Source organism: Planococcus citri, chromosome 1 (assembly GCF_950023065.1).
Source record: "Planococcus citri chromosome 1, ihPlaCitr1.1, whole genome shotgun sequence".
In the NCBI taxonomy this organism is placed as follows: Eukaryota; Metazoa; Arthropoda; class Insecta; order Hemiptera; family Pseudococcidae; genus Planococcus; species Planococcus citri.
The window spans coordinates 74,663,637-74,933,606 of record NC_088677.1 but is presented as its reverse complement, the minus strand read 5'-3'; the positions used below and the strand labels follow the sequence as shown (position 1 = coordinate 74,933,606).

Genomic DNA, 269,970 nt, shown 5'->3' with positions numbered 1-269,970 from the left:
AAGAAATTCATCAGCTAATTATTTTACAATAGAAAAAAAATCATCGAGAGAAAATGAAGTAAACTACCTTGTAGGATACCACTCTACAGTAATGATGAAGTGGATGCGAATAGCTAAGTGAATAGTAAAATCTCGCCAAATGCATCTGACTGGTTATGTGTGAAACTTGACCTAGCCTAAACGATTCTACTTCGGTAGGTAGTGATGAAAATATTCGTAACAAGAAGCATAGCTAATAAAAATATCTACATAACAGAGCGGTGTGTTCAACGAGAAGTCCTTCAAAATAGTATTTAAGCATTCGCGGAAATGAATTTTTCCAAGTGTTAAATTTCATGATTTAGGAGCTCGATGCATTAAAGCAGCTAAAATTTTTCAAACCAAATCGCCTGTGTGGGCTGTTTGATGAAAAAATGTTTTTATCACGAAACGATAAAACTAGTTTGCTTTATAAAGAAAATTATTTGCATTTTTTGGGCTGATTTAGGCACTTAATACGTAATTTCTCGCAATGAGTTGAGGGGTTCCATGGAAAAGGGGCCTTAGTCAATTTTTTTTGTTTTTTAGATTTTTACCATTCTAAATATATTTAAAATTATTTTACTTATCAACTCCACCATATTTAGTATAATATTGAACAGTTCTTCCATAAAAAAAAACGAATTGGAAAATGTTGAGAGAAAATTTTTCAAGCCTATTTGAAATTGTAAAAATCAGTGAAAAAAATCGACAAAGGCCCCTTTTCTAATTTGAAGCCCTTCAATTTTCTCTTCGGCAATTAATATTTCAAAAAGCTCGGTTAAAAAAAGTCATTTAAAGGTAGGGAGGGAGGATGAAAAGCACAGTGGCGTAGCCAAGGGGGGCAAAGGGGACCATAGCCCCCCTTGCGAGCGAAAATTTGAAAGAAAACATGCAAAATAATGGACGTTTTTTTGTCGTTCAGACCAATTTTTTCTAAAAATTTATCACATCACATCACGATAAAGTATCCGGAAAATTACCCCTCATTTTGATTTTTCGTGCCTAAAAACCTAGTTTTGTCCGCTCCTTGAGAAAATCCTGGCTAAGCTACGCCACTGGAAAAGCATATGGAGGTGTATAAGAATTACTGTCAATAGAATGAATACGCAAATGGGAAAAACAAAATCTCATTAAGTACTCTTCAAATGGGAAAAAGTAGGAAAAAATTTAGGAACAATGAAAAATTGGTGGATCCCAAGTCTTTATAATAATTATTCAAAAATTGGAATTTTTGAAATTGGGTCAAATTTTGAGAATATTGATACCAGAAAAATCAAATTTTGGAATTTAAAATGATCTTGTTTGATTTCTTGAATATTACAAAGAGCCTTTGAGAATAAAATACCTACTTGGTGAAATTGGCACTTACCTACTCCAATTTTGACAAAACTGACCAGAAATGTTAGTTTTCACACAAAACCGTTCCAAACAATTTTTAAGTCAACCCCCATCTCAACCCCAACCCGAGAAATGTGCACATACGTACCCAAAATTTAAAATTCTCATTCTCAGAGGGGAGGAGTCCAAAAATTTTGAAACTTTCATGAAAAATAATCATTAGATAAATGCGCGTGTGAAATTTTTTTCAAAAAAATTTTCATACTTGGGGATTTTAAGGGGTGGGGGGCGTTAAAAATCTCAAAAATCGAAAATTAAGCCTATCTTTGCGAGACTGGTCACATTCGATCCCCTTGTTTTCGGGTGTTGGTTTATAATCGAATGAAATTGATACAATAACATCATCATTTTGAATAGCATCAATTAGATTCGCCCCCCCTCGCCCCTCCCCTCCCCCCAAATATAGAAATATATCAACGAAAAAAATATCGGTCAATACAAAAACTCATCTTAATTTTTTTTCATGCTCTTTTTTGACTTTTGATCTTTAATAATTGAATTCAAAAGCAGAAGAGAAGATTTTGTTGCCCTATAGCGAAGCGAGAACGATAGTTTTAGAAAATTTACGATAAACGAGGACAAAAAAATTGTTTTTTTTTCAATTCATTCTAATTTTAATCTTCTTTCTTGATGAACAAAAAAATGTTATTTCTTTAAAAATTTCGAACACATTTCGTAAATTTCATAAATTTTGTAGGATTCTGGTAGTTTTTTCGTACTTTATCAGCCTTTTTCAAATTTCGTGAATTCAAATGGGTTCGCTCCCAAAAGCGACCAGATGTCTAAATTTTGAAAAATGGGGCTGACCCCCCAAAAATAATTTAAAAATTGTTCATTTCTTGAATTGGACGTTTTCCACAGTTTTTGCCCTTACTTCCCTCATAATAATTTACTTTTCGTTTCCAAAATATATTATGTTTGTTTTTTTGTTTTGACAATTAACAATCACATTTTAATAAAGAATGTCAAAGATAGAAAAATCAACTTTTTCTCGATCCTTATCAGTTATCATGTTACATTTTGTCTCTTCAATTATAAATTTTCAAAACCTTTTGCCGGATACTGCTGTTCAAACTTTCAAAAGTATCCAGGAAGGGGGAAATAATTTTCCAGAATTCAATAATAAAAAAATTCCAATTGTCAGCAACTTGGCATGAAAAAACATGTGCAAAAAATTTTTGTTCACGTTATTGGTGAAAAAGTTCAAAAAGGATTTGAAATTTTTGAATTCGTGCTCATATGACTAAAATTTTCAAGAGGTGTGGGGGGGGGGTAATTTTGACACACACTCGTGCCGGTTCTTGAAAGAAAAATTTATGCATGCCACTGTGGCCACATTCAATGAGCCGCCGAAAAGTTAGACGAAAGCTCAGCAGCCGCAGTCTGTTCCTATTCCTAATGCAGGCGGGCACTCCAAAGATGACGTCATCGCGCATTGCGCCGCCAGTAGGTACTGCACAGCGAGATCTGACGTTTGGCTCAAGAAACCCTCGGCGAACTCCTCCACGTGTGAAACAATCGCACAATATAGAGCGCCGACCTCCATCAACCTAGTGACCAGTGAGGACGGTTGGGCCAACATCGTAACGTTTCCTCTCGCACCCCTTCGCCATACAATCAATGAATTTTAGCAACAAAAAAATAGTTGTCTATCACAAGACGCTGTAGAAGGTTTGCATAAATATGTAGTGTGAAATATTCTTTCGGCGCTGAAACGTAAAGTACATAAACGCCACCGAGCTTACAATGTACAAGCACCGCGCCGCCACCCTCCACCACCCCAAAAAAAATTTTGTACTTTTTTTTGGTTGTCCTGTCCTTCGTCTTACGTCGCTGATGCGATTCTACCAACGACTGAACGATGTCGTCGACGACGATAAATTAAAAAATATACTGTGTTGCGGCGAGTTGTAAAATTTTAACAATGTATGCGCAATACTTTTTGGTCAAGGCGAAATCCGCAATAATGGTTCTTTTTTTCTCCCGATTTCGCGTAATACTGTAAAATATTCGAATTTTACGTCTCAAGGTGCGGTACGAGAAAAATATGTAGGTAGGTACCTACCTACTGGACTAGTCCAAGCAAATTGGCTGACCGGGGGGGAGGGGTCATCAGGAAAAGTGACGTAGAAAGCTGAATTTTGGTATACTCGTCTGTGTATTATTATGAGCTAAACACGAATCTGATTGTGAGGTGTCCCTTCGCGTCCCTGGTGAGCGTGCTCCCCTATTGTGGATCTAAGTAGGCCCACTGAATTTGGTTTTTCCCCCTGTACCTCCTCAAATATTGATCCCAGCGGCAAAATTGTCTAAGGAAACTTACTCTATACCGAAAATTTCCTTACAGATGGCTATTTTAGCTATTTAGTGATTACATTTTCTCGAGGGGGGGGGGAGCTATGCTCATCCAAAGAAAAGGGGTTTTAACGAAGACCATAGTCATCGTTTGAAAATATGAGTAAGTTCGATGTCCGTAGCAGGTAATGAGTTGAATTGGGGGCAGCCCCCTCTTCCTCCCCTTCATAAAATCATCATTTCCATTTCACGAGTGAATATAAAATCGATCATATGTGTTACCTGCATGAGATGAAATGAATTTACAATTCGAATGTTATAGAAAACACCACTGGACAATCAGCCTTCTTCTTTGATTGACCCCCCCCCCCCCGCAACCCCCCCTCCCCCCAGCCGTAATGATTTTTTTTGGTCATATCTCATTTAATTTCACTGCTATGAAGTTCATTGATGTTGTACCTACATACAGAGTGGCCCAAAAGTCAGTAGGTATCCCGATTTTCACGTCTTAGTTTTTCTTTAAAAAATCAAAAACTGAGCTGAGCATCCTAGAAAAAAACTAACGACATCATGTCGATTCAAAATTTAATTCTCTACAACTTTGAGTTCATGAATTTTTTTTTGGACGCTTCCTTTCGCCTCCAGATCGATTTTTGTGACTTGATGATTTTTATGAAAAAATTTTTAAAAGTTCATTTCTAAGAGTTTTAGTTTTTCCTCAAAAAATCAAAAACTAAGCATCCTAGAAAAAAACTAACGACATTTCGTCGATTCGAAATTTAATTCTCTACAACTCTATTTTCATGAAATTTTTTTTGGACGCTTCCTTTCGGCTCCAGATCAATTTTAATGAAACTTAGCGTGCAAATTTTTCCAAAATTTTAGTTTTTTGTAAAAAAAATCAAAAACTAAGCATCCTAGAAAAAAACTAACGACATTATGTCGATTGGAAATTTGATTCTCTAGAACTTTGTTCCCATGACATTTGTTTTTGGACGCTTCCTTTCACCTCGAGATTGATTTTAATGAAACTCAGTTTGCTGATTTTTCAAAAGTTCATCTCAAAAAATTTTAGACTCTTAGTTTTTTGACAAAAATCAAAAACTAAACATCCTAGAAAAAACTAATGACATTCTAGCAATTTGAAATTTTGAAATTAACTTTAGAAAAGTTCAATTTTTTACTTTTTTATTTCCATTTGGCAATTTTCCAAAAATTTAAAATCCTAATCTAAAATTTTTTAAAAATTATAACAATGGTAAAAAATGGTAAAAAAGAAATAAACAATCACAAAAGGTGCTCAAATTGAACATCTCTTGCTTCAATGCAGGCTAGAGAACGCCAATGGCAACCATCAATGATCTGAGGGCAGCAATTCGTGCGGAATTTGCTGTTTTAAACAACTTGTCGTTGTTAAGAAAGATGATTCAGACCAATGAAAGGCAGTACCTAGCCTGCATTGAAGCAGGAGGTGCTCAATTTGAGCATCTTTTGTGATCGTTTATTTCTTTTTTACCATTTTTTTTACCAATGTTATAATTTTTTTTAAATTTTAGATTAGGATTTTAAATTTTTGGCGAATTGTCAAATGGAAATAAAAAAGTAAAAAAATTGAATTTTTCGAAAGTTCATTTCAAAATTCCAATTGCTAGAATGTCATTAGTTTTTTCTAGGATGCTTAGTTTTTGATTTTTGTCAAAAAACTAAGAGTCTAAAATTTTTTTAGATTACCTTTGGAAAAATTTGCAAATTGAGTTTCAATAAAATCAATCTCGAGGTGAAAGGAAGCGTCCAAAAACAAATGTCATGGTAACAAAGTTGTAGAGAATCGAATTTCCAATCGACTTAATGTCGTTAGTTTCTTTCTAGGATGCTTAGTTTTTGATTTTTTTACAAAAAAACTAAAATTTTCGAAAAATTTGTCAACTGAGCTTCATAAAAATTGATCTGGAGGCGAAAGGAAGCGTCCAAAAAAATTTCATGAAAACAGAGATGTAGAGAATTAAATTTCGAATCGACATAATGTCGTTAGTTTTTTTCTAGAATGCTTAATTTTTGATTTTTTGAAGAAAAACTAAAACTCTTAGAAATGAACTTTTAAAAATTTTTTCATAAAAATCATCAAGTTACAAAAATCGATCTGGAGGCGAAAGGAAGCGTCCAAAAAAAAAAAATTCATAAAAACAAAGTTGTAGAGAATTAAATTTCGAATCGACATGATGTCGTTAGTTTTTTTCTAGGATGCTTAGTTTTTGATTTTTTTTAAAAAAACTGAAACGTAAAAATCGGGATACTGATTTTTGGGCCACTCTGTATATAAATTCTCGTTGAATGAGCTACGCTACAGTACATCCCCCCAGGCCCCCACCGAGAACAGTAACAACGGACTCCTGAATTGGTGAACGATTTCTAAACACTTGCCTAAAATCATGATTTTTGTCAAAATTTCAAAAAAAAGTCACGGTTTTCGCAAGATTTAAGAAAATTTTTTTTTTTAGGATTTTAAAGAAGTCCTGAATTTTGCCATAAACTCGAAGAAGTTTTCATTTTCTTACCCAAGATTTTTAAAAATTCTTTTTTTTTGCTTAAAATTGAAAAAAAAAGTACTTACTGATTTTATTTAAGTTTTCAAAAAAGTTGAAATTTTTTTGCCAGAAGTTGAAAAGAGCCCCAGTTTTTTGTCGGAGTCAAGAAAGTTCGTATATTGTTTTTCAGGATATCGAAGAAATCACGATTTTTATCAGCAATTTGAAAAGGTTCCGTTTTTTCTAGTCAGATGAATTATAGAGAAAAGTCTTCATTTATTTTTTTACAGAAATTCAACAAAAGTCCAGATTCCGAAATCGACCTGATTTTTTTCAGTTGAAAAAATAGTACTATTCCAGGCTCATTTTTGTTAACGAGAAATTCAGAAACTTTTTTTTTTAGAATTTTAGGCAATGAAAAAGGTCACGATTTTTTAGCCAACATTTGGAAAAAGTCCTGATTTTTTCCAGTTATTCTAAAATGTCTTGATTTTTCAATCGTCCTGATTTTTTGTCAGGTTTTTTGTTAAAAAGCTTCAATTTTTGTCAAGATTTCAGAAAAGTCTTGATTTTTTCATGAAATTTAAAAAATGCTGATTTTTTTGCAGAAATTTGAAAAATTTGCAGTTTTTTTTTGGTAAAAGATTCAAACTAGTTTTGTTTTTTTTTTAATAAAAAAATGCTGATTTTTTTGCAGAAATTCAAAAAAAGTGCAGATTTTATTTTCGTAGAAGTGCAATAAAATCTTGATTTTTTTCAGAAATTCAAGTGTCTTGAGTTTTTTATTAATTTCTTCTTAATATTCGAAAAATGCCAATTTTAGTAAAAAATTTGAAAAATTCCTAGTTTATTTTGGTAAGAGATTCAAAATAGTTTTGTTTTTTTTTTCAACAATAAAAAATACTGATTTTTTTGCAGAAATTCAAAAAACGTGCAGATTTTATTTCGTAGAAGTGCAATAAGATCTTGATTTTTGTCAGAAATTCAAGTGTCTTGATTTTTTATTAATTTCTTCTTAAAATTCAAAAAATTTCGATTTCTGGTAGAAATTTGAAAAATTCCTAGTTTTTTGATAAGAAGTGCAAAAATAGTCTTGTTTTTTTTTTCAAAAGTAAAAAAAAAACTGATTTTTTTTTTTGCAGAAATTCAAAAAAGGTGCGGATTTTTTCGTACAAGTGCAATATAATTTTGATTTTTGTCAGAAATTGAAGTGTCTTGATTTTTTATCAATTCTTTGGTATATGAGACCTGTGAAAAAAATTCAATTCAATGTAAAAGGAAACGTCATTTAAACGGTCATCTCACGTTCAAAAAAAATTAAATCTCAGCCTCAAATATAAATACCATGTTTGTATTGTTTGTAAACAGATCCGTAAAATAACAGGACAATATTTCTTTTCAATATAAAGGTGGTTGAGGTGACATTTTCTCACGCATGATGCGAGTTACATTGGCGATATAGGATCTAATTACTTGGTTTCGAATTACCACAATCGAATGTAAACATTTAATAATTGTCGATTCATCATTTGGGTATTGGATAAACATAGTTCGTTATAAACAATAATATCGAATCGAGGTTAATAATTCATCGATAAATAATACCTCTCGTAGGTAATAATCGTTGCATCAGAATAGAAGAAATGAAAGAAAAATCTGGGTATTCAAAATTCACCGAAACAAATCGACTAAATTTTAATCGAATAGATAATATTTTCATATAAAATGTAATCCAATTAAAGAAAATATGAATCAACGGGTTCTCGTTTGATTACGTTTATGTACGGTAGCCTATATGTACCTACTATATGTACCTCTACCTACATATTACATAGGTATTAGTCAGCGAACATTAAGATTTAATTCTCGTAGAAAACGAATGCAACATGATTACCTACCTATACCTAAATCCAATCGTCAGCAAATTTCGTTAGTATAGGTACGCTTTTAATGAATAGAAATACGATACCAAGATAACTCGAGTACCTATGTAGATTATTAATTGACGTGATCTGCAAAACTGACTCATAATACAAGTATCTCGGGAGTCTGGATTGCTACGAGGCTATGGTATCGTAGAATAAAAATGTCGATGTCTGCAAAAATATTCGCGCGCAAATAAACGTACGTCAATCATTTACGATGTTCGTGTTCATATCCGGTCATTTTATAACGATTTTAAATGCACATAGGATAATGCACAGTATGAGGAATGAAGAGTTGTTATCTTTTCAAATAACGCCGATAAGGTATCAATATTTTGTGTAATATGAAACTCGCAGTAGTATAAGTACGTATACTTTGTCGTTACTGTGCATTTCCAATTATGAGGTCAAGTCAAATTGAACGCGATAAAATAAACACATCGTCGAACGTCGCGGTCTCAACAATTTTGGGAATAATTTTCATATAAAAATATTCACAATTTTTCACAATTCGAGTACCTATTATCGAATTTACAACGGAAGGAGGAGGTAAAAGGCGCGAAAATTCACTCAATAGTGTAGTATTTTTTAGATTGCATTTCACTTACTCATTTTACCTCAAATGCAGACCATTTAAAATAATCTCCAGCCACTTTAGTACCATTCTGGGTTATATTGTTCGATTCACCGACATTTTTATGCGTCTGCTTATTACTTCGCACACAAACGAAAACCAAAAAACAGGTTTCATTTGCCAACTACACAAGTACAAATAAACCACCACCTCTATGAGAGTAAAGTTGGGTTAGGTAGACATGTAATTTAGCTAATTCTGCGAACTTCGACGGGCAATAATCGATAAATCGAATGAAGCTTTTCCGTTAAAAACATATCCGGATGGCGGAGTATACCTGGCTATATTATTTTTGCATCCGAAATATTGTCTCAAGGTTGAAAAACTCTCAATTTTTTTTCTGGTTGTTTTGAAACGTTTAAATAACTGGTGTTTATTGACGAGTTGCGCAATGAAAAAAAAACTCAACTTTTTCGTTTGGGTTATTATTCGGTAAATTTGATGGGTGTTTTCGATGATGGATTCGCTTCAAAAATTTCAAAATGATGTCCAGATGATTTCATACCCGTAGTAAGTTTTAAAGCAATTACTCATATCGTTGTTTTTAGAGTTCAAAATGAAATATAGCGCCTTCATTTTACAAAATAGATAAAATTTGCATACCTACAAGTAGGTAGGTACCTACGTATGGTACTTCAATAATATTTTTTAAAGACTTTCCTGAAATTTTGACAGAAATTGACTAAAAAAAAAAAATGTTGGCAAAAAATCTGAGACATTTGTAAAATTGAAGCATTTTCGAATTACTGAAAAAAAGGATTTTTTCCAAATGTTGGCTAAAAAACCGTCACCTTTTACAAAATTCTGATAAAAATAGGGATTATTTCATAAAAATTCTGAAAAAAATCAGAAGTTTTTGAACCTCTCGCTTAGAAATCAAAATCATCTCAAACTGGCAAATATTGGAACTTTTAAGAATTTTTGGGGGAAAAATCAGATTTTTTTTCAAACTTTGATGAAAATTAACTTAGATTACTTGCGTACCTCATTTTTTTAGACATTTGAAAAAAAGTCATGTCGATATCAGAATCGAGACTTTTTTTTTTTTGAATTTCTGTAACAAAAAAATTATGAGGATTTTTCTCCAATTTTACGTAAAAAAATCAGGACCCTTTTCAAACTGACAAAATCATAATTTCTTTAAAATCCTGAAAAAAAATCAGATTTTTTTTGAATTTCTTTCAAAAACCCGGCCCTTTTTAATTTTTTTTTAGCATTATTCGCTTAAAAAAGGAAGATTTTCTCATTTCTGGCAAAAATTGGGACCTTGTAAATTTTTCTCTCATCTAGAATCAGGACTTTCATTATCGATTTCTGGAAAAACATCAGGACTTTTTAAAACTCTGGTTAGAAAATCAAGACTTTTCGCACTTCTGGAAAAAATTAGAACTTTTTCCAAATGTTGGCTAAGAAATCTATTTTTTCAAACTTCTGAAAAAAATCAGGTCGATTTCAGAATCTGACTTTTGATAAATTTTTGTAAAAATCGAGAAATTTCTCCAATTCTGACCAAAAAACGAGACTTTTTCAACTTTCTGACTAAAATCGTAATTTTTTCGAAATCCTGAAAAAAAGCAGAACTTTTTGAATCTCTTGCATAAAAATCTGGAAATGGTTGAAAATAAATAGCTTAAATTACCCTATTTTTTTACATTTCCGAAAAAAAACAGGTCAATTTCAGAATCGAGACTTTCGTTGAATTTCTGTAAAAAAAAAAAAAGAAGACTTTTCTCTAATTCTACCTAAAAAAAACGGGACTTTTTCAAATTTCTGACAAAAATTGTGACTGTTTTGGACATCTTGAAAAAAAAATCAGAACTTTTTTCAATTTCTGTCAAAAAATCAAGACTTTTTAAAATCTTTCTCTTGAAAAACAAGATTTTCTAAAATTTCTGGCAAAACTTAGTTCTCGACTAGAATTGGGACTTTAATCAATTTCGGGTAAAAGATCAAGACTTCTTGAAATCTCTGGTTAAAAAATCGAAATTTTTTAGCATTTCTGGCAAAAATCAATACTTTTTTCTAACTCTGGCTGAAAAATCGAGAGTTTTTCTTTCTGACAGAAAATCACGATTCCAACCAGCACTTTCTTGATTCTAGTGAAAATCAGGATTTTTCAAAATCTCAGGTTTGAAAATGGTAACTTTTTCGAATTTTGTGGCAAAAATCAGGACTTCTTTGAGATCCTAAAAAAAATCAGGATTTTCTTGAATGAATATACTCGTAAAAGCATCAGGTTTCTGCTCTATGTATACGTGAAAAGAGAAAAACAATTCGAATTAGATACCTTAGAGCGGCCACTCTGGCCATGAAAATGCATGAAAAATGAAATTCGGAAACCGTAAAAGCAAGTTTTAAATACCTAGAACGACGAACAAAGGTTGAAGAACAGAAGGCTAAGATGGAATGGAAAAACGGAAGATTTTTCACAGCGGATCGGTTGTCGGATGGTTAACGCGGTCGAACGTGAGCGGTTTATACGAGTACTTTATAGCTGGGTTAAAGAACTAAGGGTTGTGCCTTGTGGCTGCCGGTATAGTGGTGTAACCTTGGGATGAAAGGATCAGGGAGGATACAACCAACTCGACTCGACGTTACAAGGATGAATCATACGCATCAGGGGTAGAACTTTGGAAAATGGAAACGAAAGTACGCGTGAATTCACTTTCAGCTTCCTCCAGAACTTTGGCCTACAATGTTGCCATATTATTGCGACAAATTTTACTATCTATGAAAAAATTTCACTATTTTTATCGCATTTAATCGCTCTATACTATCACTACACCATGTTAAAAAATAAAACCAATCCCACCATCTTGATTGAAAAATTCTTAACCCTTCGTGCCGATTGACTCATCTGAAACCCAACCCCTACAAGTTTTCACTTCTACTCAAGACTTTTTTCTTTCAAGGAAACCATCATTAGCAAAATAACCAACTCCAGAAAAATAAAAAAAATTAATAAATTTAACGTACATGCCCGACAAATTCGATTTTTCGCGGGTATTTGTGACGGCAACGTTGTAATAAATGGAAAATTGGTGAGCTGCGTAGAACCTTTCGATGCCTACAGGTTCGCTAAATTTTCCAGCAGCGATTGCCTCAACTTCGCATATCCCTCCGACCATTTCCTTTTCCGCAATCTACGCACTTTTACGCGCCAACTCCCACAGTAGTCCTCTTGTCCTCCCACCTCCCATAATGCGTATTACGTCCTGCGAGTGGAAATCGGTAAATCGATAAACGTATATTTGGCCGAACCCGAACAACGAAAATTTGAGGCAGTTGCGAAATGCCTAATACATTACATAGTAGGTAAGGACCTATATCAAACGACATGAAAAAATTGTCAGTAATGGATCTTCAATTAAGTACGACAATAATACGAGTAGCAATAGCATATGAATATCCATTACACTGAAATAAGTATATTTAGGTAGACAGATAATACGAGTACGTAACTTGTTTCTCACACAATTAGCATTTTCGATCACATTTCAACAGCAGTACCATTTTGAATACATAAAATTACACCGAACGGTTATTCATGATGCATCAACTACATACCTACCTACCTACCTACCTACCTACCTACATATCTAAGTATCGATGTGTCATTTTACACAAACGTAATTCACGTTGGTCATCAACTAATGAATTTATCGGAGGAAAATGGTATTGCACTCATATGTACAAGTACCTAACAATAAGTATTCTAAAATAATTATACTTATTTAACAAGAAATAAAGCTATCGTCAAAACAATTCTTAGATTTAGATCAATCACACCCTGCTTAAATAATAATCTTCCGGTAAATAGAAAAACCGCATAATGCACTCAAAAGGCAAGCCAGATAAAGTAGCTCACATCATTCAATCCAAACGCACGATAACGTGGCCATTTGATTGAAAAAATTCGTCAAAAGTTGAAAAAATCGATTTTTTTGCCTCTCTAATGATTTAGGTACGTTTGTATTTTCCACAAGAAATAACTGTCATTGGAATATCGAAATTGAACTTGAATAACTTTTGAATGACAAAAGCTAAAACTCTCGATAAAAAACCATATTAAAGACAATAAAATTCCGAATACCTATTTTACGTAGAAGCTACTTAATTAATTCATCAATGGTTTCACTTGAAATTTTGAGTAATTTTTATTCAAACTCGATGTAACAGTACATAAAAATCCAGGAATGAAAATTTTAATGAAATCTTCATTATAGTGTGCAAAATTCACAAAATTTTACACCAATCGATAAAAAAAACTTAATACATGGATCTCTACAGGAATTTGTTGACCGAAAATAACTACCTTTTCACAACCTTTCAAAAAAAAATCATTACTTTTCATTTTTCAAATATTTTAAAGCCCCTCCCTCCCTCCATCCTTCCTAAGAAAGATTTTTTTCATTTTTCTCAATTTTTTTTCCTTTTGTAAAACGTAGATTTCATTGTAATTCGAAAATCTCCATTTTTTTGGGTTTTTCAGAAAAGAAATAGCGATGAAAATCCGGATTTTGGGCCATTTTTGCTTCCAATGTTTCTAAAAAGTTATTTTTATTTAAATTTTTTTTTTTTTGAAACAACGTTATTTGAATTTTCATTTCACTTTCGTTCTCAGCCTCCTTAGGCAGGTATTTTAAAATAGATCTTAAAAATTGAAGGTTGGCCTACCTTAAAAATAATTAACAGAGCTATAAATAAAGTACGTTTAAGTATATTTCCATTTTATCATTTTTCAATTTTTAACGAATTCTAAAATAGGGGGATCAGAACGAATCTTTGCCCATGCTTTATAAATACAGTCACAATAATTTGAACCCAATATTCGATTTTCCTGAAGAAATGTGTTTAATTAGAAAATTGAAGGTGGAGTCTGAATTTTTTTAACCTGGATTTTTTATTCATGGAATGGTTACCACCCAAAATACCGAAACAAAAAATCCCGGATGCCACTTTCTCAAATTTTTTCATCTTAAATTGCAGATACAGTTTTTTTTCTATTTGAAATTCTAACTTTTTTTCGTGCTTATTATTATTGTTTCAATTTTATTCCTATCAATTTACGATTTTCCCCACAATTTATTCAAACATTGATTTTTCAAATTTTCAATTTTTATCGCAGATTGGATTTTTTTTCAAGACTACTTCGAATTTTAAATTTTAACATTTAGTAAGAGTTTTTCAGTAATTTGCGTTGTTTTTCATTTTTCTAGGATTTTTTATTTTTATTTTTTCCTCGTTTTTCAGACCTATTGCATTTGAAATTTCGTTTTTTTAAATTGCATTTATCGTTTGTTTAGTCATTTTATCGATTTGAGGTGGGCTTTTCCTCACTTTACTCAGATTGATTTTTCCACTGCGGATCAAACTTTCTTGATGACTCAAAATTTTTTCAGTTCACTTTCCAAAATCCTTTTTTATCGGTTTCTGGGCCATTTAAAGTTACAAAATTCAACTTTTGCTAGTGTACTGATTTGGGTAAATTTTCTCATTGAAGATCCGATTTTTTCAAAACTATTTTAAATTTCAAGTTTCAAGTTTCAACTTTTCTGATTTGTTTTATTCATTCGCGATGTCTTTTTTATTTTCCAGAATTTACTTCGACTGATTCGGGAAATGTCCGTTTAAGATCATTCGGATTCGGGAAAATGAACGTAAATCGAATGGTTCTTGGCACAATTTTTCAACTTGAATAAAAAATGTTCCCTTGAAAATAACCCATCTCTAAACTAAAAGGCCCCTTGAGCAAATTAATTTTTAAGGGAGACTTGAAATTTCAATAAATTATTGCCTCTGGCTCCTTCAATATTATAGAAAGGCAATTTTCTAAAAGTTGATACCTTTCGAATGAAGCTCAAAGCCAAAATGAGCTAAAAGTTTTCGTAACGTCGATAATGGTCAACTTTGTATAGCAGAGAGCAACTAAAATCGAAAGTTAAAACGCAAGATTTTGAATGTCAAACGCAACCCCCCTAAATCTGTGATGGCATTGCAAAATATAGGTCACACGAAATGTACCTCTTTAGCCCGCACCCCCCCCCCTCCACATTCGTGATTATTTTACTACCCTTAACCATCAATTTTTCTCACGTCGCGGACGCGACGGAATTCTGAAGAAAATTCTTCGTCAGGATACTAATTCACAACATAGGGTATGTAAATGCAACAGTGATAACACTGTAAGATACATATTATAATTGAATTGGACGTGAATTTTTTCCATCCATTTGAAAAAAATTCACGCCGAACCTGAACCTAACCTAACCTAACCTTTAACAAGTAAACGAATTTCATCCAAATTATCGTAAAAATAAAATGTGAATTAGTGCCCTGACGAACAGTGACGTAGCCAAAGGGGGCGAAGGGGGCAATAGCCCCCTTTCGAGCTAAAATTTGAAGTAAAACATGCAATAGATTTTCACACAAAAACGAATATAATATTCTAAGATTAAAATCACATCATTTTACTCACCATAAGACGAAGAAATTACGTATATTATCCGGATGTTTCTCGAGAATGAAGAATCGTACAGTACGGGGCGACGCGGGAGTAAAAAACTGACCAAAAAAAAAGCGCAACAATAACGCAAATTAAAGATAAAAATGTACTTTTAACGTAGAACACCGTATGACGAATGATTTCTCTTCTGTTCGAAAAAAACGACTGACCTATCACACGCACCAATATTTTAGGCAACTGTAGGACCAGTTTATGATGTTTCGTATCAACACAATATACGAAAACGCGAAACGGTAATCGTATTTTTCATTGATTGACTCGCGACCAAAAATTCAAATTTACAAGTCTATGATACCTGAATTTTGGGCGAAAAATGTCCAGTATTATAATGTACCTTAACAATGGTTCAATTAATAATAAAGGATAAAGGAAAATTTTATTTCAAGGAAGGCCCTCAAATAAAATATTATTTTACTTTCGGCGTATCGGCTACGAGAGACGACGAAATCTGACGAAAAACGCCGAATTTCTCAGTCCCCTACGTCTCAGGTGCCCTAAGTAGACATACGCGCGTGGAGGAGATAGGCAATGGTTTCAGACGGATAGGCGGCGCGTGTGTCAAAGTACACTGCATATACCATTTGTCTGTGATGACGATGTAGACTATGAGAGAACCGAAAATTGTATGCGATTATTACGTAGTCGTCTACGTATTTATTCACGTACTTCGTACTGATAACTCGACTCACAGAATCCCCTCTACAGAGAAGTGGCAAAAGCAAAGTATAGTACATAGGTACTACATAGGTAGTGGAGAGGTACATACCCTCACCCTCTGTTTCATTTTATTTTATTTTTTGAAACATCTTTCCTTCTCTCTCTCACTCGATGTGCATGAAAGGCTATTGCACTCTTGAGTCTTGTTCATTGTACTCTCAGGCTATCCGATCGGATCCGGCGAAAAAACGAGTTCGGATTTTTTGGTAGGTACTTTAGATACATCTTGGCACTTTTCCTACCCACTGACGAAAATTTTTTTCAACTATTCTCCGCCAAGGGTCCCATGTTAAAATCAGTCGGGGAGCCCACTTGAGGATAAATTGCACCCCCCCGTCGATCCTCCGGGACAACTTTTTTCTTAAAGGGGGAGTCCTAAGGAACATTTCTAGCTCTTGTGCTCAAAAAAAAAAGTGGCCCTACTTACAAAATGGCGGCCATTTTGATTGACAGGTCAGCCGAAATCGCAGATTTTGCGTTCCAACATAGGACTTGCTCAACATTTTTCAAACTGTACAAAGGTAGATCGAAAGATCAAGCAAAAGTTTATCACCTGTCAAAATTTCAAGTGCTAAAGTGCGTTTTTCGATTTTTGGTGAATTTTTGAAAATCAAATTTAGGCCAAAAATGTGGGAAAAAATGAAAATTTTACCAAATTGACCAAGAAAGCTGAAATTTTGGATATACCCTATTTTCGACATGCCAAATCGATTGAAAACAGTTTCAACCCGTTTTGAGCCGTTCTGGAGCCTCCAGCAGATTTTTGAAACTCGAAATTTCCACGAAATTCCATCAAATTGGAGTTGTAAAGCTGAAATTTATTCTAAAAACTAATTACAATACGCCACGAAGTACTGCAGGTGAATTTCAAGTCGTTTTGGAGCCTCCAGCGACTTTTTGAAAATTCCTGAAGCCTCCAGCAGATTTTTGAAACTTTAAATTTCCTGAAAATTTAATCAAACGCAGGTAAAAACTAGAAAGTCAAAATTCATTCTGCAAACTAATTTTAATACGCTACGAACTCGTCTGCTCGTGGATTTCAAGTCGTTTTGGAGCTTCCAGCCACTTTTTGAGAGGTCTTATGGTGTTTTTTGGAAAATTGAAATTTCCAAGAAATAGCTGGAAGCTTCAAAACCCTTTAAAACCATTTGAAACCACCATGTAGTCGACTTCATATCCTATTGAAATTAGTTTGCGAAGTAAATTTTAGCTTGCCAACTTCATTTGGTAAAATGTTGCGGGAATTTCAAGTTTTCAAAATCTACTGGACGCTCCAGTAATTTTCAAAAAGGCACTGGAGGCTCCAAAATGATTTGAACCTACCTGAAGTCGTCTTCAGAGGGTGTTAAAATTGGAGCATAGAGTAAATTTCAACTCTCCATCTCAGTTTGATGAAATTTTGTGAAAATTTAAAGTTTCAAAAATCTGCTGGAGGCTTCAGGAATTTTCAAAAAGTCGCTGGAGGCTCCAAAACGACTTGAAATTCACCTGCAGTACTTCGTAGCGTATTGTAATTAGTTTTTAGAATAAATTTCAGCTTTACAACTCCAATTTGATGGAATTTCGTGGAAATTTCGAGTTTCAAAAATCTGCTGGAGGCTCCAGAACTGCTCAAAACGGGTTGAAACTGTTTTCAATCGATTTGGCATGTCGAAAATAGGGTATATCCAAAATTTCAGCTTTCTTGGTCAATTTGGTAAAATTCTGATTTTTTCGGGGAAATATTTTTTGCACGACGAAAAAGGGCGTCATCACGACGAGCATTTTTTCGTTCATAAAAGATGAATGAACAACGAAAAATGATGAAGTTCCACGCCAGAAGACGCCCGACAATAAAGTATTTATGAACGACTACGATTTAATAACGAGATAAGCAGTATTCACGACAAAATAATTTCATACACGACAGAACATTATCAGTTCAATTACAATTATACTTTGTACAAATTTTGACAAATGATCAACTGAGGGTTTCTTTCAAAACAATTTGAGTGAAATTGTAACTCAGTAGAAGAGAACCAAATTGGCCAAAGCGAAGCGAGTGCTAAAGCTTGGGGGGAAAATGAGAATTTTGAGTATAGATCGGCGATTTTGTCGGTAAATGAACAATAATTAAATACATGACTGTAAAAAATTTGAATTTTTGAAAACAGAAACTAAAATATTGTTGGAATTTTTGTATTTTTTCTTTTTTCAACTTTCTTGAATTTCTCACAATTTCCCAAGTTTTTCCTGCTTTCGCGGAACCGAAGGGGGGCAAACTGTCTCCCCTTGGCCCCCTTTCGGTCCGTCCCTGAGGTCAAAAGAGGAAGAGGGGTCGCCCATCAAAGTCCACAAAACATTACTTCTATAAACAGCTTTTTTTTACGTACCTACTTCGTTTTTTTGGTATCATTTTAATATTTTTTAAACGTTTATTTCTGTCGGTGAAATGCCTGTTTTTGATGGAAAAATTTTGTCGTGCATTGCCTTATATAGGAGTTGAAAGTAATAAAATATCGTGAATTTTTTAATTCGTCGTTTGATACATTATTTTGTCGTTGGAGTACCTTTTATGTCGGGGTAAGCTCTTTATTGTCGGGAATTTCCCATTTAGTCGTGGTTATGATTTTTCTGGCGTGAAAGTGCCTATGCTTGTCGTGCTGACGCCCTTTTTTGTCGTGGTATTAAATCACACCCGATTTTTTCCCACATTTTTGGCCTAAATTTGATTTTCAAAAATTCACCAGAAATCGAAAAACGCACTTTAGCACTTGAAATTTTGACAGGTGATAAACTTTTGCTTGATCTTTCGATCTACCTTTGTACAGTTTGAAAAATGTTGAGCAAGTCCTATGTTGGAACGCAAAATCTGCGATTTCGGCTGACCTGTCAATCAAAATGGCCGCCATTTTGTAAGTAGGGCCACTTTTTTTTTTTTGAGCACAAGAGCTAGAAATGTTCCTTAGGACTCCCCCTTTAAGAAAAAAGTTGTCCCGGAGGATCGACGGGGGGGGGGGGTGCAATTTATCCTTAAGTGGGCTCCCCGACTATATTTCCACTCTCTCTGAACATGAATTTGCTCAAAGTTTCGTTCTACTTCTAACTTAGGTATTTCATAATTTGAAATTTTTAATTACCCGAAATTCAAATTTTAAAATTTATTGTAGAGTCGAAAAATGAGTAGACTCGTCATAAAAAACATCATTTTTCATTTCTCTAAAATACGAATTTTTGAAACCTTTGGCTCTCACTTCCTTTAGGGTCCTATGGTTTTTTTAAAAAAAAACTAGAATTGTAAAAAAATATAACATTCAAAATTGTTGAGGGTTTTAAAAAGGAAAAAATTGGCACATGAAATATAAGGTACACGATTTTTGGTGACTTTTCAAAACTTAACCCCATTTAGAAGGGGGGTGTAAGGGGGTTTTGAGGAAGGAATCGTGAGTAGAAAAAAAGTTTATATTCGGATTCGGTGTCCTCGAAAACATAACATTCGATTCGATATTAGGGTGGTCCTCAACTACATGGCAAAAAAATGTGCGATTTTTTCCGCTCCCACCCCCTAAAGTGGTGACCTGGGGTAAGAAAATAATTCCCTATTTCTTATTTTTTCCATTTTCGAAAAATTCAGGCTGCGGTGGGCCCCTCAATTTTCAAAAATTTTAAAAAAACCTAATTCAAAGAAAAATTTTCGAAATTTCAAAATTTCAAGTTCCATCATCTCTAGAAGGTCCTTTTTGAGTAAAATAGACTCTCATGACGATTTCAGCCCCCTCCCATGAAAAACAAGCTGACCCCACCAGATAAGCTAAAATACAAATTTCAGCTATCCTGGTGGGGTCAGCTTGTTTTTCATGGGAGGGGTCTGAAATCGTCATGAGAGTCTATTTTACTCAAAAGGGACCTTTTAGAGACGATGGAACTTGAAATTTTGAAATTTTAAAAATTTTTCTTTGAATTGGTTTTTTTTTCAAATTTTTGAAAATTGAGGGGCCCACGGCCGCAGTCCGAATTTTTCGAAAATGGAAAAAATAAAAAATAGGGAATTATTTTCTCACCAAAGGACACCTCTTTGTGGTGTTGGAAGGAGGAAAGACCAAAAACAACCAATTTTAGGACATCTCACATAATATATGAATTTCAGCTATTCTGGGGGGGGGGTCAGCTTGGTTTTCATGGGAGGGGGCTAAAATTGCCATAAGAGGCTTTTTTACTCGAAAAGGACCTTCTAGAGATGATGGAACTTGACATTTTGAAATTTCGAAAATTTTTCTTTGAATTAGGTTTTTTTCAAATTTTTGAAAATTGAGGGGCCCACCGCAGCCCGAATTTTTCGAAAATGGAAAAAATAAAAAATAGGGAATTATTTTCTCACCCGAGGTCACCTCTTTAGGGGGTGGGAGCGGAAAAAATCCCAACTTCAAAAATAAGGACCACCCTATTCGATATATGTATCACACGACTTTTCACAATTTTTCAAAATGTTGACCTTTTTTGGGGCAGTTAGTAGCTTTGCGAGGTTGGGTCCAAAAATAAGTTCATGATCGTACTCGTCAGCGACCTCGGAAACATACAATTCGTCACAACACTCCACTATTCACGATTTTTCAAAATTTTGGACCCCCTTTTTGGGGCACAGAGGGGCTTTGCACGGTTGGGGGCCAAAAAATAAATTTATACTCGTCCTCAGCGACCTCGAAAATATACAATTCGACATGACACGCCACTTATCACGATTTTTCACAATTTTGGCTCCCTTTTTGGGGCACAGAGGGGCTTTGCAGAATTGAGCCAAAAAAAAAAGTTTATAATCGTAGGTACTCAGCGACCTCGAAAATATACCATTCGATATATCACTCACTTTTTATGATTTTTCAACCCCCCCCCCCCCCCCCCCCCCGAGCGATGGGTATCAAGTGTAGTATCAAATTATCGAGAATTCGAAGGGGGAACATTTTTAGTCCTATACGTTTTTCTCGTAAACATAATATTTGATGAGTTAATCGCGAAAAACGCGAACTAGAACCGGTTTTAGCCCCCTAAAAAAATTGGCTCCAGGGATAGAAGAGTCATCTTTTTTCTAGAAGTTCAGAAGGGCCATCTGAACACATTTCCGAAGAAAAAATTCATGTGCCAATTTTTCACGTTACCTATTTTTCCGCTCTATTAGGCCAAAAACGCCCTTTTCACACCTGATGAAACTTTACATCTCGAAACAAGCTTTTACCTACGCTCAGGGCTCGAACTCGGTCACTTTTCAAATAATTAAGTTACTAAATGGTTACTTTTTCCCACAGTTTTGGTCACTAAAGTTACTTCTAAAAAAATTTCAAAAATTCAATTTTCTGCATATAGGTATCTTTACCTACATTTTGAAGATAAAAAAAAATGCTAATAATATCAAGGGAAGCGAATTTTTTGCGAAAAGATCGGTCTACTTGTATGTAATAATGTACATTTCGTATCGTTTTTCAACTGACTATGATGGAAAATAGTCAAAGTCTACCTTTCTGCCAAAAATAGTTGAAAATCTTACATTTTGTTAAAATTCCCAAATAGTCTCGATTCTTGCCAAAAATGATCACTTTTACACACAAAAAAAAAGGATCCATCTTCCTTTCTAAAAAATTTTTGCCTAAAAAAACTGCAGATGACCAAAAAATTTCTCTCATTTTCAACGAAGATTACGAAAAAGTATCATTTTTTTGACCAATAATTGTAAAAATTTCCTACTTTTCCCCAAAAATAGCCATTTTCGCTTTTAGCCTAAAGTTGCCAAAATTCTCGTTTTTTTTTTTTGCAAAAAATCCTAGAAAGTTTTATCATTTTGCAAAAATTGTCCGAAGGTCTTTCCTATTGTTGAAAATTCTAGCTTTTTTGCAGCTGAAAAGTCTAGATTTTTTATGTAAAATTACCATAAATTGCTAAGTGAAAAATATCACTTTTCAAAAAAAAAATTATTGTCACTTTATTGGCTACTTTTCAAACTACTTGTTGGTTACTTTTTCAAGCTTTAATTTAAACTAAGCAAGAAAATCCCAGTTTGAAACTTCCATAAATTTACAAATGAAAATGACAATTTTTTTAATGAACCTAACTTAATGTGAGTATTACCTATATGAATTAGCAAAATTGTCATTTCACTTTAAAAGCTTGTTATTTTATTCGGTGAAATTTGTATTTTTTTTCTCATACAAATTGACAAATTTTCAGTCAACGCCTCTCTCCTCACTCTTGCCACTGCCAGATCGAGTTATTTTCGCAAAAGTGAACAAAAAATTCTAAAAAAAAATTGTACTTATAACTTGCATTTGAGTATCCGAACCTGACAGAAAAATAGTAGATGGGAGAAAGATGGGGAGGGCATAAAAAATTGAAATGGGTCGAAAAAACAAGGTGGGGCTATGGCACCCTTTGTCCCTCCCCCCAAACCATTGGTTATGCTACTGTTGAGTTTTGCCACAATATACTCATTTGCAACCAAGATCATCACAAAAAATTATAATTTTCAAGGAAAAGCACCTCCTTTTCAGTCTTTTCACCAAAAGTAGGTACTCATTTTCTCTCAAAAAGTGATCAATTACTGCCAAAAAATCAGCATTTTGTCCTCAAAATAGTCAATTTTTGCCTTAATCTGTCAGAAACAGTCAATTTTTGCCAAAAGTGTTCATTTCCTGCAGAAAAAATATTGACAAAATTCACCAAAAATAAACCATTTTTTGCAACAAAAAAAAGTTGAAACTTTACTGCCAAAATAGGTATGTAATTTATTGTTTTCATTCAAAAATTCTAAATTTTCTGTCATACTTAATTGTCATAAATACTCACTTTTTGCCAATAATAATCAAAAGATTAATCAGGAAAGAATTATTATCTACTCAAAAAAGAAATGCCAAAAATAATTATTTTCTACCACAAATACCTATCCATTCAGGAAAATGATCATTTCTTGGGAAAACTGAAAAGTATAGGTAAGTAGGAACTTCTTTTTTACCTAAAAATTCATTTTCTCTCAAAAATTGATCAATTACTGCAAAAAAAAAAAGGGTATCATGTCTTAAAATATGCAATTTGACAATTTTTGTCAAAATTTGTCAAAAAGTAATCAATTTTTGCTAGAAATTGTCCATTTTTATTCCATTTTAAAAATTATGTCAGACTTTTTAACTTGGAAAAAAAGCTTATAATTTATTGTTATTACCAGGGCAAATTTTATTTGAGACTTTCCAAATTTTGCCCAACTCTGAAGATAAAGAACTTATAAAAAAATCGCGATCTCTTATTGATTTCTTAAAAATTATGCAACACTTTTAAAAGAGTGCGCATGTATTTGCCTACCTCTTTCCAGAGAGGCTTGCTTGTTAGATTTCTATAAATTATGCTTCATATGAAAAATGTACATTTCATATTCGAATTAATGTAGAAAAATTCATTAGTTCGCATTATAATGGGCAGATGACGAATTATTCGATAAGGAGCCGCCTTCATAGGTATGAAACTATGTCCGCCATTAAATCAAAGACATTTCCTCAGCAAAATTGAGCTTGTTTCATGAGAAAATATTTTTCATAAATGACAAATTAACTCCGAGTGGGTGTATAAAACGAAATGTAACTTGATACTGTGATAAGTATTTCTCTATTCTCTATGAGTATACTGCAATTGCAAGCTAGCAAAACGCATCTAAAAAGAATATTTGAGAAAGAATGCTGATGTGATGAGTGAACAAATGTGTGTGTAGTAGTAGAGCTATAGACCAAAGTCTTTGGTCTGTTTCAGAATGGAACTGCGAATTGCGTTTTTAATATGAGTAATACAGAGAGTGGAAAGGGTGGGGTCTCTTTCATATGCTTGGTTGAAAGAATTGAATGAAAAAATTGCGGATGTATTTGGGTATTTTTAATTAGAAAAAAGTGCTCAAAAAATGTATGAACGTGATGGGCATTGCCAATTTTTCAAGGTATGTAAGAGGGTGGGTCTTGAAAATATAATATGACTTATCAAATTCTCACTAATTCTAGGTTGATAAATTTAAATACCTCCCTATCTATTCATTATGATTTTGATTTTGATTCCACAAAATACCCCTTCCCCTAATGGTGCACTTTTTTCAAATGGAGGTAGTGGGTATGATGGGGAGGGGAAGAGAGAATTCTTTCTAATATGCCTGGTTGAAAAAATTATTAAATGAAACAATCTTGTTTTTGGGTATTTTTATTAGAAAAATGTGCTCAAAAAATGTACAAAAGTGATAGACTTTATTTTGTTGGATTGGTGACCTTTTTTTTGGCCTCATTGTGCAGAATTTTTTATGATATTAAAAATGACTATTGATTTTAAATCACATATTCTACAAAAATTAAGTTTTCTTTTAAATTTGACTCAATTTTTTGAAAGTACTATTTGATCCAATTCTTCAAGGTGTGAGGGGACTATTCTCACTAATTTGAACCCCCCCCCCTGGTGGTGCACTTTTTTAAATGAAGGTGTGGGTGGGAGGGGGAGGGATAACGTAGCAAAGAGACAATGAGAGGCAGACTCCAAAAAATAAATAGATAGTTTTCTTTCTAATCTGGCTCAATTTTTTACAATTAGGTACCTTTCAATCTAATTCTTTAGGATGTGAGGGGATGAGTCTTGAAAATATAGTATGACTTATTCATTCTCATTAATTTCAGGTTGATGAATTTAAGTATGAACCTATACCTAAATATTTATTTATGAGTTTTTTTTTGATTCAGATTCCCCAAAATCCCCCTCCCCTAGTTTTATACTTTTTTAAATGGAAGGGGGTGATGGGGGAGGCTGTCACTGCAAGGTGACACTGAGAGGTAGAGGGGTAGACTACCAAAAAAATGAATGAATAGGTATATCTCGAAGTGGTGAGGATTGATATGACACAGCACACATTTTCATTAGACCCTTGTGTTGCAGGGCTGAGATCTCATAGAAAGGATTAAAAAAACTTCTCAAGTTACTCTTTTACATCTTAATCCGGTATCAATTTTGAATCACTTATTTAGGCCTATATTCTCTTGAATTAAATGGATTTTCTCATAAATTCAACCACTCTTGAGCTACTTACCTAGCTTTGGGTCTTCAGAAATTGAACACTTTCAAGAAATCACAAATGTGTGAAAATTACAAATTTTAGTTTAATGTAATTTAATTTGAATGAAGAAACGATTGGTCTAATGACTAATCCAAACAAAACTCTGATCTGGGTTGATCAGATCTACTCAAATTTGGTCAGATTCAATTATATCTACTCTATTAGTATTAGATCTCTTATCAAGTCTGAACTGATCTAATCTGATCAAAACAAGTTATGTTTGAAATTCATTCCAAATAAAAAAATTTCTATTGGTAAGAGAAAACAATTGAACTAATTAAAATTGGATTTTCATGAGCCAAAGATTTCAAAATTAAATCAGTTGCATAATTCAGCAAAAAAAAACTAATAAACCTAAAGTTGCTATTTTCGATTTTTTTCCACTTTGAAAGGAGTGGGGATGACCAAAAAAGCTGAAATTTGGATATGTTGATCACATGGGGGGGGGGTGTACTGACCAATAGTATGATTTTGGACCATTTTCATCCATTTGGAACCATATTATTCCCCTCCCAAAAAAATGACTTCTATGTAATTTTCAACTTTGACCCTCCTTACTTCAGGGGTCAACTCTAGCTCCCTAAATAATCCCATTCTCCAAGTTAGATTTCATATGGACACTTTCACCTAGGGGTAGGGGGAATTTGCCCACTTCAAACTTGGGTCCAAATTTCAAAAAAAGAAAAAAAAAATGAACGTGAGGTATATCAATTGTTATGTATTCGGAGGTGCTGAACATGAATATAACCTTCTTTTTTTGATTGGGACTCATTTGAGTTCCCTTGTTCCCCAGATCTTGAATCAAATTTGAAATAAAAATAATTAGGTACCTATAGTCTCAAAAATCTACTATTCACCCAGAAAGTGTCGATCAAAATTTCCATTTTTTATGGCCCAAAAAAGGTTGATAGCTTCGCTTTTCTCTCAATGTACCTCGATTTTTGAATTCTATGAACTTTCGGTTTTTCAAAAAGTATAAAATCATCAATTTTGGATGAGCCGATGATTATATATTTATAAATTTTTTTTCAAAACCTCATTAAAATATTCAATTAAGCAGGTAATAGAAAATTCACGTGGTATTTAAGGCGCAGGAAAATAAATCTGAAAAGATACCAGATGGGTTAAGAATGTTTTTTAAACCATTTTTTGAATTTGTTTCCTTATTAACCTGCTGACTGATGCAATACACCTCAAAAATGTGGATTACCATAACTAGTTGAACAGGTTGAGAATAAGTATGCTAAAGATCGATTTTTCAATGCCCTAATTAAATTCCAAGTCTCCTGGAGATGTTTGAAGAATTGAAAATCGGGCTGGAGGCTCCAAAATAGCCGAAAACCATATTTTTTTACTGAATAAATATATACTTCTTAAAAACAAACGCGACTAAATCGTTGAAAATGGTCTATTTTGGATTTTCAAAAATTCGGCAGAAAGTCAACACCAATCTGGGTCAACTTAATTTTTGATTATACGTGGAAATGTGGATTTCAGACCATTCTTTGGCAAAAATCGTGATTCCGTTTAAATCGGAGATGAACCATTTGAGAGATTTCCTGAAACTGAATTGAGGCTACACTACAATTGGATTGGGATGGTTTATATTGGTTTTTCGAACTCCAACTGTACAAGTACCTATTGAATATAGGTAGGTTTATAATGTGCCCAATATTGTGCCATAATTTTTCAAAACTTTAATAAGGGCACAAAAGATTTTGTTTCCCAATTTGGGCCTGAACTTGAAAATTGAAGTGGCTCTAATTTATTGGAATTTTCAAAGTGATCCAGTACCTTTATAATTTTTATACTCGTACATAGCAAAAATAATAATTATGGGTATTTTTTTAATGTAGCATTACTAGCATTTGAAAAATGGTTGAATAAAATTCCATCGTGTTTTATTCTAAATGTCGAAATTAACGAGTTATTAAAAATACTTACAGTTGTAGAGTGTAATCTGGTCGAAAGTAAGGTAGTAAATTAAGTATTCAATGTCAATTGACGTGAAACATGTTGAAAACTGATGAAAGTTTTCCGCAGTCCCTCAAAATATTGCGAGAAATTGATTTTAATATTCTAAAAAATTTCAGAAAAGGATTTAAATTACGAAGCTGAGAAGAGGCAACTTGAAGCACACAACTGTGAATAGATTTGCCTACAGAAAGATTCGAAGTAACTCATCGGTTGTGTTTGTTATTCGATATGGTGGACTATAATCATTTTTCTTGGAGTTGAAAGTGGCAAAATACATTTTTCAAAATCGTAAAAATCCAATTTTGACTATGGGGGAGGGGGTGATAGTACTTTGAAAAATGAACAAAATTACCAACTATGACACTTTTTATACAACTTGCAAATTGAAATGGCTACAAATGATTTTCAATTTCAAAAAATCGCGATTAAAAAAACAAACTGCGAATGTTTTGTTATAATCATTTTTAGCCAAATTTTTGTAAAAAATGATGGCTATTGCGGTAGGCCCAACTTTGGATAAAAAGGTCGGGGATGAAAAATTTTGATAGTTCTCGACGTTTTGAGCTCAAACTAGACGATTCCCGGTGTGTCAGTTTTTATATATATATTTATTTATATATAGGTATTAGTATCCAGACTTGTCAACTAATCAATGGGTTAATTTTACTATACAAGTGGACTGACCTACTTGTCAACTATAGTTGACAAGTCATGGGTTAATTTTACTATACAAGTCAACTATGAGTTTTCAGAAACTTCCACCAGAGGGCGCATGGCTTAGAAATCAAGGCGCGAGGATGAACACAGGGTCTACAGTCAATTTGTAGTAAGTAGAATGTGATGCGCTGGTGGATATGTATGCAAATACATCGATCCTGAGTGTACACGACAACAAATTTGACTTGAAATTTTTCAGTATTTTATTGGCCCATGGAAAAATTAAAAACATCAAAAATTTTTATGGTGTCCAAGCTTTCTTGTGGTGTCTTAACTTTTTTTAAATTCAAATTATTTCAACTCCATTTTCAAAATTTTTCTTCAAAATTTAGCCTAAAAATCTGAATACTTTTTTCAACACATAGATTTTTTAAATATTAGATTGAATCTGCAAATAAAATTTTGGTAAGTGATTTAGAACAGAAATTATGCCAGTTTTAAAATTTTGTTCACTTTTCAGTTTTCAGCATATATGCCATGCATAGTTGACATGTCTGATCGCGAGCAAATATATATATCTATATGGAACTTGCTTACTATCCGAGACCCGGTACATCGTACTGACGATCCGAGGCCCGCGTCTTTGACACTTAGAAAAATTTTAAAGAGTGCCTAGTAAATTCGTTCGCGCATGCGCCTCGATAGCGGCTAATAAGCCAGGTCTAGAGCCGTCGGTGCGATCTCCAACGGGTGATTTTAATAGGAATGGCGCGAGTGTGAAGTTTCTGTGTGGGGTGAAGTAAGGTAAGCTGTATATACTGTAGGTATGATACCTACTTTGTGAGTCCCAGACAAAAATTTGTCTATAGCATCCCTAAGGTGCGTACATCATAAAAATATAGTTTTTAATCGAAAAACGTTCCGAGACCCGCTAACGGGCCTCGGAACGTCGCGTCGGGTCTCGGATAGTCGATGTCACTTCCAGAAACGGGCCTGTATAAGCTGTAGCAAGCCTGTATTTATATATATAGAAGTTTCACCGAAACTTGAATTTTTTACTTTTTAAATCAAGAGACGTTCTAATGAATGAAATGGGATAAAACTTGGACAATAGGGTTCTTTTGGGAGCTAGAGTTGACCCCTGCAGTGGGGAGGGTCAAAGTTCAAAATTACAGAAAGGTCATTTTTTTGGAGGGGCATAATATGGCCCCAAATGAACGAAAAAGGTCCAAAATCATACCATAGGTCAATACCTCCATTGTGATCAACATATCCAAATTTCAGCTTCCTAGGTCATCCCCACCCCATTTTAAGTGAGAAAAACCACATTTTACCTCTATTTTTGACCCCCTCACCCCTAAAATTGACCTTAGGAGTCCAAATTTTCAGCATACAATGAGAGGGTGCCCCTTGAGTGCTTTTTGCAGGTTTCAACTTTCCAACCCCATTTGACCACTCTCCAGGGTCAAAAAAGTGGATTTTTGCGCGTTTTTTGACGTTTAGCCAAGCCTACAGCCCCTCCAAATTGACCTAGAGGGTCCAAATTTTCACAGTACATTGGGAGGATGTACCCGAAGTGCCTTTTGCAGGTTTCAACCTTCCAACCCCATTTGACCCCTCTCCAGGGTCAGAAAAGTGGATTTTTTCATCCATTTAACGTGTTTTTTTGAAAATTTCAACGTTTAGCCAAGCCTACAGCCCCTCCAAATTGACCTAGAGGGTCCAAATTTTCACAGTACAATGAGAGGATGTACCCGAAGTGCCTTTTGCATGTTTAAACCTTCCAACCCCATTTTTACAGAAAGGTCATGTTTTTGGAGGGGCATAATATGACCCCAAAAAAATGAAAAGAGTCCAAAATTATACCATTGGTCAGTACTCTTATTGTGATCAACATATCCAAATTTCAGTTTTCTAGGTCATCCCCACTCTGATTAAGGTGAGAAAAACCACATTTGACCCCTATTTTTGACCCCCTCACCCCTAAAATTGACCGTAGGAGTCCAAATTTTCAGCATATAATTAGAGGGTGCCCCTTGAGTGCTTTGTGCAGGTTTCAACCTTCCAACCCCATTTGACCCCTCTCCAGGGTCAAAAAAGTGGATTTTTGCGCGTTTTTTGACGTTTAGCCAAGCCTACAGCCCCTTCAAATTGATCTAGAGGGTCCAAATTTTCACAGTACATTGGGAGGATGTACCCGAAGTGCCTTTTGCAGTTTTCAACCTTCCAACCTCATTAGACCCCTCTCCAGGGTCAAAAAAGTGGAGTTTTTCATCAATTATATGGGTTTTTTGACAATTTTGACATTTAGCCAAGCCTACAGCCCCTCCAAATTGACCTGGAGGGTTAAAATTTTCACAGTACATTGGGAGGATGTACCAGAAGTGCCTTTTGCAGGTTTCAACCTTCCTACCCCACTCGACCCTTCTCCAGGGTCAAAAAAGTGGATTTTTCCATGTTTTTTGACGTTTAGCCACACCTACAGCCCCTCTAAATTGACATAGAGGGTTAAAATTTTCACAGTACATTGGGAGGATGTACCGGAAGTGCCTTTTGCAGGTTTCAACCTTCCAACCCCATTTGACCCCTCTTCAGAGTCAAAAAAGTGGATTTTTTCATCAATTTGACGTGTTTTTTGAAAATCTTGACATTTAGCCAAGCCTACAGCCCTTCCAAATTGACCTAGAGGGTCCAAATCCGAGGGGGGTGCAGGGGGGACGGAGTCCCCCCGCGATAATAAGAAGGAAACAGCGGAAGGAGTGAGTTGGGCGGATCCCAAGGGGGGACAACGTCCCCCCACATGCAGGCGAAGCACAGGAGCGAAGCGAGGGTGTGAGTAGTTCAAGAGAAGCGCAGAACATGAAAAAAAGCATGCATAGGAGGTAGGTGGGCGAAGCCCAAGGGGGGTGCAGGGGGGACGAAGTCCCACCAAAATCAGGCGAAGCACAGGAGCGAAGCGAGGGTGCGAGTAGTTCAAGAGCCCTCAATGTTTCTGGCACAAAAATTTGGCTCTTACGTAGCGGCAGACTGCTACGACTTTTTTTTTCTTACTCCAAAATTTGAAAAATTTTTGAAGCTCGAAAATTGTAAATTTGATGACATTTTTAGCAAATCGAAAATTGTTGAGCTTTAAAAACTTTCCAAATTTTTGGGTGAGAAAAAAATGATCATAACAATTTTTTTAAATTTTTTGACGTTGTATTCATTTTTGTTCATCTCGATTTTTCAAAATTAAAAATCATTTGTTGTCCCTTCAATTTGCGAGTTGAGCAAAAACCAAAAAGTCATAATATGTAGGTAATTTTGCTCATTTTTCCAAGTAGGTAAGTTAAGTATGTACTACCGAACTCCAAGGTAAAAATTATCTTTTGGCTCTTTGATTTTGAAGGGTATTTTGCCCCTTCAATTTTCAAAATAGGCAACTTGTTCATCTTGCGTTTTTTTACTCATACTCATAGATAGCGGTTATATCCTCGGACACCTCTATTGACCCCTTAGTATGCAACCTCTTCAAGGTTGGAAAAAATCAAAAAAGATGAGAGTTCATGCACGTAAACTGTTTTAAAAATTGTTCATATTTTGGCAAAATCCTTCAAAATTTTCCTTTTTTTTAATATCGCAAAAATAGATTCTACAAAACTGTGAACTGAACGTGAGTATGAAAAAAAAACACATGTACAAAATACGAAACACAATTTTAATATAAATACGAATAGAAAATCATAATTTAGTAACAAATTTTACAAATTTATATCAAACAGATTGCAACAATATGAACGAGACGAGATGGAATACAAATTATACTTTACGTTTACACAGAGAGTTACACAGATTCAGAGCCCTCTGTCTTTACACAAAACACATTCTCGATAAATGAATACAATCCTCATCACGTACGACGAGTGATATAAAATCACTTTTTCGAGGAATTACGATAACAATTTAGATTTATGTACGAACGCCGCGTACCAAGCGCTAATCAATGAAATAGCAGCTAAAAATTCAGAATTGACCCACGGTCCTAGATAAGCTCCGGAATAATTCAACGTGACCATAGTCAAAGGAGTAATAGCTTTAGGATCTTCGCCGCTTCGGATTGCTTTTCTGATATTACTGTATCCTTCTTCGTCGTAAACGTTGATGATATAATCGCCACTTCTGGCTTTCTTGATTTCTTCGGTCCAACTGACTTGGTACTTATTACGACCGTCTACTTTCATTATAGGAAGGATTTTACCGTTAACTTCGCCGAATAGTGACAAACCGCTGGCTTTATTACTGCAATCCAAGCTGAACTCTGAGATGAAAGCGATTTCGGCTACGACCATTCCGTCTTGAGTGGTGTACGATGAGGCTGAAGATATTTCTGGGTTTTTGCATAACGATGAAGCGTAGAGAGCCGGTAGACTCGAGCAAATAATTAATAGAACGACTAATTTCAACATTTTGAATAAAATAATACTAAACGATTCGGTACGAATTGACGAAAACTAATTAATAAATTAATACGTGGAATAAAAAACACCTTATCATATTATCATCGGCGAGCAAAAAAAAAAAAAAAACAAACATGACGTTGACGATACCTGATCGCGATGAGATGGGCTGTATGATTCTTTTTCTGGTGCATCGGATATAGGTTCATTCACCACTACAGTCTTCGATTTTTAAAAAAATCAAAATTCATTTCAGTTTTTACTTTCAAGTTTCAAGGTTCTAGTTTCAGTTTAGTTTTAAATTTTTACTTTTTAGTTTTGCTCATTAGTACGAATATCTAAGTAGCGAAAACCAATGCCGTATCATAATCATACCAACCAAAGTGAATTTAAATTTATCAAGCCATCATAACTTGGAAATTCGTTGTACAATTTTCATATTTGATATCGAACAAATTCAGATAGCTGACACAAACATAAAATTATATTTTGATAAATAATTATTCAAAAACCAACTAAACATAAAAAAAATATACAATTGGTAGGTAATAGACAAATTTTAAATAATAAATTGTAAGATTTAACGTGAGGCAGTAAAAAATAAATTCTAGAACTTTAAAAAAAAATCGTAACGTTTCTTTACATCATATAATATTATTTACAAGGTGTAATTCAAGAGGAAAAAACAGAAAGATAATACATAGGTATTTATAATCGAGTCTAATAGCATAAAACTTAACGTAATTCTTTTCATAAGATAGAAAAAAAATATCACCATAAAATACTTCCAATGAATTTTAAAAATCATGTAAAATTTTCAGAAGTTGTGTTTAATAGGTACCAAAAAAATTGTTAGTCGTTAGAAAAATAGAATGAGGTAACTCAACGAGCTCGTTTCTAAATCATCAAAAGAGAAGATGTTTAAAATTTGTGTTTTCATCGAACAACAAATTTAAATGATGAGTTATAGATCAATTTAAACATATATATTAAAGTAAACACAATACTTATGTGTGAATTCTCATATCAACATGAATAATATATAGGTAATTCGAAAAAAAAGAAGAAAATTTACAAGATCAACGATTTATGAAACTGAGATCATCACTTACATTATTGAAATTCAATATGCAAGTTGTGCAATGTAAGAAACAATGTCTAAGGTGTAGGTGAAAAAAAATAATAGGATTCAAGTCTCAAACGTAGGACTCGACGAAATAATTAGCGAAATTGTACATCTTCAAGACTTATTTTTACATCGCTCGATCGTGGTAACGAATTATTCATAATCGCAACAATTGGGAACTTAATAAATGAATTAAATATTTACACTAAGACTATGACGGCAACTTGAGTGTTTTCCGTTTGTTAACACCGATGTATTTAACTACTTTTTTACTCTCGTAACCTTTCTTCTTTTTTGAGAACGCTTCTCGAACCAATCTATTCTCGTAGAGAGGGTCAATCCGCCAATATCCGCCTTTACGAGATAATTCATTAGGAAGTGGTAAACGTGGAACGTGGTAAAAATGTGGGTTTAACGATAAGTTGTGTCGGATACTGTTTTTCCATCCTTTTTCGTCGGTTTCTCTGCAATCACGAATAAGAAATGCGTTAAAAAATGGAATTCAAAAAATGAATCAACGTTTTAAAATAAATCATTACCTGTAGAACTTATAATTATCGGTAATATAGGAATAAATTCCATTTAAGGTGAGCTGTTTCTCCTTTGAAGACCCTATGGCTTGTACAATCAGTTGGCTGTAAGAATACGGAGGTCTGCTATCTGATAAATCGCCGGTGTTCAATGACACGTATCTACTAGTTGAAACATCACAATCGACAAATTCACTTTCGTGAGTCGAACCACAATTAGCGGTTTTATCGTTGTCAGATACGATTTCGATATTACTGAACATTTTATAATTTAAAGGAAAGACGGTGGTCTGTTCAGCATTACCCGATGCAATTTTTTGAATACCTATATCTTTGAACGAAGATTCGATTACTTGATTATCACCATTTGCAATCACTTTATAGGTATTTTGAAAATCTAATAATTTGTCGTCATTTTCAGGTTTGACTAACAACGTTATTTCTTGAATATTATCGACTCCATTTTCCGCCTTGACGTACACTATTTCGGAAACCTCCAAGTTATTCTCTTTTATATTGTCGCCGTAGCTGAAATCGGCCGAATTTACGTCCGAAATTTCCGCATCGCCGCAAAATTTCTCGTAGAAGTGAACGGCGCTGTCTTTGGTTTTATTTTTACTCGCATTACCGACGGGTATATCGAATTTATGGCAAGTGTACGAATGGTCGGAACTTAAACTAAAATTATCAAGTCTGTTGCAGGTGTTTGGTTCGGGTGAAGATTTGTGGTTGTATTCTTCTTGTTTGATGGCGTGCACTGGGATATTAACGTCTTCGTTACTCGTAGTTTCGATGTCCTCCTGATACGCGTAAAACAAACCAGAATTGTCGACATCTTCGGCGATAATTTCTACTTCTTGGATATCGAAATCATCCGAATACTCGGACTTGATGTTTTCCACTTCGACGAAATTCGCGATGTTACATTCATTTTCGACATGAACAGCGACGTCGGGTTGACTAGAAAATTCATCATAACTGTGATCGATCACTTCTGATTTTATTTTCGAATCGCTTACTTCGGCTATACTTTCACAACATTCAATCGGCACATCACCATCCAAAGTTTGTGCCATTTCTTCATTTTTATCACAGATAGAGTAAGGGAGATGATTCACCTGTAAAAAAAAAATCAAGACAAAATTTAATTTCAATACAGCTAAGTAGTGCTTCGGTTTAGAGTATAGGTTGTGATTGGCAGTAATTATAAATAAACCAATAGAATCGATTCTACAGCTGAAATGTCATACGTTTTTAAATCATAGAATGAAGGACTTCGCTCATAAGGGTAAATATTTTCTGTCGAGTTGAAAATTTCTAATAGGTAGGTAAAAGTACATGGATTTTATTCCCGTAAGGAAACATAGCAAATTGTGCGAATAATCCGACGGCTGTAAAATGATTGTTATCCGTGATTAAAAAACAATACGTGTAAAAAATTGTTTCACTTACGAGAAGACATTTACATTGTCGCTGGTTCAATATCTCTTAATCATAGAAAATGTAATCGTATTCACCAATTTTGAATTTTAATTACACTGTTTACTTCTTGAAATATACAAGTTTATTTATATTTATTTTTTATATTACATTGATTACGATTACAAGTTTAGTCTACAACTCCACAAAAAAAGACAATCTCAATTTCCATTGTAACTTGTAAAGAGAAAATTTCATAACAAATTTTTTACGATCGTCCCTGCCTGCAAAGCTGCGATTTTCTTTTTGAATGCGGGATGCGGAACAGTCGTTCATTTCGTTCATGCCGTTCACTTACGAGTTACGACTAGTTACGACTTTCATTTTTGATTTTTTTTTTCAACGCAAAATTTTCGTTTATGGATTTTTTTATGGGAAGTTTGAATGACAATAATGACAATGAAGATTGCTCAAAATTTTCAGTGAGTAGGTACACGTGGTGTTTCAAAAAATCAAACTGATTGGAATCAGTCTAATCAGAATTTTAAATTTTTATTCTCATTAATTTGATCAATTTGGTTTTTTTTACTGAGAAAGTGAGAACTGTAGCTTTGATTGTTGGAATTTTGGAAAGTTATTCAGTTCAGGTTCAAAGATCAAAGACTCAAAGTTGTGAAAAAAAAACTAAAACAGTAATGAGGGTGCAAGCAAGGCCAAGGAGTATAAGAGTATGTAATAATGTAATAAAACATTGAAATAATCTGCATTCTACTCGACTTTTTTACTTTGGAAATTTTTGGTGATTTTAAAATTCAAAGTTTGATTTTTACTCTGCAGTACTAATTAATTCTACAATTTTGAGCTTGAATAACTTTTGAACGATAAAAACTGTAGTAACCCTCAGTAAAAATCACAATGATGACTGATGAGATTGAAAAGCTTCAACTTGTTCTTGTTCTTGTCACTTCTATCGAGTACGTTAGTAGGTAGGTACCTAGGAAAATTTTTGAAAACCAGTGTGAAATTAATAGAAAAACTTAATTAATCAATATTAGGGTAATACAATCAAGATTTACAATTTACAAATTCGAAAATTATTTTCCAAACCGAGCTCAGTGTTTCGCATAGATTTTCGAATTTGTAAATCTTGATTAATAAAATGCTACCTATTAATTTCACACTGATTTTCAAATATTTTACTAGGGACCTACTCGAACTCGATAAAAGTGACAAGAACAAGTTGAAGTTAGACAATCTCAGTCATTATAATTTATATATCATGTATTTTTTTGAAACCAATTTGAAATTTCAGAACTGTGAACTTATCCAGTGATGTATTTTGTAGTTACTAGTTACTTACCTACTAAGTACCATGCGTGCATAGTTGATGGAAATGATGATAATTGATAATTGTTACCTAATTGATTTACCCTTTTTTTTCAACTTGACGGTTTTTTGATTAATAAAGAATTTTTTAAGGGAATATTCCCTACTTAAAAAAAAAAAAAAAAAAACAGAAACTAAAATTTATTGTTTTTCTTTTTCTGGAAGAGAGCAAGTTTCCCCAAACTGCCCTAGGTACTGAGCTTTGCCTTTGCCTAGACAACTTTTCTTCTCTACGTATTGTTTCCATTGGTTTCTCGTTTTAATCGCATGGAGTCCTGAATGCTAGGCCAAAATTCTAGTAAAATGAGCAATGCGATATCCTTTGTCAGGGCTACAGCTTCATCTTCTGTCGGACCAATTTACTTCAAATTCGGCAACTTTAAAGGGGAATTATGCATGCCATGCGGAAGGAAAGCAATTTCTTAATCACTGAATCTGAAAAAAGGGGCTAAACATTTTTTTTTCTGCAAATTCAGAATTCAACAAATAATATGCATTCTTATCTATCACGTTTCACATTTCAAACTGTCATACCAAATTTCATCAAAATCCGTTCGGTGGTTCTACCAAAATGAAAAACTCATAATTTCAAAGGAAAAATAAAATAGAATTCCTAATGATTTTTTTTTTCAAACACTCATGTACGTCACTAGGTACATCAGACTCAGACTCACTGAAAAGTGAAAATTTTCATAAATTTAATTGACACATACAAATTTCATACTTAATGGTATTGGTATTTCAAAAATGAAAAAACAGCTGATTACTTCAATAGAAAATTTTATCACCTTCAAGTTTGTTCCTTATAAAATTTTATGTAAATTCACTCATTCTCATTTTGATTTTATAAAAACAAAAAGTTATCAAACTTTGCATTTTTGCAATGACCTTTTCTGACTAATTAAAGTTCGCTGAATACCTCGTATTCAGAAAAATAGTCTCAATTTCTCACTGAAGCGGGGTTCCACGACACAAGTGGACATCAGATTCGTACTTGGCGACCTTGAATTAGTCGAAAACGACCCTTTACTCGATTTTTTTGGAAATCAAAAAAATAAAATCCAAAAAAATGCGCAAAGGGGTTGGTCCGGTTGGTTTATGTATTTTTTTGGGCAAATAAAATTTCGTCGCGAATCGAATTGAAAATTGGTCTATGGGGGTTTTTTGGGACGATGAACTTATTTCCGGTGTCAGATTGTCCCGACGACGCTTCCTTCTACTGACAAATTTGACCTTTTATGGACTCAAAATGAACTACGAGTACCTATTGATACATAAGAAGTTCTCAAATTTTGCATTTTTAATCACGTTTACTGACCAAGTAACAGGGATAGAAAGCTGAAAGATGAAACTTTTAGCTTAAACTTTTAGCTTTCAAAAATCCCAAACTTCCTCAGCTTTCAGCGTCTAGCTTTCAGCTTTTCAAAATTTTTTTTAATGAAGTGAATAGTAAAGAAAATGGAAACTCACAACCACAACGAAAAAAATAAAAAACACGAGGAACTGAAACTTGAGAAAAGTAAAATGTGAAAATCAAAAAAGAACTCAAACAGAAACTGAACCAATTGAATTTGTAAAAACGCTGAAAGAAAGCTGAATAAATAAAGCTTAGTTTTGTGGATACAGTTTTTAGCTTTCAAAAATCTCAAACTTCCTCAGCTTTTAGTTTTTAGCTAGCTTTCCATCTCTGCCAAGTAGAACGTTCATTTTGCAATCCAAAACCGTACATGTCAGAAAACGTCATTAAAAGTACAGAATTTAATAAGTACAGAATTTAATGATTTTAAAAATTTTTCTACTTTATTCTTGAACTCAAAGAAGTGAAATTTTTGAGAAGGAAGCTTTGTCGGGGCAATTGGACACCGGAAATGAATTTCCCGTCCCAACACCCCCCCCCCCGGCCAAAAATTCAGCTCGATTACAATTACGCCGTAATTTTGATGGGTCATTTCATTTTTTGGCCCAAAATGCAGCTTTTTTACTCAAAAAATGACTCATCGAAATTACGCCGCGGCCAGGGGATTTTTTTGGGATGGGGAATTCATTCCCGGTGTCCAATTATGCTGACGATGAAGCTTTCTTCCATTCAAAAATTGCACTTTTTTGAGTTCAAGAATAAAGTAGAGAAAATAAAACCATCGAATTTTGCATTTTCAATAACATTTTCTGACTGAATCCGAAAATGACATTCGTTGTGCGATTGGACTCGTATTCAGCGAAATAATCTCAATTTCTCACTGAAGTGGCGTCTCGCGACACAAATGGATGCCAGATTCGGATTCGGCGACCTCGAATTAGTCGAAAAACGACAATAACGACATTTTAATCGATTTTTTTTGGATATCAAAAAAATCCAAAAAATTCAAAGGGGTTAGGTTAGGTTAGGTTAGGTTAGTTGGGCAAAAAGAAAAAGAAAAACTTTTTGTCGTAAATCAAACTGAAAAATTGGGCTACCTATGGAGGATTTTTGGGACGGCGAATTCATTTCCGACGTCAGATTTTCGCCAGAGCACACCATTCTCTCAGAAACATCGTTTTTTGGGCTCAAAAATAAGTCAAAAATGTTTTTATCAATTTGAAAAATTGAGCAGTGAACGAGTGAACCGATACACCAGAAAAAAGAATCACATAGGCTATTTCAGATTGTGATCTGTACGTATCTGCGTTAAATAAAAAAAAATCGCCACAAAGATGGCACCACAGAAAAAAATACCAATCGTACAACCGAATATTTCACCGTGAACTGGTTTGTATTGTAAAATTTGTAAACACTCGTCGCAGCATTCTTTTCTTGTGTTTCATTCATTCAATTTCGAAAATTGGAAAAATGTCAACCTAATTGTGTTGTATTTTTCAAATTTGTTGTCATCGAATATCCGTTTTGAATATTTCTATCTGCGTCATTGTAGTTATGGGCTAAAGCTAAAGTCATTCAGCTACGAAGATGAATTTCTCTGATCATGGTAAGTCCTACCTAGGTATAAAAATATGTTCAAATGTTAACTTCGTAGAGATTACTAAAAAGCTGGTGTGAGTCCCATGTAACTTTTCTAACTAGTCAGTATGTTCAACGATTTGTAAAATACATTCGTCTCGAAATTCGCTTCTATCGAATGTTGTTGTAAATATAAATAACCAGCATTCAAAACCAAACACTTTCAGCTATAGTCTTGATCGTGATTATTTATTCTATTTATTCCAATGAAATGAAAGGTACTTTCTAGAGAAAATATCACGATTACTTATTTTGTTCCGCACTCATCTCAATATGTTTACCTCTGGTTTAATTTTCAGATTGTAACGAATCCGATAATGAAGATGACAGTTTACCAGTTTGCGCCAGTTGTCTCAATATTATCACCGAGGACGATTATATTCACGCTTTAGATCAATATTGGCACACCGATTGTTTTAGGTAAACTGAATAACGATCGCTATATGTAATTTGTCAACGAAATCTGATGCATTATTTCGTTTCTGTAGATGTTCCGCTTGTGACATCTCGCTGTCGAACTGGTATTTCGAAAAAGATGGTTTATTATTCTGCAAAAATGACTACTGGTCGAAGTATGGCGAGTGTTGTCAAGACTGTGCGCAGGTAAAACACCGAAAACAGCGTAAATTCAATCAACGTACCATTCGTATTTTCATATTTATTTCAATTTCAGGTCATTACTGGTCCTGTTATGGTAGCTGGCGAACATAAATTTCATCCAGAATGTTTTCGTTGTTCGTCATGTTACGCATTTATAGGCGATGGCGATTCTTACGCGTTAATCGAAAGATCCAAATTATATTGGTAATAACACCATTTACTATTATTATATATTCGAGTATTTACTCGCGAAAAAGGCGTAAAATCGAACGAATTCATGACTAAAAAATAAACATACGAATAATTTCTACGAAATACAAACTCGGCAAGATTTTTTTTCTCGAAACATTCCGTTTTTGATTTTCTTTAATATTTAATGTTCTATGCTCAACGACTCAAGTTGGTTTGATATTTTTACAGCGGTTTATGCTACAAACGTCAGATGCAGCCGTTGAGTAGAAGTTTCGTCGATCATCCATTCATAAGAAAACCTCATTCGATTCGTTTGGTAGAAATTCCTTCGACAACCGAAGTAACTCGTGGAGTTAAATTAAGCATAGAAAATTCACGTCAACCGTCAATTTATTACGCTACATCTGGGTTTCCTGAGTAAGTCTGTTAACCTAATACATATTATGGTTTTAAAAAATAATCCGATCAAGGTCTTTCTTCCTATTTACTAAATACATTTTCCATGTGTATTGATTCCTGTTTGAAAGGTGTACTACTTCTGTAGTGTGATATTTTCTTTTACATTCGTCGTGGTACTGAACGAATTGAAGGGGTTAATATTTTAATCGACTCGATCTTTCAGATTATTTCGCAATTTAGTGGATAAGGTGATGCAGTTCGCAGCGTCGTTCATTAAAGCAGTTTTTAAAATGTGTTGCATTATTTCTCGATATAGGTACGAATTTGACGAAAAAAAAATCATTTCAAGTAGCTTGCTATGTGTTGCTTTTGTACAAAGATCAATCGGCTTGCATGCATAGTGTTTTTTTTTTTTGGAAATCTTTGAAAATTGCATGTTCACGTAACCGAAATATTGTTTTGAAACGTTGATTTCAGAGATGGTTTTATTTATGTATTTACTTATCTGTTTACTCCTTCCTGTTTCTGTGTTTCGCTTTTTTCGAATGAATCATATTATGATTTATGCTAGTGCAGGCGACTATGTGTAATTTTTTTAAAGAGAAATTAGAAATTACCGCGTTTTTGTTCCACTCGAGGCACGTTATTTATTATTACGCATCGTAAATATGAGCATTTTCTTCTAACAATGGTTCACACTGTAAACTAATAACAATATGGTAAATTTCGATATATGTAATTGTTGCTGTTTTTGTCGCTAGATATTGTAACTTTCAACAATATTATGTTTTCTTAGTTTCGCACTATTTTATGTATTAACTGCAATATTATTGTTCATTTTGGTTTTCAAACATCCATGAAATGATCGAATGCCACAGAGATGAATTTTTATACCAAATAGTACGAGTAGGTACTTCTTTTTAGTCCAATTTATTTATTTGTTTTCCCTTGACAGGGACGTCCAGATGCATTCTTAAAACATGATCTTTCATAGTTAGGTCACTCAAACTTGTTTTGTTTCATTCTTATTCATTTCCCCCCCTAGCCAATGGTATTTTTGGCTAAATTTTCAATTCTAATCACCTGTTGCATAGTTATCTCATAAGAGAAATAGCGTGAGGCGAATTAATGTTCCATGCATGCTAATTGAATATGATTGTGTGAAAAAAACTTCATATCATGATTTTGTACATACATCTGTAAGTTGCTCGTTGTTAAAAATGATACGTATGTGTGTAGCTATGTACATATTACTTTCTTGCACGCTTATCTGAGAATTTTTCCTGTAGAAAATTATATCGATAAAACGAATTTAATATATCAGTATTCGTATATCAAATATGAACGCATTTCTAACACGAAATTCGGTTACAGGTTAGACTTGAGCAATGATATTATGTCATTGCATATCGGAGACAAAATCTTGGAAGTTAATGGTACTCCGGTTAAAGATCAACCCATCGAAAATATCGAGAATTTGATGCGCAATTCTACCAACGTTTTACAGGTACGTAATTTATCGATCTGAATTATAAAATTTATCGTAGAGGTATCAGTTACTTATTTTTAAGATAATTATTCTACGTTAATTTATTCATTTCAGCTGACGATAGAACATGATCCAGATTCAGCGAGCAGAAATCCTCTAGATTTGTTAGCCGTTCCGGCAGTTCTTTTATCACAAACTCAGGTTGGCGGTATCAAAGATAAAGAACGTCTGTATAAACGTAAAGACGAAGGATACATTAGTGGTTCACCGGGCCGAAATTCTAGGCAGTTGAGACGTAACAAAGGTTCAGCTTGTGCTCAGAAGAGATCTTCTTCGATGTCGCGGATTTCAGAAGGGTTAGTTTTGTGGATTTAGATTTCTCAACGAAGTATTTAAAACAGAAATGAGGTGATTCGAATCATAGAAATGAATCGCGGATCAATTCTGAATCGGATTCAGAATAAGAGTAAATCGTGAAAATTGAATCCGATCGCGATTCAATTTTTTACAATTCAGCAATTTTTCCAATTCTTTTTTCATCATGAAAAAGTGAGATTTTTTACGTTTGTCAAAAAAGCGAAAACTTTGCCGAATTGTGAGATTTTACTTTGTTGAAATCGTGAAAACATTATTTTAACGTTTTTTCTCGGGGTAAAATCTTAGAATTTGACCCAAAAAAGCTCAATTATGAATGTTACAGGAAAAATCAAATGTAAAATTATCGAGCACTTTCTAATGTGTTTCAAATGCAAATCCTTTAACTTATTTCAAAAAATATGCATAAACGCCTTTTTTAGAGGGTGCCTAAAGTGAGGGGTCTAAAAAAAGGGGTTCAAAATTACGAATATACAGGGAACTTGATTAAACTTTTTCAACCAAATAATTGAATATGTATCTCAAAACATTACGTTTTGCGCAAATCGCAGGTTTCTAGATTTCCAGGGGTTCCCAAAATATCGAAATTACAAAAAATTGGAAAATTGGATTTTTATTTTATTGAGCTAAAAATTTGGTAGAATGGAGGTCTTTCAGATACTAATGAACTGTAAAAAGCTTTTTAGCAGGGTTTAATGAGGTAGGTTCAAAATGGTGGTTCCAAAATTTTCCAAAAATAACCCCCCTCCAATTCCTCGCATAAACTTTACGTTTGGCGCAAATCGCTGGTTCTAGATTTCCAGAGGTTCCCAAAATATCGAAATTACAAAAAATTGGAAAATTAGATTTTTTTGATCACCAACGACAAATTTTATTAAGCTAAAAATTTGGTAGGATGAGTGAAATTCTTTTTTTTTCACAACTTTCGCAACTCCTCCTTTGTAAAAAATTTAAAATTTTTGAATTTTTTTTTTTGCAAAGAGCATGTTGATTTTTTTAAGCAATTAACAAAAGATTTACTTTTTTGTAATTTTTGCTAAAAAAAAAAAAAAAAAGTGATTTTTAGTCAATTTTTTGAATAAAGTGAGATTTTGGAATTTTTTGTTTGAAAAAAAATGACAATTTCTAGCTATTTCAAAACAGCGAGAATTTTTCAATTTCTGACAAAAAAATCAATTTTTAGAAAAACTCGTTAGCACTTTGAAAATTTTAGCAATAGGAAAGGCTTTTTGGCAATTTCGGTAAAAAAAAAAAAAAAAAAAGTGAGACTTCATTGCAATTTTTGGCAACTAAGCAAGAATTTTTCGATTTCTGGCAACAAGAAAAAAACAGTTTACTACGGCATAAAGAGATACATTGACAATTTTAGAAAAAGAAAAGGCTTTTTCGCAATTTCGTAAAAAGATCAGACTTGATTAATTTTTGGGAAAATTGAATTTTTTGGATTTCTTTTTTTCAAAAAAAAAAAACAAAAAACCAATTTTTAGCATGTGTTGCTAAAAAGCAAAAGATTTTGTAATCTGTGAAAAAATGAGGATTTTTTACAATTTTTGGCAAAAAGCAAGAATTTGACAATTTTAGCAAGAGCAGGACTTTTTGGGAATTTGAAAATAAGCAACAAATTACAGATTCGAGTCATTTTGGAGCCTGCAGCGACTTTTTGAAAATTCCTAGAGCTTTCCAATAGATTTTAAAAACTTGAAATTTCCGCATTTCATAAAATGGAATTAGAAAGTCGAAATTTACTCTGCAAACCAATTTCAATACGCTTTGAAGTCGACTGCAGGTGGTTTCAAGTTGTTTTGAAGCTTCCAGCTCCTACTTTTTGAGCCATCGTAGTTGATAAGGTAACCTATATTTTTTTTAAAAATCGGTGATTCCAGTCTGAAACATATTTTTTTGCTATCGATTTCATACTTCTTTGAAAATTTGAAAAATTACCCTTCCGCCAGGCCAGTTTAAGTAAAAAGATGAAATTCAGTTTGCACACAATTATTGACATTAATTCCGAGATGAAATGAAGGCAGGCAGTTTCAATCCCTTTTATTTGGAACCTCAAGAGGTTGTTTAGAAACTACTTCTGTTTTTCAAAAAATGTCTCAAAATCTGTATGAAAAATTTTATGATTTTATTTGTCAAATTTTGCTGTTTAGAAACTTGTGTTTTTCAAAAAATGCCAAAAAATTTGTCCGAAATATTTTATGATTTTATTCATGAAATTTTCATGTTCGGTCAGCAATAAGTAGGTAGATCAGAAATAGCAACACTGAATCAGGAATCGCGAGTGATTCATTTTTTTGATCGAATCTCCATCTCTGGTTATGGATTTAGATTTCTCAACAAAGTATTTAAAATTATAACGGTATAATGACCAGAGACCAATTCCTGTCTCATTCGCTGTCTCTAATAGTAATACTGCAGAACGAATATTGATAAAGTGTACGTGTCAAATGGGTCTTGCACCGAAGACTATCAGTAAAAATTATCATTTCGCTACAATTGCATTCCCCGTCTAACATATTTCAAATTCTTATTCGTGTACTATGTCTAACAAGTCCAACGTATGGCTTTGTTTACGTACGTTGATACGAAATTCACTGTGCTGTGCGCCATTCGTTGGCCGGATCTTTACTTCGGAGGAGCAATTAAATCACGATGAATTATCTCTCGAAAAATAATTCACGTATGAACCCTTCCTTTTCTGCTCATTCGTGTGCTAAAATGTTAGTCACACTTAATCCATGAAGGTTGATAGGTTATTTATTTCATTCGAGATTTTTTTTTTTTTTGCATCAGTTAGTTCCCGGTAAATGGTTTCGAATTAGCGTGTTTCTAGTTTAAAATTATAGTTACCTTTATGTCTTGTAAAATTTTCAGCTTTTTTGCCTTCATTGGGAAAATTTTACCGAGGCTTAACAAGTCAGTATGAATGTTTCATTTAATCCCTCGCGCAGCGTGGTTTAGAAAATAAAATACGTATTACAGGAGTCTGGTGGTCTAGATCAAGGTCTTTAGTTTTGTAATCGATAGTTGATTTATGACAAATAAATTCATTACTGAGGATTAATTTAAAATCGCGAATGTTCTTATGTTTTTATGATCTCTCAGGGAAAGGAATTTAGAGTTGAATTTCTTTGTTCAAATTTTGGTTGATTAATGAAATGTTATTTGGATTTTAGATTTTTTAAATTCTATTATATCAGCTAAGATTCGTATAACAGTAACCTTTGCTTAGCAACGAATTATCATTCTCTAAAATCAATGAGTAATGTTGATAAAACAATAATATCGATGGTTGAATTTTCACCGAAATAAGTTGGAAAACATCCGGCTGAGATTTCATAATCATAACGGTTGAAAATATTTTTCATGTTTTCACAAATTGGTGAAATAAATTTGGATCTTGTTTTTATTACAGATCCCCGGTGAATACGGCGAATAATTGTGATTTGTCGAGAACGAAGTCATTCCGAGTTGAACAAAGTAAGAGTCAGAGGATATTTCGAGCTTCCGATTTGGTTAAAGGCGAACTCCTCGGCCAAGGCTTTTTCGGACGTGTCTATAAAGTAACGCATCGAGAGACTGCCGAAGTCATGGTATTGAAGGAATTATACAGGGTGGACGAAGAAGCGCAGAAAAATTTTCTGAAAGAAGTAAGAATACAATACACAAATTTACAAATGTTTAAAAACCGTTTCAAAAAATACGTTTTTTTCCAACGTTAATATTCGCTCGCATTTTTCGAACAGGTTGCTGTGTTACGTAGCTTGCATCATCCGAACGTGTTGAAATTTATCGGAGTACTTTATAAAGAGAAAAAATTGCATTTGGTTACCGAATTCATATCCAGTGGTACGCTAAAAGAGCTGATACACGATTTAAACGAACCATTACCATGGCACCAAAGAGTAAATTTCGCCAAAGATATTGCCTCCGGGATGACGTATTTACATTCCATGAACATCATTCATCGAGATCTTAATTCTCATAATTGTCTAGTCAGAGAGGTAAGATGTCGTCATCGAGCTCATTCAATACGGTCTGAATTATCGATTAGTAATATTGTTTTGTATCGTTTCAGCGATAATTAGTTTATGCGAAATTTCCATTACAGAATGGGGTAGATTAAATTTATTTTTAAACGTTTCGGCATTATAACCTCTTGTTGCTGTTTTGTTTTTTCGCTTACTTACTTACTTGTTTGGGAATCTCATTCCCTTTCTTCTTACTCTCTAACAAAAAGTATACGAATTTGCAAACGTATTTTAATTTTATTATCATTTGGTATTTTTACAGGATAAAACTGTAGTAGTAGCTGATTTCGGATTGTCTCGTATTATATCTCAAGGTGCCGGAGGACAGACGAGTTCACGCGTGTCCGGATTACATTGTGTAAAAAACATACCAAATAATAAATACTGTTCGAAAACCATACCTCGTAATGGAACGAGTTCGCGAAGACACGAACGTAAAAAGCGTTACACCGTTGTAGGAAATCCGTACTGGATGGCGCCGGAAATGATGAAAGGAAACAAATACGACGAAAAAGTCGATATTTTCTCATTCGGCATTGTCTTGTGCGAGGTAATGAAATAATTTAGTTGCCAATCCGACAAACCTATCAGTTTGTGAGAATTTTTAACGATTTTTTGTGATTTTCTCATCTCGATACAGATCATTGGGCGTGTACAAGCGGATCCGGATTATTTACCGAGGTCTTCGGATTTTGGTTTAAATCAGGCTGTCTTCAGGGAGAAGTTTTGCACGAATTGTCCAGAAGCGTTTTGTCAGATTGCTTTTTTGTGCTGCGATTTGAATCCTGATAAAAGGTGACCTGATTTGTAAATCACAAATAGAAATTTAGAGATAAGGTATTTGAAGTGATCCAATCATTTTTCTTGATTACAGGCCTCCATTTGAAATCATGGAAGTTTGGCTTGAAGGCTTAGCCATGCATTTATCAGTTGGTGCTTCACCTCCTCAGGATTTAGAATACGATATTCTACATTACTCTGGTAATTTATACATTATACTTGGTACATACAGTATGACTCAAAAGTAGTGCTCGGTGGTTTTAATATCCAAGTGGAAAGAGCTAGCAAGATGAATGAAGCGGCGTTGAGTAGAGAAAAATAAGGGCTTTCAAAAGCGACCTTGAAAATTTCATGCCCATGCACAGGGTGTCCACAAATCAAAAAAACCAGTTTGGTCAAAAAATTGAAACTAGTTTTTATTAGCACAATTCTACTTCATAAGGCGACAAAAACGTAATATGAATTTTTTGAAACTGGTTCATTAATTTGCAACCAGATATCAAAAAATACCCAAAAATTGTAGAGCGTGAAAAATCACACAATTCTATCTAATCACATTTTGAAACCGGTTCGTTGGTTCGCATTTAGCAACCAGTTTTTGACAATCGCCTAAAAATTGCAGATAGAGAGAAAAACTCGGAACAAAAGTTGTAGAGCGTGAAAAATAGAACTATTTTCGCTGATTGCATTTTGAAACCGGTTCATTAATTTGCAACCAGTTATCAAAAATTATCCAAAGATTGTAGATAGAGAAAAAAGCTCGAAACAAAAGTTGTAAAGCGTGAAAAATTGAACCATTTTCCCTGATCAGATTTTGAAACCGGTTCATTAATTTGCAACCAGTTATCAAAAATTATCCAAAAATTGTTAGTAGAGAAAAAAGCTTGAAACAAAAGTTGTAGGGCGTGAAGAATTACCCAATTCTGTCTAGTCACATCTTGAAACCGGTTCATTGGCTCACATTTAACAACTGGTTTTTGACAATCACCTGAAAATTGAAGATAGAGAAACAAGCTTGAAACAAAAGTTGTAGAGGATAAAAACTTGACCTATTATGAATTTTTGACTAATCAGATTCTGAAACCGGTTCATTAATTCCCAGCCAGTTATTGAAAGTTCCGATTAGCGAAAATAGTTCAATTTTTTCATGCTCTATAACTTTTGTTTCAAGCTTTTTTTCTCTATCAAATTATCTTCAATTTTTAGGTGATTGACAAAAAACAGGTTGATAAATGCGAACCAATGAACTGGCTTCAAAATGTGATTGGACAGAATTGTGTAATTTCTCACGTTCTACAACTTTTGTTGTAAGCGTTTTTCTCTATTTGCTATTTTTAGGTAATTTTTGATAACTGGTTACAAATTAATAAACTGGTTTCAAATTAATAAACTGGTTTCAAAATGTGATGAGACAGAATTTTGTAATTTTCCACGCTCTACAACTTTTCCTGTAAGCTTTTTCCTCTATCAACTATTTTCAGACAATTTTTGATAACTGGTTGCAAATTATTAATGAACCGGTTTCAAAATTCGATTAGTCAAAAATTCAAAATAGGTCAATTTTTCATCCTCTACAACTTTTGTTTCAAGCTTTTTCTCTATCTTCAATTTTTTAGGTGATTGTCAAAAACTGGTTGCCATGTAAATGCGAACCAATGAACTGGTTTCAAAATGTGATAGGACAGAATTCTGTTATTTTTCACGCTCTTCAACTTTTATTTCAAGCTTTTGGTATTTTTTGATAACTGGTTGCAACTTGCAAATTGATGAACCGGTTTCAAGGTTGCTGAATGCGAACCAATGAACCGGTTTCAAAATGTGATAGGACAGAATTCTGTTATTTTTCACGCTCTTCAACTTTTATTTCAAGCTTTTGGTATTTTTTGATAACTGGTTGCAACTTGCAAATTGATGAACCGGTTTCAAGGTTGCTGAATGCGAACCAATGAACCGGTTTCAAAATGTGATAGGACAGAATTGTGTTATTTTTCACGCTCTTCAACTTTTATGTCAAGCTTTTGGTATTTTTTGATAACTGGTTGCAACTTGCAAATTGATGAACCGGTTTCAAGGTTGCTGAATGCGAACCAATGAACCGGTTTCAAAATGTGATAGGACAGAATTGTGTAATTTTTCACACCCTACAACTTTAGTTTCAAGCTTTTTTTCTTTATCCTCAATTTATAGGCAATTGTCAAAAACTAGTTGCTAAATGCGAACCTGTGAACCAGTTTCAAACTGTGATTAGACAGAATTGTGTAAATTTTCACGCCCTACAACTTTTGTTTCAAACTTATCTCTCAATCTCCAATTTCTAGGTAATTTTTGATAACTGGTTGTAAATTACTGAACCGGTTTTAAAATCCAATCAGCAAAAATAGCTCTATTTTTCACGCTCTACAGCTTTTGTTTCAAGCTTTTTTCTCTATCTCAAATTTACAAGTGGTTGTCAACAACTGGTTGCTGTGTAAATTCGCACCAATGAACCGGTTTCAAAATGTGATTGGACAGAATTGTGTTATTTTTCACGCCCCACAACTATTGTTTCAAGCTTTTTTTTTCATCTTCAATTTTTGGGTATTTTTTGATAAGTATTTGTAAAATAATGAACCGGTTTCAGAAAATTCATATCACGTTTCAAGTTTCAAACAATTAAATCGTTTTTTCCTGCTAAAAATTGGAATTTTTAAAATGTTGTAGTCAATTGTTATGTACCTATGAAAAATATTTTTAAAAATTGAATGAAACTGGAACTTCCTGACGAGGGAACTTGACAATCAGCACATAAAGACCCATATTAAGACCAGGGTTTTGCTCTTACACATAATTCTTCAAAAACACCCTAAAATTTGGCATTTTTGTTGATACATATTTTTCTGTTAATTACTTGCAGGACGAGTCGATTCAAACTCGGAACCATCTACTCCAGACATTTGTTCGATGACGTCGCTTCCTTCGCTGAAACCAATATGCGAATCGAATAACTCGACGTTGAATTCATCTACCACGTCCGTCAACGATCGTAGATGCTCTGCACCTATAGAAACTACTGCCCTGTGATTTGAATAATTTTGATATTTTTTTTCTTTTTTTAATACTAAGCGACGGTAGTTTATTACATAAAGTGGACCGTACTTATACGCTTAATTAGTGATAAGAACCTTTTTTCTTTATTTTAATTTATTAGTGTTATTTTTAATCATGATTTTAAATGCAAAACTTATATTGGTGCAATTTTTTTTTTTACTTCGTAGATACATTCCTTTTGATTTATTCATTTTTCTCGGTTTTGGCTTTTATGTTTTTGATTGATGTTTTTAAATGTTTATTCGTAATTGCTTGGGGTTTGAATTTTTTTTTACTAACATTGTAGTGTAAGTGGTTTCGACTATACGTCCGCAAGTCGATTATTCCAGTATTATACGTTAAGTTTTTTTCTCATTTTATTTCGATTTTCATTTCCCCTTGTTTTATTTCTTTTTATAGTAATCTCGTGTGTTCGAGCTGTCGATTATAATACTCGAATTTAAAGTACACTCAATTACTACCTAACCTCAGAACAGAAAATTGTGATTTTTTTAATAACAATTTAATAGCGAATTATTTTTATAGATTTTCAATTAAAGATTTGTTATCAATTATTTTTTTTTAAATCAGATTTGTTGGATAATTTTTTATTCTTTGAGCTGGTGGAGTATCTCCCTTGAAATGTCTAAACATTCCGTTCATATTTCCAATTTCTTGCCATTTTAAAAAAATGTTTCTCATTAGTACCTACCTATTTTAATTTTTTTGTGCTCTTGTTTTTATGTGTGTGTGTTTTTTTTTATAGTGTAATAATTATTAAATTTAAGAAATTTGTTTTACCAAATAGCCTAAGTGATTTCTTTTTTCTATCGAATTTACGTTTATTTTGTATTGACAAAAAATGTAATCGTCGAATACGACTATGAATAGGTGATTGTAAAAAGGTGCTCTTTCTACTTTTTTGAGATGTATAAGTTACATATGGGATCGTATTCCTTAGTGGTACACTCATTATCTGAGCCAAAAAGACACTCATTCCATGTGCATGCTTAATTAATATAGGTACTTCAAATTTTGAGGAGCATAACAATGAGACAGTTTTTATTTTTTTTATTATCTCGAAATCCATTTTAGTGGAATGAGGCCTTTTTACAATCACCCATTCATTGTGTTACGCTTTAATTCACAATCAGATTTTTTTAAAACCATTTCTCGCTCTGTTATCTGTATGTGTAGTTGTTAGTAGCTTTATTAAAGCAATAAAATGATTAGATCATCGAATCAAAATCTTGTTCATTTTACGAAGGGAAAAATGTAAAACGGGTGGATACTGGATATAAATCTTGGCACCCTTTTCACCGGTGCATATCATTCCGAGCTGAATTAACTCTCAGGAAATAACTTATACTCGCCAGCAGTCGACTTCATAGTGTGTTCAAAGAAAATGGTACACATGACCGAATTATAAAGTGCAGCGTGAATTTCGGATTTCCAACTTAATTTGATGAAATTTTAAGTTTCAAAAATCTGCTGTAGACTCCAGAACTGCTCAATAACGGGTTGAAACTGTTCCCGATTGATTTGACAGGTTCAAAACAGCGCATGTATCAAATCTCAGCGTTCTAAGTGAATTTGGTAAAATTTTGATTTTTTTTCTTTTTTTCATGTTTGGCTATTTTCAAAAATACAATAAAGTTGAAAAATCTACTTTAGTACTGGAAATTTTGGCTGGTGATGAATTTTTGAATGTTTTTTCGATCTAGCTTTCTCCAGTTCAAAAAAAATTTTGCGCGAGTAATATTTTAGAAAGCGAAATTCATCTGTTTTCGTTTTTGGTTTTCGATTTTAATTTTTTAAAAATTTCTGTTTTTGGTTTTCAAATTGTTTACGATTTTTTGTGTTTTTATTTAAGTTTTTTTTCATTTTTATTTTTGTTTTATGATTTTTTTGTTTTTATTTCGAGGATGATTTTTGGTTTTCGTTTTTGAGGTATTTTTCATTCTCATTTTCATTTTCATTTAGTCAACTATTCTTTGTCAAGACTACATTATTCGTTTTTTTCGATTTTCATTTTCATTTTTCAGTCTCTGTTTTTCGTTTTTGTTCTGATTTTTAGTCAATTTTACTCTTCGTCAAGACTATATTTTTTTCGTTTTTTTCGATTTTTTGATTTTTGGTTTTCGATTTCATTTTTGAAGGTTTTAGGTTCTAGTTTTCAATTCGTTGTTAATGTTTTTTTTTCGTTTTTTCTACTGAGTTTTTTCATAAATGATTTTACCTAATTTCCAAATTTTCGTGTTTTTTTTTTTTATTTTCAATTTTGGTTTCATAATTTTGTATTTTTATTTCGAGGTTATTTTTTGGTTTTTCATTTTGAGGTGAGTGTGTTTGCTGTTTGTTTGTTTTTTTTTACCATTTTTGGTTTCCGTTTTCAAAACTTCACACTTTGGGTTTTCGATTACATTTCTGGAGTTTTTTGATTTTGGTTTTTGATTCCTTACTTTTGGTTACTTATCGTGTTTTCTGATTCAGTTTGTTCATGATTGAATTTGTACTGAGAATGTTTTGTTTCTGTTTTTTCACGTTCGATTTAGTTTTTAAAATTTGTTTAAATGAGAAATTTCGGTTCACAATGTGAACATCCAATGAACATCACCCTCAGTCTTCATAAACTCAAACTGATCTAGTTGTACTCATATTTGGTGCAGTCAAGTAAACTTATAACGTCGAAAAATAACGTGACCTATCGCCAACGTTCATACCATGCTGAATACACCGGTTCTCGTCCGATCACCGAAGTTAAGCAGCATCGGGCCAGGTTAGTACTTGGATGGGTGACCGCCTGGGAAAACCTGGTAACGTTGGCTCAACTTTTTTTTTTCACTGATATAATTTTTTTTGAATTTTTTACACCATTAATTTAATTTTTTTGTTACAATTTTCTCTTTTTACATAACTGTAATATTACTTTTAGAGCTAAATGAATACATTGAAAAACTAAGGAAATAGTTGACGAAATATCGTCATTATTGTAAATATTGTATGAAGTTAAATATGCTAAAATATGAAAATGCACTTGAATTTCGTTGAGAATCGCTGAAAATGAAGTAAATAACTTTTTCATCATTTGGTGTGTTTAAAGAAAATTGTACACATGATCGAATTATAGAGTGCAGCGTGAATTTCGGATTTCCAACTTCATTTGATGAAATTTCAAGTTTCAAAAATCTACTGTAGACTCCAGAACTGCTCATAACTGGTTGTAACAGTTTCCAATCGATTTAGCAGGTTCAAAATAGCGTACATATATCTCAAATTTCAGCTTTCTTGGTCAATTTGGTAAAATTTTGATTTTTTCCTCATTTTTGGCATGAATTTGATTTTTAAAAATTCACCAAAAATCGAAAAATGCAGTATAGCACTTAAAATTTTGACAGGTGATAAATTTTTGCCCGATTTTTCGATCTACCTTTGTACGGTTCAAAAAATGTTGTGCAAGTCCTATGTTGAAACGCAAAATCTGCGATTTCTGCTGACCTATCAATAACTATTTCAAGACAGGGCTGATGAACGAAATAACGATTGTTTCGTTATCGTTTCATTCTGTTCTGTTCAGGAACGCTAACTTTTCAAGAATGAATAATTCGTTCTGGTATTTTGTTTATGGTCAAGAGACATTTATTGTTCTGTTCTGGTTTTGTTCAAGTACTTTTTGTCCCAATTCGTTCTGTTCTGGTTTTGTTCAGGTTTATTTTGTTCAAGTACCTCGAGTTCATTTTGTTCTGTTCTTCTGTACTGTTCTGTTCTGTTCAAGTTAGGGTTTTTCACTTTTCTCGTCCATTTTGTTGTTCTATTTTGTTCTTTATTTTCAGAAAAGATAATCACAAATATTTGAATAAATTTTTAATATTTTTGATTTCTCTTTTTGCTTTCACAAATCACAAAAACCCTTTATTCAAGTAAAATGAAAAACAAATGAAGCAATCAAAATATAGGTAGGTGGGTAAAAATGAAAATTTAACAAAAAGATAGAGTTATAAAAACGAAGCAATAAAATTGCATGCAAAATGATTCAAAGGTAGGCAAATTGAATTCAAAAATCGAAAAAAAAATTTAAAAAATTGGCAGACCAAGTCACAAAAACACAACAATAATAAGTAATATTGCGTGAATGAAAAATTAACAAACAATACGTACCTACCTAAATAAAAATTGAAAATGGAATTCAATCAAAAATTAACATACTTAGGTATAGGTACTTAGTTGAAATTTGAAAAACACAGTAATGTTCTGTTCTGTTCTGTTCTGTTCATGTAGGTTAATGTAGGTACATCAAATCATATTGTTCTGTTCTGGTTTTGTTCAAGTGTAATTTCTTTCCGATTTGTTCTGTTCTGGTTTTGTTCATTTGTTGAGACCATTGAATCGTTCTGTTTGGGTAACGTTCAGAAAATTTGAAAGTTTTATTGTTTATCGTTCTGTTCACCAGCCCTGTTTCAAGATTCGAAAAAATGTGGTCCTACCTGGAACTTCCAATTCGAAAGTTGATAAGAGCGATGCTGACGATTCGATGATTCGTTCTTCGTATATGTGGTTTTCTCTTCTTTTGACCCTTACCTTCGAGCTCGATATAATTAAATTAGTATTTAAATACTCAATGATACAGGGTGGACAGAAATATCGGGTACCCCTAAGAAAGTTTTTCATTAAAAATATAGGTTGGCAACGTGAAATAGATGCATATGATTGGTGAAATGTTATCTCTCCAGTCTAACAACCAATCATGTGCTACCATTATTATCATTCACTGTGACCAACCGAAGTATTTAGCAGAAAACTTTTTTAGGGGTACCCGATATTTCTGTCCACCCTGTAATTTGATATTTTATTCCAAAAAGTAAAAACTCACATCAATCGCGATGTTGGCTAACACAGGAATATTTTTATGTTTATATGTTTCTGTTGTTAGGTCACTTTCCAATTCGAGAAATTCATTCAAGAGGCGTTGGAGAATTTACTTTTTAATCGTAGGTAATTTTATATTTTCATATTTTGGTCAATATTTTATTCGAATATTCTCACTGAAATTCACGATTTTACGATCAATTCTGAATAATTTAATAATTATTAATTATGATTTTATAAAAAATTAAAATTCATCCACAACGCTTTTAGGTAATTTCTCGGTAAATTACTCGACTAGGTGCTTCGTTCGTGTACATGCGCACTTGAATTTGTCGTGTTGTTATTCCGTCGGAATTTTGGGATAATTTGATAAAATCCTTCGACTGTTGTCTCTACTCTCTGTGCGTGGTTAGAGATATGATTGAATAATTTTGTCTTCTATTCGTCTGTCTATGTGTTAGTACGTAATTAATATCGTAAATTCGTCAATTAATTTGTCGTTTAAACTATCAATTGACCGCAGACGCGTTCTAATTTCCTCGCCAGTCAAGCATTGTTGTTCGAAGATTACTCAGATCGTTGACATTTTTCACTAACTGCTTGGAAAAATGAGTGTTATTTCATCTGGTAAGTTCGTTTCACCTTTTATATTAATTAATCATCGCACTACTCGTTCCATTTTTATACTATGTTCACAGTTATCGGTTTCGGTAAAGTAAAATTCGATCGCTACGTGTATTTGCATTCACTACTACTACGTCGTAGCACTACTATACGATGCATTTCACAACATGTACCTAGGTCGGTTAATTGTTTTAATGGCAGCGAAAATATATTTCCAATTTTGTCGTCGTATTTCGAGCAATTCTCATCTTCAATAACGTGAATTATTCTACGTAGAAAAGAATCTAGATGTAATACGTCTTCGAGTCAACTCGTAGTATTCGATACACTGTACGGTTTCATGCCCGCAGCTTTTTGTTCGGTATCGAAAAAACTATTCGTAATTCCCCATGGACTAATTTTTCAACTTTATTTACCTAATGTATTACGTTTTATTCGAGTTTCCCTTTTGATTTACCTACTAGAAGTAGAAGGTGAACGTTGAGTTGAAATCTACGCGTATTAATTAGCATATTACGAAATACCAACGCTGTAATGATGCGAATTAAATTAAGATAGCGTTTACTTTATTATTAATTGAAAAAGTAAACCATTAGATACGTGTATTTAGCTGATGAATGTGGAAATTTAATATCTGATGGTTGAAAAAATTGTTGGAATCGCGGTTAGTTTAGTTAGACGAGAATTGCGTATTTACAGTCCGGTTAACCGATATCATTATCGTAGCTGCGATCCTATTCCTCGCTCGGTATCGAATGTATTTATTTTATCATGAAAATGAGTTCCGAATTCCCGAAAGGAAACGACGAAACGTGATTATTTTTATCGTAGTCCCCCCAGGACCGAAGACCTCTGCGAAATGACTCATGACTCATCGTGTCAACATATGGATTTATTCGATAGGTACCGTACGCGAAAAAAAAACAACGTACGATACGAATCCGTTACTCGGTGCACAACGAACCGCAAGATAAGCAAGATTGCATTCGTCGATCGTCGAATATTCGATGAACTCCACGTCATCGATCATATACAAGTATTAAAAAACTCATTCTGTACAAAATCAACGCTCTTTGTTGCTGTATGAGTATGACGACGACATAGGTAGGTAATTTATCGTCTGCACATACAGAACAGAACCGAGAGAACGCCCGCTAACAGCAACCAACGACCAACGATCTTATGGTAGATGAATTTCACGAAATGTTCCCAACTTAATGACGGTGTTGCTGGTTCAAGTCTTTCCATCTCTTTTCTTTGTACCAGTTACTCGTTTAATATGAAAGTGTACCTGTGGAGAATAGGTCAGTACACAGCCAATTCTTCGTCTCGGAAGAACGTTTTTTTTTTCTCCTTCGACTCGCGTACTTTATCGAATTTATGATCGATTGGTGAAATTGATTGTTTAGTTCGTGTCAACGGTCGCGAGCTCGAGCGTATGGTTTCCTTATTGTCGATGGATTTGCCAACTCGTATAAAAATGGCGTATTTGTTTGAAATTTTATCGCTGATTATGCAGGTTTCTAGTCGATGATAACGGTCACACGACGTTAGCAGTGTTGATAACCACGTAGCTAAGTATGCTAGTATATTAGCTATTGTTCGCGTGCGGAAAGTAGGTAACTGGAGTTATCGAATCAGAGTCGTCGTCGTTGCCAACAAATTGCACTTGCAGGAAGAAAGTGTTGGAAGTGGAGTTTCCTCGAACGTCGATACGTAAGAACGTAAAGTGATCAACTGTACTCTTCGAAGTCGAAATAGCTACGTTTCAGCTTCAAAAACTGACAGGAAAACTGCCATATTCGTTACAAATACATTCTACGTGATTTTTTCCTCATTTTTGAATTCCTACACTCGAAGTTATCTTCAATTATAGATACGATAACGACTGTAAATACACACCATTGCTATAATAAATAATCAACCGAAGCACCGAAACCGAAGCTTTATCGATAAGTTGGATTTCAAGTATTTCGACGTGTGTAAATGTGACTCAACTCGTACCTACAAATCATGGTTACCCTGAAGAAAACAGATATAGAATTCGTAACGTCAGACTACGAAGAAGACGGATACCTGGAATATATTCGTAAAAGCGATACCCCCAGTTTTGACGGAGAAGACCACGACGTATCCGACTCGTTACTCACAATACCCAGCTCATGGGCTGCCACTAATTTCGTAATAGCCGAAGATGACGACGACGAAGGCTCGTGCTCGGTCGAAACCGAATTTGTGCACAGGAAAAACTTATTCAATAAGAAAAACACCATTAAAGATGTACGAGTTAAATTTCAAGACCTGTCTAAACCTTATCTAGCTCGTATTACCACTAATGAAAATTACTTGAAATTCTTACATCTTGTCAAAGGTTCGTAGTACCATACCGATGTAATTTCTTATTATACGTGTACCCTTTTTAGTACGTGCAATATTAATGTATGTACTCTGGGGTATATTTTTAACCCGGGTCTGTATCGATTATTGTACGTATAGCCTTTCTTTTCATTAAGCACAAAGTGCTGTTCGCGCGGTTTCGCAAAAGTAAAAAGAAAAAACTTTTCTTTCTCATTAGGTATTGACAAGTGTCGGCCAAATTCAACCTTATCGTTACATTATCGAAATTGTTCCATTGCCATATGGCAATTAGCCTACGTATATGTCGAGCGTAAATATTAACAAGCTTTGATAAGCTTTCGAATTGGTTTTGGTTTGTTGTATAGATTACGTATTCTCAAATGAGATTGGATTTTTTTTTAACGCGTAGAACACGTTGAAGGCGATGCTTTACGCATTATCAAGGAACAACAATCGACATGTTCTGGACTTTAATTTTCAAAAATCCTCCCCATTGTCTTCAATTTTGATGAAAAACAAATGCCAGAATTGAGCAAAAAACCCCAGATCTTTTTCACGTTTTGAAGTTATATTCTACGAATAGTTTGGCGCGTGATCAAAGCCCCCAAAATCGGGGTTTTGTCAAAAACTTCTAAAATATCAACTTTCGAGTACTCTCTAAATTTGAAACAGTGAAATTTCACTGTTTCAAATTTAGAGAGTAGAATAAGCTCAGTGATCATTTCATCTCCTCTCCAATACCTATCAAATGAGCTACCGACCAACTCCCCAACCCGGGGGGGGGGGGGTATGGCGCTACGCCCTCTCAATGCGACGTGATTTTAAAAATTTTACATTTTTTGACTTGGGATTTGGAACCTGTTCTGATTGATCAAATAAAGTCAAACTTGAGGAATGGGATTCTTTTGGGAGCTAGAGTTGACGTCTGGAGTGGGGAGGGACAAAGTTGAAAAATTACAGAAAGGTAATTTTTTGGAGGGGCATAATATGGACCCAAATGGATAAAAAAGGGTCCAAAATCATACCATTGGTCAGTACTTCCATTGTGATCAACATATCGAAATTTCAGCTTACTATGTCATCCCCACCTCATTTAATTAATGCGAAATTAATGTGGAAAATTCCTTATTTTACCCCTATTTTCTTTTTTTACCACTTTGAAAGGAGTGGGTATAACCTAGGAAGAAGTCAATTAAGCCTGGGATTGGACACAGTAGTCCCTCCCACTCTTATTTATTTTAGTACAGAACTTTTCAGGCAATTTGGTAGTCGGGGGGCCCACATAAGGATCACTTGCACAGTTGCACCCCCCTGCCGATCCTCCGGGACAACTTTTTTCTTAAAGGGGGAGTCCTAAGGAATATTTCTAGCCCTTGTCCTCAAAAAAAAAGTGGCCCTACTTACAAAATGGCGACCATTTTTGATTGATAGGTCAGCCGAAATCGCAGATTTTGCATTCCAACATAGGACTAGCATAACATTTTTAAACCGTACAAAGGTAGATCGAAAGATCAGGGAAAAATTTATCACCTGTCAAAATTTCAAGTGCTAAAGTGCCTTTTTCGATTTTTGGTGAATTTTCAAAAATCAAATTTTGGTCAAAATGTGAGAAAAAAATCAAAATTTTACCAAATTGACCTAAAAAGCTGAAATTTGGGATATACCCTATTTTCGACCTGCTAAATCGATTGGAAACTGTTTCAAACCGTTTTGAGTAGTTCTGGAGCCTCCAGCAGATTTTTGAAACTCAAAATTCTCACAAAATGTTATCAAAATGTAGTTGAAAAGCCCAAATTAATTCTGCAAACTAATTTCAATATGCTATGAAGTCGACTGCAGGTGAATTTCAAGTCGTTTTGGAGCCTCCAGTAAATTTTTGAAACTTGACATTTCCCCAAAATTCCCTCAAAATAGAGATGGAAATCTGACATTAACTATGCACTCTAATTTTAACACCCTCTGAAGACAACTTCAAGTGGGTTTAAGTAATTTTGGAGCCTCCAGTAACTTTTTGAAAGGTGCCATGGCGTTTTTAGCAGAAAAGTAGCTGGAACCTTCAAAACCACTTGAAACCACCATGCAGTCGACTTCATATTATTGTATTGAAATTAGTTTGCAGAGTAAATTTCGGCTTGCTAACCCAATTTGATGAAATTTTAAGTTTCAAAAATCTACTGGAGGCTCCAGTAATTTTCAAAAAATCGCTGGAGGCTTCAAAACGACTTAAAATTCACATGCAGTCGACTTCATAGCGTATTCAAATTATAGTTTTCAGAATTAAACTCGGCTTTCCAACTCAATTTGATGAAATTTCGTGGGTTTTCGTCGATTTCGAGTTTCAAAAATCTACTGGAGGCTCCAGTAATTTTCAAAAAAATCGCTGGAGGCTCCAAAACGACTTGAAATTTACCTGCGGTCGACTTCATAGGTATTGAAATTAGTTTGCAGAATTAATTTCACGTCAATTTGGTAAAATTTTTATTTTTTCTCACATTTTGGCCAAAATTTGATTTTTGAAAATTCACCAAAAATCGAAAAAGGCACTTTAGCACTTGAAATTTGGATAGGTGATGAATTTTTGCCTGCTCTTTCGATCTACCTGTGTACAGTTTAAAAAATTTTATGCTATAGTCCTATGTTGGAACGCAAAACCTGCGATTTCAATCAAAATGGCCGCCATTTTGTAAGTAGGGCCACTTATACAAACTTATAAAAATGTCATTGGTGGAAAAACTGGCTTTTAACATCAAAATGAGGGCCTTACTGCTGTTTTGCTTCTTGTAACTACAAATTTTCTAAAGCATTTTCTATATTATTTAATTTTTAAAGTTCTAAAGTGCATGAAAAAATGAAATTCTCGCATATAAAGTATCGTTTTAATATCGATGGTGTTGTGGATAAAAGGCCAAACTGAGTTTCCAACTTGCATTCTAAACTCGAAAGTGTCATATCATCGTACTAAGGAGTAGTTTGGCCGATGTATCAATTTTTTTGATGAAGGCAACTCATTCGCTTTCCATTATTATCCACTGATAATATTTTTTCTAGCTTGAGAAATTTATAATGATGAAATAGTTCGAGAGTGGACAGATTGGCCCTTTTGTATTTGTTCAACCTACAGGTTCAACATGAAAAAAAGGGCCAATCTGATAAATTTGGCAAAAAATAATAGATGTTTTGTTGTTGATAAATGGCAAATGCTTAGCAAATGGGAAATATTCGGCCGCGAAATGAAAGCTCATATAGTCTAATATTGTATGTAGGGGTGAAATCGATTTGTTATCAGTCATCAGTGAAGGTTCGAGCTTTGGTATCTTTTTTAATCATCTTCAGAATGAACTCTTTTTTTTGACGGATAAAATTCGTTTCCTGAGGCTCTTTTGATATTTTAATTTCTAGAAAAACCAACAGAATTACTCAAATGTGTCCAAATAATGCCAAATACTTATACAGCGTACTCAAATTACCTGAATTTTTGGTCTTTGGTTCAGGTTCAAATAGTTTAGCAAATCCGTCATCTCGATCCTTCCTCATTTCATTTCTATTGAGAAAGAAGTTGTGATTTTGTAGCCTGAAGTCTCAGGTACACGATGATGTGCTTAATTTTTCTTTATGAGTTATAGAAAAAATTTTGGAGGCCTTCGAATGGGCCGAGGAAAAAATTTCAGGTCATGCAGGATACACAAGTAGGTACACTTTGCGCTCTACCGGCGAGACTAATTCTTATAGCAAGCTGCATGAGCAGTAATTTTGTAGTCTGAAGTTACAGGAACATGGTGATGTATTTAGTTTTTCTGTACAACATGCTGTAACAATGTTGAACATGTCCAAAGTGACTTGGGCGTTTTTTTTTTTAGTGAAAATTAACATCACTTAGCTATACCATGATCTCGTTGAATTCATTCAAGAATATTTGTACAAGTCAAACAAAAAAAACTGAATACACCGCCGTGTTCCTGAGGCTTTGGACTATCAAATGATTGCACACACTGCTTGATATAGATATTAGACTTGCTACTAGACCGCAATGTACGATACTCCAGCCCCATCAACCGAATAACTTTTCTCAAAAATTTCAAATACGATCAACATTTTTTCGAGTTGTAGGTATCTAAAAACTGAACACACCACCGTCTTCCTAAAACTTCAAGCTATAAAATGAGCGCTCATTTGGTTCAAAATACTCGTACCTCCATATAGGCTCTCCTCCAGAGCACTGTTGGCGATACTTTTTAATCCACCCTCGTATTATTTTGTTTACTCGTAGGTCTGGGTTTTCTGAGATCATTTTGGTACATTTGCAATTTTTTTTAAATTACTGGCCATCAAAGATAAATTTGTAGTGGTCTGTAATGTAAAAAAAAAGTAAAAAAATAGTTCAGTTTCGCCGTTTTGGATTATACTTTCATGTAAAAAAATGCAGATTGGCCCTTTCGTATTTACTCAAAATGACCGAGAACAGATTTGCCCTTTGGAAAAAAAAAACAGTTTGGCCTTTTATCCACAACACCATCGATATGTACCGCTCGAAAGACAAACTTTCAAGAGCTTTTGCCTTCACTTGGGCCTGTTCTCTTTTCTTTATCAAAATTAACATCCTAAAAAAACCTTTCCAATTTAAAAATTTTAAAAGCCGAAAAATGAACTCTTTGCATGAAAAAACGTCGTTTTTTGTTCTCTCAAAATAAAAAATTTTCCAAAGTTTTCGCTCTCGCTTCGCTCGGGTCATTTTTTCTTCTTCTTTTGCAAATTAAAAAAAATAACATTTGGGCCCTCAAAAATTCAAAACAGAAAATGAAAATTTTTACAAGTCATGTAATATCAATCAACAAAATGGGTATTTTCCCCTTGAGTATATCAGATGGCAAATTTTCAGCCGAACTCCCTCCCCCCCCCCCCCCTCTCAAAGAACCTCTGTGGGCCAAATTATATTATTTTGCTGATCCGGGCTCGCATCCCACCCCCTTGCCCACATTATACTTCAACTAGTTTATGAAAAATGTTGATACCACCCAAAATATACTTATGTGTTTAATGTATGTAAAATAGACACGAATCTTACCACTTGAATTTTTTCACCAATTTTTGGCTGTCAAGGGGGAGGGGGGATATTGACCAAAGGAAATTTGAAACCACTAATATCTTCAAACCCAATTCCGGCACCCAATATTTTTTTTCTCTTCTAAAAATATGTTTAGATGAGTAAGTATTACTATTTTTGGAAATTATTTTCAAATTTTCCTTTAGGTGGGTCATCTTCAAAAACTTGAAAATGTGTTTCATCGCCCAAAAAGCCACCATATTTATGTCGTTGTGAAATTTTGCGCACAGGCCTCTGTAAAAACAGCTGAAAATGAAGAAACTTCTTGAAAACCTCATGTTGGGCCCATGGGCATCCTCTCTCTCTCAATTTTGAGACAAATAATGAAGTCAGATTTACATTTATAGATATTCTATAAAGGCCACATTTGGGGAACAGCTTGCCCTGAAAAAAGGCTGTGATAATAGAGTGGATCGCGAAAAAAAAGTGCCTGGATTTTGACCAAATTCAGCGGAGACCTTCATTTCGAATTCAATGTTATCCAGAAAATTTTCCAATTTGACAGTTTTCCTGACAAGGGAAAAGTGAAGCACTCGTATATTGATTCGTGTATCGATTGAAGGATAGATAAAATTTAACGCTGAGATTAATATCACGTGCTTGAAAATTTCTATTTCGAAAATATTCGATGATGTTTTATCCTCATAATATTTTGATTCATTCTTCTTCTCTTTCTGTTCGCCCTCTTTCCTTTCAAACGTACATCAAATCGTAATCCGATTAACGAAAATGTCTGTCAATGTTTATATGTAATAAACTTCCAAAGTAAAAGCTATCATTGGCATTTCGCAACATACAGGGTGTCAAGGGATTACCCGAATTTTTAGTCTGGCCATTCACTCTCTGAACACACTGTACAGTTCACATTTGACGAGAACGAGTTGGTGGAAACTTAGGTAGAATACGAGTGAAAATTTCGAGAAATAAACTAACTGAAAATTTCATGGCTATCTCGGTTTGGTTTCGACGGTGCACGTACGAGTATTTTAATACAAGATAAGAACGGTGACGTAATTTCAGAGCGAACTGTACAGTAGAGGTGCTTTATAGTTTTAAACGATTTATAGAAACTGTAGAAAGGCCGCAATTTGCTGGAGACTGGCAATTTATTTCGTTCGGCTTTTGAAAAGTTGAAAATTCAACTCGAGGTTGTGAAAAAATTTATTCGAGCCTGCGTAGATTTTCTGAGAGAAAATTTTGGGCTCGGTTCGGTTGGTTAGGTTACCATTGGATGAAAATTATGGTGTGATGTGTGTTCTCACTCGAGTCAGCTTTATAATGACGTCATCCGATTTTTCATCCATTTCGAAGGTTGATAAAGCTTTTAATGGTTCAGTGGAGCGATTTCGTAAAAAAAATCAATTCACTCGGATGAATATTTTTTTTGGGCGATGTTTTGTTTTCGTATTTTTACACCTATTTAAGTACATATTAGGTGAAAAATTATGCAAGATTTATTGAAATTTTCGTTTAACGAAATCGTTATTATTGTTTGTAAAATGGTTACTTCGTATACCCGAAGAGGCGAAGACTCGTCAAACGCGCATAATTGAATTGAAATGACGCTGCAAAATAAAATTTTACGAGCCAAAATAAATAGTTGCAATTTTTTATTCACGTCGAGCAAGGCTACCTACTCTTTATATGTACTCGCTGCATAGAATATTGAAGACGTCATATTCGTCGATAGATCTCTGCCATCTAGATTCATTCGTAGAAGCACATGTTCGCAAACGTGTCGTTTTTTTTCATTCTACGTTCCTATTTCGATTAAATATACCTGCTTGCCACAGATAAGTACGACAATGTTTGTTTGTGCGGTTTTTTTTTTCATCATTTGAAAATGTTCATGTTTCTGTCAGCTATAGCCCCTTTTGCCCCTTTCAAGATACCTACCTTATTGGATTAGGCTGGGTTGGCGAAACGAAAAACACAGAATACATACATGTGGGTTTTTTCTCTATACCTTTTAAATATTTATTTAAATAGACGATTATTCGACGACACGAATCGTCAACGCGTTTGTGTGCTTATGGTATTCTCTTGGGAGAGAACTGTGTCGAAAATTGGTTAAACTTTCAAGGGGAAATAGCAAAAAGAAAATATACCTACGTGCTGGGAAAATATATCATCTTACGAGTATACGACGAAATAATGCGATACCTTCTACTCGAGTTAGAATTACGATCGAGTATTTCTTTCTTTTTTTTTACTTGGCTAATTTATCTGCGTCAATTTTTCAGGTGAAGATTCGATCGGAGAATCGCTCCAATCTCCTGATTCTGGCATCAACGAATTCCTAGGATTAACACCGGAAGAACAAGAGAAGCAGAGGAAGGCATGGCAAGAAGAATTAACGAATGTAAGTTATTTCAAGATTAAGATTAACTCTGATTAATGTGGGATTTCGAAATTATTTGTTGTGTTGGATCAAAGTGCTATCTACTCGGTTCAATAAGTTTCAATTTTTTTGATTCAGCATAAAAATCTAAAAATGATCAGAATTTATAAAAATTTCGAGAAATCGTTCAAAATTCTTCCAAACTACGAGTATTAGAAAATGAAAAGTTTCTTAGGAAGCTAAGAAAAGAATGTACCTATCCTAACCGACACAAAAGTTTTTGAACAGAACTATGGGGAATCGATAGAGGTCCCCAAAATACACCACCTGTCAAAATTTTAGGCGCTGGAATTCATTTTTCAATTTTTGAAGAATTTTTGAAAACAGAAAAATACAAAAATGGGGGAAAATCAAAATTTTACCAAATTTACCTAGAAAGCTGAAATTTGGTTTGTAGCTCTTGCTCTAGCTACCTTTTTTTTCGACTTCCCGAGTCTATTGGTGATGGCTTTGAACCAAGCTAGAACCTCTAGCTTATTTTGATAATTTTTATTTTCTGGAGAAAATTTTGGATTTGATCCAGCACCAAAAGATTTTTGAAAATATGTGCCAAAATTCATCAAATAAAAACTGGAGAATCCCAAAATTTACTGAAAGCTTCAGAATGATTCGAGACCATAATGAAGCGACTTGATTTTCTTAAATGACTGGTGGTGTATTTTAGAATAATTCTCTGTCGACTCCATCTCGCACCTTGGAAGTAATAAGGTTACATCTCAAAAAAGATCGATTTTGACATTTTTGCATTTTTGGGGTTTGTATGACCCCCCTCAACCAAAAATAACATTTTGAGTTGGGTACATTATCTAGACCTTGTAAGAACGCAAAGGGCCTAACTCAAAATCCCAACAACATTGCAAGTTGTTTGGAGTTATAAGGGTACATCTAAAAAAACGCCGCCTTTTTTGCAGGGCTGTTGGACACGAAACGTAAACGTATCGTTTCGTTTCGGTTGAGCTCTTTGAACCAACTGTTTCGTTATAACGTTTCGTTTCATTCCATAAAAGTAGTATCATTTCGTTTCGTGTCGTTTCCTTTCCTTTCCTTTCAGCCAAAAAAGTGAGAAAAGCTGACATTTTTATTAATAAATTCAGAAGAGAACCCCTCCAAAGACTCTAAATTGATGAAATTTGAGTGAATTTGACAAAATTTGGTCAAAATTTACAAAAAAACTTGCAATGAAAAGCCAAAAATTGAAGAAACAGAAATGATTTGTTTCGTTATAACGTTTCGTTTTGTGTATTTTTTTGATTCGTTTCGTTTCGTGTCTCGTTTTGTGTCCAGAGCAAAAAATTACCATTTCGTTTCGTGTCTTTCGTTTCATTTCATTTCGTATTAACAGCCCTGCTTTTTTGAGTAAATTCTCAAAAACTAAGCACTCTAGAAAAAAACTAACGACATGATGTCGATTGGAAATTTAATTCTCTGCAACTTTGTTATCATGAAATTTTTTTGGACACTTCCTTGCGCCTCCACATCAACTTTAATGAAAGGTTATAACTCTCCGCACAACAATTGTCGACGTCGACATTTACATCGACTACGTTTTTTTCCAACATATGATGGAAAAGTGATCAATTAATTATTTAGTAGGAATCTTCTGTCCATATAAAAGCCAGGTAAATGAAAATTTTCGAAATTTTCTCATTATTTCTGATACCTCGACATGCCATCTCGACATGTAGATGTAAAATTCGATGCTCGAAATTTACATCTACAACTATGTCGACCAATTTTTCAGAATTAAAATTTCTGTTTTAGTGTTTAAAATTTTAGTAAACATTCAAAAATATGATCTTGTTCAATGTGGAAACAAATTTTTTAGGGAATTGGTGAAATTATTCACTTTTCCGCAGTTTGGAGTTGTAGATGCTATGATGTTGATGTTGAATTTCACATCAACATTAACATCGACATGTTGACATGAAAATGGATTAGTTTAGTACTCGCAGATAAAGTATTGCACCATCTTTGATATAAGGGATTTCTGTTGAACTTCTTGATTATACAGACTTTTTGTCTGTACTTCTTCAGAAGTGGACTTTGCATCGATGCTGTTTTCAGCACTAGCAATAGCCACATCAGAGGAAATAATTTTTGGAAAAAAAATGAAAAATTTTAAAACGCAAATTCTATAACTTAACGAAGCAGGAGGTCGATGTAAATTTTGATGTGAATGTCCATCCATCCACATCCGTCACTTTTGGATGCCCCATGTCGATGTGAATTTCGACCCTGTGTGGAGCCAATTGTCGACACAAATGTAGATCAACATCAGTCGACAATTGAGGCCTATAGAATCAAATGCCTACTTCTCCACTTTTTTTCGAAAATGAGTTAAGCATGGTTTGGTATACTACAACATGTCCCACATCTGATGAAAATGTCAAAATTTGAATTTCGGTCCAGGTAGTATGGTAAAACAGCGTGTAAAGTTAGGGGTTAGAATCAAAACTCTACTTTTTTAATGGAGAAGTCGAGTTTTCAAACGAACCTGGCGGATTTCGAATGAAACACTAGTGTTATGCCTTGAAATTATGCTTGAAATTGAATAAATTCATCAAGTGAGGACCCTTCCCGCAAAAAACACCTTTCATTTTTATTTTTATTAATAAAAATTAATTTTTTTTACTTTGAAAAAAAAGGAAAATTATTTCAATTTCCAAATTAATGGTCTAAAAATGCAGTATTATTTCAATTTCTTAAACTTTACAAGATTTCCTGAACGTTTAGCACTGTATTGCTAAAAAAATTTTGATGAAATGTGCTACAAAGATATATTAAGTGTAAGGTTGGAGACAAAACTGCACTTCTCCAAACTTGAAGCGGCTCAGGAACTCTTATGGCAACGTGTAGGGTAAAACAAACATGCAGGTCACTATCGGCATGTTGGTAAGAAAATATTAGACGTATTACCTCGGTATTTTATGTTACAATGAATGCTAGGGAGGTTTTTTGCGTTTTTCTCAAAAAGTTCAAAAATGGAGAAGTAGACTTTTGATTCTAGTGGCCTCAATTACATCGACAATTAGCTCGACACAGGGTCGAAATTCACATCGACATCACGACATGTGGCATCCAAAAGTGACGGATGTGGATGGGTCAACATTCACATCGAAATTAGCATGGTCATTGTTGTACGGGTCAAAATGTTTTCCAAACATTGAAATATTTCCTCTTTAAGATTTTATTTTTCAAAGTGTTCTTATGCTAAATGAAGGTAGGATACCAGATCTTTAAAATTAGGTGCTATTCATTCCTCACAATTAATTATAAGTTGATGAAAATAATGAATCAAGTTTTAAAAAAAAAGAAAATCACTCTCCTGTAAAATTTCACTTTTTTGAGATGTAACCTTATTACTCCCGAGGTGCAATGTGATGTGAAAATATCAGAGAGTATGGATGCAATACCACCTCTACATAAGGCCTCAGCGCAGAAAAACTTGGCAACATGGTGTGGGCTGAACGTTATCATTTGTGTATAGTAGTTAGTATGGAGTTTGGTGGGAATTGAGAAGAAAATGAGTTTTAATTTGAATTATTTTCGCGTAATTTGATAGAATTTATTGTTTAAAATTGTTCTAAATGCTTTTCAAGTGTTATGCTTCATATTGCAAAAAAAATTATCATAAAGGGTGGCCGAAATATTCAATTTTCAAGTTCTCATAAGATGAAATATGCCGGTATCTTGTTAGTGTAAGTTAGTGTTTCTCGCGATTAATAATATTAAATAAATGATTTTGAGCAATTGTTTCGGTATCTTATTCATCAACTAAACTATAATTAGTTGTAATTCATCGGCTTGTTAATCAAATCAGTAACTCTTCGTACAACGAATCTGTATTGTTGGATTTCTACCAGTTCCTGCACCAGAAACTAGATTAAGGCATAAGTAATTTTGTAAATCAGTTTTAATATCATCAGTGAATGCGCTAATAGTTTCAATGTCCCTTAAGTAAGTACATTAATTCAGCTGTGATTGATCTTCGCGTGTAATGATCATTTCAATCAAACTTGAAACTAAACTGACTCGAATCTGTTAGTTGAAATTCTGTGTTCTGCGTTCTTCCTTACTTTGAATCGCTTCAGGAAATATGATCTAAAATATTGCAGTGCATCTTCCAATGATCAAATATCAGTTTTACTCGATCAATAATTACTGTCAGTTGTTTAATTTTCAATATTATCACGCATATTTTAAGTACCTATGTGTAATTTGAATGAACACAGGATCGGATCTTACAGAAGTACATTCTATCTCAGTGTTTTTCAAGTCATAGTAGTTGGAAATTCGCGATTCATGTTATTTCTTATTCAATAATAAGGTACATAGATGTATTTTGATCACTGATCGTAGTTATTGCGAGTAGTTTTGAAAAGGTTGGGATTTAATTCAACTTAACACAATGTGTTATCAGTCAGTGTTATGCGTATCCGATCTTTAAATCTGAATAGAATGCAATTTTGAGCAAGTTAAAGGTTATTTGAGAATAGAAAAGTGATCTACGATTCATTCAGATCATTTTTCCGTCCTCAAAAATCCATATATTCACTCAAAATTCCATTCTATTCCAATTTAAAAGCGTAGTACTGGCGCGCACAGAGCATTGAACTTTCATATCTATCTAAGCATTAAAGGGAAAGTTTCAAATTTAGGTCTACGATTGTAGGGCATGAAATGTAGATTGTTTTTCACCCATAAAATACCTATGTGCTCATTAAATTTTTCGAGTAATTAAACAAAAACTATGAGAAAATGTACTTTTCCCATAATATGCCATCCAAACTTCAGCCTACTGGAGAATTGTCAACGTCGCAATCCAGTTTTGCGCTGAGGCCTTATGTAGAGGTGGTATTGATGGATGGCCCAGTTCACCATCAGTGATCAACTGATCCATCGCCTTGTCAACTATGTTACATGTCACATTTTGGTTTTTGAGATCAGCAAAGTGTTTACCAAGGATCGATTGTGGACTAATAGGATTGTCCAACCTCGGTTTTTGTGTGTGTCTAAAAGTTGTTGTAACAAATAAGACGCTTTGGTTGACATCTTCAAGTGTTAATCTATTTTCATATGGTCCCAGCAGTGTGTAGTTTCCACCAGGAACCTGCCCCCCTGAGGGGAGCACCCTTTGGTCTCCGGATTTTCTCCGGCCGCCACACGTGAAGCTGTGTGCTTTTGGGCACACTTCAACACGCTGGCCACCATGGTGCCTTCAGCTTCTGAGCTGGTTTGTTTCTGACTGACTACAGAGACCCTGACCATATCTTCATAAGTTGATTGAACTCCATCTTCTAATATTGTTATGTTACTAATACAGTGGAGTCTCGATAACTCAAACTCCGTTAACTCAAAAACTCCGATAACTTGAAGCAAAGTTTGTTTCCCTTCAACTCTCCATAAGACTCAATGTAAAATTCACTTCTTTACCTCGAAGTAACAAGTCCAAAAACTCCGATAACTCGAAGTAAAATTTTTGAAAAAGACAAGAAAACGTTGCCAACGTTTTGCCTCTATAACTCGAATTTCTAGTTGAAAACACTTGTAAATTCGAATCTTATTGATACAAAACTCTTTCACATTCACACATATCGGTATCTTCAATGGTACCTATTGTACAATCTCATTCCATAATTTAATCTTTTCGACCAGGTATAATATGTGTTTCCATTTCATTCTAGTAAAAAAACACTCATCCAATTCAAAACTTCGCTAACTCGAAATATACCAAAATTAACCTCTATAACTCAAACTCCGATAACTCGAAGTCAACTCCTTCTCCCTTCAGCTTCGAGTTATCGAGACTCCACTGTATCAAGTAAGTAATTGGCACACTGTGGTTTGTTTAGGGCTGTTGTCTTTCTGAGGTTAGATTGGGTATTAAAATAACACTCCATCATGGATGGTCTGCTCTTATGGTGACTGATGGTTTTTTGCTGTTGGTTGGTTTCTAACTGGTCTGCATCACCTTCACTCTGGCTCCCACTGGATATGTCAAGCATTAGTGTTCTTTCAGCTTTTGTTATACATATGTATTCTTTTCCTTTTGGCCTTTGGGTGATGTTGTTGGCATTTCATTCTTGCTGCCACCATACTAAGGAAACCATATACCACTCTGGAAGAAATTTATCATTTCTAAGGTTGGCACGGGCAGCTAGGTTGGCTAGGGATGGATCTTGGATGTTCTGACCCTATCAACAGTGGTTGACGTGGCCTCTTGACATGATTCATTCCCTTTGGCCCAAATGACTTTCATCTCTTTCAACCATGTGGGGCCTTCCCATAACAAAAAGGAGGAATAAACCGTGGTGAATTATAAGTGTTATCGCTTTTAAAAAATATATTTTTGTATCTCTATTTATTTCATACTAAAAACAATAACAAATACTTATGAATATTTAAGTTAACTGAACGTAGTAGCCATAACAAAAATATAGCCAAAATAATATAAATGTATCGCGAATCCGCAACATTTTTCACTACCTTTTTGACTAAATTCACTAATTTTACACTACTCACACCACTGATTTTTAAAATCACTACTTTTTCACAACTTTCACTACCTGTTGGAATACCTGAAACCTGAAAGCTCCAGAACACCCTGAAACCACCTCTAACGGACTCGGCATATTAAAAATCGGGTACCTACTTGGTAAATTCAATTACAACAACTCAATTATGTAAAATGTGGAAATTTCAATTTTCAAAAATCTGCTAGGGTGCATGCTCCAGAACTTACTACCACTCAAAATGGTTCGAAACCGTTTCGAATCGATTTGGAGGGTTGAAAACAAGGTACACACCAAGTCACCAAATTTTAGCTTTCTTGGTCTATTTGGTAAAATTTTGATTTTTTTTTTTCATTTTTGACCAAGTTTTATTTTTTAAAAATTCAATAAAAATCAAAATCGTTCGTGAACTCAAAAATTTGATGTACTGTTTCCAAATTCATAAATTCGGAAAATCAGATCACCTCAATTCAAACCTGATGGACAATTACTTCAGCTTATTTTCAAATTCCGTGATTTTAGAATTTTTTCTCGATTTGCCATTGAAAGTAAAAGGTCACAGGTGTAGAAGTGACCTACGTAACTTTTCTCATAAGGATTATAAAATTTCTTACTTATTCTCATATGCGAGTTCGTATTATTTCATCATTTTTGAAAGGAAATTTGTACTCAACTGAAACAAAGAAAAATTAAGCTGGATGAGTTAGTTATAAAATTATTGATCAATCAACAGATATAAATTATGAAATAATAATGGCTGAAGGCCAAAGTAAAAATTCTGACGATCTCTACATATGTTCATTGTTCAATAAAGAGCCAGAAATGAATATTCTTATTCACAAATGAAGTACCTATCATAAAACTTGTAAAATTGATTGTGAAAATCACTCAAAAATATCAAAATTGATGTGCATTTTTGTACATATTATCATAAAACGACAAAAATTTAAAAAAACGTCTCATTTGAGTAAAATTCTGCACAGACTGCTTAGATTATTGAAAAATACTAAGAAATAATCGGTAATTCTTAAAATTGAATAATGATTTGTCAGTACTGCTGAAAGTGTCATAAAATTTCTCAAATTGCCCCCTTCCCCCTCCACCAATACCTTTTTTTCATTTTTATTTTCACTACCGGTTAGATACCCTGAATTCTCTTTCGATTCCATTTAAACCGGTTCAAAAGTTTTTATACCGGTTGGGATAATTTCCTTATAAGTAAATTCTGCTAAACGAATTTCAAAAAAAAATTACAATATTTGAAAAATTTGAAACCCTTGTATGTATTACTTTGATTAGTTGACCACGTGCAGAAATTAGAAATCTAATCACTTCGTTCACTATGTCTTTTTTCTTGCAGATTGAAAATGAAATACAAACATTACGTCACGTGCTGACCTCCAAAACCAGACAAGCACACGAACTGAAAAGAAAATTAGGTATCAGCGTTTGGAAAGAGATCCAAGATGATATGTCTCAGGGAATCAAGAACGTTAAAGAATCTAACGTGTTAGTATACCTCACGTATTTTTATTCGACCGGGGAAAAACTAATCATTATGTAGTTGGGTTGTTGTTTTTTTATTATTTTTTAAATCACTTGTGTTACGTAGTATTAAATCGCACCTTTTTTCAAGCATTTATGGCTATTCGTATTTGTTTATTCTCGCTTTTAGCTACCAAAACGTAGAAGAAAAAGTTGGCCAGATTAGTAAAGCAGTAACCGAAGCTCCTTTGTAAGTTGACCTATCGCTTAAACGTTGCTTATTTGTATTTTCTCCAGGGTAATTTTTGATTATTATCTGATCACGCAAATGTGGCATTTTTTTTCCTTTCGCTTTGTCGTTTTGTACTGATTTACTCGTTGGTATATTATTGCTATTTTTTTAGTAGAACGAAAAAATGAAAAATGTTTTTAGAAAATTAACGCGATCTGCAGGTTTTATATATTCATTTTTTTCTTTCGTGTGTTCAGGTATCAGAAAACCGAATCTGTGATAAAGCCTTTTGCCGAACGTACGACATCGTTGATCGGTGATTTTGGTAGTGGAATTACAATGAAATTAGGTCAATTGAAGAATTCAGAATCTCTGCGATCGATCGAAGAAAAAATGGGCTCTGCGTATGAAACTGTTAAGGTAGGTAAACAAATAGTCTGCGAATGAATGAAAAACATAATTTGATTTGAACATAGGTAGAGGTACTAATCTCGAGTTAATTTTTATTTACAGTCTCGTGTCATTCCATCCCGATCTAATTCCGTGCAGTATTTAGACGAAGCTTTGAGAGAAGCCGATATTAACCGTAGCAAAAGCGTCAGCAATACTCCAGCCACTACTCCGACTATCGCCGAATAATCTCTGATAGAAAAATGTTTTCAAACAAAAATCCCATCGTATTAATAAAATTAATTAAGCTTTTACATACCTATATAAATATTTTCCTCTGTACGTCGCCGTTGATCGCGTGCTCGATGTGAGATTTTTCTTTTCCTTTTTATAAGAGCTTTTCACGTATATTGTAATAACACTGTAAGATATAAAGCGATTAAAATTTTGAAAATACAATAATTTCTGTTAACGGATATTATCATAATAAGGGTTAATATGTTTATTTCTGTTTTTTTTTTTTTTTTTGGTTTATTTTCATCAAAAGTTTGTCCGTCGGTTTCTTTTATAGGTTTTATGCACAGTGTATATAATACGATTTTTTCAAGTATTCATTTCTCAGCTCTAGTTTATTATATTATTTTAGCGCTGTAAATATACTACGCCGAACATTCAGCATTAATTACACTGTCGCGCCTACATTTTGTGTACCTTCTGTCAATCATGTATGATATATTTTTTTAATTTATACATTTTTTTGCCCATTTTGTTATAGCTATTTTAACGAATATAAGTTTTAAAGCAACATTTTATTTTCACCGAACTTTGTCAATTTCTCTTAGTGTATGTGTACCTACCTTTTTTTTTTGTTTTAATATTTATATATAAAATATATACGTCCTAGCTGCGATATACCCTTAGTTTGTGATCGGGAAATACGCCTAATGTAACGTTAGATGGATTTGATCGAAGGTAAAAGTTATCTATTTGTTGAGAAATGGGCTAATTCGTTTTCTGAAGCTTCTTCGTAGTTGCTACCTTTGAACTGTTTGTACCTAATCAGAATGATTCATGATTTGTAAAAATATGTACGAAGTTCTGGGTACTGAAAAATACTATTGGAATATTGTTTGTTTTACAGTGATAAGAAAACTAACAAGGAAAAGTAATGTTATCAAACTTCTGAGTGATTTTTTTTCTTTGTTTAAAAGGTACAGTACAACAAAACAAAATTTCCAAAATTACTTTTTTGTTTTCATATTTTTTTTTAGAGCATTTTGTATGTTTATCTGTAAAAATACCTACTATTTTTCAGTTGCCTTTTTGATATTATTTTCCCAATATTTTTGAACCTTGAATTATCAAAAACGTTCCAATATTTTATGACTTGGAGAGTTCAACTAACCAAAAAAAGTTTGAAAAAGAGAGTGAGATTTTAACCATTTTTGGAAAAAAAACAAAATCTTTGAACAATCTTTTGGAGTGGGAGGGAAACATTTTTTCAAAACTTTCGCTACAAAACAAGTTTTTTTTGCCAATTTTTGGCAAAAAGCAATACTTTTACAAACCTAGTACCCAAGTTAAAAAGCAAGACTTCTCGGCAATTATTCGCAAAAATTTATACTTTCTCTGCCCCTCTCCCTCCAGTGTTCCGCGAAAGTTGGAAAAAGTTGGAAAATTGCGAGAAATTCAAGAAAGTTGGGAAAATACAAAAATTCCGACAATATTTTAGTTTCAGAGTTTTCAAAAACTAAATTTTTTTACAATCATCAAAGTAACAACTTTCCCAACTTTTACTAAATGATGAAATTTTTAAAACGTTGAGATCAGAAAAACCGAATTTTTACTTACATTTTTGATGTTGTTCTACTTTTCGAATTACAAATTTTCCGAAGCTTTTTGCGCTCGGGACAATTTGATTCTTTTCTACTGAGTTATAATTTCAAAAAACTTATGATTGAATTTGAAAAATATTGAGACCAGAAAAACTGAATTCATTTATCAAAATTGATGTTCTATTTTTCAATTTCTAGTCACACATTTTACAAAACTTTTACTCTCACTTCACTTGGGCCAATTTGGTTCTTTTTTTCACACTAAAATTTTCACAAAAACATTGATAAAATTAAAATAAAGTTGAGATCAGAAAAACTGAATTCTTACATTAAAATCGATGTTGTTCTACTTTTTGAACTTCAAACTTTCCAAAACTCTTGCGCTCGCTTCGGGGGGGGGGGGGGGGCATTCAAAATACTACTTTAAAAAATTTCTAGAATATGGAAATTAAACAGAAAAATTCCAGAAATACTCACAATATTCAAAGCATATAAAAAATGAAAATTTGGGTTTTCACCAGGTTTTAAAATTCAAATGATTGTAGCAAGTTAGCAGTTTTCCGCATTTTTGGGAAGGAATTAGAAGTCCAAATTTTGTTTATATGTAGCTGAAGTTGTAAGTTTGCTATTTTTCGTTGAAAAAAAAATAATAATTCCAAAGTACAAGGTGTTCCAAATAGAGTGTTGAAAAAAAAAATTAAATTATTTCATAAAGTTGGAATTTTTTATTTTTTTCAAAATATCTCAAAATTAAAACTGACAGAAAATTTTTTGAACCGGACAAAACTGAAAATTTCGAGTGCTATATACTTAGTCGACTAAGTTAAATTTTTTGACTCCAAAATATTGTGATACAATCCCCTCATCACTTGTAACTTAAGTAGGTACCCTCTTTTTTCACCAAACTTGGGAATTTTCAGTAAATTTAGTTTGGAATCATAGGGCTTTTGCCCCCCCCCCTCACCAACAAAACCACTTCGCTCGTCCCTGCTTTCTGGCACAAAAACTAGACTGCGTTCGGTGCGTTGTAATTCATGAAAAAGTGAGATTTTTTACGTTTGTCAAAAAAGCGAACACTTTGCACAACTTGTGGAAAAAATGAGACTTTTTGGAATTGTTTACAAAAAAAGGACAATTTGTTAGCTATTATAATACAGCAAAACATTATGTAAGTAAATTTTTGAAAAATTGAGAATTTTTGAAATTTTTTTTGTGAAGAGCTTGTTGATTTTTTAGGAATTAACAAAATGGGATAATTTTTTTGCAATTTTTGCTGAAAAAGCGTGATTATTAGTGAATTTTTTGGATAAAGTGAGATTTTGGAATTTTCTGTTTAAAAAAAAAACAACAATTTTTCAATTTCTGGCAAAAAAACTTAATTTTTAGTAAAACGCACTAGTACTTTAAAAATTTTAGCAAGAGGAAGGGCTTTTTTGACATTTTGGTAAAAAAAAGTGAGACTTTGTTGCAATTTTTAGCAACAAAGCAAACATTTTTCGATTCCTGGCAACAAAAAAAAAAAAAAAAAAAACAATTTACAGCAAAAAGAGATACCGGAAGTACATCGACAAGACGACCCTTCCGAAATTAAAAAATTATTAGACTCAATTTAAAAAACTTGACCTTACCAACACCAACTCGATTTAAATCTCACACGACGGGTGTAATAATCAAGTAATTATAAACACACCCCCCCCCCCCCTCAAAAAAAAGAAATAGAAAAAGAAAAGACTTTTTTGCATTTTTTCTAAAAAGGCGATACTTTTGATTATTTTTTGGAAAAATGAGATTTTTTGGATTTCATTTTTTCAAAAAAAAAAAAAAAAAATGTTAGCCCTGTTGCCAAAAAGCAAAAGATTTTGTAATTTGCGAAAAAATGAGAATTTTTGAGAATTTTTGGCAGTAAGAAAAACTTTTACAGTTAGGTACAAGCAGACCTTTTTGGGAATTTAAGAATTGGCAAAAAATTACACATTCGAGTCATTTTGAAGCCTCTAGCGACTATTTGAAAAATTCGTAGAGCTTCCAGTAGATTTTAAAAACTTGAAATTTCCACATTTCATCAAAATATGGAATTAGAAAGTCGAAATTGACTCTGCAAACCAATTTCAATACACTTTGGAGTCTACTGCAGGTGGTTTCAAGTCGTTTTGAAGCTTTCAGCTATCTACTTTTTGGACCATCGTAATCGATAAGGTGACCTGTATTTTTTTTTAAAAATCGGTGTGTTCCAGTCTGAATCTGAAATATATTTTTTGCAATCGCTTTCATATTTCTTTGAAAATCTAAAAAATTACCCTTCCGCCTTCATTTTAGGTAGAAAGATGAAATTTCGGTTTACACATAATTTTTGATCTTAATTCCGAGATGGAATGCAAGCAGTTTCAATCCGTTTTATTTGGAACCTCAAGAGGCTGTTTAGAAACTTATTTTTTTCAAAAAATGCCACAAAATCTGTCCGAAAAATTTTATGATTTCATTTGTTAAATTTTGCTTTCTAGAAACTTCTGTTTTTCAAAAAATGCCACAAAATCTTTTCGAAATACAGTGGGCCCCGCTTATTGTGGATCCGCTTAATATAATCACCCGTTTAATGCAATCAAATGACTTGGTCTTGATTTTTTGTTTTGTACCTATAATTACACAGAAAATCACTCGTTTAATGTAATCAAGTTCCCGCTAAGTAGAATCATTTTGTGAGACATTTCTCCTTTCATGACTCGTTATCTTCACTATTTTTATCAAAATATTTCATAATTCATCAAAAAATCTCAATTTTTTGTAAAAATTGCCAAAAAAGCATCTGATTTTTGCCAAAATGTTCAAAAAATCTTATTGCTAGAATAATGAATAATTATCAAAAAAGTCTAATTTTTTCCAAAATTGTACAGAAGTTTCTTTTTTGAAAAAATTACTTAAAAATCCCAACTTTTGTTGAAATTGTCAAAAAAGTCATGTTTTTTGCCAAAATTATTAAAAAATACATTTTATGTGAAAATTGTGTTTTTTCAAAAGTTTATTTAATAGAATCACCCGCTTAATAGAATCATTTTGCCTCGGACAAATGCGACCACAATAAGCAAGGCCGACTGTATTTCATGATTTCATTGGTCAAATTTTCATTTTGGGTCAGAATTAAGTGGATCAAAAATAGCAACATTGAATCGCGAGTCCATTGAATTTGAAAACTGAATCGCTGATTTTGAATAGGATCCAATTTTTTGGTCGAATCGCGCCATTTGAATCTGATTTATTTTTTTTGTGAATCGCCCCTTCTCTGGATGAAACACTGTGAAAAATCACTTCAATCTCGACCCAGTTGATTTCAAAAACACAATAAAACAATCAATTCTCAAGTAAAGATCACTGAACAATTACTAGAGAGCAAACGAAAACTAAATGTGATGAAAAAATAAAAAGTGGAACAAAAAGACACCGAATAACAAAATTTAAATTTAAATTTTTACTTCTTTTCGATCCAGCTTTTGAATCTCTCTTGAGAATGACTTTGGTTGAGGAGGATTCGTTTTACTTTTCATGACCTGCGTAGGTACTTGGTGGGTAAGTAGTTCAATTTTTCCAAAAATCCGAATAGGCAGATTGTACAATACATCTGTTTTTAGGTAGGTAGGTTAAACTACATAAAATGATATTTCATCGAGTATTAATATTTAATGATACAATACATCACTAGTCAATAACCAAGAAACAGCGATAATGAGAGTAAGACGCTTAAAATGTCATTATTACTTGACGATAAGGTAGGTCTAGGGATAAAAAAAATTCAAGAAATTCATCACTATAGGTAAGTATAACCTATCGATGAACCAACAGTTCTCATGCAACACACAGAAACTGCGAATGAAAACGAGAATTCTTCTTCTCACACTCGCACGGCGAGTAAAGTAAGTAAATTGTTTCACATAATTAAAGAATCCCTACAAAGGCGCAATTGATAACGACCAAATACTAATAAAGATAAAATGTAGGTTATTTTAAGAAGACAAACATGATAATAAAATAGATGCGTGCGCATAATTTAAAAAGTTTTTCATCCGAGTGCAAAGGACGATTTTTTTGATTTATTTCGATTGAGAAGTTGCAGATGAACGGATGCGACCTTTGGACCCTGTTGGACATGCTATAATGGACGATGATCATGTACCTCAGCCTCCGTCATCGCAATTACTAGTGGTAGCAGCTGGGAATTTAGCTCCTAATTCAGTGATCGTGCAAAATGCCTCACCTATTGTCACCGGCGGAGTTTCCGAACTGTCACCAGGTATGTGGCATTCAAATTTAAATCATATTTACGTACCTACTTACGGTTAAATATGATGATAATTATTTATAAATATATATCGTGTATCTATAAGTTGGGTACCTATCTAGTGTAAAATGAATTCAAATTTCACGCAGTCTATATTCATCTACTTCTTAAAGTACCTAATACCTAATTTACTAAAACACTCGAGATCATCCAGATATTCATTTTTTATTCGATATTCAATTGTTTTAAAAGCAGTGATCATTTTCTATAAGTAGATATAACAACAGAAAAAATATAAATTAGTTTTACAAACCGCATCGGATATTTATTGTAGACAAAAAGTTGACAGATCTTTTAGTAAAATCACAGCTGCCTAACTGTATACTACCTAAACATCGTTCAGGCAAATGAAAACGTAAGTAATGATGTGCTTATCAGTCTATTGTCTTCGCGTCGAATACCTTTGTTGAATTATTCTATTCCCATTTAGTTGCCCCGAGTTTAATACTTTGATTCGTGCTTAGCGAAATTCACAAATGGTTCAATGGGCTCATTTGATCTCGTTTGGAACCATACACTATTTTGAATGAACCAGTTTCATATCCTATAATAATTTATTACCTACCTAGTTCAACAAAGACCGACACTTGTTGATGAAAAATTTTCCACTGCTTTGAGTAGACATATACGAGTATTATGCTCCATCTTGACGGACGAGAAGGCATTTATCTATCTTGATTTTCAAAACTTTACGAAGCGATCGGCTAATTTTTATTACTCGTGGTAGTCATGGCCTATAAATTATACCATCGTCATTACCTACGTGAATACATACCTATTTATATACCTCATCAGGCTCACGCATATTAAATCATTTTTCTTAATTTTACAAAATGAAAACGTATAAAAATTATTTCAGTTTTTTCTTATTTGTAGGTTCTTAAATTTCACATTGACTTCATTACGAATTAGTGGGTAATACGTACGTCCAAATGAATACCTAAGTTTTGCAATACCGTATTCGATGTTTTAAGATTATTCGATATCTCGTAGAGATAAGTAACATAACACTTTTCAACATTATCAGAAGGTTTTATTATTTTTAATGATTAGCAGTATGGAAACATTAGCTAGCACAACAGCTAATTAATGAATAATAACGATAAATAACATTTAGATTCGACAATTTGACCCGCTAAATTTCAATTTTTTGAAATGAGTAAATTATTTGAAAGCTGAAAAATTCGATTTATTTAGATTTAAAATTTGACATATAATAATGTACATAGTTAGTTGAAAAAGAACCCATGCAGAATAGTACCACATGGTAAAATGAATAACCTAAGTCCATTGCTGCATAGATATTCGGAACTTTATCCTTCCTTGCTTAGTTGCTAGTAAATAAATTTCGAATACTCATTTCACGTGTTTCGGCCTTCAGAAAACAACTAAGTATGCAACATTTCTTGTCGCGAAAGAAGTAAATTTTGCATATCACGTGATTAATTAAAGGGACTACATATTAGTCCGGCATATGACAATAGGAGTAATTGCAGCCCCCCCCCCCGGCCGATCCTCCGGCACAACTTTTTTCTTAAAGGGGACATCCTAAGGAAAATTTTAAAGCAAACTTGCCAAAAAAAAAAGTTGGCCTTACTTACAAAATGGCGGCCATTTTGATTGACAGGTCAGCCGAAATCGCAGATTTTGCGTTTTAACATAGGACTTGCACGAATTTTTTCAAACTTTACAAAGGTAGATCGAAAGATCATGCAAAAATTTATCACATGTCAAAATTTCAAGTGCTAAAGTGCGTTTTTCGATTTTTGGTGAATTTTTGAAAATCGAATTTAGGCCAAAAATGAGGGAAGAAATCAAAATTTTACCAAATTGACCAAGAAAGCTGAAATTAGGGATATACCCTATTTTCGACATTCCAAATCGATTGGAAACGGTTTCAGCCCGTTTTGAGCAGTTCTGGAGCCTCCAGCAGATTTTTGAAACTCGAAATTCCCACAAAATTCCATCAAATTGGAGTTGTAAAGCTAAAATTTATTCTAAAAACTAATTTCAATATGCTACGAAGTACTGCAGGTAAATTTCAAGTCGTTTTGGATCCTCCAGCGACTTTTTGAAAATTCCTAAAGCCTCCAGCAGATTTTTGAAACTTTAAATTTTCACAAAATTTCATCAAATGGAGACGGAAATCTGAAATTTACTCTACACTCCAATTTTAACACCCTCTGAAGACGACTTCAGGTGGGTTCATCATTTTAGGGCCTCCAGCGACTTTTTTGAAACTTACTGGAGCCTCCAGTAGATTTTTGAAACTTGAAATTCCCCCAAAATATCATCAAACTAAGATGAAGAGTCGAAATTCATTCTGCAAACTAATGTCAATACGCTACGAAGTTGACTGCTGGTGAATTTCAAGTCGTTTTGGAGCCTCCAGCAACTTTTTGAAAGGTTGTATGACGTTTTTTTGGAAAATTGAAATTTCCTAAAAGTAGCTGGAAGCTTCAAAACCATTTGAAGCCACCATGTAGTCTGCGAAGTAAATTTCAGCTTGCCAACTCCATTTGATGAATTAATGTTGGGGGGAAATTTCAAGCTCCACAAATCTACTGGAGGCTCCAGTAATTTTCAAAAAAGTCGCTGGAGACCCTGGGTGTTAAAATTGGATTGTAGAGTAAATTTCAGCTTTCCACCTCCATTTGATGAAATTTTGTGAAAATTTAAGGTTTCAAAAATCTGCTGGAGGTTTGAGGAATTTTCAAAAAAAGTCGCTGGAGGCCCTAAAATGACTTGAACCCACCTGACGTCGTCTTCAGAGAGTGTTAAAATTGAAGTGTAGAGTGAATTTCAGCTTTCCATCTCCATTTGATAGAATTTTGTGAAAATTTAAAGTTTCAAAAATCTGCTGGAGGCTCCAGGACTGCTCAAAACGGGCTGAAACCGTTTCCAATCGATTTGGAATGTCGAAAATAGGGTATATCCTTAATTTCAGCTTTCTTGGTCAATTTGGTAAAATTTTGATTTCTTCCCTCATTTTTGGCCTAAATTCGATTTTCAAAAATTCACCAAAAATCGAAAAACGCACTTTAGCACTTGAAATTTTGACATGTGATAAATTTTTGCATGATCTTTCGATCTACCTTTGTAAAGTTTGAAAAAATTCGTGCAAGTCCTATGTTAAAACGCAAAATCTGCGATTTCGGCTGACCTGTCAATCAAAATGGCCGCCATTTTGTAAGTAAGGCCAACTTTTTTTTTTGGCAAGTTTGCTTTAAAATGTTCCTTAGGATGTCCCCGTTAAGAAAAAAGTTGTCCCGGAGGATCGGCGGGGGGGGGTGCAATTACTCCTATTGTCATATGCCGGACTATATAGGTTGTAAGAGGTAGATAAGAACCCAATACATAAACGAGTACAATATCTTTATGAATGCAATGGCTCCTAATTTTTTTCAAAAATAAAACCTCAACGAACCAAAAAAGCTTGAAAAAGTATCCTGGCATGGCAATGGCAACTGAGTGAGATTTTACCCATTTTTTTGTGTCAATTTTTGTCAAACAGCAAGATTTTGACAATCTAGTAATGTACCTAAGTGAAAAAGCAAGACTTTTCGGCAATTATTCTCAAAAATTTAAACATTCCGATTCAAAAACGAGACGTTTGTCAAAAAAGCGAAAACTTTGCACAATTTCTGGAAAGAATGAGACCTTTTGGAATTGATTACATAAAAACGACAATTTTTCAGCCATTCTAAAATATAGCAAAACTTTATGTAAATTTTTTAAGAAATTGAGAATTTTTGAAATTTTTTTTGCAAAGAGCATGTTCATTTTTTAGAATTAACAAAGAAGATAATTTTTCGCAATTTTTTGGGAAAAGCGTGATTTTTATTCGATTTTGTGGACAAAGTGAGACTTTGTAATTTGCTGATGAAAGAAACGACAATTTGTATCCATTTCAAAACAGCGAACATTTTTCAATTTCTGGCAAAAAACTCAATTTTTAGCAAAACGCCCTAGTACTTTAAAAATTTTAACAAGAGGAAAGTCTTTGTGGCAATTTTGGTAAAAAAAAAAGTGAAACTTTGTTGCAGTTTTTGACAAAGTAGCAAGAATTTTCCGATTTCTGGCAACCAAAAAAAAATAATTTATGGCAATAGGAGATACATTGACGATTTTAGAAAAAGAAACAGCTTTTTCGCAATTTTGTAAAAAGATGAGACTTTTGATTAATTTTTGGGAAAAAGAAACTTTTTTGATTTCTTTTTTTTAAAAAAACAAAAAAAAAACAATTTTTAACGGTGTTACTAAAGAACAAAAGATTTTGTAATCTGTGAAAAAATGAGGATTTTTTTTACAATTTTTGGCAAAAAGCAAGAATTTGACTATAGCAAAAGCAGGACTTTTTGGGAATCTAAGAATTGGCAAAAAATTACACATTCGAGTCATTTTGGAGCCTCTAGTGACTTTTGAAGTTGACTGCAGCCTGCACGTGGTTTCAAGAGCCGAATGTTTTCAATTTCAAAAAAGAAAAATGGTTACATTAGTTATTTAAAAATGGTAGATAAGTTAAACCGACAACTCAATTGATTTAAACTTTTTTCAATGTTTGGAATTGAAAATTGAATTTTTTCGAACTTTGATTTTTTTATGATGAGTTCATTTCATCGAGTGAAAGGGAGTTTTCAACTTTTTCAACGGATACGTAAAAATAGGCGTCAAATGGGTCCACTTTACCTATCAAAACTTTTTTCATGTTTTAAATCAAAAAATCGCAATTTTTGGCAAATTTTCAACATTTTAAAATCGTCTTTACGAAATAATGTCATCCCAATTTTTGAATATGTTTTCAGCATGAAAAGTTGTCCATAATAATATTTTTTTCAGAATTTCTCAGAGTCGGAACGATATGAAAACTATTTTTTGAATCTTTTCGAGCTAATTTTTCGTACGAAAAAAGTGGCAACACTGATTTTAAGGATTAACACCTAAATTCCTTTCGAAACCTCTAGCTATTGGAAAAATTTTCATTTTGGTAGGTCTAGGTATCGCGGTTATCGAGTAATCTACTGCTGAAATGGATGATATTTCAAGTTCACTGAAAGCTTTGACACCCCATAGCAGCATTTAAAAAAGGGCTAGAGGGCTGCGATTTGCGCCATTGGTCATCCCTTCGGTATAGAACTTTCCACAGGAAAGATTTCAAAAAAATCGCCGACCCCTTTTACCACTTCTTGATTGAATTGACATAGAATGACTCGTCTACCTATACGAGTACAATCGTACATAATATTTAGTTAATTACAACATCTCCAGTTTTTTTCCAGACCTTTTTTTTCTTTTTCAACAAAAATAAATATAACCTTGAACTGCTATCCGTCAATTATTTCCTCACAACTCGGCGAGGTTATCTCTTATCATACTGTCCTCACTAATTATTTTAAGATGAAAAAGCAAAATCTTCTCAATTCTCATGTAAAGTAGGTACGATAAATCTTTTTTTTATTTTTATTTTTAAGTAAATGAAGGCGATAATTGATGAAGGCTACTTCGAATAATTTTCTTATCACGTTTGAGAACGGTTACTGGTGAGAGATAAATACCTACATATTTTAATTAACCCTTCTCTAAATTCAGCGTGAGTAAACAGGCGGCTTTGTGTGTATGTACATGTGGAAGCCCAGTTCGCTACAATGAATAAAACCACTCCACCTGAAACAAAAAAACATTCTCTACTAAGTTTTTTTTTTGGAACTACATACCTACATATAAAATTGGTCAAAATTGAACCAACTTGCAATTTTTTCTGTTTTTTATGTGTCATTTTCAGTTTAGAAATCTTTAACAGACTATTCGAAACAATCAATAGATTGTACATAAATTTTTATCAAGGAGCTTAAAATCACTATGTCAAGTATTCGTTGATATACTTACTCATAATGCCGTGTTTTTTTCCTATAAGTAATTCAGGGTAATTTTCCGACCCCATTAAAAACATACCACCAATTATAACTTACATCTGATGTATGATTCATCAATTACCCAGTACCTAATCAGCGATTAAACCGCATTATAAGTGCCCGCCTATTTTTAACATTAAAAAGTGCAAATAACACTACAATAAAAATGATTCATTTCGCACCTTAAACTTTTACAAGTCACAAAGTCTTTTTATAATCATTTTGAAAATGACAGCACATCTACCAAATTAAAATAAAACTTTGAAGCAGTTTAAAGTCTGTTCCAGTTTTTGATTAGACAATCATGAGCATAGTCATTTTAATAAAAATTCCATGCTTAGTCTAATTTTGTACAAATGGGTTATAAATTCAATAACCTATACCTATCTACCTACAATGTATTTAGTTAGGATTCCACACGAGCGGAAATGTTACAAAATCTGTTGTATAGAATACTGATTAATACTTAATTTAACGCTGTTGAAAATGCGCGCAATAGTTTCCTTATTTTATATATTTAGTAATAGGTGTACTCGTGAACAGTCGCCTTATCAGAAATAATATTTGTGTATTGTATATGATATACTGTAGACAAATGAAACGAGCGGGAATATCCAAGAAACATGCATCATGTGGATGTTTTTTAATTTTTACATACCTTTGCTAACGAATAAGATTGCCATAATTATTCAAATCATGTAAACATTTTTTGTTTTACACTACTTATTTTCCATTTTGCAATTATTACTTTGTAATTACCTATGTTATTTTCACTTGATAGGTATGTAGTACCAATTTACAACACAAATGACACAGAATTTTGTTGCAATCTTCTGTTGGTCCATTGTTCCTTATAGAAAGAGAATTTATGGTTGTCTATCTACCAGTTCTTTATGACTGTATGGATACTCATACCTAGTAAAAAAAAAAACTGGCACTGAAAAACTAGTAGGTAGTTACATAGAAATGTAAATTTGAACTTTACACTAAAGATTTGATTTAATTCTCATCTATGGGCTGCTCTTTCAAGTGTTCTTTATTGTGTGCTCTTTCATTGTTGTTGTTATACTTAGTATGTAGGAGTTGAAAAATATAGAGAATAGACTAATTCAACTTCATTTGTGTAATGAAAGAATGTACCTAAATTCATATCTGTAAGTTCATACAAAAAAGCTGTGAATATTTTTTTCTGTTTAAAATTCGAATTCTGTTGATAGGTCTTCTTGCACTATTTTAAGTAAGTATATGGAACTAGATATTTTTCACCATTTTTCATTTGAAAAAAAATTATACCTACTTTTTTGTGAAAAGGTATTTGTATACAAATAATTATATTTAGATGTTTATGCATCATTATTTACATTACCTATCAAACATTCACGCTGAGCATTCCCACTATCATGAAACTCCGCCCTTTTGTTTAAATCACTCTTATAACGTAATTATCTACAGATAATAAAGGCACCGCATATTGAAACCTTTTCAACTGGTTTAATAATGCTTCTGTGCATGTGAGTTCAAGACCGTTATGATCTTTTAGGTACCTACCTGGTTTTCAAAGTTTTATCTGATTTAGTACATAACTCCAAAAAATGCTTTTACATCCTTTGGAGGATGAAAGTTTGAATCACTTTTCGGAATATAAAAAACTGAATAACAACATGGCTAATAATAATTCAAATGTGCCGTCTTATGTCTTCATGACAAATAATTTTCAAGATGATTACGTTTCATCTACATTTGACTTTGCAGCTACATACTCAGGTGAGTGGAAATTCACACTTACATCATTTTGTTTTTGTTGCTTAATAGTTGTTGTTGTTTTTTTGTTTGATTAATTTTAAATTCAGAGATGAGGCGATTCAAATCATGGAATTTCTTTGCAATTCAGCAATTTTTCCTCTTTGAGGATTTTCTTTGTGATACCAAATGTTTTATCAATTTTTTTGAGTACTTACTGAGCACTGTTCATCTTGAAAATTTGAAAACACAAATTTTTAGCTATACTATAGCAGGAAGTTGACTGCATGCAGGTAGATTTCAAGTTGTTTTGGAGCCACCAGCAACCCTTTGGAAATTACTGGAGCCTCCAGCACATTTTTCAGTGCTCAAAGTTTCTATAAAATTTTATCAAACAGAGTTGGGAATCAAATCTAAAATAATTTAGTAACTTTTGCTGGAAAACCAATGTTTTTTTTACAATTTTTGGCAAAAAGAAAGACATTGACAATCACAGCAAAAGCAGAACTTTGTGGGAATTTAGGAATTGGCAAAAAATTACACATTCAAGTCATTTTGGAGCCTCTAGAAATTTTTTGAAAATTCCTAGAGCTTTCAGCAGATTTCTGAAATTTCCACATTTCATTAAATGGAGTTAGACAGTCAAAATTCACTCTACAAACCAATTTCAATAGGTACACTTTGAAGTTGACTGCAGATGGTTTCAAGTAATTTTGAAGCTTCCAGCTACCTATACTTTTTGGACCATTGTGGTTGATAAGGTAACTGTAATTTTTTTCAAAATTGGTGTACCTATTCCAGTCTGAAACATATTTTTTGCCATCGATTTCATACTTCTTTGAAAATTTGAAAACTTACCCTTCCACCTCCATTTTAGGTAGAAAGATGAAATTCGGTAAAGTTTACACACCATTTTTGATCTTAATTCCAAGATGGAATGCAGGCAGTTTCAATCCGTTTTATATGGAACCTCAAGAAACTCTTTATAGAAACTTCTTTTTTTTTTAAAAATGCCATATTTGTCTGAAAAATTTTATGATTTCATTTGTTAAATTTTACTGTTTAAAAACTTTTGTTTTTTAAAAAATGCCACAAAATTTGTCTGAAATATTTTATGATTATATTTATCAAATTTTCATTTCAGTTCAGCAGTAAGTAGATCAAAAATAGCAACATTGAATCGCAAGTCCATTGAATCCGATTCAGTTTTTTGGCCAAATCGTGCCATTTGAAGTTGATTCATTTTTTTGTGAATTGCCCCATCTCCAGTTAAACTGGTGCCAAATGATACCAGCAAAATATTCATCTATTTCTACAAATTCATAATACCTATTTATGTCAAATTCAAGACACCAGTCTTGTTTTGAATTATTTAATGAGCCTAAGTTACAAATGATTTGCTGGGTACCTTACTTACTTATACCACTAATTTAATCAGTAGATACATGGTACATCTAGGTACTCACTTATTTGAATTAAATTTCCTATTTAGAAAAATCTAAGTACATATTTTACTTTTCAGAACCTCCAGAGCTGCATTTACAGAATGCTCAACAAGTACTTCATCCTACAATGGAAAACAGTGTGATGAGCAATGTAGCAGCCATAAGTCAATATTGCTCCATATGCGGTGATCGAGCCACTGGTAAACATTACGGTGCTGCAAGTTGTGATGGTTGCAAAGGATTTTTCAGGCGCTCTGTTCGAAAGAATCATATTTATGCTTGCCGGTAAGATGAGATTAATTACTTCATAAATATAAAAGTTATATAAGTAAATATTGACAACATGCTTACCATATTGCGTCTATCACATTCCTTTCTCTTTATCAATATCATTTCAATGATTGACAAATAATTCATGTTTTCTCTGAAAGTTTAACTTACCTGTGGAAAATTGGTATGCATTCACAAAAACAAAACAACAGTTTCCTACTGTAACAATAAGAACATAAGCTATTCATTTAATGTGAATAGGTACCTATGATTTTTGTTTTGGTAGACACCATGTTTTGTGTTTTTTCTTTACTGATTTACTTTTGTACTCATTGTGAATGATCTTGTTTAAAATTTTGGACCGCTGGCCGAATTTATGACATCTGTGACTTCCTGTTACCATCAGTTATCAATAAATTATATTAAGTATTCATTATTTTAATGGTACTTCAACTAACAAAAAATGAGGCTTTAGGATTTTTTATCTACAAATTATTATATCTAGGTAAATATTTATGCTATGAAACAGACATATAAATACACACTGCAACTGAAATGAATGAAAGTTTGAAATTTTGTGGTAATTAGATTGAATACCCTTTGTACAATAATTAACACAGATAACCCTATGACACCTCATTTCCTTATAAATGTATGGTTAAATGGCTTGAATTATGAATTGTTAGTGGTATTTTTTTTCTTCACTAGATATCATTCTTTTTTTGAGATAAAAAATATGTATTAGGTGTCTCAATAAGGCAATAATCTTATATTCTCAACTTCTCAAGTTACTTCTAAGTACCTATCTGATTCCTACCAGTGATACGTGTATTTTATAGAAACTTGAAAAAAACGTTTTCTGATTATTTGCAGATTCAACAGAAATTGTGTTGTTGATAAAGACAAACGAAATCAATGCCGTTATTGTAGATTGCGAAAGTGCTTTAAAGCCGGCATGAAAAAAGAAGGTAAGGTACATACATGTGAGTAAGTATGTAAATAAGCAATTTAAAAATAAATATAGAATATTTTTAAGACGATAGGATTAGTAGTGAACCCATTCGATAGCAATCAGAAGAAATTAGGTAAATTTTTTATAATCATATTTAATCAACTTTTAACTGGACCAATTACCTACCTACCTATAAGTTTTTTTGAAAAAAAACTGCTCAAAATTTTAAAAAGATTTTGAAATACGTAGGTAGGTACCTAGATTTCATTTTTTTTAATGATCATGGTCCATTTCCCTGTGACTGTAACGTTTCAAAGTACATAGGTATGTAGGTATTATAGTAGATAGTGATACATTATAATATTATTGTAATAGCAGCTTGTGAAAATTTTCAATTTTACACTTTACAGCGGTTCAAAACGAAAGAGATCGAATAAGCTGTAGAAGACCAAGTTATGAAGAACACTCCTCTTCAAATGGACTCTCTGTCACTGCATTACTGAGTGCAGAAATGCTTTCCAGACAAGTTGGAGCTACAAATGAGGTAATTTATACTTTCTTAGAGGAGATACTTATTTCAATAACTAAAATTTTCCAAATTCTAATAAGTACCTACTTACCTACCTAAGTATAGTTTTCCTGTATGTACCATTTCATTTTTAATTTATTTATTATTTTTTAATCATTAAGTAAGTAGGTACCTATTTGTCGAATTCCAAACTAATTCAATAATATTGACATGTTTCAGACAAACATAGATTTATCTACAAAGCAAATCGCAAGTATTAACGATGTTTGTGAGTCCATGAAGCAACAATTGTTATATTTAGTAGAATGGGCCAAATACATACCTGTATTTTCTGAATTAACTCTGGATGATCAGGTATGTAGGTACCTAGAATGAATGTTTATGGGACTTCGCCTCCTGTGGACTTGATTTATGAATATTTCAATATTATTCTTCCATGCATATTGCAGGTTGCCTTATTACGAGCTCATGCCGGAGAGCATTTATTATTAGGATTAGCTAAACGTTCATTGCATCTTAAAGATGTTCTATTACTAGGAAATAATTGCGTTATTACCAGATACAATGGAGGTAAATACAGTAAAAACGTCAATAAAAATATTCATCAAATTATCATCAACTTAGGTATTCATACATATTATTATACATATGTAATTTTTTTTACCAACAGAGTCTGGAATATCACCAGATTTAGATATAAGCCGAATCGGTACAAGAGTAATGGATGAATTGGTCAGACGTCTAGCTGATGTTCAGATCGATGACAGTGAATTTGCTTGTTTAAAAGCCATAGTCTTTTTTGACCCTGGTACGTACAAAACAGAAACAATACCCCCCCCCCCCCAATCTTGAGGATAAATTGAAAGAAAATGTATTCAACAAGCAACGCCATTCTCAATGGAAATTGAAACACAATTTTAAAATAGTTATCCTATTTGAATTTTTTGTACAGTACTGAGCATAACAAGTTTTATTTCAGATGCGAAAGGACTAAGTGACAGCAATCGTGTTCAGTACTTGAGAGATCAAATTCAAATAAATTTAGAGGATTACATCAGTGATCGTCAGTATGACTCTAGAGGTCGATTCGGAAAATTATTATTGACCTTACCTCCTTTACAATCAATATCGTGGCAGATGATAGAACAAATTCAATTCGCTAAATTATTTGGTGTAGCTCAGATCGACAGTTTATTACAAGAAATGCTGCTTGGAGGTACTTTTATTGAATATTCGACCTTAACAAATTTATTTACCTATATTTTTTTAACTGGCACATTTCTTAAAGATTGGTACCTAAACCTATCTAATTTCTATTCAAATTCCAAAACATTTTAACATGTTAACATTTTACTGCGTAGAATCAATTAGGTACCTATTTTTCCAAGGTCAGTATGTTTGCATTTGAAATAAGCACTGATCACCTGGCACATTGAACTAAAAAAATTGAATTGAGAATTACATATGAAAATATACTTAAACATATCTGCATTAAATCCCTTACCTATTTTTTTTATTGGTTAATTATGATCAACATTTTTATTCTCAAGAAAAATTTTATCCAATTTAATTTTTAAGGTACCTATAGTAGGGCACACAAAAATTGTCTTACCTACACATACCCATTCATTTCTTGCAAGTTGCACATAAGAGTCTTTTATGAAAAAGTGAAAATCATGAGTAGACCTAGGCTACACCAAGTTATTAAAAGCTGAGTTAATTTTATTTTCTTCACAAAAAATTTAATTTTTCAGAAAATTATGCAGGCTCAAGCGGGGAAAATGCGGAGAAAAGTAACAAATTAGAATATGGAGATATGAGAAAGGTGATATAAAAATTATTTCAAACGCTTCATCTGCTTAGGTAATTTAGGTACAGAGTGCACAGAAATGTCCAGTAAGCACTCCCAAAAAAGTTTTCTGCCGTATGTTTCGGTTGGTTACAGTGGATGATGGTAATGATAGCACTTGATAGGTTGTTGGACTAAGGCGATAACATTCCACCAATCATATACATCTATTTCACGTTTCCAATATTTTCAACAAGAAACTTTCTTTGGGGTACTTACACGACATTTCTGCGCACTCTATATCTGTAAAGGGAACTGTTTTAATGTACCTACCTACTTTGTGACAAATGACTCATCTTTTTGAGGAGAAAAAAAATTAATTTCCAATGCGAAAATTAACTGTAGGTATTTGGAAGTATACCTATGACCATTTTTGAGTTAGTTGAATATGCTTTGCATTTACGTAAATGTACTTGACACATCATTTTTATTGAATTTGTCAGCGTTTTTTAATCCATCTCATTGTCAGCTACTGAGTTCATCCATCTGCCTAATTGCTCACCTTCTACAGTATGACACAAAAGTTATAGTACCCGGTGGCTTTTATTTCCAAGTGGAAAGAGCTAGAGAGATGAATGAAGCAGCGTTGAGTAGGGAAAAATAAGGGCTTTCAAAAACGACTTTGAAAATTTCAGGCCCATGTCCACAAATTGAAAAACCGGTTTGGTCAAAAAATTCAAACCAGTTTTTACTGGCGCAATGTATTCTACACACTAAGGTGACAAAAACGTGATATGAATTTCTTGAAACCGGTTCATTACTTTGCAACCAGTTGACAAAAAATACCCAACAATTGTAGATAGAGAAAAAAGCTTGAAACAAAGGTTCTAGAACGTGAAAAATCACACAATTCTGTCTAATCACAATTTTGAAACCGGTTCATTGGTTCTCATTTAGCAACCAGTTTTTGACAATCACCTAAAAGTTGGAGATAGAGAAAAAAGCTTGAAACAAAAGTTGTAGAGCGTGAAAAATTGAACAATTTTCGCTGATCAGATTTTGAAACCGGTTCATAAATTTGCAACCAGTTATCAAAAATCACCTAAAAATTGGAGATTGAAATAAAAAGCTTGAATAAAATGCAGGGCGTGAAAAATTATGTAATTCTGTTTAATCACATTTTGAAACCAGTTGATTGGTTTGCATTTAGCAACCAGTTTTTGACTATATCCCTGAAAAATTGAAGATAGAGATTTCTGCATGAAACAAAAGTTGCAGAACGTGAAAAATTGAACCATTTTTGTTGATTGCATTTCGAAAATGGCTAATTAACTTGCAACCAGGTAACTTTTGATGGCTTGCTGCGAATTAATGAACCGGTTTCAAAATCCGATCAGCGAAAATTGTTCAATTTTTCACGCTCTACAACTTTTGTTTCAAGCTTTTTTCTCTATCTCCAACTTTTAGGTGATTGTCAAAAACTGGTTGCTAAATGCGAACCAATGAACCGGTTTCAAGATGTGATTAGACAGAATGGTGTAGTTTTTCACGCTCTACAACTTTTGTATGAAGCTTTTTTCTCTATCTACAATTTTTGTGTATTTTTTGTTAACTGGTTGCAAATTAATGAACCAGTTTCAAAAAATTCATATCACGTGTTTGTCGCCTTAGTGTGTAGAATACATTGCGCCAATAAAAACCAGTTTGAATTTTTTGACCAAACCAGTTTTTTTAATTTGTGGACACCCTGTGCATGGACCTGAAATTTTCAAGGTCACTTTTGAAAGCCCTTATTTTTCTCTACTCAACGCCGCTTTATTCATCTCTCTAGCTCTTTCCACTTGGAAATAAAAGCCACCAGGCACTACTTTTGTTTTGTGTCACACTGTATATAATTATTATGCTATAACAATATGTGCTTCCAAGTTCCAAGTATCTTCTATTTTCAATTCGAGGGGGAAAATCGATGAAAAAAACTAAATTTTTCTTTTGTTTTAAAATTATGAATAAATTATTATCAATAGGTTTTGGGTATTCAAAGTCATATTGTGTAGGTACTTATCCTATTAGTCCAAGAGCTATACCACTACGATTGGGCCGAAATAACTGAAAGCTGGGGATGGTCTCAAAAGTTAGCATACATACCCCTATTTTGAAAACACTTGGTCTGCCGATCCGCAGCTGCTGCTTTAAAGCTTAGTGAAAGCTCGAAAGTTCAAAATTTTTCTGAACTTTCAGCTGAGAAAACTGATGGCTAAAATTGGTGCCTAATTATAGCATTTTTCGCGCTGAATCCGAATATATCGGTCTGCCGACCCATAAGTGCTGCCAAAGCCCCGCCAGACTGGGTCAAAGGGGGAGCAAAGACAAATTTCATGTTATTGGGCTAAATTCTCATAAAAAGCTGCAAAATCGGGTTAAAAATTATTTTCAAGCAGTTTAACGGAATGCTCTATGGCTGAGATGATTTTGAGGCACCGAAATTTTTCAAAATTTTCATTTTTGGGGGGTGGAGCGTGAGGGGAGTATTAATCAATTCAGCAAATATGGCTTTGTGATACATCAAAATATGTTTTTTGACTGTATTGTCCTCCAATGTAAAAAATATTGCCATAATTGAATTCTACGACCCAAAAAACATATATTTTGATGTATCACAAGGCCATATTTGCTGAATTTATTAATACTCCCCTCACGCCCACCCCCCAAAAAATGAAAATTTTGAAAAATTTCGGTGCCTAAAAATCATCTTAGCCATAGAGCATTCCGTTAAACTGTTTGAAAAATAATTTTTAACCCGATTTTGCAGCTTTTTATGAGAATTTAGCCCAATAACATGAAATTTGTCTTTGCTCCCCCTTTGACCCAGTCTGGCGGGGCTTTGGCAGCACTTATGGGTCGGCAGACCAATATATTCGGATTCAGCGCGAAAAATGCTATAATTAGGCACCAATTTTAGCCATCAGTTTTCTCAGCTGAAAGTTCAGAAAAATTTTAAACTTTCGAGCTTTCACTGAGCTTTAAAGCAGCAGCTGCGGATCGGCAGACCAAGTGTTTTCAAAATAGAGGTATGTATGCTAACTTTTGAGACCATCCCCAGCTTTCAGTTGTTTCGGCCCAATTGCAGTGGTATAGCTCTTGGACTATATTTAAAATTGCACTCATATCGCCTAATTTCCAAGTTTCGATCACAGAATCACTGAAAAGTGAAAAGCAGTTACCTATTCATCTTTTTCTTGATTTATGGTTACATTCATCATACTGACTTGCGACTTTTCTTTTGGTTCACAGGTTGTAGCGCCGGACCATCTTTATCAGTGATGGATAGAGAGCCAACAGATTGTGATCAACCAGTGACACCATCAAGTGTTCGAGATAATTTGATGATGTGCCAAATGGAAAATGATCGCACCACAGTAGTACCAAAAATTGAGAACGGCTACGATAAAATATAATTTGATGAAACTGCTGTTATTTTTAATAAGTTGATTATCATTTTTTTCTTTCTTATAAAGTTTTTTTTTTGTTGTAATTTGACTATTTTTAATGATTACCTACTTGGAAAATGAGCTTGTTATTTTTTCTGTAATTTTATTATTGTAAGAATTTACATCTTTTCACTTTATTTATTACATTTCAATGACATTTTGTTTGAATGTTTAATATTTAGGTACCTATTTATCTTAATTGTCACTGCGATATCAAAAAAAAATTATTTTTCAAAATTGTCAAAGTGTTGTTTTTTTCCTGAAAATTGACTAAAATTTTTCATCTCGATTTTTACCAAAATTGTTGGTAATTTTCATTTTCTCATCCATTTTTCATGCATTCTTTAATTAATATTTCCATTGAGGGAGCAAATTTCTTCTGTGCTTTAATTATTGGCGCGAAAAATAACCATGGAATATTAAAACAAAATAAAACAGGTAGGTATGGCAAAATTGAAATTTCTATCTTAGAAAACAAAACCGATGAACCTTTGGTGGTGCATACGAAAGCAAAAGAGCACCTATTATAAATTTATTGCCACAAATTCGCAATTGTATGTACCTTGTTAAGTAAGTTAGCTCAAGTTGGGCTGCGTATTTGTAATTTTAAGTGAAACCGCAACTTACGAGCATAACAACTTGACAGCGATAATTTCAAAAATTGAGATTGCGGTCATTATGTTCGATTCTCACAACCAACCGGCAAAATTTTTATCTGCGGAGTTTTATCTGCAACCCGAAAGATACTGTGCGGTTAGATTTCAGGCTTATAAAATGATCTACATAAAATCTGGACTCGTTTCATTCTCTGGCTATTAGTATATTAGGGAATGTCAATAAGACACTTTCTTTTTTCTTTCAATGAATGAATTTTGGTTCATATTGAATTAATTAAGGTCGTAATTCAAATTTTTTTTGAGAAAGTGATTTCGAGTTTTTTAAATTTGTGAATTACCTACCATAAAAATTCTCAACTATTTTAATTCTAAATAAATCGTACTTAATACAGGAGCAAAATGACTGCACCTTTGAATAATCTGCTTTATTTTTTCGACCGCCCAGCTCAGCCAATTTTTCGGCCGAGAGGAGGAGATTCAAACACCATTTTTGATGTTCCGGCCAATTATTACGTAAGTACAAAACAAATAATAACACATTAACTTTTGTCTAAATTGATCATAAATTAGGTATCATTTTATAATTTTTTGTGATTCTTAAATTTCATTTATAATTTCGCAGATCGATCGTTATAAGCCAATCGCATCTCAACTCCAAACACGTGGTCCAAACACCAATATTATTCCAGTAAAAGAAATCACCGTCCCTGATATTTCAGTAGCAGCATCATTGGATAAACGAGCCCTTTTTTCAGTTTTTAATCCATTTCATAGAGAAGCCGCCAATAACCTCATCAATGTTTTAATGAGTATGTACCTTAATAAATCATGTTCCTATACCCTAATGTACCTACCTATCCAACTGCCAAAATATACTTTTTACTTTCAAGAATATCCTTCTAGAGATTTTCTTTTAGTGGTCTGGTTACCTAAACATGTTACAATTCTCAAGTACCTACCTACCTATAGAGTGTATAATTTTCATTTCAGACATCGGATCCCTGGAAGATTTTCAATCTGCTTTGGTTTACATACAACCAAGAGTAAATCCTTACTTATTCATATACTGTTTGTCGGTAGCGGTGATACACCGCAATGATACGAGAAACTTCAGACTGCCATCTCATGCTTGCTCTTTTCCTGAACTTTACGTCGACGGTGCTGTGCTTGCAGAAGTTCGAGCATCAGGAACACTCGTATCTAACGGCTCTAGAGTTAGTACCTACCTTACCTACCTATATCTAGATAAAAATTTATAAAATGTTGTTTCAACTTTGCAATTATTTTATTCAGACTGCTATCGAAATTCCAAGAGATTTCACTGCCTCTGACTCAGATGTCGAGCATAGACTCGCATATTTCAGAGAAGATATCGGTATCAATCTTCATCATTGGCATTGGCATTTGGTATATCCGACAGAAGGACCGCTTAATATCGTGAATAAAGATAGACGGGGTGAATTATTCTATTACATGCATCAACAGATTTTAGCTCGGTATGTACCTATGTCAACAAAATATGCATACCTATCTATGCTGAGTCCGAAAAGTAAATTTGTAATATACCTATCTACTATTTTTTTCTTTCAGCTACAACATTGAAAGGTTTTGCAATGATCTGGTGCGAGTCGGTCGATTCAATAGCTATCGTGATCCGATTCCAGAAGGGTATTTCCCGAAATTGGACAGCATCGTAGCCAGTCGTGTTTGGCCTCCTAGACAAGCTAATGTTGCTTTACGAGTATGCCATTATTATAAATTCCATTTTATTCGGTGATATATTTTCAACAACAAAAAAATCATCTTCTTTAATCACTGTTTAGGACGTGTACCGTGAACTGGATCAAATGATTTGTACTGTTGACGATTTAGAACGTTGGAGAGACCGAATTTACGAAGTTATTCACCGTGGAGCTTACTACGTAAATTTATTCAATGATATAATTTGCTTATTTCATATACTTGCCTATCTTAAAAACTGATGACAAAAAATTGGTATTAATTTCATTTCATCCAGCGAGGAAACGATTTGGTACCACTCAGCGAAAATGATGGAATCGATGTAGTTGGTAATATGGTCGAGTCTTCTATCGTGAGCCCGAACAGAGTATTGTACGGTAATCTGCACAATCAAGGCCATAATATGATTTCTTATGTGCACGATCCAGATGGCAGATTTTTGGTACCTAAGTTGAAAATTTTGAACCTCTATTCCAGTTTTAGTGGCTTGAGTATACCTACATCTATTGATTTTGTTTCTTTATTACATATAGGAATCTACCGGCGTTATGTTTGAAAACACTACAGCTATGAGAGATCCGGTATTTTACAGATGGCATAATTCTATTCAGGATATTTTCGAAGCGTATAAGAATACTTTAACCCCGTACACCACTCAACAAGTGAGTAGGCAGATTGCAGCCTTGAATCTAATGTAAGATTTCAACTTACCTGTTTCAACAATACCTACTCATATATTTTCAGCTGAGTTTTGATGGCGTCACTGTTACTCAAGCTGAAATTATTGTAGAAGGTAGTAGAAACAATACTCTGCAAACATTTTGGCAACGAAGTCAGTTGGATTTATCCCGTGGACTCGATTTCGTTCCAACTGGTCCAGTATTTGCTACTTTTACGCATTTACAGCATAGTCCATTTTCTTACAGGATTACGGTAAGACAGCAAGTATAATATGTATTGTTAAGTACCACATATCACTAACCTAGGTATACCTATATCTACACCTATGAAATGAACAAATGAAACTTTGTACTTTAAGCCTACCTAGGTATATTGTGGTATAGATTTTGGAATTGAGGAATTACAAAAAGGGGATTTTATTTAAGGAGATTTATTTGGAGTGGAATTTCAGATAGGTAAAGTAAATAGGAAGCACATGGGATTTCAGGAAAATGGGATAGGAATAGGAATATAAAATAAGAACTTGTCTAACCACATAAAATTAATTATCAAAAATAAATTGTTTCTTTTCTAAAAAGAATATGGGGAATATTTACAAAGATAGGTGTCAACCTATCTGATCGAAAAAACACATTTTTGGAAATATATACCTTTTTGAAAGTTTAGGCGGAGGCTACACTGATCCTTCTTGGAAGATCAGCGCTCTCTGGTGGCTTAGTTCCACAGAGACCAAGCCGGAGCCGCAGTCAGCTGCCTCTTCACCTCTTGGCAGTCTTTTCCATTCCTTATAGGCGAAGGTACCTTTTATGCTAAGGTACCTTTTATGCTGAGTACACAGCTCTCGGATTAGACGCTCAGCAGAATAACACCCTGTGTTGTATTGTATCATCTCGTAGTAATGGTTGACGCATGGTGCACAACTGACAATAAACCATAGCACTACACCTTTGTATGTTCTTGTGGGGTAGGTATTGCAATTGTCTCACATTGTTGGCATCTTCTTGCATAAGGTGCAGCCTGTTAGTCCCCAAATCAAGTGGTGCCCATCCCCAATAGGAACGTAGGGCTAGATTGGGTACCTTGGGAGGGCCAAGCAAGAAACAACAAACTAATTCATAAATATGGTATTTGAAATTCTAAATTATTCGATCAATACATTGATCATATCAATTCAAATTCATAATTCTAATTTTATAAGTTCATACCTGAACAGGCTGAACTAATTCAAATCATATATTTTATCGAGAAATCATCACCTTTAAAATGTAACTCATTTACCTTGACTATATCGAAGGCCAAACTCTAAGGAAAAAGAAGATTCATATCATTATGCCTCAGCAGATGAACAAGCCATCACTGGACTGCCACACCAGATCTCTATTAATGGACTCTAGTATGGGATTTTTTTGGTTTCTGGCAGGGTGGGGGCAGGGCATGAAAAACTTGTTAAATATCACTCTCTGTGTCGGTTTGACATGCGTTGTTTGAAAAAATAAAAGGTATTGGTTTTGGTTGCGGTTTTTAAAAATATCGCTCTTCCCTTCCAGTTTTGGTTAAGGGTTTTGATTTCAATGGAATTGGTTTCGGTTTTTTCTTTTTTCCTCCATTTTTTAGAGGGAAGAAGGCCAAGGAGATGATCGCATTTTCAAAGCTTTGTGTATGTGACTAGAAAGTGGCACTTTGGCAGTGCCAAATTTGTCAACTTTTTTAGTTTTCACCTTTATTACCTATCAGTTTTTACTTCATTCTTACCAAAAATGCAGTATTAGGTAATTACTGAAAAATTCCAAAACCAATTCAGTTTTGGACTTGAATTTGAGAAATAATGCTCCCGGTTTTGGTTTCGGTTTTGTTGAAGGAAAATAACGCTCCTGGTCCTGGTTTTGGTTTTGGATTTGAGTAATTTTAATTGGTTTTTGGGGGTTTTGGTTTCAGTTTTGGTTTGCATGCTCTAGTTTTGGGATCAAGAAAAATAAGATTTCGGTTTTGGGAGTGAATTTGAATCAGGATTTAATCAGTTCTGGTTTTGGGATCTTTTCAGACCCACATCTCTGGAATAAAAATAAATATGTATCAATAGATTGGCCTAGTTTTTCATCTTTAGGTGAATTTCAATAGGTAAAGGATGAACCAAAACTAAGGAGTCTAATGATTGGAAAAGAAAAATTCTCTCCTTATTTTTAATTTTTTAAGATTCATATACCTACCAAGATTAATACTTACTCGTATACTATACGTACCTTCAACAATATATTCTGTTGAAATCTTATGAGGTGATTAATTTCAACATTTATGCTTTCAGGTACAAAACAGCGGTGCTCAGAGAGTAGGTACTGTAAGAATATTCTTAGGGCCCAAAAATGATGAACGAGGATTACCTCTCCGTTTCCGTGAACAAAGATGGCTATTCATAGAAATGGATCGTTTTACAACTACATGTGAGTATCATTGACACAGTCATATACACTTTATTAGCACGACCATTTTCTGTATCTTATCTATAGGTACAGGGTGTCCAGAAATATCGTGAACCCCTAAAAAAGTTTTCTGCCAAATGTTTCGGTTGATCACACTAGATGATAATAATGGCAGCACATTATTGGTTGTTAGACTAAGGTGATAACATTGCACCAATCATATGCATCTATTTCAGGTTGCCAACCTATATTTTTAATATAGAACTTCCTTTGGGGTTCACGATATTTCTGGGCACCCTGTATCTATACCTACATAACAGGGACCTGCATAATAATGTACCTATGTATTTCTTTTTTAAAACTGAATGTTTTTTCAAGCGTGATGATTAAAATGAATTGTTTTAGTGAGAGCTGGATCCAATACTATTGAACGCAGATCTATCGAGTCATCGGTAACCGCTCCATTCGAGCAAACTTTCCGTTCTCTCGATAACGCCCCTTTGACTGGCGAAGAAGCGCAGAACTTTAATTATTGCGGATGCGGATGGCCAGATCACATGTTAGTTCCCAGGGGTACGAGAGATGGGTATCCTTGCTCTCTTTTCGTTATGATTAGCAATTATCAAGATGATAGAGTACGTATACAAACATTTTACCAATCCCCCCCCCATTTTTGTCGATATTTTGAAAATTAAAAAAAATGAACAATTTCAGGTTGAAAATTCGTCAATGGATAACGGCGGCGGTGGTTGCGATAACGCGGTTAGTTTCTGCGGTGTAAGAAATAGTCGATATCCCGACCGCAGACCTATGGGTTTCCCCTTCGATCGATTACCACGAGCTGGAGCACCGACTATAAATCAATTCTTGACGCCGAATATGAGAGTACAAGATGTTGTGATAAGGTTTACTGATAGAATTGTGAATGGACCAACTGTAACCAGTACTCAAGCCGGTACAGCTACTCAAGGTGGTACAAATACGAATACTCAAGGCACCCAGCAAACGAGACCGACTAGCAACACTGCTAACCAGCCTAATAGGGGAACGCAGCAGCCTCAGAGGAGACCATAAAGATGTGGAAAATGAATCATCTGTGAACATTTTTTCGATGTTATCGTTGAATTGTTATGTACCTTAATTAATCGCACAATGAAATATACATTGTACTCATATACTTATTATTAAGAAAACACATAAACACATACCTATACTTACCTCTACCTACCTTATAAAAATAAAATTCATTTATGGCAATTTTTTGAGTTTTATTCAATTGTTTAGTTGTTGGTAAATAATAATGGGTATTTGCTGTAATATTAAAATGTAGCAAGTAAAACGATCAACGTGGAGTGATGAGTGACTTGGTAACTGTAAAATTTTGATTTCTGTGAAGATGATACTATCTGGTGGTTTGCTTAGAGCATGTAGGCAATGTAGGCATAATGGAAAAAAACACACGCTCTCTCCTTGGTACATTTACGGCAAATTCTTTCGATTCTCTAGAACAGATAATATCTTTCTATTCTTCCCTTATAGGGGAACTTTGTCTAATTTTTGTCAAAAAAAAAATCTAATTTGACAAAGGAATATATTCATAAAAATATTTCGGACAGATTTTGTGGCAGTTTTTGAAAAACACAAGTTTCCAAACAACAAAATTTGACAAATAAAATCATAACATTTTTTGGACAGATTTTGAGGCACTTTTTAAAAACTAGAAGTTTCTAAACAGTCTATCCTAATTTTTATTCACATACTATTACAACATTTTTTGCTTTAATAGTCAACACGACTAAAAATTCTTTTTTGTTTTTTTGAAATAAAGAGATTCCAAGATTTCATTTTCCCGAAATATAGGTAATCAAAAGTGCACCTTTTTAAAAATTGTCAATGAATTTTTTTGCCGTAAAAAAAAGAAAGAAAGAAGGAAAAAGAACGAATATCGGATTTACGGCGAATCGGTTATGCAATTTTATTAACACCTTGGAAATGCCAATTGCAACGAAGCACCGAGAAAGGCTACAAAAGGCGATGATTTTTTTCCCACTCTTTGTCTAGTTTGTTTTTTTTTGTTGCGAGAAATCGAAAAATTCTTGCTTCGTTTCCATAATTGCCTCGAAGTCCACTTTTTGATATCGAAATTGCCAAAAAGATTTTCCTCTAGCTAAAATTTTCAAATTGTTGGCTCGTTTTGCTGAAAATAATTGATTTTTTGCCACAAATTGAAAAATTCTCGCTGTTTTGAAATGGATACAAATTTGTCGGTATTTTAAAACAGAAAATTCCAAAGTCTCACTTTACCCGAAAAATTGACTAAAAATCACGACTATTCAGCTAAATTTGTGGAAAAAAGTATCTTTTTTTGTTAATTGCTAAAAAGTCAACATGCATTTTTGAAAAAAAATCAAAAATTTACATAAAGTTTTGCTACCTATATTTATTTATTAACATGGCTAACAAATCGTCAATTTTTTGTGAACAATTCCAAAAAGTCTAATTTTTTCCAGAAATTGTGCACATTTTTTGCTTTTTTGACAAACGTAAGAAACCTCACTTCTTCATGAATTACAACGAAGTCTCGTTTTTGTGCTAGAAAGACTAAATTTTTGCGAATAATTGCCGAGAAGTCTTGTTTTTAACTAAAATTTACTTACTAGATTGTCAAAGTTTTGCTTTTTGCCAAAAATTGACAAAAAAACTTGTTTTTTAGCGAAAGTTTTGAAAAAAATGTTTCCCTCCCTCCTTGCCTCTAAAAGATTATTCAAAGATTTCGCTTTTTTTTTTTGCCAAAAATGGTTAAAATCTCATTCTGTTACCATTGCCACGCCAGGATACTTTCTCAAGCTTTTTTGGTCAGTTGAGGTTTCATTTTTGGAAAAAATTGGGAGCGAGCCCTGTTTGAACCACTCACTTGTAGTAGACTTGATAGCGCGTTAAAATTCAAGTGCAGAGTGAATTTTGGATTTGCAGTTCTGTTTGGTAAAATTTTATAGAAATTTCGAGCACTGAAAAATCTGCTGGAGGCTCCAGTAATTTCCAAAAGGTTGCTGGGTGCTCCAAAGCGACTTGAAATCCACCTGGGTCATTCCACGTCGATTCGACCAAGAAGTAGTAAGGGGGGGGGGTTGGCGATTTTTTTGAAATTGAAAAAACCCTTTCACTCGATGAAATAAACTCCTCACAAAATAAATCAAAATTCGAAAAAATTCAATTTTCAATTTCAAACATCAAGAAAAGTTTAAATTTATTCAGTTGCCTTATTTTGACCTCTTTTTGACGTATGGGTCATTCCATGTCAATTCGACCAAAAAAGTGCGATTTTGAAAGTTTAGTCATGTCTTTCGATTTCGCTCAAATTTTTTTTACAACATCTACGCACCCAGTAAGTAAGATACCCACAATCACTTTGGTCTCAGCCCCCTCAGGGGGTGGGTGAAGGGATTCCATTATTTTCACATTGTCTCGATGAGGTACTCAACTTCAGCAGCGCATTCCTCCAAAACTATGATACTTTGATCAAAACTGATTACACAGTTCAAAAGGGTATTGAATTTTAAACTTTTTAAGCATTTTGAAATTTTCAAAAATTTGAAAGTTCAAATTTTAAAATGGTGCTGTAAGTGGGAGCTACCATTTAAAATTCTGAGAAAATTTCCATAGATGACCTTCTGATGGTTGGACCCCATCCACAGCCTCCAACAAATTTTTTGGACTTTTACCAATTGGGGGAGATTCTCGGAGCCATGGGTGAGGTCAATTTAAAAAACTAAGACTACATTCGTGTTCAGCGATATCGAAAACATTTACTACTTCATGTGTCACACGATTGAAACCATTTTTTTTAGGTCACCCCCTCTTGGGGAGGTGCTGGGGGCCGTGGATGGGACTAATCAAAAATCTGACGTCATATTCGTGTTCAGCGTCACCAAAAACATACTATTTGATGTGTCGCACAAAAAAAACCATATTTTGAACTTTTACCCCATTTGGGGAGGTGCTAGGTAGATGGGGCTCAATCAAAAATCTAACATCATATTCGTGTTCAGCGTTACCAAAAACATACAATTCGATATATCACATGCCCAAGATTTTCTTTTGAAAGTTTCGCCCAAAATTGGGGGCGGGGGTGCTCCCCTTTCATTAAGAGATTCCATTTCGAAACTTGAATATTTTGAAAAAGCATCAGAAGGCCATCTATGGAAATTTTTCAGAATTTTAAAAGGTTGCTCCCACTTACAGCACCATTTTAAAATTTGAACTTTCAATTTGAAAGTTGAACTTTCAGATTTTGAAAATTTCAAAATGCTTAAAAAGTTCACAATTTAATACCCTTTTTAATTGTGAAATCAGTTTTGATCAAAGTATCATAGTTTTGGAGGAATGCGCTGTTGAATTTGAGAACCTCGAGACAATGTGAAAATAATGGAAGCCCCCCACCCACCCCCTGTGGGGGCTGAGACCAAACTGATTGCGGGTATCTTACGTACTGGGTGGGTAGATGTGCAAAAAAAATTTGAGCGAAATCGAAAGACATGGCTCAAAAACGTTGGTCGAATTGACATGCAATGACCCGTATTTCATGAAACAGTTGGTAAAAATTACACTCGCAACAAAAAAATGAAAATTCGTTTATTTTTTGAATCTTTTCGAATTTTGATTTTTTTTGTGATGAGTTCATTTCATCGAGTGAAAGGATTTTTTCAACTTTTTCAACAGATACGTAAAAATAGGAGTCAAATGGGTCAACTTCACCTATCAAAACTTTTTTTCATGTTTTAAATAAAAAAATTGCATTTTTTCGCAAACTTTAAATTTTTTAAAATCTACTTTGCAACATGGTACCATCCCAATTTTTTAATATGTTGTTCAGCATAAAAAGTTGTCCATAATGTATTTTTTTCAGAATTTTTGACAGTCGGAACGATGTGAAAACTACGTTTCGAAACTTTTTGAGCTAATTTTTTGTACGAAAAAAAGTGGCAACACTGATTTTTATGATATCATCAAAAAGCCTTTTAAAACCCCTAACTATGGGGAAAAGTTCCATTTTGGTAGGTATCGCGGTTATCGAGTAATCCACTGCTGAAATGGATGATATTTTAGGTTTACTGAAAACTTTGACACCCCCTGGCTGCCTTTAAAAATGGGCTAGAGGGCTGTGATTTGCGCCATTGGTCATCCCTTCGGAAGGTCTTTCCACAGGAAAAATTTCAAAAAAATCGCCAACCCCCCCCCCTACCACTTCTTGGTCGAATTGACGTGGAATGACCATATGAGCTTTTTTTCATATTTATCTCTGGTTCATGTTTGCGTTATTTTTCAATTTTTACTTCTTAGCTCTTTTCGTTTATTTTTTTTTGTAAGAGTTGTAAGTTTCCCCTCAATTAACCTCATTTTTGAAACAAAAATTATTGAAAAACCGAAAGCCATAGATTTCTTGGAAACTAAAGCTAGCTGTTGAAAAACTTTACGAATTTGAAAAGCCTAAGTCTAAAGTCTTATAATTTTTTTAAAACTCAAAGTTAAAGCCGAAAGTTTCATTCTTCGGCTTTCCATCCCTGATTATTCGGGACCTTTGGGGACCATGTAGTACAGGGTGCTTAGAAATATCGCAAGTCCCAACTACCTACCTTACCTACCTAACAAAAATGCAGCAGCAGCACGGTTTTGCGCTTGAAACGTAAGGAAAATGCGGAGATTATTATTCTTTTAAAATATCAACCCATCATTCTAGCGGTTTGTGGCTTTAACCCTATCGCAAAAACAAAACCAGAACACTTTTATCATTCAAATTCGATAATTTTTCTGGGAACTTCCGGTCTTCGATAGTAAGATATATTTTACACCACAAAATCCACATTGTTTTAATCATCTAACCGCGCCGATTTGAATTGATTACACTTATTTAAATTCTATTGAAATAGCTATCGATGTGTTATTTCACATTCGGTTCTTCAATAAATCGAACAGACAAACTGTTCGAATTAAACTGATCGTTTTCGCTGAGGGAATTATTTTCACATCGTTCTGAAAAAAATTTCACAAAAGTCGACTTTATATCCAAAATATGTCTTCGTCGCAAGCTGTACCGATCGACGCTGTCAACCATTTATTCGAGAGACCAACCGAGCCTTTGTTTAATAGAAAAGGTGGCGATGGCAGTGTTCAATTCGTTATACCCGATTCTTACTACGTAAGTACAATCTATTTGATTTAAATTAATCTCGTAGGTACCTATTTCTCGAATTAATATTTTATTTTACTAATCGTTGTTGTTTTTAATAGCCTGACAAATACAAAGGCGTACCTATACAAGTCGACACTCGTGGTCCGGCAACAACTTACAATATAAAAGCCCTATCTACTTTACCTAACCTTTCGCAAATTAGTGCTTTACCATACAACACTAGTTTTTCCGTATTCAACGATTTTCATCGAAGCTGCGCAACTAAGCTCATAGATCTACTTTTAGGTAAGTACTTGCCAAAAAATGTATTTTCAATTTCAACTGTAGGTACCTAGCTATACATTGTTACTTAGTCTGTGGTTTAAATGATTTAATCGCTCGGGTGCAGGGAAAATATGCAGGTACCTACCTATACTTTTGACCCTCGTTCATGAACTCAGAGAAAAGGTGCCTTCGTTGTTTACTTATACCGTTATGTGTACTTGATTTTCCAGATGCTAAAGCTGAAGATTTCATTTCGTTAGCTTCTTATTGCCGAGACCGAGTTAATCCTTATTTATACCAATATGCTCTTTCTATCGCTTTATTGCATCGTACCGATACCAAAAATTTCCCGATCCCTTCGCATTTATCTTCTTTTCCGGAACTGTTCATGGATAGATCTATTTTTGCGCAGGCTAGAGAAGAAGAAAATATTGTACCTCAAGGCTCTCGGGTAAAGTATTATAGCCTTAATTTTCAAATCAAATTTAATGAAAAAGCTTTAATTTTTTTTTGGTTGCAGAGACCCATTGAAATTCCACGTGATTACACATCATCTGATTTAGAGCTGGAACATTTACTCGCTTACTTTCGAGAAGACGTTGGAGTCAATCTACATCATTGGCATTGGCATTTGGTTTATCCTTTAGATGGAAGAAGAGAAATTGTCAACAAGGACAGGCGGGGAGAATTGTTTTATTACATGCATTCGCAAATTTTATCTCGGTATGTATCAGAAATGTGCTAAATCTAATGCATAGTTTTGAGTACCCATTTCTTGATTTTTGAGATTTTTTAAAATTCAATTTTATCACATTTTTATAGGTACAATATGGAACGTCTTTGCAACCATTTAGCTCGTGTCAAGCGTTTCCTCGACTTTAGAGAACCTATCGAAGAAGGATACTTTCCTAAATTGGATAATTTTGTTGCCAGCCGATTGTGGCCCTCCAGAAATCAAAATACTCGACTAAGCGTAATTATTCAAATATTTATTCACTACCTATTTTTTTTTTCGCTTCAAAAATTAAAAATTTAATTACTAAAATATTTATTCGTAATTCTACTATAATCTGCGTGCATTTTTCTTCGGTAAATTTCATATTTACGGCGAAGAAATAGGCAATTGTTTTAACTCCAATCGACAACACTAATGTTGACGAAAACCTAAGCCCTCGAAGTTACAAAGACACTTGAAGGACCAAAGGGGGTTGCTTGAATGTAGAAATGTGGTATTTTCTAAAAATTGTGTCCCTAATTTGGATTTATTCTCATTTTTTTGTGATTTTTTTCAACTTTGTGGAATATGAGCCCAATATGGTTTGAAGGGCCAGGAAAATTTTTTTCTTAAAAAGAGGAGTATTTAGAAAAATTCTGAGTCAAAAAAATCTCATAAACTGATTTTTTAATTTTTTTTTTTCGAATTTAGAGGGCTACTGACGCCACTTTTTTCAGACAGAGGAAAAATAAAAAATAGGGAATTATTTTCTCAGCCATGATTACAACTTTGAGAGGAGGGGGAGGGGTGGGAGGTGAAAAATTTCAACTTTGCAAAATATGGCACTGCACATCACCCCCTCCCCCCTCAATTGAAAGTTATTTTAAAAATAAAATTTTTAGAATTTGAAAATTAGAGGTGGTACCTACAATAAAAAAATTGAAAAAGTATGAAATAAAGTATGAAAATATCGAAAGATATTGTTCTTATTGAGCTTATTTTTCATTATAGAATGTTAATCGAGAGCACGATCGTTTAAGAGTAGATATTCAAGAATTAGAAAGATGGAGAGATCGTCTGTACGAAGCCATTCATAATGGAAGATACTTGGTAGGTACCTACCTAAATAATTTCAAATTATGTTTTACATTTTGTTTTCTTAGTTTTTCGACGACTTGTCCACTTGGTACCTATGTACATTGAAGAAACATTTAATTTTCTATTCACACATTTTTTTTAATAGGTTCAAGGCAAAAATGAAACTCAACAGTTTACTGTGGAAACTGGAATTGATATTCTTGGAAATATGATCGAATCAAACATCCTGAGTGTGAATCGTACCGAGTATGGAAATCTTCACAATCAGGGCCACAATCTAATTTCTTACTCGCATGATCCAGATGGTCAATATTTGGTAATAATGAAGCCCTTTTCAACTACTTACAGCCTTTGAGCAAAATTTTGCTGAAAGGTTAACACGCCTCATCTGTTTCCATTTGCCTGCGTTTTTATAGGAATTATTCGGCGTAATGGGAGAATCTTCGACAGCAATGAGGGATCCTATATTTTATCGTTGGCATGCTTTTGTGAACGGAATGTTTGAAGAATACAAACACACGTTACCACCGTACACCCCCCAAGAAGTGAGAATCACAGGTCAAATGCAGCTTTAAAAATTATATCTGTAAATGAATAATATTTTGCGTTTGTTTGCCTAGTTGAACTTTGAGAATATTAAAATAACCGGCGTTCAAATCAAGGCGACCGGTTTGCCAGATAATGAAATCGGAACATTTTGGCAACAAGCGGATATCGATTTATCTAGAGGATTAGATTTCGCCGAGCAAAGAGGATCTGTTTTCGCTCGTGTTACTCATCTTCAACACACCCCTTTCACTTATACAATAAATGTGAATAACGGTGGTTCGGCTCGAGTTGGAACCGTGAGGATATTTTATGCTCCGAAATTCGACGAACGTAATTTGGGATTCATTTTTAGAGATCAAAAGTCGTTATTCGTTGAGCTGGATAGATTCACCACTAACTGTAATTTAATTTAATTTATTTTCAACTTTTAATACCTACAGTGTAACTTGTATTCAAAGTACATAAATGTGTACGGATAAAACGTTTACTCAACTAGGTGCCCTTTTTTGGGAATTAATTTTTTGCAGTAAAAAGTGGTGCAAACACAATCACACGCCGATCAGTAGAATCTTCGGTCACTATTCCTTATGAACAAACATTCAGGAATTTATCCACCAGACCAGCGGCAGGATCAGCCGAAGAAGCGGCTTATAATTTCTGCGGATGCGGATGGCCTCACCACATGCTCATAGCGAAAGGACACTCGGGAGGATTTCCGTGCGAACTTTTCGTCATGATTTCAAATTATGATAATGACTCGGTAAATATTGGTTTAATTTTAATATTGATTCGCATGCATTGTAAACTGAGCTATTTCCACGTATCGATCAAAAAATTAAAACAAAAATCTCAAATTTAATAGGTTCAAAGGCCAAATACCAGCACTTCGTGCGATGACGCATCCAGCTACTGTGGTATCAGGGATAGCAAGTATCCAGACCGTCGTCATATGGGTTTCCCGTTGGACAGGTTGCCTCGTGAAGGAGTTGTAACATTGAAAGATTTTCTCACCCCAAATATGGCTGTACAAGACATCGCCATCCGTTTCAATGAGAGAATAGTCCCTCCGATTCAGAAATCCGGAAATAAAAATTAATCTGCATCGTGCTTTTAATCTGAATAAAAGTATGCATTAGACTATTTAGCATGGGTGAACATAATTTTAAATAAATGTAGGTACCTAATATTGTAATACTCTATCTATTCTACACATAGAAAAAAATGAAAAATACATATATTGTTATAACTGCAAAGGATTTTTTCTATGGCTTACTTATTCCGAGTCATTTTTTTTTTTTTTTCAAAAATAAGATTTCTTCAGAAATGTGATTTTGAAAGATGTTCTACCTACGGACTTTACACAAAGTTAGTTTCATTACAGCGCTTCAAGTTGCATGGCATGTGCAGGTATCTCTCCAGTGAGGTGATGAGAGTACCTACTCTATTTATTTTTTATAATACTAGGTATCCATGACCAAGTCGTGAGGTTTTAAATGATAGAAGTTTCTTTGCTTTGAGCTGGAGCACTATACCTAACAGGGGGTATGCTGGTCCGCCATTTTCTTGCAAAAACGAATTTTCTATAAGTCGAAAACTAGTGACATTTAAAGAAATTTTACAACAGAGCTGTTTTGTAGGGAGTGAAAAAATATGACCAACTGTGCAAAAATCTTAAAATTTCATGCAATAGAAGTTTTTGAAAAAATTGAAATAGTTACAAAAATTTTTATTTATTTTGTTAGATTTTTCAGATTCTACTGCATGAAATTTCAAGATTTTTGCACATGTGGATATATTTTTTCAATCTCTACGAAAAAGCTCCTTGTAAAATTTCTCTAAATGTCATATGTAGTTTTTGACTTATATAGGTATAGAAAATTCGCTTTCGCAAGAAAATGGCGGACCAGCATACCCCCTGTTATACCTAGTGTCCTACTTTCAGCTTGTTTTGTGAGTTTTCAACTTGATAAATTCTTTTATCCATTTTTTGAAGCAGTTCCCAAATGTCACTTGAGCTTGGCTGCTCTTCTGATTCCACCGATTTGTCTGATTCCTTAGTGTTATTCTTTGGAAGGTTTCTTTTGACAGTTTTGGCCTGTTTAGGTTTTTCAGTTGTTATCTGCTCCTGGCTATGAATGGTTCTTTGCATCAGTTGTTATATCATCTTTGATGAGTAGGTATAGGAACGGCTGGGTCTTCTTTCTTCTTCCTAAATTTCCTTGCACAGTATGTTTTGGTATAACTAGTGATCAATATATTTTATTGATATGAAAAATCCAATATCAATATAATAGAAAATTTTTTGAAAATTATGCAAAAATTCTCTAAAGTCTAATAAATTGTGCGAGGTGTTATGTTTGCTATTTTTGAGCATTTTTAGACTCTTTTAGGGTAAAATAAGATTTTATTATTACAACTATTAATGGTAGGTAGCCATGGACCATATCACTGTAGAATCATGAAATGTTGACATTGCATCATCATTACTTAAAAATGCCAAGTAGGTAGCTGGATACTGAAAAAGCAATTAGTATACTGATATGAGACCATTGATATTTTAATGATATTGATACTTATCCTGAAATATTGATTATATCCCATCACTAGGTATAACCAACTTACTAGCAGTTTTTGCATTGAGGTAGGTAGCACTCTCTTTTTTGCTGGAGGTTCTACCTTCACTTTAGTGTGCAACAAGAACCCTCTTTCATAAGTGGTCTTATTTTTTAGCCAAATTTTTGTAAAAAATGATGGCTATTGCGGTAGGCCCGACTTTGAATAAAAAGCAGGGCTGCATACCAATAAACATAAACGGTATTGGTACCAGGTATTGGTATTTAGCATACAGTTCCCAAAATGGTATTGGTATCTCGGTATTCTCCAATACAGATATCGAATTTTGGTATTTTGGTATTGGTATTTTATTATGTTGTGGATTTTTTTTCGGTATCTGGTATTGGTATTGGTATTGTACCAATATAATACCGGATAAAAAGTGTGTTTTTAGCAGGGTTGTTATACCGGTATTACCGGATACCAAAATACCGGGGATTTGTCCCGGTATTGGGGCGGTATTCCCAATACCGGGAGTTACCAATGGGAACTGGTATGTCTTCCCAGTATACCAATACCATATACCGGGAACAATTGGATTTTTCCCAGTTTACCAATACCTCATACCAAGTTCTGTAATGAGAGTACCAAATACCAAGTACCAATACCAATGGCAAAATCATAGATACCAAATACCGATACCAATACCAACGTGGGGAACATGGATACCAAGTACCCAATACCACATACCAGTACCAAAAATTCAATATGGTATCCCCATTACCAAATACCGGTATCAGATATTAACTGCTGCATACCAATACCACATAATTTACCGGTATTTTACCGGTATCCGTAATGTAATGTTCAAAAAAAAATTTTTTTGATATTTTGGAATTTTTGAAGGGCGTATGGTGCTGGCGGGGCTTGTATTTCACTTGAGAGAGGATAAAAGACAATACAAGATTTTTAAGTAGATTTTGTACTAATTGTTTCATAAAAATGCAGGAAAAATTATTGCTAAAGATGCTAGAGTGAAAATTTTCAACAAAAAAATTGGTTTGCAAACAAAAGGTGCTTCTATTTGTACATTTTTATTGAATTTTCGTCATCTAGAGGATCCCTCCCCACCCCAAGTCACTGATTTTTGAAGAAAAAAAAATATTTGCCTCACTATTACCAGACCAGATACCCAAAAACCGGGGATTTGCCGCGGTATTGGGATGGTATTCCCAATACCAGGAGATACCAGTAAAAAATGGTTCATCTTCCCGGTATACCAATACCATGTACCGGGAAAAATTGGATGTTTCCCAGTGTACCAATACCGGATACCAAGATCTATGATGAGGGTACCAAATACCAAATACCAATCCCAATACCAAAATCATAGATACCGAATACCGAATACCAGTACCAATACCACTATTTATCTATACCGATACCATATACCAATCCCCAATACCACAATTCAACAATACCAATACCATATACCGATCCCAATACCACAATTAAATTTTACCGATACCATGTACCAATCCCAGTACCACAATTTTTTTTTGGTATACCAGTTTACCACGGTACATACCGTGGTACGGTATAACAACCCTGGTTTTTAGGCCAGAATTAACAAAGTTTTTCCAATTTTTTTTAGAAATTACACTTTTTTTCTGTTGAAACACCTTAATTTGCGAGTTTAAGGTTCATCATTATCACTTACAAGCTTTTCAATATGAGTAATTTATTAGTCATTTTATTTATAATTTTGTAATCAATCAAAAAATTCAAAATACCACAAAATACCAATACCAAAATATACCATTGAAAATTATTTCGGTATTGGTATTTTGGTATTAATACCAGGCTTGTAGGACCGGACCGAAAGACCGGTCCGATGACCGCGACCGGACCCAAAAATGCACACAAGACCGAGTGGACCAGACCGGACCGGACCTTAGACCTCAAAAAATAATTGATGTAAATATTAACCGAACAGATGACCCTTTTCAGAAAAAATAACAGGGACAGACCGAGACCGAAGACCTTTCTAAAAAATCAGACCAATGACCACAGTTTGGACCTCAGTTATGTCCGATTTTTCAAATTTATAATGCCATTTTAGATGCCTATTTCAAATAAATTTCCATTGAGGTTTAATTTCTTTCAAAGATCCAATGTTTTCAAAGTAAAAATCCCATTTTTCAACTCATCTTGTGTGTTAGGAAGCTTTTTTCTTTCTGAAAAATGAAGACCGTTTTTTGGACCTGGACCGACCCATGACCACGATGAAAATTTCTGGTCAGGACCGGACCCAACCGACCTACAAAGACAAAAAATGCAGAACCGAATGACCGGACAGGACCTTTTGAAAGCTCCAAACTAGGACCTTGATTTTGGAGCAACCGCAAAACCTGAGCGGTCCTACAAGCCTGATTAATACCGTTTCAAAAACTTTATTGGTATTTTGTAAATTGGTACTTCATCTGTCTGCTAATCGGTATTGGTAAAACGGTATTCGTAAATTTTTTCAAAATTTGCCGGTATTGCTGGTATTGGTATTTTGGTACTTATATCGGTATGCAGCCCTGATAAAAAGGTCGGGGGTCAAAAATTCTCATTTGATAGTTCTCGACGTTTTGAGCTCAAACTAGACGATTCCCGGTGTGTCAGATTTTATATATGTGACGTGACGTGACAAAATCGACCTTCGGACCTAAAAAATTATTTTTCACTTTTTGACGGATTTTTGGTACTCGGACATTCAAAAATCATTTAAAACCACCCAGAAGTCCCTATGATTTGCATAGCTCCATATACATGGTAATCCAGTCAAAAGTGTGCTCATTTTTTTGATTTTTTTGATTTTTTCATTATTTCAACTTTTAAATCGACCTGGAGGCGAAACAAAGCGTTCTACGAGAAAAATACAGCGAGCAAAGTTGTAGAGAATTAAATTTCCAAAAACCTATAAGAGGTTTATTTTTCTCCAAAATGCATAGTTTTTCCGTTTTTCTCAAAAAACAAAAACCTCATGATGATTACCATAAAATTTCTGTTTTTTGAGAAAAACGGAAAAACTATGCATTTAGGAGAAAAATAAACCGCTTACAGGTTTTTGGAAATTTAATTCTCTACAACTTTGTTCGATGTATTTTTCTCGTAGAACGCTTTGTTTCGCCTCCAGATCGATTTCAAAATTGAAATAATGAAAAAATAAAATAAAAAATTGAAAAAATGAGCGCAATCACGACTGAGCCCCCTGTATCAACGTAAATAACCATTTTACCCAGTGATATTCACACAAGACAGGCAAGAAACGTTATCCAAGACTATGTTTAGCTCAGTTTAGCCGGAGAACCTGATTAGAACGCAAGCACTTCCGCTAAACGAGCAGAACTGGACTGAAAACTTTAACCCCCCGTAACTCAAAAACTTATTTTCGGCTCGAAGGTCGATTTTGTCGCGTCGCGTCACATATTTATAAGTTTCAGCACTTTTCAGCGCGATGGTGATTTTTACATTTTATGACCTGGAACCTGTTCTAATTGATCAAATAAGATCAAACTTGAGGAATGGGATTCTTTTAGGACCTAGAATTGACACCCGAAGTTTTAAGGTTAAAAGTTGAAAATTATAGAAGGTCATTTTGGGGTGGGGGGCATAATGCGGCCCCAAATGAACGAAAAGGGTCCAAAATCATACTATTGGTCAGTACCTCCATTGTGATCAACATATCCAAATTTCAGCTTTCTAGGTCATCCCCACCAAATTTTAGGTGGGAAAAACCACATTTTACCCCTATTTTTGACCCCCCGCACCCCTAAAATTGATCTAGAAGGTCCAAATTTTCAGGATATAATGAGAGGGTGCCCCATGAGTGATTATTGCAGGTTTCAACCTTCCAACCCTATTTGACCTCTCTCCAGGGTCAAAAAGTGGAATTTTGGTCTATTTAACGCGTTTTTCAATTTTTCAGACAGCCTACAGCCCCTTCAAATTGACCTAGAGGGTCCAAATTCTCACAGTACATTGAGAGGATATACCCGAAGTGCCTTTTGCATGATTCAACCTTCCAACCTCATTTCTACAGAAAGGTCATTTTTTTGGAGGGGCATAATATGACCCCAAATAGATGAAAAGGGTCCAAAATCATACCATTGGTCAGTACCCTCATTGTGATCAACATATCCAAATTTCAGCTTCCTAGGTCATTCCCACTCCGATTAAGGTGAGAAAAACCACATTTGACCCCAGTTTTTGACCCCCCTCACCCCAAAAATCGATCTAGAAGGTCCAAATTTTCAGCATACAATGGGAGGGTGCCTCATAAGTGATTATTGCAGGTTTCAACCTTCCAACCCTATTCGACCTCTCTCCAGGGTCAAAAAAGTGGATTTTTTTTGCTATTTTACGTGTTTTTCAATTTTTCAGACAGCCTGTAGCCCCTCCAAATTGACCTAGAGGGTCCAAATTTTCACAGTACAATGGGAGGGTGTACCTGAAGTGCCTTTTACATGTTTCAACCTTCCAACCCTATTTGACCCCTATCCATGTGCATGCAAAATTGCAGGATTATATGTCACTGGCAGTACCTAAGTACCTATCGCTTTTTTTGGTAGGTAGTTCTATGACACAAAAAACACATTTTTGAGTGTTTTTTGAGTTTTTGAAGATGACCGATGACCAACCTGTTGAAAAAAATACCAATATTATAGTACTCATGCAGATATTATTTTTGAAAGGAAAAAAAAATTATGTACGCTTCAAATTTTTTTTTGTCAATATCTCTCTTTTTGGGAGTCAAAAAAATTTGAAAAAATTCATCTGCCTAGACTCGTGCCTCTTCTACTTAAGTACTCGTATACATTTTGGATAAATTCAAATTTTTTTGTTCGTTGAAGTACGATTTTTCCCGAAAAAACGTTTTTTCGTCATTGTGGGCAAGGGGGATAGGGGATTTTTTTTGCTCCAACATTTTTTTTTAAAGGCACCAAACTAAATTTCATCAACATTTCAAAATCAGAAATCTGAGGACAAGGGCATTTCACCTATTTTACCCAGGAATACCCTTTCCAGTATTTTTAGTTTAAAGTTGACATAATGTAGTATGCAAAAACGCTAAATGATAAAAATTTAACATTAATCAATGGGGAATTTCATTTTCTTCAATTTGATACCACATTTAATGTAAGTTTACCCAAACTCGCGAACAATCAAAAAAATTGAATTTTTTACATGAAAAACCTCATGCATTTATACGAGTGCTGGCAAAGTTACCCTTCCTGATATTCTGGCGAAGGGTAAACTATCCCGCATAGCGCTGTTTCGACACTGCTCTGCCCGTAGCCAAGTTGACCAAATAGACGAAAGAGAGCGCCAAGTCATCCGTTTATATGGATTGAAGTTTGTAAAGGCAACTTTTTTAGCGCACGCGGCAAATGTGCCCAGCTGAGCAGCAAAAGGGCCACAATCTCAGCTCAGCGCAGCCTCCAAGTTGAAACATCGCATCGAATCGAATCGTGTCGCGTCCCATCAAAAAAGAAGCAGCGGCGGCAGCAATCGGCATTTATCAGTTTCGAGAGTATTTACTTATACGTACGTGGATTCGGATTTCGGAGCAGGTGACAATTTTTGGTCAGAGTGACGGTAGTGTTTGTGTGATGTGATGTGGTGTGAGATTACACGTTGTATTTACTAAATTGAATCGCGGTCAGCGGTGCTGCAAGTTGACTGCGACTGTGGCACAATGCGGCCTAGGTTTACGTTGGGCGTGTGGACGATTACGTGGTGGTTCGCGCAAAATACCTTGCTATTCGAAGCGAATATAGTGGCGGCGAACTCGCAGTCGGACAAAATCGTTTTAGGTAAGTGTGAGTATATACAAGTACGAGTAGGTGATCAAAAGCATAGCGATACCTATATAACAGTGCAAACGGAAGTGATGGCGAATCGAGAATACGCAGCTTGCTTTGGCTGCTGCGCTGGCTGATCACTGATCGTCGATCGCCATCATCGTCTGTGTACCACTACGTTTATACGACTTGTTTGGTTTTTGTCGGTGATAGGAACGATATTCGAACAAGGCAGCGAAGAAATTCAATCGGCGTTCAAGTTCGCTATACTAACTCATAATCAAAACGTTTCCGGACGCCGTTTCGAACTTCAAGCTTTCGTTGATGTCATCAATACAGCTGACGCTTTCAAACTGTCTCGTCTAAGTAAGTCTAAGCTGTACTCTGCTTATCAGAGTGTCCTGCAACCTTGTCCGGAAATGATTTTCCCTGACTTTTCTAGGTTTTCCACACGAATTTATCCAATTTTCCAGACCCTTGAAAAATGAATTACCCATGCGAACAGGTGGGATGGGGGGGTTTAATAGGTCTACAGTTGTGCCCTTTTTTTCCAAGCACGACTGTGTGCTCAATAGGGTGGCCCTTATTTTAACTTTGTGGGAAACATTTTTTTGGTTTTTTAGTAAGACCCCCTCTCTCACTAGGTTGGTTGGATTTTTATTTTTTTCAACAAAAATTGTAATTTTTGCAACAAAAATCAAGATTTTAACATGCTAAGCTCAATCGATATCATAATTTTTTTACAGAGATTGATTTAAAAAAAAAACCATATTTGTATTGATAATTCGCATATTTCTGGTTTAAGTATTATTATTTTTGTAATTTTTCGGTTCCATTATTCTATTTTGTAAAGTTTTGAGAGAGCATGTTAAATGGGCCGAGCGAAGCTCGTTCAAAGGCTTTTGAAAATCTACAATTCAAAAAATAGAACGACTTCATAGCAAAATAGATTTTTTTTATGACCACATTTTTCAAATTTCATCAATAATTTTTTGAAATTCCACGGCTCGTATTCTTCTAAAAAATTGTGACTTTAGTAACCTAAAAAGCTCAAGAAAGGCAACCAAAAAGTAACCAAAAAAGTGACAAAACATGGGCAACAGGTACATTTGATGGCAGAAAAAAATCACTAAAAAAAACCAGAACTTTTGTTTTTAATCAAAATCTAAAAATGAGACATGGGAAAGGAACTTGATTAATTTCAGCAAAAAGCAGGACATTTTGGCAATTAGGTACTGCCAAAACAGTCGTTTTCCTAATTTTTGCCAAAAAACGTTGTACTACATAAATGTACAAATATTTTGCAACTTTCTGATTGATAAAAAAAGATTTTTTGGCAATTTTGGGTAAAAAATTGAAAATTTTCGCGATTTCTGGCAATAAATACGAGAGTTTTCAGCAAAAGAAAAGGTTTTTTTAGCACACATTTGAACTACTTACATAATTATTGGAAAAGAATGAGAGTTTTCAGACGCAAAAAACAACACAATTTTTTACAATTTTTTGCCAAAAAAAAAGGAAAGAAAATTCTTGACAATTTTTGCTAAAACCGAATTTTTTTTGCTATTTTTAGCAAAGAAGCAAAACATTTTAGCAAACTTGCGAAAAACGAGATTTTTTTAATGATACTCATAACTCATATGTTGACAAAATGCAAGACTTCGTCTTCAGCAATTTTTGCAAAAAGCAAGATTTTTTAAAAATTTGGCAATTTTTTACAAAAGTCATCTGCGAAAAAATTTCCTGAGCAATGCGAAGGTAAATTTTTTGGAAAAATCTGTTTGAAGTAACCTTTTACAAAATTCCCTGACTTTTGAGTAAAAAATGCTGAAAATTCCAAAATTCCAAGATTTTTCCAGATTTTCCAGGTTTTTTGTAGACACTTCCACTTTGGCATAAAACAGAATTTTTTGGATAACTGATCAAAAAAAGATCATTGCCTACAATATTTTGTCAAAAAAGTACAACTTGCTGACAAGAATTTTTGCCAATTTTGGCAACAGCAACATGATGTTTTGAACATTTTGGCAAAAAGCAGGAGCTTAGGCAAAAACAGAACTTCGCAGACAATTCTGGCAAAAAATATAACGAGGACTTCATAGGATAATATTATTTGACAAAGGTAGGAATTTTCGAAATTTTGGCTACTAACAACAGTTTTTTTCGTCATTTCTGCAAAAAATATTAAGACTTTTTTGATAACGTCAAAAAAAAAAGTTTTCGACAATTTTGGCAAAAAACAGGGCTTTTTTGGCGATTTTGTCAAAATTTGAGATTTTTTAATAATTTTTTTAAAATAGAAACTTCTACTTCATTTTTTTGACAATTGAATCGGTGGGAACAAAAAGGGGCTAAGTCCATTTTTGCACTTTTCAGGAATAACAAAAAACTGATTTATTTGAAAATCAAAAATTTTTGGTTAACATGCTTAAGGTCATTGAAAGAGGACCCCAAGACACAATTTTTAGCATTGTTTAGAAAAAAATATTCACGTGCGCCGGCGTTGTTGCTGCCTAAACAAATGGGACTTAGACCCTTTCTGCACCCAATCGACAAAATTTCTTTTGAAATTGCTCGGGCACGAATGGGGCTTGATTCTACATCTAAGTACATCATTTCGACTGGTATCTCATTTAAATTTACCAAAAACCCCTTGAGGTATAAGACTTTTTGCCGAAGTTGTTAATTTTTTCATCATTTTTCAGTTCAGAGATTAACTTAAATTTCAAAAAATGGTCTTCTCAAAAATGTTAGTTATTTTTCAAGGAATTTAAAAAATTTTACAAAAAAGTCATAAATGCGGATCCGCCCTTTTTCTGCGCTCAAATACCACTTTCCCAGCAGTTTTGCGGAAATCTGACATTATCAGTCGATCCGCCGTACTTTGAAACCCCTATATCCGTGAAAAAAAATTCCAAATGTGACCTTGGTCCCTTTCTGTTCCCACTCATTCAATTATTCTGGCGATAAGAGGTTTTTTCAACATTTTGGCAAAAAACATGACTTTATATTGGCAATTCTGACAAAATTTTGGATTTTTTAATAATTTTTTTAAAAAAGAAACTTTTGCACCATTTTGGCAAAAATTAGATTTTTTGACAATTATTCTGTCGATAAAGATTTTTTCAACATTTCGGTCAAAAACAGGTGCTTTTTTGGAAATTTTTACAAAAAGTTGAGATTTTTTGATAATTTTGACAAAAATATGAGTTTTTGAAATTTTGGCCAACAACAGGTTTTTTGTCCATGTTTACAAAAAATATTAGGACTTTTTTGATAACGTCAGAAGAAAATGTATTTTTCGACAATTATCAAAATAAATGCGATTTCTTCCCAAAGTTGGATAAAATGTATCATTTACCTCGTATGTAGTAAAATAAACGATTCTCAACGAGGTTTATCGAAGATCTCATTATTTTCCTGGCTGGCTATGTAACTACATATGTATTATTTTGTTTCGTGTAGTATGCGGTCAGTTCAGCCGAGGCATTCATTCTTTGATAGCAGCTGTAAGTCCAGATTCGTTCGATACGTTGCACAGTTACAGCAACACTTTTCAAGTGCCATTCATTACTCCATGGTTTCCTGAAAAAGTAAGCGATTCAGTCTTTTACGCGTTTTCGCTGTAAACTTCGTATATAATATAGTTAGAGTACTCTATATACTGTAGTAAGTAGGCCATACTTGTTTTTTTTTCTATTCTAAACTTGTAATTTGTCATTCTACGCGCAGGTTTTGCCTCCATCGTCACGATTATTGGACCATGCGCTTAGTATGCGACCAGAATATCACCAAGCAGTTATAGATACGATCAACTTTTACGGCTGGAAAAAAATCATTTTCGTTTACCAAACGGACGATGGTAAGCCACTTTGTGCTACCTATCAATCTCGAGCCGGGTTGTAAACGTTGACGTACTTGTAGTGTACTTAAGCGTACTTACCTATCTACGAGTACCTACTTAATTCATCGAACTAATATTATCGGATTTGTTTCTCTCATGCTCACCTTTGCCTTCACTCATTCGGCCGGCCAATCGAACCAGGTCTACTTCGTCTTCAACAGCTATATCAAAGGATGCGTCCGGGAGAACATACGTTCAAAATTGATTTAGTGAGAAAAATTCGAACTGTTGCAGATGCGATGTCATTTCTGAGTGATATCGAAGCAGTTGACAGGTTGGTACAATACTGACATACCTACTTATGTACTTATTCCTTTTTTGAAAGTACATAAGTACGTAACGCAAATAAGCATACCTTATGTGTAATAATGAGCGTATTTTTTCCCCTTTTCACTTCACTCTACATAGATGGAGTCACAAATACATCGTTTTGGATTGTTCAGCTGAGCTGGCCAAGCAAATAGTCATATCTCATGTTCGTAGCGTACCTTTAGGAAAAAGAACCTATCATTATTTACTAAGCGGTTTGGTGAGTGTCCAACTGTCTATCATAAATATTGTCTAAAGTGTAGTCTTCTTACAAATAGATCACGACGAGTTCGTACTCGTATTATGGAATGTCGATGTGATATGTAAGTACGAATATGGTTTTCCAGGTGATGGACGATCGTTGGGAATCGGAGATTATCGAATACGGAGCTATAAATATAACCGGATTTCGAATCGTCGACGATGACAGAGCGGTTGTCAAAGACTTTTTGAAGGATTGGACACATTTCGATGTTACTAAAGACCATCCTCGACAAAGCATCTCCGTAAGTCGACGTTTAACACTGAAAATCAACAGAAAATGTAGGTACCTAACAATAACATATCTATTTTAAAAACCTATATGATTCATACAGGCTCAAGCAGCGTTGATGCACGATGCAGTGTACGTATTGGTCGAAGGTTTCGCCAAGTTACTTCGTAAGAAACCCGATATTTTTCGGCCGAATAAAAAAGCTGTCAACAGTGACAGCAATAACAGCGGTTTACCATCTTCGCTGTCTTCGACATCGTCGTCCTCCTCTTCTACATCCGCAGCTGCATCGGTATCGGCGTCGGCATCCACATCAGCCTCTGCAGCGAGCACCAACAGTAACAACGCAAGCGTAAGCGTGGTCGATTGTACCGCTAGTAAGGGTTGGATTACGCCCTGGGAACATGGAGACAAAATTTCTCGAGTCCTGCGAAAGGTTCGTATTGTACCTACCCTGCAGTCTGAGTGAGCACTTGTAAATTTGTCTGTTGAAGCCTAAAAGGTACCTACAGACAGTTTTACAACCCATAGATAAGTGATAACCTACTACACAATTATGTATAAGCCTGTACTTCGCCATTCCAGGTCGAAATTGAAGGATTAACGGGAGATATACGTTTCAACGAAGCCGGACGCAGAGAAAACTATACGTTACATGTGGTAGAAATGACTGTGAAAAGCGCTATGGTCAAAGTAAGTTCATGCGTCGTGTTTTATTGTTTCGTTTCGTGAATAGCTACAGCTTATACCCTGCAACAAGCATCGGGTAGACGACACTCTAACAACTGTACTAGTATACTTAGCCCTAGCGTATCGATTTCAGATTGCCGAGTGGACCGAAAAGGACGGATTCAAAGTAGTGAACGCGAAATATGAAAGATTACCGGGTCCAGTTTTGCAAAGAAATAAAACTTACATCGTAACCACCATCTTGGTGAGTGTAACTTACATCTACACGTGTACCCTGTATTATATGTAGATGTATGTAGTTTATGCTCCTACTTATTCGATATTGATACGAATCCGCAGGACGAACCTTACGTAATGATGAAGAAAACAAAAAACGGCCAAACGTTGAACGGTAACGACAGATACGAAGGATATTGCAAGGATCTGGCCGATCTGATCGCCAAAACTTTGAATATCAATTGTAAGAACACTTATAAATACCACTACCCATCTCTTTCTCTACTCCCCATTGTATCTACGTGTACTTTGTGCATCCTCCCTACTTGCCTCGTCACCGACCACCCAAGAGTATGTCAAAAGAGTTGCATACTCGGTTTGCCGTAAATAACCCGCACGCTGCTTGTGCTTATTTATGGCCAATCGAATAGGTATACGCAATCTATCAACATACCTACATTTGCTGTACCTATAGGTAGTACTTATTTTCGAAGTTGAGACCCCCCCCCCCTCCCAACCACCAAAGTGGTGACCTCTGGTGAGAAAATAATTCCCTATTTATTATTTTTTCCATTTTCGAAAAATTCGGGCTGCAGTGAGCTCCTTGATTTTCAGAAATTTGAAAAAATATGAATTCACTGTAAAAGTTCAAAATTTTAAAATTTTGAGTTTTATTATCTCTAAAAGCCCCTTTTGAGTAAAATAAACTTTCACGATGATTTTAGCCTGTCCCTTGAAAACCAAGCTGGCTCCTTAAAATGGCTGAAATTTGTATTATATGTGGGAATGGGAAATCCTAAAATTAGTTGTTTTTGGTCATTAGTGATAATATGTTGATGCAAATCGTTCACTTGCATACTTGCAATGAATTATAACGACGCACGAGCCCCCTCTCCCCCTTAATGATTTAATGGTCCTTTAAATAATAGAGTTTTTTAAATATGATTATTAGCGCAAGTTGAATTTTGAAAAAATTTGTATAAAAAAACTCATGAGCAGATTAAATTTTGGTTTATTTAAAATTCAGTGGCTTTTGGGAACAGATTTTAGATTTTACTCATCACTCAAAGTCGCAGCAAATGCTTCCTTATTGGAGAAGGAGAGCGGAGGAGAACTTCTCAACTGGCCCCCAGTTGGCTATAAAAAGTTCTTGAGTTGATTTTTTTGGAGGGAGGAGGGGAGATAACTGATTTTGTGGAATAAAACCTGTGAATTTTTGAAATAAGCGATAAAAATGTCATTTTTTTAGGTTTAGAAATTCTCGATTTTTCCACTTTTAAAATTCTCAATTTTCTTTATCAAATTTTTGGAAGGTTTAATGATGTTTTTTCAGGCAATGTTCTTTAAGTGAGAAGTTTTTTGGAGTTGGAGAGGGCTTTGAAGTTTTAGAATTTCAATAGCTTTTCTCCTGAAATTTGTATTTCGAGAAAACAAAATTTATATGAGGAGTTTATTGGTTTAAAAATTTTTCATGGATATTTAGAAAGTTCAATTTTGAAAAAAAAAAACAAAAAGATGCGAGCAAAGCAAGAGCTGAAGTTTACGAAAATTTTATTCATCAAGAAATGAATTAGGTACCTAGTACCTACTCGTACCTATTATTTTTTTTACAAGAATAGGTCAATTTTTTCCTTTGATATTTTCAAAAGTTGAAACAGCTGATACGTTCTTGATGCAGAAATTCAGAATTCGACAACTATTTAGATCCGATCGAAGCGAGGGCAAAAGTTTCAAAAAAAGTTGTCTCTCTGCCGACTTGTTGAGTATAAATCTTGCAACTCTGGCATCAGGTCCGAGACAAAAAGTTACAATTTAGATTGAAAATTTTCAACTATATAATTTATTGTTCACCAACCACTTCTGTAATTCATCAAAAAATCATAATTTTTCCAACTCAAGGCACATATTTTTCCCAACTCATGAGTCAAATTTTCAGCAAAGGGAGACAGACCGACCTTCCTTGTAAAGTACGAATTTCAGCCATTTTAGGGAACCAAATTGGTTTTCTGCTAAATGGATTTTTCATTTCCATCATGATCGATCATATGGAATGTGAAATCGGAAATTGATCGATTTTTTGTCGATTTTCGATTTTGATCAAATTTTTGTTGGAAACTTTTAGTTTGAAGGTTCGAATTGATTTGCAATTTCGAATAAGTATGATCAATCTTACAAAGTCGATAATCGCAAATAAATCGATTTTCGTGATTCGATTAATCGATTTTCGATCATGATCGATTTTTATTGAGGACTTGGGGAGGCTATTTTTGTCGCTGAAGTTCAATTACCTACTTCAATTTCAATTGTATCAGATCAAAAATCGAAAAATGATCGATTTCTGCGTTTCGATTAATCGATTTTTCATCATTATCGTTTCATCATAGCTTATGTCTGAATTGACTTTCATTTCGATTCTAATCGATAGTAGGTAGGTATAGATTGAAAATGAATCGATTTCAGTGATTCGATTAATCGATTTTTAAATCATGATAAGAAAGATTGTTCAGTATGAGGTTTATTTCTGAGGTTAAATGGATTTTTTATTTCCATCATGATCGATCATATAGAATGTGAAATCGGAAATTGATCGATTTTTTGTCGATTTTCGATTTTGATCAAATTTTTGTTGGAAACTTTTAGTTTGGAGGTTCGAATTGATTTGCAATTTCGAATATGATCAATCTTGTAAAGTTGATAATTGCAAATAAATTGATTTTCGTGATTTGATTAACCGATTTTCGATCATGATCGATTTTTATTTTTTATTGGGGAAGCTATTTTTGTCGCTGAAGTTCAATTACGTCAATTTCAATTGTGATCGATCACAACAGATCAAAAATTAAAAAATAATCGATTTCTGCGATTCTATTAATCGATTTTCCATCATTATCGTTTCATCATAGCTTATGTCTGAATTGATTTTCATTTCGATTTCAATCGATAGTAGGTATAGATTGAAAATGAATCGATTTCAGTGATTCGATTAATCGATTTTTAAATCATGATGAGAAAGATTGTTCATTAAGAGGTCTATTTCTGAGTCTAAATGGTTTTTTTTATTTCCATCATGATCGATCATATGGAATTTGAAATCGGAAATTAATCGACTTTTTGTCAATTTTCGATTTTGAGAGAATTTTTGTTGGAAACTTTTAATTTGGAGGTTTGAATTGATTTGCAATTTCGAATATGATCGATCTTACGAAATCGATAATCACAAATTAATCGACTTTTGCAATTCGATTAATCGATTTTCGATTTTGATCGAATTTTTGTTGGAAACTTTTAATTTGGAGGTTCGAATGGATTGGCAATTTCGAATATGATCAATTTTACGAAGTCGATAATCGCAAATCGCAAATGAATCGACTTTTGCAATTCGATTAATCGATTTTCGATTTTAATCGAATTTTTGTTGGAAACTTTTAATTTAGAGGTTGGAATTGATTTGCAAGAATATGATCAATCTTACAAAGTCGATAATCGCAAATGAATCGACTTTTGCAATTCGATTAATCGATTTTCGATTGGAAAGTCTGTTTGGAATTGATATTCTATCTCAAATAGAGTTCATTTTACTCAAAAGATACTTTTAAAGGTGTTAGAACTTGAAATTATTGAATTTTAAACATTTTGCTTCGAAGTTGGATTTTTTAAAATTTTTGAAAATTGAGAGGCCTACCGCAGCCCGAGTTTTTCAAAACTGGAAGTAATAAAAAATAGGGAATTATTTTCTCATCAGAGGTTGCCGTTGCCGCTTTGAGGGTTGGGAGAAGAAGAAATCGCGATTTTTTTTTGGTCGTGTATTCAAGCACCACGTACACATATACGCGATGATATAGGGCACAGGCACACTGGCACAGGCACAGGCATGTTGACCGTGAGATTGAGGCGTTTATTTTATATGTATTTACAGACGAGTTGGTCCTAGTCAAGGATGGTAAATTCGGCTCGGAAAATACGCACGCAAAAGCCAGCTGGGACGGTATGATTGGCGAATTGATCAGAAATGTAAGTGGCCATGGCAGCTAGTGGCTCTGTACAATAAACCCTATAAACAGTAGTTCACAGAGCTAGATATCTAGTGAGCTACGTTAATTATTTATGTACCTGTATTACTTACCTAACGTGTGCACGACTTACAGGAAGCCGATATGGCGATCGCCCCCTTAACCATTACCGCAGAAAGAGAACGAGTGGTAGATTTTACGAAACCGTTCGCCTCGGTCGGCATCAGCATAATGATGAAGAAACCTATGAAATCTCCGCCCAACGTGCTCAGCTTCTTAGAGCCGCTTTCCAAAGAGGTCTGGCTGTGCGTGATATTTTCCTTCATCGCCGTCAGCATCGTATTGTTCATAGTGTCCAGATTCTCGTCTAGCGAGTGGCATTTGATATCGCCTCAAGATCAGCAGTATTATCGCGTGTATCAAAATCGATACGTCGAGTCTCCCAGTTCCAGGCACTCTATTCATGGAGCCGCTGCAGCCGCTACCGGCACCCTCAATCCTACCATTCTCATCAATGATTTCAGCATACTTAATTGTTTTTGGTTTTCCATCGGATCGCTGTTGCAGCAAGGATGCAATCTGACTCCGAGGTAGATACGACTACGACTGAGTATATATTATCGTACTCAAGTATACCTATAGGTACATTACTTATACCTATGGTAAAATGGCATTCATTTTGCACTTTTGCACTTTGCAGATCTTTGTCCGGTCGTATCGTGTCAGCTGTTTGGTGGCTATTTGCTTTGTTTCTGTTAGCGTCGTATACGGCCAATTTGGCCGCTTTCTTCACCATCCAAAGAATCGCCACAAATGTCAATTCGGCCGAAGATTTAGTCACACGAACCGATATCGAATACGGTACCGTCAAGGATGGCTCAATATGGAACTTTTTCAAGGTTTGTACAGTTCATACATGCGTACCTTCTTACTGTATCTCTACCTACTTATGCCATAATCTAATTCTGTGATTTTGTTGGTCGGCAGAAGTCGCAAGTGCCACTCTATAATAAAATGTGGGAATTCATGAATTCTAAGAAGACAGTGTTGGTTCGCAATTACGAAGAAGGTATACAAAAAGTACGCAATTCGAAAGGAAAGTACGCGTTTCTAATCGATTCGATGAAAAACGAATACGTTAACGGAAAACAACCTTGCGATACGATAAAAATAGGAAGACATTTATACAACGAAGGCTACGGCATCGCTACGCCCATCGGATCACCGCTCAGGTAAGCTTTTTGCATCGCTGTGCTTCAATTCAAATCCGGATTCAGAATCGGATTCCAAAAAAAAAATTAATCGTGAAAATTGAATCCGATTCACAACTGTAGCTTTCGAAGTTTTTGTATTATCAATTTTTTTGAGCACTGAGCATACTGTTCATCTTGAAAAATTGAAAACACAAATTTTCAGCTATACTACTGCATGAAGTCGGCCGCAGGTAGATTTCAAGTCGTTTTGGAGCCCCAAGCAACATTTTGGACATTATTGGAGCCACCAGCAGATTTTTTCAGTGCTCCAAATTTCTATAACATTGTACCTAACAGAGTTGGCAATCCAAAATATACTCTGCACTCCAATTTTAACGTACTATGTATCAAGTCTACTGCAGGTGGGTGGTTCGAGCAGGGAATTTTTTCCAAAAATAAAACCTCAACTAACCAAAAAAACTTATAGGAAAAGTATCCTAGCATGACAATGACAAAACGAGTGAGATTTTAACCAGTTTTGGCAACCAAAAAAAAAACGAAATATTTGAATAATCTTTTGGAGGGGGGGGGGGGTAAATTTTTTTCAAAACTTTCGCTAAAAAACAAGTTTTTTTTAGTCAATTTTTGGGGGAAAAGCAAGACTTTGATAATCTAGTAAGTACCTAAGTTAAAAAGCAAGACTTTTTGGCAATTATTCGCAAAAATTTATACTTTCTGGTACAAAAACGAGACTTAAGAGTTATGTGGTTGTAATTAAAGAAAAATTGAGATTTTTTACGTTTGCCAAAAAAGCAAAAACTTGGCACAATTTTTGGAAAAAATTAGACTTTTTGGAATTTGGAATTTTATTACAAAAAAACGACAATTTGTTTGCCATTCTAATCAATATAGCAAAATTTTATGTAAATTGTTGAATTTTTTTTTTTGCAAAGACTGCAAAGAGCATGTTGATTTTTTTAGCAAGTAACAAAAAAGACACTTTTTTGCAATTTTTGTTGAAAACGCGTGATTTTTAGTCAATTTTTCGGATTTCAAGGGAGACTTTGGGATTTTCTGTTTTAAAATACCGATAATTTGTATCCATTTCAAAACAGGGAGAATTTTTCAATTTCTAGCAAAAAAAAACAATTTTTAGCAAAACGCGCCAACACTTTGAACATTTTAGCAAGAGGAATGGCTTTTTGGCAATTTCGATTCAAAAAATGCACTTCGAGGCAATTATGGCAACAAAGCAAGAATTTCTCAATTTCTTGGAACAAAAAAAAAAAAAAAAAATAGACAGAGCATTGGGAAAAAAACCATCGCCTTTTGTAGCCTTTCTCGATACTTCGTTGCAATTGGCGTTTCTAAGGTGTTAATAAATTTGCATAACCGATTCGCCGTAAATCCGATATTCGTTTTTTTCCCTTCTTTCTTTCTTTTTATCGTTGAGATGGAGTAACGAAGAGTTGACCTTAAAATATTTTTGACAATTTTTAAAAAGGTGCACTTTTGATTAATTTTCGGGAAAATGAGATTTCTTGGATTTCTTTTTTTCAAAAAAACTAAAAAAGAATTTTTAGTCGTGTTGTCAAAAAGTAAAAAATTTTGTAATTTGTGATAAAATGTGGATTTTTTACAATTTTTTGGCAAAATGCAAGACTTTGACAATTATAGTAAAAGCAGGACTTTTTGGGAATTTAAGAATTAGCAAAAAATTACACATTCGGGTAATTTTGGAGCCTCCAGCGACTTTTTGAAAATTCCTAGAGCTTTCAGTAGATTTTAAAAACTTGAAATTTCCACATTTCATTGAATGGAATTAGAACGTCAAAATTCACTCAGCAAACCAATTTCAATACGTTTTAAAGGCGACTGCAGGTGGTTTCATGTCGTTTTGAAGCTTCCAGCTACCTACTTTTTGGACCATCGTGGTCGATAAGATGACCGTTATTTTTTTCTAAATCGGAGTATTCAGTCTGAAATATATTTTTTGTCATCGATTTCATACTTGTTTGAAAATTTGAAAAATTATTTAATTACCCTTCCGCCTTCATTTTAGGTAAGTAGATCAAATTCAGCTTACACGCAAAATTTTTGACATTAATTTCGAGATGGAATGTAGGCAGTTTCAATCCGTTTTACAAATTTGGAACCTCAAGAAGCTGTTCAGAAACTTCTGTTTGTTCGAAATATTTTATGATTTCATTTGTCAAATTTTCACTTCGGGTCAGCAGGATTTAATGGACTGTCCATTGAATCCAATTCAGGAATCGGATTCAATTTCTTGGTCGAATCGTGTTATTTGAATCTGATTAATTTTTTTTTTTTGTAAATCGCCCCATCTTTGGTTATTAATTGTTACAGAGAAAGTGTCAACTACGCAGTTCTATCCTTAATTGAAAACGGAGAGTTGGCCAAATTGGAAAATCGTTGGTGGACGGATGAGACGGAATGCGGATACTCGCATAAACACGTACGTAACATCAACTCGTAACTCGTCCTCCTAAACGTAGGCCTTTGTAATGAAATTACGTAACCTATCTTGATGTTACGCAGGTAAACGATGTTCAAAATGCTCTATCACTGACGCACGTTGCCGGTGTATTCTACGTGCTAATCGGTGGACTTATTTTCGCCATGATGTTAGCTCTGGTTGAATTTTGTTATAAATCACGTTCGACTTCGTTCTCATCCAAGGTAGGTAGTAGGTACCTCTACCTTTTAGTTCTAAAAATCGAATAGAAAATTCTCATGCCGTGCTCTTTGTTTTTGCAGATAATGTTCGAGCAAATGTCATTTCACGACGCGATGAAATCCAAGCCTAAAATCATGGTTGACCATACCAAGTATGAGAATATGCGGGTAAGCTCCTCGTAGCTGGCTAGCTGTGATTTACTGCCACAAATCGGCGAATAATGCTTGTACGTCTCTCGAATTTTTCGTTTGTTTGTTTGGTTGGTTTGAACGCAGAAAAAGGAAATATTACACCAATACTACGGACCGGCGAGTCATCTAAGCCTAGTAGATAGCAATCAAATTCTCGACAGCAGTCATACCGAAGTTTAATGCGCGAATGCCACCTCATCGCCATTTCGCGAGCCACTCAATTTTGTCAACGCGAAGAATACGGAAACGGTCGACATTGAGGGACAAACTACATAAGATGGCACGACATCATTTGTTGAGCGATTGATGCCATGCCACGCCACACCGATTTCTTCTCGACTTACGTAATTAAGAATGTAAATGTAATGTACTTAATGTATGTATCTGTACTTATACGACCTACGTCTATAGTTATCATGTGTACAGCGAGCGTGTTCCTACCAAACAGTAACCGGTTCGGTTTCCTCTCGTAACCTGCCAATTATCCAATCCAGGGTGTCCACTATTTTTGGCAAGTCATTTTCCCTGACTTTTCCAGGTTTTCCGGACCAATTTTCCAGACCATTTTTGATTTTTTCTCAATTTTTATATGCGTATACATACTTTTACCCCATACTTTAAATAAAGAAGAAGTTTCAGGGAGGGGAGGGGGTAGTTTTTTTTCAAGTTTCTCTTCGAACTGGATTCTTCTTCGGATGTAAAAAAAAAAACAGCTATAAAGTTTGTGTATCAACTTAGAATTCTAACGTGCAAGCTGTAACGTCCTCGTGCTCCAAATTTCGGGAGGGGGGGGGATGAATTGAGTAAAAAATTCCGATTGAAAATTCAAAAAAGCCGTGTCGAGAACTGATTGTTGGGCCACATTTCTACAGCAGAAGCTATTTTTAGATTTTTGAGGAGGGGGGGGGGGGTGTCGAATGAAAATTTGTGGATTGATGTGGTAGAAAAACGATCAATAATTTTGCCAATTGATACAGTATTCATATGAATTGTGAAAATTTTATTTTTCTTTTCTTTTTTGGATTTCTGGAGGCCTCAAATGTGAAATCTGTTTGATCTAAAATGAGAAACAAATTGACCCGAGCGAAGCTAGGACGACATTTTTTGAAAATTTTTACTTCCGAGATGCCTAAAAACGAGGGTTTTTTAAATTTTAGAATTGGAATGATGTATTTTTGAAAGAAGTTACTTCTGAGAAAGAAGAGAACAGGCTCGAGTGAAGCGAGGGCGAAAGCTTCTGAAACTTTGTATTTCGAGAGGCATAAAAACGAGTTTTTTAAATGTATGGACGAGTAGTTTAATTTTTAGCTTTTAAATTTTAGAATTTGAGTGATGTTTTGTTCGAAGAAAGTTGAACAGAACGGACCCAAGGGAGGACGAAAGTTCTTGTAAATTTGTACCTATTTCATGCAAGAGGCATAAAAACGATGTTTTTTTGTGTGAGTTCATTTTTTGGCTTCAAAACTTGATTTTTATTATCCAGAAAGTTTCATCTTGCTCACAAAAAAGATAAGAAAACAAGCCCGAACGAAGCGATGGCAAAAGTTCTCAAAAATTTGTGTTTCGAGACGTAAAAAAAATATAATGCTTGATCCTTTTTCATCTCAGACCCTTATTCGAAATTTGCAATTGATGTTTTTTAAAATTCCAGTGATTTTGCGTGAAAATTACGGAATTCCCTAACTTTTCCAGACCGACCAAATCCTCTGACTTTTCCACGTTTTCCTGTATAGTGGACACCCTGCTGATAACTAACCAGCATTTTGAACCGATTTTATGTCGTTACTCGTTACTGACGCGTTTTTACTTACGCCTACCTACGCATTTATTTCTACTTTGTAAAAATTCCCTTTCTTATCGCGCATTTAAGACGTTTTTTGTGTTCGAACGAAATAATAAATAAATAATTTTGTTGTTACACTTTTTAAAAACTATCATATTTTTATTCAGGTGTCCTATTGTTATTTCCGAAGGAACGACATCTAATGCTATAGGTACCTACAGTGTTATCGATCTATCAACTATTTTCGAATAGAATTATTATCTTTAAAAGCGATATTCATTAGTCGTTCGAGTCAGCTAATTCATTTGTTGTAAACACGTCCTGATTTGGCTGATGGAAAGTGAAAACAAAAGCAAAAACGAAAAGAGTACTAGGAAAAGCTAATACCTAATTAATTTTCTTTGATAATAGGGCCGGGTCTTCGAACGCTCAACAGTCTACAGAACGCTAAAAAGAATTTACAGAAAAAAAATGTAAAAAAATTACGGTTTTTGAGCGCTCATGACAGACTTGTAAGTCATAAAGGACAGCAGACAATAGCAGACTGCTGTAATGCAAATTGCAATGCAGTTTCACAGCAAACTGTAAAATTTTTATAATTTTCTGTATTTGCTGGAAGTTTTTTAACTTGCACTTGTTGAAGAGAGCTCGAACACTCCTATTTTCTAGTATGTCTTTTCTGTTTCTGTTATGTACTTAAATCTAAAAATATTTCAAAACAATTGTTTCCTAACTAATTAATTCTACTTAATCATAATCAGAAATTAGATTGGAATAATTATTCGATCCAAAAAAAATAAAATGAAAAAACACTGATTAATTCGTTTGTCTCTACAAAAAGAACGATTCAAGCCATCGTTTAACGTCACGCATCAAAACTTGCGAACGACAACCTCTCGAAACATTCTTATCAATCAGCATCTGGATTCAGGAAAATTTTATTTCAAATGATCGTATATTCTTGTTCGCAATATTTCAAATAATTATTACGTTTAATTCGAAAATTAATCGCGGATAATTAGTTATTAACCTTGAGGAATAGTTGTACAAACAAGAAATGCGTTCGCTTGCTCGTATTAGTTTCAATTCGCGATGGTGTTGATATGTATCCAGTCCGAGTCACACTCGTTAAATTATCTTTAGTATTGCAGTCGAAAATATGATTTTAAGAAGTTCGCCTATATCTTGGGTGGTTTTATTCTTTAATTTTATATTTTGTAACGGTACGTATAACTTATTTCACTAATACAACGAACTCGATCGAACGCAGTTCACAAATCACTACCGTGTTTCGGTTATTGAACTCGATGAACCTACATACAGGTACTGTGTGTTTTCTAATATTGTATTTTGTGTTTTTTCTCGCAGCTTTGTTTCATAAAGTCGTCAAGAAATATGATACTCTGCACGCTGATCACTTGAAACACAACATCGTCAAACGTGGATTGCAAGATAGTGATCATCCGTACAATAAGATCAAAGAAGTTTCGTTCTCCACCCTAGGAAGGTAGAGTATTTTTCGATCATTCGATCGCACCGATGTTATGTTCTCGAGCAATGGTTTAATTAATTCAACGTACGTACCGTGTTCCAATTGCAGAGAATTCAGACTTATATTAACTCCTAAGAAAGGTATCCTTCATTCGGAATTTTCTGCTTCGAGTGTCGATGAAAATGGCGAAGAAACACCCATCATCGTTGGTTAGTTATAAGCCTATTCGTCACAAGTGTTTCTACAAAAAATATTACGAGCAATTTTTGCAAAATGAATTTCATCCTTCTGTTTATTTTGTACTCTAGACCATGAAAGTTTTTACGAAGGACGTCAGTTCGGTGAATCGGATTCGCAAGCTAATGTGCATATCGATGACGGTGTCATGACTGCCAGTATCCACATTGGAGACGAAACTTATCACGTAGAGGTACGTTACTTTACCATAATCAAATTGTTAATGTATATTTCGAAGAACAAATCATTATTTAAACGATGTTTTAGCCTTCGTGGAGGCATTTGCCAGAATCTGATAACCGAACAATGGTCGCCTATCGTGGATCTGATGTACATTTGAGTTGGGATCATCAAGAGAATGAGGAAACTAGACGTAAACCTTGCGCATACGTCAAAGAAGGAAAAGGTTCGTTGTTTTGTTACGATATAGCACAGATTGGGCGATTCGAATCGAGAATCAATTTTGAATCGGATACAAAATGAAAATGAATCGTGAAAATTGAGTCATCGTCCCATCTCTACGATTGACTGATAATACATATTTCATTTAAATTGTATTAATTATTGTCGATTTTTAATTTAGAATTGGAAATGGAAGGAAACGAAACCATCGGCGCGTTACTCAGAAGTAAAAGGCAGATCGATTCGTACGATCCTTACGAAACAAAACCGAACAAAACTAGATGTCCTTTGCTGCTGGTAGCGGATTATAGGTTTTTTCAAGAAATGGGCGGAAGCGATACTAAAACTACTATTAATTACTTGGTATTTATTTTAAATTCTATATTCCGAAATCTTTCTAGTTCTTCTGCTTTGGTTTTCTTCACAGGAGCAGTGGATACGATTTTTATGAACCATGTTCTTTTCGATTCAAGAATAGAAATTATCGAAGTAAAAAAAATTATATAACGAAACAAATTTGAAAGATATGAGATCAAAATATTGTATTCTTTTGGTCAAATTGAAGCGGAACGAGAATATGGCTAAACTTTGACGTTATATTTAATCATTTTAAACTTTCTAAGGATCGTTTCCGGTGACTAATTCGTTCGTAACTTTGAACTTTTCAGATCAGTCTGATCGACCGTGTTCATAAAATTTACAACGATACAAATTGGCTCGAACGAACCGAAGCGGACGGATTCAACGGAATGGGATTCGTCATCAAGAAAATCCTAGTACACAGTGAACCGACTCGAGTTCGCAGTGGAGAAGCCCACTATAACATGGTGCGAGAAAAATGGGACGTTAGAACGTTACTAGAGGTAAGATTTTAATTAATCGTAATAACGAAATTGAAAAAAATATAAACTCCTACGATTAAAAAAAGAAAAAAATAGAATGAAACAAACCACAATACCGAATAACGTACGTTATGAATGACTGTGATGTATTTATAATATTAAAAACCTTGATTTATAGGCATTTTCTTCGGCTACAGTAGGCCTCGATTTTTGTCTGACGCATCTTTTTACCCACCAAACATTTAGTGGTAAAGGTACTTACGTATTGGGTATGGCGTATACTGCATCCTCACGCCCTTACTCTGTAGGCGGAATCTGCAGTGAAGGTGAATGAACTAAACATGTACTTAGGTGTCTGTGATGGTTACTAATGCTCAAGGTTACGGTTACGGGTACACTGTACAGTGCTGAGCGCACAACGATCGCTTTGTTCGTCAAATATATGTACATTTATTCTATTAGAGCACCGAACTAACTGAATGGCTTGTTTTCGCGATGTTACGATGTCTGCCCTATGAAATGAATACCAGAATCGAAAATTTTCAAGCGAAATATGTTCGTAGGTGTTCAGTCGAGAATATACGCATAAAGATTATTGCCTAGCGCATTTATTCACCGACTTGAAGTTTGAAGGTGGTATTTTGGGCCTAGCCTATGTCGGATCTCCTAGACGTAATTCCGTAGGAGGAATTTGTACTCCTGGTGAGTTCAACGATGAGATGGCATGATGCGTTAAAGTAGCGTGTGTTACGTTTTGATTAGTATTTTTTTTTTTTTTCGTTGAATTTTTTTATTCGGCGTATTCAGAGTTGTAGTTTTATTTGGATGAGTTTGATTTTTTTTTTTTTTCGCTGGTTTTCATTTGCCTTCACGAGAGGTATCTGCGATCAGAATGTTCGAACGTATGATACGAGTAGATAATCTTGCTTATACTGATACCTACGCATCTGTATCTTCTCACCAGCTTTTTTGTAGTATTAGAAGTGATTGGAAGTAACCGGAATTTGACGATTGAATTGATTACCTAACCAAAAAAAAAAAAAAAAAACATATCCGTAGAATGTTCCCAAAAAATGACTTACACTTGCCGGAGTCGCGCCCCTCCCAATTTCCAGCAAAAATAAGTGTCGTACAATTATTCAGAAGTAATCCTTGTGACCTATCAAAATATTTTGAAATTTTGTCAGAAATTCGAATATTTTGACGAAAATATTTTTTGAATATTTTTGAAGAATTTTGAGCTCAAAATTGCGTAATGAATATTAACATTTTTGAAAAAGTATTATATGTACTTACAAAACATCAAAATGGGTTAAAATTTTGCAAAAAAAATATTTTTTGGGCATTTAAAAAAAATTTTAATCCAAAATTGGGTTATGATTTTTGAGATTTTTGTAAACGGTGAGATGTGGCCTATAAAAATGGGTTAAAATCTTATGAAAAATACAAATTTATCTATCAAAACCTTTTTTCGGAATTTTGTAAAAATTTTGAGCCCAAAATCGGATCATGATTTTTGAAATTTTTGAAGAATTTCGAACACAAAATTGGCTTCTGATTTTTGAGATTTTTAAGTCTTGGCGAAAAAATGTAATATTTCTACCAAAAAAATTGAGCACGTTAGAAGAATTTTGAGCTCAACATTGAATTTTAATTTTTGGTGTTTTTGATAAAAATGTCATCCAACTTATCAAATTAAGCCAAAAATTTCAGTAGAAAATGAAAATGTCTATTCGAACTTTTTTTTAAACACTTGATGAATTTTCAAACCAAAATATAGGGTTCTGATTTTTTTTCTCAAGTCATGTGACCTATCAAAACGGGTTAAAATTTCGCGAGAAATTAAAATATTTCGATGAAAATATCATTCGAGCACTTTTGAAGATTTCTGAGCTCAGCATTGAGTCACTATTTCCGAGATTTCTGAAAAAAGGTCTCATGCAACCGTTCAAAATGGGTTAAAATTTCAGTGAGAAATCAAAAATTTCTATTGAAACTATTTTTGAGCATTTTTGAAGAATATTGAGCTCAAAGTTGAGCTAATTTTTCAAATATCAAGCAATTTATTGTCTCGTTACCATCAATTTTTTAATTCCAAGGTATTCCAAGTTGGTCTCTATTTTTGGTGGGTTAAAATTCTGGGTAAAATGATGTAATTTTTGGCTCAATAATTCTTCAAAAGTGCTCAAAAAAAGTTTTGATTGAATTTTTTGATTTTCCATCAAAATTTTTAACCCATTTAATTGGTCACATTGCCAGAATTCCTCAGAAGCAGCCAAAAAATAATTTTATCAAAGTCCTCAACGAAAATTTCTACCCATTTTAATGTGCTGCATGGCACTGTTGTCGAATACTCAAATATCATCGCCAAGTTTTGGGCTTACAATGTTTGGAAAATGTTCAAAAGAATTTTGATAAAAAATCCTCATCTCTTGTCGAAATTCTGACTCATTTTGATTTCAAAAGTTCCTTAAAATCATGATCAAATTTTAGGTTTAAAATTCTTCAAAAGTGCTCAAATAAATGTTTATTAATTTTTTTCGATTTTCCAACGAAATTTTTATCCATTCTAACTGATTGCATAGCTTCTCTTTTGAAAATTTTTAAAAAATTCCTCAAATGTGGCCAAAAAGTTTTGATAGAATTTTTTAATTTACCTTCTGCGAAATTTCAACCTATTTTAACGAGTTTCATGACATGATTTTTTTCAAAAATTTTAAAACCATCGTTAAATTTTGCGTTCAAAATTCTTTAAAAATGTTCAAAAAATATTTCAATATACTCAGTAGGTAATTTTTCGATTTTTTACCGAAAATATAACCCACATTTTGATAGGTTGTATGGTATGGTACTTTTTTTGTACATTTTGAAAGTCTTAAACCAATTTTGGGATCAAAATTCTTCAAAGATGGTCAAAAAACATTTTTATTGAAATATGTTTGAATTTCTCGCGAAATTCTAACACATTTTAATTAGGTCCTGACTGAAATATTTTTCAATAATAATTCTTCAACAATTCATTTTTACTCGAAATTGAAGCGAGCACAACTTTTAAATTCGACTACACCTTATCGTGCGAACGGTTGAATTGGGTGGAAAATCGAACAACTGTCCTCAATTATATTGAAATTTGTGATCGATAAATTCACCTTTCATGAAAATGTGACGACTACTTTGTCTTTTGCAATTCGCCAGTTTTCAAATCTCTGTATTCAAAACAAACTTCATGTTTATAAATTTTAATCGAGTACTGTTTTCAGTTTTTCAATCATCGGTTTGACGAAGTGGGAAGTGCTCCGATTTTTGTTATTTTAATCGCTGTAAATACAAAATGCGTCAATTTTCGCAGCCTTTTACTAATCCATTGGTTATGGTATTGCGCTGTTTTATGCTTGTATAATATATTTTGTGCACTGTTGTCTGTGCTTACCGTCCTAGCGCCTATTTGAGTGAATGAAAGAGAGCTCCTGGCAGTAATTTTCGTCTGGGAGCTATGGATGAGGTCAATTTGAAAAACTAAGGTTATATTCGTGTTTAGCGATATCGAAAACATTCGATTTCATGTGTCACACGAATGAAACCATTTTTTTTGACTTTTACCCCCTTTGGGGAGGTACTGGGGGCCGTGAGTGAAGTCCAATCAAAAATCTGACGTCATAATCGTGCTCAGCGTCACCAAAAACATACAATTCGATATATCACATGCCCCAGATTTTTTTTGAAAGTTTTGCCCAAATTTGGGGGAGGGGTGCTCCTTTCCAATTAAAAAATTCCGTCTCGAAAGTTGAACATTTCGAAAAAGCATCAAAAGGTACATGTATGGAAATTTTTTCAGAATTTTAAATGGTAGCACCCACTTACAGCGCTATTTTTAAATTTGAACTTTAAAATTCAACTTTCAACTTTTGAAAATTTCAAAATACTCAACAAGTTCAAAATGCAATGTCCTTTGCGAATTCAACTTCGAGAGTGTTGTAGAAAAGTCTTGAAATGATTTTCAATTGCACTTGCAGAAATAAAATTCAATTATCGAATCACATCGCTTGTTGCATTGCACATTTTAGTAATTAAATACAATATAGAGTTCTTTACTGTCGAACTTGGTAAACTGAACGTTTCCAGACGACTAGAAAATGATCAACAATTGTGCTATCGTATCGACTCTATCTCCTCTTCCGTGTACTTTGCTTGTTGCAAATTTTCATTTTAATGCATGAATACGTATCTTAGAAACATGCTACACACGTATAAAAGAGAATATCATATCAAATTGAGCACTCGAACTACAAAGTACGCATTTCTAAAGTTACGAAATTAATATTGATTCAACAGAATATTTCAAGAACGGCTACACATTGTACTTGAATTCCGGCCTAAGCTCTAGTCGAAATCATTACGGACAACGAGTAATAACCAGAGAAGCAGATCTAGTCACTGCTCACGAATTTGGCCACAATTGGGGATCCGAGCACGATCCAGATATTCCAGAATGCAGTCCTAGCGCCAGCCAAGGTGGATCTTTTTTGATGTACACGTACAGTGTTAGTGGTTACGATGTCAACAATAAGGTACGTAATTTACTTACCCACTCGGAAAATTTAAATTGATTCCGGTACTAATGATGATGTCGTCGTTGGTCGTAGAAATTTTCACCTTGTAGTCTTCGGTCGATTCGTAAAGTGCTGCAAGCGAAATCCGGACGTTGCTTTTCCGAACCGCAGGAATCTTTTTGCGGTAATTTACGTGTGGAGAAAAATGAAGAATGCGATGCTGGTTTGCTTGGTACCGAAGATAACGACAGCTGCTGTAATAAATTCTGCAAATTGAGGCGTGGTCATGGAGCTGTATGCAGGTACGGTGCAGCGGTGTTTTTCGTCCGGTCATCTGTAGTGGCGTAAACGAAATTTTATGGCATGAGTTCGAATACGATTGATGCCAGTACTTGTGAGAATCCAAATTATTGGTTAATTTTTTTCCATTCCCCACAAGGGAGGGGGTACTGAATTGAGATTTTGAAAAAAAAATTGTAGAGCGAGGTGTCAAAATTTTGGCTTTTTGAGCTTAAAAACTTGGAAATGGAACATATTTTTATGTGTAACTTCAAATTAAATATTTAAAAGAAAACATAAAGAATTTTGTAAAAACTTGGTCAAAAATTGGAATGGATCTGATCGAGCCTTTGGAGCTCAAAATACCTACATTTTGACATCCCACACAAAAATTTCCAAAATTTCGAACTTTGCCTCTTCTCTCGGGTTTTATATCTCAAATTTTTGAAAAATGATGGTAAAAATAATTTTGCGAGCCTAAAAAAACTACATTTTGATACCTCACACGAAAATTTCCAAATTCTGAGTTTTTGCCCCTTTCACAGTAGGGGGAGAGGGGGGTCAATGTTGCAAATTTTTGAAAGGTGAGACCAAAAAGCAAAAATGAATTCAGAAGCTCTAGAAAACCAACATTTTGATACCTCACACGAAAATTTCCAAAATTTTGAATTTTTGCCCCTTTCACAGAGGGAGGGGAGGTCAATGTTGCAAGTTTGTGAAAAATGATTCCAAAAATGAATTCAGGATCTGAATAACCTACATTTTGATACCTCACACGAAAATTTCCAAAATTTTGAGTTTCTGCACTTTTCACAGTGGGGGGAGGGGGAGGAGGAGGTCAATGTTGCGAATTTTTGAAAAGTGATGCTAAAAATGAATTATTCAGAAGCTTAGGGCAAACCAACATTTTGATACCTCACTCGAAAATTTCCAAAATTTTGAGTTTTTGCCCGTTTCACCGTGGGGGGGGAGAGGAGGAGGTCAATGTTGCAAATTTTTGAAAATAATGCCAAAAATGAATTTAGGAGCTAAAAAAAACCTACATTTTGACACCTCACACGAAAATTTCCAAATTCTGTGTTTTTGTCCCTTTCACAATGGAGGGGGGGGGGAGGAGGTCAATGTTGCAAATTTTTGAAAAATGATGCCAAAAATGAATTCAAAAGCTCTAAAAACCTATATTTTGACATCTCACACGAAAATTCCAAAATCTTGAGTTTCCCCTCCCCCTCCCCACAGGTGCTAATGTTGCAATTTTTTTTTAAATTATGCCAAAAATGAATTGATAAACTCACTGTTTTGTTGTAAGCTATTGTAAGGTTTGAAGAGAGATGAAAAAGTTGAAAGGATACTCTTCATCGTTTGCGCCACTGCTTTATCTGCTGTCTTTTGAGGCTCGAGGAGTCTGGAAATATATCGGGTACCTTCATCTTCGACAAAGATTCTCTATATTTCTGGACATCTCTGTATAATTGAATCATTCTAACCTTACCTGTTCGCTAATTAATCTTATTCCAACAGCGATAAAAATTCGCCTTGTTGCCAAAACTGTCAATTCATGCCAGCCCAAGTGAAATGTCGCGATGCTCAATACCCTACTTGCGAGCAAGAATCCAGATGCACCGGTAAATCTGCCGATTGTCCTCCTAGTCCTCCTATGCCAGATGGTACAGTGTGCTTGGAACGAGGACAATGCCGAGGTGGCAAATGCATACCTTTCTGTGAAACTCTTGGCAAACAAAGTTGCATGTGTGATGTCGGTAAGTTCTTCGTAGACATTTATATGTATCTCGTCACAAGAATTTTGTTAATCAGTTTGGCGAACTGTTCATTTACCTACTTTTGTGTAATGTGATTTATTATTTTAGTGCCAAATTCGTGTAAAAGATGCTGCCGACCGTCGATGAATGATACTTGCGAACCGATCGAACCTGTTGATATACTTCCCAATGGGACACCTTGTATTCAAGGATTTTGTAATGAAGTACGTTTGAAAATTTTCAAATTGGTAATCCAGGGTGTCCAATGTCCATTCTATGGAAGGGAATTTCACCATTCTGGAAAAGTCGTGGAAATATCGGGGAAATTTGAGATATTTTCTCCAGTGTTGGGTAATTTTATAAAATTCTGATCCCGTTTCCCAATAAAAAATACTAATTTTTGCCTAAATTCCCAAAGAAGTCCTGATTTTTCCAAAATTGTCAAAAAAGTTCCACGTTTGTCAAAATTGTCAGAATAAAAAATGATCCCAGATTTGCGCCAATTGTCAAAAAATTCTCAATTTTGCAAAAAATGTCAATAAGGTTCTGTTCTGTTTTGTGGCAGAATTGTCAACTCAAAAAAGTCCTGTTTTTTTCCATAATTGCCAAAAAAGTCTTGGATTTTCGTTGAAATTGTTCTTTTACAAAATTGTCGAAAGTTTAGTCGAATTGTTAAAAGTTCTAATTTTTGTCGACAAGTCCTGTTTTCTGCCTAAAATGTCTTGTAAAGTCACGTTTTTTGTAAAAATTTTCAAAAACTCCGGTTTTTTATCAAAATAGCTAAAAAGATTGTATTTTTAACTAAAATCCCATAAAAAGACCAGTTTTTTAAAAATGTCACATTTTGTAAAATTTTCAATAAATCTCAACTCCGCAAAAAATGCCATTTACCAAAAAGCCCTAGTTTTGCTCAAATTGTCAAAAAATAACAAAAAGTATCAATTTTGCAAAAAAAAATACCGGAATCGTTTTTTTTTTCAATTTTGTGGCAAAATTGTCAAAATAGTTCTGTTTTTTGCCAAAAACATCCGAATAGGTCATTTCTTGTCAAAATGTACAACAATTTCTAATTTTGATCAAAATTGCTCAAAAGTCCTTTTTCTAGCAAAATGTTCAAAAATTTCCGTTTCGTGTCAAAATAGCTAAAAAATCTATTTACTTTTCTAAAAAGTCAGTCTAATTTTTTTAATTTTCAAAAAAAACTTTGCTCTGTGAAAATGCCAGAAAGGTCCCATTTTTTTGTCAAATCTTTACTATAAAAAGCCTCATTTTTGCCAAAAATATTGAAAATTTTGAATTTTGTAAAAAATAATACATAGAAACGTCCTATTTTGTTTTGTGGCAAAATTTGTCAAAAAGTCCTGTTTTTCACGAAAAATACCCAAAAGGGTCAATTTCTTGTGTGAATAGTCAAAAATTCCTAATTTCACTCAAAATTGCCCAAAGGGTCCTTTTTTCTGCAAAATGTTGAAAAATTTCGGTTTTGTGCCAAAACAGCTAAAAACTCATTTTTACCTAAAATGCCATAAAAGGTCTTATTTTTTTTCAAATTGTCAAAAAAAAATTTACTCTGCAAAAATGCCAGAAAGGTCTCACTTTTTTGTCAACATTTTTGCTAGAAAGCCCTAGTTTTGCCCAAATCATCAAAAATTAATAATTATTCATGTTTTCTTTCTAACAATAAAAGCATTAAATAAATGAAAAAAAAAATACCCAAAAAGGTTCCACTTCTTGTCCAAATTGTCAAAAATTCCTAATTATACCAAAAATTACCATAAAAATGTCTTTATTTTCTGCAAAATTTTAAAAAATCTCCGATTTGTGCGAAAATAGCGAAAAAGTCCTTATTCTAACCTAAAATGCCATAAAAAAGTCCATTTTTCTAAAAGGTCTCATTTTTGCTCAAATTGTCAAAAATTTTGGTTCTGCAAAATTCTCAAGATCCTGTTTTTATTCCTTAAGTTCTGTTTTGTGCCAAATTTTGGCAAGGTGTCTGTGTCAAAAAAATGTGTTTTTTGCCTGAAATGCCATAAAATAAAGTCCTTTTTTGATTTATGCGAAAAAACTATAGTTTTTCGCCCAAAATTTCCCAAAAAATCCAAATTTTTTGCTCAATCTGTTGAACAGTTACAATTTCTGATTAAATTGTCAGAAAGTTCCATTCCCCCCTCCCCAAAAAAATTAACAAATAGTTCTACTTTATGTCAAAATTGTCAAAAAAAGTTTTAATTTTTGTGAAAAAGTGCTTCTTGATTGTACTTTTTTACATTTCATTTAGTTTTTTTTTTTTTTGAAAATGAAAACATTTTGACCCCTAAGAATTGCCCTTGATCAAATTCAAAGCCTCCTCTCCAACCCCCCTTTTCTGTTTTGCTGTTCGAATGTAATTGATAATTATATGCTCTCAAAAATTGGCAAAATTAGTCCGAAAACCGAGAAAAGTCTCAGAAAATCATTTTTTTCGAAAGAGTGGACATGGACACCCTTGTAATCCGGCAAGATGCATTCTACGAATACCAATGACCGCATTATTTTGCAGGGTATTTGCGAGAAAACTGTGCAAGATGTCGTCGAACGATTCTGGGATATCATCGAAGAAATTAATATCAATAAGTTACTATTGTTTCTGCGAGACAACGTCGTAGGCACCGTTATTCTATTGACAGCTTTAATATGGATACCTGCGTCTTTCTTGATTAGTTATTTCGACAAGAAACGCCTACGTAAGGAAGAAAAACGTAAAGAATGGAACAAACGCGAAGATATCATGTACTTTCCGGCCACCAGCGACGTCGATTATTATCCTCGTAAAATTATACACGCCAGAATACCGCATAGAAATTTGGGTAATCCGCCTACGTCGTCGGGTAATTGAAAACTACCTAGCTGAAAATGAGATTGAAAATCGACGATCGTGTACGTTCTTCGTAAATAAGATGCGGACGAGTGTTTGGGACTCTGGTTTGGCAAATTTTGTAACTTATATTTTATCGTTCATACCTATGTGATTCTTTATTTATGTACTCTAAAAAAGTACTTACTTTTTCCCCTTTTTTTATTATTTAAATCGCGAAATCGTTATTCTCGAAGCGCAGCTATTTATGTATTTTTCGTACATACGCCTCTTGTACATATAATTGCCGTGTAAATATTACGTTCCATTATTGTATAACGATGTAGTATTATTTACGAACAAATTACGTACGAAGATGTACGATAAGGTTTTACGAAATTACGAATGACGCGAATTTTTTTATCATGCTTAAGTAGCTAGTTTTATTTTTTAATTTTGTATTATTTTTTTTTCTGGTTACCTCGAAACTAGTCATTGATACCTCATAATATTACTGTTTTGAATAAACGTTCATCGAATTTTTCGTTTTTGTTACGAGTATTGTGTATCTTCTAGTCGGTCTTCTTTCGATTAGGTGAGATTTCATCTCACACAAATCGATAGAAGGATTATCGATGCTCAAATGGACTGGAAACTGGTTTCGACCATTTTGAGAAGCTCTTAGAGCCTCTAAAGAGAAATTCACTACCGAAGTAATAAGCTCAAGCCATGTTCTGGAAATTTCATATTTTCAAAAGTGCCTTGAAAAGGGCCTTATAAACTAAGTTTCTGCATTTATTTATTTTTTCATCGCGATTTTTCAAAATTAAAAATCATTTAAAGCCCCTTTAATTTGCAAGTTGGGCAAAAAATCACAATAGGTAGTTTTGTTCATTTTTCAAAGTACTATACTACCTACACCAATCATCAAAATTGGAGTTTGGCTTTCATATTTTGAAAACGTATTTTGCTCCTTCAATTTTCAAAATAGGCAACTTGTTTATCTTACGTTTCTTTTTTACTCATCCAAATCTGAAGTTTGTACCACGACTCTCCGGACACCCAGTACAGAAATTAATTGGTTAAAAATTACAATTCGAACGCCAGTGATTCACTTTGGAATCGTAAATGACGAAAAAAACTGCTCGAACAATCACATGTGGAAATCGGCTAAACGCAGCTTTGCACCCGGAGCTTTTTCTAGTATAGCGCTGGGCAAGTGGTAACACCTGCTTTCATCTGCAATCAATTGAGAATTTCGGTTCATGCGCGCAATTCCAAAATTTCATCTCTATTCGTAATATTTTCCTTTCTAAAAGTTTCAAAATGTAAATTTACTTGGAAAAATGTGGTCAAATAACCGCGATTATTTTTCCAAGTGCATCAGTGCCCACGAATTTGGTCTCAATGAATTCGTAATGGAATAATTTTTTTCTCCACTGGTGTTTCGTAAAATCCGCCAAAATGTTCCCCGAAAACGAACGTATCTACTCTGCAGCGATGCTCGGGAGGAAGCAGAGCTTACGAGGAGAACAAATATTGGCAGATTATGGTCCTGATGAAGCTTTCAACGAAAGTGCTGATATAGAATGGGTCAACAAAGTATGTACCATAAAAATTGAGAATTGGTTTACAAATAATAGGTACCTACGTTGCCTCATTTAAGTACGAATATTTTTCATTAATATAAGTATATATTATTGTTTTAAAGGTTTGGGTCCGGAGGATAATGAGAGCTTGTGCTCTTCTGAGCTTACTTTGCGTTTGTTTAAATACACCCAAGACATTCGAATGGTATCCTCTTCTACAGTACATTACGTTCATATGTGATTTAATCGTGACTTGTTTATTCACCGCTGAAATGATAGCCAAGATGCATATACGAGGGATATTGAAGGTTTGAAATTTTCTCTTCGTCTTTCTATACGAAAATATAATTAGGTAGGTACTCGTATGTTGAGTTTAACCCATAAACTATTGATTTTTTTTATTTAGGGAGATGCTCCTTACTTGAAAGATCACTGGTGTCAGTTCGATTCGTCGATGGTGTTTTTCTTATGGGTTTCTGTCATTTTACAAGTATTCGAGATGCTTTCCATCCTACCGAGATTTAATTATTTGTCGATTTTGAGAGCTCCGAGACCGTTTATAATGATTCGTTTTATCAGAGTGTTTTTGAAATTCTCGATGCCGAAAAGTCGCATTAACCAAATATTCAAGTAAATATAGAGTTCATTTTTCAATTCATGTTTTTAGGTAGGCAGTGGCAGCTACAGCTTTTCAAAAGGGTTGAGGCGCAAATTTTGTGAAAGATGCACTTCTATTCTAAAAAAAAAAGTTTCATTACTTAAGTAGGTATTATACTTCTTCAAGAGACATAACTTTGTGCAAATTATCAAAACTGAAATGAAAAAACGTTGAAAATAATTCAATAAAATGACCAAAAATCCAGGAATTGGGGGAGGAAAATAGGTAGTTGAAAATTTTTTCACATCAAGAGATATCAATTGAGGTCATTGACCCTTTGGCTCAAAAAAATTAGACAAAAAGATTTTTTTGAAAAATTTATTCTAATCAGAGTTTTTTGGGAATTTTTTGACTCCACATTTTTTGCCAGCTGGACCTTTTGCAACCCTGTAACCGCCACTTTTGGATAAGCGTTTCTTCCTGTAATGTGATTTTTATTCTACATTCGCTTGTTGAATTTTCAGACGTTCTGGGCAGCAAATATACAACGTGACATTATTTTTCCTATTCTTCATGTCACTCTATAGTCTACTAGGCGTTCAGCTTTTCGGTGAACTGAATTATCATTGTGTTCTGAATACAACTGATCCAAAGTAATTTGAATTCGATGCAATTCTCAAGTATATTTTGAGTTGAATAAATTCACGTGTAAATATATTTTAATTTACTTTCATTCGCAGACACGTTACATTGAATAGTCTCGCCATACCAGACACCTATTGCTCGAATGATTCAGGATATCGATGTCCAGAAGGAATGAAGTGCATGAAAATGGAGTTATCGCGTTATATTATGGGATTTAGCGGATTCGATGAATTCAGTAAGAATACCTACTTTTTTACAAGTTTTTCTACACGAAGCTTTTCTCTGAGTTTAGGTATATTTTTTTAAAAATCTTCTCATTCCAGTGACCAGTTTATTCACCGTATATCAAGCAGCTTCTCAAGAGGGTTGGGTTTTCATCATGTTCCGTACTTTTGACAGCTTACCGTCTTGGCGTGCTATATTTTATTTCTCCACTATGATATTTTTCCTGGCTTGGTTAGTGAAAAATGTTTTCATCGCTGTTATCACGGAAACTTTCAACGAAATCAGAGTACAGTTTCAACAAATGTGGGGTGTCAGACAATTGGATAATAAAATGGTGACCGAAGTAGGTACCTAGACCTACCTCTATCTAGTCTGTATTTTTGAATCACCATACTCGTACATTTCGGTTTATCTGATTTTTCTTTTCGATAGGTATTGATTGAAGACGAAACCGGCGCGTGGAAACTGGTGCAAGTTGACGAAAACAAACATGTCGGTTGTGCACCGATGATTTGTCATCAAATTTTAAGATCTAGGTGGTTTAGATTGCTGATGATGGGCGTCATTTTAAGCAATGGAATTGTTATGGCTTCGCTGAGTTTTAAACACGATGGCAGAGCGAGACATCTTTTTTATCACAATTATTATTACATCGAAGTAGGTTTATTTTTCATATTTTTAGGTTTTTCAAGGTTTTCATGCGTGGATCTTTCCAACGTGTTTTTGTACATTCCTCACTTATAGTATTATGGGAGGGGGACCGGGGGGGAGAGGAAGAAGGAAAATCGTTATGATTGGTTTTTCAGCAGTATTTGGAGCAGTTATGGGGGAGGGGGGAGGTCATCCCACCACAATTCGACCAACGTTTATGAGTCGTGTCCTTCGATTTCGCTCAAATTTTTTTACAATGTCCATCCCACCCAATAAGTAAGAAACCCGCAATTAGTTTGGTCCCAGCCCTCTCAGGGGGTGGGTGGGGGGCTTCAATTATTTTTATATTTTCATACATATAATTATTCAACTTCAGCAGCGCATACATCCAAAGCTACAGACACTTTTCTGAACTTTTACCCTATTTGATGGAGGTGCTGGGGGACGTGGGTAGGGTCTAATATAAAATCTGACGTCAAATTCGTGTTCAGCGTCACCGAAAACATACAATACAATTCAATAAGTCACATGCCCCAAATTTTTTTTGAAAGTGTTGCTCAAATTAGACGGAGGACGAGGAGGTGCTTCCCCTCTATCAAGAGACCCCTTCTCAAAAATTAAATATTTCGAAAATGGAAAAAGCATCAAAAGGTACATCTATGGAAAATTTTCCAGAATTTTAAATGGTAGCTCCCACTTAAGTACAGCGTCATTTTGAAATTTGAACTTTCAATTTGAGAATTTGATTTTCAACTTTTGAAGATTTCAAAATATGTACTTGAGAAGTTCAAAATCCAATGCCCTTTCAAACTGTGAAATCTGTTTTGATCAAAGTAATCAAAGTATCATATCATGACTTTGTATAGGTATATGCTGCTGAAGTTGAGTACCTCGAGACAGTGTGAAAATAATTGAAGCCCCTCCCACCCTTCCCCTGAGGGGGCTGGGACCATACTGATTGTATTGGATGGGTAGTCAAGTCATTGTAAACCCTGGGAGGGCACAGGTTGTTGTTTGTTGTTGCTAGAGATAGTCTCTGGGTAGTAGCTCGGATCATCAAGGAGGAGCCAGTCCCACAGGACAGATGAGAAGGTGAAGACAACACTAGGGGTATTCTGCGCATCCACGTCATGCAGGCCCACTTGACAATAGATTCGCCGCCCGAAAAAGCCGGTGGAAAAGCCGGCCCAAAAATGACAGTAAATTTGCCGGTAAAAAAACGCCAGCCAAAAGCGGCTGTTTAAAGTGGCTGATTAATTCATTAAAACGCCGAAAAATCTACCAAACTACAAAAAATTTCTAGCCCAAGGTAGGATCGAACCCGCGACTCCTGCGTGGAAGTCCAGAGCGCTCACCATTCAGCTATCACAGCAACAATAAAATCTTCGTTTTCAAGTGGTATACATGTACCGCACTTCGTACTTTCCTTTAAATTTTTTGAAAATGAGTTCTGAACACAGGTTGCGCATGTGCATTGTAATCGGCAAATCAACAAAATAAAAAACTGCTGCTTCAAACGCCGGCTCAAAAGCGGCTGTTTTTCTAAACGTGGCGGAAAGCGGCTGATTTAAATGGCTGATTTTATAAACTAGCCGCTTCTAGCTGGCGTTTTTTCACCGGCAAATTTACTGTCATTTTTGAGCGCCTTTTAAGTGGCAGATTTACAAAAATCAGCCGGCGTTTCGGCTTAAAGCGGCGAATCTATTGTCAAGTGGGGGGTGGTAACATGTTGCTGTTTGACGGACTCAGAATCAATAAACATGGCTAAAGCAGAATTCTCCAGCTGGTGGAACAATGGGGAGGAGTGGCGAGTCGAAGGCCAAGCCTCTACATAAATATGGATTACGAACAAGAATGCATAAGAGCTGCAGAACACCAACAGCTCACTCATTCCAGCCCCAGGGAAGTGCAAGAGCTTCAGAGTGAGAAGGCGAATACCAGTGCCTAAAAAGCTAAGGGAGTAAACCCCAACAGGAAATCATGGTGGAAAGCAATGGAAAACTAACACCATTACATTTCCCTAGAATTATATGGACATCATTCTATTGACAAAAATTATGCAATAGCATGCTAAAACGCATGCTTTTATGCATAGCGCAAGCAATGTGTGAATTTAGACTTTTTTCAAAAAAAGCATGTGATTCAACCTGCGAATAGCATACGTAAAAGCAATGTTCAAGAATGTAAAATGAAAAAACAATTTAAAAAATTTTGTCCTGGGCAGGGATCGAAACCGGCACTCTTAGTTTCTATTTTTCCGCGTTACCTGACCCACTCGGCCACCTCGCTGCTTGCGAAGAGTGGAGTTATTTCCACATAAATGTTTGCACTTTTTGGACTTTGGAGAAAAATTTAAAAATTTAATAAGTTCACAATGCATAAACATTTATGTGGAAATAACTCCACTCTTCGCAAGCAGCGAAGTGGCTGAGTGGGTTAGATAACGCAAAAAAATAGAAACCGACACCGTCTCCCAGGTTTGATCCCCACCTGGGGCAAATTTTTTTCAATTTTTCTGTCATTCTACATTCTTTAACATTACTTTTACTCATGCTATTCGCAGGCCTGGCTGAATCACATGGTTTTTTTTTAAACAGTCCAAATTCACACATAGGTACGCATCTACACACCTGTTTTTATGCATAATTTTGTCAATAGGGCAATTTAGCAATTGGCCATAAGTCTCTGTCAGGCAGATCCTCATCTACCAAGGCAGCCGGATTGGGTGCTAAGAATACAAGGAGACAAAATAAGATGGAACAAACATCAACATCACAACCTGGAATGTGGGAACTTTGTACAAAATTGGAGGAATTAGGAATAAGCAAGACCCAATGGACTGGAAATGGTAGAAACCTGGCAGATAAAGATTGTGAAATGATTTAAAGCTAAAGTATTTAGCTCATAAAATATGAGAAAGCGGCATTTTCATGCTAGCGGTATGGGGAAAATCCAAGGAAGAACGACGAGAGGGAGGAAACGATTGGTGCTGTTAACAACAAACTCACTGGCCAACTCTCCCTGTAAGACCTTGAAAGAAACTTTTCAGATACACTAAAAACCAGCTAATATAGATGGAAATATACGCCATCTCCTGTAAAGGAGTGCGACTGTGACAATGACAAGTAATGGTGAAAAAATTTGAGCGAAATCAAAAGTCATGACTTTCAAAATCGAATTTTTTTGGTCGAATTGACATGGAATGCCCCAGGATACAAACAGGTTTTTTTCAGCAATAATTGAAATTACATGTCATAAGCGCAAAGTTTAGTGTCTAATTGCTCGAGCTTACCTAACTTGATGACAATTTGTTTCAAAATCGAGCTTTCTCAACTTTGAACTTATGAAATTTTTTTTGAAATATTTTTGAAAATACTCTCAATTAGGTACCTTTTTCTGCAAGTTGCAGCAATCTTGGCCAGTTAAACCTGAAAGTTGAGCATTAGGACGAGAACTTTCAATTTTCTGAAAAAAAAAACTCAGCTCCACCTGCTCCAAGGGTGGTTGAGGAGCCAACGGTAGTATTTTTTTTATCTTTTCTTACACAAGGACACTGGATTGAAAAATATTTTGAGCGAAATTGGAGTTCCTAAACCCAAATTCGAGGCGGATTTGACGTGAAAATTGACTTTTCATTTTTCTAAAATATTTAAAATTTTTCGTTTGTTTAACAGTTCTTGTTCACTATCGTATTCAATATGGAAGCCTTATTCAAGATTTGGTGTCTGGGATTTCAAGGTTATTTCAAACATTCCTATCATAAATTCGAATTAATGCTGTGCATCGGAACAACTCTTCATATTATTCCCAGCTTTTATTTATCCGGATTGACCTATTTTCAAGTAATTGACTCGATTCTTCTGTTTGTCATTAGATTGAGTGATTTTTTTCAAAGAGATATTCCGATATAAATTTTTTTCTTTTGATGCAGGTTTTGCGAGTAGTTCGTTTAATCAAAGCTTCGCCAATGTTGGAGGATTTCGTGTACAAGATTTTTGGTCCTGGTAAAAAATTAGGCAGTTTGATTATATTCACAATGTGCCTGCTGATCATATCGTCGAGTATTTCAATGCAGTTGTTTTGTTTTCTATGTGATTTCACTAAATTTGAAACTTTTCCCGAGGTTGGTAGCCATCAGTCAACATTTACCTATCGCAGGATATTTTTAACACTTTTCCTACTTTTTTTTTGGGTGTAGGCATTCATGTCTATGTTTCAAATCTTGACTCAAGAAGCTTGGGTTGAAGTGATGGACGAAACGATGCTGCGCACTAAAGAGACTTTGGTACCTTTGGTTGCAGTCTATTTTATTCTATACCATTTGTTTGTAACTTTGGTAGGTATTAAAAACAAGACACTTTTTTTATTACTACCTACCTATTCAATTTGTAATGGTGTTTTTTATTTCTTTTTAGATTGTGTTGAGTTTGTTCGTCGCTGTCATTTTGGATAATTTGGAACTGGACGAAGACGTGAAAAAACTGAAACAATTAAAATTTCGAGAACAGAGCGCCGAAATCAAAGAAACATTACCGTTTCGTTTGAGAATATTTGAAAAATTCCCCGATAGTCCGAAAATGGCCTGCATTAATAAATTACCATCCGATTTCAATTTACCCAAAGTAAGTTGAAGCTGATTAAATCCGAATAATAACTCTTTTCACCCTCCAAAGAGGTAAACTTCATGAGAATTTCACTCCAACAGGTCAGGGAAAGCTTCATGAGGCAATTTGTTTACGATATTGAAGAAGACGAAGGTACTATAGCAGATGTTACGAAAAAAACCAGCGATATGTTCAACGCTCCGATACTTTATCGAAAACAGAGAACTTTCAAATTACTCACAAATCCGCCTAAAGTTCGCATTGTTACTCCTGATGCCAAAAAATCCGCCATTAATGCATTGCTGACGTAAGCAGATCTATATATTTTTACCTCTGCTGTTTGAGCAATTCTTACCTACCTATTTAAATGTAGTATTCCTGTCTCGAATGACTTTCTCACAAAATAATTCGGGGTTTTGTATTTTTTTTAATAATAGAGATTCGAATAATCATCGCCTTCTTCTGGGAGATTCGGGCATAATTGCGATGCCAGGAATGGGTAAAAGTAATCTGCACTCTCAAGGCACGGTCAATAGCATCAAACAGCTGCGTATCGATCAAAAAAAGTACGTTATTTTTACTCAAAATCATTTGCCCTCTGCAACCTCTGATCAAATCTTTAATATAATTAAGATCCGTTAGACGAAGCATAAGAAGCGGTTCGATTAAACTGAAACAAACTTACGAGCACCTTATGGAAAACGGAGACATCGGCGGTCACATTAATAAAATCAGCACAGCTCGCAGTCGACCTCACGAAATCGATATCAAAATATTGCAAGCTAAAAAACAACAGGCTGAAATGAGACGAAATCAACGTGAAGAAGATTTACGAGAAAATCATCCCTTATTCGATACTCCTCTTTTTATCGTACCTCGTGAGAGTAAATTTCGCAAAGCTTGCCAGCTGATCGTGTATGGCCGATATGATGCTCGACTGAGGGATCCGCTTACCGGAAAGGAACGTAAAATTAAACACAAAAGAATGCAGTAAGTTGAGAAATCATGTCATTCGTTCTTAGTCTCGAATTTGGCCGGAATTTATTGGCCTAAGAAATTCAGTGGGCTTAATACCTACTTTTACCACAAAAATATTTTTTAAACTTTTTTGAAAAATTTTCAGCCCAAAATAGGGTTATGATTTTTGGAATTTTCGAAAAAGGTGCCATCTAAGCTATCAAAATGGACCAGTATTTTAGAAATAGGTTAAAAATTTTCATCAAAACGTTTTTTGAGCACTTTTGATGAATTTAGAACCCTTTGAGATTTTTGAAAAGGTACGTACGTGTCATGTCATATGCTATCAAAATAGGTTAGAATTTCCGCAGAAAATCAAAATTTGCCATCGAAACTTTTTTTAGGAAATTTTGAAGGGTTTCTGAGCCAGAAAAATTGAATCATTTTTTGAAAATATGTCTCGTCCAACCTGTCAAAATAGATTAGAATATCAGTAGAAAATCAAAAATTGCTATCAAAACTTTTGTTAGCACTTTTGAGAGATTTTGAGTCAGAAAATGTATCATTCGGAATTTTTGAAAGGTGTCATGCAACCATAATAAAAACAGATTAGAATTTTAGCAGAAAATCAAAAAAAAATTTAAACATTTTTGAAGGGTTTTTAGCCCAAAATCTAGTTGTGATTTTCGAGATTTTTGGACTTATGAAAATGGGTAAAATTTTCTGCAGAAAATCAAAAATTCGAGTCATATTTTTTTGGAGCACTTTTGAAGACTTTTGAGCTCAAAATTGGATCCGGTTTTTCGAGATATTTTTCAAAAAAGTGACAATAAAATGGGTAAAAATTTTCAGAGAATTGAATCAAAAACCTTGTATTAGTTTTTTTGATTATTTTTGAAAAATTAACCGCTCATAATTGAGTCTTGGATTTTGAATTTTAAAAAAAGGCAACAATGCAATTTTTTTCAAAAAATCCAAGAAGAAAATGTAATTGGACTTATGAAAATGGGTAAAAAATTCGGCAAAAAATCAAAAATTCGAGTCATTTTTTTTCGAGTACTTTTGAAGATCCAGATTTTTGAGCATTTTTGAAGGATTTTGAGCACTAAATTGGATCCAGTGATTTTTAGTATTTCTGAAAAAAGGGTTGCGGGTACCTACTGATTTTTGGTACCCATTTTCGAAAAAGGCAACAGTCAAAATAAGTATGGTTAAAATTACAGCAGATGAAATCAAAAATTTCCATCAAAATTTATTTTTAGCAGTGTTGAAAAGTTTCAAGTTCAAAATCAGGTACCGATTTTTGGAATTTTTGAAAGTTGATGCAATGTGATCCATCAAAATGGATTAAAATTGCAGCCGAAAAGCAAAAATTTGCATCAAAACTTTTCTAAGCACTTTTGAAGAGTTTTGAGCGGAGATTGTGTCCCGATTTTGAGAATTTTTGAAGAAGAAGGAAATGAAAATGAATTTGAATTTCAGCAAAAAATCCAAAATTTCTATCAAAATTTATTGAGCGCACTTTTGAAATAATTTGAGCTCAAAATCAGAGCCTAATTTTCGGTATCACTGAGAAAGGTCCAGCCCCACCTATCAAAATGGGATAAAATTTCAGTAGAAAAACCTAATTTTGCATCTGAACATTTTTTGAACACTTTTGAAGGATGTTGAGCTCAAATTTTGGGTCATGATTTTTTGAAATTTTAAAGTTGGCATTTTTGATTCGTATTTATAAAAATCCAATTGTATTTTTTTTGATAACTTTTTTAATTCGTGTATTTTTTGCTACGCAGCAATTTCCTAGGTCTGGTTACCTATTTAGACTGGCTGATGATTTGTGTGACAACTATATCTTGTATTTCGATGATGTTCGAGACACCGGTGTACAGAGTTATGGAAATACCAGCATTGCAGTTCGCCGAATACATGTTTGTTATTTTCATGAGTCTGGAATTAGCGCTGAAAATTCTAGCCGATGGAGTTTTCTTCACACCTAAGGCTTACATGAAGGATGTGGCGTCCATTTTAGATGTGTTCATTTATATAGTGAGTGTTTTTTTCGAAATGATTCCCGATTCGTGTTCAATTCCATTCCACTTCTTATATATTTGTATTTTGCGCAGACCAGCTTAATATTTTTGTACTGGATGCCCCAAAACGTGCCACCAAATTCGGCAGCCCAGCTGTTGATGATTTTGAGATGCGTTCGACCTTTACGTATTTTCTCTTTGGTGCCTCATATGAGAAAAGTTGTCGATGAATTGTGTCGCGGTTTCAAGGAAATTTTTTTGGTAAGTTTACATCACATCACTTCTACTATTTTGCAGAATTTTTTTCGAATGTGATGGTAGAATTTATAAGGTATCTTGCTCAAATTTGACCTTAATTCAATTTTTACAGGTATCCGTTCTATTAATCGTGTTGATGTTCGTATTCGCCTGCTATGGTGTGCAAATGTTCGGTGGTCGATTGGCCAGATGTAATGATCCTACCATAGTAAATCGTGAGGATTGCGTCGGTGTCTTCATGAGACGAGTATTTGTCACTAAAATGAAAATAAAACCCGGTGAAAATGAAACATTTCCGTCCATGTTGGTTCCAAGAGTTTGGTGAGTATCAAGGCGATCAAAAAATATTTTGTATATTGTTGCATTTTACAAACACTCAACAATTCGCTTTATTATATTATTTTAACACTATACATACCTATGTAAATTAGCACATTGCACCTTTTTTTTTGCACTAAAATTGTATTTGTATAATGTGTTCACCAATTCAGGGCTAATCCTAGAAGATTTAATTTCGATAACATAGGCTACGCCATGTTGACACTATTCGAGGTACTCTCGTTCAAAGGATGGTTAGACGTTCGAGATATTTTAATTAAAGCTCTCGGACCCGTAAGTATTTTTAGCTGTTGTGGGTTGATTTTAACATCGGTAGATTTGTATTTGCTCAACTCAAACTAAGTAGAATTGAGCCTATGGCCTAGTTGAAGGAAATTCTTCGATTTGATGAACTTAGTTGCCTATATAATATTTTGGTGTTATTTTTACCTAGGTTCACGCTGTGTACATCCACATATACATTTTTCTCGGTTGTATGATTGGTTTAACGTTGTTTGTGGGTGTTGTAATTGCGAATTATTCAGAAAACAAAGGAACTGCTCTGCTGACGGTGGATCAGAGAAGATGGTGAGAGAAGAATAAGTTTTGATGAAACACAATTGAGGAGCTCATTGCAAAAGTAGCCCTTGTCACATGAACTTTTAGACCCTTTTCACTCGATTGCACCTATATTGCCAACTGCGGAGATCATGTTGTAATGATGAAATGACTGTCAAGTTGATCTACCCTGAGTAGCCTTGAGAGCAATTGCTTTATAGAGTTTACATTCATGATACTGGGTACGCTCAAGGGAGAGCTTTGGAGATTGCATAGGTTCATGTGACAAGGGGTACTTTTGCAATGAGCTCCTCAATTGCAAAATAATTATGGTAAAATATGTCATCAAACGTTAATTACTGATAAATTACTGGTACTTTCCCGTTAATTAGTGAACATTTTTGGCAAATTACTGGCAATTTTTGCTGGTAAATTCAAAATTGCTGGTAATTTTTGGTAAATAACTAGTAATTTCAAAATTTATGGTAAATTGGTGATAATTTTTGGTAAATTAGACACTGGTTATTTCTGGTAAATAAATGGATGGTAATTTCTAGAAATTTATGGTTATTTTTGGTAATTTCTGGTAAATTACTGGTAATTTCTGGTAAATTACTGGTAATTTCTGGTAAATTACTGGTAATTTCTGGTAAATTACTGGTAATTTCTGGTAAATTACTGGTAATTTCTGGTAAATTACTGGTAATTTCTGGTAAATTACTGGTAATTTCTGGTAAATTACTGGTAATTTCTGGTAAATTACTGGTAATTTCTGGTAAATTACTGGTAATTTCTGGTAAATTACTGGTAATTTCTGGTAAATTACTGGTAATTTCTAGAAAATTACTGCTAACTTCTACTAAATTTTTGGTAATTTCTGGTAAGTTACTGGTAATTTTTAGTAAATTATTGGTAATTTCTGGTAAATTACTGGTAATTTCTAGTAAATTATTGGTAATTGCTGGTAAATTATTGGTAATTTTTGGTAAGTTATTGGTAATTTCTGGTAAATCATTGGTAATTTCTGGTAAATTACTGGTCATTTCGGGCAAATTACTGGTAATTTTTGGTAAATCACTGGTAATTACTAATTTCTGGTAAATTGATGTTAATTTTATGATCGTGGAAGAAAGTCTTTTGTAATTTTTGGAAATTTATACGCTATTTTTAGTAAATTATCAGATAGTGGATTACTGGCATTTTTCATGTCAACTTCTGTCCCAAAATTTTTAAAACACAAACTCTCTTCACATTGATAAATTCCTGAAATTGTGTCAGTCAAAGATTTTTGAAAACACTAGAAAAAAGATCCAATGCAGCCCCACCCATTTTATTAGTGACATTGTGAATCAAGTTGGTTTCAAGCAAATAACCCATGATTTAATAGGTAGAGTCCTATCAATGGACTCAACATGTAATTTTCGCATTTCATCGCAGGTGTGACTTGAAAAAAAGATTGAAAATCGCACAACCTTTGCATTTGCCGCCGAGACCAGATGGGAAAAAATTCCGAGTTTTTTTCTACGATATCACACAGCATATTTATTTTAAAAGATTCATCGCTAGTACAGTGTTGCTGAACAGTAGTCTACTGTGTGTATCGGTGAGTGAATTTTTCACATATTTGTGTTGTCTATTTTGAAAATGCCAAAAATCAGGACCCAATTTTGAGCTCAATATTTTTCAAAAGTGCTTTTAAAAAACTCGAATACGGATCTTCATGTTTCGGATAAAATTCTAACACATTTTGACAGCTTCGCACAACGCTTTTTTCAGAAATACCAAAAATCACTCGACTCAATTTTGTGCTGAAAGCCCTTCAAAAGTGCTCAAAGTAGTTGATAGGAATTTTTGATTTTCTGCAATCATTTTTATTCATTTCTGATTGTTGCCTTTATCAAAAATTCCAAAAAACCAAGGCTCAATTCTTAGCTGATAATTTTTCAAAATGCTCAAAAAAATTTGTAGAAGTTTGTGATTTTTTCTAAAAATGTCTACCCTGTCAGATCTTTGGGGTTTTTTTGAAAAATATCTTCAAAATCAGAATCCAATTTTGAGCAAAAGCGTTCAAAAGTGTTCAAAAAAATATGGACTCAAATTTTTGATTTTCTGCTGAAACATTCACCCATTCTCATGAATCCACCTTCTTCAAAAACCTCGAAAATCAAAACTCGATTTTAGACTAAAACCCCTTCCAAAATGTTCAAAAAAAAGTTTGATAAAAAAATTTTGATTTTTTGTTGAAATTCTGATCTGTTTTGATTGTTTGCATTTGCATAACACATTTTCGAAAATTCTAAAATTAGTTTGTCGCTCAAAACCTTTCAAAGGTGCTCAAAAAAATTTTGATAGAAATTTTTGATTTTTTGCTGAAATTTTAATCTATTTTGATGGGTGGCATCAGACATCTTTTTTAAAAATCTCAAATCTGATTCAAGTTCTAGCTTAGAACCCTTTAAAGATGCCCAAAAAAAGTTTCAGTGGAAATTTTTGATTTTCTGCAAAAATTCCAACCAGTTACCTATGTATTTGAAGTTGAATCATAGTACCTACAACCAAAATTCAGTTTTTAAAACTTATTATTTCATTGTTTAAATTTCCAGTGGAAAGTAGAAGAACCTTACACATTCCAGCTATCACGTATCAGTACAGCTCTGAATTTCATATTCGTGGTCGAAGTTCTGATGAAATTGATAGCATTCACGCCAAGAGGATATTGGCAATCGAGACGTAACAGATATGATCTATTTGTGACCATTTTAGGTGCCAGTTGGATATGCATTCATTATAATTTACAGGTCAGAAATTATTTGTTATTGCTAAGTACTCATTTTTTACCTCAGATTTTGGACTCGAGGTTTTATTTTTATGAATTGGCTGATTTTACTTTTCATTTTTTTTTCAGAATGACGTATCTTATTCCATTGGCTTCATGGTTGTGGTATTGAGGTTCTTTACGATCACTGGAAAACACGCTACGTTGAAAATGTTGATGTTGACTGTGGGAGTATCCGTGTGTAAAAGTTTTTTCATCATTTTTGGCATGTTTTTGTTGGTGTTTTTCTACGCTTTGGCTGGTACGATTTTATTCGGAACTGTTAAATATGGAGAAGGAATAGGAAGGTGAGAGTAAATTCGATTCTATCATCACCAGTGTAATGCAAAGTTCCTAGTACAAACATACCTACATTTTCTCACGATAGGTTGGCAAATTTCGGATCCCCTGTCACCGGTGTAGCAATGTTATTCCGTATAGTCACCGGTGAAGATTGGAATAAAATAATGCACGATTGTATGATCCAACCACCTCAATGTACACCAGCCAACAACTATTGGGAAACGGATTGCGGAAATTTTGTAGCCGCGTTGATATATTTTTGCTCGTTTTACGTCATAATTACCTACATCGTGTTGAACTTGCTGGTCGGTGAGTATCTGCAGTTCAGAAATACCTATTCGGATTCCTAATATCATTCTCATAATCTTTCTCAAAAAAAAACACCAAGTACTGTTAAATATTTATATATTTTTGATCATTTTTTCAATAACAGCTATCATCATGGAGAACTTTTCGTTATTTTATTCGAACGAAGAAGACGCCCTGATGTCGTACGCTGACATTAGAAATTTTCAGAACACATGGAATATAGTGGATATTCATCAAAAAGGTGTAATACCGGTTCACAAAGTCAAATACATATTTCGTCTGTTGAAAAGTCGACTGGAGGTGGACTTCGTCAAAGATAAGCATTTATTCAAGCATATGGTGTACGAGACTGAACGATTACATAATGGTGAAGATGTTACTTTTCATGATGTCCTAAAGTGAGTTGTGTACCTACCTACTAATTTACTCCCTCCTACAAACATATAAAGCGAAATATAATCAACTTTGTTTCAGTATTTTATCCTATCGCTCGGTGAATATTCGCAAAGCTCTGCAATTGGAAGAATTATTAGCGAGAGAAGAGTACGAGTATATGATAGAAGAAGAAGTAGCTAAGAAAACAATACGGGAATGGCTAGAAAATTGTTTGAAGCAAAAAAGAGTAAGTTGGAAGATTCTGCATATAATAATTTCAATCAATCAAAATTCAATAATTGAAACCAGGGCTAATAAGTAAAATTGACATGACAATAAATCAAAACTGAAAAAATGATAAATTGCAATAATTGATCCAAAACTGGACCGAATTCGCACGTTTGCAAACAATTTGCCCAGAAACAGAATTGAACGCAAATTGAATGGATCGATAAAATTAACAATTTCTAATCAAATACCAGTAAATTATCGTATTATTTCAGATAAAACAGGGCAACAATCTGATAGCCGGATTAAGAGCCACAAACGAGCAATTACAAATCGACGAAAAATTCAGAGATGGAATTCACAGTGAGAAATTCGCAGATCCCTCGGAAATGAAGGTATCAATCACATTAGGATTATTTTTCTCAATATTTACCTACGAATTTCGGACGTTTTCTTATTATTTTGTATAAACTGACATTTCAGGAACCGTACAAAGAAAACGCTTACGTTGGCAAAAAAGCAGAAATCACAAGATCTGACAGCGATGGTAGCAGTTCTGGAAGAAAGCAGCTGGCATCCAGTCTATCCGATCCGACCACAATGCAGGATAAACCGGTGCTAAATAGCAAGAAAAATAGTCCTAAATCAAAAAGTAGATACCTACTATTTACACACCTACTAAAAGTTCTGATTCGAAAAGTTATTTGACACAAAAATTTTTGTTCTTGTTTACAGTCAATGCCACAGATTCGAATAAAATGTCGCAGAAAGAGATGAAAAACAACCTACCGAATTTCAATAACGCCGTCAAAGAGGTTCACGATTGGTGGGAACATGTTTTACGAGCTCATACTACAACTCGATACTAGGAATAAATTTGAATCAGAGTTAAACCTCAGATGAGTGATCTCTCAACGTTCGCTCAATCAGTGCAAAACATTTGGAAGTTGAGGAATTTGATGTACCTACTTACAAAGTATTTTGGTTTTGAATGACTCAATATTTTGTGGCTCTGCTCTGAGATTACTCCATATTTTTGTGAAACAAGGTACAGGGTCCATCGTGTGTGGTATTACGTAGGTAGGTACAAAATCATCGAAGAAGTATTAATACAGTCTAAATGTATGTACCTATTTAGACACAGGTATCGTATTGATATCTTATAGTCGTATAGTGGTGTTAGTTATTATAAGAATGTATCAGAAATTAAAAGCTCGGATACGTTGTTCGAGAACTTTTATGTTAATTATACTTCATTCAATTTTGTTGAATTTTTTACAAAACTGTCTGATTTTTAAAAAAATGTATTTCAACCAGCAACACTGAAATCCCAATTACCTACCTAATAACATTTTTCAAAGTTTCAGGAAATGGGGGGGGGGGCAATTGGAGCGTTGAAGGTCGCCAATCGAATTAATAAATTGATATTTGTTTATTTTACAAAATACTACCCATATTTTTCGCGATTTTTTTAAAAGTTCGGTTGCCCTTTAAATTTCAAAGATAGGCAACTTGTCTGGGTCATTCCACCTCAATTCAACCGATGTCGTTTTTGAGTCATGTCTTTTGGCTCAATTTTTTCTACAATGTATACCCACCCAATTAGTACCCATTCCCAAGATTAAAAATACATTTTTCGCAATTTTTTTAAAAGTTCGGTTGCCCCATAAATTTCAAAGATAGGCAACCTGTCTGGATCATTCCACCTCAATTCAACCAACGTTTTTGAGTCATGTTCTTTGGCTTGATTTTTTTTTACAATGTCTGCCCACCCAATTAGTGAGAAACCTGCAATCAATTTGTTCACAGCCCCCTCAGGGGGTTGGTGGAGGGGGCTTCAATTATTTTTACATTGTCTCGAGGTACTCAACTTCAGCAGCGCATGCCTCCAAAGCTGTATGATACTTTGATCAAAACTGAATTCATAGTTCGAAAGAGCATTGCATCTTGAACTTCTCAAGTATTTTGAAATTTTCAAAAGTTGAAAGTTGAACTTTCAATTTGAAAGTTCAAATTTCAAAGTGACGCTGTAAGTGGGAACTACGATTTAAAATTCTGAAAAAATATCCATTGATGAACCTTTTGATGCTTTTTCGAAATATTCAATTTTCGAGATGGGATCTTTTAGTGAAGAAGAAGAGCCCCCTCCCCCAAATTTGGGCAAAACTTTCAAAAAAAAATCTGAGGCATGTGACATATCGAACTGTATGTTTTCGGTCATCTACAGCCCCCAGCGCCTCCCCAAAGAGGGTAAAAGTAAAAAAAAATAGTTTCATTCGTATCACATATAAAAATAGTATATTCCTGATATTGCTGAACACGAATATAGCCTTAGTTTTTCGAATTGACCTCGCCCATAGCCCCTAAAACCTCCCCAAATAGGTAAAAGTCCAACTCGTGCCCGTGGATGGGATTCAATCAAAAATCTGACGCCATATTCGTGTTCAGCGTCACCGAAAATATACAATTTGATATGTCACATGCCCCAGATTTTTTTTGTTGAAAGTTTTGCCCAAATTTGTGGGAGGGGGTGCTCCCCTTTCATTAATAGTCGGTGGGCCCGCCTAAGGATCACTTGCACCCCCCCAGCCGATCCTCCGGGACAACTTTTTTCTTAAAGGGGGAGTCCTAAGGAATATTTCTAGGCCTTGTCCTAAAAAAAAAGTGGCCCTACTTACAAAATGGCGGCCATTTTGACTGACAGGTCAGCCGAAATCGCAGATTTTGCGTTCCAACATAGGACTAGCATAACATTTTTTAAACCGTACAAAAGTAGATCGAAAGCGCAGGCAAAAATTCATCACTTGTGAAAATTTCAAGTGCTAAAGTGCCTTTTTCGATTTTTGGTGAATTTTCAAAAATCAAGTTTTCGCCAAAATGTGAGAAAAAATCAAAATTTTACCAAATTGACCTAGAAAGCTGAAATTTGGGATATACCTTATTTTCAACCTGCCAAATCGATTGGAAACTGTTTCAAACCGTTTTGACCAGTTCTGGAGCCTCCAGCAGATTTTTGAAACTCGAAATTCTTACAAAGTTTCATCAAATGCAGTTGGAAAGCCGAAATTAATTCTGCAAACTAATTTTAATACGCTGTGAAGTCGACTGCAGGTAAATTTCAAGTCGTTTTGGAGCCTCCAGTATTTTTTTGGAAATTACTGGAGTCTCCAGTAAATTTTTGAAACTCGAAATTTCCCTAAAATTTCATCAAAATGGAGATGGAAAGCTGAAATTAACTATGCACTCCAATTTTAACATCCTCTGAAGACGACTTCAGGCGGATTCAAGTAATTTTGGTGCCTCCAGTGATTTTTTGAAAGGTTTCATGGCGTTTTGAAATTTCCAAAAAGTAGCTGGAAGCTTCAAAACCACTTGAAACTACCATTAGTTTGCAGAGTAAAATTTCGGATTGCTAACCCCATATTTTGATGAAATGTTGGGGATATTTCGAGTTTCAAAAATCTACTGGAGGCTCCAGTGATTTTCAAAAAATCGCTGAAGGCTCCAAAACGACTTGAAATTTAATTGCACTCGACTTCACAGCGCATTGAAATTAGTTTGCAGAATTAATTTCGGCTTTCCAACTCCATTTTGATGAAACTTTGTGAGAATTTCGAGTTTCAAAAGTCTGCTGGAGGCTCCAGAACTGGTCAAAACGGTTTGAAACAGTTTCCAATCGATTTGGCAGGTCGAAAATAGGGTATATCTCAAATTTCAGCTTTCTAGGTCAATTTGGTAAAATTTTGTTTTTTTCTCACATTTTGGCCACAATTTGATTTTTGAAAATTCACTAAAAATCGATTTTGACAGGTGATGAATTTTTGCCTGCGCTTTCGATCTACCTTTGTACGGTTTAAAAATTTTTATACTAGTCCTATATGTTGGAACGCAAAAACCGCGATTTCGGCTGACCAGTCAATCAAAATGGCCGCCATTTTGTAAGTAGGGCCACTTTTTTTTAGGACAAGGGCTAGAAACGTTCCTTAGGACCCCCCCTTCAAGAAAAATGCTGTCCCGGAGAATCGGCAGGGGGTGCAGGTGATCCTTATGCGCCCCCCCCCCCCCACCACTATAAAATATCCCATCTCGAAAATTGAATATTTCGAAAAAGCATCAAAGTGTACATCTATGGAAATTTCTTCAGAATTTCAAATTGTAGCTCCCACTTACAGCGTTATTCTGAAATTTGAGCTTTCAATTTAAAAGTTCAACTTTTAACTTTTGAAAATTTCAAAATACCTACTTGAAAAGTTCAAAATGCAATGTTCTTGTGAACTGTGAAATCAGTTTTGATCAAAGTATCGCAGCTTCGGAGTGATGCGCTGCTGAATTTTAGTACCTCGAGACAATGTGAAAGTAATTGAAGCCCCTGCACTCATCCCCTGAGGGGGCTGGGATCAATCTGATTGCGGATTTCCAACTTATTGGGTGGGTAGACATTGTAAAAAAAAATTGAGTGAGATCGAAAGACAAAACTTTCAAAATCGTATTTTTTTGGTCGAGTTGACATGGAATGACCTGTCCATATAAATTTGTTGAAAATCGTACCCGGTTTATCCAAATCTGAAATTTTGCCATCCACTCACCGGACACCCTGTATAAAAAATTGCGTAGAAGTTTGTAAAGTACATTCAAAACAAAATATTCAAATGCTTAACATTCTATGTATTTATGAAAGTCCGGAAAGTTCGAAAAACCTGGTTTTATTTAAAAAATGGAATTATTTAAGTAGGTAGGTACTCAAGTATTATGCACTCAATTACTCTCTTATTCATTCCTACTTTTTTCCACAAAATAAATTTTGTTTTCGCAATTTTTATCTATATGCCGGAAATTTAAATATGTACATCTACATATACCTACCTATGTACCTATTACACAATCTTCACTAATTTTATCTATGTATACTACCTAAATTTAAAAATTCGCGATTCTTAAAACTTTTTCCGCGATTTACCAACAAACCGAAGTAGGTACTTGGCCGATATGTATCACATGTATTACCTACACCTACTTTCATCGTCAAATATGTACCTAAATCTGCATAAAATAAAATTCCTTATAATATTATAATTCAACATACTCATTTTACAAAAAAAAAATCTAGGTAGGTGAGTATGGTTGATGTAAAATGTCCAATAATAATTGAAACCGATTTCATGTCGTTACTTAAAAAACCCTAAGTATTCAATATTCAATGACGTTCCTGAACATCCTGTTTTTTTTTGGATTTTCGTTTTTTTTTTTTTTTTTTTTTTAGCACACTAATCTGGTACGCTTAGTTCCCAGAATTATTCAAACGTTCCCATGTCTATACGATATACGATGTAGAATACACTTATACTTTCATTCTTATTATAAAATTCATGAAACCTGTTACCACAACTGTAGGTACAGCTAGTGTTAACATTTTTCATTAATTTATTTAAATGTTGGTAAAATACGCGTAACTTCTTTCAAGTAACAATTACATCATTTGTACGAGATCTAACTCACGCTGGTATTACTTTGGATTTTAACCAGTGGGAGGCGTCGAATACCTATTTGAAGATTCCAAGATAAGAAAATTGATGGTTGATTTAAACGTTTAATTATAGGGTTTATTTTTACATATAAGTGCCCGATAGTTACAGTAAATTAAATTGTGGCAATGCCAACATCTACATTGATCATTTTTTTTTTTTTTTTAAATAAAAGCATGCCAGTTGAAAACATATATGTACCTTTTTGAGAAGATACCTGAATCATTTCCTCTCGCTTCTATTCAAAAAACTAATCCAAGCTCTGATTAAAATTAGACCACTTCTGTTAAAAAATTGAACTCCGTTTGATATTCTCGTGTTACACATGAGAGAAAAAAAAATATCAGTTCAAAGTTGAAAATTCGTCGCGTATCCAACAATGGTAGATAATTTTTTTCCGGTCTGTTGCCTATATTTTTCTCGCGATAGTATAGGTATAATGGCGAATTGATTATGATTATTATTTGTTCTCGCGAATTTACTCGTACGCACGTTCTTGAAAAACTCATGGGCGTCGAAATGTGTTGCATCGTTGATTTTAGTTTTTTAATTATTATGATAGAGTTGATTTGGTTCTTTTTTTTACTCATTTTTCGGGGAAATTGAGAAATTATAACTTAAGGTACCCTTTCGACTCACCTCTACCTGTGACGATGACGTAAGAAGTGATTTAAAAAATTAAAAATCAAAAAAGGAGACCCAAAATTCTTAAGACTGGACCCACTACTGCATACTTACTTACTCCTTTCGTAGTTGGGGTGCTGCTTAGGCAAAAAGCAAACTTAGATTCGGTATAATTGTAAGTACCTAAATGAAATACAAGCCGTTTAAACCCATAAACCGTAGAATTTTTCACAAATTTCATCCCAATAAATTTAAAATTCAAGACTTACTAGGGAACCTCTTGTGGTGTCACCCTTCAATTTGAACGGGACCGCGATTTTTGGAAAGATCATGGTCTAAAACCCCCAAAACCAAATTTTCAACTGGCCAACTTAATTTTTGATTTTTGGCGAACATTTGAAAATTCAAAATTGACTGTTTTTGGTGATTTATGAGTTTTTTTTTTTTTTTTTTTTTTTTTTTTTTTTTTAAAGTACGTAGGTACTTGATAAGTAAAAATGATCAAAAATAATTCCTAAAACTGATATCAACTCCTCAAATCCAAATTTCACCATTTTCACCAATTCTGGAGCCTCCTGCGCGATTTTCAATTTCTCCAGAATTTTGAATTTGTTTCAGAAGGCGTGAATTTTTGGAGGGGGAGGAGGGAGGGGAATGATATTTTTTGAATCATTTTTGTGACAATAATCTTGGAGAAATTAGGTAATTTCAATTGAATTCAGATAAAATGAAATTTGAAATTAATTTTTGTCGTTTTTTTACTACGTTTCTTGAAGATAATTTTTTCTCATTTTATAATCTTTCACATTCACATAATGAGTTTTGTTTTTGAAATTATTCATACCTACTTTTTTTGATAAGAAACCCATTTTGTAAAATATTAAAATGAGATAAAATTATCGTCAAAGGAACTTACAATAAATGAAGAAAATAATTTATTCATTCAAAAAAATTATTATTTTTATGAAAAAAAATAAAAACAAAAGAAACGAAAACTGATTCCCTGAGAGAATAATAATTTCTTAATGAAAACACAACAATGTAATAAATAAAATCCGGTTTGAAAAATTACATGGAAAAAAATACTGTACAAAAAATTTGAAACAAATGGAAGAAAATCCAAAAAAGAATGTAGATACCAACAAATTAAAGTAAGTAGGTACTTTTTTCATTTTGAATTGATAAAAAAAAACTATTTCGAGAAAAAACATTTGAAAAAAAAACAAAAATATTGAAGAAAACCAAACAAAAATTGAAACCTTTTTTTGAGCTAAGAAAATATTTACAAAAAAATAAAACAAACCGGTTCCACAAAATCAATAGACACCCAAGTATTTTTTTTAAAAAATGCAAAAAAAATTGAAAAAAATAATAGGTAACCACATATAGTAAAAATATTCTGATTGAAATCGTTTTTTGGCGGGTTTTTTGTAGGGAGGGAGGTGTTTTTTGCAAAAAGAAAACATTGAGAAAAAATATATTTTTTTGAATCATTTTTGTTACGATAGTCTTGAAGAAATTGAGCAATTCGACTGAATTCTTCAGTCCTTGACAAGACGCCGAACAGTAAACGTCTGATTTGAAAACTGCCTAAAAATCGTCAATGCACTATGTCGAAGTTCTTCTTGGAGGCGCGATTCAAGAAACCTGATAAAAAGTTTACCAATCCGTTCGAGATTTATAATTTTTTCCATAGAAATACTCCAGATACCACGGTCAAACGTTTGAAAAATGGTTCTCTACTTCTTCAAACCACAAATCCAAAGGAAAAAGAACTTTTACTGACAATAAACAAGTTCAACAATGATGACATCGACATTAAACTTCATAATTATTTAAATTCATCGAAAGCTATTTTCTTCTCTCAAGATCTGGAGTACCTGAATGTTGAGGAAATCCAAAACGAACTTGCTGAGCAAGGTGTTACAAATGTTTACAAGCGAAATTCAACGTTCATTCTTACATTCTCCCTATCAAAAATTCCAGAAAAAATTCGTATTGGATATGAATATGTTAGATTGAAACCGTATGTAAATCCTCTGCGCTGCAACAACTGCTATTCGTTTGGTCATATAGCTAAATTTTGTAAAGCAACTGGACGCTGTGATCTATGTGGAGAAAATAAACATGATGGAAGATGCCTGAAATCAATGAAATGCGTGAACTGCCATTCTGTAGATGACCATCCTTCGTCTTCAAGAAAATGCCCTCGATACCAAGAGGAAATGAAAATTCTACAAATTAAAGCAGAAAACCAAATAACTTACAATGAGGCGAAAATCCAGTATCAATCAAAAACCAAATACGTTAATGCTGCTAAAAATAATTCAAATCATTCGATAATCATACAGAAGCCTCAAACTGATAGTTCTGATCTCAGCAAATTCCACAAGCTTTTACAAAATATTTCGGATAGACTTGAAAAATTGGAATCTCTTTACCAAAAAAGAAATATTTCTCCTGAAACGAATGTTGAATCATCTAATCCGAAGCTGAACCTTAGTATGTCTATACCTACAACGGATTTTCAAGACTATCGTAACAAAAATGATTCAAAAAATATATTTTTTCTCAATGTTTTCTTTTTGCAAAAAACACCTCCCTCCCTACAAAAAACCCGCCAAAAAACGATTTCAATCAGAATATTTTTACTATATGTGGTTACCTATTATTTTTTTCAATTTTTTTTGCATTTTTTAAAAAAAATACTTGGGTGTCTATTGATTTTGTGGAACCGGTTTGTTTTATTTTTTTGTAAATATTTTCTTAGCTCAAAAAAAGGTTTCAATTTTTGTTTGGTTTTCTTCAATATTTTTGTTTTTTTTTCAAATGTTTTTTCTCGAAATAGTTTTTTTTTATCAATTCAAAATGAAAAAAGTACCTACTTACTTTAATTTGTTGGTATCTACATTCTTTTTTGGATTTTCTTCCATTTGTTTCAAATTTTTTGTACAGTATTTTTTTCCATGTAATTTTTCAAACCGGATTTTATTTATTACATTGTTGTGTTTTCATTAAGAAATTATTATTCTCTCAGGGAATCAGTTTTCGTTTCTTTTGTTTTTATTTTTTTTCATAAAAATAATAATTTTTTTGAATTTGAATAGGTATTTTCCATGTACCTACTTACCAATGAAAAAGTTCAAAACTTGATTTTCCCAACTGCAAATCAAATTTTTATGAAAAATTGAGCGAAAAACTCGAAGAAAAAATTTTAAAATTTTTTAAAAATGTAACTCAAAAAAAATAAAATAATGAAAAAATAACGTCCATCACCGATTGCAAAAGTTTATCGTATCGAGCGAAATCCCAAATTTTTCTCCACTTGAAAATTCTCCCTTTCCCTTTCATCTCTCATCATAGATACAGATGGGTACAGTACATCCCTTCGACGATCTTCTTCATCCAATGAGCATCGTCGAATACGTAAAGAAAAAGATTAACCATCACAATAGACCATAACGAATTATCTTAACACCTCCCCAACGAATAATCATCTTCACAAACGCATTAATTTTTTTTTATTCGAATCATAAACCCAAACCAGAGTAATTATAAACATACAATAAAAAGGAGAAAATAAACCACGTACAAAACAAAGAGGAACTGATCACGGCTACGTTTCAGCTGCGTGTTCTGCTCTAATGTAATGATCAGTACATCGAAGACTTTGTTGTTGTCTTCTCTTCTGTATTGCATTTAGTTTTCAAGACGCTTCCACCGCTTCGCCAGTCACATTCCATTACTCGTGTGGTGTTCGTTATTACGTCGTCGCATTATTCGTTGTTCCTCCGGAGTAATTTTTTTTTACACGTGTGATACTATCTAACTTTTATTTATTTTTTGGTTCGCGATTAATGAATATTTTGGTTTAATAATGAGCGTCAGCAAGTTTAATTTGTTCGGTGTGTTTGCACTTGTGATATGCGGTAAGTTGATGAGATTTTTATTGAAAATGGAGAAACGAAAAGCTCGCATGCGATATTGGTCTGGAAAATGTGTTCCTTGGTAATATTCTTTTTACTCTGTACCTACTACATAGGTAGGTACCTATCGGCGAATCAAATTTAAAAGTGATAGTGCTCCTTTCGATGGAAATTTCCAGTCGTAGGTATACAATTTCATATGGACATTTTTTTATTGCCTTTTTCGATACGATTAGATAGGTATAGGTCTAGGTACGGCTTGTGGAATGCTTTCATACCGCTATAGGTATCTAGAAGCAGTAATGCCTTTCAGAGATAAAAACCGATCAACAGGTATAACCACCACTTTGTAAAAGATTAATATCTATGTACTCGGATGAGAATCAGAATCTGTATTAACTTTCCATTTCACCGATCAACAGGTATTGTAACCACCACTAGTAAAAGATTAATAGTCTGGTCTAATTACCTCATCCGTTCGCTCAGAATGTAAAAAAGCGATCTGATGACTGATTCTTAATCTAGAAGATATTCGGAAAAAAATAAGCTTGGGTGCCATTTTTTCAAAACCATCGCCTTCCTAGGGGGCCCACCCTCTTTCTTAATAATGCACCTATCTCCCCTTCTATTGGTCACGAAGAACGGAAGAAGGTAGAACAATTTTTTGGATAAAAGTTATTTATTTCTTGAAAGGCTTCTCTATACATTTTTGGTTATAAAAATTTCATTTGGAGCAGCCCTTGCCCCCCAAATTTGAAAAGTCCATTTTGAAAAATATTCAAAATCACATTATTTGCATTTAATGCAGACAATTATTGAAGATAGAGCAAAAGTGATGATCACATAAATTAATCAAAATAAAATTTCCCATTCAGAAATATTTTCAGCTATTCCTCTAGCCCCTTCCCCTCTGAGAATCCCCCAAGAAAAAAAAGTTTAAATCTGAACTGAATAAATCTGTAAGAAAATTCAAATAGTTTAAAAGATTATAATTGAGTTGTTCATTTCATCAATATTTACAGTGGGATATCTAACCAAAACAATAATTTGAGTCAATTCAGGCACAAGTGCCCCACAAAAAAAAAATATGTATAGGTACTAAGAACATTTCAACTTATACCTAAGTAACCAATTGAAGCATGTGTTTCCAAAACGCACCAAGTCCAAAGACCCTTGGGCACAATATATCAAAAAATCAGCCATTTTGGGCCGCAACTTTATGCTAAATGACCTTGCAACCTCAGAATCTTTGAAAATGTTGGAAACACATGCTTCAATTAATGTAACCGGTGAATTAATATTTTTTTATTTTTATTTTTCATTTATTCACAATTCGCGACATTCCAGACAAGAGACAAAATTTACTTCAATTAAGTTCTAAGGGGTACAAATTTTTATGGGTCTAGTAATAGATAATACCAGTTTTAATTCTAGCATCGGCTGAACGAATATTCACATCTTTACTTTACCAACATTAAGTTGATCAATAACACCCAATTTCCATTTTCCTTGTGAGTCATCTTCTTCTATCATGTACTGCTTCGCCAACTCTAGGTACCTATCAGGGCCATAGAGAAGGGGGAGCAAATGGGGCAATTTGCCCTGCCCCTTGTTTTCCAAATGTCCCTCATTTTTTGAAAAAGCTTAAGAAGTTGACAATATTGGCAATTTCAAATGTTCAGTGCTGAACTGACAACTTTAAAATTTGAAGATTGTGTCTAAAATTCTTAAAAACCACTATTTTTCAAATGTAAATTCCCCAAAAAATGTTACCCCAGCGGAGCGAAAGCAATAAGGATAAGGTAGCCCAATATGGACCACTGGCCGATTTCGTTGGCTATGAGCACCACCTAGCGGGAACAAGCTTTATCTAGTGTATTTTTCACAGAAAAACACAATGAGAGCAAAATCAAAGCCCTAAAGTCAAAATTCGCGAACTGAGAGGGAAAAAACGAAATTGATAGGGTCAAAATTTTTTTCATGTTTCACGTAAATCTGGATCCTTGAAAAATTTTCCGGGGAAACGTTATGATGTGATTTATTTTTATAGTTATGATTTTTCAAAGTTCAAAGTTATAGGGTATAGGGTAGCCTAATATGGACTACCTGTAGATTTGCTATGGATTTGACAATTTCAAGACAGTTAAAGTAGTCCATATTAGGGACCCAAAATTTACTTTTCAAATTTTGACTCTTTTCAGGAAAAAATTATTTTGAGCCACTTGGAATTTACTCTTATTGTCTTAATTAAACATATTCTAACGGCATTTCAGCAATTGAACGTATTTTTACAACATTGTAGCCTTTTTGTAAATTAATTTTCAAAGTGGTCCATATTAGGAACCCAAAATTTAATTTTCGATTTTTGACACTTTTCAGAAAACAATTTTTTGGCCCACTTGAAATTTCTGAAAACTTTTACATATTTGGTATATGATAGTAGACAGATGTAGGTACATTTTAAGCTATTAACGAAATTTTCAGCTTAATTACAGCGGTCACAGCATTCAAAAACAAAAATGTGGTCCATATTGGGCGCCCTTACCCTTAGTTGTTTTCTGCTTCTCTTCATGTAATCATGTTCAAGCTTTTAAATTTCAAAACACTCTTCAAAATCAAAATCACATCATTCGTCAAGTTGTCATCATTTTATACAAAATATAAATAAATTTTTTCAAACCTACTGGATGGGGGGGGGGGTGAACATTTTTCATGGAGCCCTCAATTTTTTTTTTTGCCCTAGGCCCTCGATGGCTCTCTATGGCCCTGGTACCTATACAACAAATAGTATTTCTCGGCGTCAAATCATATTTTTTTCATGAATTTGGTGAATAAGCTTTACTTACCTGTACCAGTTATACCACATAGTCCAAAATTACTGTAGAACTTTTTTACAAGAATTCCAAATGTTGGATAATTCGGATCTTGTATCAACACCCAATTCATTGTCAACTGAAATGTTACTTTGATTACAAATGAAATGAGCTGGAGTAATGACATCTTCAAGATCAGCAGACACGTACCTACTTAATCTGAGTGGTCTTGAGTTCAATACATTTTCAATTTCTTTCAATGTTGTTTTCATGTTTTCAAAATTGATCATGCCAGATACTGATTTTTTGATACATTTCTTCACTAGGTAACAAAATTAAATGTTTGTTCGCAGACACCTCAGCTATCCAGAGAGCATTTTCAGGAATAAACTTCTATTTAATATTGTTTTCAAGCAGGAAGGAAACAAATTTGTTGTTCATTCTTAAATTTTCTCTTCAAGTGTGATCAATGAACGATTTAAATTTTCTAAATTGTGCAGCGTTATAAGAAATGATCTTTTTAGGTATGTTTCTCTCTGCAATGAAACCACAAAAAATGATTAAAAAACCTGTAGCTTTCACACTTTCAAGTTTCAGCAAGTTCAAGATGAATAGCTCTGGCAGTTGAACAGGTGAATATAACAATGAAGATTTTTTTAATATTTTGCCACAACATTTGACATACAAAGGACCAATGTAATCAACACCAACATACATAGGTGACTTTTGAGACTCATATCTGGAAGGAAAAGGAGGAAGATTAGGTATGAGAAACAGACCACTGTCAACTCTTCTGCAAATGACACATTCGTTTAACACTTTCATGACAGCTTGTCCACCATTTTTGATACAATATTCATATTCACCACAAATTATAGATAAAATATGTGAAACTCCCGTGTGGATGTATTTAATGTGAATATATTAAGAATATATTCATAATTAATACTTTTACAAAATCATGATCTCGAGGTAATAGCTTGGTTATTTATTCGCAATTTGCGACTTGGGGTTCTCAGAGGAGGATGGGTTGGGGGAATTGCTGAAAAGTGAAAATCTTTCTGGATGGGATATTTTATTCTGATTAATTTATGTGATTATCACTTTTGCTCTATCTTCAATAATTGTCTGCGGTAAATGCGAATAATGTGATTTTGAGTATTTTTCAAAGTGGACTTTTCAAATTTGGGGGACAAGGGTTGCTTCAAATGAAATTTTTGTAATAACCAAAAATGTAGAAAAGCCTTCAACAAATGACTTTTATCCGAAAAATTTTTCTATGTGACCAATAGTAGAAGGGGAGAGGGAAGATATGTGCGTTATTAAGAAAGAGGAGTGGACCTTTGGAAGGGGACGGGTTTAAAAAAATGGCACTCGAGCTTATTTTTTCTGAATATCTTCTAGATTAAGGGAGCCATTTTTTTCAGCTAATTCGACTAGACTATACTATGTACTCGGATGAGAATCTGTACATGGTAACTTTCCATTTCATTCGAAGAGTAAAAGCGCGCCGAAGCCGAAATAATAGAAACTTGAGACCTTCGAGAAGATGAATTAACCTTCTGCTTTGTGTTTAAAATAATGGAATCATTCCTTTGTCGAATAAAATTAAACCCCCTCGTCCACGCGGTCGAAAAATTAATTTCCAGCCACGAATTTTGGAGGCGTTTTCCGTGTATTTTTTCAAGGCCACAGGGTGTTTGAAAATGATGGGCAATTACCTACCAACCATATGAAAATTCGCGCCGCTGGGTGAAATATTTCATCTAATACCTATCGACTATCGATATCTATTGAGTATTGAGTATTGATAGATCGACGTATGGGTATTGGATTCTAAATACCTATCTCGGACCGTAAATAATCATGTATGTCACTGACTTTCAAATTAATGAATCGTAGTTACGTCACCTTATAGGTTCCTCTTCCTTAATGTTAATACTTTTTAATATTTTAGCGTTAAGGTGGAATGAAACTCGTAATACGATGATATTAATTTTCACACTCGCCATTTCTTCGTCTTGCAAGCTTAGGTATTATGTGCTTAATAAATGCTATTTATGCAATAAACATTCGCGAAGTTGAATGAATACCTGAGATTATTAAAATGACGATTCGAACGAATGTGTGAAAATCAACCGCGAGAGATTGATGTTTAACTATAGAGAGTTACGTTTGCTACTTGAATGCAAAATAATATACTTAATGGTGAAAAATGACGTTATTAGCTATAAAATACTCGTAAAGCACACTGCACCTTACGTATAGGTGAATGCAATTTATGTGCATTCAGAGTTCCATCAGTGCAATGAACTTTGCTCGAATTGGCAAAAATAGAGGTGCGGATTCAAATCGAACCAGGACCAAATTCATTCATCTTACTTTCAAAGGAAGCAGAACTGCTTATGGAGGAGAGTCTGTCCTTGATTTCAACGAAGGTCGGATTTTTGGAGAGAGTGCATGTTCCAAGATCCTTGAAATCAAAATTTTAGATACCTGAATGGAGTTTTCCATTTTTATAAGAAAGAAATTATTGGGCAGATATTTAATAGGACACCCTGTATAAATGTGACATCACCCATCATACGCATTCTTCACTCTTCATGTGACACCGATTCTATCTCCGGAAAACGATAATAATCGGATGGAAAAAAATACTTACCTACTATACGTAGGTAAATGAGATCCATCCATGTAAACATGATGTAACTGGAAAGTTCTTTTCAAGGTATTGCACGCGCATAAATTCACGATTTGAACTCTTTATTCTTAATATTCATCAATGGCCGATTGACACCGTGTAAATGAATGGCTAAAAAGAAAAAAAAAACTTCGAGCTAATCATTCGATACCTATAGGTAGCTGGTAGGTACTTAGGTATTACGTAATCGTGGATATTGAACGCTTTAATTAGGTATTGAAGTATGTGGTCTCTCGTAGTCTCATTCATACGAGTAGGTATATGAGAGCTCATTGAAAACTGTATCAATTAATTCTTTAAATTCTTATTGTCGTCAATTTGGATGGACTAAACAGAAAACTAGTGCAGAACATAGTAATGTTCAGGTCAGGGTGTTAGATCCAGTCCAGCTAATTGTTGCCGAGCTAAGCATAATGATCGTCATTGCGCTAAAAAGCATGACGTAGGTCCTTATTATTTCAGATATGAAATATTTATGAAATCCAACGATGATAATTTTTTTCAGTTTCACTGAGATGAATGGAGTTACCTGGTATAAATTTTCAACCAGATGCATAGATTGGGTACATAAACTCGAACACGGAATAGGTAATTCAAGAGACTGCACTGGACGAAAAATTTCCATCTTTCGTTCCTATACTAACAAACTCGTCTATCCACATTTTGAAATGCTCTGCAAATTTCTATGAATAGAGGCATTACCTATCCTATACCCGATAGCTGGCGGATTAAAAATATATAAACGATAGAGAACTACTGCCTATATGTTCACAAATTAATATAAAAAATATAGTTCAGTAAACCGATTTCCTATTACATAAAATATCTAGATTAATATCTTCTCTCGCAGGAAGGTTATTATCAAAATTATGTCATCGGATCGCAGCGAGAATCTGCCTGTTGTATCGGGTCTATTTTTTTCTGCACAATGACTCAGTCAGTGGTGGTATGTCGGACAAAATTTAAAATAAAACCAATCGAGCCACGCGTGTAAAGGTTAAAACAAACATTTATTTTACTTTCGCTGAAGTGCAGCACATTTAAAAGCGTTGCAGCACGTCTGGAATTGGAATATAGGCTCGTTACACTTTCTAGTATTATCTAATAGTTGAAAGTTCACTTTATGCTTTGTACCTTGGGGTAGTGCCGTTTTAACGCTATTTAATTTCATTTGACGATGGTCGCCGCCGCCGCCGCCGCCACCGCCGCTAACCTATTCCCTCGTACACTTATGTACATATTATAGCTAGGTATAAGGTAGCTATGTAGGTACATTACGTTAATTCGGCATTTTAGTGGTATTTCGATCGTATTTTTTAAACCTTACGTAAGCCTAAACACGCAACTTATTTCGGTTTTGGTGCATAATAATGATAATGATAATGCATGAGGATAATGTACAGAACCGGATTCCGGAATTAGCACTTCTGGCTGTGCTCATAAACGTGTATAGGTATAGTAATGTGATGGTCATTTTCAAGAAAATCATTACCGTGTCATTTTAAATCAATTTGGGCATTTCTTTTTCAAGGTAGGATATGATTATACTTGAGTTTAATAGGTAATACGTAGAGTAGGTACTAGGTAGCTAGGTACGGTTTACTGTTTACGTTTGTATCAAAATCTAGTGCGTCCTTTTTGTTAGGATATTAGCACGTGTTCCGAAGTAATGTCCTCAGGAGGAAGAAAGAGAGTATTTTCGAGGTGACCTGTGATTTGAAAAAAAATGTTATCAATTTTTTTCCCTTAAAGGTTTAGCGTCTTTTGAGAGAAGTGATGAGAGCTTTTAAAGTCAGCCATGTATTTCCTTTGAAATTTGACTTCGAAACGAAAACCTAAAATACCAGGGTCATTCTATTTCTATGTAAATTCGACCAAAAAAATGTGATTTTGAAAGTCATGTCTTTCAATTTCGCTCAATTTTTTTTTATAATGTCTACCCGCCCAATAAGTAAGAAACTCTCAATCAGTTTGGTCCCAGTCACTTCAGGGGTGCGTGGGGGGGGGCTTCAATTATTTTCACGTTGTCTCGAGGTGCTCAACTTCAGCAGCGCACTCTCTAAATTTAAAGCAGTCAAATTTCACTGCTTAGCAGTCACGACATTTTGCCTTTTTAAAGCAGTAGTTTTTTTTACTGCAAAACAGTGAAAAATTACTGAGTTGGTCAGTCAAAATGATTTTTTACTGACCAATTCAGTAATTTTTCACTGTTTTGCAGTAAAAAAAACTACTGCTTTAAAAAGGCAAAATGTCGTGACTGCTAAGCAGTGAAATTGACTGTTTCAAATTTAGAGAGCATACCTCCAAAGCCATGATACTTTGATCAACGCTGATTTCACAGTTCAAAAAGGCATTGCATTCTGAACTTGTTGAGTATTTTGAGATTTTCAAAAGTTAAAAGTTCAAATTTCAAAGTGACGCTGTCGGTAAGTGGGAGCTACCATTTTTTTTTTCAAATTTCAAATTATTTATTTATGGAACTGATACAAGAATCAACAACCTAAAATTATCAAAGCTATTTACAACACTATTTGAAAATGATATTTAATTTACAGTAATTTGAGTAGTGCATTTAGAGGTTTCCTATTGACAAAAATTGTGCGTACAACATGCTGAAATGCATGCTTTTTTGCATATCACACCTATGGGCCATGCGTGAATTTGGACTTTTTCAAAAAATCGCATGCTATTCAGCCAGTGAATAGCATATGTGAGGGCGCATACGGAAAGGGACCTTATGACCAAAAGTAAAATTTCACAGGAGGGAGGTTCAAAGTTTTGCGTTATTTCCCTTGTTTCAAGGTAAGATTACATACGGCTATTCCAACTTCGAAGGTCCTATACATACGGTACTACCACACATGCACCCACGCCCTCCAATGACCTGTACTGGTCAAATTAGGCACTGCAAAGTTGATACAGTGAACAATTCAGTTGATATTATCAAGAATTGTAGAGTCTTAGTTTCGATAAAAATCGTTTGCGGCTAATTGTGGCAATGTTTTTCGGTTCAACTTGTGTTTTTTATATAGTTTCAAAATAAAATTAGTTATATATTATTGTAAAATACATTTCATGGGTCGATACTGGTGGCTAGGTGTCTGTACTGATGGATCATCTTGCCGGAAGTCCTGAATTCGGGTTCCGCTACCAGAAAAAATCTTTTATGATTCTTTCCACTCATGTCTTTTTAAAGTCACAAGTTTTTGTAAAATTTTCATTTTTTACGCGTTTTTTCATCTTTTTTTAAATTTTTTGCATCATTTTTCAACTTTTGTGAGTAATGAATTTATGCATGCTTCGCCTCAAAGTAAGAAAATTTGATGAAATGATATAAATTGGGAGCTATGGCGGGTTCCACTCGATTTTTGAAGGGTTCCTACGACAATTTGATGAAGAAAAAGAAAATTGATTTTTTGGTCATAAGGTCCCTTTCCGTATATGCGCCCTCACATATGCTTAAAAGTAAACCAAAAGTATGTACAAAAAGTGCAGAAATTTTAGCAGAAAAATTGCTCAAACTCACTGGCAATACTATCTACTGATTAATTGTGAATTTCAAGACATTCTAATAGATAATTTTTTCAAAAAAGTTGAAAAAAAATTTTAAAATTTCCGGCGCGTGTGGCGATCAATCCTAGGTTCCTGCGATGTGCGGCTGCTTAACTCACTCGGCCACCTCGCAGCTTAATAGATTAGAGGTTATTTTTGCATAAATGTTATCAATTTTTGGACTTGGAAAAATTTTTACTCACTGGTGCATTTTAGAAAATACTTGGTTGCTAGATTGCTTCTGTTTAGCATGCGAAAATGTGCATTTTTAACGCGATAATGCAGGCTTTTACACCAGTCCAAAATCACGCACTGTTATGCATGCTTTTCAGCATAATTTTGTTAATAGGGAATTGATAAGGTCCAACATGTGGAGTCTGCTCAGCCTCCTTGTGTCATCACTTTGGTCTAAAAGAACCACAGACTCACAATTCAGGTATTTATGGAGCCGGTTCACATATGCGTTCGCTTTTCAGTGTATAATTACGTCCACTGGTTCGAGCCGGAAGTCACTTTGAAGTTGCTTATTTGAGACAAACCAAGGAGCCTTAGTTGTGGCTCTCATGAACTTATTTTGGAAACGCTCGATGACAAGGCGATTTGACTTTTTTGTGACACCCCAAATTTCACATCAGGGAGCTACCATTTAAAATTCTAAAAAAATTCCATAGATGTACCTTTTGATGCTTTTTTGAAATATTCAATTTTATAGATGGGATCTTTTAATGAAGTGGGAGAACCCCACCCCCAAATTTGGGCAAAACTTTGAAAAAAAATATGGGGCATGTGATATATCGTATTGTACATTTTTGATGGCGCTGAACACGAATTTGACGTCATATTTTTGATTGGATCCCATTCACAGCCCCCATCACCTCCCCAAATGAGGTAAAAGATCAAAAAAATGGTTTCATTTGCGTGAAACATGAAATAGTATGTTTTCGATATCACCGAACACGAATACAGGCTTCCACTTACACGCCATTTTGAATTTTGGACTTTCAATTTTTGAAAATTTCAAAATACTTAAAAAGTTCGAAATGCAACGACTTTTCGAACTGTGAAATCAGCTTTGATCAAAGTATCATAGCTTTTCCAACCCTGTAGGTGTAATATTCTGGGTCAGAACATACCCCATCTAGATTTCTGTACTGCTGAATACTTTAGAGTACATATTTGCATATTATTAGTAGTGCGACATGTTGATAGCGTATTATTATACTCGTACCTACATAATCTGTCAAGGTTACCCATTACAGGCAATTCGTTATTAACTTGGCTATTTTTTTTTTTTTTTTTAATAAAATAAAATTTATATGAGACCATTTTTAAAACACAATTTTGAAGTATACAGTTGAGAAACTGTTCATTTTAAAAATTACCTCCGGGTTTCTATACCTACCTACTTGTATTTATGAATTAGTGTGGTCTCTTTGGTGTTTTTTTTTTTGGTTGTTGTTGTTTTTTAAAAAATTAATTCTAATAAAGTACCTATTAGATAGATACTTACATACTCTAAGAAGAAATCAAATCAAGGAAACATTATCTTGCTATTCTGTTTATGTACCTACATATTTATTTAATTTTTGATGCAATATTTCTTATATTTCCTAATTTTTTCATCAAGTGGATCTATTTATACCTACCTACCTATACCTACTTACCTACATTTCTCAGAAATCTACAAACACAACTAAGTAAAATTATAGAGCGTAGGATTTCAATTTTTTCTATTTCTTTTGGTGGCGAAATAAATGCTTTAATTATACATGCAAAATATGCAGACGCATGCGGAGAAGTTTATTTTTGTTCCAGGTAATTGTCCGAAACGTTGACTATCCTATTCAAATATTTCTTTATTCATACTCATCACTTCCAGGTCAGTGGTGCATTTTAAGAGGAAAATTGCACCCGATGATTAAAGATTATATAATTTCATGTTAAAAGGTATTCTCCGTACATCGGAAAGTACATACATATAAAATTTTCCATCTTCTTACGTACACATTCAGGAAGATTTGGATGGTTTCTGATCTTTTATACTTGAGCTCGCATGTAAACTTTCATAAGAATGGTTCAACCAAGAAGAGAGTCGAGTTTTTCAAAATTTGACTCGAAATATCCCACTGATTAAAGCTTTCCAAAAGAATAAACAGAGAAATTGTTGTTGAGCAAACAAAAGATAAAGAGGGGCAACAAAAGCAGTTTATTCCCAGAAATCAATTTTTTTAGGGGCTTGAGAAACAAAAATCCTCAGGAAAATTCGCTTTGAAATTTCAATTTTTGTATTATTTTGTGAAGGAAACGATGCGATGGAGGAAGGGTCAAAAAGCTATGCGCTCCGGGCTGTTTCTGGTTCTCGACATGGGCTTACTTTTTGGAATAAACAAAGTAAGGTATGCCTGAGCCATAAAGAAATTATGAAACTTTGTTTCTTGGTTGGATAAGAAAAAACGAAAAAAATGAAAAATTCATTTATTCAGCTTACCTATACATATTTTTCTGAAGTTTTGGAATAAATATAAACAAACTGGGAAAATAAATTTTTACACCATATTCTTATTCAACGATTTGAGATTCTTGAAAATCATACAACAACTGTATTCCAGAGGCATTTTTAGAGCTAGAATGAATTCCACATTCTTTTAAACGGTTAATCAACGATGCATCAACATTGCTCGCGCATTCAAGACTCAATTTTTCAAATTGAAGGACTGCGAAAAGATGGTGAGGGAGGGGGAAGAGGAGGGATTGCTTCATGATCATCCTACATGGTCGCGGGGCGTATAAAGATCTATTGCAACCCCCCCCCTCAGTTTTTTTTAAATCGATGTAGGTATTCCAGTTTGAAACATACTTCTGTGCATCGATTTCATACTTAACTAATTTTAAAATTTTAAAAATTCACGCTTCCGTCTCCGTTTGAGGTAGAAAGATAAAATTAATAAATCCAGTTGACACCCTATTTTTTGGTATTATTCTGAAGTGGATTGCAGGCAGTTTCAATCCATTTTGTAGCCTCCTGCGCCTTTTTAGAAACTTAAGTGTTTTTAAAAATGCTACAAAATCTGTCCGAATTAACTTTAGCACGTACTGGACAGAGTAAATTTCGGCTTTCCAACTCCACTTCGTGAAATTTTGTAGAAATTTTAAGTTTCAAAAATCTACCAAAGGCTCCAGTGCTTTTTAAAAAGTCACTGGAAGCTCTAAAACGACTTAAAATCCATCTGCAGTCGACTTCATAGGGTATTGAAATTAATTTGCAAAATAAAGTTCGGCCTTCCAACGGCATTTGATGAAATTTCTAGGAAATTCAAGTTTTAAAAATCTGCTGCAGACTCCAGAAATTTTCAAAAAGTCGCTGGAGGCTCCAAAACACCTCTAACCCATTTGAAGTCGCCTTCAGAGGGTGTTAAAATTGCAGTGTAGAGTAAATGTATTTCAATTTTCCATCTCCATGCATTTGATGAAATTTTGTGAAAATTTTTTGTTAAAAAACCTGCTGGAGCTGGAGGCTCCAGGAATTTTCAAAGTCTTCAGAGAGTACTAAAACTGGAGTGCAGAGTGAATTTCAGCTTCCCGTCTCCATTTTGATGAAATTTTGTGAAAATTTGCTGGAGGCTCCAGGAATTTTTAAAAATTCACTGGAGGCTCCAAAACGACTTGAAATCTACCTGAAGTCGACTTCGTAGCGTATTAAAATTAGTTTGCAGAATGAATTTCGGATTTCCAACTCCAGTTGATGAAATTTTGTGGGAATTTCGAGTTTCGAAAATCTGCTGGAGGCTCCAGAACTACTCAAAACTGGTTGAAACAGTTTCCAACCAATTTGGCTGGTCGAAAATAGGGTATATCCCAAATTTCAGCTTTTTAGGTCAATTTGGTAAAATGTTGATTTTTTCCCTCATTTTTGGCCAAAATTTGATTTTTAAAAATTCACCAAAAATCGAAAAAGACACTTTAGCACTTGAAATTTTGAGAGGTGACAAGGGTTAAATACTAGATCCTTATGCGCCCCCCCCCCCACTATATCTATTCAATTTGAATGAAAAGTAAAAATAATATTGTTATGTAGTATAGGTACTTAGGTAGGTACATTTATGTATTATGATGCAGATCCAAGGAGGGAGGGAAAAGTCGTTTCACGAACACCCATCATTATTTCTATCTTCTTTCAATATTTTAGTTTGAACCAAAATTGGAATTTAATTTCAAACTCATTTAATAAAAATTCTCGTACATGGTACCCAACTACCTGTATCCTTATACGCATTATACCAAGCTAATTGTATCCTACATTACGTAACTTATCCAAAAAATTATATTTATTTGAAAAAAATTACAATATATCATCTCGCTCTCCAATTAAAATTAAATACGTATTTCCAATGAATGTTCATTACGTAATTTCGTCAGCTCTCGAATACGTACCTACTACTTACTTACTTTAGAGAATTAACTGTATAAATAATATTTCGGATAATAAACCTCTCACTGATGCTATTAAATTAAATTATTATAAATTGCCTGTTGCCTCTAAAATGTGTAAATTTGGATAATAAAAAAACACACACGCGTTCGAGCTTGATTTAAGTAGGAAAGGTATACCTATACGTACGTAGGTACTCGAGTGAGTAAAAAAGATTAATTACCAATTTAAAAATCACCTAAAGGTGCGAAAAAAAAATTGGTGTAGGAATACGGGCGACGACGCGACGTGACGTTAACGTATTTTTCGTAGTAGGTAGAGGTATTATTTTTAAACTTATTATAAATTAAATAATTAATGTAACGTTATACAACAATCGTATGAATTGTAATAGGATGGGATGGGAGCTTGTTTAATGTTAATTAATTATTACTCGTTGGTATAGGTTCAATAAACTGCGTGAAGTGCGATGATAAAGATGACGCTTCGAGTATACCTCTACCTATACGTGTTCATGCAATAGGTATACACGATTGTTGGTGAACAAGTCCTTGATAATACTCGTATTACCAAGCTCCGAGAGTCAGATCCATAGGTACTATTATAGGTAGGTAGGCCATGATGTAGGTCATGTGAGATGTGCATTAGAATGCATTTCGGTGAAAATTTACCTACCTACTCAGCACACAGTGGTATAGATGATCAATTGATCATCAGCATCGTGATTATTATAAAAAAAAAATGCTGCTAGGGCGATGATTTATTATGCATTTGTATTCGAGAGACGATGTATAGGTAATAATGATGGTTGAAAGATGCACAATATACTTAGCTAATATATTTTTAAAGATTTGATAACGCTTATAAAAGAGTATTATGAAAACGGACACTCTATATTATGGTAAAAAAAAAATGGTATTACTTTCTCTCGGTGGAGGACAACGAGAGCTATTTGTCTTTCTGATGTTTCTGTCACCGAAGTTATCCGTTGGGCATAGTTGGTTGTCTTTCAGCTTCCCGTTCTGGCAACACATCTTCCGAGAGAAAGTGGTCTATTCAGTTAATCGTATTGATATAGAAGGCTATTTAACTTTCGTTATCATAAACAATATTACCATAGTCGTGTAATTTCGTAACAAGGGCCAATATCGCAGAGCTCCAATTTATACCTATAGCGTAAGAAAATGGGTCAGCTGGATTATGATTGTTTTTTCGTATTTTATTTTTTTTCTTTATCATTCTCTACACTCGTACCTACGAGTAAGTAGGTATACTTGTGATGGGGAGAATTCTCACAGAATTTTTTATTGTTACTTGTCTAGTTTCCTAATAACGAAAAAATAAATCAAATGATAAAAATATATTTACGCATTTGTTACGTAATCTCGCGTGTGTTTGCTGTTACAGTTAACGCTCAACAATTGAAGAACAGTAATATCCAAGAAGATCCTTGCAAGTCGAAGAGTAAAGTAGTAGGTGATGCTACGTACTGCGATCGGTACTGGGAATGTGTGGATGGTCAACCAGAATTATACGATTGTCCTAATGGATTGGTATACGCTGGAAAAAACCGAGGCGTAACCGAAGGCTGTGATTATCCATGGAGAGCTAATTACTGCGAAGATAAACAATTAGCAAGTACGTATGGAAACGCATTCGCCATTTTATATAGCATAGTACATAATTTGGAAAGCGAAAGTGCTCCGTTCAGACCTTTGATGTGCCATCTTTTTGCACTTATATCTACCTACGTTCTGGATGGGTCGTAGATGGGACCAAAAATAGATAGGTGCGAGTATTCTCTCATCTCTGCATCCTACTGTACCAAAATTTATCGCGATTTTTACGCTTAACAGCCTACATATCCGGTACATTGTAATTAGCCAGTGTTTGTGTAGGTACCTATTTAATACGACGTAGCGTATTCATAATTATTTTTTAATTACACAGACGGACCGATCTCCAGAGAACACTGCGACTGGCTGTACGGTATTTTTGGACATGAAACCAGTTGCACAAGGTACTGGACATGTTGGAATGGTACTGCTACCGAACAGCTCTGTATCGGTGGATTACTCTACAATGAAAATACCCGATCGTGTGACTGGCCCGAGAACGTCGAAGGGTGTCAAAAACATCGTAAGTAATATACATATGTACGAGTAGTAGGTATAATATAAGAGTAAAATGTACTCATATGATCGACATAGGTACAGTGAAAGCCGCCCAATGTTACGTTTGTCCCAGCCCTGTCCAATTTGATAACATTAAGCGGCTGATAACACAAACCAATTGAAAAAAAAAGTCAATTTTTTGGACAAAATTTTTTACAGTGTTCAGTTGGGCATAGTTTACAAACACATTCTACCTCTACAAAGTACATCAACAGTCATTGAACTAAAATTTTGTAAAAATTGTCAAAAAAAATGTTGAAAATAGGTAAAACTTCAAAAAATTAGAAAAAAGTATTAAACTTGATAGGTATCAATCAAGAAAAACTTCTGAAATTTTAGAAAATTTAGGCAAAAACAGTGTGAAAAAGTGTTAAAAACATTTTAAAATTACATAAGAACACGAAAAAAATCATTGAAATCAGTTAAAAATTATGACATTATCACATGCTACAATCACAGTAACCAATGGAATTTCTATGTATGTAATTAGATATAAAATATTGGGACTGAAGGATTTTAATAACCTTAGGCAATTGAAAACATTAACTATTATAGTAATAATAATAAGCGGCTTTCACTGTATTAGGTACCCTATTACAATACCTTGCGGATCAGTATAGGGTCATTCCACCTCAATTTGTCCAATGTTTTTGAGTTGTATCCTTTGATTTTGCTCAATTTTTTTTTTTACAATATCTACCCATCCAATAAGTAAGAAACCAGCAATCAGTTTTTGGTGCCAGCTCTCTCAGGGGGTGGGTGGGAGGGCTTCAATTACTTTAACAATGTCTTGAGGTACTCAACTTCTGCAGTGCATACCTACAAAGCTATGATACTTTGATCAAAACTGATTTCACAGTTTGAAAGGGCATTGCATTTTAAACATTTCAAATATTTTGAGAAGTTGAACTTTCAAATTGAAAATTCAAATTTCAAAGTGGTGCTGTAAGTGAGAGCCAGGCTTGTTGGACTGGACCGATGACTGCGACCAGCCCCAAAAATGCTCACAAAACCAAGTGCACCTGACCAGACCTCAGCCCTCTAAAACAAATTTATGTAAATGAACCAAACGGATGACCCTCTTCAGAAAAAATACCCGGGACAGACTGAGACCAAAGACCTTTTTAAAAAATTGGACCAATGACCGCGGTTTGCACCTCAGTTAGGTCCAATTTTTCAAATGTATAATGCCATTTTAGATGCCTCGTCGTCATCCTGGTTCCTTGTCCTTTACAGGACATTGGAAATCACATTTTTGTGGTACCCTAACCGGGTGAGGCGAATGCCTATTGCCACTGTGATTATTCTAGGGAATCAACGTTACGTATTTTGAGCTTTCACGTAGTAGTTTCCAGTTGCTTTCTACGCTATCTACAAAGTAGCTCATACATCACTAGCTGGGTTTTTACAACCCTGAGTTCCGTAAGCACCACTACCTATTGTTTTTGCTCAACCAGTAACAGCTTTTTGATACCGGCAACAGATTGCGTGCATTTCTGTTGCCTCTGCTGTTCTGGTGCTCGGAGCTTAACGTGTAATAGATGTTAAATGCACTACAATGTATACATTACACGTTAACACCTGCGTCTCTAGGGGGATTTGAACCCACGATCTCTTGTTCAGAAAGCCGTGGCTCAACCCACTATGCAACCGAGCGTCTTTAGATGCCTATTTCGAATAAATTTCAAGTATAATTCAATAATTTCTTCCAAAGTTTCAATGTTCTGAAAGCAAAAATCCCATTTTTCAACTCATCTAATGTGTTAGGATCTTTTTTTCTTTCTGGAAAATGAAGGCCATTTTTGGACCAAGGCTGACCCATGTCCAGGATGAAAATTTCTTGTCAGGACCAGACCGGCCCGACCTACAAAGACAAAAAATGTAGTACAGAATGACTGGACTGGACCATTTGAAAGCTTCAAACAAAGACCTTGATTTTGGAGGAACCTCAAAACCTGAGCGGTCCTATACAAGCCTGGACTGAGAGCTAAACCATTTAAAATTCTGAAAAATTTGTCCATATAGATGTACCTTTTGATGCTTTTTCAAAAAATATTCAATTTTCGAGATGGGATTTTTTTAATGGAGGGGGAGCACCAGACTCCTCCTCCCCCACACTTGGACAAAACTTTCAAAAAAATCTGGGGTGTGTGACATAAGTAGGTATTAGAGCTGAAAACGGTTACACTACCCGCTAACCAGTATCTGGTGAAAATACCGGCTAAACCCGCTAGTGGCAGGTATCAAGTTGATTCAGGTGTAGATAGTAGCATATATATAGTGAGCACAACTCGATTGATTTTGAACTTAGTCTGCGCACGCACCCCAAAACTTGATAATGCATAAGTGGGAAGAGTTACGCTTCGACACATGTCGTTGGTATGTATGATTGACGTTTGACAGTGTTTGATGACAATGATGACGTCATGCTGGTACACCAGCAACACATTCAACTCGCCACAAGTTATAGTGTGAACCCATGTGAAATTTTTTCAACTCGCTACCAGCTACTAGCGAGAAGCGAAAATTTACAGTAGAGTTCAACGGGTACCCGGATTGCCGATTTTCCGGGTTCAACCCGGAAAGGAATCGGCTACCCGGGTACGGAACCGGGTAGTGGAAAACAATGAAAAATGCGACGTTGCCGAATCAAGCTGACGAAAAAATTTCATTTTTATATTGGGATACTAGCGGAATTTATTTGAACTACTCAAAATGATTTCATTTTTTGAAAATTTTACTACCCGGGTCGGAACCGGATAATTTTCAGACCCGGGTTGGAACCGGATAATTTTCAGACCCGGGTAAGAATCGCGGATCCGGGTACTCGTCGAACTCTAATTTACAGTATGGGTACAGTAGTTATCCACTGTCGGCGAGTACCGTTTTCAGCTCTAATAGGTATGCATAAGTATATTGAATTGTATGTTTTTGGTGATGCCAAACACAAGTTATAATGCTTTTGGTTATAACGCTGATTTCCTCTGGCCCCTAGACAGTAGACAACCCCATTTAAACCAATGTAAAATTAATCGCGATATAACGCTCATGACTAAGCGATTATTCAGGAAAAATCACATTTTTAAAGTAATTTTGACAACAAAAAACTAATTTTTTGCAACAAAAAAGCTTACTTTCATGTAAAAAAATTCTTACTTTCCAAAAAATTTTGGCCGCATGAACAGTTTTTTGCAGTTTTTGCAGTTTTGATTTTAGGTATAAAAAGTAAAAAAAACTTTTATGTCAAAATTTTGCCAAAAAATCTGTTTTCCAACTTTTAATGGTTTCAGTTCATACAAACAAGTAAAATTATTTTTGATTTTGCCAAAAAAGTGAGATTTTCTGATAACCTTATCAAACTTTAATCGAAGCAGAAGCTTGATTACCTACAATTCTTACAAGAAAGGCAGGTAAATAACTAAATACCTATCTAAAGTTTTTACAAAAGAGTAGAGTTCTAGATTAATCGCCATAATCTTGAGAAGAACACTGAAAAGTAAAATTTTTCAAAATTTTGGATAAGCAACTGATTACTTTTTGGAAAATTTGGAACAAAAAATCAAGGCTTTCTGAAAATTTTGACCACAGAAAACAGGTTTGTAAAACTGACATACATAGGGTAAATGTGCCTAAGTTTGCGCGCTTCCTAAGATTGCGCAGTGACGATTTCTCATAACCAGTAAGAGTTACAACATTTGATACCGCCTTTACTTGAAAGAAAAATCAAAATGACCATACCTAACGATTTTTGGTGATGGTAGCACCAAGTGTTGCCAACTGACGAGCAAAAAACTTTTTTTTTCAAAATTTTTTATAATTTTTCCAATAAAAGTGGCACGCGACAATTTTTATGGAAATGGCAGTAGAAATCTAAATAAGCTATTTTTAGATTCGTCATTGTCTGGGGATTATAACAAGCACATATTTCAAGTGTTTTCTGCTTTAATTAGGTTTCAATTTTTCAATTTTTAAAAATAACACCCCTGTGCCTAAGATTGCGATTTTTATTTTTTGCTACTTTTCTAGACTAATAATGATACTTTTTGAAATTTTCATTAAGAATTCAATTCATTTGAATGAAATGACACCTTATATACGTATATCGAGTTTACTCCTTGTCAAAAGCTAGGGAGAAATGGGTGTAATGCTGGAAATTCCAGATATGAGCGCATTTCCAGTGCGGTTCACTCAGAAGTTTCAAATCCACGTTCATGTGAGACATTTGGTTTGCTTTCATCATAAATTAAACAATATTGACGAATTTCTATGTTTTTCACTGGTGCACAATCTTGGGAAGGTGAATGCGCAATCTTAGGAAGGCATATTCCTAAGTTTGCGCATTTGACTTTTTTTAGTTTTTGGTCAAAATATCAAAAACTAAATCGATTAAAAATTTTATTTCTGGCGCAAATCATAGCCAAATGTTTGAAGAACCTTCTGTACAAATTTCAATATTCTAGCTCCTTTTCATAAAAAGTAGTGGCTGTTTGAAAATTAGGTGCGCAAACTTAGGCACATTTACCCTATTTATATTATTATTTTTTTTGAAGATTTTGCCCAAGTTTGGGGAGGAGGTGCTCTCCCCTCTATTAAAAGATCCTACATATTTATATTATTATTTTTTTGAAGATTTTGCACAAGTTTGGGGAGGAGGTGCTCTCCCCTCTATTAAAAGATCCTATCTTGAAAATTGAGTATTTCAAAAAAGCATCAAAACGTACATCTATAGGAATTGTTTAAGAATTTCAAATGGAAGCTCTCTCTTACAGCGCCATTTTGAAATTTGAACTTTCATGAACTTTCAACTTCTGAAAATTTCAAAACACTTGAAAAGTTTAAAATGCAATACCCTTTCGTACATATGAAATCAGTTTTGATCAAAGTAGCATAACTTTGGAGGTATACGCTGCTGAAGTTGAGTACCTCGAGATAATGTGAAAATAAGTGAACCCCTCCTAGGGTTTCTTACTTATTGGATGGATAGACATTGTAAAAAAAATTGAACAAAATCGAAAGACATAGACATGACTTTCGAAATCGCATTTTTTTTAGTCATATTGACATGGAATAACCCTACAGTATAGGTACCTACCTATAATTGCTACAGGTATACCCATGCTTAAAAATCTAAATCCATACCGAACCAGTCAGTAACCCTTGGCTGGTGGTATGAGCCATGTCGCAACAACTCTGACTCAGATTCGAGTTTTTTAACGAGCAGTGTCAACTGAGACAAATGTGCCGAGACCGAGAGACGATGTACTATGCATTTTAATAAGATCTCTGCAATTTTCGCACCATAATATACTCTTCAACCATTCAATCAGACATCTATAATATGCGCAGATTAATTAGTTTTTTCGCTGGTTTACGAGTAGGTACCTACTAGACAAGACACGAGGAGTGAGAACGTGACAGCCTGACAGGGTTGGGCTGCAATTTCTCAATGTCTGGGTATCATCCGGTTTCGCGGTATTGATCCAGTTGGAGAAAAAGCAACGCTTTGTTTGGCAATTTAATTAGCCTGGGCTGTAACCGCGAGAAGAGGTCGTTGTGTTCGAGAATTATTGATGAGAAACCTATGGTATCGAATGCAGTTTTTCTTCTTTTCGATGTCGTTGTTGATGACTGAGTTAGTGAGTCGGAGTTGAAAAGCTATGCTATATATGGATCAGAGAAAGACAATATGTACTCGCATACGTATGGAAAAATTTTTTCATCTTCATTCGCCAACTAGAACAGAATGAAAAAATACAAACTTTCTCACCTCAATTTAGAAAAAATCTGCTCCTCTAGCAATCTAACAATAATTTCCAGAAAATTACAAAGGATAGTTCTGAAAATACGCATAAATGGCCCGAACGAAGCGAGGGCAAAAGCACTCGAAAGACGAAAATTCACAAAAGTACCGTCAGTGCGCCAATGAAAGGCGTTGACGTAGGCAACTTATTTGTCATATGCCACCTAGCAATTTCTCGTGGGAGGTGTCTTCGTCTATTCACTTGTCACCTTCGTGTCATTGGATCACAGTGTTAATATTTAAAATGAATAACGAGTAGTTTACACTTTAGATAACACGATTATTACCAAATCCAAAAAAATAGTCAAAGAAAAAAAAATCAACCTCGAAGTTGAAAATAGAATTGAAGATAGATACGTACGTCAGTGACTTATAAAAAAAAAAAAAATTACAAGAAGAACAGAATATCCACGCACAATAATTTATACTTGAAAAAAAAAGACGAAGATCTTATACTGAACTCGTTGAGTGGAAAAAATTCGAAATTCATTACAAAATCACCTACAATTTGTGGTTTAATCATTCGACCTTGACAATGATTACAGTTATGGAAATAGAATATTTAAATTAATTTTTTTCCATTTACCGTTAAAATTTATAGATTGCTTTTATGTACATGGTGACTCGTTTGTATGTAAATTTTTTTCAAAAACGTTGATATTCGAAACTATGTATTCTCGGTGTAGGTAATTTCTGGTTCTCACATTTCATCTAGAACAAGCATAGGTATCTAGATTTACTTACTTATGTACTCCATGTATAACTGTGACGTAAACCGGTACTCTTAGGTATAGGTATGCCTACAGTGGTGTAAAAAATTGGGTAAAATTTCTCTTCTGCTGCTTATTTATGTATTATGCTAACCGCAGATTTCATTTTCATTGTCACGTTCAAAAGGATATCGCGGTTTTTACATTAAAATACAATACGTAGGTACAAACGTGTTAATCGAAGAGTGAATTAATTAATCCATATTTATACGCAAGGTATTGTAATCGAGTAGGTACTCGTATTTATCCAAAAATAGTTAATACCAGTCGATGGAAAGTTATTGCGGTAGTGAAGAAAAGTCGCCAATTAAATAGGTACTAATCACGTTAAATGATTTTACAGCTCTCTGCAACGAAGATCCTAACGGTAACGTACCATTGGGTAAATCATGCAACAGATACTGGCAATGCCAAGGTGGCTACCCAAGACTGCAAAGATGCCCCGCCATGTTGGTATTCGACAAAAGATCACTTCGTTGCGTAGTACCTCCAACCGAAGACTGCGAAGTACCCACCACTCCTCCACCTAGTCCAGACGAATTACAAGAAAACGAAGACGAACAAAACGTTCCTCTGCCAGCTCAACCAGCCCCAAGACCAAATCAAATTAGTCAAGCTAGACCTCAACCTCAACCTCAGCAGAGACCACAGCAGCCTCAACAACAAAGGCCGCAACAATTCCAGCTGCCGCAACAAGCCGCTCAAGTGCCACAACAACCCCAACAAGTCCCTCAACAGAGGAGAGAAGAAGCTTTCAATACGCAGCCATTACCTATCAGATCGAGAGCTAGAAAATGAATTAGCTATAGATGATTAAATTAAGATTATTTTTAAGGTAAAATAAGTTATTAAGAAATAAAATAATATATTTTGTAATGTGTATTAATTCATTTTTGTTGTAAAAAATTTATATTTTTTTCTATACGGTTTTGGTTTTTTGTTTTCTTGTTTTATGAAACTAGGTACCTACCTATCGCTACTGGAATGTTGAGATAATTTTTCGAAGGGAAATTTGGTGTGTTGGAGGTTTTTGATTTGCCATGCCAAATTGATGAATACTTTTTTCCCGAAACGTCCTGATTCTCCCTTAATTGGACTTGGAAAAATTATAGGTGATTTTTACATTTTATGACCTGGAGCCTGTTCTAATTGATCAAATAAAGTCAAACTTGGGGAATGGGGTTCTTTTGGAAGCTAAAAGTGGCCCCTGCAGTTGGAAGGGTCAAAGTTGAAAATTACAGAAAGGTCATTTTTTTTTGGGTATGATTTATCGTTACGACAAAAAAGGGGGAATGCACGACAAAAATAAGGGGTTTAAGCGACAGAAAAAATAAATACCACGGCTCACAAAAAACACGACAAAAAAATTACTTCAACGACAGGCATTTTATATTGCACGGTAAAAAAATGCGTTCAACGACAACTAATTATTTTACACGACAACCGGATAAGCGAAATTCACGACACAATAGTATCTTGCAATGACTAATTTTATGATTAAAAAACCGCAATTTATACAATTAAAATAGAGACTACACGGACTACACATTTGCAAATAAAAAAAGTTTTATTGCAGCAATGGTGCCCTTTTGGATTTAGCTGGCCTCCCACGCTTGTGTTTTTGGCCGAAGGGAATGGATTTCGCCTCCGGGGGGGGGGGCATTTCTGACAACTGTGCATTCCAAGTACATGTTTACATGTTATTCTTTCATGAAATAAGGGCATGAGCAAGTTGATAATTCCAAATTGTTCAATACAATGCTGATTTTCCAAATTCCATGCGTGAGTTTGAGGAATTTGTCAAAAGTTTTCCAATGTTTGTCTGCAGATTTGAAGGTTTCGATCAATTTGGGAGTAATTGAGTGTTTGGCTGTGCTGGAGCCGGAGGTGGTGAAAAAAAAGGGAGCAGCGCTGGAATCGCCTGGAATTTGAATCACTTTTTTGTTTTGAGCAGCCCATTGATACCCAGAGATCCACTCCTTTAAAGACACATCTGGAGAAGTGACAAAATGTAGACAGTTCTGAATTACAACTTTATCATATTCTATTGTAGGTACCAATTATGTGCAGTTCAAACACTATACCCAAGTCCAGATGTAGTTGTCGCTTTAAATCGTACTTTGTCGTTCTAACACTCATATCTGTCGGGAGAAGTAGTCGTGATTCATAAACAAAAATAGTCGTGATGACGACCTGTTTAGTCGCTTAAAAACTTCTGTTTTTAGTACCTAATTTGTCGTTAATACCCCTTTTATTGTCGTAAGACTTGCCTGTCGTTCAAACCACCTTTTTTGTCGTTCGATTAAATATTTCCCTTTTTTTTTGGAGAAGCATAATTTGGCCCCAACTTGATGAAAAAAATTCAGATTCATACCATTGGTGAGTATCACCATTGTGAACAACATATCCAAATTTCAGCTTCCTAGGTCCAATTTAAAGTGAAAAAAAACTGATTTTGACCCTATTTTTGACCCCTACCCCACTCTTAAAATTGACCTAAGGAGCCCCGATGTCCAGCATACAATGGGATGGTGCCACTTGAGTGTATTTGACAGATTTTAACCTTCCAACCCTATTTGATCCCTCTCCAGGGTCAAAAAAGTTGATTTTTTGGCCATTTTACATGTTTTTCAACCTTTAGGAAAGCCTACAGCCCCTCCAAATTGACCTAGAGGGTCCAAATTTTCACAGTACATTGGGAGGATGTACCCAAAGTGCCTTTTGCAGGTTTCAACTTTCTAATCCTATTTTATCCCTCTCCAGGATCAAAAAAAATGATTTTTTGGCCATTTTACATGTTTTTTTCGACCTTTAGGAAAGCCTACAGCCCCCCTCCCAAATTGACCGGGAGGATCCAAATTTTCACAGTACATTGGGAGGATGTATCAGAAGTGCCTTTTGCTGGTTTCAACCTTCCAAACCCAGTTAACCCTTCTCCAGGGTAAGAAAAGTGGATTTTTCAGTTTTTTTCAAGTTTTTTTTTAAATTTTTAGAACAAAGTGCCTTTTGCAGGTTTCAGCCTTCCAATGAGCCCATTTGACTTCCTTCCAGAGTCAAAAAACTGGATTTTCAGCCAAATTTTTAGCCAAATTTTTGTAAAAAATGGGGTTATTTTGCAGTAGGCCAGACATTTGTATTTATAAGTTTTAGCACGATGGTGATTTTTACATTTTATGACCTGGAGCCTGTTCTAATTGATCAAATAAAGTCAAACTTGGGGAATAGGGTTCTCTTGGAAGCTAGAATTGACCCCTGCAGTTGAAAGGGTCAAAGTTGAAAATTATAGAAAGGTCATTTTTTTGGAGAAGCATAATTTGGCCCCAAATTGATGAAAAGAGTCCAGATTCATACCATTGGTAAGTATCGCCATTGTGAACAACATATCCAAATTTCAGCTTCCTAGGCCATTCCCACATGCTAAAAGAACACTGTACCTACTTGTGAAGAAAAATCCAAACAGGGGGAAAGCATTGCAGCGGAGCTGTAATTAATACAATAATACATAAGGTTTAAAACACTCATAATGTCACCATTTAATTCATCGAATGTTTTTAACAGAAAACATTGCCATCGTGTTTGAAAATCCTTCAAGTTTCTGGTAGAAAAATTTGGCTCTTACGTAGGGGCAGACTGCTGCGACTTTTTTTTAATTTTGCAAAGCTTTAGTGCTGATATTCTGGAGCCTGGAGCCCAAAAAACGTACATATCAATACCCCACTCGACTTTTTCAAAAATCTGCCCCTTTGGGCCTTTGCATACCTCTCTCCTGGGACCCCATACGGTTTTCGAACCAAAATAACGTCAAAAATGAATTCTGGAGCCCCAAAAAACGTACATATTGATACCCCACTCGATTTTTTCAGATATTTTCCCCTTTGCACCCCTCCCTTCTTGGGCCCCATTTGGGGTTCGATTCATAATAACGTAAAAAATGAATTTTGGAGCACAAACAACCGTACATATTGATACCCCACTCGACTTTTTCAAAAATTTACCCCTTTGCACCCTCCCTTCTGCAGCCCCAATTGGGGTTCAAACCAAAATAACGTCAAAAATGAATTCAGGACCTCAAGTCTCAAGTCAAAATACTCCTGTATCGAAAATATTGACGTCGAAATTTGCATTCATTATCATTTCTCAAAATATGATTAATGATTTTCAAAAAATTGTGTCGATGAAAAAAATAATGATGTGAATTGTGAAGATTTGTAAAAAGGCCTTATAGCGATAAGGCCCTTATTTGTATGTCCTGCACATTTGTTTACCATCTAATATACACGTGGTGATAACGCAGTGAAGATAAATGATAATGATAACCAGATCAGACTTCAGAGGCACTTCATTCAATTAGGTAATTATTCTTCTCTTTTATAAAATTTTAATTGAATTGCCAATTCCAAGGAGAATAATTTGATCGTGGAATAATTAGGTACTTTACTCGTGATGATGGAATATTGATCTCCACGCATGCTCGTCTTCACGTCTTGTTGCGTTTAATACGCAATTACGCATGTTCCACAAATGAGAAAAATTTTCGATTCAGTAATGCATCTTTAATCTTTAAAAATGAAAAATTTGGAGTTTCGGAATATACTTCGCAGCGTCATGACAGCATTTTCAATGCATGAAAAAGTAAAATTAGTCCTATCTCAGGTACCTGTATAATTAATCACATACTCGTATACGTGCTCTTTTATGATTAAAAATTTGATATCATTTCCTTTCGTAGGTGTTGATCAGTTTGGGCTGCTGAGGAAAGCCCTTCAGTTTCACGAAATACAAAATGTTGTTGTTGTTCGCAATTCTGAGCTGGAGTGCTTTTACCTCGGCAGAAATTGCAGAAGTTTCCGAAGTAAATATTACTAGAGGACATGTGTTCGTTTATGATCTATCGAAACTCGCCAAAAGTGGTAACTTTCAAGTGTTTGAAAACCTTAGACACGTACTATGTACTCCTCATCTTATAGTACTTACAGATTTTTCTTTTTTTAAATTAGAATTACAAGAAGGATATCATTTTACATTATCGGTCCCCGATGGTCCGGATTTACCATCGTGGCTGTTTACAAAAACCGACTGCAAATTGAAGAAAGCTTATTTATTCGGTGCTCCGCCCATTGATTCGGTTATTTCAAAGTTGGAAGTAAGCGTTTCATTTGGAAATATAATTTTATAAATTTTCAGTGTATTATTTTGTTAGTTTTGATTGCAGATACGAATCTGTATAACTACTTTCCCTGGATTTAAAACAATTTCCAGCATTGTGATTTTGAACATCGTTGAACCCACTGGTAGGTAATTGGAAGATGGATTATTATAATATTATTCGAATCGATTTACATAGTTATGAAAGCGATTTGTACTTTTTTTTCAGATGATATCGTGTATGAAATTCGTATACGAATAAGTAACTCGAACATTATGCAGATGCTCGAAACGAATCGATCGAAAGAATTGATGGAAATATTTGAAAATTATTTCTGGGAGCAGACCAAAGGCAAACTGTACTTGACGTTTTTAGCAGCCTCTGAAGATTTAGGTTTCAGATTACCAACGAGTCCCAGTGAAACTGCAGGGTAAATTAAGTAAATTGATTTTTTTTTACAGTTGGATGTGTTCTTGGTTTTATATTTTGTGTGTTTCATTTTTTTCAGCGTTGTACTGCATTTGGGAAGTGCTAAGAATTTTTCCCAATCTTTGATAGATTTGCAAAATGAAACCATGCCATTGTCGAAACATTGTCCAGAAGATTTTTATAAACGAGTAACCGTCGAACGATTCTTTCGACCGAAGAATTTCGTCGTTGATTGGTGCTTCTTTAAACTGGTAAATTATTTATAGCGTTTCGATACCTTGGGTCATTTGAGTATTGTTTTTATAATTTTGACTTTTTTTTCCAGGTAGATTACAACGAATGTCAAATAACGTCTTCGAACGAAAGACAGCCCAAATGCAACTACGTACCTTATAATTTCACTAGCGATTTACTCAGTGATGATATTGAAATATTGACAGAGAAGGCAAAATTACCTAGTTCGGAAATGCTCGAGATATTTGTAGTTGTGGTATTCATCCCATCGATATTGGTGACGATTTCACTTCTAGCTTGGCTGGTTTCTTTCATGTGTCTTCATCATGGTAAATTGTAAGTATGCACGTACATTTGAAAACATTTTAATTTCTTTTGTTTATTACCATCATCCGAAGGTGTCGATTTGAAACACATATTCGTTTTTGAGCTATCATACAATATAAATGTACTCATTACAGATATGATCCCTATTCTGATGATTATTTTGAAACTGTATTTTATATTTGCGAGGATTGCGGAAGGTAAAAGTGTGTTAGATGAGAAATTGTGTGAAACTAACAACTGTGAAAATATTGGGCTACTAATTTCAATATTCATAGCTTTAATCGTGCGTTCGATAATGTGTTACTTTTACTGGAGATGAGCTGTTTTCAATACATTTTGAAATTGTTTCAGCCCACCAAAAGATGAAGAGTGTTCGTTCGATGAAGATTTTAATAAAATGGGGCCTTCGTACGATTTAATCTAATCATTGCGTTAATTAATTCTTCCACGAGGAAATTAATATTATGCCTGGATGTTGCATTTAATATATCGTTTTTGTATGAAAATTAATTTATAATTTAATTTCAAGTCAGGAATAATAACATTGTTTGAATCTAGTCTTCGTTGTTTTCGGTTGTGTTTTCAATTTTGACAAATGCTGCCAAAAAAATACTCATTTATCGTTGTGTGATCAAGTAATCTTATCTTTGTTTATTATAATAATATAGAATCTGTATTAATTTTACAAAATGTTTTTATTTTTTTATTTTGAGCAGTTTATTTTACAACTTTATTTTTTAAGCAAGTTCTCTAATTAAAACGATTTTAAATTCTAATTCACAATAATTAACAATCGCTTTCGATCTAGCCCTAAATATTGCTCTGCCAGTCCGGACTCCGGAGCCGGAGGCTTTTTTTCAAATTCGAGAGCCGGGGCTGAAGGTGGTGGTGGCATTGACACCCCCTCCCCCCGCAAACACTGGTTCCTGGTTGTGAAGTTGAAGTCATCAATACTTCAAATTTTCCAATTTCCATAATATTTTTGGCTAAAGATATAGGCTAAAGCAACAACTAGCACTTCACTATTTCAATTTGCAAAACTATAGAAGCAAAAACAAACAAATGGAATTTTAAAAGTTTCCACGAATAAAGGCTGTGTAATTATTCTGTATCTGTGCCCTGTGGTGACTGAATCTGAATAAATGAAAAATTGAAAGAAAGAAAGTTCTAACTCCAACTTTCATAGTGCAACAGAAAGTTTTCAAACGAGTAGTGTTGTAAAAAGCGAAATTTTTTTAAAAATATTCTACGAGGAAGTCGCGGTTTGGTTTATCAGTTACTTTACTTCAGTTCATTGACCTGAGACAGAAAAAAAGGACTCTTTAGCCTGGAGGCCCTTATTCGAGCGAATCTTTCAAACGCATTCTGCATTTGTATTGGTAATTTTTCCCTGTACGTGTGTCGATGTGGTGTGTCTGTGTCATATCAGTTATCTCGCTGGACATGGACATTATCAACATTCAACAACAAAACAATTCATCACGTAAATTCAGACAGCTGATCTGATTTCAATTCTTATTAGGTACTTCGAGAAAATGTATCACTATTAAATTTTGTAGAAATACGCGTATACGTACATTATATTCGATGGTTCTGTCTTGAGTTGGCTTAATCCTTCTATTAGTTTTCTATTGGTATAATGCAACGGAAAACAGTATCTTCAGTGATAACGATTACGTGGTGTTTTGAGCCTCGTACACGAGTAATTCGCGAATATTGCTGATTGTTATGTTCAGAGTGATACGAATATGGCTGAAAAAGCGACTCGTACCGAACCCGACATGCAAGGATGGCTGCTGAAGTGGACAAACTACGTCAAAGGGTATCAACGTCGTTGGTTCGTTCTCTCTAACGGATTGCTGAGCTATTACAGGTTGGTAGAACAAAGTAGCGATCAACATTTTCCCATGGTTCTGTGGTTTCATTAAGAAAGCAATCCACGCTGATATTTTATACGAGTGTGAAGTTAATCCGACTAAAACCCATCGTTTCGTTGCAGAAATCAAGCTGAAATGGTTCATACGTGTCGTGGCACTGTCAGTCTTCACGGTGCTTTCATTCATACCGAAGATTCGTGTACTTTTGTGATTTCAAACGGTGGCGCTCAAACTTTCTACATTAAAGCTTCGAACGAAGTGGAAAGGCAGACTTGGGTTACAGCTTTAGAGTTGGCTAAAGCTAAAGCCATTCAACAAATTGAAACAGGTATTGTGTACTAGGCGACGTGTCGTCTCTCGAGACGTTTTTTTAATCTATATATATATCACGTTTCTGCTGTCGCAGACTCAACGGAAGACTCGGTCAGTGAAAACGCCAAAGTTGAAGTGATGACTGCCATTAAAGTTCTGAGCCAAAAAATGGAGGATCTACAAATATGCAACGACTTAATCATAAAACATGGAAACAGTTTGCAGAAATCGCTTTCAGAACTAGAATCATTGGACGCTGTCGCCGATATCACCGTGAGAATAAAATCCATCAACGAACGAGCCACTTTGTATCGGATAGCTTCGAATACGATGATCAACGTACGTTTGTGAATTTTCACTCGTTAGTTATTACGAATTATTGCCCTCGAAGGGAATCGTCGTAAAGTACACAACTCTTAATACGTAATTATTTTCCATCTATGTACACAGACGTGTTTAGAGTACCTAGAATTGGCCCAAAGTCAAGGTAAAAAATGGCAAAAAATGTTGCAACACGAGAGAGAACAACGAATACAACTGGAAGAGATGGTGGAGCAACTAGCCAGAGAACAGTCTGCCTTGGAGCGAGTTTCTAAACCGTCGGAAAATATTGAAAATGTCGCCGGTAAGATTTTCGCCACTGTATCGTATTTTGTCGACTTTTCCTTTATTATTTGTACGTATTGTTGATGCTGATTATTCTCCTGCGCAGAAAATTCGTCGTCTGAAGATGAAAATACAGAATTTTACGACGCTCAAGGAGGCGAAAATTCCGATTCTTCGTCGGTGAATTATTTAGAAAAACGTTCTCGTAACGCTGCTAGGCACAATTCTTTATCTAATACGCAAGTTAGTTTTGTTTTCTCGATGATTTAGTACGACATTGGATTTCATTGTAATGTATTGTCGAATATTGACGTTTTTCGTTTATTCAAGATGTTCGATAAGATTGTCAGCGAAGAATTAGCCGCTGATGACAGTTCGAGCAGCGATGTGGACGATATGACTGAATCGGCGGCCATTTTGACAGCCGCGATACGTTCTTCCGCAACGATTAAAAACAAAAAATCAGTATTATTGGTGAGAGATAATTTGATTATTGACGTAAGTACGGCGAATGAAAAAAAAACTCTCTCGACCGACAGCGCAGAAAGTACAGATTCGCGTAACAAAAGTTGGCAGCTGATGTCTACCTTTTGCGCGACCTTTAGTCGAGAAACTTTTTTTATATGCCGTACTTCGTATGTAGTACTCGGTCTGCAACGAGTATAAAAACTTGACGAAAAAATTATACTGTAGCATAGAGATACCGAAAGCAACACGCTGAATAATAATCGCGATTTCTCGTCCAGTCGAAATGAAGCTTTATTGGTTCTGTCTGAAAATGCGAAAAACGCGTTGCAAGAAGTGAAAAATAATCCGAGAAAGAAAGGTACGCCTCGACGATGTCGTATTCCGGACAAACCGCATCATCCGTTGCATATTTGGAGCATAATGAAAAATTGTATCGGTAAAGATCTATCGAAAATTCCGATGCCCGTAAGTTGAACATCTCCTTATCGCGTCTGTAGATTTCCGTTTCGCAACAAAGACTTGATCAATTTTTGTGGTGCGTATCTTAACGTAGGTCAACTTTTCGGAGCCATTGTCGATGTTGCAAAGACTGACGGAAGACTTCGAATACGCCAACGTACTTGACGCCGCTGCAAAGTGCACAGATCCGTTCGAAAGACTCGCTTATATCGCCGCATTTACCATATCCTCGTACTCGACGACCACCACCAGAACAGGAAAACCGTTCAATCCGCTTCTCGGTGAAACTTACGAATGCGACAGATCGTGCGATTTAGGTTGGAGAGTTGTTAGCGAGCAGGTAAGTAAACCGAGTAGCGACGTCGCGTTAGTGCCCGATCACATTTTACCAAATCGAATACATTATCGTAGGTATCTCATCATCCTCCGATTGCTGCTCAACATTGCGAAGGAAAAAGCTGGATTAGTTGGCAGGAGTTCACGATGTCTTCCAAATTTCGCGGCAAATATTTACAACTCACGCCCTCCGGCACTTCTCATTTGCAGTTCAAAGATTCCGACGATTATTATACCTGGTGTAAAGTCACCACAACCGTTCATAATATCATCGTTGGCAAATTATGGGTCGATCAAGAAGGCGAGATGGAAATCATCAATCATAAAAATGGTTCCAAATGTCGTTTAACTTACGTGCCGTACAGTTATTTTTCTCGTGACCAACAAAGAAAGGTACGTGAACGACGAACGTATCATACTTTTCTAGTTTCTACTCCGTAGTGAGTAGATATAGATGGTAGCTTCATCTTGGCTGTAATAAAATGTCAACTTTCAGGTGAAAGGTATTGTAATTGATAAACAAGGCGAAGCGAAGTGGGTGATAAACGGTACTTGGGATAATAAAGTTGAAATCGCTCCGGTCACCAAAGTTGATAAGGAAACGGGTTCTTGGAAAACTGGTTCTTGCGTGGCTGTCTGGCAAAGAATCTTACCATCGTAATACTTATTGACTTTTGATATACGTATATTTCTTGCGACTGCATTAAATTAATAAATATAAATAATTGTCGCAGAATCGATAGTGAAAAGTATTATAACTTCACCGAACTGGCGTGCCAACTCAACGAGATGGAAGAAAATATCGCACCTACTGATTCTCGGTTGAGGCCTGATCAACGTCTGATGGAACTGGGCATGTGGGATGAAGCGAATATTGAAAAGTTACGTTTGGAAGAGAAACAGCGGCAAAAACGTAAAGAAAGAAGTTTTCAGAATGAAGATGCTACAGAATGCGGTAAGAAAGTGTTTCGAAAATCATATTTAACCCCTGGGGTAGGGAGGGTCAATGTTGAAAAGTACAGAAAGGTCAATTTTTTGGAGGAGCATATTTTGGCTCCCAATGGATGAAAAGGGTCGATAATCGTACCATTTGTCGCTACTGCTCCTGCAATCAATATATCCAAATTTCAGTCTCTTAGGTCATTCCCGCCTCACTTAAGGTGGAATTAATATGAAAAAATCTTATATTACCCCTATTATTGATCCTGCTACCCTAAAAATTCACCTAGGGCCCCCAAATTTTTATCATACAATGATAGGGTGTCACTTGAATCTACTTTTTGCTGGTTTAAACCTTTCAACCCCCATTTGACCTCTTTCCAGGGTCAAAAACGTTGATTTTTTTGGACTATTAGTAGTGTTTTTTGACGTTTGGGAAAGCCTGCAGTTCCTCCAAATAGACTTAGAGGGTCCAAACTTGTAGAGTGCAATCAGATCAGATGCCTGAGGTGCCGTTTGCAGGTTTCGACCTGCCAACCGTATTCGATCCCTCTCTCGGTTCAAAAAAGGTGCATTTTCAGGCTATTTTACCAATTTTATGTGTTACATGACCTTTAGGACAGCCTGTAGCTCCTCCAAAGTGAACATTGTACTGTTGTATTGTAAATTTTAAAACCCCCATCATGCCTCCATAGGTATCATTTTAATTCTACAATTAATTAACATCACCATAACGCTTAAAAAGGTCACAAAGTTTCCTGTACAAAAATTTGGCTTAGCAGCTGACTGCCACGACTTTTTTTAAATTTTATTATTCGAACTTTAACTTTACATTTTTCATTTATTTTATTTTCAGGTGATATTCATCAAACTCACGAACCTGTCTGGTTTCGAAGAGAGATGGATACCCATACTGGTGACTATATGTATTCTTATAATAATCTTTATTGGGATTGTAAAGATAAACGGGATTGGAGTCGATGTCCGAGTATATTTTAATGGATAAACCGGTCAAATTTCGTTTTATTTATTTGTTTTTCTACAGATGTAGAATTAGAAGAACGAAATAATGTTTTGTGATTGTTGCCAAATTCTATTTACCATTTAAATTTTATAACTCGATATATGTGTATCGATTACCTATTGTACATATATCGCGTGTAACATTTTTATTTAGGTACCTACCGACGTGTAAATACGATAGAAAAAATTGTTTTTGCATTTGCATAGCGATTATAAGAATATGGTTGGCGTTGATGTTTGGAAATGTTATCTCATTGCTTTTGAGTGTAAAACGAATTCCATCACCATCGAACTACACCCGTTAATAAACATGCGTTAAGTTTCATTTTTTAATATTAATTTTTCTGTTATTCGTTGATATACGCTTGTTGATTTATTTTTGCGAATATTTGTTAGGCTATCGTTGATATATGATTTTTATGAAAATGAATACGAATGAAGATTCGGAGTATAATAATATTGTTACCATGAATTATTTGTACGATTAAGAAAGTTTAATGCTTCATCGATGGATTAATTTCAAAACTTCTTCTTTTTTCTTCCTCTTATTTTTTATTCTATCGCTGTTGAAACTTGAAAGGTCTAACCTTACTTTACTGATGCATTTTTGTATTCATCTCGAGCTAATGTTACCCTTTAAAATTAGAAAAAAATTGATTCCAAACCATTAACTATTTAATTCAGTTTTTTTTTCAACATCTCTAAAACTTATTGATTAAAATAGCGAGATTACCTGCTCTCGCGTGTGAATTATTTCCATAATTCCTAGAATACTTGGTTTTTGATTTATTCTCAAAAAACTAAAATTTTGTGTTACTCGCAATTGAAGTTTTTTTGAAAAATTTTCAACGGACCTGTATATTCTTGTTTTTTAGTAACAAAATGACAAAATGACAACCTAGAATATTAGAAAATGTTCTAAATGAATTTTAAGATTTTTAAGGGTATATTAAAGATCAAAATTGAAAGAAAAAAAACGAAATTCTCAAATTTCATGGAAAAATGAAGGTAAACTTTGAAAAGCTCTCTGGTAAAATCATGATGTTTACCTTAAGATCCCTTTTACTGGACACCGTCACATATAATTATTATGTACTTACTTTTTAATTACCAACATAATTATTTTCCTTTAGCAATTTTGATTAACATTTATTTTACAGCATTTACGCATGTGATGAATACCTACATCTTATTTCCTACCAATTGTACGTTAATTAATTATCTAGTCAGTGTTGTTGCTTTGAATCTGATCAATAATGATGTATCTTTGATTGTTATTCTCAAAAGTAAAGGCGTATAATTTACATTTTTATAACTTATTCAACTCAGCTATGCTCTTGATAGACTAGATAGACAATCCTACCTTAACTAAAGTAGAAATTTGGAGAAAAAAATAATCGCAACCGTCGCAATACATTTAATTAGTTTAATAGAAAAAAAAACAAACAAACTGCAATGAAAGAATCAACGAGCAATTCTTGCTTTAAAAAATAAGAAGATGCAAATTGAAGTTTTTAGATGCACGATGCAATAAACATTATAGGTATTTTAAATGATAAATACAAACAACTTAGGATATAAAAAATATCAACACAAAAACACAACAATCTTTTAACGATAATGAAATAAAACATCACAGATATTGAAGAAGTACACATAATTACAAACATTATACATACATAGCATACCTAGTTTACGTACATACCGTATGTATGACTACAATGATATAAAATTAAAATTACTTACATTACATCGTGAACATGATTAGATTAAAAAACAAAAAAACAACAACAACAACAAACAGCAATTAACTCGGAGGTTCCCTCAAAGAAAACGCCTCAGGGTTAGGAGATCTTTTTTCCTTAGAACTGTAAATTGAATTTGAAGTATTCAACGCACAATTTTTGCTGTTCAAATTCACCTCATGAAAGAGTCAGCTTTTCAAAAAAAAAATTGTCAATCACATCTCCTCATTCACAACAATGCTACCAGAAAAAAGACTCCTTGTTTGGGGGAACCTTTTAATTTATTTTCTCTTTTTAAAAAAAATTATCCCCACTTTCCAGTTTTTACTTTTGTACGCAAAAAAAAATCCTAAAATTTTTCAAATGAGCACAATATTTTCTGAAGTAAAAAATCTCAAGGTGAAAAAAATGGTAATACATTGATAGATTTTTTTTAAAAAGTCAAATTGTTCAACTAAAAAAAAAAACGAAAAATAAATGATTAAATGAAGCAAGACAGACATCCATTTTATACACATGTGAAGTTGGTGGAAAAAAAATGTAACTTGGAAAAGCTATAAAAATCTAAACCTTAATTAACTAAACGTCGAAAACTTATATTACAGATCCTCAGTAAAATTTGATTTTTAATAAAATAAAGGTCCCTGTGAGAAATTGAATGAATAAAAGAACAAGAACATGCATCATTCAACTACGTCTCGACATTCCTTTTCTGATTCTTTCTTAAATGAGATGGTCTACCATAACACTGATGCTCCACTTGAAAATAGCAAAATCCAGAGGTAGTAAATTACAAGATAATCGCCCGTAATTTCTCCACTTCATAACCAGTTCTTTGGTAGGTAATTTCAGAAATGTTAGTGACCTCTTTGGAAGGGTTTGGCCAAACATAAAATGGCAACCAAAACTCATCTTTGGGAATGAGTCAACCTCCTACAAATAAACAACCATTTCTCCTCGAGCCCACTGCCATTTGTCTTTCGCCTTTCATAGTTTGTTGTCAAGTTGTGAAGTTGTGCACTAGCTTTACTCTTATTTCATTTCTTTATCAAAACTAAAATGATGCCAGATAATGCATCTAATGGAGAAAGAGTTGATACTGAAGACCAGCAGTCAACAGTCAACACCAACAGTGAGTTATTTATATTTTTAGTGAACTATGTAATTTGTCAGTTGTGCACATGGCACATTAAATTTCATCAGAGGTCTTTTCCTGCATTCTGGGTCAAGATCCCACTTCTGACGTTCTGACCCTTTTTGAAATAGCTTTTCACGTTGATAATGGAAAAAAAGATTCAGATTTAAATATCTATAGAGAGAGCGACATTTCTATCCGTCTAACTATAGTAACTTTTTCTAGCTTAGGTTAACCATCTCAAAAATAGACAAATGCGTGAAGTTACAAATCCTATGACTAGATTTTTCCAACGTTCACTTTACACACGAAGATTTTTGAGTCAGAGTTAGGGCACTCGTTAAAATTAACAACAGCGAATCGATATATGTACTTGCGAGTTAAATGCTTAAACGCATCATTCCTCTTCACTTTTGAAAAAAAAAAAATCAGTAATTTAGCAGCTCTTAGGTAAATCAATAGAATATCACAAATTATAAAAATAGGTAGCGATCCACAAGGCATTGTACAATAAAACGATTATTTCATTTTTACAGTACTAATTCCGAGTCGATTTGGGGAACTGGCACTTTGAAAAAGTTGTCGAGTCTCGTTTTTGATAACCAACCCGAATGAATAAAAAAAAAGGCGCTTCAAAAATAAATGGTAATATAACGACGAACGTAATAATTATGAAATTGAAGGACGAAGAAATTCGCGAGGAATAAAACCTGAAAACGAGAAACAAAAATATGCTTCGAGAAGCTTACTTCGTATTCCGATTAGTCGCATTCTAGACAACAGACGAACACTAAAAATGACTAGAGAAGTACAGGACTAGAAGACGTATCGTTCTTCTTGTTACGCGTTTCTTGGCTGGAATCGAACGTTAAATTCATAGCTATGGAAAAAATCAACGACAAACAACATTATATAATCAGTTTCCGGTAGTACGCTGAGAGTTCGTATACAGGGTGTCCGGGGAGTGGTAGAACAAACTACAGATTTGGATACCGGGCACGAGTTGAGAAAAACGTATGATAAACAAGTTGCCTATCTTGAAAATTGAAGGGGCTACAAATGATTTACAATTTCAAAAAATCGCGATGAAAAAAATAAATGCAGAAATGAATACAAACTTTGTTATGGTTGTTTTTTTTCTTACTCTAAAATTTAAAAAAAAATTGAAGTCTGTTCAACAATTTTCTATTTGCAAAAAATTTCATTAAAATTACAACTTTCAAGTTTCAAAAACTTTTTAAATTTTAGAGTAAGAAAAAAAAATGACCATAACAAAATTTGTTTATTTTTCAACGTAGTATTCATTTCCGTAGGATTTAGTTTTTTTACCGCAATTTTTTGAAATTAAAAATCATTTGAAGGCCCCTCCAATTTGCAAGTTAGGCAAAAAATCATAATTGGTAATTTTGTTCATTTTTCAAAGTGCTAGCGATCCTCATGGTCAAAATTGGATTTTGAAAGAGTATTTTTTCTCTTAGTCGTGCCCAGTTGTATCCAAATCTGAAGTTTGTACCACCACTCCCCAGACACCATGTAGAACAATGAAACGCTGTTTTACTTGAAGTACTGGTCGTGGCGAATTTGACGTTATTTTCCGGTATGAACGACGCCAAGACTAAAGCGCATAACGTTAAAAACGAACCAAACAGAAAAGGTGGACCTCTGATTATCTGAAATTAAACGCCACCATAATTATTTGAGTAGTAGAAATCATACAAGAGAGCTGATTTTAATGAGTTGGAAAATCATCCGTTCGACAGTCGACACTTACCGTAGAATTTAAATCGTGATGAATACGCGATGTTTTATTACTAGTCAAAAGGTCTTTATCAGAAGGTAACAATGTTTCGTTGTAACTGAGATCTACATCGAAGAGGAAAAAGAAAATACCGAACAGGGCTGGACCGATCCCATTGCATAAGCTACGCACGCCCATAACGATACCTTGAATCAAACCTACGTAACATTGACAAAAAAATTTCAATCATTAGGAAAACAGCTAGTGAAAGTCAGCTTGAGGGGGGGGGGGTCACTCCGCCTCAATTCGACCAACCCACGTTTTTGAGTCATGTCGTTTGAAATTCGATTTCGCACAAATTTTTTTTACAAAGTCTACCCACTCAAACCCAATAAGTAAGAAACCCGCAAACAGTTTGGTCCCAGCCCCCTCAGATGGTTGGTGGGGGGGGGGCTTTAATTATTTTCACATTGTCTCGAGATACTAAACTTCGACAGCGCATGCCTCCAAAGTTATGATACTTGATCAAAAGTGATTTCACAGTTCGAAAGGGCATTGCATTTTGAACTTTTCAAGAATTTTGAAATTTTCAAAAGTTGAAAGTTTAAATTTCAAGATGGCGCTGTAAGTGGGAGCTGCTATTTAAAATTCTGAAAAAATTTCCATAAATGTACTTTTTGATGCCTTTTCAAAATATTTGATTTTCGAGATGGGATCGTTCAATGGAAGGGAAGCACCACCTCCCCTCAAATTTGGGCACAACTTTCAAAAAAAAATCTGGGGCATGTGATATATCGAATTGTATGTTTTTGGTGACGCTGAACACGAAAATGACGTCAGAATTTTGATTGGACCTAATCCACGGCCCCCAGCACCTCCCCAAAGAGGGTAAAAGTAAAAAAAATAGGTAAAAGTCCAACAAATAGCCTGAAATAGGTAATGATTTTCATATATGGGGTCCAATCAAAAATCTGACGTCATATTCGTGTTCAACGTCACCAAAAACATACCACTTGCCTCAGATTTTTCTTTTTGAAAGGTCTGCCTAAATTTGAAGGAGGGAGTGCTTCTCCAACATTAAAAGATCCCATCTCAAAAATTAGATATTTCGAAAAAGCATCAAAATGTACATCTATCTATGGAAATTTTTACAGGATTTCAAGCGCCATTTTGAAATTGAAATTTGAATTTTCGATTTGAAAGTTCAACGTTTAACGAAAATTTCAAAACACTTGAAGAGTTTAAAATGCAATGCCCTTTGAAACTCTGAAATCAGTTTTGATCAACGTATCATAACTTTGCAGTAATGTGCTGCCGAAGTTGAGTATCTCGAGATAATTTGAAAATAATTGAAGCCCCCCCCCACCTACTCACTGAGGTGTCTGGGAACAAACTGATTGAGGGTGTCTTACTTATTGGTTGGGTAGACATTGTAAAAAAAAATGAGCAAAATCGAAAGACACAAGTTTCAAAATCGCATTTTTTTGGTCGAATTGACATGGAATGACCCAGCTGAGGAATAATTGTTACCTTGTTTATCGCCGTCAGAGTGAACCGAAACGTACGCGCTTATGGCAGGATATGTAATTGAAGAGAAGGACGCCAAAAAACCAGCTATCCATACCATCCTGCGAAATAACGATCAGGTACATAGGTAAAAATAAAACAGATTAAAAAGGGGCACGAATAAAGGCGTAGATCATTACCAATCGAATGTGGCGAAACTAAACCATAATAAATGCATCGCTTCGCAAAACAGTCCCAGCAGAACTGTACGTTTTGGTCCCATGATTCTCATCAAGATACCGATTGAACTTTGAAAAATGACCGATAAAACTCCGACAGTGGCGATATAGATTACAACGTTACTCATACTGAATCCTATAACCTAAAAAACGAAAATAACAGAGTAGGTATGTGTACGTGTAAATGATCATCGGAGTGATAAGAATACTCACGTATCTAATGTACACCAAAATGCACGAATACACTCCTGCTTCGGGAATGAAAGAAAATACCACAGTAATACATATCAGCAACACGGTTTGGTCGATACCAACTTTCTTCAATAACTGAAAACCAATATTGGTACATTTATGTACGTACATCAGTAAAAATAGGATAATTTGAATTTCGCATAGGTAGTGTTTTTTTAAGAAAGTCTTTTCTAACTCTTACCGCAAAAGGATCGGCTTGTTCCCAAGAAAACTGAGTTTTATAATAACTATTGGACATTTTTTCTGGGTAACTTTCCGGCACCGCTACTAAAATGAACAACACATCGAATACAGCCACCGCTGTGGCTAGAGCGACCACAAAATTCTCGGAATATCTTTCCAATAAATAAGCACCCAATGCCGGACTGATGACGAAACTAGCAGCAAATGTGGCGGAAACCTGCAATTCGAATAACAGAAACGAGGTTACTTTTCACCTAATCGGCGAGGGCGAATAGCAATTTGTTCAGTTACTTACAACTCCGTAAGCGGCGCTTCGATCTTGCTCTTTGGTAACATCAGCCACATACGCAAATACCACCGAAAACGTAACGGCGAACACTCCGGAAATACTAGTTAATGCGAAAAACCACCTGCGAACAATCGAAATTAAATAAAATAAAAGAGAGCGCGAGCAATATCATCAAATTTTCAGCACAATTCGGTTCGGATAAATTACCAAGCATTCACGGCTAATAACGGTATAGGTAGGCAAGTGAAAAACACCGTTATCAGAAGAAAGAACTTTCTACCCCATACGTCCGATAGTGCGCCAATCAACGGAGCGCTAAGAAACGATAAAAGTCCCTGTAAAAAATTCAAACGAAATTAGAACAAAATTCAACGAGTATACGGTGTTCAAAAAGTAGGTACAGAAACAGATACACCACCTTGATTCCCATTATTATTCCATTCATTAAAAACATATGTCCCGGAAATAAACGTAACAAATTCTGAAAAACATAACACACAGCGGAATTAGGTACATATAAGGGCAACGATAGATACGTAGCTTCGGAAGGAAACGATAATTTAATGTACTGGTATTTCGTCGAGGGTTCAACTTACAGACATGACCGGCATCATCATCAATCCCCAAGCGAAGAATTCCAAAAATATTACAACCAACGCGTGAAAAACAGACGGTCTTCCGATTCCAGCCGACTGAAATTATACATAAAGCAAATGGATTAGAAGAGGAACAAGTACTGCCTAAATTGGATGGCCTCGTCGTATTCGAACCAAAAGAATTCCAAGAAAATGATCATTAGCAGTAGCTGAATAACGAAGGAAGGTATTCGAGTTCATCCAACATTCACATTCATTTCAACAGCTGAAAGTTGAAACAGAAAAGTTGCATGCGAATTGCGAATACTTACAGTGATGACATTGTCATTGATAACGGCTTTTCTGTTTTTGATTATCAAACTAGCGACTTTCTTTACTTTCTTCGTCATTATATCATACTCTGCGAAAGCACTTCACAACCAAACGATACAACGTTAGTGGATGATGACTGTTATATACGTCACGATACGATATAAATCAATTTGAAATTTGAACACATCTACATTAGTAACAACCATAGCTTAGCTCAAAACATTTCAAACGATACAACACCGACAGTGCCAGAGTCAACCGAAGCTACAATTAAAAACGAAGAGCTTTGAGCTTACATCAATAATTAATTAACTTTTTTGAGACAAAGTTGATTAAAATTTGTTGCAAAATCTCAGCTGCAAAATTTTCTTCTTGGAAAAAAGAAATAAAATTAAAAATTTTTGAATTTGGACTTGTTTACATGCATCTTTGACCAGCAACAAAACCGACAGGGTGTTGTTATTTTCACACTCAATTCGTTCGGTCGCGAGTTGGATGAAGGTGAAAATAACAACACCCATTAGGGTTTTTGTTTGTATTTATTTTGTTTTTTTGATAATGAAAAATATGATAAAAAAAATAATAATTTTTCAGAAAAGTGAGCATTTAAAAAAGTTAATTATTTAATTAAAATATTTCTGCGTTAACGCTTATAAAAATTAGACGTAGGAATAATTGTGACAAGAAGTTGGTGTGATTGTTGACGAACTCGCAGTTGTGATAAATTAGGTATTACAGACATAGATATACGTGTCAATCAGCTCCATCGAATCATTGTATGTCACGATATGTGTGTAATTTTTACGAATGTTTCAGTTGCGAAAATTGATCCTTGCAACTTGTAATATTCAGATATCGATACCGCGCATCTGTTCTGCATCATGAAGGATTCCTCGAGTAATCCTCAAAATGAGAGGTATTTCCTACGTTTTTGAGTTCTGAGCCCTGAGGCAATTACCCCAAACCTGAAACCTTGGTACAGTATCGCAGTGCCTGGATAATGGGCGCGTTTACTAGTCGACAAAATGCGAGAAATGAAGAGACGGATTTGTTATCTAATCAGGCTTACAGATATCCTACTAAATCAGGTATATTCAGTCGATAATAGCGCGCTGTCGAGCCATTTGGATTGAGAGCATCCGTTTAAATAAGTTGAATTGATCGTGTTTGCATTTTGTTCCGTTCGCAGGGAATTATTTTTCAAATTATTTCATAATGGGAGGAGAAAAATTCGACGCGCCTCAACCGGAGGCCTACTTGTTCGGCGACAACATGGATCTGAATTTTCTCGGCAATAAACCCATTCCGGTAATTTGATTTCCAGTACTGTATTGTCGAGTCGTATTGGCTCGCTCCATACGTCATCTTTATGTAGGTAAGGTTGTATTTGTGATAATATGTTTGAAATATGCGCAGTTCCCGTATCCTCCGCCTCAAACTGGTGATCCTACTCTGCCGCTCAAGTGCTTGGTGAACGTTAGAAGAGAATCAGTGCGTTTTGTTCGCGTTAACGATCCTCAAAAGAATACTTCGTATAATGTGGAATTCACTTTCGACACAGATGTTAGGTGCTCGATTACAATTTGCTACTTTTGTACCGAAGAAATTACGTTGAATGGTATCAAGTACGTGTTCGTAGTATACAATATACATTATAAGAACTGTATCTACGATATTTACGTACCTATGTACCTTATTTTTAGATACGTGTGCAAAGACGAAAAACTAACGTCCGACGTGTATTACTACAAACGTGGCGCTAATCAGCAGTTTTCGCAAAGTGGACATTGTTTCGATCCCAGTTCGCATTCGGACCAAGATTTATTTTATAATTGTGATAAGGATGTTATACCCGTAGCTATTCATTGCATAGCTCTCGAAGGACTGGAAGGTAATTAAAATTGCGAATTTTAATCGTATCTAGTTGAACTGCGATATGAACCTCTAACCTCTACCTACTAGCAGAGATGGGTCGATTCGAATCGCGGATCAATTTTGAGTCGGATTCAGTAAAGGATTCAAAATGAATTGAATCTGATTTAGTCGTCAATCAGTGGGTGTTTTCAAATTTCAAACCCAAGTAAGGACCAGTGGTTGAGACAGACAGTTTTTCAATCATTGGGTGTTTTCAGACTCAAGTAAAGACCTGTGGTTGAGACAAGACCCCGTTTCAATGAGTGGGTGTTTTCAGCCCCATGTAAGGACCTGTGGTTGAGACAGATACTATTTCAATCAGAGTGTGTTCAGACCCAAGTTAGGACCAGTGGTTGAAACAAACACTGCTTTCAGGGTGCGTTCGGGCCTAAGTTAGGACGAGTGGTTGAAACAAACACTGTTTTCAATCAGTGTGTGTGTTCAGACCCACGTTAGGACCAGTGTTTGAAACAAAAACTGCTTTCAATTAGTGGGTGTGTTCACTCAGAACCAAGTTAGGACCAGTCGTTGAAACAGACACTGTTTTCAATTAGTGGGTGAGTTCAGATCCAAGTTTAGACCAGTGTTTGAAACCAACACTGTTTTCAATCAAGGTGTGTGTGTTCAGACCCAAGTTAGGACCAGTGTTTGAAACAAACACTGTTTTGAGGGTGTGTTCAGACCTAAGTTAGGACCAGTGGTTGAACCAAACACTGCTTTCAATCAGTGGATGGGTTCAGACCCAAGTTTGGACCAGTGGTTGAAACAAAAACTGCTTTCAATTAGTGGGCGTGTTCACTCAGAACCAAGTTTGGGCCAGTGGTTGAAACAGACACTGTTTTCAATTAGTGGGTGAGTTCAGACCCAAGTTTAGACCAGTGTTTGAAATCAACACTGTTTTGAATCAGTGGATGGGTTCAGACCCAAGTTTGGACCAGTGTTTGAAACACACACTGTTTTCGATTTGTGGGTGAGTTTAGACCCAAGTTAGGACCTTTTCTATTAGTGGGTGTGTTCACTCAGAACCAAGTTAGGACCAGTGGTTGAAACAAACACTGCTTTCAGGGTGCGTTCGGGCCTAAGTTAGGACCAGTGGTTGAAACAAACACTGTTTTCAATCAGTGTGTGTGTTCAGACCCACGTTAGGACCAGTGGTTGAAACAAACACTGTTTTCAATCAGTGTGTGTGTTCAGACCTAAGTTAGGACCAGTGTTTGAAACAAAAACTGCTTTCAATTGGTGGGTGTGTTCACTCAGAACCAAGTTAGGGCCAGTGGTTGAAACAGACACGGTTTTCAATTAGTGGGTGATTTCAGACCCAAGTTTAGACCCGTGTTTGAAATCAACACTGTTTTCAATCAGTGTGTGTGTTCAGACCCAAGTTAGGAACAGTGGTTGAAACAAACACTGTTTTGAGGGTTCGTTCAGACCTAAGTTAGGACCAGTGTTTGAAACAGACACTGTTTTGAGGGTGTGTTCAGACCTAAGTTAGGACCAGTGTTTGAAATCAACACTGCTTTCAATCAGTGGATGGGTTCAGACCCAAGTTAGGACCAGTGGTTGAAACAAACACTGTTTTGAAGGTGTGTTCATACCTAATTTAGGACCAGTGTTTGAAACAGACACTGTTTTCAATCAGTGGGTGTGTTCAGACCCAAGTTAGAACCAGTGGTTGAACCAAACACTGCTTTCAATCAGTGAGTGTGTTCCAACCCAAGTTAGCAGGGGTTGAAACTATTAAAAATCCAAAAACCAAAAATGTAGGAAATACCAAAATATGAATCTGTTTTGTGGAAAACTGAAAACCAAAAATAAAAAATATTTGATCGAAACCAATTAACCAAAATCCAAATTTAAAAAATTTAAAATTTTTTGAAACCAACACTGTTTTCAATCAGTGTGTCTGTTCAGACCCAAGTTGGGACCAATGTTTGAAACAGACACTGTTTTCAATCAGTGTGTGTGTTCAGACCCACGTTTGGACCAGTGTTTGAAACAGACACTGTTTTCAATCAGTGGGTGTGTTCAGACCCAAATTAGGACCTTTTCAATCAGTGTGTGTGTTCAGACCCACGTTTGGACCAGTGTTTGAAACAGACACTGTTTTCAATCAGTGGGTGTGTTCAGACCCAAATTAGGACCTTTTCAATTAGTGGGTGTGTTCAGACCCATGTTTGGACCAGTGTTTGAAACAGACACTGTTTTCAATCAGTGTGTGTGTTCAGACCCAAGTTAGGACCTTTTCAATTAGTGGGTATGTTCAGACACAACTCAGGTCCAGTGTTTGAAACAGACATTGTTTTCAATCAGTGGGTGTATTCACACCCAAGGTAGGACCAGTGTTTGAAACAGGCAGTGTTTTCAATCAGTGGATGTGTTCAGACCCAACTGTGAATCAGTGTTTGAAACAGAAACTGTTTTCAATCAGTGGGTGTGTTCAGACCGAAATTAGGACCAGTGTTTGAAACAAAAATGATGGAATGCAAGCAGTTTCACTCCGTTTTATCTGTAATCTCAGAAAGCTTTTCAAAAAATGCTACAAAATCTGTGCGAAAAATTTTATGATTTAATTTTGTCAGATTTTGCTGTTTAGGAACTTCTATTTTTCAAAATATGCCACAAAGTCTGTCCGACATATTTTATGATTTCATTTGTCAAATTTTCATTTTGGGTCAGCAATAAGTAGATCAAAAATAGCAATATTGAATCAGATTCTGAATCGGGTTCATTTGAAAACTGAATCGCTGATTTTGAAACGGATTCAATTTTTTGATCGAATCGCCCCATCTCTGTAGTCCGTACTCTGTACTAGCGCATTCTTTTACACCATGTTTGCTCAATTGCAGAAGGGCGTCAATCACATACCACATATGCAATTATCGAACGTCACGCTGACGATTCTTTCTCCCTCAAAGCGTTGAAACAGAAATTGTTTGTCGACGGACTGTGCTATTTGTTGCAAGAGATTTATGGAATTGAGAATAAAATCAACGACGTCGCCAAAGTAAGTCGAGCGTGTTTCTCTTATTGACGAATTATTGTAGTACAGTATTATTCATTTCGCTGTTTTTTCTTTCCCTATCCTTCTGTAGGAAGGCACCGAAGAAGAAATCGAAGACGCGGGCCTGGAATGCGTTATTTGTATGAGCGATATGCGAGACACTCTGATTCTACCCTGTCGACATCTTTGTTTATGTCAAGCTTGCGCCGATTCGTTGCGTTACCAAGCGAACAACTGCCCTATCTGTAGGTCTCCGTTCAGAGCGTTATTGCAGATTAAAGCGATGCACAAACTCTCCGAATCATTGGCTTCCATTACCGAAGTAAGTTTTAAGCATTGTTTTATTATTTCGTCTACGATCGTGTTCGTACTCGACTCTATCGAATGTTTTGCTTGCGCAGATGAACGACGGAATTCCACCTGGTTACGAACGTGTTTCGCTGATAGAAGCGTTAAACGGACCAGTATTTACCAGAAAGTACGCTACGCTGGAATCGTCGACGCTCGAGCCGTTACTAGACTCGTCGAGCACTGCCAGCGTTATTCATCCGGCATCAGTCACAACTGTTGCCGCTGCCGCTGCCGTCACCGCCACAGGCAGAAATAAGTAACGAAAATGCTGACTGAAACGTGTCAAATTGTATTTTTATTTCATCGCGAAAATTTTCAGCCAACGTATTATTTATTGTTTTGCTGCCACTTTTTATAAAATTGATCGCGGCGACATTTTCAAGTTTTTATATACTGTTGAAAATGACGTCAAAATTTGTAAGAGAGAAAAGCATCGACAGAACGGCGCAATAATACGTAAATATCGCTGAAAACTCGCTTCGATACTGATTCGTATCATTTCATCAGATCTAATCTGCATGGTCTGTGAAGAAAGCGTAGAATTTTTCATTTTGAAAAGTTCTCGAAAAAGGCGCTCCGGCAATTTTTGAAAATCCAATTTTTCAACAACTTAGCCCTCGCTTCGCTCGGAATTGTTTATATTTTGTGTCTGATATTTTGAATTATCGATTAATGAATGTATCGTTCAATTTTAAGTCCCCAAAGATTTGTGTTTTGCACAGTGAAATATAGTTTTCCCAATAATTCCATGTTTGTCTTTTTGTTTTTGTTTCTATTTATTTGTTTGTGTTTTATTTATGTAACAAAACAGTTCTAAAACTTATTTAAAGTGAAATTTGTTTGTATTTTCTTTAAATAAACGCAGGCTAGTGTAAATCCGTTCTGTTGTGTCTGATGTGTTGCATATGTGGTACGTTTCCAGGAGTCTGCTGAGTTGAGTAGTGTTTGATTGTTGTATGTATAATTGACGAGTGTGTAGATAATGCCGACTTGCTCATATACCTACTTGATATCATTTTTTCCCCACTTTGATACACCAATCTCGCAGTGTTGGTTGTTTAAAACTCGATTGTTTAAAACATTGTTTAAAACAGCTATTTTAAATGCCGAGAAAAAAACATTGTTGTTTAAAACATAATTTCTATTTAAAACTGTTTTTATTGTTTAAAACTTGTTTTTTTTGAGACCTCGTTTTTTTTGTTTTTTTTTCAATTATTTCAAGATTTTCGACCATAGAATTATCAAAAAAAAAAAATTATGTTTTTTTTACACGGATTTTACAGAAGTCCATTATCTAAACTATGGATTTTACAAGAATCCATAATCTGAATTCTGGGACTGCAGCTGGATTGACAGTTCATTTCTGATGAAGTAAAATCTAAAATCCATTCCTATAATCTACTACCCCAGTAGATTATGGATTTTCAATTTTTATCTGCTTAGGTACAATCTGGTAAAAACACAGCCGGATTTTCAAAAACTTATTTTACATTATTTTTTTGTAATAAAAAAATTCAACATTCCATAATCTATATAGATTATGCAAAATTCATAATCCATAGGTACCTAAACCTGAAGGCAATATACTTTTTGAATTTTATTTACATTTTTTGATTGAACAAGAACAATGAAATCAAACAAAGTTATGGAGTACCAAAAAAGTCTGAAAAAAAAACAAAAAAATTGAATCTGAAACCACATTTACACTTGAAAAAAACAAAATTTTTTGTTTTAAACGTGTTTTTAAAACGTTTAAAACACGTTTAAAACAGGTCAAATTTTACACTTGAATTTGGGTTTAAAACAAAAGATTTTTTTTAAACATACAAAAAAAACTGTTTTTTGTTTTATTTCAAAAAAAACGTTTTTTTTTCCAACACTGCAATCTCGTTGTGCTTTTAGATAGGTATATTTTTCAAAGTGATTTACTCGTAGTTCAGAAAATACGTGACTATTTTAGCTTCGAAACTTTCGGCCTGCTGAGAAACGACCAACGATACCATCCACTAATTTTATTACCATTTACTAAACGGCGATCCACTAGTGGTAGAAACCGTGGGGCACCATTCCGTTCTGTTCCTGTGGAAAGGAAAGAATTTGAATGGATTTATAGAGATAGCAGTATGATTATGATTACCGCTACGGCCATACGATTAGGACGATCGAATCGTTTTGGCGAGAGACGCGACGAAAGACGAACAAATATCAAGGGCTTCCACTGCCCACTTGGGTTTATTTTCATCCAAAATGTGGATATTTGCGAGTGCGACCCGACCTGCGCCGCGTCGCTCTTTCAGACGACAGACATCGGACGTCGTCCTGCCAGCGGATACATAATATGTAAATTATTAATTATTTACTCACTCATTCATACGTACCTCTACCTACCTACTTGTAACCAAATCGACCGAACCCGAATGTGTATACTTTGTATTTAGAATGAGTATGACTCGTGCGATCGCTGATCAATGATCATTGACCAACGAGGTGAATGTAGTTCACGAGATCGCCATTAAGCAGCGCTAATATTATCGAACTGTGTCTGTGAATTGTGATCGTAGATTTAATTCAAGTTGTATTTGTTAACGTTGTTAATAAACCACCAAATTTCGCGTAGGCGTATAGGTATTATGTTATTTCGAGTGTATTTATTCGCAATTTTAACATTCATTTTCTCGTGAAAATTCTATTCCAGTGTGTCCTTGTACTTGTTCGGAAATGATTTTCACTGACATTTCCACATTTTGCAGACCATTGAAAAATTAATTACATATTGTGCGATCAGGTGGGGGGAGGGGAAGGTGTGATAAATTTATTCGAGCATCATCATGAGTGCCAAATATTGTTAATTTAATAGGTTTACTGAATTGTGCCTCTTTTTTTTCAAGCACGACTGTAACTATTTATGTGGTCAATAGTCGGAGGGCCCGTATAAGGATCTGGTGCACCCCCCCCCCCCCGTGGCTGACCCTAGGGGACAATTTTTATCTTAAAGATCTTAAGGAACATTTCTAGCTCTTGTCCTCAAAAAAAGGTGGCCCTACTTACAAACTGGCAGCCCTTTTGATTGACAGGTCAGCCAAAATCGCAGATTTTGTGTTCCAACATGGGACTTGCACGACGTTTTTTTAAAAGGACAAAGGTAGATCGAAATAAGAGCAGGCAAAAAAAATTCATCACCTGTCAACATTTCAAGTGATAAAGTGCCTCTTTCGATTTTTGGTGAATTTTCTAAAATAGATTTTGGCCAAAAATGTAAAATGTGGGGAAAAAATCAAAATTTTACCAAATTGGTCTACAAAGCTGAAATTTTGGATATACCCTATTTTCGACCTGCCAAATTGATTGGAAACGGTTTCAAATCGTTTTGAACAGTTTTGGAGCCTCCCGCAGATTTTTGAAACTCGAAATTCTCACAAAATTTCATCAAATTGGAGTTGGAAAGCCGAAATTATTCTACAAATTAATTTCAATAGGTACGCTAATTTCGGCTTTCCAACTCCATTTGATGAAATTTTGAATAATTTTTTAATCCTCCAGGGCTCGTTACTCATTTTTTCCAAAAAAAAAATGTGGCTTAGTAACCTAAAAAGCTCATGGAATTAATTTGTTGACTTAAAAAAGTCCTCAAAAAGGTAACAAAAAAAGTGACAAAACATGGGCAATACATTTTAATAATGCTGAAAAAAAATTACCAAAAAAAACAGAACTTTCTTTTTTAATCAAAATTTGAAAATGAAACTCGATAGAAACTTGTCTAATTTCAGCAAAAAACCGGACATTTTGGCAATTACTGCCTAAACAATCTTTTCCCCAATTTTTGCCAAAAAAGTTGATACATATGTGTACAAATATTTTGTAACTTTTTGATTGAAAAAACAACGATTTTTCCGGCAATTGTGGGCCAAAAATTGAGAATTTTCGCGATTTCTGGCAATAAATACGAGAAGTTTGACAATTTCAGCAAAATAAAAAGAAAAGTTTTTAGAAATTTCTAGTGAAAAAACGACACATTAGAACTATTATTGAAAAAGAGTCAGAGTTTTCCGATGCAAAAAAAAAGACACTTTTTAGCAATTTTTCGCAAAAAAAAAAAAAGAAAATTCTTGCCAGGTCAGGCGAATTTTGCTATTTTTTTTTTACAGAAACCGAGACTTCGACAATAATTGCAGTAAAAGGCAAGGGCTTCTTAGTCATTTTTAGCAAAGAAGCGAAACATTTTTTTAGCAAATTTCCGAAAAAGCGAGATTTTTAAATGATCCGCATAAGTCATAACTAGAACAGGGATTTTTATGCTTTGCACATTTTTAATGAACTAGAAAAAGAGCATACCTACCTAACTATTTGATAAGATCTCCACGAATGATGAAATTTCCTGATGAATGAACGCATATTTCAGAAGAAAACTTGCATACGTAAGTATTAGGTTTGTTTTTTTTTACACGGATTTTGGCAGATTTAAAATCCACGATAATCTGCTAGGATAGTAGCTTTTGAAAATGGATTTTGGATTTCACTTGAAGAGAGAAGACTTCTGATGTTTTGAAAGTTGTTTGTGGTGGGGATCTAAAAAGTGCTTAAAAAAGAGATTCAAAAAACGTCCAAAAACCCAATTTTCGAGAATCCGTGTATAAAAAAACATACTTATTTTTGAATATTTGAGCATTCTGCCATTCTCTGGTATTTTTTTGCATATCAACGGAAATTTTGCAAAAATTGAGATTTTCAAGACTTTTTTTGTTCAAAAAATCGCAACACTGCTTTTGAGAAAAAATTTTCTTAATGTCATTAAGTAAATTTTTTCTCAAAATCATTTATGAATTTTATGAATTTATAAATGACTTGTTTTGCCTATTTTTAGAAAGAAAAAATAATTATGTATTTTTTGATTTTGTTTTGAATTGAGAGTTTTCATGTTTTTCAGCTTGAAAAATCCTTTTCAGAGATAGGTACGTTACTCAATCTGAAATTTTTGCATATTTTGGGTGAAAAAATTGCATAAAATATTGCATATTTTCATCATACTTCTGTATAAAAATCCTAACTCTACTCATAACTCATAAGTTGACAAAATGCAAGACTTAATTCAGCAACTTTTAGCCAATTTTTGACAAAAGCGACTTGCGAAAAATTGTCTGAGCAAAGTGAAATTAAATTAGGTAAATTTTTTCATAATGACTTATGAGAAATGAAAAAAAGTAGTAGCAGATCAGGCTTTTCCCACCTTAAATGGGGTGGGAATGACCTAGGAAGCTGAAATTTGGATATGTTGTTCACAATGGCGTTACTCACCAACGGTATGAATTTGGACCATTTTCATCAATTTGGGGCCAAATTGTGCTTCTCCAAAAAAATGACCTTTCTGTAATTTTCAACTTTGACCCTTCCAACTGCAGGGGTCAATTCTAGCTTCCAAGAGAACCCCATTCCCCAAGTTTGATTTTATTTGATTGATTAGAACCGGTTCCAGGTCATAAAATGTAAAAAATCACCATAGTGCTGAAACGCTGAAACTTGTAAATAAAAATGTCCTTGCCTACCGTAAATAGCCCTATTTTTTACAAAAATTTGGCTGAAAATCTAGTTTTTTGACTCTGGAAGGAAGTAAAATGGGTTTGGAAGGCTGAAACCAGCAAAAGGCACTTCTGATACATCCTCCCAATGTACTGTGAAAATTTGGACCCTCTAGGTCAATACGGAAGGGAGGGGGGCTGTAGGGTTTCCTAAAGGTCGAAAAACATGTAAAATGGCCAAAAATCCACTTTTTTTTATCCTGGAGAGGGATCAAATAGGGTTAGAAAGTTGAAACCTGCAAAAGGCACTTTGGGTACATCCTCCCGATGTACTGTGAAAATTTGGACCCTCTAGGTCAATTCGGAGGGGCTGTTGGCTTTCCTAAAAGTTTAAAAACATGTAAAACGGCCAAAAAAATCAACTTTTTTGATCCTGGAGGGGGATCAAATAGGGTTGGAAGGTTGAAACCTGCAAAATACACTCAATTGGGTGGAGATGACCTAGGAAACTGAAATTTGGATAATATGTTGTTCACAATGGTGGTCCTCACTAATGGTATGAATCTGGACTCTTTTCATCAAGTTGGGGCCAAATTATGCTTCTCCAAAAAATGACCTTTCTGTAATTTTCAACTTTGACCCTTCCAACTGCAGGAGTCACTTTTAGCTTCCAAGAGAACCACATTCCCCAAGTTTGACTTTAATTGATCAATTAGAACAGGCTCCAGGTCATAAAATGTCAAAAAACATGTAAAATGGCCAAAAAAAATCACTTTTTTGATCCTGGAGAGGGATCAAATAGAGTTGGAAGGTTTAAACCTGCAAAATACACTCAAGTGGCACCATCCCATTGTATGCTGGACATTGGGGCTCCTTAGGTCAATTCTAAGAGTGGGGTGGAGTCAAAAATAGGGTCAAAATCAGGGTTTCTCCACCTTAAATGTGGTGGGAATGACCTAGGAAGCTGAAATTTGGATATGTTGTTCACAATGGCGTTACTCACCAACGGTATGAATTTGGACCATTTTCATCAATTTGGGGCCAAATTATGCTTCTCCAAAAAAATTACCTTTCTGTAATTTTCAACGTTGGCCCTCCAAACTGCAGGGGTCAATTCTAGCTCCTGGAAAAACTCCATTCCCTAAGTTTGACTTTATTTGATCGATTAGAACCGGTTCCTGGTCATGAATTGTAAAAATCACCATTGTGCTGAAACTTATAAATTAACTGCTGGCCTACCGCAAATAGCCCATTTTTTACAAAAATTTGGCTAAAAATCTGTTTGAAGTAACATTTCACAAAATTCCCTGAATTTTTCAGACCGACCAAATTCCCTGACTTTTCCAAGTTTTCCAGCAAAAATGTCATTACGGATTTTTGTCTAATTTTGAAATTGAAGGGGCTAGAAATATTTTAAAAGAAGAAATGAGAAAAACGGGTTTTTGATCTTGGAAATGGGCAGTACTTTGGAAAGCAAACAAATTTTGTCATTTTTGAAATTGAAAGGACCAGAAATATTTTTGTTTCTTTTAAAATATATTTCTGAAATTCTGAGCCCTTCAATTTCAAAGTTAGGCAAAAATTCATAACAACAAAATTTGTTCATTTTCCAAAGTAAGCTACTACCCACTCCCAAGGTCAAAAATACGTTTTCTGCAATTTTTTCAATTCAGTTGTCCCTTAAATTTCAAAGATAAGCAACTTGTCCATATAACGTTTTTTTTTTTCAAGTCATACTCGGTTATACCCAAATTTGGTGTTTTAGACATCCACTCAGTGACTTCACCAGAAACCGCGTGTATTAGTGAAATGTTCCTTGAACTTGTTCCTCTAGGTACGTAATTCTATGCTACTTTATATTCTGTGTCTGCCACTTGCGAATTACAGACCGTTCCAAGAATCAGACTAGAAGCACTACTGCAAATTCTGCGGACTGATCCCAGATCCTCTAATTCTATGCTACTTAGTATTCTGTGTCTTCCACTAGCGAATTACTGAACGTTCCAAGAAGAAGCACTACTGCAAATTCTCAAATTCTGCGGAGTGCTCTTTGATAGATTCGCTCAGCATCTCAAACGTAAGCATCCGCGACTCCGCGTCCGCGTCTGCATCCGCTTCCAAAGTCCGAATTATTGCGAGCATTGCCTCTGAACCGCGCCGCGCCGCCACCATTCAACCCTACCCAAATTGATGCGCGTCGCGTCACCTTCTACCAACTAGGTACCATACAGTCATACGCCATCACCTTCACCATACAGTACCTACGTTTGTCTTGTATGTACTGTACCTCATACATATGTACCTGTACGTGAACGTGTACCTAACATACCTGGCTACGTAGTAGCCAATTAGCCAGTTAGCCAGCTATAGTCGCGCGATTTGGCGATGGAATGGCGCCACGCCTTATCGTATCGCACCGCACGCCACTCTACACCAGCTTGCAAGGTAATAGGTAGTATCAAGTTAGTATGCAGAGTACATTACAAGCTATAGAATCGCGAGCGAGGGCGAGAGCGGAGAGCCGATCGAACCAGAAGGCTAGGTATATTCATATACGAGATTACGTCGAGTTGCGAGTTCAAAGCCAAAGCTGTATAGCCATAGCCAATCCCACTCACCCGCGCCGCGCCCGCCAACCAGATTCATTCTACCTATGATTTTTATTCTTTCTTTCTTTTGGAACGACTGCGACGATGACGATGACTATGACGATGACGATCGTGTCCAATTACGCGTAACGCAAACAAGCCAGCTACAAGAAACACCATACACCATACGCCATGCCATAGACCATAGACCAGTCAGCAGTCACCGCATAGTCAGTTAGTCACATTAGAGCTTAACGCCGAGCACGAATTTGCGCCTTGTGTGCGTCCTGCGTCCGATCCGATCGAATCGAGTCGCGAATTGAGTTGTAATCGCTTTTCCGCAATTCTCACTCAACCAGTTAGCCCGTTTACGTTAATTTTTTTATATACGTATTAAACGCAATTAACGTCGAGTTTTAATCACACTTATTCGGGCCGGAACGTGTGTTGTGAAGTGAAGTGAAGTGACGTGAAGTGAAGTGAAAACGTTGACGCATCAGCATCAGAGTCGCGCGACTTGTGATTACCACCTCGCCACATATGGTTAGTTGAAAGGTATGTACCTACCTAGTGTATTTACCAAGCACCTTGATAAGTATTGTCACTTGTCGGTTCCCCGCCTACGTCTGTGCTTTCAAGTTGCCCCCCTTCCCCAACGCCGATCTACCTACCTAACCTGCCTACCTACGTGAAAGCTTCGTTGTTTTGTTATAAAAATTTGTGGTAGCTCAATGGGGTTCGTGTAAAACTGTTTGCAATCACTCGAGAAAATAAATTCAACAACTACTGTATGGCTTTGATTTGCCAGCAGGTTTCCTTGTACAGTTTTGATCTTCTCGTTTCCTCGAATTGATGTTCTGAAAATCGGCGAAGTCACCGTGTTCGGAATACGGTGATCATTAATTATGCGACCATATTTCTCGTACACTGTCCTCTTACTCGATTCGAATATCATAATTTACATACCTACTATTCTAGGTACAACTTATATTAATACTACGAATTGAAAATGTAAGTATTTCGCTCAAATTTAGGAAAAAATAACGTCACTTGGGATTTCATTTGAATAACGGAGTCGTTTTGGCAATGTTTTGTTGCAATGTGATCGAGAGTCGCGAGATAAAATCTATTCGTACCTGGCTACCTGCGTATTTTGAATGCATTCGTTGAGGGTGAAAATTTGAGAGCTTAAAAAACAAAATTTTCGAAAATATGCACTGTAGGTAGGTACTAGGTACCTACTAGTTCGATTGAGGGCTGAAGACACATACAAAATTCTGAATTCCATGTATAGTCCGATTACGAACTCGTGGAGATGGAATAGGTATATAATACTCGTATATGGATAATAATGGACACGTTTGGCTGTGTACCTAACTCGGTCATTCCTTTTATGGAATGCAGTCTTCGCGCCACCGAACAACCTTGTTCGAGAACCGTCGTCGCGCCGAAAAGAGATGAAATGAAAATAGGTATTGCAGACTGTGAACTTTTTGTAGCCTACTCGAAGGGTGCCTTAATTCAGGGGAGGGAAATTCTTCTCACCCCTATAGTAATCGCAATAATTGTTGCAATCTGCAACCATTGAGTCGTCAGTTGTCGAGTCAAGTATCGTATCCACTCGTAAAGCTAAGGCAATGGCAATGGCATTGGCAATGGAATATTATGTACATACCTAGGTACCTAAGATTCATCGATAGGTACTTGGCAGTTGGCTTAAATGTGATGTGATGTTGTGATGACGTCGAGCTAATTTAACGAATACAATACTTACTTACGTACATTCATCTTTTGTTGTTTTTCAGAGTAAGGACGACCGACCGACCAGCCATGACTCAAGTACTCAAAACTCCGATCTCATTTTCCAGCACTTTACCAAAGGCTGGCGCTACCACGAGTACTAATACAGCCAGTGCCAGATCCATCAAGCTGTATGAAGCGAAACCACCTAGCAATCTTCCATCGAAACCGGTACGTGTACGAGTTCAGTACGCCTGCTGAACGACTACTGTCTACAGTGCGGTGTAAATTATAGCCTAAATTAAGTACGTGGGTAGCTGGGTACTTACATATGATAGGTATTACGAATATTACAACCGCGCTGTCTTGTTCAGCGTTGGCCGAACTTTTTCAGCTAGGTACCACTAGTACTAACTATCTATACCGGCGACCCACTGCTCATTTACTTCAATTTTGTAACATGGTAAATTGTAATATTGTATCGAATTCCGTATGCCGAACGCCATTGATTTTGATTTTTTGTCTCTCTTTTATCGGCGTTGGTCTATACCAGCGTTTAGTTCCCCGAAATGCGTGAACATAAACGATCTACTTATTGCTTCTAAGTACATCATAGTATCTGACAGATATTTTTTTTTGTTGTTCAAAAAAACACTTTTTTCACAACCATTTTTCGATCGAATTTTCAGAAAGCTCTCCACTCGACCACCCCTCCCCCTCCTACATCCCCAAAAAATTAACAAACTCGACTCCACATTTTCTAATCAATAGTTCAACCCTTCAACACTCAGGGACGAGGCCCCGAACGATTTTTTTCGGGTTACGGGTTTTGGGACTTGGGCTTTCAATCAAAAATGTATTCGGTCTTGGACTTGGATTATAGGGCCGGGAAAATTTGGGTTTGGGTTTCAGGGCTCAATGTTCAGGGCTTTTCGGGGCTTGACATTGTAATTTTAAAGAAAAGTACGTAAAGTAAAATCTTATTTTATTTTCTGTTAGAAAAAAAATATTTAAGGTCAGATTCCGAATTTCTGAAATTTTATTATTTTTTGCCTAATTTGCAAGCAGACTGGCAGAGAACTTGAATGGTCTAATGGGGATTTTTATCAATGTGCTTAATCCTTTCGCGCCGGCTGGGACAGCATATGTCCCAGCAACTTTGAACAAATCTGCTGGGAACTTCTGGGACACATTTTTCCCGCGGAATGGGTCCCATCAGTAGAGTAAAGTGTCAGGAATCGATTGAGACCACTCCCAATTTTTTCGCTCGTGTTATAGCAACACTGTGAATTATTTTTTCCGCAAAAACGTGTTTTTTAGTAAAAATGTGAAATCTGAGCAACCAGTTGGTAGTAATTAAAAATGTATTGCAAACACAGGGAGTAATTGTGCCCGGCAACGAATTTATATTTGAAAATAGATAAAATAAGCTACATTGTGGTGTAAAAAAAATTAATTTTGATTTATTTTTGAGGGAGCAAATTCAAAAACAAAAACGTAAATACCTAAGTTTTATTCGATAATTTTTTGATATTTTTGAGCTGTTTTGGGTGTTATTTTTTCAAGAAATTGAAAAAAGGACGATTTCAGTCTGTCAGGAATGTTTTTCTGCATATTATGTCCAAATTTCATCGAATTTGATGCATTACTCACAGAGAAATCCTCTGTCAAAGGAAATTGATGTCTCAATTTTGGTAAAATTTCATGAAAACGTCAATTTTTTGAAATTTTAAGATTTTATTAGCAAAAGTGTGTTTTTTGAAATTTTTTCTCATTTGCATCCAAAATACAAATTTTTCATATGACTTTTTGCATACTGGAATGATATTATTGGTATTGTCCCACTTGTCCCAGCAATTTTTGCAAATTTTAAGCACTGCTGGGACATATGCTGTCCCGGGACAAATTTTCAAAGTCCACGGCTGGGACATGCATGTTCCCACCTCAATATCTTGAGGGTGAGTTGAGGAAAAAATCTGTAACAAACTTATGTTGCTTAGAGATGCCCAAGGAACGATTTAATGTAAAAAAATTGGAGGTGGGATGCAAAACCAATATTCGGCGCGAAAGGGTTTTAAATCCTCTAGTTCTAGCTCTCAGAATCTGTAGCCTGTAATTGACTGAAATTGACTGAAATTTAAAATAGTCACAAGTTCTTTGAGATAGTTTGCTCAAACCAGGTCTGTACATGTTTAAAACACGTTTAAATTGAAACAAATGGAAAAAACAGTGTTTTAAACAAAAAAAAACGTTGAACACTTTTTTTTTGTTTAAAAATTTTTTTTTTAAATCAAATTTTCTTGTTTCTTTTCGATTACACGTTTCTTGTGCAAAAATGGAAAACAAGAAAAAATATGAGAAGTGGAGAATAGAGCCTAAAATATACTGTCATTCTTGGTAATTTTAAACACTTTTTTCAGTTTTTTAATAAGAATTTTATTTTTCATTTTTGTTTAAAACAAAGAAAAACAACTGTTTTAAAGCAAGAAAAAGTAACTGTTTTGAAACAAACTAAAAAATACGCTTTAAACGAAAAAAAAGGTTCTTATTTTTATTTTTTTTAAAATACATTTTTCTTTGAAATCGAATAGTACCTAGTTCTTTTTTTTAAAAAAGTAGAATTAAAATTGTTTGGAATTTTTAATAATTGTCCAAATTTTATAAGTATCATTTTGTAACGAACAATGAACTACATATGTATGTACCTACTGAATATGTAGGTACCAAAAAAACGCTAGTTTGCACAAGCTTGACTTTTGAATGAGATGGACAGATAACACAGACACAGTAATTACAACAGTAATTTAATACAAGCCTGGAAAGCTCATCCGAAAAGCCCTGATCACGGTTCGGGTTTCAGGTCTCACATTTTAGAGCTTGGACATTCGGGCTTTAAGGAAATGATCGGGGCTTTTTCGGGTTTCGGGTCCTGGTTCTGGTAAAGCATATTAATCTTTTAGAAGCTTCAAATACATATAATATGCTCAATTCGATTTTCATACAACTTTTTAAAATACTCCCTTCCGATTGGTCAATCAAACAAATCTACCACTTTTTCATAGGGAAGCCGTTTGAACTCACACTCTTTGATTTGAGAGAAATCAAGCTGAATAGAAAAATAAAGTCTTAACCCCCCCCCCCCCCCCGAAAATCCAAATCTCAAGTGGTGAAGTTCATTTTTGAATTTTGGAAAATTTGAAAAATTCAAAAAAGCTGTTTTCAACTTTTTCAAGAAATATAAATTTGTCTGAACAAAGTGAATCAAATGTGAATACCTACCTAATTCCTTCAATTCAACTCCCACACCACACCTCAATAACTTCTAGTTTTGGGCCATTCTGCAGCTTCCACTTCCAGGCTTGCCAGGTCAAAAGTGAATTTTTAAAACCAATTCAAATATTCGAGAAAAAATGAAAAAAAATCAAATTTTCAAACAACATCTAAAAGACAAAACGTGAGCAACACATTTTAATGAAGATGAGAATGTTTGAAAAGAGCATTTCAAATTGAAATGTTGGACCATTTTGCAACTTTTTGGTAAGAAAACGAGATTTTTTTGGAAATTTATGCTCCTGTAAGTGAGATTTTCTTCCAGCAATTTCTAGCAAAAAAAAATACAATTTTTGGAAAAAAGCGAAAAAATCAAAGGCTGCTTTTTCTGGATTATTTTTTCAAATGTAAGATTTTTTAACGGGTTTACTAAAAAGCGAAAATGAGAATTATGATCAATTTTTGACAAAAAGCAAAAATTGGTCTTTTTAACGAAGAGTAAGCTTTTTTGGCAGTTATTGGCAAAAAACACGATGCTTTGCAATAATATGTAGTTGAGAAAGCGAAAATTTTGGGAAAAAGATGAGAGACTTTTTGGAATTTTCTGCAGAAAACCACAGTTCTTAGCCATTTTGCTAAAAAGGTAAAATTCTTGTGAAAAAGCAAGTTTTTCGCCATTTCAGCAGAAAACAAAACTAGAGTTTTTTTGTTGAAAAAATCACAACTTTTTCCATTACTTTTTTCCAATCAAATTTTCAGAAAGCTCTCCACTCGACACCCCCTTCCGCCCCACACACACTCTCTCTCTCAAAAAAATTAACAAAGTCAAATTTTCTACAGGGACATTTTCAAAAAATTGAAATTGGAAAAAAATTGTACATACACAAAGTATTTTTTAATCTCATCAGAAATGAACTTTTTTCCATTGATTTGAAGGTTTTTGGAGCATGTTTGAATTTTTTCATTTTTTCACTACCTGTTTTGACTAAATTCACTACTTTTTTGCTAATTTCACTACCTGTTAGATACCCTGGTGCTAGTACGAGTAATAGTACCAATATGGACGAAATTAGTCAAATACGAATTAGGTATCTACGAAGTACAAACCAACAACAGTGAGAAAGGTGAAGACAATCATTGGAAAAAGAAAAATGCTAAAATGGTGTAGGTGGGTAGAGAGTACAAGTACTTACATAGGTAAATTATCAAAATCATTTTAAAAATATGCAACCGGATGATGATCGTCCGTTGGATGGAATGCTATAACATTCCAGGTCTCGCGAAGTCCATAAATTCTTTGCCACTGTTATAACGTTTACATATGTACGAGGCCTATCGGATATTAACTCGTACTACATATTAGAGAGTAGAGACCCAGTACTATAGATTTTGCATAATTTTACGGGCTTTATGTATCTGTCTATAGATACGCTTTTGTTCTTCTGACAAGTGATAGATAATTGTTTGCTTTTTGTTCTCTTGCAGATTGATGCTGAAAATTTGTTGGCGACTACTAAAGAAGGTGAGTTCTACATTTTACCCAAGTATATTTTGTACATTCAAATATACCTACCTACCTACCTACCTACCTACGTATCTATTACACTATACCTAGTAAATCTATCAAAAATTGGATACTTTTTGCCTCAAAATAGGTTATGCGTTAGTGTACGAGGGTAGGTACTTGCCATTGGCATCGTGTCAGCATTACAGAATGTGTGAAACTTTGATTTGAAATTTAAATATTATAGGTAAGTAGCAATCTTGGTAAAAGGAAGCGAAAGTTAATTTGGACGGTTTTTAGACCACTTCTTAGAAAATCTGAAATTTCCAAAATATTACATACATATTAAAAATGGGGTACTAAGTAGGTAAATTCAATCTCAATTTTCAACAACTCAATTGGGTAAAATGTGCGAAAATTTCAATTTTTAAACATCTACTAGGCTGCTCCAGAACAATGTACCATTCGAAATGGTTCGAAACCGTTTCTAATCGATTTGGAGGGTGAAAACAGGGCAGACGCCAAATTTCAGCTCTCTTGGTCTAATTGGTAAAATTTTGATTTTTTCTTCATTTTTGACCCAAGTTTGATTTTTTTAAAATCATTAAAAATCAAAATCGTTTGTCAACTCAAAAATTTGATCCACTGTTTTCAAATTTGTATTGATAAAATCAGATTACCTCAATTCAAACCTGATGGACAATTATTTCAGCTGATTTTCAAATTCCGGAATTTTAGATTTCTTTTTTTTTTGATTGATCGTTGAAACAAGGGGTCATTATTTCCATTCCTTCGTTGGTATTTAGCATTTTGCCTTCCATCAAGAATAGTGAAGAAAAAATAGTTGGAAATCGAACGTTACAAAGAAATTGCAGTTTAATTTACGCGCTCGTATACCTTTACCTACTCGTCTCGTACCTACGTACGAGTATGTGTCCCTGCTCGTATTATCAATTATCATGAACATCACGTACACGTAGGCTATAGCCTGCTGAGTGTGAGTGTGAGTCCTGATGCAGCATCTGACATTTCAATGTCGCATTGTCGGCGCAGTCGTCAGTTCCTCGAGCGAGGTCGAATTTCAATTAAAAAATGCGTATTTTTAATACGTATGTAGATACGAGTACCTACGATTAGTTCTACTCTACCTACAGTAGGTACCTATGTAGTCTACATAAACGTATACTCTGCCTCACACAAAATTTCATTACCTATACACAGTACTTGCTTGTATTTTTATTTCACTTGTATTTGACTCGTATTTTATTTTATTCTATTTTTTTCCATGCCACGCGCAGAGGAATGGGTAACAAAGAAAAAAACTGAACTAACCACCAAGAAGCAAATAGAAACTCGAGTTAAACGCCAGGTCGTACTGGAAGATGGCAAAGTGGTTGAAGACTCGGGACCTATGGTCACCACCAATACCACCGAAGATACTGAGAAACAAGAGCATCAACAAACTGAAGTAAGACGCCAAACGCCATCAACACTAATGTTCATAGGTAGTAATAATGGAAAAAGCAGCACTTTTTTGACAAATTCTGACAAATGATAGGACTTTTTGACAATTTCTGCAAAAGCTGTACTTTCAGACTATTTTGGCTACCACAAGATTTTATTGACCATTTCAGTATGAAGCAGATTTTTTGGATAACTTATCAAAAAAAGGTCTTTGGCTACAATATTTTGTTAAAAAAGTAGAACTTTCTGAAAAAGCAGGTTTTTTTTGATAACTACAAAAAAAATTAATTTTGACAATGATCTGGCAAAAAACAAGACTTTAGGATAATTTTGGCAAAAGCAAGAATTTTTTCCAATTTTGGCAACAGGATTTTGAATATTTTGGCAAAAGCAGGAGTTTTTTAAAAGTTTGACAAAAAAAGAGATTTTTTGACAATTTAGGCAAAAACAGAGCTTTGCAGACAATTCAGGTAAAAAACATAACAAGGACTTCTTAGGATAATTTTTGCAAAACCAGGAATTTTCAAAATTTTTCTATGTACTAACAAACTTTGTTGGTCATTTTTGCAAAAAATATTAGGACATTTTTGATAACGTCAAAAAATGTATTTATTTTTCCGACAATTTTGGCTAAAAACAAGGCGTTTTTTTGTCAATTTTGACAAAAGTTGCGATTTTTTAAAAATTTTGTTTAATTGGCAAAAGTGAGAATTTTTTGACAATAATTCTGGCGATAAGATTTGTTGAATATTTTGGCAAAAAAAACAGGTGTTTTTGGCAATTTTTACAAAAAGTCAAGTTTTTTTATAACTAATTTTGGCAAAAACAGGAATTTTAGAAATTTTGGCTAACAACAGGGTTAGTGGTGTTCATTTTAAAAAAAATATTAGGACTTTCCAAATCTGGGAACAGGACCATTTCGCCTATTTTACCTGAGGATACTTTTTTTGACACTGACACTGACCACTGGTATTTGTATATTACAGCACCGGCAAGTTGGCGATGATGAACCATCGGCATCGGCATCGGAAGGATGGGTAGCCGTTCCGGATTCCTCCGGGTTAGTCAAACAAATCAAAGAAAATAAGGTTAAAAGCCGAGAAGAAACAGAAGAGCGTTTAGAAACAGAACATGTTCAACATTTGGGTGACATAACTGACGACGTAAGTTTTTGTTTACTCATTATGTACATATTACTCATTACTCATTAAGGTTTGCAATTTCAAATCGAAATTATTATACGGATTAGGGTTTCGAGTAGGTATACTGATTTTTCATTTTGTTTTTCGCAGGCTTTTTTGAAAGCGGTTCAAAGTCAACGAAATGATGTGCGATTAGCACTACGTCAAGGGAGTAGCGAATTATTGAATACGACGTCACTGACGCCGTCCAACGGGCGAGTAGTTCATCATTCTTTGAAAAATCGAAAAACAGTCGATAAAGAAGATACGAAACATTTGAGCCGAGTGCAAAACGACGGAAGACTGATTACAGAAGCCACAACTGTTACCGAACACGAGGAGGTTGGTGTCCTACCTACTGTACTGTGTATTTTACCTACCTAGTAGTACCTCTAATCGTAATTCGTAATCGTACAGGTGAATAATATGGCCGAACCGGACGACGAAAGCGGCGAAAATGCCGAAGAAGATTACGAAACGCACGAAAAAAGCAGCCAAAGATACAAGAAAAGCAAAGAACAAGATTTGATCGAGTACGTAGCGGATGGCGTTAAAATGGGACAGCAAGTTCGCTACGAGGCGGAAAACGTGGAAGGCGATCGACACGGAAATGCGGATGGTCTGAAAACGCAGCCTCTCGAATGGGAAAGTCTGTCGGAGCGGGTTCGAAGGATGCGTATAGAGAAACAGCTCAAGCTACAGGAGGCCGAAAGAATGGACGCGTTAACGAGAAAACCTTTGAATGCGGATCAAGAAGAGCGAACCAGGAAGACGGAGACTTCGAAATGGTATGGTAAACTGATAAATATGTATAGGTACTTGGGTGACAATGAAATACTCGGGTGGGGGGGGGGGTTTCATTATTGTTTTACAGCACACCTGAGAAATGTGCAATGAGGTAGTAAAAAAAGATCCCAAAGTTTTGTTCCTTCAACTTGATTTTAACCAGTGTCTCAACGACCCCAAAGTTTAAAAAGTGATGTCCCAGCGCAACCTCACAAATTCCACCACAAACGCGCCGTGGAGAATTCGTTCTATATACCCAGTATCACAACATTGGGGGGGGGGGAGGTGGCTTGTGAACATAATTCCTCCTTGGTTCATTGTATGTAAAATTACTAACGCCAAATTCGAGTAGTAGCTTGTGTTTCTTGTGCTCATAACATAAGTCATAATTATTTTTTTTGATAGGTATGTAAGAAGTCAAGACAATGTTCATTTGATTGGAACTGTTGCTGACCAATCAAAAGTCAGCAAGCTACTTTCAAAAAGTTGTTTTATCTTATAAAATAAGGAAATTGAACATTTCTATTCATGATGGTCCGAAATAGGTTGTGAATTTGTGCTCAGCATCCTGTCAAAAATGTCAGATACCAAGGAGTGACATATCATATTGCATTAAAAAATTAGAACTATGGGTGTCTACCAAAATTTGATATTCAAAAATCGCGACTTTTCGCCAACTTTTCTCTTCAGTATTACCCACTTACCCCTCAGTTTTCAAAAAAAAAAACAAAAAAAAACGGGTTTCTAAGAAAGTTTCCACTTTTTTAGAGAGTTTTTCAGTTGTCCAAAAACAGTTTTTGTCCACTGTACTAAAAAAATATGAAAAAAAAATTGAAAACTTCATTTATATTATTCAATGAAATGAATATTAGGTATTTATAGGAAGTACTAAAATAAAAAAAAAATGGATTTTAAGGGGTGTGATTTAATACCACGACAAAAAAAGGGCGTCAGCACGACAAGCATAGGCACTTTCACGCCAGAAAAATCATTACCACGACTAAATTGGAAATTCCCTACAATAAATCGAGCTTACCACGACATAAAAGGTATTCCAACGACAAAATAATGTATCAAACAACGAATTAAAAAATTCACGACATTTTATTACTTTCAACTGCTATAAGTATAAGACAACGCACGACAAAATTTTTCTATCAAAAACAGGCATTTCACCGACAGAAATAAACGTTTAAAAAATATTAAAATGATACCAAAAAAACGAAAGTAGGTATGTAAGAAATTGCTGTTTATAGAAGTAATGTTTTGTCATTTGTGGACTTTGATGGGCGAGAGGGCGACCCATCTTCCTGTTTTGACCTCAGGGACAAAGCGAAAGGGGGCTAAGGGGAGACAGTTTGCCCCCCTCCAAAATTTCAACAATATTTTAGTTCCAGTTTTCAAAAATTCAAATTTTTTACAATCATGTATTCAATTATCGTTTGGTTGCCGACAAAATCGCCAATCTATCCTCAAAATTCTCATTTTTTTCCCAAGCTTTTGCCCTCGCTTTGCTTAGGCCAATTTGGTTCTCTTCTACTGAGTTACAATTTCACTCAAATTTTTTTGAAAGAAACCCTCAGTTGATTATTTGTCAACATTTGTACAAAATGTAATTTGTAATTGAACTGATAATGTTCCTGTCCTGTATGAAATTATTTTGTCATGAATACTGCTTATCTCGTTATTAAATCGTAGTCGTTCATAAATACTTTATTGTCGGGCGTCATCTGGCGTGGAACTTCATCATCTTTATGAACGAAGAAATGCTTGTCTTTATGACGCCCTTTTTCATCCTGCAAAAAATTTTTCCCCGATTTTAAGTCTGCACTATTTTTAGCGACTTTTTGGTAAGAATTGTGACCATTTCACAACTTTTGCAACCTATTTTCAAAATCGTCACTTTTTTGAGACTTTCGCGACTTTTGTAACCTGATAAACATCCTGCTATTCTATGGAAATTGGCAAAAATTGAACAGAAATGAAACACGACATACTGATACACAAAATACAGAAGTCAAGAAAAATGTGGACAGTTTGGATTTGTTATTTGATATTGCTCATGCTGAAGCTTTAAATGTAATCAAAGTTAATGAAGAAAAGAAATCGTTGATGATGCAATGGGAACTAGGTCAACCTAGATATATTCCAGGCATTGCTTATGCGTTACTGAAGAAAGAAAAACAGCAGGCACTGAAACAAAAAGCAGACACTGAAGCACAAATCACAATGCAGTAAAATGGGTAGGTAAGAGAAAAGCATTTCATCTGTCTAGATTCATTTCTCAGAAATTATTCCAACTTGTTAATTTAGTTGTATTTTTGATTTTGATTTTATAGTTGAAATCCCTGCTTTTTCCAATGCTGGAAGTTCAGAAACAGGAGATTAAAAATTTACTGAATTTGGAGGAATTGATCCGAATGTTCTGGTTCCACTGGCAAAACAAAAGTTTTCAACACCTCAACTTTGCATTGCTCTTAATAGAGCAAAGGTTAGTGGTTGAGATGCCACACATACTGACAGCATGTTTAGAAACATTGGGAAAAAATTCGGAAGAATATATTCTCAACAGAAAGTGATTCCATGAATTCCGTATTGACTCTCGATTTTGTTCTAATATTCAAAATTATTACACCAGATTTGAACGTTGATGAAAAAGTTGGCCATCTGCCAGTTGCAGTTACTGGACTATATTTAGATCAGCCGTTGGGAGTTCCTGAAATTTGATCATCAACTGCATGCTAAAATGGCATCTCCCATCTACAACTCTTTAGAAAGTTGGAACCTCTTTGGAAAAGTACATGGTTGATTGGTTGTGTATTTGATAAGTACAATGGCATCCAACAGTGGTCGCATAAAAGGAGCATGGACCAGGGACATTAATGGAGCAAAATCTTGGCTGAGAAATATTGTTTCTTCCTTGTCGTCATCACATTATGGAGCTCATTCTCCAAGCTGCAGTCACTGAGGCTAAATTATATGTCCCATCAGGTCCATGATATTCTTATTTTCAAAAGATTTAATGAAGCCTGGTCTTCAATAGATACACAACATACTTGATTGGTCCTCACTTCATCATTAATCAATATTTGAGAACATATGACTGTGTTTTGGCTAGAAAAAATCAATGAAGATCATTAGAGGGAAGATAACCAACAACTTTTGCAATTAGGTACCTAGTAATTATTGTTTTGGGTGGAACTCTACCTGATGAAGAAATCACAATACGCAAACCAGGAGCATTTGTCAAAAGATATTTATTGCTTGAAAATATTTTGATTTGATTTTGGGAACAATTCTGCTTATCTAAACCTGAGAAAGCTGCTTTGGTACAAATATAGGTACTTCTTAGTTCCCTGTTATAAAATTAAAAATTTTTGTGAAGCCATGGAGTTTGGCGACTGATCCCTTCTTTGCCACAATTAAGTAATGACATCAAATAATTGAGAAACCTGCTGAACTTCTAACAGGAAAAAAGAAAAATTGCTGAATACTGCCCGAAGAAAATTCTGAATCATCTCTATGGTATCTTAGAGAACAGCGGTTACATTTTCTTCATGCATGATGATATACCTGTCAAAACCAGGAAAAAATGGGACAAATTCTTCTGGATAACTCATTAGACAATTCCAAGTATGTTCAAGAATCGACTTGTAAAAAACCATAAAATTCCACCATCAGATCCGCCTTCCTAGATGATGATCTGTCTGAAGTTTTATTGAGCAGTCATAATCCTGCTGTCTGTTCCAAAAATTGGAAATTGATTCAGTTTTTTAGAATTTGAATCCACTGGTTGGAAGAATAACTCTAAATATTTAAACGGAAAAATTAAAGTAATGTCCCTAAAAATTGTAAATGAGGCTGCTGAATTACTTAGCTGTGAAACTTATGGAGGACTTCAAATCTTCAATAATAAAATTACAAAAAACGAGAATCAAAAACAATTCTTACTCCAGGTAAGTAAAAATGAAGCAGCAAACAGGTAACATAATTAATATGAAAATCTGGTTTTCATTAATAAAGTCATGTTCATTCAATGAAAGCATTGAAAGCAATTTTATATATCCTTGTAACTTTTTGAATTGTTTGCAGGTGGTGAAGAAGTACAGTCAATCATATAAAAACAAAAATAGAAGTTCATTGAAAGCTCGGTATTTTTTTGCAGCCGAATAAAATGTTTGAAAAATTGTGTTTTTTGTAGTATGTTTAAATATAAAATTTTAAAAACTGTTTCAAAGTTGATGAAACAAAAACTGACCTAATTATCACAAAAATACAGCATAAGTTTATCATTAATTCATTGCCTACTCCAATGCACTTCTTTTTCCACCACACATCGCGGTGAAACTGGTGAGGTTACGCTCAGGTTTTGTGGTCTGGTTACTCCAAAATCAAGGTCTTTGTTTTGAGCTTACAAATGATCCGGTCCGATCATTCTGTTTGATTTTTTCCTGCCTTTTGTAGGCCAGTCTGGTCCAGTCTTGACTGGAAATTCTTATCCTGGTCATGGGTCAGCCCAGGTCCGAAAAAGAGTCTTCATTTTCAAGAAAAGAAAGATAAAATCTTCCGACTCATTAGATGAGTTGAAAAAAGGCATCTAAACTGGCATTGAAATTTTAAAAAATTGGATGTAACTGGGGTCCGAACCGCAGTCATTGGTCTAGGTCTGTTCTTGGTATTTTTTCTGAAGAGGATGATCTGTTCGATTAATATTGACGTAGGTACCTATATGGTATTTGTTTTAGAGGGGTCAGGTCTGGTCTGGTCCCAGGTCCCATCATTCAGGTTTTTCGGTTCGGTCCGACAAGCCTGGCTCGGACATCCCTTTTCAAACTTTGGGGTCACTGCGACCCTGGGTAAAATCGACTTGGAGGGATGAAATTTTGGGGATCATTGTTTAACACTTCGTATCACATTTTTCAGGTGTGCTGAAAACGGAAATTCAAATATATTTTTTTCATTGTCACCCTCTAGAGTATGCACTTAATTGTATAAGTATTCTTACATGAGCTTACTTATTGCATAGGTTGGAGCATCATTTTGGCAGCGAATCCAGATCATCAAAGAGTTCATTGGACAGCGATAATGAAGATGAGAAAGGCGGCGGCGGCGGCAGACGCGCCAAAAGATCAACCAGCTTCATAAATGTAACTATGAAATCGACGAAACCTGCACGTACCCAATCGCAGTCACAGTCGCATTCGCCCACAACCCCTATACCTACTACAACCTCTTACAAACGCGTATCCACGCAACAAGACGACAATATTGGCCACGATATGAAATCGACTAGCTCCGCCACTAAAAACGTATATGAAATTCAGACAGGCAGCGTTAAAAAAATTCAAGCCGAAGAACGGCCATTTTCGCCATCTCTATTTCGACCGATCGACAAGCTAGAGCAAGAGCAAACCAAAACGCCACCGCCGCGATTTTATACAACGCAGGGCTCATCATCTGCGTCTGCGTACAATTCTAAATCGGAATCGTGCCCGTTATACGCCTCTGTTCAACGCAAATACCCTTCGTCGACGATGTCATCGTCTTCGTCTTCATCCATCGCCGATAAGCATGCGGCGACCAAAAATTTTGGCCACGTACCGACTCGTCTAGTGCCATCGCAATCCATCAAGGTAGGTACGCGTACCTATTTACGTTGACCGGTTTTTTCTCTTGCACAATTTTCATTAGATACCTACCCAATTTTTTCATTTTTCCAGATTGAACCGCATCGCGAACCTGAGAAGAAATTTTCGACCGTTGGACGCGGACGCGATAAGAGTATTCTGAGTAATTCTTGGAGTCGATCTGAAAGACGTCTGGCTGATATTGGTAATTCGCATGTACACAACGAACCAGATCCTGATTACACGCCTCGATTGAGGAAAAAGGTGAGAAAGCTAAAGGAGTCACTTTATGTCTCGATTACCATTTAGACCTACCTACGATCGACTGGTCGGCTTGACGTGGCGCTCACACTTGAAAACAGCATTGTCTGTATCTAACCTAACCCTTCGAAAGTTTAAAAATTCAAAATTGAAATTTTCAGAAAACTACTCGTGAAAAAAACGAAAAAAATTTACCAACTCATTTAGGTACTTCAAAAACATAAGTAGGTAATACATATGAGGTATCTACTAATCAATTTGAAAGCTTTCCGCGTGATTTACTTCTGCGGAAGGCGTTAGGAGCGGAAATTGACTAAGGCAGCCGAAAATCGATTCGTAGGTAGGCTTATACATATATGTGTAGCTCAAATATTCTAGACCTGCTTAAGAAAAGTCATGAGCTCATGACTCATAAGATGAGGTATTATGGCACCTGCTCTTTCTGATGATTGGTATACGTTGGTCGTGTCGCTAGGTATATAGTATGCGTGGAGGAATCGCTACTGCGAACTTGTCAAAAATTCCTGCTTTTGCAAAAATGATCAAGTCTCATTTTTGCCAAAATAATAAAAAAATCCGAACTTTTGTCAAATTTCTCAGAAAAGCACTGTCTTTGGCCATAATTGTAGAAAAATACATTTTCATCTGACGTTCTCAAAAAATCCTAATATTTTTGTAAAAATGAACAAAAACCTCTGTTGTTGGGCAAAATTTTAAGAATTCGTATTTTTGCCAAAAATTATCAAAAATTATAACTTTTTGTAAAAATTGCCAAAAAAAAAAGTTTTTTTTTGCCAAAATGTTCAAAAAGTCTTATCACCAGAGTAATATTGTCAAAAAAGTCTCATTTTTGCCAAAATTGTACAGAAGTTTCTTTTTTTTTAAATACAAGAAATCCCAACCATTGCCAAAATTGCCAAAAAAAGTCGTGTTTTTTTGCCAAAATTGTCGAAAAATAAATTTTTTGTATGTTACATATTAAAAAAGTTTTTTTATTTTTTGCAGAAATTACTAAAAAACTTTGTTACTTGATGACCAAAATTTCGAGAATTCCTGCTTTTGCCAAAATTTTCCCAAAAAGTCCTTGTTATATGTTTTTTGTCAGAGTAAAGAAGTTCCTGTTTGTCAAAATTATTAAAAACTCCTAACTTATGAAAAAATTGCCAAAAAAACTTCTGCTATCTACCAAGATTGGCAAAAACTTTTGCCAAAATTGGCAATAATTCTTGCTTTTGCTATAATTGTCCTAAAAAGTCCTGTACTTATTATTTGCCAAAATATTTTCAAAATTGATTTTTCGTAGCTATCAAAAAAAAATGTTTTTTTTTGCCAAAATAAATAAATTACCCCAAGCATTATAGGAAAAAATTTTTCTCTTTGGGCCAAATTTTTCAAATCTCCTGCTTTTTGTCAAAATTGTCAGCAAGTTCTACTTTTTTGACGAAATATTGTATAGGCAAAAACCTTTTTTTAACAAGTTACATATCCAAAAAATGTTGCTTTATGCCAAAAAGGTCACGAAATGGTCATTGGTCAATAAATTCTTGTTGTTAGTCGAAATAACCTGAAAGTATACCTTTTGAAAAAATTGTCAAAATGTCCTAAAGTTTGTCAGAATTTGTATAAAAATTGCTGCTTTTTCCATTATTAAAATCAATCTTCGTAATTTTATATTTTTCCTCTCGATTTCCTTTTTTATTCATTTTTTTTTTTTAAATTCTCTTTAAAAGTAGAAAAATTTCGACTCGAAAAAATGTGCAATATTCTTACTTGTAAATAAAATGATACCTATGTTTATCACATCCATAGATGTGTCCTTCTTACACGGATTTTGGCAGATTTAGAATCCATGAGAATCTGCTGTGATAGTAGCTTTTGAAGATGGATTATAGATTTTAATTGAAAAAAGAAGACTTTTGAGGTTTTGAAAGGTGATGAATGGAATCTAAAACGTGTTTGAAAAAGAGATTAGAAAAAAGTCCAAAATTCAGATTCTCAAAAATCTGCCAAAATCCATATTGTAAAAAGAACACATCTTATGGATAAGATACGCAACGTATATTTTTCTTCAGAATATTTAATATGGCTAAAAAACCTTCAAAAATGCTAAAAAATTGATTTTTCAAATGATTTGTCACTCTTTATGGCCTGGGTCAGTTTTGGTCGATAATTTTTTTCGCATCATTGTCAAGCCAAATTTGGATCAAGTTGGTCAACTTTTTTTATGGTTTGTAATTTCCATTGAAAAAAATAAATTGTATAATTCTTCATTCGGTTATTTTTGGGATCCCTTTTTTTCATTCACTTTTGTGAGAGTGAGATGTTGACCTGATTTTTCTTTAATCGCGAAAATTACCTCTTGATTTTTGGACAATAATCTAATTTGAACCAATCCACGATCTAGAACGAATTTTAGATGATTTTTTAGGCCAATTTTGGGGTTTTTTTCAAAGTTTTCGAATTTTGGTAAGCTTTGTTGAACACGTGTGACGTGTGTATAATATTTTTTGGATTTGAAAAAATGTTTTTGTTAAAATTTTTGAAAATTGAAATTGATCGGAATTTGTATTTTCTGAAATTACTGATTTTGAGTTGGACTTCTGAACAATTTTTGGGTAATTGGCCCCTTCTTGGTAACTTTTTGTAAGTTTGACTCACGATATTTTCATTTTGAAAGAGTCGGGGAGACCGCATAAGGATTACTAGCACCCTCCTGCCGATCCTCCGGGACAACTTTTTTTTTTAAAGCGGGAGTCCTAAGGAACATTTCCAGCCCTTGTCCTCAAAAAAAGTGGCCCTACTTACAAAATGGCGGCCATTTTGATTGACAGGTCAGCCAAAATCGCAGATTTTGCGTTCCAACATAGGACTACCATGAAATTTTCTAAAAATTTATCACCTGTCAAAATTTCAAGTGCTAAAGCGCCTTTTTCGATTTTCGGTGAATTTTCAAAAATCAAATTTTGGCCAAAATGTGAGAAAAAATCAACATTTTTTACCAAATTGGCCTAGAAAGCTGAAATTTAGGATATACCCTATTTTCGACCTGCCAAATCGATTAGAAACTGTTTCAAACCGTTTTAAGCACTGCTGAGGCCTTCAGCAGCTTTTTGAAAATCGAAATTCTCATAAAATTTCATCAAAAAGTTGGAAAGCCGAAATTAATTCTGCAAACTAATTTCAATACGCTGTGAAGCTGACTTCGGGTAAATTTCAGGCCGTTTTGAAGCCTCCAGCGATTTTTTGGAAACTACTGGAGCCTCCGGTAGATTTTTGAAACTCGAAATTCCCACAAAATTTCATCAAATGGGGTTGGCAAGCCGAAATTTTTTCTGCAAACTAATTTCAATTCAATAATATGAAGTCGACTGCATGGTGGTTTCAAGTGGTTTTGAAGCTTCCAGCTCCTTTTGGAAAATTTCAATTTTCCTAAAAACGCCATGAAACATTTCAAAAAGTCACTTAAGGTTCCAAAATTACTTGAACCCACCTGAAGTCGTCTTCAGAGAGTGTTTAAATTAGTTTGCAGAGTAAAAGGCTTGCTAACCAGTTTGATGAAATTTTGTGGGAATTTCGAGTTTCAAAAATCTACTGGAGGCTCCAGTAATGTTCAAAAAATCGCTGGATGCTCCAAAACGACCTGAAATTTACATGAAGTCAACTTCACAACGTGTTGAAATTAGTTTGCAGAATTAATTTCGGCTTTCCAACTCCATATTTTGATGAAATTTTGTGAGAATTTTGAGTTTCAAAAATCTTCTGGAGGCTTCAGAAGTGCTTAAAACGGTTTGAAACAGTTTCAAATCGATTTGGCAGGTCAAAAAATAGGGTATATCCCAAATTTCAGCTTTCTAATTCAATTTGATAAAATGTTGATTTTGTTCTCACATATTGGCCAAAAATTGATTTTTGAAAATTCACCAAAAATTGAAAAAGGCACAAGTGGTAGTGACAGACACTGTTTAAAACCAGTGGTAGTGACAAACACTGTTTAAAATCAGTGGAAGTGACAGAGTTTGAGTAAAACCAGTGGTGGTAACAAACACTGTTCAAAACCAGTGGTAGTGACAGACACTGTTAGAAACCAGTGGTAGTGACAGACACTGTATAAAACAAGTGAAGTGACAGAGTTTGTGTAAAACCAGTGGTAGTGAGAGACACTGCTTAAAACCAGCCATAGTGACAAACACTGTTTAAAATCAGTGGAAGTGACAGAGTTTGAGTAAAACCAGTGGTAGTAACAAACAATGTTCAAAACCAGTGGTAGTGACAGACACTGTTAGAAACCAGTGGTAGTGACAAACACTGTTTAAAATCAGTGGTAGTGACAGACACTGTTTAAAACCAGTGGAAGAGACTGACACTGTTTGAAACCAGTGGTAGTGAAAGACACTGTTTAAAACAAGTGGCAGTGAGAGACACTGTTTAAAACCAGTGGTAGTAACTAACACTGTTTAAAATCAGTGGAAGTGACAAACTCTGTTTAAAATCAGTGAAGTGACAGACACCATTTGAAACCAGTGTTTGTGACAGACACTGTTTGAAACCAGTGGTAGTGAAAGACACTGTTTAAAACCAGTGGCAGTGAGAGACACTGTTTAAAAACAGTGGTAGTGCCAAACCCTGTTTAAAACCAGTGGTAGTGACAGACATTGCTTAAACCAGTGGTAGTGCCAAACCTGTTATAAACCAGTGGTAGTGACAGACACTGTATAAAACAAGTGGTAGTGACAGACACTGTTTAAAACCAAGTGGAAGAGACTGACACTGTTTGAAACCAGCGGTAGTGAAAGACACTGTTTAAAACAAGTGGCAGTGAGAGACACTGTTTAAAACCAGTGGTAGTGACTAACACTGTTTAAAACCAGTGTTTGTGACAGACACTGTTTGAAACCAGTGGTAGTGACAAACACTGTTCAAAATCAGTGGTAGTGACAGACACTGTTTAAAACCAGTGGTAGTAACAAACACTTTTTAAAATCAGTGGTAGTGACAGATAGCGACCGTTTGAAACCAGTGTCTGTGACAGACGCTGTTTGAAACCAGTGGTAGTGAAAGACACTGTTTAAAACCAGTAGTAGGGATCAACACTGTTTAAAATCGGTGGTAGTGACAGACACTGTTAGAAACCAGTGGTAGTGACAAACACTGTTCAAAACCAGTGGTAGTGACAGACACTGCTTAAAACCAGTGGAAGGGACTGACACTGTTTGAAACCAGTGGTAGTGACAGACACTGCTTAAACCAGTGGTAGTGACTAACACTGTTATAAACCAATGACAGACTCTGTTCGAAACCAGTGGTAGTGACAGACACTGTTTAAAACCAGTGGTATTGACAAACACTGTTCAAAATCAGTGGTAGTGACAGACACTGTTTAAAACCAGTGGTAGTGACAAACACTGTTCAAAACCAGTGGTATTGACAGACACTGTTTAAGACCAGTGGCAGTGACAGACCCTGTTCTAAAGCAGTGACAGACTCTATTCGAAACCAGTGGTAGTAACAGACACTGTTTAAAACCAGTGGTAGTGGCAAACACTGTTTAAAATCAGTGGTAGTGACTGACACTGTTTAAAACCAGTGGTAGTGACAGACACTGCTTAAAACCAGTGGTAGTGAAAGACCCTGTTCTAAAGCAGGTACAGACTAGTTTTGAAACCAGTGGTAGTAACAGACACTGTTTAAAACCAGTGGTAGTGGCAAACACTGTTTAAAATCACTGCTAGTGACAGACACTGTTAGAAACCAGTCGTAGTGAGTGAGAATTTCGAGTTTCAAAAATCTGCTGGAGGGTTCAGAAGTGCTTAAAACGGTTTGAAACTGTTTCCAATCGATTTGGCAGGTCAAAAATTAGGCCATATCCAAATTTCAGCTTTCTAGATCAATTTGTTAAAATTTTGATTTTTTTCTCACATTTTGTCCAAAATTTGATTTTTTAAAACTCACCAAAAATTGAAAAATGCACTTTAGCACTTGAAATTTTGACAGGTATTGAATTTTTGCCTGTTGTTTCAATCTACCTCTGTATGGTTTGAAAAATTTCATGGTAGTCCTTTGTTGGAACGCGAAATCTGTGATTTCGGCTGACCTGTCAATCAAAATGGTCGCCATTTTGTTAGTAGGGCCACTTTTTTTTATGACATGGGCTGGAAAATGCGCTTTGGATATACGTAGCCGTCGTAGTGAGCGAGTGAGCCTATGGATAAAAATCACCTAAATAAAATCGCGTATAAATGGTATAGTTATGTATGTATTATGTAAGGTTGGCAACGTCGTAAATGTCGCTTTTTCGCTGTCCGAACAGGTGCTTTCTACGCCGGACATGCGTGCAACTTCGCCAACGTCACCACCGCCGATGGATGCTGCAAAAAAGAAAATCTACCAAAAAACTCGTTTCGCGGCGGATATGCCCCTGGTGAAACGCTCCAAGTCGACCAGTCGTCCGGAACGAAAGTCCACCAGCGGTAGCGGCGGCGGCAGCAACAGCAGTGGTGGCGGCTTCGGCCAAACATTTCGCAAAATAATAAGCAGATTCCATAACAACAAAGAAGGCGTAGAAAAGAAAGGCAAGATATTGAAAAATCACAACGGCAACGGCGGCGGCGGCGGTTACTACCAGACTTTCGGCAACGTGGATAATCACATCGCCGATACGAATTCGAACGTAGGTGAGATGGAAAAAGGTGGGCGCGAATCGCCACTACCAAAACAGGCGGCTAAGCATTTTTCTTCGGAGCAACTGAACAATGCGAACGTGGTTTCTAAAAAACGCGTTACCACGCCATCGCCATCGCCATCGCCATCGCCTTCGTCGTTCCTCAGAAGGTCTTCGGCGTTGACGAACGCGAACGCGAATGCGAACCCGATTACGTACAGTCAGACGTTGGATCGAAATTATCGCTCAAACTCGTCCAAGAATACGGATACGAATACGAATACCATCAGTAATAGACAATCGGATGAAATGTTTAAGCGACGTTCGCCCGTGCAGAAATACTACTTGGGCGAGGATCCGTTCAGAGGCAGCATTTATGGCAAGGAAAAAGAATACGACGCGGCCGCCGCCAAACCTTTTAAAAGAAAACAAAAAAATGGCAACGGCAACGATCAAGAGAAGAAAAGCGTCAAGTAAGCGAGTTTTATGTTTTCTTTTTTCTAACTACGAGTGCTTTTTGCGATTCTATCGCTTTTGCTTATTACCTGCTTACCTAGTTAATACGTAGCCTCATCGTCGAAATGCAAATGAAAACTCCCCCGCTTTTCCTTATTTATAACCCCCATAATATTCGTGAATTAATATAACAATCGAGGAGAGGAGGGTCAGGTGCTAGCTGGAAAAAATTCCTTACCTATAACCTAAGCATGATTCAAAACTCTCCTTTCAGAGGATATTTTACATGCATCACCTTAAATTATGTTTTTGAACACTTATTCTCCATGTCCTTTTGACATTTTCCATAATTTTTATAAAGAAAATTCATCTCTTTGAGGACGCATAATTATATCCCCTCCAAGGGCACTTCATGAGCTGAAATTTTTTCTGAGGAGCGTTCATTTCAAAATGAAAGTCTCCACTTAATTTAGTCGACATTTTCCGACATTTTTTTCTGTTCAATCAGCTTGAACGTTCCGGTTTTTATACCACTTTAAAGGGTTCCAAGCCATGTTATGGTTCATCCAATTTTTACCTACCTACTGAATATTGCCAAATCCATAGCTAAAATTCAGAGGCATGACGAAGTGATGTGGTGAGGGGGGGAGTGAGGTGAGACCGAAATTTTCTCAACATGTTCGTTCGATCATCTGTCTAAAAAATTACACGAGTGCAACCGTTTGATTATATGTAGTTTGCAACTTGATAGCCCATATTGTGGACTCTTGTTGTGCGCTGTGGTCGATCAAACAGAAGCGATGGCTCGATGGCTATATATAGGTACATTACGTTACATTACGAGAACGAGATTTATACAACAAGTACACGGTATTGGATTGGTAACCCGATTAAAATGACGCATTGACGCGTTATGAGAAGCACATTGCGTGACTTTTCAACTTTACCATAGTAGGCTGGTGGGTTGCATCCACTCCGCCCGTAAGCCGCGCCCGCACTCGTGCCTCAGTCATAACCGCACACAGCCATCTCGGGCCATCTGGAGACTTGAATGTCCGATAACAGCTTCCAACTTGCAACATCCAATACCCAACATTATAGAAATTAGAATCACAATCAAACGCTAATTACACTGGTCTATGTATACGTACAGTTGTTGCACAGTACATACTACCTATTGGTAGATAGGCCTACCTAAATTTCGTGCTTTTCACTTTTTCAGTATGATTCGCGAGGTCATCTTTGTGAGAAAAAAGTTTATGTAAAGGTGTGGCCTATCTTCAAAATTGGGGGGGGGGAAATACGTTTTCAAAATCCAAGAATCGAAATCCAATTTTATTTTGACCATACGGGTCAGTAGTACTTTGAAAAATGAACAAAATTACTTATTATGACTTTTTGCCCAGCTCTACAGATGATTTTCATTTTCAAAAAATCAAAAATCCAATGAAAGAAATGAATGCGGAAATGAAGTCTACGTTAAGAAATGAACAAATTTTGCTATGATAATTTTTTTCTGACTCTAAAATTTAAAAAATTTTGGAAGCTCAAAAATTTTCTATTATTTGCTAAAAATTTTATTCAAGTTACAATTTTTGAGCTTCAAAACTTTTTAAATTTTAGAGTCAAAAAAAAATTATCATAACAAAATTTGTTCATTTTTTGACTTGGTATGTAGGTAGATATTCATTTCCACATTTACTTTTTTCATCGCGATTTCTTGAAATTAAAAATCATTTGTAGCCCCTTCAATAATTGCAACTTTGGCAAAAAGTCATAATAGGTAATTTTGTTCATTTTTCAAAGTACCATCGGCCCCATGGTCAAAATTGGATTTCGGCTCTCAGATTTTGAAAACGTATTTTGCCCCTTCAATTTTTAAGATAGACCACACCTTCACTTGATCTTTTTTTTTGGTCGTAGCCGGTTGTATCCAAATCTGAAGTTTGTACCACCACTCCCCGGACACCCACTGCAGCATCATACTATTGGGAATATGCGCTCTGCGCATGCGCACCGCAATACTTACTCTCATGCGTCGCAATAAGTTTGCATTTGTACAGGCTATGGGTCAGGGTCACGGGCACGAAACTGAAGCACCGCCACATGTACCTACGTCGTTGGAAAAATGTTGAATTTTTCATTGAAAAATCAACAAAAAAAAACAACAATAGGTACCGTAGCCATCGTTTCAGATGTCTTTAAATAGCCCTAACTGCCTTAAACATCTCACTTATCGCTGCAGAAATGACCTCGCAAGTCGTACTCGTATTTAGAGAATGCACAAAGAAGATGAAGACGAAAGACGATCGGGTTTTGGAGCATGAGCATTGAATTGGGCGGGCACAATCTCGGCTACGCACACACACTACCCACTACCCAGCATTCGGTGCTAGGCTGATCCCTTAGGTATCTATCGAGCAACATTGAATTGAAAAAAAAAATATTAATAAATGATCATATTTTTTTATGAAACTACGATTTATATTCAAAAATGAACAAAATTGAAAAAGTGCTAATTTTCGATGCACTGTAGAGGTAGAGGGAGGTACGAGACGAGTCGAAGAGAACAGAACTGGCAAAAAAAGCATACAAGTGTATGGAGGAAAGTTGCATGACGTCTGAACGCCATTGATTTTCTACTGTGCCGTCCCTGTCACTCCCAATCGCAAAAATGATTCCAAAAAAGTGATCCGCAAAATGGTACGAACATACTTGGCACTGGCACTGTTGATGTGCGGATAGTTGATGCGGTGACGGGGAAGCGTTCCTCATCCTCACTATTCGTGTTCAATTTGGATGGCGTATTATTATTGCAAGGACAACCGATGGCTTGGCGAATTCAAGTACCCCTCGCCGTTCGCGTTCAGCACTCAGCAGTTATGTATACTCGTATGTTCAACATGTAGTCGCATAAAAATCAAAATACTCATCCACCCACCTACCCACCTCCCACGCTCGTATCTGGTCTACGTCTACGTTCTTGCGCCTACATTCGGATATACGAGTATTGCGACTCACTTGCGAGCGACGCTCAACCCGCGGTGAACTTACGAGTGGATACGCCAGTTGCCGCCCTAAAAGATTCAGGTATGTGAACGTAGGTCTGCGCGTGTCCGTGTATAGGGTAAACTTACACTGGTAGCAATTACCTATACAAAAGACGTAGGGTTGTCAAAGACTTATTGTATCGACAATCTTTTTTCCAAGGGAATTGATTTTATCGATGGGCAAGAAGATATGGCTTGTAGAATAATGAAGGCGGATTTAGTTGATCATCATGCCACAGAGTGCTACATATTTCAGTCATTCAGGGCCCTAGCCCAGTCAAAATACAATTTGACCCAAACGCAATTATGATCAAAGGTTTTTTTGGTGAATGTTGTCTGGGGTGGTGTGCTGAAGAACATACCAACCCCCCCCCCCCTATCCCTGGAGCTGACCCCGCCACACAGTGGATTAAAGCCACCCAAAATCAGTTTCTTGTGAAAAACTTCTAAAATATCAACTTTTGAGTAAAATGAGTTCAGTGATCATTTCATCTCCTCTCCAATAGGTACCTATTAAATGATTTTACAGTTTGACTTAGGACTTGGAGCATGCTCTACTTGATCAAATAAAGTCAAACTTGCTGAGAAATGGGATTCTTTTGGGAGCTAGAGTTGACCTATCGAGTGGGGAGCGTCGAAGTTGAAAATTATTACAGAGAAGTCCTTTTTTTTGGAGGGGCATAATATGGCCCCAAATGTATGAAAAGGGTCCAATATCATACCATTGGTCAGTACCCCATTGTAATTAACATAGCCAAATTTCAGCTTCCTAGGTCATTCTCACTCTAGTCCTTTTAAGGTGGAAAAACCTGTAAATATGGGTAAAATCAGGGGGTTTCCACCTCAATTGCATCTTAATTGGGGTGAGGATGACCTAGGAAGCTGAAGTTTGAATAATTATGTTGATTCCTTCTTGGTCAAACTGAAAAAAGTTCTAGATGAAAACAGGAGTATACTATCAGTTATAAGTGGTGGACAAAAGCACAGGAGTCCCTTTGCTTCTCCTTTGTTAGGTATAATCTATCTCTCTCATCTCTAAAGGTCAAACTAAGATATAAGGACCTTCTAAACAATCCAACAACTAATGAAAGTGATGATATTAAATTAGAGTACAAAGAAATATCAAAAGTGGTTGTTAGGCAGAGTAGGTTGGATGAAAAAAAGTATAATCCAGGGATACTGTATTATTTTGGTATTAGGTAACAATCAGTGTAAATACTGGCAGTAAGTACAATGAATAGATTGAGGGCTCAAAAAAAGATCATCTCGCCAAAGTTATGCAGTTATGGTAGAAGAGAAAAGTGTTCACAACGAATTTTTTGCAGATTCTCTATATAGTTTTCTACCAGGTAAAAGTATGTCAGATGCCTTGGTTGAGCAATGAGCATGTGCCCATGGGCTGCAGTCTACTTAGATCTTGGCAACGCTTTTGATACTATAGATCATGATAATTGATACTCTATTTAAAAAGCTCTCCATTGAGGGGATTTGTGGCAAATTCCTTGGATGGTTTGCTTCATACCTGGAGGCAGGCAGTAAAAATTCAGGGAAGATTGTGGAATTTTGTCAGATCGGCAGGGGTGTACTGCAGGGAAGTATTCTCTGGCCCATTCTTTTTTATGAGGTATATTTGAAATTATATTTTTGATCTTGAACTTTGTGGCTCCATGTTTGCCTTTGCTGATGACATTGCTCTTGTAATAGGCACAGGATGGAAAGAATTACTGATAAATTGCATAAATGACACCCTGAATAAATTGGCTGGTTGATTTGGATCTCACAAGCTTTGTGTCTCAATCTGCTAAAAGCCAGCGGTGGCTTTCTATTACAGACCTATCTATTGACAAGAAATATGCGTTTTAGTCTCACTTTTCAGCAATTACACCCACATTTTTTCAAATCCACTCCCTGTTTTCAAATCCAAGGTTATGCTGTACCGGGTTTTCTTACTGCAGCTATGCCATTGCACACTCCGGGGGGGGGGGGGTCTTTCAAAAAACAGATTACACACTGCGTTTACGCGATTACTCTGGGTGTAAACGCCATAAACTTACTCAGGTCCTATATATCACCAAATGTGATCCATGTACATGTTGAAGAAAACACAAGACAGTGGACATCCCTGGCGAACTCCTCTATTTATTTCTGCTTGTTCTGAGAGTTTATTTCCAATTCGTACTCTTATTGTAGTGTTCTTATATATGCTGTTTATCACCTTTTGCATTTTATATGTTATCTCTTCATCTTTTAGGACTTCAAACAGTTTTTTTCTATTAACCCTATCATATGCTTTTTCCAGGTCTATAAAGCACATGTGTGCTTCTAGGTTGTATTCGATCGTTTTTTCCATTAGTAGTTTTACTGTATAACTTGCATCAGTGCATGATCTTCCTTTTCTAAATCCGTTTTGACTTTCTGACAGCTTTTCTTCTGCATGCTCTGCCAGTCGTTTTGCCAGTATTTTCGCATATATCTTGTAGCAGGTGTTGAGTAGACTTATTCCTCGGTAGTTTTTCAGGTTTGACATATCGCCTTTCTTGAACAGTGGTATTACAAATTGCTGTTTTGAAATCTTCGGGTACCTTTTCTTCTTGGTACATCCTATTTAGGAATTCCAGTAGTCTTCTTTTAAATTCGCCACTTGCATATTTGTACAATTCTGTTGGTATGCCATCTTCTCCTGGAGCTTTTGCATTTTTTGCCATTTTCAAAGCTTCTTGTAGCTCTTTAAATGAAATTCTGTCCTCTGTTTCTCCAATTTCATCTTCTATCTTTGTAGCTTGTGCATTTACATCACTCCAAAGTTCTTCAAAATATTCCTTTGCATCATTGATTTTAATCTTTGGCAAACCCACTCTTTCGTTAAAATTTGTGTCAATTCTCCTTATGATTTTGTACACCTTTGGCCGTAACTTGTATGTGTCATGCTCCAGGAATGTGATGAAATTTTCCCAGCTCTCTCTCTGTAATTTCCTAGACTTTCTCTTGACTTTTTCCGACTGTTTTCGATATTCTTCACCATCAACCTTGCTTTTTGTGCTCATGAATTTTCTAAATGTCTGTCTTTTCTTTTGTATGAGTTCTTGGATTTTGTTGTCCCAATTCTTTATTCGTTTCGCCCCAATTCTGCAAGAAACCATTCCTAATAATGATGTCCATCCGTCTTTGGTACAGCCATTGGTTGGTTGGGTCATCTAGGGCTCTTGGGTTGATCTTCTTTTAATTTCTCCTGGCTGGTATTCTTGTTGTTTTCATTCTCATTACTCCTTGAACAAAATGATGTTCAGTGCCTATTTCTAGACCTCTGTATGTTCTTACATCCAAGAATTTTTTTGCGGAATTTTCATTGGCTATAAAATGGTCAATCATTGAGCTTTGTCCTCTTGTATTGCTCTATGTCATCATGTGATCTTTCTTGTGTATTTTGAAGTGGATTGTACTAATTTCTTAACAGAACAATGAATTTGATACCCCCCCCCCCTTGTATCATATTAGATCAGATCAGATCGTGACATTTTCTGAACACAATTCAAACTCAGTGGAAAATGTTGGCTCTGACTACATCTGATTTCCAGATCAGAGTTTTAATCGGATTACATTTGTTCAGAACTGATCAAATCGAATCATTTTCCTCTGGGAGATGACTAGATATAATCACGTAATCAGGTCATGGTTTTAATGAAATTAAATCTGCTAGTATTCGGACATTTCCCCTTCTACTATCCCTGACGAACCCTCCGAAATACAAAAATTCATCACCCTAATAAAAAACACCAACCTTACAATTACAAACCAATTTAAAACCCACCGTGCAATGGGTGTAATAATGTTGTAATTATTATAAAGCTCTCTCTGCTCTCAAAAAAAAAAAAAAAAAAAAGTATCTAAAAATAATTAAGTATCAGCGCTTACAAATTATTTACCTACTGTACGCTATTTGTCGACACTTCTTTATCTTTTTCACATTTCATCACACCAGTCACCGATTGGAACGAAACTTCGCCTACATGTTGTGCATGGAAGAGCAACTTGTAGCTGATATTTAGTTTTTCTGCGATGAGCCTAATGTGGAAATTGAAGAGGCAGGGGTAGGTATATATGGATTTTCGAAAATCTAATTTTTGACCATGGATTTTGGAATAATTTTTACGTTTCTAGGGAATCCGCTACGTTATCTCTCGCTCGCTAATTGCTCGGTGTACAAACTAGCGATTCTCTCCCTTAAACTAATAGTGAGGTTATATGTACTATTTTGAGGCGAACAAAGAAGGTTCTCTGGCAAAATTACCTACCTCTAAAACTGATGGCGCTACGGGCAACCATATTTTGCAAATATGTACATAGAATAATTTTTTTTAGATTTTTCAAAATTTTCAAAAGTTGATATGAACTTTTGTCAATTTTGAAGGTAAGTAAATTCTTGTGTAACTTTTCACGACGACGAGCAAAAAAAGTCATTTCATGAAACTGTCCAACTTTAATGTTTGAAAAACCCAGAAACAATAGTTTACAGAAATTTTCGGGGCATCCTTGAAAATTCATTTGACCGTAGCGCCTTTAGTTTTGGCGATAGGCAATTTTGTCAAATAACCTTTTTTTCGCCTCAAAAAATTATTCCAGAATCCATGGTCAACATTTTATATTTTTGAAAATCCATATACCCCTGCCCATCTAATTTCCAGATTAGGCTCATCGCAAATAAACTAAATATCAGCTGCAAGTATAGCTCTTCCATGTACAACACGTAGGCTAAATTTCGTTCCAATCGGCGATATCACCGCAAAATTTACTCTCTCAACACTCTTGACTCGTCTGTGTCAATTCATGCGGTGATTAATAAATTCTCTAGTGCTTGATCAGGTAATATCTTTCGTCCAATCTTAGGTTTTTAACCGCATACAGGATAACACTTCAATGGATAGGTAGGTACTTCATGTTCGATCTCCAACAAAACACACCTTTAAAATATGTCTATATATTATTATCAATTCGACAGAAAGTTTGCAGTCTGTGTTAACGATTCTTGTACAGTAATTTCAATTTTTCTTGAAAAAATCGATCAAGTATAAGTAATAAACGTACATCGTCATTATGAATTTTTGCAAAATGTTTATATTTTTATTTTTGACGTTGCTGCTGTTCTCGCAAATGGCTGAAGGTAAAACTACAAAGAGGCCTAAGCCTAGACACTGTATCCCAAGTGGACATAGTTGTAACCCTAATTCAAGTGGAGAGTGTTGTTCCGGACGTTGTGATCCGAAAAGTAGGAGATGCGCATAAAAACCTTAGCCGATTCTAGACCTCCCTACCTCCCTACCTCCCTACCTTCCTACCTTCCTACCTAACACCAGGTAATGTAGAATGTTATCCACGTACAGGGTGCCCAGAAATATCGAGTACCCCTAAGAAAGTTTTTCATTAAAAATATAGGTTGGCAACGTGAAATAGATGCATATGATTGGTGGAATATTTTCTCTCCAGTCCAACAACCAATCGTGTGCTATCATTATTATCATTCACTGTGACCAACCAAAGTATTTTAGTAGAAAACTTTTTTAGGGGTACTCGATATTTCTGGGCACCCTGTAGTTAGCTACATATTATTAGACCTATTCTGAATAACTTTTGAGTACTTAATTATTATTCATTTTTCATTTGATAATTTCATCGCATAGCTATTTAAAATTTGTAAAACTAAAGAAACATACATCTACGATCATCTAATCAATTTAACACCAGAAAACGCGGTTTCATTTTTAGGGTCTGACCACATATTTCTTGTCAATAGGAAGGGGGAAATGGATATCACTGGGGTAGTGGGGTATGCCATCTTCATGAGCACATCTCTGGACGTTTTTCCTCATATATATAATGAAAAAAAGTATGTGTTTGGGATGAAGTGAAATGAAAGAAGTAGGAGAGTCTGCAAGCTTGAAGCAAAAATATCTTGGTTTCATTTTTGATTTTGGTAGATCCAACGACTCTACCTAGGGCCTGTAATAAATATAAAACTTTTCAAGCTGCTTTAATTTAAAATAATTTTCAAGTTGATAAAATTTTCACACTGACTGTGTCTGCTGCTCTACACAAGTTCAAAACTGTAACGTCTGTAACTAGAAACTGTAACATGTTGCTTTTATACTCCAGCCCCTCTCCCTTTACTTTACTTTTCAACAGAGATGAAAAGCTAGCCAAAAGCTGAAAGCTGAGCAGATTTTCGCATCAAGCCAAAAGCTGAAAGTTTGGAAGTTTCATTTCTTCCAAGCCAAAAGTTTCACTTTTTTTTGGCTTTTTCAAAGGCTTTTTTGCAGAATTGAATTCTTTAAATTCAGAAAAAAACAAAAAATTAAAAAAAAATTCATTCAATTTTATTTTAATGCGATTTAATGAAATGAAAAAAAAATAAAATGATTCTAGCAATGAATGTTCTCCACTATCACTAATTATAAAATCAATGTACCTGATCCAAATTTTTATTTCCCTGTTTTGTAAATTGATGGTGTATCAGTTAAAAGTCAAAAGCTTAAAGCTAAAAGCTTAATGAAATATAGCTGAAAGCTGATAAATAGAAAATATGAGGGAAAGCCATTACAAAAATATTGTTTGTTACTCTCAGTGAGTAATAGTCATGTCACAGCCTTTACTTTATTTTGATTTTGTAAAAGTAAAACTGTGGTAGCCCCCCACTCACACCCTGGCACATAGGGATATGCTAAACTGATTTGTTATATTTCATGAGAATAAAAATATTACTAGTACTGCTACTACTACCTACCTACTTACCTACCTGAAAACAGCGAAAACAAGTGCATCTCACAACATCTTGTTTTGCTTATAGTTTAGCATTGTTATGTTTTATTTTGTTTTTCAATTGTAACAATCAACCTTAGCGCTTACCATTATAAGTACCAAGCCCAAGCCTAAACGTAAACACAAACACAGACGCCCCCACATTGAATAAGTAGATATCTAACCTTCGATTGTTGTGCTTGTGCTTGTGCGCTAGATTACCAAATCTGCATTGATGCGAATGCGAATGTGATTATGTGTGTCAGCGTGTGGTATACCAGGTGTAATAATCTGTTCAACTGAGGTCTCGGGCACCAGCTTTCATAAGGGAGATCCGTTTGTAAAAATTAAAAATTGTAAAAAGAGGGAATGACAGATTACCATGTCAACCAAAAAAGAGATTGAACCCATTTTCGACTGTGTCCAATCGTCCAATGCCCAATAAATGCGAGGTCCAAAAAATTTCCCTCAATTTTCGCTATAGGTATTCGAATAATATTTATCCAACTTGAACAAACTTTAAAGGCAATATTCATAAATTTTCGCTGAATTTTGTTACCTAATTTTAGATTTAATGAAAAAATTGATTTAAAAAAAATAGATTTTAGCCAGGCACCTACGTGATGAATGAAGGGGATCATCGAAGGTCAGGTTGTTACAGTGGAAGAATACAAGTTAGGTACATTTGATTCGAAGTATAAACGCGCGTAGGTACATATTTGTACGCGTAATACGACCTCACTTTGTCAGACAAAGGAGTACATTCCAAAAATTATGTTCGCCCAATATTACGATACATATTTTTTCTGCGTAAAATAACAAAATTATCTGCACCTCCCTCGCGCTCTCACACCCCAAATACATAAATATCCTATTTAAAATGTCTTAAGGAAGGAAACAAAATTAAAGTTTGTGTAGTAATGTGCATGTGACCAAGTCACATATATTTGTAGGTAGAGGTACGTCGTAATACGTATGTACATAGTTTCGATTACGTAGGTATTCATCAAGTATGTAGGTAAGGTATGTACAAGCAAAATACTAGATAGATATGCGTCGTCGTATTATTCGGACGATGCTGGATGCTGCAATGACCAATTTAACCAGATTGTCGTAGGTAGGTAGACGATATTATGAAAAAAAAAGGTGGTGGATTTTGATTAAATTCAGCAAATACCTTCATTTCGAGGTGAAATACGTAAAAACTGAAAAAATTTTAGCTCATAGTCAGGGAGCCCGCGTAAGGATCTATTGCACCCCCCTCGTCGATCTTCCGGGACAACTTTTTTCTTAAAGGAGGGGGGGTCCTAAGGAACATTTCTAGCCCTTGTACTAAAAAAAAAGTGGCCCTACTTTCGAAATGGTGGCCATTTTGATTGGCAGGTCAGCCGAAATCGTAGATTTTGCGTTTCAACATAGGACTTGCACAAAATTTTTCAAACCGTACAAAGGTAAATCGACAGATCAGGCAAAAACTTGTCACCTGTCAAAATTCCAAGTGCCAAAGTACGTTTTTCGATTTTTGGTGAATTTTTGAAAATCAAATTCAGGCCAAAAATGAGGGAAAAATTCAAAATTTTACCAATTTAACCAAGAAAGCTGAAATTTGGGATATACCCTATTTTCGACATGCCAAATCGATTGGAAACTGTTTCAACCCGTTTTGAGCAGTTCTGGAGCCTCCAGCAGATTTTTGAAACTCGAAATTTCTACAAAATTTCATCAAACAAAGATGGAAAGCCGAAATTTATTCTGCAAACTAATTCCAATACGCTACGAAGTCAACTGCAGGTGGATTTCAAGTTACTTTGGAGCCTCCAGCGACTTTTTGAAAATTACTGGAGCCTCCGGTAGATTTTTGAAACTTCCAAAATTTCATCAAACGGTAATGGAAAGTCGAAATTTACTTCGCAAACTAATTTCAATACGACATGAAGTCGACTACATGGTGGTTTCAAATAGTTTTTAAGCTTCGAGCTACTTTTTAAATTTAAATTTTCCGAAACACGCAATACAGCGTTTCAAAAAGTCGCTGGAGGCTCCAAAACGACTTGAAATCCACCAGAAGTCGACTTCGTTGCGTATTGAAATTAGTTTGCAGAATGAATTTCGTCTCTCCATCTCCATTTGATGAAATTCTGAAAGATCAGGCAAAAACGAAGCCAAATTGCGTTTTTCAATTTTTGGTGAATTTTTGAAAATCAAATTTACCTAGGCCAAAAATGAGGGAAAAAATCTATTTTCGACATGTCAAATCGATTGGAAACTGTTTCAACCCGTTTTGAGCAGTTCTGGAGCCTCCAGCGATTTTTTGAAAATTACTGGAGCCTCTAGCAGTTTTTTTGAACTGGAAATTTCTCCAAAATGTCATCAAATGAAGATGGAAAGCTGAAATTTTTTTTACACTTGAATTTTAACACCCTCTGAAGACGACTTCAAGTGGGTTCAAGTCATTTTCGAGCCTCCAGCGACTTTTTGAAAATTACTGGAGCCTCTAGTAGATTTTTTAAACTTTAAATCCCCGTAACATTTTACCAAATGGAGTTGGCAAGCTGAAATTTACTTCGCAAACTAATTTCAATGCGATATGAAGTCGACTACATGCAGGGACGTAGTGAAGTGGTTTTGCTGGAGGGGCAAAAATCCTATGATTCCCAACTTATTCGACTGAAAATTCCCAAATTGGGTGAAAAAAGAGGGTAGGTAGGTATTTAAATTACAAGTGGTGAGGGGATTGTATCTCGACATTTTGTAGCCAAAAAATTGTAGATTTGTCGACTATAATCAAAATTTTAATGTGCTGAACACTGTGGTATCAAAAATTTTTGAAAAATTAGTGATTCTGTTCAGAAAGAAATGGAAAATTTGCATTTTTTATATGCTTTGAATATTGTGAGTATTTCTGAAATTTTTCTGTTTAATTTCCATAATTTTGAAATTTTTTAAAGTAGCACATATTTTGAATGGCCCGAGCGAAGCGAGGGCAAAATTTTTGGAAAATTAATGACTTGAAAAGTAGAATAACATTTTTAATGAAAGAATTCGGTTTTTCTGATCTCAAATTTTTTTAAATTCAATTGTACTTTTTTTAAATTGTAACTCTGCAGAAGAGAACCAAGTTAGCCCAAGCGAAGCTAGAGCAAAAGCTTTGAAAAGTTTGTAATTTGAAAAGTAGAACAACATCAAAAATGCAGGTAAAAATTCGGTTTTTCTGATCTCAACTTTTTAAAAAAATTTTCAATAGTTTCTTGAAATTTCAAAAAGTAAAGAAACACAAAGTGGCCCGAGCAAAGCGAGGGCAAAATTTTTTAAAATTTGTAATCTTAAGAAGCAAAACAGCTGTAATTTTGATGTGAAAAGTTACAACAGTTCAGCCCAAGCAAAGCGAGGGCAAAAGTTTTTGAAAAAATATGAATTTCAGTTGGGAAAATCATAGATTCAAAAACAGATTTGGCTTCAAATGTTCGGAAAGTTGTTACTTTGATGATTGTAAAAAATTTTAGTTTTTGAAAACTCTGAAACTAAAATATTGTGGGAATTTTTGTATTTTCCCAACTTTCTTGAATTTCTCACAATTTCCCAACTTTTTCCAACTTTCGCAGAACACTGGGGGGGCAGGCTGCCTTCTTAGCCCCCCTTCGCTTCATCCCTGACTACATGGTGATTTCAAATGGTTTTGAAGCTTCCAGGTACTTTTTGGAAATTTCAATTTTCCAAAAAGCGCTATAAGTTACGACATTTTCAAAAGTTGCTGGAGATTCCAAAACGACTTGAAATCCCCAAGCAGCCGACTTCGTAGCGTATTGGAATTAGTTTGCAGAGTATATTTCGGCTTTCCATCTCCGTTTGATGAAATTTTGTTGGAATTTTGAGTTTCACAAATTTGCTGGAGGCTCCAGAACTGCTCAAAACGGTTTTGAAACTTACAGTTTCCAATCGATTTGGCATGTCGAAAATGGGGTATACGAGTATCCCAAATTTCAGCTATCTTGGTCAATTTGGTAAAATTTTGATTTTTTCCCTCATTTTTGGCTTGAATTTGATTTTCAAAAATTCACCAAAAATCGAAAAACACACTCTTTAGCAATTAAAATTTTCACATGTGATGAATTTTTGCCTGATCTTTCTACTTTTGTACGATTTGAAAAATTTCGTGCAAGTCCTATGTTGGAACGCAAAATCTGCGATTTCGGCTGACCTGCCAGTCAAAATGGCCGCCATTTTGTAAGTAGGGCCATCTTTTTTTTGAGTACGAGGGCTAGAAATGTTCCTTAGGACTCCCCCTTTAAGAAAAAAGTTGTCCCAGAGGATTGACCGGTGGGGAGGGAGGGGGTGAAATAGATCCTTAAGCGGGCTCCCCGACTTTCACGATGTGTCCCTTAGATAGGAAATACCCATGGGTTCTCAAAGAGAAGGCAATTTTAGAGAAAAAATCTTGGTCTTTTTGCCTCAGCTAACCCGTAGGGCTGACGGTGTAGCTGTAGCCGGTAACCAATATCCATATTAGGTAATTTGTTTCATTGTTTCTGTGTTCGTCTTAGTAATATGTCCTTTTATTCTATTTGTTCATTCGTAGAAGTCACATATTGAATGGAATGCATAACATTTTTGGAGGCCGCCTCAGCAGATCGACTAGCAAACTTGGCTCAGATTCCAATCAGAAATCTAAAAAATCAGCTCATATCGATTACACGAATCGCGGTGGAATACAGACGCTGCCGAGAAAGTCCAAGAAACAAGTGAGTAAACAGCTTATATGTACTTAAACATCCACCTATCGGTATCGGTATCTAGGTATTATACTAACACGTGTTATTGTTCCTTAGGTTTACATAAACGATCCGAGCAGCGACCAGGAAAATTTACATTCTCGTAGATCATTGAATCGAAATTCCAGCAGCTTGATCAACGTGTCGGTAATAAACGGCGGAGGCAGTCGTAATTCCACATTCAGGTCATCGCCGGATATCGTAGGTCCTGAAAAACCAGCTCGTACTTATCGCACGTCCCTTCTGCGTAGCAAAAGTTTCAACGTACAACTAGGCCCTTATGGGTACGAACGGTCAACGCGATCGCCGGTATTGGGGTTCAAGAGCAATCCTCAGCTGCACAAACTTGAGGAATCTCAGGCGCCATTGAAAAGTCCCGGTATCGTTACCAGTATCAGTCGAAGTACCAGAGACTTGTCTAAATCGGCTACCGATACCGACGACGACCACCATCACTATTTCGAGCATCATCGAACCGGCGCCAAAGATTATTCCAAAATTAACGGATTCTCGTCGTCGTCGCCGTTATACGATAACTCTTCGTCGCGACGCTTATTCCTCAAAGGGCTCAAAAGTAGAGCTCCCGAATTATATAAAACTCTGCACGAAGACGACGAATCCGATTCGCCGTCGTCATCGTCGTTGATTCGAAATGGCGGCAGACCTAAGCAAAGGCTACTAGAGTATAGTAATTCGTTCCACAGCGGCACTTTACCATCGTCCAGAAAACCCACCGTTTCTTTCGAATCAGACAAACATCACTCTCAGTACTCGCCGGTAACGACGACCAATCGTTCGCTGGTCACCGCTGCAGATTCCAACAACAGCGACGATTACAACGAAACGGTGCGTATCACGTCCAAATCGAACGATCCGATCAGACCGAGCGTCACAAACACCGTGCAGAGTTTCTCCAAGAAGACCATACCGTCCAAAGACGGCCGGCTCGAGACTATCGAATCCAGCGAAACAACTAGAGTAACCAAAAGTCACTACAGAGGTGGCGCCGAAGCCGTCGATAGCGATACCGACAAAAATACCACTTCGAACCGGTATAAGAGTAATATGAAAAACGGCAAAAATAATGGCAAAAACGGCAGCGTCGTAATCGAAGTACGAAACGACAGAAACTGAATTTTGGCCCGAATACAGGCCAAAGCCATCGCTGCGCTCGCTGTTTTTTCTTCAATGGTTTTTTCCTTGTTTTGTTTTTGTTTCGTTCGTTCGTTCGTTTCTTTGTTTTTTTGTTTGTGTGTTTTTTCCCCTTTTCTTTCTCTCTTTTTTTTTTTACAAATTTATGTACCTATCTACCTTCACATATCGTTACGTTACTATAGGTAGGTACCTATAGATTATACCTATATAAATGTACATGTTGTATCGTTATAAACGCTACGAGCTACACTGATCGACAAAACGTAAATATTTGTCGTCCTAGGTACCCTAGTAATTAATCTTTTTGAACAGATCCCTACTCGCTAGTCCTTACATAAGTACGCGGTATGCGTAAGTACCTAAGTATAAGTTTATAAGTAATACGAGCTAATTCTTCTCTACGTAGTACCTTACCTACGTAGATAGATAATATTATTACCTATTATACCTATATGTATGTATTGTATCGAAGTTGGCTTTCATCGTCGGTCTCGGTACCTATTATCGATAGATAGGTATTGGCTATGTAGGCCGATGTGTATATTGTACAAAAATATACACATTTGCATCTATGTGTACTACCTACACTTCCTGCTTAACTTTTTAACTTGAATATTTTTTATTTATGTGAAATTTTTCAAATGTGCCATTTGTATGATTTGCAACGTTGTGATAATCAAATAAAAGAAAAAAAAGATTTATAAAAAATAAATTTTAAAAAAATACCGTAAAAATTAAAGTACATATGTTGATGAAAAGCAAGGGTAAACGAAACCAAAATACCTAAAATGTAGATTACTCGTAAATTATACCGTAATATGTAGGTAGGTATCTACTCGTATTACGTGTATGTAGTATATTGAATATTCGCACGTCAACTGTCAGTACTCAGTAGTATACTTTTACATAGCCTAATTATATAATAGGTACCTATCTGATTTTGACTCACATTTTATTTTTCTCGATTTTTCAACCAAATTAACCTTATTTGTACGAGTACAACAACCAATAAACACGAATTTGATTTTCTACGTGTACCTATTTATTTATTTGTACAGGGTGCGCAGAAATACCTACCTGATGATAATTTGAAAATGTTCCGGGATGCTCGGAATATTTTTGTTGGACTTCGTATTTTTGATGACTGGAATAAATATTAATAAAAATTCAAAATTGTTGATAATTCAAAAAGTTGAGAATCATTTTATAATCAATTCGGAGGAGTCCTGAGGAACATTTCAAGCCCTTATTCCAGAGGCGTAAATGCAAAAATGAATTTTTCGCTCGCAATGGCCGCGCCGTCACGTAAAAATACACTCATGATTTCTATTTCTCAAACTGACCTTTCACATCAAAATTACTACTGTTTTGCTTCTTGAAACTACAAATTTTCAAAAGCCTTTGCCCTGATCGCTTCGCTCGGGCCAATTTAGTTCTCATCATTCCCAATTCAAATTTTAAGAAACAACTGATAACATTTTTAAAAAGTTGAGATGGGAAAAATCGAATCCTTAAATTGGAATTGATGTTCTACTTTTTGAATTATAAATCTGTG

At 34.8% G+C, this 269,970-nt stretch overlaps 16 protein-coding genes, 1 long non-coding RNA gene and 1 other non-coding gene across 31 annotated transcripts; 15 read left to right on the top strand and 3 right to left on the bottom strand.

Annotated features, from left to right (window-relative positions):
* Nucleotides 1-31,445: 31,445 nt before the first annotated feature.
* On the bottom strand, nucleotides 31,446-32,330 carry LOC135832701 (translocon-associated protein subunit delta-like). Its single transcript, XM_065346124.1, has one exon. It carries the CDS (start codon nucleotides 32,212-32,214, stop codon nucleotides 31,699-31,701), a length of 516 nt encoding a protein of 171 aa, XP_065202196.1. The 5' UTR covers nucleotides 32,215-32,330; the 3' UTR covers nucleotides 31,446-31,698.
* Nucleotides 32,331-33,176: 846 nt separating this feature from the next.
* LOC135832685 (uncharacterized) lies at nucleotides 33,177-35,531 on the bottom strand. Its single transcript, XM_065346090.1, has 3 exons — nucleotides 35,314-35,531; nucleotides 33,871-34,979; nucleotides 33,177-33,795 (listed from the first exon to the last, which is right to left on the bottom strand). Exons 2-3 carry the CDS (start codon nucleotides 34,935-34,937, stop codon nucleotides 33,543-33,545), a joined length of 1,320 nt encoding a protein of 439 aa, XP_065202162.1. The 5' UTR covers nucleotides 34,938-34,979; nucleotides 35,314-35,531; the 3' UTR covers nucleotides 33,177-33,542.
* A 3,898-nt stretch (nucleotides 35,532-39,429) lies between these two features.
* LIMK1 (LIM domain kinase 1) lies at nucleotides 39,430-51,829 on the top strand. Of its 2 annotated transcripts, XM_065345993.1 has the most exons (14): nucleotides 39,430-39,629; nucleotides 39,961-40,081; nucleotides 40,150-40,264; nucleotides 40,335-40,465; nucleotides 40,682-40,870; nucleotides 41,076-41,168; nucleotides 42,227-42,359; nucleotides 42,456-42,697; nucleotides 46,135-46,369; nucleotides 46,466-46,723; nucleotides 47,013-47,300; nucleotides 47,391-47,545; nucleotides 47,625-47,731; nucleotides 50,424-51,829. In XM_065345993.1, exons 1-14 carry the CDS (start codon nucleotides 39,611-39,613, stop codon nucleotides 50,588-50,590), a joined length of 2,253 nt encoding a protein of 750 aa, XP_065202065.1. In that variant the 5' UTR covers nucleotides 39,430-39,610; the 3' UTR covers nucleotides 50,591-51,829. The 2 variants fall into 2 exon arrangements, with proteins under 2 accessions (XP_065202065.1, XP_065202071.1); XM_065345999.1 differs by lacking the exon at nucleotides 41,076-41,168.
* Nucleotides 51,830-53,305: 1,476 nt separating this feature from the next.
* Nucleotides 53,306-53,424, top strand: LOC135833506 (5S ribosomal RNA). The gene has a single exon (XR_010556475.1). It is a non-coding gene; the product is annotated as a 5S ribosomal RNA (ribosomal RNA).
* Nucleotides 53,425-55,816: 2,392 nt separating this feature from the next.
* On the top strand, nucleotides 55,817-75,477 carry LOC135832601 (tumor protein D54). Of its 3 annotated transcripts, none has more exons than XM_065345979.1 (6): nucleotides 55,817-56,089; nucleotides 65,789-65,907; nucleotides 73,819-73,967; nucleotides 74,134-74,193; nucleotides 74,433-74,595; nucleotides 74,689-75,477. In XM_065345979.1, exons 1-6 carry the CDS (start codon nucleotides 56,071-56,073, stop codon nucleotides 74,812-74,814), a joined length of 636 nt encoding a protein of 211 aa, XP_065202051.1. In that variant the 5' UTR covers nucleotides 55,817-56,070; the 3' UTR covers nucleotides 74,815-75,477. The 3 variants fall into 3 exon arrangements, with proteins under 3 accessions (XP_065202051.1, XP_065202043.1, XP_065202035.1); XM_065345963.1 differs by lacking the exon at nucleotides 55,817-56,089 and adding an exon at nucleotides 57,517-58,457; XM_065345971.1 differs by lacking the exons at nucleotides 55,817-56,089; nucleotides 74,134-74,193 and adding an exon at nucleotides 57,491-58,457.
* A 4,999-nt stretch (nucleotides 75,478-80,476) lies between these two features.
* LOC135832570 (hepatocyte nuclear factor 4-gamma-like) lies at nucleotides 80,477-96,832 on the top strand. Of its 6 annotated transcripts, none has more exons than XM_065345944.1 (10): nucleotides 88,111-88,406; nucleotides 89,905-90,112; nucleotides 90,971-91,080; nucleotides 91,460-91,593; nucleotides 91,798-91,932; nucleotides 92,028-92,148; nucleotides 92,249-92,386; nucleotides 92,558-92,794; nucleotides 93,333-93,441; nucleotides 96,659-96,832. In XM_065345944.1, the coding sequence occupies exons 1-9, from the start codon at nucleotides 88,235-88,237 to the stop codon at nucleotides 93,410-93,412; spliced, it is 1,335 nt and encodes a 444-aa protein (XP_065202016.1). In that variant the 5' UTR covers nucleotides 88,111-88,234; the 3' UTR covers nucleotides 93,413-93,441; nucleotides 96,659-96,832. The 6 variants fall into 6 exon arrangements, with proteins under 6 accessions (XP_065201989.1, XP_065202024.1, XP_065202016.1 ...); XM_065345936.1 differs by having other exon boundaries at nucleotides 88,114-88,406; nucleotides 93,333-93,403; XM_065345917.1 differs by lacking the exons at nucleotides 88,111-88,406; nucleotides 93,333-93,441 and adding an exon at nucleotides 80,477-80,682.
* An 833-nt stretch (nucleotides 96,833-97,665) lies between these two features.
* On the top strand, nucleotides 97,666-103,567 carry LOC135832552 (phenoloxidase 1-like). The gene is made up of 12 exons (XM_065345885.1): nucleotides 97,666-97,985; nucleotides 98,095-98,281; nucleotides 98,463-98,686; nucleotides 98,766-98,968; nucleotides 99,063-99,213; nucleotides 99,296-99,394; nucleotides 99,490-99,654; nucleotides 99,746-99,874; nucleotides 99,957-100,145; nucleotides 102,196-102,331; nucleotides 102,716-102,945; nucleotides 103,025-103,567. Exons 1-12 carry the CDS (start codon nucleotides 97,872-97,874, stop codon nucleotides 103,382-103,384), a joined length of 2,187 nt encoding a protein of 728 aa, XP_065201957.1. The 5' UTR covers nucleotides 97,666-97,871; the 3' UTR covers nucleotides 103,385-103,567.
* Nucleotides 103,568-108,238: 4,671 nt separating this feature from the next.
* Nucleotides 108,239-112,379, top strand: LOC135832560 (phenoloxidase 1-like). The gene is made up of 11 exons (XM_065345898.1): nucleotides 108,239-108,506; nucleotides 108,599-108,785; nucleotides 108,995-109,215; nucleotides 109,285-109,487; nucleotides 109,587-109,737; nucleotides 110,491-110,589; nucleotides 110,723-110,893; nucleotides 110,994-111,122; nucleotides 111,198-111,525; nucleotides 111,654-111,886; nucleotides 111,989-112,379. The coding sequence occupies exons 1-11, from the start codon at nucleotides 108,381-108,383 to the stop codon at nucleotides 112,220-112,222; spliced, it is 2,082 nt and encodes a 693-aa protein (XP_065201970.1). The 5' UTR covers nucleotides 108,239-108,380; the 3' UTR covers nucleotides 112,223-112,379.
* Nucleotides 112,380-119,154: 6,775 nt separating this feature from the next.
* Nucleotides 119,155-135,153, top strand: LOC135832529 (glutamate receptor 1-like). The gene is made up of 19 exons (XM_065345832.1): nucleotides 119,155-119,543; nucleotides 119,745-119,897; nucleotides 122,997-123,124; nucleotides 123,264-123,393; nucleotides 123,577-123,709; nucleotides 123,844-123,964; nucleotides 124,092-124,250; nucleotides 124,341-124,673; nucleotides 124,823-124,930; nucleotides 125,061-125,171; nucleotides 125,267-125,387; nucleotides 129,060-129,154; nucleotides 129,289-129,743; nucleotides 129,854-130,052; nucleotides 130,141-130,385; nucleotides 132,714-132,822; nucleotides 132,906-133,046; nucleotides 133,125-133,211; nucleotides 133,320-135,153. The coding sequence occupies exons 1-19, from the start codon at nucleotides 119,426-119,428 to the stop codon at nucleotides 133,413-133,415; spliced, it is 3,042 nt and encodes a 1,013-aa protein (XP_065201904.1). The 5' UTR covers nucleotides 119,155-119,425; the 3' UTR covers nucleotides 133,416-135,153.
* A 772-nt stretch (nucleotides 135,154-135,925) lies between these two features.
* On the top strand, nucleotides 135,926-147,957 carry Tace (ADAM 17-like protease Tace). 4 transcript variants are annotated; one of them, XM_065345853.1, is made up of 13 exons: nucleotides 135,926-136,241; nucleotides 136,387-136,525; nucleotides 136,619-136,719; nucleotides 136,819-136,940; nucleotides 137,015-137,153; nucleotides 137,331-137,638; nucleotides 137,818-138,012; nucleotides 138,555-138,693; nucleotides 142,324-142,559; nucleotides 142,635-142,843; nucleotides 144,342-144,580; nucleotides 144,689-144,804; nucleotides 147,120-147,957. In XM_065345853.1, exons 1-13 carry the CDS (start codon nucleotides 136,178-136,180, stop codon nucleotides 147,453-147,455), a joined length of 2,343 nt encoding a protein of 780 aa, XP_065201925.1. In that variant the 5' UTR covers nucleotides 135,926-136,177; the 3' UTR covers nucleotides 147,456-147,957. The 4 variants fall into 4 exon arrangements, with proteins under 4 accessions (XP_065201925.1, XP_065201916.1, XP_065201945.1 ...); XM_065345844.1 differs by lacking the exon at nucleotides 138,555-138,693 and adding an exon at nucleotides 138,170-138,317; XM_065345873.1 differs by having other exon boundaries at nucleotides 135,927-136,241; nucleotides 137,331-137,512.
* A 720-nt stretch (nucleotides 147,958-148,677) lies between these two features.
* Nucleotides 148,678-165,159, top strand: na (sodium leak channel non-selective protein na). The gene is made up of 28 exons (XM_065345822.1): nucleotides 148,678-149,015; nucleotides 149,125-149,310; nucleotides 149,409-149,632; nucleotides 150,125-150,253; nucleotides 150,341-150,480; nucleotides 150,569-150,813; nucleotides 150,903-151,127; nucleotides 154,796-154,963; nucleotides 155,053-155,244; nucleotides 155,320-155,457; nucleotides 155,537-155,743; nucleotides 155,827-156,032; nucleotides 156,163-156,291; nucleotides 156,359-156,715; nucleotides 158,476-158,728; nucleotides 158,806-158,973; nucleotides 159,083-159,291; nucleotides 159,462-159,582; nucleotides 159,743-159,876; nucleotides 161,284-161,449; nucleotides 162,450-162,644; nucleotides 162,752-162,969; nucleotides 163,050-163,273; nucleotides 163,398-163,671; nucleotides 163,748-163,895; nucleotides 164,152-164,271; nucleotides 164,360-164,528; nucleotides 164,612-165,159. The coding sequence occupies exons 1-28, from the start codon at nucleotides 148,878-148,880 to the stop codon at nucleotides 164,743-164,745; spliced, it is 5,217 nt and encodes a 1,738-aa protein (XP_065201894.1). The 5' UTR covers nucleotides 148,678-148,877; the 3' UTR covers nucleotides 164,746-165,159.
* An 8,460-nt stretch (nucleotides 165,160-173,619) lies between these two features.
* LOC135832514 (protein obstructor-E-like) lies at nucleotides 173,620-197,111 on the top strand. The gene is made up of 4 exons (XM_065345809.1): nucleotides 173,620-173,951; nucleotides 188,851-189,081; nucleotides 189,394-189,582; nucleotides 196,531-197,111. Exons 1-4 carry the CDS (start codon nucleotides 173,900-173,902, stop codon nucleotides 196,983-196,985), a joined length of 927 nt encoding a protein of 308 aa, XP_065201881.1. The 5' UTR covers nucleotides 173,620-173,899; the 3' UTR covers nucleotides 196,986-197,111.
* Nucleotides 197,112-200,427: 3,316 nt separating this feature from the next.
* On the top strand, nucleotides 200,428-203,013 carry LOC135832505 (uncharacterized). 2 transcript variants are annotated; one of them, XM_065345788.1, is made up of 10 exons: nucleotides 200,428-200,538; nucleotides 200,617-200,840; nucleotides 200,917-201,097; nucleotides 201,185-201,330; nucleotides 201,400-201,478; nucleotides 201,562-201,763; nucleotides 201,842-202,013; nucleotides 202,088-202,332; nucleotides 202,458-202,520; nucleotides 202,675-203,013. In XM_065345788.1, exons 3-10 carry the CDS (start codon nucleotides 200,971-200,973, stop codon nucleotides 202,745-202,747), a joined length of 1,107 nt encoding a protein of 368 aa, XP_065201860.1. In that variant the 5' UTR covers nucleotides 200,428-200,538; nucleotides 200,617-200,840; nucleotides 200,917-200,970; the 3' UTR covers nucleotides 202,748-203,013. The 2 variants fall into 2 exon arrangements, with proteins under 2 accessions (XP_065201860.1, XP_065201870.1); XM_065345798.1 differs by lacking the exon at nucleotides 202,458-202,520.
* A 522-nt stretch (nucleotides 203,014-203,535) lies between these two features.
* On the top strand, nucleotides 203,536-209,647 carry LOC135832480 (oxysterol-binding protein 1-like). Its single transcript, XM_065345752.1, has 12 exons — nucleotides 203,536-204,196; nucleotides 204,323-204,528; nucleotides 204,607-204,851; nucleotides 204,963-205,137; nucleotides 205,225-205,361; nucleotides 205,449-205,592; nucleotides 205,812-206,051; nucleotides 206,140-206,385; nucleotides 206,457-206,774; nucleotides 206,878-207,038; nucleotides 207,116-207,336; nucleotides 208,177-209,647. Exons 1-12 carry the CDS (start codon nucleotides 204,072-204,074, stop codon nucleotides 208,317-208,319), a joined length of 2,361 nt encoding a protein of 786 aa, XP_065201824.1. The 5' UTR covers nucleotides 203,536-204,071; the 3' UTR covers nucleotides 208,320-209,647.
* Nucleotides 209,648-209,745: 98 nt separating this feature from the next.
* Nucleotides 209,746-216,720, bottom strand: LOC135832490 (hippocampus abundant transcript 1 protein). The gene is made up of 12 exons (XM_065345764.1): nucleotides 216,338-216,720; nucleotides 216,027-216,122; nucleotides 215,849-215,911; nucleotides 215,638-215,765; nucleotides 215,437-215,551; nucleotides 215,140-215,358; nucleotides 214,920-215,033; nucleotides 214,668-214,849; nucleotides 214,492-214,589; nucleotides 212,995-213,179; nucleotides 212,782-212,893; nucleotides 209,746-212,103 (listed from the first exon to the last, which is right to left on the bottom strand). The coding sequence occupies exons 1-12, from the start codon at nucleotides 216,413-216,415 to the stop codon at nucleotides 212,024-212,026; spliced, it is 1,470 nt and encodes a 489-aa protein (XP_065201836.1). The 5' UTR covers nucleotides 216,416-216,720; the 3' UTR covers nucleotides 209,746-212,023.
* Nucleotides 216,721-216,891: 171 nt separating this feature from the next.
* On the top strand, nucleotides 216,892-222,349 carry Mrgn1 (Mahogunin ring finger 1). Its single transcript, XM_065345776.1, has 8 exons — nucleotides 216,892-217,067; nucleotides 217,155-217,426; nucleotides 217,528-217,646; nucleotides 217,755-217,963; nucleotides 218,042-218,229; nucleotides 221,099-221,256; nucleotides 221,345-221,575; nucleotides 221,655-222,349. The coding sequence occupies exons 2-8, from the start codon at nucleotides 217,339-217,341 to the stop codon at nucleotides 221,862-221,864; spliced, it is 1,203 nt and encodes a 400-aa protein (XP_065201848.1). The 5' UTR covers nucleotides 216,892-217,067; nucleotides 217,155-217,338; the 3' UTR covers nucleotides 221,865-222,349.
* Nucleotides 222,350-229,855: 7,506 nt separating this feature from the next.
* chas (chascon) lies at nucleotides 229,856-269,446 on the top strand. 2 transcript variants are annotated; one of them, XM_065345706.1, is made up of 12 exons: nucleotides 229,856-230,248; nucleotides 231,511-231,676; nucleotides 236,201-236,237; nucleotides 237,518-237,687; nucleotides 238,670-238,846; nucleotides 238,976-239,206; nucleotides 239,282-239,652; nucleotides 244,677-245,283; nucleotides 245,371-245,541; nucleotides 251,846-252,669; nucleotides 267,068-267,230; nucleotides 267,318-269,446. In XM_065345706.1, exons 2-12 carry the CDS (start codon nucleotides 231,536-231,538, stop codon nucleotides 268,392-268,394), a joined length of 3,969 nt encoding a protein of 1,322 aa, XP_065201778.1. In that variant the 5' UTR covers nucleotides 229,856-230,248; nucleotides 231,511-231,535; the 3' UTR covers nucleotides 268,395-269,446. The 2 variants fall into 2 exon arrangements, with proteins under 2 accessions (XP_065201778.1, XP_065201769.1); XM_065345697.1 differs by having other exon boundaries at nucleotides 229,857-230,260.
* LOC135832476 (uncharacterized) lies at nucleotides 239,736-243,878 on the top strand. Its single transcript, XR_010556320.1, has 2 exons — nucleotides 239,736-241,893; nucleotides 241,990-243,878. It is a non-coding gene; the product is annotated as an uncharacterized LOC135832476 (long non-coding RNA).
* Nucleotides 269,447-269,970: the final 524 nt, after the last annotated feature.

What these genes read in the sequence shown, in the direction of transcription:
- LOC135832701 (XM_065346124.1), bottom strand. Translation starts at nt 32,214, where the DNA reads ATGTTGAAATTAGTCGTTCTATTAATTATTTGCTCGAGTCTACCGGCT.
- LOC135832685 (XM_065346090.1), bottom strand. Translation starts at nt 34,937, where the DNA reads ATGGCACAAACTTTGGATGGTGATGTGCCGATTGAATGTTGTGAAAGT. An exon ending in GATAATTATAAGTTCTACAG is followed by an intron (nt 33,796 to 33,870) that starts GTAATGATTTAT and finishes TCGTGATTGCAG; the next exon opens with AGAAACCGACGAAAAAGGAT.
- LIMK1 (XM_065345993.1), top strand. An exon ending in ATGTCGCGGATTTCAGAAGG is followed by an intron (nt 42,698 to 46,134) that starts GTTAGTTTTGTG and finishes TTTTTATTACAG; the next exon opens with ATCCCCGGTGAATACGGCGA. An exon ending in GATTTGAATCCTGATAAAAG is followed by an intron (nt 47,546 to 47,624) that starts GTGACCTGATTT and finishes TCTTGATTACAG; the next exon opens with GCCTCCATTTGAAATCATGG.
- LOC135832601 (XM_065345963.1), top strand. Translation starts at nt 58,100, where the DNA reads ATGGTTACCCTGAAGAAAACAGATATAGAATTCGTAACGTCAGACTAC. An exon ending in AACGTTAAAGAATCTAACGT is followed by an intron (nt 73,968 to 74,133) that starts GTTAGTATACCT and finishes TCTCGCTTTTAG; the next exon opens with CTACCAAAACGTAGAAGAAA. An exon ending in GCAGTAACCGAAGCTCCTTT is followed by an intron (nt 74,194 to 74,432) that starts GTAAGTTGACCT and finishes TCGTGTGTTCAG; the next exon opens with GTATCAGAAAACCGAATCTG.
- LOC135832570 (XM_065345909.1), top strand. Translation starts at nt 88,235, where the DNA reads ATGCTTTTACATCCTTTGGAGGATGAAAGTTTGAATCACTTTTCGGAA. An exon ending in AGAAGGTAAGGTACATACAT is followed by an intron (nt 91,081 to 91,459) that starts GTGAGTAAGTAT and finishes TACACTTTACAG; the next exon opens with CGGTTCAAAACGAAAGAGAT. An exon ending in CATAGTCTTTTTTGACCCTG is followed by an intron (nt 92,387 to 92,557) that starts GTACGTACAAAA and finishes GTTTTATTTCAG; the next exon opens with ATGCGAAAGGACTAAGTGAC.
- LOC135832552 (XM_065345885.1), top strand. Translation starts at nt 97,872, where the DNA reads ATGACTGCACCTTTGAATAATCTGCTTTATTTTTTCGACCGCCCAGCT. An exon ending in ATGTTCCGGCCAATTATTAC is followed by an intron (nt 97,986 to 98,094) that starts GTAAGTACAAAA and finishes ATAATTTCGCAG; the next exon opens with ATCGATCGTTATAAGCCAAT. An exon ending in CATCAACAGATTTTAGCTCG is followed by an intron (nt 98,969 to 99,062) that starts GTATGTACCTAT and finishes TTTTTCTTTCAG; the next exon opens with CTACAACATTGAAAGGTTTT.
- LOC135832560 (XM_065345898.1), top strand. Translation starts at nt 108,381, where the DNA reads ATGTCTTCGTCGCAAGCTGTACCGATCGACGCTGTCAACCATTTATTC. An exon ending in TTGTACCTCAAGGCTCTCGG is followed by an intron (nt 109,216 to 109,284) that starts GTAAAGTATTAT and finishes TTTTGGTTGCAG; the next exon opens with AGACCCATTGAAATTCCACG. An exon ending in TTCATAATGGAAGATACTTG is followed by an intron (nt 110,590 to 110,722) that starts GTAGGTACCTAC and finishes TTTTTTTAATAG; the next exon opens with GTTCAAGGCAAAAATGAAAC.
- LOC135832529 (XM_065345832.1), top strand. Translation starts at nt 119,426, where the DNA reads ATGCGGCCTAGGTTTACGTTGGGCGTGTGGACGATTACGTGGTGGTTC. An exon ending in GATATCGAAGCAGTTGACAG is followed by an intron (nt 123,710 to 123,843) that starts GTTGGTACAATA and finishes CACTCTACATAG; the next exon opens with ATGGAGTCACAAATACATCG. An exon ending in CCCATCGGATCACCGCTCAG is followed by an intron (nt 130,386 to 132,713) that starts GTAAGCTTTTTG and finishes TAATTGTTACAG; the next exon opens with AGAAAGTGTCAACTACGCAG.
- Tace (XM_065345844.1), top strand. Translation starts at nt 136,178, where the DNA reads ATGATTTTAAGAAGTTCGCCTATATCTTGGGTGGTTTTATTCTTTAAT. An exon ending in ATACGTCAAAGAAGGAAAAG is followed by an intron (nt 137,154 to 137,330) that starts GTTCGTTGTTTT and finishes TTTTTAATTTAG; the next exon opens with AATTGGAAATGGAAGGAAAC. An exon ending in TTCAAGGATTTTGTAATGAA is followed by an intron (nt 144,805 to 147,119) that starts GTACGTTTGAAA and finishes ATTATTTTGCAG; the next exon opens with GGTATTTGCGAGAAAACTGT.
- na (XM_065345822.1), top strand. Translation starts at nt 148,878, where the DNA reads ATGTTCCCCGAAAACGAACGTATCTACTCTGCAGCGATGCTCGGGAGG. An exon ending in AATTTGAAACTTTTCCCGAG is followed by an intron (nt 155,245 to 155,319) that starts GTTGGTAGCCAT and finishes TTTTGGGTGTAG; the next exon opens with GCATTCATGTCTATGTTTCA. An exon ending in ACTTTTCATGATGTCCTAAA is followed by an intron (nt 163,672 to 163,747) that starts GTGAGTTGTGTA and finishes ACTTTGTTTCAG; the next exon opens with TATTTTATCCTATCGCTCGG.
- LOC135832514 (XM_065345809.1), top strand. Translation starts at nt 173,900, where the DNA reads ATGAGCGTCAGCAAGTTTAATTTGTTCGGTGTGTTTGCACTTGTGATA. An exon ending in GTTTGCACTTGTGATATGCG is followed by an intron (nt 173,952 to 188,850) that starts GTAAGTTGATGA and finishes TTGCTGTTACAG; the next exon opens with TTAACGCTCAACAATTGAAG. An exon ending in CGAAGGGTGTCAAAAACATC is followed by an intron (nt 189,583 to 196,530) that starts GTAAGTAATATA and finishes ATGATTTTACAG; the next exon opens with CTCTCTGCAACGAAGATCCT.
- LOC135832505 (XM_065345788.1), top strand. Translation starts at nt 200,971, where the DNA reads ATGTTGTTGTTGTTCGCAATTCTGAGCTGGAGTGCTTTTACCTCGGCA. An exon ending in AGTCCCAGTGAAACTGCAGG is followed by an intron (nt 201,764 to 201,841) that starts GTAAATTAAGTA and finishes CATTTTTTTCAG; the next exon opens with CGTTGTACTGCATTTGGGAA. An exon ending in ATTGGTGCTTCTTTAAACTG is followed by an intron (nt 202,014 to 202,087) that starts GTAAATTATTTA and finishes TTTTTTTTCCAG; the next exon opens with GTAGATTACAACGAATGTCA.
- LOC135832480 (XM_065345752.1), top strand. Translation starts at nt 204,072, where the DNA reads ATGGCTGAAAAAGCGACTCGTACCGAACCCGACATGCAAGGATGGCTG. An exon ending in GGATTGCTGAGCTATTACAG is followed by an intron (nt 204,197 to 204,322) that starts GTTGGTAGAACA and finishes GTTTCGTTGCAG; the next exon opens with AAATCAAGCTGAAATGGTTC. An exon ending in TGGCAAAGAATCTTACCATC is followed by an intron (nt 207,039 to 207,115) that starts GTAATACTTATT and finishes TAATTGTCGCAG; the next exon opens with AATCGATAGTGAAAAGTATT.
- LOC135832490 (XM_065345764.1), bottom strand. Translation starts at nt 216,415, where the DNA reads ATGACGAAGAAAGTAAAGAAAGTCGCTAGTTTGATAATCAAAAACAGA. An exon ending in TCAATGACAATGTCATCACT is followed by an intron (nt 216,123 to 216,337) that starts GTAAGTATTCGC and finishes GTATAATTTCAG; the next exon opens with TCGGCTGGAATCGGAAGACC. An exon ending in AACAAGCCGATCCTTTTGCG is followed by an intron (nt 215,034 to 215,139) that starts GTAAGAGTTAGA and finishes ATTGGTTTTCAG; the next exon opens with TTATTGAAGAAAGTTGGTAT.
- Mrgn1 (XM_065345776.1), top strand. Translation starts at nt 217,339, where the DNA reads ATGGGCGCGTTTACTAGTCGACAAAATGCGAGAAATGAAGAGACGGAT. An exon ending in TCGGCAATAAACCCATTCCG is followed by an intron (nt 217,647 to 217,754) that starts GTAATTTGATTT and finishes AAATATGCGCAG; the next exon opens with TTCCCGTATCCTCCGCCTCA. An exon ending in ATTACGTTGAATGGTATCAA is followed by an intron (nt 217,964 to 218,041) that starts GTACGTGTTCGT and finishes CCTTATTTTTAG; the next exon opens with ATACGTGTGCAAAGACGAAA.
- chas (XM_065345706.1), top strand. Translation starts at nt 231,536, where the DNA reads ATGACTCAAGTACTCAAAACTCCGATCTCATTTTCCAGCACTTTACCA. An exon ending in CTGTTACCGAACACGAGGAG is followed by an intron (nt 239,207 to 239,281) that starts GTTGGTGTCCTA and finishes GTAATCGTACAG; the next exon opens with GTGAATAATATGGCCGAACC. An exon ending in CGCCTCGATTGAGGAAAAAG is followed by an intron (nt 245,542 to 251,845) that starts GTGAGAAAGCTA and finishes CTGTCCGAACAG; the next exon opens with GTGCTTTCTACGCCGGACAT.